Genomic DNA, 288,358 nt, shown 5'->3' with positions numbered 1-288,358 from the left:
TTTAACAGGCCCACGGGGTAATAAGATCCACAACGAAACATTGAGCTATTAGCAGAGCTGATTATGGATCAATAATGACAGGCCACCTTATGATGTTAATGGGCTGTGGCATTACGTGCACGCAACAATTCAGCTTCACTATGCCTTCTTGATAAGCGAAAAATTGGACAATTAAAATCCTTCAGCCAGAATAATTGTGTTTCAATTTTTTGGACAGCGATGCTAATTGTATTCTCCATATGTAAAAGCTCAAGTATCTCACGAAAATGTGATCTACTTCAATAGAGTCATGTGATATATTTTCTGGAAATGTAAACTTAATCTATGAAATATGATTCATTTAATTAAAATTGCGATTTATAATCTCCAGTTGTACTACTATGCATAGGGGGCAGTATTATAGTATTTATATTCTTGCACATAGGGGGCAGTATTATAGAAGTTATATTCTTGTACATAGGAGCAGTATTATAGTAGTTATATTCTTGTACATAGGAGCAGTATTATAGTAGTTATATTCTTGTACATAGGGAGCACTATTATAGTAGTTATATTCTTGTGCATAGGGGCAGTATTATAGTAGTTATATTCTTGTATATAGGGGCAGTATTATAGTAGTTATAGTCTTGTACATAGGGGCAGTATTATAGTAGTTATATTCTTGTACATAGGAGCAGTATTATAGTAGTTATATTCTTGTACATAGGGGCAGTATTATAGTAGTTATATTCTTGTACATAGGGGCAGTATTATAGTAGTTATATTCTTGTACATAGGAGCAGTATTATAGTAGTTATATTCTTGTACATAGGGGCAGTATTATAGTAGTTATATTCTTGTACATAGGAGCAGTATTATAGTAGTTATTTTCTTGTACATAGGGGCAGTATTATAGTAGTTATATTCTTGTACATAGGAGCAGTATTATAGTAGTTATATTCTTGTACATAGGGGCAGTATTATAGTAGTTATATTCTTGTACATAGGAGCAGTATTATAGTAGTTATTTTCTTGTACATAGGGGCAGTATTATAGTAGTTATTTTCTTGTACATAGGGGCAGTATTATAGTAGTTATATTCTTGTACATAGGAGCAGTATTATAGTAGTTATATTCTTGTACATAGGAGCAGTATTATAGTAGTTATTTTCTTGTACATAGGGGCAGTATTATAGTAGTTATATTCTTGTACATAGGGGCAGTATTATAGTAGTTATATTCTTGTACATAGGGGCAGTATTATAGTAGTTATATTCTTGTACATAGGAGCAGTATTATAGTAGTTATATTCTTGTACATAGGGGGAGTATTATAGTAGTTATATTCTTGTACATAGGGGCAGTATTATAGTAGTTATATTCTTGTACATAGGGGCAGTATTATAGTAGTTATATTCTTGTACATAGGGGGAGTATTATAGTAGTTATATTCTTGTACATAGGGGCAGTATTATAGTAGTTATTTTCTTGTACATAGGGGCAGTATTATAGTAGTTATATTCTTGTACATAGGGGGAGTATTATAGTAGTTATATTCTTGTACATAGGGGCAGTATTATAGTAGTTATATTCTTGTACATAGGGGCAGTATTATAGTAGTTATATTCTTGTACATAGGAGCAGTATTATAGTAGTTATATTCTTGTACATAGGGGGAGTATTATAGTAGTTATATTCTTGTGCATAGGGGCAGTATTATAGTAGTTATATTCTTGTATATAGGGGCAGTATTATAGTAGTTATAGTCTTGTACATAGGGGCAGTATTATAGTAGTTATTTTCTTGTACATAGGGGCAGTATTATAGTAGTTATATTCTTGTACATAGGGGCAGTATTATAGTAGTTATATTCTTGTACATAGGGGCAGTATTATAGTAGTTATATTCTTGTACATAGGAGCAGTATTATAGTAGTTATATTCTTGTACATAGGGGGAGTATTATAGTAGTTATATTCTTGTACATAGGGGCAGTATTATAGTAGTTATATTCTTGTACATAGGGGCAGTATTATAGTAGTTATATTCTTGTACATAGGGGCAGTATTATAGTAGTTATAGTCTTGTACATAGGGGCAGTATTATAGTAGTTTTATTCTTGTACATAGGGAGCAGTATTATAGTAGTTATATTCTTGTACATAGGGGCAGTATTATAGTAGTTATATTCTTGTACATAGGGGCAGTATTATAGTAGTTATATTCTTGTACATAGGGGCAGTATTATAGTAGTTATATTCTTGTACATAGGGGCAGTATTATAGTAGTTATATTCTTGTACATAGGAGCAGTATTATAGTAGTTATATTCTTGTACATAGGGGCAGTATTATAGTAGTTATATTCTTGTATATAGGGGCAGTATTATAGTAGTTATAGTCTTGTACATAGGGGCAGTATTATAGTAGTTATATTCTTGTACATAGGGAGCAGTATTATAGTAGTTATATTCTTGTACATAGGGGCAGTATTATAGTAGTTATATTCTTGTACATAGGGGCAGTATTATAGTAGTTATATTCTTGTACATAGGAGCAGTATTATAGTAGTTATATTCTTGTACATAGGGGCAGTATTATAGTAGTTATATTCTTGTATATAGGGGCAGTATTATAGTAGTTATATTCTTGTACATAGGAGCAGTATTATAGCAGTTATATTCTTGTAAATAGGAGCAGTATTATAGTAGTTATATTCTTGTACATAGGGGCAGTATTATAGTAGTTATATTCTTGTATATAGGGGCAGTATTATAGTAGTTATATTCTTGTACATAGGAGCAGTATTATAGTAGTTATATTCTTGTACATAGGAGCAGTATTATAGTAGTTATATTCTTGTACATAGGGGCAGTATTATAGTAGTTATAGTCTTGTTTATAGGGGCAGTATTATAGTAGTTATATTCTTGTACATAGGAGCAGTATTATAGTAGTTATATTCTTGTACATAGGGGCAGTATTATAGTAGTTATATTCTTGTACATAGGGGCAGTATTATAGTAGTTATATTCTTGTACATAGGGGCAGTATTATAGTAGTTATATTCTTGTACATAGGAGCAGTATTATAGTAGTTATATTCTTGTACATAGGGGCAGTATTATAGTAGTTATATTCTTGTATCTAGGGGCAGTATTATAGCAGTTATATTCTTGTACATAGGAGCAGTATTATAGTAGTTATATTCTTGTACATAGGGGCAGTATTATAGTAGTTATATTCTTGTATATAGGGGCAGTATTATAGTAGTTACCGTATTTTCCGCTTTGTAAGACGCACTTTTTTTCCCCCAAAATTGAGGGGAAAAAGGGGGTGCGTCTTACAAAGAGGATATACATTTGCGCTGCCACTGAGGGTACTTGCCGCGGCACTCTGTGCCCTGATGCTGCCGCTGCGCTGTCCGCCACCGCCGCGCTCCTGTCCCCCGGTGGTTTCTTCCGCCCCACCGCCGCCGCCGCGCTCTGTCCCGTTCAGCGTGGGGGGGTCTCTGTCGCTCCATGCCTGCTTTCTTCCTGGAAAATGGCCGCCGCGCATGCGCAGACGGACATCTCGGCACTGAAATCTCGGGAGATGAGATTTCAGCGCTGAAATCTCATCTCCCGAGATTTCAGTGCCGAGATGTCCGTCTGCGCATGCGCGGCGGCCATTTTCCAGGAAGAAAGCAGGCATGGAGCGACAGAGACCCCCCCACGCTGAACGGGACAGAGCGCGGCGGCGGCGGTGGGGCGGAAGAAACCACCGGGGGACAGGAGCGCGGCGGAAGAAACCACCGGGGGACAGGAGCGCGGCGGTGGCGGACAGCGCAGCGGCAGCATCAGGGCACAGAGTGCCACGGCAAGTACCCTCAGAACGGGACAGAGCGCGGCGATGGCGGCAAACACCGGGGGATAGGAGCGTGGCGGTAAGAACCGGGGGACAGAGCGTGGTGGTGGCGGTAAGAACCGGGGGAGAGCGCGGCGGTGGTGGCAAGCAGGCACCGGGGGACAGCGTGGCGGTGGTGGCAAGCACTGGGGGACAGAGTGCGGCGGTGGTGGCAAGCAGGCACCGGGGGACAGAGCGTGGCGGTGGTGGCAAGCATCAGGGGACAGAGGGCGGCGGCAGTAACAGACACCGGCAGCGGCACGCTGCACATCAAAACACCCCCTCATCCCAGCAGCAATGTTCCACTCCGGCCTCCTCCATCACCACCCCTGGTAAGCAATAAGACGCATGGATTATAAGATGCACCACCATTTTATTAAAAATAAAGTTTTTTTCCTATTTTTCTCCTCAAAATTTGGGGTGCGTCTTATAATCCGGAGCGTCTTATAAAGCGAAAAATACGGTATATTCTTGTACATAGGAGCAGTATTATAGTAGTTATATTCTTGTACATAGGAGCAGTATTATAGTAGTTATATTCTTGTTTATAGGGGCAGTATTATAGTAGTTATATTCTTGTTTATAGGGGCAGTATTATAGTCAGAGGCGTATCTAGGCTTTCTGGCACCCGGGGCAAGAATTCGGTTCAGCGCCCCCCCCCCCCCAGCCCAAGTACATATGCGACTTGCACACTTAGCCATGTACCCACGAGCTGCTCTCCCTAATGCTCTCAATGTTCAGTAAAAAACTGAGAGAAGCAGGAAGAGAGGCTCGCTGTCACATGACCAAGTATGAAAATCGCATATGAGTGAAGTGTCCGTGTGATGACACTGGAACCTGCAGAGCTGAATCCTGACATTGCAGCTTCTGAATTCTCACAACGAATGCACTGCACACTTTTAGGATTCTCCCTTGCCGATGTACAATCATGTCAGCACAAGTATGTGATTTGTATACTTCTGGCCACACTCCGACTAAACGTGCCCGGCCTCGCTCTGTTCATTTTCATTGAGTGAGGCCACACACGTCTAGTCAGCATGTGACCGTATGTATGTAAATTACCGGCACGAGAGAATCCTGACAGCGTTCAGTGAGCACTGTGAGAATTCAGAAGTCTGCAGTCACATAGAATGTCTGCAGTCTGATCACCGACCTGGACAACCCCTGTAATGTTCCTAATATAAATAAAACCATGAGAATAAGTCAGTGTCACAAATAACATTTACACCCAGGTACCTTATAGATGACGTCGTCTCTGCAGTCGTTCTCATTTTCTTCTTCTTGTCCAGACCCCATGATGAGTTTTCTCATCCACAGCCGTCTCTTTAGACTTCCATCTTCTCCGGTCTTCTGCAGCAACTCTCCACACGATGCCCTTAAAGATAGAAGTGTCATTATAATGCTCCTGAATAAAAATGTCTGCAATATACTGTGGCCTCTCACTATTCCCCTCCTTCCTCATACTGTCTCCTAACATCCCACCTGTTCACCATACTGTCTCCTCATATATTTACCCCCTCACTGTCTATACTGTCTGCTCACACATATCCCCGACTCCCCATACTGTGTCCACATACATCCCATCACCCTCACTCCCCATACTGTGTCCACTTACATTAACCCGTTCGCTCCCCATACTGTCTGCACCCATCATACTGTGTCACCACCAATCCCCCATACTGTTTCCTCATACATACTCTTCATTTTGTGTCCTCAAATCTCCGAACACATTAAATCCCCCCCATCCCCACTCCAAATCCCCCCACACATTAGCCCAATCCCCACTCATTAACCCCCATCACCACTCCAAATCCCCCCACACATTAAATCCCCCCCATCCCCACTCCAAATCCCCCCACACATTAACCCCATCCCCACTCATTAACCCCCATCACCACTCATTAACCCCCACACACATTAACCCCCATCCCCACTCATTAACCCCCACACACATTAACCCCCATCCCCACTCATTGATGCTCCCACACATTAACCCCCATCCATTAACCCCCCACACATTAACCCTTATTCCCACTCATTAACCCCCCACACATTAACCCTTATTCCCACTCATTAACGCCCCCACACATTAACCCCCCCACACATTAACCCCCATCCCCACTCATTAACCCCCCACAGATTAACCCTTATTCCCACTCATTAACGCCCCCACACATTAACACTAGAGTTGAGCGATACCGTCCGATACTTCAAAGTATCGTATCGGATGGTATCGGCCGATCTTTAAAAAAAGTATCGGTATCGCCGATTCCGATACCGGAAGTCCCATTCAAGTCTATGGGACTTCCGGTATCGGAATAAGAAAAACCCTTTCCTGCCCTTGTACAGCCTCTCTGGGGTCTGTACGGGCCTTTCGGGGGGCTGTGCCGGCCTGCCAGGGGGTCTGTGCAGGCTCCGGTGGTCTGTGCCGGCCTGCCGGGGGGCTGTGCAGGCTCCGGTAGGCTGTGCCGGCCTGCCGGGGGGCTGTGCCGGCCTGCCGGGGGGCTGTGCAGGCTCCGGGGGGCTGTGCCGGCCTGCCGGGGGGCTGTGCAGGCTCCGGGGGGCTGTGCCGGCCTGCCGGGGGGCTGTGCCGGCCTGCCGGTGGTCTGTGCAGGCTTCGGGGGTCTGTGCAGGCATCGTCCGATGGGACTACAAGTCCCATCGGGCGATGCCTGCTACCATGACAGTGATTGACACATTAGCCAATGATGGGACAGTAGTAGTCCCATCATCCGGCTAATGTGTTAAATGTAAAAAAAAAAAAAAAAAAAAAAAAAATTACATGCTACATACATACAACATGCATACTACATACATGCTACATTCATACTACATACTACATACATGCTACATTCATACTACATAAATACTACATGCAACATACATACTACATATATACTACATACATACTACATATATACTACATGCATGCTACATACATGCTACATACTACATACATACTACATGCATGCTACATACATACTACATGCTACATACATACTACATATATACTACATGCATGCTACATACATACTGCATGCTACATACATACTACATATATACTACATGCATGCTACATACATACTACATGCTACATACATACCACATATATACTACATGCATGCTACATACATACTACATGCTACATACATACCACATACATACTACATGCATGCTACATGCTACATACATACTACATATATACTACATGCATGCTACATACATACTACATATATACTACATGCATGCTACATACATACTACATATATACTACATGCATGCTACATACATACTGCATGCTACATGCATGCTACATACATACTACATACATACTACATACATACCACATATATACTACATACATACAATACATTCATACAATACATACATAGACATACAGTACATATAACATAGAGTAACATACTTACCAATACTTGTCACATTGTTCCCCGAAGCCATTGTCGTCTACGGAATAAATATTAACATAACAAACCACAAAAATACTCACCCACGATCCGAAGCAGTCCACGAGTGTGTCCCACGACGATCTTGGGTAGAGAACTGCAGCATCAGATGATGCTGCCGTTCTCTACGGGCTGCAGGAATCCAATGACGGAAGGTAGGTATCCTTCCGCACTGTATTCCTCCGCCACTTAAAAAAAAAAAAGTCCCTAGTCTCACTTTATGCCATTGCTGTGTGGGAATTTCCCACGCAGCAATGGCATAAAGTGAGACTAGGGACTTTTTTTTTTTTAAGTGGCGGAGGAATACAGTGCGGAAGGATACCTACCTTCCGTCATTGGATTCCTGCAGCCCGTAGAGAACGGCAGCATCATCTGATGCTGCAGTTCTCTACCCAAGATCGTCGTGGGACACACTCGTGGACTGCTTCGGATCGTGGGTGAGTATTTTTGTGGTTTGTTATGTTAATATTTATTCCGTAGACGACAATGGCTTCGGGGAACAATGTGACAAGTATTGGTAAGTATGTTACTCTATGTTATATGTACTGTATGTCTATGTATGTATTGTATGAATGTATTGTATGTATGTAGTATATATGTGGTATGTATGTAGTATGTATGTAGTATGTATGTAGCATGCATGTAGCATGCAGTATGTATGTAGCATGCATATAGTATATATGTAGTATGTATGTAGCATGCATGTAGTATATATGTAGTATGTATGTAGCATGTATGTATGTGGTATGTATGTAGCATGTAGTATGTATGTAGCATGCATGTAGTATATATGTAGTATGTATGTATGTATGTAGCATGTAGTATGTATGTAGCATGCATGTAGTATGTAGCATGCATGTAGTATATATGTAGTATGTATGTAGCATGCATGTAGTATATATGTGGTATGTATGTAGCATGTAGTATGTATGTAGCATGCATGTAGTATATATGTAGTATGTATGTATGTATGTAGCATGTAGTATGTATGTAGCATGCATGTAGTATGTAGCATGCATGTAGTATATATGTAGTATGTATGTAGCATGCATGTAGTATATATGTGGTATGTATGTAGCATGTAGTATGTATGTAGCATGCATGTAGTATATATGTAGTATGTATGTATGTATGTAGCATGTAGTATGTATGTAGCATGCATGTAGTATGTATGTAGCATGCATGTAGTATATATGTAGTATGTAGTATGTATGTGGTATGTATGTAGCATGCAGTATGTATGTAGCATGTATGTAGTATGTATGTAGTATATATGTAGTATGTATGTAGCATGTAGTATGTATGTAGTATATATGTAGTATGTATGTAGTATGTATGTAGCATGTATGTAGTATGTATGTAGCATGTAGTATGTATGTAGCATGCATGTAGTATGTATGTAGTATTTTTTTTTTTTTTTTTTTTAACATTTAACACATTAGCCGGATGATGGGACTACTACTGTCCCATCATTGGCTAATGTGTCAATCACTGTCATGGTAGCAGGCATCGCCCGATGGGACTTGTAGTCCCATCGGACGATGCCTGCACAGACCCCCGAAGCCTGCACAGACCACCGGCAGGCCGGCACAGCCCCCCGGCAGGCCGGCACAGCCCCCCGGAGCCTGCACAGACCACCGGCAGGCCGGCACAGCCCCCCGGCAGGCCGGCACAGCCCCCCGGAGCCTGCACAGCCCCCCGGCAGGCCTGCACAGCCCCCCGGCAGGCCGGCACAGCCCCCCGGCAGGCCGGCACAGACCCCCACAGGGTGCACAGACCACCGGCAGGCCGGCACAGCCCCCCGGCAGGCCGGTACAGACCCCGGGCAGTCCACACAGCCCCCCGGCAGGCCGGCAGAGACCCCCGGAAGGCCCGAAATGACGGCGCATCATGATGCGCACACACCGCGCATCATGATGACGTCAGTCTGTCAATCAACTTTGAACTTCCGATTCCGATGCCGAATTCCGATATTGAAAAAATATCGGAAGTCGGTATCGGAATTCCGATACAGCAAGTATCGGCCGATACCCGATACTTGCGGTATCGGAATGCTCAACACTAATTAACACCCATCCCCTCTACAAATCCCCCCCATCTCCACTCATGAACACCCCCCCCATCTCCCATCTTCGGTGGTTCTTCAGCTCCACAGTGGAGTACACTTACCACCAGGATTCTCTCTGGGCGCCGGGGAGTGACGTCAGCAGCGTGATCACATGACCTGATCACTCTGCTGACGTCGCTCTGACCCGGCGGTCAGAGCTGTACTGGCGTCTGTATAGACGCCAGTACAATTGCTGCCTGGGAGTCGGCGCGGCGTCCTTCTCTGCGTCGGCTGTCAGCTTGACAGCCGACACAGAGAACCGCCGACTCTCAGGCCGGGGGGGCGGCAGAACGCAGCCGCCGGGGGAGAGACATTGTCGACCGCTGCATTAGGCGGCCGGGCGGCCCGACTGCGCCCCCCTGCTGCCTGCGCCCGGGGCAACTGCCCCGGCTGCCACCCCCTGGATACGCCACTGGCCAGTACAATTGCTGCTTGGGAGTCGGCGCGGCGTCCATCTCTGCGTCGGCTGTCAGCTTGACAGCCGACACAGAGAACCGCCGACTCTCAGGCCGGGGGGGCGGCAGAACGCAGCCGCCGGGGGAGAGACATTGCCGACCGCTGCATTAGGCGGCCGGGCGGCCCGACTGCGCCCCCCTGCTGCCTGCGCCCGGGGCAACTGCCCCGGCTGCCCCCCCCTGGATACGCCACTGATTATAGTACTTATATTCTTGTACATAGGAGCAGTATTATAGTAGTTATATTCTTGTACATAGGAGCAGTATTATAGTAGTTATATTCTTGTACATAGGAGCAGTATTATAGTAGTTATATTCTTGTACATAGGGGCAGTATTATAGTAGTTATATTCTTGTACATAGGGGCAGTATTACAGTAGTTATATTCTTGTACATAGGGGCAGTATTATAGTAGTTATATTCTTGTACATAGGAGCAGTATTATAGTAGTTATATTCTTGTACATAGGAGCAGTATTATAGTAGTTATATTCTTGTACATAGGGGCAGTATTACAGTAGTTATATTCTTGTACATAGGGGGCAGTATTATAGTAGTTATATTCTTGTATATAGGGGCAGTATTATAGTAGTTATATTCTTGTACATAGGGGCAGTATTATAGTAGTTATATTCTTGTATATAGGGGCAGTATTATAGTAGTTATATTCTTGTACATAGGAGCAGTATTATAGCAGTTATATTCTTGTTTATAGGGGCAGTATTATAGTAGTTATATTCTTGTTTATAGGGGCAGTATTATAGTACTTATATTCTTGTACATAGGAGCAGTATTATAGTAGTTATATTCTTGTACATAGGAGCAGTATTATAGTAGTTATATTCTTGTTTATAGGGGCAGTATTATAGTAGTTATATTCTTGTTTATAGGGGCAGTATTATAGTACTTATATTCTTGTACATAGGAGCAGTATTATAGTAGTTATATTCTTGTACATAGGAGCAGTATTATAGTAGTTATATTCTTGTACATAGGGGCAGTATTATAGTAGTTATATTCTTGTACATAGGAGCAGTATTATAGTAGTTATATTCTTGTTTATAGGGGCAGTATTATAGTAGTTATATTCTTGTTTATAGGGGCAGTATTATAGTAGTTATAATGTTGTACATAGGAGCAGTATTATATTAGTTATATTCTTGTACATAGGGGCAGTATTATATTAGTTATATTCTTGTACATTGGGAAGATGAAGTAAAGTTGAGGTTACAGCAACAGGTGTTACAGAGTTGTAATACAACAAGAAGCAGAGGACACTAAGTGATGAGTAACCAGTGGAGCAGAGTCGATTTGCACATGAGGTTGAAAGACTGAGTTGGCTTGTTGATGTAGCAGGAATAATCCCTTAAGTATTCACTCAGAGATCATTAAGGGGCTTTATTTACGGCGCTGACAAAAAAAGTGAATATGGGTGAAAATACCACAAATATCGTCTGTATTTGACAGCTGCCATGCTGCGGCATTGGTTCTGACCACTTTTGAAACCGATCTGGGTTGATTTACACCTTAAATACTGCTATCATTCGTGACAGTGGCATCTAGATAGTTTAAAACTTTAAAGGTCTCCCTCTTGAACACTATTGGCTCCTTGTGATCGGCAGTCACCACAAGTGCTGATAGTTGCTATTGCAACCCGAGGTCTTCTGATGACCTCCGGGTCCGGTGTCCGGTTAGATCCTGCTATCAGGGTCTAGCAGGAGGCGTTAGTGAAGAACTGATAGGTCTCAGGTACTGCTGTGTATGAGACCAGTGATCAAAGTGAAAAATACTCATGTCTTACAGTGGGACTAAGAAAAAACATAAAATATAAATACAATGTGTAGGCAGCACAGTGGCTCAGTGGTTAGCACTGCAGCCTTGCCACAGTGGGGTCTTGGGTTCAAATCCAACTAAAGATAACATCTGCAAAAAGTTTGTAGGAAAGGAAACATATGATCAGGGTCGGACTGGGGTGTCTGGGGCCCACCAGGGGAATGGACTCTAGGGGCCCACCCTACAGCTATATGCAAATATCTGTCAGTCATTATCCCCATTATAGTGGACCATCGACTGTAAAACACAGGCGGCTCCTGCACATCTGCTGTGCGCCCCCATAACTGGGATGTATAATTACAGAAGTTTACATTAACGAGGTTCTTTGGTTAAAACAAGTTATCACTGATCCATGGGCTCCATAGGATAGGTGATCACTTAGGTTCGACCATTAGGGTGTGTGCAAAACTGCTGCGGATTTGGCTGCTGCGGATCTGCAGCAGTTTTTGCTGCGGTGTACAGTAGCATTCAACCCTATGAAAAAAAAAAACGCTGTGCAGACGCTGCAGAATTTCCCACGCGGATTTGCTGCGGTTTCAAAACCGCAGAAAGAATTGACATGTCAATTCTTTCTGCGGATTCCGCTGCGGTTTGCCATCTCCTCCATTGTGGAGATGAAAAACCGCAGGCTAATCCGCAGGTAAAACCGCAGGTCTTTTGACATGCAGATTTACCTGCGAATTTTACAAAATCTGCACCGCCAAATCTGCAGAGCATTCCGCAGCGTGTGCACATACCCTTAGAAACTGCACCGATCGGAAGAATAAGAAAGTTTTATCATACATAGGAAACTTATCCCCATTTTAAAATGGAACGGCAGGTGGGATATCTGACCGCAGCTCCATTCATTCTCAGGCTTCTAGTCTTATTAATTTTATCACTTAATATTAAGTACAAGTAAAGTACCCTAACATCCTCCTATATACAGTATAAGCCCATACATAGCCCCCTACATATAGTAAGAGCCATCCCATAGCCCCAATATACACTATGAGCCCACACACAGCCCCCTATATACACTATGAGCCCACAAACAGCCACCTATAAACAGCTGAGCCATCACATAGCCCCTATATACAGTATGAGCCCTCACACATTTTAAATATTGCTGGGCAGCATGTATTTGTTCAAAGCCACCCTAGAACATTCCATCACAAGATTCCATGGTGACATCACCAGCCATTATGAGATGGTCTGCCATTATGACATCACTGGAGAAGGTGAGCTATTATGACATCACTATGCATTATGACATCACCGCCCGCAGTCTACTTATACAATGTACACAGGGTCACGGCTGCCATTGTTGGTTCCTTAGTGACTGAGCACTTGCAGTTTCTCGCTATCACGGCTGCCATTGTTGGCTCCTTAGTGACTGAGCACTTGCAGTTTTTCACTATGACTGATTTCCTTTTGGACAATCTTCAGGTAGAAGCACTATGGGAGATTCTTACCACCAATCGCCCTGAGATTGTGCTTCTACCACCCGATGGCGTCCTCAGCTTCACTCACCGGCTGGTGGTGGGGCTAGTAAGGGACTGCCTGACCAAATACCACCGAGGTCATCTCACCTCAGAGTATCTGACGGATTTACCCCAGAACATCAGGACATTACTACAGCAGGTAAATGGCGGACGCTCCGCACACATCTCCACAATACTGGATAATAATGGTGGGATAGAAGCTTCTTCATTCCTCCAATATAACACAGGACGAGTCCCCAGATGTGCAGTCGTGGTATCTGCAGAGAGAGGAGCAGACCTCACATACAATGGCCGCCTCCATTGTCACCTTTCTCATCTCAGAATTTCATTTTTGTTTCTTTTCTTCTTTATAGGCTGAAAATAGATCTCAACATGGAGATTTATCTCTTATTAAAGAACTGGCTGAAAAAGTCCTGTGTGTCCTGGAAGGTCCGGCCCGCTCATCAGATCGCCTGGTAAGGAGCCATCATCTTCTCTATCACACGTCCTTGTTTTCTGATCTTCTCCAGATCACCAGTCAGATATCAGAAGATCTGGTGTCAGATCTGAGAGAACGTTCTGAGAAAAGCCCTCATGATGGCGCCTGATCTGTAGTTACAGGCGGTGCGTCTGTAAATGCAGGTTTAGTCCTTCCTGATTTATGTGTTTGGTGATTTAGTGGAAGGTTCCACATGTTAATTCTATATATTCTATCTATCAGGAGACACCAGAAGGCGACACCAAAGATGGGCAAAATGTGACCACCGAAACCCCTGACCCTAATACGAGTCAGCCGGGGCCGAGCAGCGATCTGACCACAGGTGAGCCGATCACACAACCTTCTACAAGAAATATCCGGATATTATAGAGAACATTTACTCTTTCCACTCTGTGTAATGGGAACCTGGCAGCACATGTTACATATGGGAGGAGCGGGAGGACTGTACAGGACATTTTCTCACATTTCTTCCAGATGTCCAATGTGCCAGTCAGGAGAAATCTAATGTAGAAGTCATAAAGAAATCAGGATGGATGCGCCCTGGGGGCGTGGAAGAAGTCTGAGTGCAGTGACACGCCCCAGTGCACCTCCAGGCTAATTTGCATATGGCTCCTATGCTTCGGTTTTCTTCCCATCACTCACATGTGCAGTGAGGGCGATGGGATCCTCATTCATGTGGAGATTGGGGTCCTCCATCATTACATGACACTTATCTATGGATGCGCCGGACGTTCCCATACTCAGAATCCCCCTATAGCGAGGGTTAATCCCATTTACAGGCGTCTTGTCATTTCTCCGTTATATCGCTGAGTTATGTCTGTAGGATTAATATCCTCTAATCTACTGTATTTCTTCATCGTTTTATCACTAACTATTTTAGAAACAACTGAGCTGGTGGATCCTGACAGTGTAATCTTAGAGATCCCGGAGATCCAAGAACCTGACGATGTAAGTATTATAGAGGGAGATGTCTGTGTGTCACTGATCATGGGGTGTGAGACCCGTCCAGTATTATCCCCATATAACCAGGGGACGTCTCTATTCTAAGAGGAGATGACACTATTGCATTAGATAATATCATTTATAATATAGACAATCTGTCAGAAGGTTTTTGCTCCCATCTGAGAGCAGCCTGATATAGAGGCAGAGACCCTGATTCCAGAGATGTATCCATTACTTTATATATAACCCCACCCACACGAGTGATTGGCAGCTTTTTGTGTATAACCCTGCCCACACCAGTGATTGGAAGCTGTTTGTGTATAACCCCACCCACACCAGTGATTGGATGCTTTCTGTGTACATGGTGCATAGGAAGAAATCTGCCAATCAGTGGTGGGGGTGGGTTACACAGAGCAATTAGACTTCATGGCATGAGACAGTCCTGTAGTGATAATTTCCTGCTGATAAAACACTGATTTTATTGACACAACACTACACAGCCTGATAAATGACACATCCCTGGTATCAGGGTCTCAGCCCCTACATCATGCTGCTCTCAGAATACAGAGCAGAAACCTGCTGACACATTCCCTGTAAGTTCTCATCTGTGGGATCTCCCACATTATCTATCACTGTACAATGATTCCGGTGTATGGAGGACCCCCCTTATATGACTCCCTACATCGGATCAGTGCACATCAGCGGGGACACAATATAGGAGGAGACGTTTCTGCATCTGGAGATGTTTTCCTGCAGCTTCTAGATCTTAATATCATTTCTTCTTCTTCTTTTATAGAACTTGATGGAATCATCGATCCCGTCGAGAAAGCCGCAGATGAGCGACTACGAAACATCCAAACTGATCAGCAGCGGATCTTTTGGGTGAGATTGGCCTAGTCTACATTTCTCAGGGTTCCCTATGACAAGGCTTCAGCCTCTGTGCTCAGCCATTCATTGTTATCATAGGGACATGATCTGAGTCCACACCACTGTCCACATCTAATTGTCACTATTCAGCTCCGTTATAAGCAGTGGAGCAAACTGATCTGTCCCAAATCACCGGACTGTTAATAAGGATTCATTATAAACCATGGCTTCTCCTTCTCTCCAGGGCCGTCTGCTTAGTTCGCCATAAAGATTCACAGAAGATCTTTGCCATGAAGAAAATGGCCAAGAAGAACATGAAGACTCCAAAAGACGTGGAAGGGGCCTTTCTGGAGAGGGACATCCTGACATTCGCTGATTGTCCCTTTGTGACCTCCATGCTCTGCTCCTTCTCTAGCAGATCTCACCTGTGTATGGTCATGGAGTATGTAGGAGGTAGGACATGTCCATGTATTGTGTTCAGCCCATGTCTGCTGACATCTTATCACCGCTCCTATCATTAGGACTTGTCCCCGTGGACGGTCACATCCCCACTGAGCATTCACTATAGGTATTACGGAAAGTCATTGATGTGTGTGATGTCCCTGTATGTCCGCACTGAGCACGTCAGTATCTCCAGCTGTAGACCAGATGTCAGATCACGTTATTAGTGACATGGACGACATTTCACCACGACCTCAGACTAATATTCCGAATACTATACATGACATGTGTATATAATCTCTCCTGCCCCGATGTCTCCGCTCACTTTTCAGGATACATCGTGGTGATCTGCTGTACAAACCGCTCACCGCTCATATTTCCTTTCTTCTATAGGTGGAGACTGTGAGACCCTTCTAACCACCAGGGGTCCTTTATCTGTCCCCTTGGCCCGCCTGTACTTTGCAGAAGCTGTTGTTGCTGTGGAATACCTGCACAGCTATGGTGTGGTGCATAGAGACCTGAAGCCAGAGAAGTAAGTGCACTCTGTAGTATAATAATGGTGGGAAGTTATCATTTATTGCCTGTGAGACTAAATCCATCTTCTCTTCCACAGCCTCCTGATTACACCTACTGGACACATTAAAGTCGCAGATTTTGGGCTTTCAACAGTTGGTGTCATGACACCAAAAACCAACACCCACAAAGAATCAGTGGAGGACATCACCAGAGAGTTCCAGGACCGTGAGGTCGGCATCACTTACAGGAACTTAGCTTGTTCTTTACACATCTCATCACACTATTGTCTCTTCTCTACGTTCTTCATTTCTAGACAATTTTTTCACTAATATTTTATCTTCTGTTATTGTGTTTTTATGGCGAGAACTTGTCATGATAATCATTTCATCGATTCTGATCACTATCTTCTGTCGGTTTCCAGGAATGTGGCACCCCATCTTACATGGCCCCAGAAATCATCCTGAAGAAAGGCTATGGAAGACCTGCCGACTGGTGGTCAATGGGGATAATCCTGCATAGACTTCTTCTGGGATATGTACCATTTCACGGAGATACCCTAACTGAGCTGCGTGACAATATTGTCGGTGGTAAGTAGAATAATCCCATCATTGCTTTGCCTGGTTACATGGGTTTAGTTATTTCCTTTGCTTTACCTTGCAGTCCAATACAGAGGTTTTATTTTCTGTAATTTTCTATATAACAGGAGACATAAATTGGGACTGGGATTGCGCTCCTCCCCCCGATGCTCAGGACCTCATCAGTGACCTGTTGAGAACAAACCCTGCACAAAGAATTGGGACAGGTAACAGATGTAAAAGTATTAATATTCACTTCTTACAAGGTCTCATGGCTCATATCCTTGAGGATCAGCATTTCTCTATCTGCTTGCCTATTTCTAGTTCTCATACAATGACTTTTAGTCTATTTCCTTCGGTCATGTCAGTAGTTCAGATTAAGGTAAACTGTTCAGATATGAAGCAGTCTCTGACAACGTCCGCATCTCTTTTGTTTTTCTATTTCTAGGAGGAGCGTTTGAGATCAAGAGTCATCCATTTCTGAGTGACTTAGATTTTGACAACCTTCTAAGTCAGAAGCCAGAGTACATTCCTCAGCTTGTGTCGGACATGGACACCAGCTTATTTATCAGTAAGTAGATTAACACGTCATCTAGACTAAGCGGCTGTTTGTCTCGTCTTCCTTAATATGGGACAATTGGTTCCTATTAATCTAATATATAAAGCTCAAAGTGTGTATGTATGTGTGTGTGTGTGTATGTGTGTATGTATGGGATAGGCATCCGCACCGTCGCAGCTATAGCCACAAAATTTGGCACAGTCACACGTCTGGACCCCGAGAGCATCCTAAGCTATGTTGTGAGGCGAAATTTTAACCCCCGCGTGTTCCAATTCACCAAACAATTTTGCCCCTATCTACATACTGGGGGAAAAAGTGTGTGTGTGTCAAGCCCCGCCCCTCATTATGATGTCATAATGCCCTATTTGCATACTGGGGACTATAGGATGGAGGATATGTATGATGGGTATATGGGCACGGGACTATGGGATGGAGGATATGGACATGGGACTATGAGATGAAGGATGTGTGATGGGTATATGGACACTCGACTATGGGATGGCGAATATGTATGATGGGTATATGGGCATGGGACTATGAGATGGAGAATATGTATGATGGGTATATGGGCATGGGACTATTGGATGGAGGATGTGTGATGGGTATATGGGCACTCGACTATGGGATGGAGGATAGGTATGTTGGGTATATGGGCACGGGGCTATGGGATGGAGGATAATTATAATTTTCTATAACTAACCACAGTTAGTTACTATGCCCGGGCAGCGCCGGGCTCTTCAGCTAGTATTTGTTATAAATGGTGACTGTGCCATAGTGGCAACCTCTAACAATATGTCATTATATATGTCTTGTAGATCACGCTGATCCAGACAATCAAATGGTCTCAGAGGAAGAGGACACAAGTGTGGACAATGAGAGCCTTTTCTTCCAAAATTTCACATCATCCTCTGAAAGGCTTTCTAAAGTAAGTATTTGATCAATAGATCCAGAATATTTAAAAATGACATCTAAAAGTAAAAAAAAATTAATGTCTTATTTTTATCCATATTTAGCTCTGTACCATTGCTACCAGGATAACAAACAGTGAGGATCCCAAGTCCCCTCTAGTGTGTACCTCAGCATCAGACAGAAACATCCCAGGAATGTGAGTAGATTATGGGGTCATTACTGGGGCCTCCAGGCTGATATATGTGCACAACACCAAATATAGGACATAAATACCATAATATCAGGTGCAGCATCCACCGCCCCATGATTACTGGTCATTGTGATTGTGATTATGGCTTCAGAACCCGCTGGTGATAACAGCCCATAATTGCAGCTGGTCATGTATTGTTAGTTCTGCCCACACTGTAGGAGATATATAGTATTACATGCCGGCCATTCTTGGTAGTTGTTTTCCGCTCTGCTCCATAGAAGGTAGTTTTGAGCAGGAGACCTTCCCCCCTAAGACTTTCATATGTCCTATTAGGCCCTATAGTCGGTGTTCTTCTGGTCAGACAATCCTTTTTATACTGATTTACACATTTTTCTTCTTCCAAACAGGCAGAAAAAGTCTTTTCCTGAACCTGATAGAGATGATGCTATAACCAGCTTGCCATCCTCGTCCCCATTGTCAGGTATGTACATGTCTATAGCACCAAAAATGTGACTGTTGCCACCAAGAGTCCAATATCTCCACATGGTTTTTTGTAATAGGTCTTCTAGGTTACCCATGTTTCATGGATCCCAATTATGTTGCCCATGGGCCCAGTCTCTATTTCCGTAACTTTGCACTTTATTATCATGGATCCTGTGATACGTTGTAGCATCCAGTAACCTCCGTCATCATAACAAGACATCGTCTCCTATAGTAGAATATCGCTCATTAGGGGTGCACCACATGGCGGCACAAAGGGCGTTCAGCGCCCCATATTAGTGACACATCTAATGCCTCTCAGATGAGGACATGTCCGGGGTATAGGACTGATTCTGCCCCATTATATAATACCAGATTATCAGAACTATAGGGGTCAGGACTAGAGCAATCCCACTATACACAGCACAGATACACAGCACATCCCATAACAATATGTCCTTACTGAGTTGTTGCTTTTGTTTCTAGAACAAGAAAAGTCAAAAAATGTGGAAAAGAGGAAAAAGAGACGAGGTAAGTGTGAGAATCGGCTCCATGTTGTGTGATGTCGGTCAAGGAGGATAATTCACGTGGAGCAGATGTCATCTGTCGGTGATGGGATTATGACATGTATGAAGGCTGACGATGATCCCTGACCTCTGTGTGATGAGATTCCTCTGCCGTCCGGCCACAGTGACCGCACAGTAGTATCATGTCCTATGGCGTCCCATCACTAACATTACATTTACTTCTCTTCTCAAAGGTTCCATCTTCCGCCGGATCTTATCATCCTGCCGGCGCGGATTATCCAGGGCTGCCCGCGTGTTTACATGTTGTTGCCGCTCCCCTACAGACATCTAAAAGACAGGGAAACCTCAGCATCCAGCGCCCTGAAGTCCAACAGATCCACCATCACTGCTGGAGCTGTATAGAAGGACCGTCACCATCTACCTGCGGCCTTCTGACCTATTCCTGACGTTGCCAAATGGTTTACTGTCAACTGTGTGTACAAAGAAGACTTTAATTAAGATTTTTGACAATTGTAAAAGCCCAAAAATTTTGTACACAAAAGCGGGACTAACTCCTAGCCGCGGTCTACGGACCAAACATTGGGCATGGGCAGGGCCTTGGGGGCAGATCCCAAGTGCGCTCAACCATGTGAAATAGCTTACACTCAGGAACATTGAGGGATGGCGCTATCGGATAGCGCCATCCGGGCATTTTGGCTGGAACACATATTCCTTACAGTCACTAGCCACGGTCGCCCACTGAAAATCTCTGGCTACAATTTGAAATATATTATTTATCCGAGTGTGATCTGCAAAGACAGAGTCATTAGGGCGCGGTCCAATTTTTTCACGGATGCATTGACATGTCTCTGATATTTGCCGCTGGCCACTCCGAGGATACAGTGGACATGTAATTGGTCACATAGAATATCATGGGTACAAGTGAAAAACATGGAAGCACTGATACGCGAAAATCGGACAGGCCTGATTCAGACATCCGATTTTCACGCAATTTTCTGTCCATGACTTTTATGAATAGAACAAGTACCCATTATATTCTATGAGGCTGCTCACATGTCTGTGTTGGTTTCTTTTTGTGGACCAAGTGTCTGTGTAAAGATCATGGAGATGTCTGTCTTTTTTTCAGTGTCACAGATGAAAAGTATCAACACAAATCTACAGGGTCGGACTGGGGTTCCTAGGGCCCACCAGGGGAATTGACTCTAGAGGCCCTCCCTATGGCTACCATAAACGGTTTTATTACGTGTTCATTTTTTTGCCTCTCCCACTAAAACGTGTGCCTCTTAGCAAGCTGTCCAGTGTGCAAAAGAGAACGCTCTCAGCCTCCTATATATCATACAGACCGCACTCTCAGCCTCCTATATATCATACAGACCGCACTCTCAGCCTCCTATATATCGTACAGACCGCACTCTCAGCCTCCTATATATCATACAGACCGCACTCTCAGCCTCCTATATATCGTACAGACCGCACTCTCAGCCTCCTATATATCATACAGACCGCACTCTCAGCCTCCTATATATCATACAGACCGCACTCTCAGCCTCCTATATATCATACAGACCGCACTCTCAGCCTCCTATATATCATACAGACCGCACTCTCAGCCTCCTATATATCGTACAGACCGCACTCTCAGCCTCCTATATATCATACAGACCGCACTCTCAGCCTCCTATATATCGTACAGACCGCACTCTCAGCCTCCGATATATCATACATACCGCACTCTCAGCCTCCTATATATCGTACAGACCGCACTCTCAGCCTCCTATATATCATACGGACCGCACTCTCAGCCTCCTATATATCATACAGACCGCACTCTCAGCCTCCTATATATCGTACAGACCGCACTCTCAGCCTCCTATATATCGTACAGACCGCACTCTCATCCTCCTATATATCGTACAGACCGCACTCTCAGCCTCCTATATATCGTACAGACCGCACTCTCAGCCTCCTATACATCGTACAGACCGCACTCTCAGCCTCCTATATATCATACAGACCGCACTCTCAGCCTCCTATATATCGTACAGACCGCACTCTCAGCCTCCTATATATCATACAGACCGCACTCTCAACCTCCTATATATCATACAGACCGCACTCTCAGCCTCCTATATATCATACAGACCGCACTCTCAGCCTCCTATATATCATACAGACCGCACTCTCAGCCTCCTATATATCATACAGACCGCACTCTCAGCCTCCTATATATCGTACAGACCGCACTCTCAGCCTCCTATATATCGTACAGACCGCACTCTCAGCCTCCTATATATCGTACAGACCGCACTCTCAGCCTCCTATATATCATACAGACCGCACTCTCAGCCTCCTATATATCATACAGACCGCACTCTCAGCCTCCTATATATCATACAGACCGCACTCTCAGCCTCCTATATATCATACAGACCGCACTCTCAGCCTCCTATATATCATACAGACCGCACTCTCAGCCTCCTATATATCGTACAGACCGCACTCTCAGCCTCCTATATATCGTACAGACCGCACTCTCAGCCTCCTATATATCATACAGACCGCACTCTCAGCCTCCTATATATCGTACAGACCGCACTCTCAGCCTCCTATATATCGTACAGACCGCACTCTCAGCCTCCTATATATCGTACAGACCGCACTCTCAGCCTCCTATATATCGTACAGACCGCACTCTCAGCCTCCTATATATCGTACAGACCGCACTCTCAGCCTCCGATATATCATACATACCGCACTCTCAGCCTCCTATATATCGTACAGACCGCACTCTCAGCCTCCTATATATCATACGGACCGCACTCTCAGCCTCCTATATATCATACGGACCGCACTCTCAGCCTCCTATATATCTTACATACCGCACTCTCAGCCTCCTATATATCATACGGACCGCACTCTCAGCCTCCTATATATCTTACATACCGCACTCTCAGCCTCCTATATATCATACGGACCGCACTCTCAGCCTCCTATATATCATACAGACCGCACTCTCAGCCTCCTATATATCATACGGACCGCACTCTCAGCCTCCTATATATCTTACATACCGCACTCTCAGCCTCCTATATATCTTACAGACCGCACTCTCAGCCTCCTATATATCTTACAGACCGCACTCTCAGCCTCCTATATATCTTACAGACCGCACTCTCAGCCTCCTATATATCGTACAGACCGCACTCTCAGCCTCCTATATATCATACAGACCGCACTCTCAGCCTCCTATATATCATACGGACCGCACTCTCAGCCTCCTATATATCATACGGACCGCACTCTCAGCCTCCTATATATCATACGGACCGCACTCTCAGCCTCCTATATATCTTACCTACCGCACTCTCAGCCTCCTATATATCATACGGACCGCACTCTCAGCCTCCTATATATCTTACATACCGCACTCTCAGCCTCCTATATATCATACGGACCGCACTCTCAGCCTCCTATATATCATACAGACCGCACTCTCAGCCTCCTATATATCATACGGACCGCACTCTCAGCCTCCTATATATCTTACATACCGCACTCTCAGCCTCCTATATATCTTACAGACCGCACTCTCAGCCTCCTATATATCTTACAGACCGCACTCTCAGCCTCCTATATATCTTACAGACCGCACTCTCAGCCTCCTATATATCGTACAGACCGCACTCTCAGCCTCCTATATATCATACAGACCGCACTCTCAGCCTCCTATATATCATACGGACCGCACTCTCAGCCTCCTATATATCTTACAGACCGCACTCTCAGCCTCCTATATATCTTACAGACCGCACTCTCAGCCTCCTATATATCTTACAGACCGCACGCTCAGCCTCCTATATATCATACAGACCGCACTCTCAGCCTCCTATATATTGTACAGACCTCACTCTCAGCCTCCTATATATCGTACAGACCGCACTCTCAGCCTCCTATATATCGTACAGACCGCACTCTCATCCTCCTATATATCGTACAGACCGCACTCTCATCCTCCTATATATCGTACAGACCGCACTCTCAGCCTCCTATATATCGTACAGACCGCACTCTCAGCCTCCTATATATCGTACAGACCGCACTCTCAGCCTCCTATATATCGTACAGACCGCACTCTCAGCCTCCTATATATCGTACAGACCGCACTCTCAGCCTCCTATATATCGTACAGACCGCACTCTCAGCCTCCTATATATCGTACAGACCGCACTCTCAGCCTCCTATATATCGTACAGACCGCACTCTCAGCCTCCTATATATCTTACAGACCGCACTCTCAGCCTCCTATATATCTTACAGACCGCACTCTCAGCCTCCTATATATCGTACAGACCGCACTCTCAGCCTCCTATATATCGTACAGACCGCACTCTCAGCCTCCTATATATCATACAGACCGCACTCTCAGCCTCCTATATATCGTACAGACCGCACTCTCAGCCTCCTATATATCTTACAGACCACACTCTCAGCCTCCTATATATCGTACAGACCGCACTCTCAGCCTCCTATATATCGTACAGACCGCACTCTCAGCCTCCTATATATCATACAGACCGCACTCTCAGCCTCCTATATATCGTACGGACCGCACTCTCAGCCTCCTATATATCGTACGGACCGCACTCTCAGCCTCCTATATATCATACGGACCGCACTCTCAGCCTCCTATATATCTTACAGACCGCACTCTCAGCCTCCTATATATTGTACAGACCGCACTCTCAGCCTCCTATATATCATACAGACCGCACTCTCAGCCTCCTATATATCGTACAGACCGCACTCTCAGCCTCCTATATATCGTACAGACCGCGCTCTCAGCCTCCTATATATCGTACACACCGCACTCTCATCCTCCTATATATCGTACAGACCGCACTCTCATCCTCCTATATATCGTACAGACCGCACTCTCAGCCTCCTATATATCATACAGACCGCACTCTCAGCCTCCTATATATCATACAGATCGCACTCTCAGCCTCCTATATATCGTACAGACGGCACTCTCGGCCTCCTATATATCGTACAGACGGCACTCTCGGCCTCCTATATATCGTACAGACGGCACTCTCGGCCTCCTATATATCGTACAGACCGCACTCTCGGCCTCCTATATATCTTACAGACCGCACTCTCGGCCTCCTATATATCTTACAGACCGCACTCTCGGCCTCCTATATATCGTACAGACCGCACTGTCTGCCTCCTATATATCGTACGGACCGCACTCTCAGCCTCCTATATATCGTACGGACCGCACTCTCAGCCTCCTATATATCGTACGGACCGCACTCTCAGCCTCCTATATATCGTACGGACCGCACTCTCAGCCTCCTATATATCGTACAGACCGCACTCTCAGCCTCCTATATATCGTTCAGACCGCACGGCACATTGGCCTCGTATATGACATACAGACTGTCGGCCTCCTATTAAGCCTCCTATAAGACATACAGACAGTCGGCCTACTATTAAGCCTCCGATGAGACATACAGACTCTCGGCCTGCTATTAGGCCTCCCAGGGGCGTATCTAGTGGGGGCAACCGGGGCAGTTGCCCCGGGCGCAGCCGGCAGGGGGCGCAGTCCGGGCCGGAATGCAGCGGTCCGCAGTGTCCTCCCTGGCGGCTGCGTTCTGCCGCCCCCCCTGGCCTGAGAGTCGGCGGTTCTCTGTGTCAGCTGTCAAGCTGACAGCTGGCGCAGAGAACGTGCGCGTGCCGGGTCCCAGGGAACAATTGTACTGACGTCTGTATAGACGCCAGTACAATTGCAGCTCTGACCGCCGGGCCAGAGCGACGTCAGCAGCGTGACATGTCACACCGGGGTTAATGAGTGGGTAGGTTAATGAGTGGAGATGGGGGTTACTGTGTGGGGGTTACTGAGTGGGGATGGGGGTTACTGTGTGGGGGTTAATGAGTGGGGATAGGGGTTAATGTGTGGGGATGGGGGTTAATGTGTGGGGATGGGGTTAATGTGTGGGGATGGGGTTAATGTGTGGGGATGGGGTTAATGTGTGGGGATGAGGTTAATGTGTGGGGGGGTTAAAGAGTGGGGATGGGGTTAATGTGTGGGGATGGGGGTTAATGAGTGGGGGGTTAATGAGTGGAGATGGGGGTTACTGTGTGGGGTTAATGAGTGGGGATGGGGGTTAATGAGTGGGGATGGGGGTTAATGTGTGGGGATGGGGGTTAATGTGTGGGGATGGGGGTTAATGAGTGGAGATGGGGGTTACTGTGTGGGGGTTAATGAGTGGGGATGGGGGTTACTGTGTGGGGGTTAATGAGTGGGGATAGGGGTTAATGTGTGGGGATGGGGGTTAATGTGTGGGGATGGGGTTAATGTGTGGGGGGGTTAATGAGTGTGGGTGTTAATGAGTGGAGATGAGGTTAATGTGTGGGGGGGGTTAAAGAGTGGGGATGGGGTTAATGTGTGGGGATGGGGGTTAATGAGTGGGGGGTTAATGAGTGGAGATGGGGGTTACTGTGTGGGGTTAATGAGTGGGGATGGGGGTTAATGAGTGGGGATGGGGGTTAATGAGTGGGGATGGGGATTAATGTGTGGGGATGGGGGTTAAAGAGTGGGGATGGGGTTAATGCATGGGGGTTAATGTGTGGGGATGGGGGTTAATGAGTGGGGGGGTTAATGAGTGGAGATGGGGTTACTGTGTGGGGGTTAATGAGTGGGGATGGGGGTTAATGTGTGGGGGGTTAATGAGTGGGGATGGGGTTAATGTGTGGGGATGGGGTTAATGTGTGGGGATGGGGGTTATTGAGTGGGGATGGAATTAATTTGTGGGGGGTTAATGAGTGGGGATGGGGTTAATGTGTGGGGATGGGGTTAATGTGTGGGGATGGGGGTTATTGAGTGGGGATGGAATTAATTTGTGGGGGGTTAATGAGTGGGGATGGGGGTTAATGTGTAGGGGATTTGGAGTGGGGGGTACATAATGTGTTGGGGGATTTGGGAGTATGGACGGGGGGGTTAATGAGTGGGGATGGGGGTTATTGTTTGGGGGGGTTAATGAGTAGGGATGGGGTTAATATGTGGGGGATTTGAAGTGGGGGGTACATAATGTGTGGGGGGATTTGGAGTGGGGATGGGGGTTAATGAGTGGGGATGGGGTTAATGTGTGGGGGATTTGGAGTGGGGGGACGCCGAACCAAATTCTTGCCCCGGGTGCCAGGAAGCCTAGATACGCCTCTGAGGCCTCCTATGAGACATACAGACTGTCGGCCTCCTATTAGGCCTCTTATAAGACATACAGACTGTCGGCCTACTATTAGGCTCCCTATAAGACATACAGACTGTTGGCCTCCTATTAGGCCTCCTATGAGACATACAGACTGTCGGCCTACTATTAAGCCTCCTATAAGACATACAGACTGTCAGCCTACTATTAAGCCTCATATGAGACATACAGACTGTCGGCCTCCTATTAGGCCTCCTATAAGACATACAGACTGTCGGCCTCCAATTAGGCCTCCTATGAGACATACAGACTGTCGGCCTCCTATTAGGCCTCCTATAAGACATACAGACTGTCGGCCGACTATTAGGCCTCCTATGAGACATACACACTGTCGGCCTCCTATTAGGCCTCCTATGAGACATACAGACTGTCGGCCTCCTATTAGGCCTCCTATAAGACATAAAGACTGTCGGCCTCCTATTAGGCCTCCTATGAGACATACAGACTGTCGGCCTCCTATTAGGCCTCCTATAAGACATACAGACTGTCGGCCTACTATTAGGCCTCCTATGAGACATACACACTGTCGGCCTCCTATTAGGCCTCCTATGAGACATACACACTGTCGGCCTCCTATTAGGCCTCCTATGAGACATACAGACTGTCGGCCTCCTATTAGGCCTCCTATGAGACATACAGACTGTCGGCCTCCTATTAGGCCTCCTATAAGACATACAGACTGTCGGCCTCCTATTAGGCCTCCTATGAGACATACAGACTGTCGGCCTCCTATTAGGCCTCCTATAAGACATACAGACTGTCGGCCTCCTATTAGGCCTCCTATGAGACATACAGACTGTCGGCCTCCTATTAGGCCTCCTATAAGACATACAGACTGTCGGCCGACTATTAGGCCCCCTATAAGACATACAGAGCGTCGCCTCTAAGAAACTGTACAGACCGCACTCTCTGCCTATGTATGGCATACAGGAGGATGATAGTGCAGTCTGTACGGTCGGTATACAGGCCTCATATGACATATTAGGCCATATAAGAGTGTGGTGTGTGTGTATCTTATACAGGAGGCACTGGCAGAGATTGTGATCTGTGATGCTGCATCATGTCATGTGTATGAGCAGGGCCGGTTTTAGGCAAAGTTTAAAATGGGGCCCCAAATGCTAACATATTGCACATCACACAGAAGCATTTCGATTGTATTTACATGCGCTGAGTTCAGGCCGCTAAATGAGTGTGATCGACAATATTGAAGTCGTTCAACACTTGTTTCCCGGCCTCTTTCCACTGTCTGAGAAAGAAAGATGGGGACAGAACGATCACTAATGGATCAATCTGTCCCCATATAGTATCATGTTATCAGCGGCACATCTACAGTTTACACCCCAAAGTCCTCCATATAATATAATGTGCCCCATAGTCCTCCATATAGTATAATACACTCCTCAGTCCTCCATATAGTATAATACACTCCTCATAGCCCTCCATATATTAACCCCTTTCCTACATTAGACGTACTATTCCGTCCATGTGACCTGGGACCTAAGTCCCAAGGATGGAAAATATATCATAGCGATCAGAGGCGCCCCCCGTGGGGAGCGCTGTTGATTGCGGCCGGGTGTCAGCTTCTTATCACGGACCGCCCCGGCACATTTACCCCGGCACACTGCGATCAAACATCAGCAATCTGTCACATGACAGTGATGTCCCCCTGGGACAGTGTAATAAAGTGAAAAAAAAGTGTAAAAACAATTTATTAAAAAAAATCGCTAAATAAATTAAAGAAAAAAAAATTTCCTAAAAAATTCATTTTTTGAAAATTAAAAAAACAATAAAAATACACATATTTGGTATCGCCGCGTCCGTAACGACCCGCCCTATAAAACTGTCCCATTAGTTAACCCCTTTAGAGAACCCCTTAAAAATTTAAAATAAAAAACGAAGCAAAAAATAATGCTTTATCATCATACCGCCGAACAAAAAGTGCAATAACGCACGATAAAAAAGATGGATATAAGTAACCATGGTACCGCTGAAAACTTCATCTTGTCCCGCAAAAAACGAGCCGCCATACAGCGTTATCAGCCAAAAAATAAAAAAGTTATAGCTCGCAGAATAAAGCGATGCAAAAATAATTTTTATATAAAATTGTTTTCATTGCATAAAAGTGCCAAAACATAAAAAAAAGATATAAATGAGGTATTGCTGTAACCGTACTGACCCGAAGAATAAAACCGCTTTATCAATTTTACCGCACGCAGAACGGTGTAAACGCACCCCCCCAAAAGAAATTCATGAAATGCTGGTTTTTGTTCATTCTGCGGCCCAAAAATCGGAATAAAAAGCGATCAAAAAATGTCACGCGCCCGACAATGGTACCAATAGAAACATCAACTCATCCCGCAAAAAATAAGACCTCACATGACTCGGTGGGTCAAAATACAGAAAAATTATAGCTCTCAATATGTGGTGATGCAAAAACTATTTTTACAAAAAAAAGCATCTTTTAGCGTGTAACAGCTGCAAAAATAAAAACCGCCATAAATAGTAAATCAAACCCCCCGTTATCACCCCCTTAGTTAGGGAAAAATAATAAAATAAAAAAAATATATTTATTTCCATTTTCCCATTAGGGTTGGGGTTAGGGCTGAAATTAGGGTTAGGGCTGTGTTGGGGTTAGGGTTGGAGTTAGAATTGGGGGGTTTCCACTGTTTTGGCACATCAGGGGGTCTCCAAACGCGACATGGCGTCCAATCTCAATTCCAGCCAAAAAAGTAAAATGGCGCTGCTTCCCTTCCGAGCTCTGCCATACGCCCAAATAGTGCTTTACCCCCACATTTGGGGTATCAGCGTACTCAGGACAAATTGCACAATAACTTTTGGTGTCCTGTTACCCTTGGGAAAATAAAAATTGGAAGTGAAAAGATCATTTTTGTGGAAAAAATATGATTTTTTAACTGTACGGCTGTATGTTATAAACTTCTGTGAAGCCTTTGGGGGTTCAAAGTGCTCACCAGATATCTAGTTCCTTGGGGGTTCTAGTTTCCAAAATGGGGTCACTTGTGGGGGGGTTTCCACTGTTTAGACACATCAGGAGCTCTCCAAACATGACATGGCGTCAGATCTGAATTCCAGCCAATTTTGCAGTGAAAAAGTCAAACGGCGCTCCTTCCCTTCCAAGCTCTGCCATGCACCCAAACAGTGGTTCCCCCCCACATATCGAGAATCGGCTTACTCAGGACAAATTGCACAATAACTTTTCCAGTCTAATTTCTCCTGTTACCCTTGGTAAAATAAAAAATTGAACCTGAAGTAATTTTTTTTGTGAAAAAAAAGTTAAATGTTCATTTTTTTTAAATGTAAAGGGGTTAAAATGCACTGCTCAGTCCTCCATATAGTATAATACGCTCCTTATAGTGCTCCATATAGTATAATACACTCCCCATAGTCCTCCATAAAGTATAATACACTCCTCTTAGCCCTCCATATATTAAAATACACTCAGTCCTCCATATAATATAATACACTCCTCCATAAATGAAAATACACTGCTCATTCCTCCATATAGTATGATACACTCCTCATAGTGCTCCATATAGTATAATACACCGCCAGTCATCCATGTAGTAGAATTCACTTCCCATAGTATAATGCACCCCATAGTTCTTCATATAGTATAATGTATTCCCCATAGTCCTCGATACAGTATAATGCAGCCCACATATAGTATAATGCAGCCACCCCATAGAGCATAATGCAGCCCCGCCATTCAATATAATGTAACCCCCATAGAATATAATGCAGCCCCCCTCTTATAGTATAATGCAGCTACCCCTTAGAGCATAATGTAGCCACCCCACAGAATAGGTAACCCCCCATATAATATAATGCAGCCCCCTCATATAGTATAATGCAGCCCCTTCATAGAATATATGGTAGCCCCTTATATGGTATAATGTAGCCCCTCCATGGAATACAATGTAGCCCTCCTCATATAGTATAATGCAGCCCCAATAGAATATAATGTAGCCCCCTCATAAAGTATAATAAAGCCCCCATACAATATAATCTAGTCCCCCATAAAATATAATACAGCCCCCCATATAGTATAATGTAGCCCCTTCACAGAGTATGATGCAATCATCTCCCATAGAATATAATAAAGATAATACAGCCCCCCATAGAATATAATGTAGCCCCGAATAGAATATAATACAGCCCACATCCCCATAGAATATAATGTAGCTCCCCATATTAACACAGCCTCCCCCATAGAATATAATGTATAATGTACCCCCCATGGTATATAACACAGCCACATAGTATATAGCATAGCCACAAAGTATATAACACAGGCCACATATTATATAACACAGCCCCACATAGTATATAACGCAGCCCCACATAGTATACAACGCAGCCCCACATAGTATACAACGCAGCCCCACATGGTATATAACAAAGCCCCACATGATATACAGCACAGCACCATTGTATACAGCACAAGCCCATGGTATACAGCACAGCCCCACATGGTATATAGCACAGCATCACATGGTATATCACACAGCCCCACATGGTATACAGCACAGCCCCACATGGTATACAGCACAGGCCCACATGGTATATAGCACAGCATCACATGGTATATAGCACAGCCCCACATGGTATACAGCACAGCACCATGGTATACAGCACAGCACAGCCCCACATGGTATACAGCACAGGCCCACATGGTATACAGCACAGGCCCACATGGTATACAGCACAGGCCCACATGGTATACAGCACAGCCCCACATGCAGTGGCGTAACTACAAAGTTATGGGCCCCGATGTGAACTTTCAAATGAGGCCCCCCATGCCAAAATACATGCATATATCTGCTCCGTACACCTTGTACACGCGTGGCTCCACTCCGCACACCTCGTACATGCACATCTCCGCTCTGTACACCTCGTACACACACGGCTCCTCTCCGTACACCTCGTACACACACGGCTCCTCTCTGTACACCTCGTGCACACGCGGCTCCGCTCCGTACACCTCGTACACATGCGGCCCCGCACCGTAGACCTCGTACAAACGTGGCTCCGCTCCATACACACGCGGTTCCTCTGTCCACCTCATACACATGCAGCTCTGCTCCGTACACTTCGTACACACACGGCTCCGCTCCATACACTTCGTACACACACGGCTCCGCTCCGTACACCTCGTACACACACGGCTCCGCTCCGTACACCTCGTACACACGCGGCTCCGCTCAGTACACTTCTTGCACACGCGGCTCCTCTCTGTACACCTCGTACACACACGGCTCCTCTCCGTACACCTCGTACACACACGGCTCTGCTCCGTACACACACGGCTCAGCTCCATACAGTTCGTACACACGTGGCTCCGCTCCGTACACACGCGGCTCCGCTCCGTTCACCTCGTACACACACGGCTCCGCTCCGTACACCCACGGCTCCGCTCCGCTCACCTTGTACACACACGGCTGCGCTCCATACACTTTGTACACACACCTGGTGACTGTTAGCACTGCAGACAGCAGCTCGCCACACATCCAGCTCTACACAGCGCAGGCCACAGGAGTCAGACAGAGGGAGCCCGGAGAGCAGAAAGTGAGAGTGTCACTCTCACTCACACCCCACACAGCCAGCAATGCAGGACAGCAGGAGCCGGGAGCCCGCAGAGCAGAGCTGCATGAGAGGACGGCAGGGACAGGACACAGGAGGAGAACACAGACACAGACTCACTCCACAGACCACAGTATGTCTACTACTCACCACCGGGGCCGGCAGTACACAGAGCACTGAGCAGAGTTGGAGGGAGCAAGTCGGGAGAGCAGAGCTCAGCTCGGCGTCACAGTGTCTCACGCTATTAGCCAGCCAGGAGCCAGCAACAGAGCCGGAAAGCAGAGTGCGGTGCGTGTCACCGCCCATAAGGAACGCAAGATCCTTATCTGGGGGAGTGGAGCCGGAGCCAGAGCCAGCCAGGGCCGTGTGACGCGGGGGTAGCTATGGTATGTGCGCACGTGGCACTGCAATACTGGGATGCGCTTTTAAAGGGCCCGTGCTTATAAAGGGGCCTAGTTTTTAAAGGGCCCCAGCGACCCTCGGGGCCTACCGGGCATTTCCCCGCTACCCCGCCAAGCCAGGCCGACCCTGCATATGATTGTGTGGGTTTCCTTCCACACATCAAAGACAGATAGGGAATCTAGATTGTGAGCCCCAATAGGGACAGTGGTGATAATGGCTGTAAAGCACTGTGGAATTAAAGGCATTATTTATGTTAGCTGTAGTTTGGTGGTGTTCACATCATGCAGTAATAAGGCAGTGACCCAGTAAATTTCAAAGCAAAATGTCTTTTAATGTCTAAAAACTCACAAATGAAAAGACAAAACGGTATCCTCTGGATCGCAGCCGGGGCGTCATACAGTGCATAGCCGAGACCAGTTGCTGTGTGCGACTGCACCACCGTGTCACGCTGAGGGGGCGCCAGACGTTCGCTTCCCTTGGCCCTGTGTTAACTGCACACCTAAGCAGGATGTTGCAGAGCCACCTGCTCTGCAGCTTGCAAGCCAACACTGACACTCCCAACACTTTGCTGCAGGGTTTTTTAAAATGGAATCATGGGCCACTTGTAAGACCCGGCTGGAGGTAGTGAACTGCCCCAGTACCATCCTGTAGTCACTCCAAAAATAAAAGCCCTTAATGGGTTTTCCTAAAAATTGCTTTGGCCAAATAACTTGACCAGGACCACACTCACTTTTATTCTGCACTGCAATCACAGCTATGCCTGTTACTGCAATGCACTCCAGTGGCCTCAATATGCTTCTATGCACATCCTGAGGGACACATACCGTCCCTTGCATACATGGAGAGAGGGGCCCCATATCGTATCCCCAGGGAGCCATCCTTTGCTTGTCAGCAAGGGATACTGAGGGCATGTTTCCATGGTCACTATTGGCAGCGCTTTGGACGCAGCTCCGTCCAAAGCGCAGCCGGCTTTTGTACGAGTGGTGATTCCACATGTGTTCATTAAACCATGCGGAATCTCCGCATCCTATATATTAAACGGGGATGTGGGAACCACAATAAATATGCGACCATAGATCCATATAGATAAGATTGCAAATTCTCTTTATTAAATTATGGACATGACAAGACAAAATGGGAAACATATGCAGGGAGACAACAAAAAGTGCAATAGTGTGAATGCTGACACGAGCAAAACCTGCCCCAGTCTACCTGAGCTAGCATATTGAAGGGTTATTGTATATATTTGACTGCTCCATATATAAGGCAACAAATGTTGGATCTAGATAGATCAGACACCACATGTATCGTAAGGGGAAACAATGCACACCATCTATCATGTATAATATATACATATATTGTCCCAAAGAGGTAAAATAAGGGAGGTTAGCAAAAGGTTACTGCTGCTGCCCTCAAGCCATATGAGACACGGCTATGTGCATGCAAAAAAGAGGGAAGGTGATACATCAAACAATGTCTGTGTTGTACCAGCGGGCAAATAACCCACCCTCAAAAGGTTAAAAACCCAAACACATTACCTCAATGAATAAGCTCAGGATGACCAGGCGGTGCGCTCGACCCCGACGCGCGTTTCGGAGGGAAGGAGCTTACCGCTCCGAAACGCGCGTCGGGGTCGAGCGCACCGCCTGGTCATCCTGAGCTTATTCATTGAGGTAATGTGTTTGGGTTTTTAACCTTTTGAGGGTGGGTTATTTGCCCGCTGGTACAACACAGACATTGTTTGATGTATCACCTTCCCTCTTTTTTGCATGCACATAGCCGTGTCTCATATGGCTTGAGGGCAGCAGCAGTAACCTTTTGCTAACCTCCCTTATTTTACCTCTTTGGGACAATATATGTATATATTATACATGATAGATGGTGGGCATTGTTTCCCCTTACGATACATGTGGTGTCTGATCTATCTAGATCCAACATTTGTTGCCTTATATATGGAGCAGTCAAATATATACAATAACCCTTCAATATGCTAGCTCAGGTAGACTGGGGCAGGTTTTGCTCGTGTCAGCATTCACACTATTGCACTTTTTGTTGTCTCCCTGCATATGTTTCCCATTTTGTCTTGTCATGTCCATAATTTAATAAAGAGAATTTGCAATCTTATCTATATGGATCTATGGTCGCATATTTATTGTGGTTCCCGCATCCCCGTTTTACATATCAGCGATTGATCCTATTTTGTCCACATAGAGCAACACCTATATGGAGAGATATATAATACATTCAGGATGCAGCTCTGTATCATTGCTGTTATAATGCATCCTATATATTGGACGGTGATATTTATCTTAGGGAGACTGACTGTGTCCACAAGATAAATAGACATGCTGCGGTCTAGAAAGACACGCCGCATGTCTGGCTACACAGGGACGCCGGAGGCGTCCCTGCACGCATAGTGGAGATGGGATTTTATAAAATCCCCTCCACTATGCTGTAACATCTGTCCATTGCGGGTTGGACACTGCAGCTGTACACAGAGTTCAATCCGCAGCGGTTACTGACCGTGGAAACATACCCTAAGGGTAAAGACACCTTTTTCCCTTAGATTTTCTGCTATGAATTGACATATAGGTATCTGTGGCGCCCCTGAGGGTTCAGTCGACACATGGGTACTGCACCTCCTCCTGAGGTGTAGTGCCCCACCATCCAGGTAAGGTGGAGACACCTGACCACACTCCCAACACCTGCATCCCACACAACATAGTAGTGTAGCAAAGCACCTTTGGTCGCTTCCTGCTTGGAACACGAAGAGTGCTGGGAGGTGGGTGGAGCTTAGTCTGCACAAGAGGGCGGGAGATTATTAGGACTAGGTCAGTCTGTGAGAGAAGATCCCCTGAGTGGGATGGATGGAGGGAGGTGCTGCAGCAGTCTCCTGTGACCTGGAGCTGCTGGCACTGGAAAGAGATATAGAAAGTCTGATTCTCCATAAGGAAGAAAGATTTGAACGGAACGTGAGGAGAAGAGAACTAAGGACTAGGGTCGGAGCGGAGGCCTTCCTCAAGTTCTAAGCGCATGGCCGGGATCCGGTCCCCAAGGTTGTATGGATACTAATGGTCCTGCAGCAGACACCGGAGGAATAGAAGTTGTCACCACTTTATTCCCACACAAGACTTGGGGCACAACAGCAACGTGAGTGAGCCGGGACTTAGTAGCAAGGAGTCCCTGAAGCAGGCTACAGCTGTCTGCCGTACAAGTAGAGTTCAAAGGAACATCTTAATTGAGGAACTTGGGTTTAACACACAACCACAAGTACTTCATTACAAGCGCTAGAAAGGAGACGTTCAGAGAAGGCATATGTTGGCGGAGTGTTGGAACGGAGTACTTCATCTTGCCTAGAGGTTGGCTGAGCCCCTGACCTGGAGGACACGGCACGGATGCGGGCACCTGTATGCACAACAGACTGTGAGTAAAGCTTTGGAACTACATGCCCTGGTGTCCTCTTATTCCTGCGCCAACCCACTCAGCACTGCTACATCTCTGTGCTGAACACTGCACCATTACGCTCTCCTCACTAGCTCTTCATCTACACTGCCCTGGGACTACAGCCCTACCTGTGGAGGGCCACAACATCATTGCTGCACCACACCATCTGTCCCAGAGGATCTGTCTGCAGCGTCGGCTTAACATCTTCATTGCCGAACACCACAGGTGGCGTCACGAATCATCCACTTATAAACTTTAATCATCAGCCACACTATTTCTTTTACACGGACGCCCAGGGCCACGGACCGGGTCACCGCTGCCGTGACACTTCCCATTGAAATCAACGGGCCCGGCTCCGAGTACCCCACGGCCCTGGCGGGCGACCCATATCTTCATACCAACCTGTAAATTTTTGATGACCCTTACGGACGTGATTTTTTCTTTTGTGCTTGAAAATTATTGCAAATAAAATGCATTTTTATAGGGATTTTTCCTTCGTTTTCTGCTGTGAAATAATGTTGACAGGTATAAGCAGTAGTGAAACAAAGCTGAGTTGCACAGTTAAGTTTAAGTTGATTATTTTTGACATATGCGCTGAAAGTTTTTTTGGTGCATATGTAAGGAGAAGACCCGGAGAAAGGGCTACCTACTCCATAACGGATCTGGAACTGTCGGGGCTGTCACCCATGTTTCACGGGGGAAAGCTTAAAGCCATGGACCGACCTCTGCACCTAGGAGTAGGGGGCGTGGCTAAGATAAAAGGGCCACAGCGTGCAGCAAATCAGTTAGTTGCAGTGGGAATGTGCATCGCGCAGGAGGGCAGTGTCAGGGCTTCTGCGGGGGGGGCAACTGCAAGAGCGGGCGAAAACCAGCAGATGCTAAAAGCTGTTAACAGAGAATGCCGACAACGATGTACCTGGTCCCCACTGACATCGCTGACCGCGAGTGACAGGACGCCCAGTCAGGACATAAGCCTGCGCATGCACCGGCGGGAGAATTGGGACTTCCGCTGTGAGGGGTTTCCCTTTGTACCTGAGTTGAGTCGCTCTTTGTCCCTGTACGCTGACAGGGGGAAAGACTGTGCTCTGTCCGGCTCATCGTTTCCTGACACACTGATCACCGACCGGACCACGAAGAATCACCATCGCCGCCAGGAGCCAATACGTCATCTGTTCGAGGACTACACCGGACCACGAGGAATCACCGCTGCCGCCAGGAGCCAAGACGTCATCTTTTCCAGGACTACATTGGACCACGAGGAATCACCTCCGCCCCCAGGATCCAGATGCCATCTTTTCCAGGACTATACCGGACCCCTTACGCGCCACTGCTTTCGCGCCAACATCCACATCCTGAACTAACCACCATTCTGAACTCGTCAGACTGATAAGTTTGCTATCCTTGAACTTCCTACCCTATGCTTCACACCAGCTTCCCCTGAGTTACATCCCCTGTGTTCCTTTATACTGTTTTATCTGTTTTCTCCCTGCGAGAAGTATACCTGTTAAATTAAACCCAACGCTTGCTCTGCCTCCGACCCGTTACTGCATCTTCCTACCTGCTCCCACATATACAATATTCTCATGGCATAATGTGAATACAGCCCATGGATATGGAGCTGATGGGTTTGGAGACGGTTTATATGTGAGTTGAGTTTTCACAGGACATACTTCGCCTCCTCTTATCTGTGTACATTCTGGGTGTGCATGATGTACAGGAGATTCAAAGTTGCAAAGAAAAAGTAAGGAAAGAAATTGTTACAGTATAATATGGTAAGGGTATGTTTCCACGTTCAGTATTTTCTGTGGATTGAACGCTGTGTACAGCCGCAGCATCCAATCCGCAGTGTCCAGGTGTTACCACATACTGGATGGGATTTTATGAAATCTCGTCTCCACTTTGCTTTCAAAGACGCAGGTGGCAGACCTGCGCATACCCATGTGCGGCGCATGTTTATAGACTGCAGCATGTCTCCGCAAGATAAATATCTCCGTCTATGTACAGGATGCAGTGATTCCGCGGAATCACTGCGCGCACAAAAGCCGGCAGAGCTTTGGACGGAGCCGGTATCTGCTGCGTTCCAAGTGCAGCAAATACTGAACGTGGAAACATACCCTTATTCTTCCATCCAATGGTATACACAGGAATGAAATACAGCTTGTTTTGGAGTAATGTTCTTGGCCCTCCTCATTGATCATTACTCATGCTAAGATTTTAATTTTCTGGAATAAATTGACTTCCGCACCAAGCGAGTTTCACCTCATCGTTAAATTCTCTAGTTTAATAAAGTTTCCTTACAATTTATCCTTCCCTATGGTCCTTTTACTGAGGCTGGATTTTACATCCCCCCACTATAATGCACCCAGGGCTTCAGGTTTATTTTGCACATCAGGGATTGCGAAGGCGAAAAGTTGAGGCAGACAATGAGATATGTGTGCGCCTCGGAGGTGGCTGCATAACAACCTCTTTGTGTTCAGTACAATTATCTGGAAGTCTTTAAATTGAGAATATGAACTCCTACACAGCCGTCCCTCAGGATCAGCGCCGGGAGCAGAGTATGGTGGGATCAGTTATGATCTGTGATCACTTAGATCCTGAGTACAAGTCATATTGTGCAGAATATTACTGGAAAATGTACAGTGGGCGACTCTCTAGCTGCACATGATTCTAATAAGGTCCAGTTATTGGGGAAGACATTGGGTATTCCCATACTGTGCTGTCATTATCATCTCCATTCTGCCTGGAACAGGGGCTTCTCTCTTGTTCCAGACTCTTTGTTCTGCCTTCTTCCACGTATGACGCTGTGTGGATTCCAGCATACGGCTTAACCTTTCATCCACTCCCAGAAACAAGACTGTATGGGTGCTTAAGTCTATATTTATTGGGATGATATGGACAACAATGGGAGATGATAACAGATGGTATAGTAGAACACAGTAGTAGATGAGATCAGGGGTTGTTGTACAAAGTTGTAGATGATATCAGAGATTGGGCAGCACGGTGGCTCAGTGGTTAGCGCTGCAGCCTTGCAGCGCTGGAGTCCTGGGTTCGAATCCCACCAAGGACAACATCTGCAAGGAGTTTGTATGTTCTCCCCGTGTTTGCGTGGGTTTCCTCCGGGCACTCCGGTTTCCTCCCACATTCTAAAGACATACTGATAGGGAATTTAGATTGTGAGCCCCATCGGGGACAGTGATGAAAATGTGTGCAAACTGTAAAGTGCTGCGGAATATGTTAGCGCTATATAAAAATAAAGATTATTATTATTGTTGAACACAGTTATGGATGATTCAGAGATTGTTGAACAAAATGTGGATGATTCAGGTAAAAACTATAAGAGACAGATAATGCAGCATGTCAGTACTGGTAGATAATATACAATACACAAATACTTGCAGGTAATCATAGCAATACAAAGTACTATCACAACAGTAGCATTAATACAGGATGCTGTTATATCGGCAGCATGCATTATATAGAAGCTGAGCAGTACAACATACACAGCAGTAAAAGAGAAAGATGTCTAAAAGAACTAATGGCTGCAAGCTTTGCACTGACTGAGCAGAGGATGCATATCCAGAGGATGCATATAACTAATATGCATTGCAAAATTCATGGGGGGCTGCATTTTGGCTGCTAACACAGATGCATAGCATAGTTTACATAAATGCATTAAACCTTATCGGAATCCACTTGTTATAAGCAGTGGTTTTGCAGGGAGCTGAGCAGATGTGAGCTACTCAGAAGAACAGCTGAAAATGGTTACATGTTGTTGACCAGGGAAGGAAGAAGGGCGGTTCTGAATAGTTAACCATTTAGGAAAACAGAAGATTCCAAACACATGAGTAAGAAAGAGAAGGGCAACTTATGACACCTACTGGTGATAGCTGGAACAGCACTTAAAATATCTTGCTGCACAGAATGGGTAGAACACTCTTGGCATCATTTCTAACCTAATAGTCCTAGTAACATAGTAAAATAGTAACATAGTTTTGAAGGCTGAAGGAAGATCTTATGTCCATCTAGTTCAGCCTATTTTTAGTGCAGCTGTTCTGTATTGTTGATCCTGGGGAAGGCAAAAAACCCACAGAGTAGAAGCCAATTTTCTCCATAGGGAAAAAAATTCCTTCCCCTAAGGCTACTTTCACACATCAGGTTTTCGGCGTCAGGCGCGATCCGGCGTCGTGCCGGAGCGCCGGATCCGGCAAATATTTCATAAAACCGGATGTGACGGATCCGTTTTTCTGCCGGATCCGTCTTGTTCTTGACAGACAAAACCGGATCCGTCTCATCCAGTTCATCCGTTTTTCGACGGATTACGCCGGATTCGGTTTTTAAAAACACCCCTTGTGGCCTTCCGAACAGGATTGGCTACTGGAAAACTATATATAGTGTGTTCCTACTGCCCTTCTTTGACAGGTTGTAGAGGAGAAAGTGCAGGTTGGAGAGAAGAGCAAGTTACTGGCGAAGATGGATGTTGTCATTGGAAATATTTTGAAGAATTTGGCGGATTTTACAGCGGAGGCGAATCGTTTGAGGGTGATTGTTCTGGAGAAGGAGAGAGCGAGACAGCAGCGCATCAGGCATCGTAGACGACGTTTGTGGATCCACCCCATCACAGCCAAGAGAATGACGCGTGGGGTCTATTCTACACTCTGCATGGACCTTCGACGAAACCCGGAGAAATTTTTTGGATATGTTCGGATGAAAATGGAGAATTTGGATTACTTGGTGGAGCGCATTGCACACCTCATAAGAAAAGCGGACACCTATTGCCGCTTCTCTGTTTCACCCGCAGAGCGTCTGATGGTGACTTTAAGGTAAGCCACATTTATTGGATATGCTCGCATCAGAGCACACTTTCACTGCAATCTTGTTGGTGGTAGTTTGTATCTCAAAGTGTTATAGCTGAGTTTTGGTATGTAATGCTGTGATTTAAAACTAATTTATTGTTTTTTAATTCCCCACAGATTTCTTGCAACTGGAGAATCCCTTTCGTCACTGCATTTCCAGTACAGACTCGGGATTTCCACCATATCTGGAATAGTGAAGTACACATGCCGTGCACTGTGGGACTCCTTAGCTGAAGAGTTTTTACCAGAGCCCACAACAGAGGTGGATTGAAATTTCAGAAAAGTTTCAACAGATATGTCAGTTTCCGAACTGCTTGGGCGCTGTGGACGGGAAACATATCCGCATTGTAAAGCCAGCCGGATCGGGATCGGAATATTTCAATTACAAGAAATATTTTTCAATTGTCCTCATGGCCATCGCTGACGCGGAATACAAATTTATTGCTGTTGATATTGGGGCCTATGGCCGCTCCAATGACTCTCAAGTTTTCAAACTGTCTGCCATGGGGCGTAAACTGTATGGAAACACCTTCCAGTTCCCATCCCCTAGACCGCTGCCGCAAACATCTGGTCCACCTATGCCATTTGTCTGTGTAGGGGATGAAGCCTTCCAGCTGTCAGAACACCTTTTGAAACCGTACTCTAGCAGAGGATTGTCAAGAACAAAACGCATTTTTAATTACCGCCTCACAAGAGCAAGAAGAATGGTTGAATGTACCTTTGGTATTCTGACAGCCAAATGGCGGGTCCTATTGACTGCGATCAACCTCAAGACAGAAACTGTGGACGAGGTGATCAAAGCTTGCGTGGTACTCCACAATTTTGTTATCTGCAAGGAACCCATTTCCATTGAGGACACCTCTGAAGAAACCACCTTGCAAGATTACCATGACATTAGAAGTTCTGTGACGGTTTCAGTAATGAGGGACAATTTTGCACTATACTTTATGTCACCTCAAGGCAGAGTACACTGGCAGGATGACAGAGTGTGAAAGATTTGTGCCCTAACCAAACTTGTGTACCTTCTGTACCAACAGTATATACCTTTGCCAACCAAAGTTGGCTATCTTGTCATGGTCTCTATTTTTAGCTTTAGGCCACAGGTGTGTACCTGGTTGTGTTTTATGCAAAGTATTTCACCTTTTAACAAAAGTTGTGTACATTGTTAGGAAATCACCAACAATAAACACAACTTTTTAGGTGAAATACTTTGCTTCAAACACAACCAGGAACACAACTGTGGCAAAAAGCTAAAATTTACCCACAGTTATATACCTAGTTTTGAATACCATTTTACCTTTTAAATACCCTGTATTTAACCTTTTTGGCCGCAGAAAGAAATGACAGACAACCAGTGTAAAATAATTTAACTTTTATTGAAAAATGTTTTTTTTAGTAAACTGTTTTTAAATTTTAATAAACTTTTTTAATAAAGCTTTGAAACCATAAAACTGGTCATTTTTATTAAAATACACACATATTATAAATCTGTGTAGTGTGGGGTGGAAATACTGCTGTAGGGGCTGCGGGACACTTCGACACTGGGAGTGAGGAGAGAGGACTGGGATCGTGGTGGGGAAGGAACAGTTAGAGGTGAAGGTGTGGAAAAAGCTACAGAATGGATGGACATGTGGGAAGCAGAAGAGGTGGTGGGCGGTGGAGTGGAGGGTTGGGCAGGGACTGTAGGAGCAGATGATGTTGATGGCAAGTTGTATGGGGAAGGAGTTTGGTACGGGGCAGGTTGCTGGAAGTGGGGAGATGTCTGGTACTGGGGAGGTTGCTGGAACTGGGGAGGTTGCTGGTACTGGGGAGGTTGCTGGTACTGGGGAGGTTGCTGGTACTGGGGAGGTGGATGGTATGTAATAGGAGGGGGAGGATGGAAAGTGGCTGGAGGGGGTGCAGGTGGAGGAACTACTGGGGTGGGAAGAGGAGGTTGGGAGGTAACGTGCTGGAGAGCACCGTGGCATGAATGCATTACATGCATCTGCTGGGTAGGAGATAGCGTTTCCATGCGCTCCACAACAGACCTGAAAAAGGTGTGGTTTGGCGAAGATCTTGCTTCTGAATGCATGGTTTGCAGAAGTGTCTTCACCTCCAGAATGCTGGAGTTGATCTGCTGAAAGCCTGCGGAGATTTGCTCTGACAAGACTTTTAGACAGTTCTGGAAAGATGCATTCAGATGCAAGAACTCTGGCGCATAACTCTTTTCCTGACCCCTCTGCCGCTGCCGCCCAGTACCCGCAGGTGTACTAGAGGTGGCAGGGGCAGAAGGGTGGGGTAAAGGGAAAGCGATCTCCTCACCAGCAGCTTCATGTAATGTAGGCGGCCACGATGCTCCTGTGCTGGTGGATGGGACAGAGGGGTCGAATGTGTGGGAAGGCTGTGAAGGTGCAGATGTACCGGGGCGGTCGAAGTGTGCCTCGGTGCCGCTCTCCTCAGGGATCGCCTCAGAAGGGTCCAACCGTGCAGGCTCCCGAGTGCTGCTCACCGTGCTGTGGAATAAAGAGAAAAAAAAACAATTAAAAAAGTGACATGGCATGGCCCTGGCTGAAAAAAAATTGTTACATCTAAACATTTTGTTTTCACATGTGATGTGTAATATTTACCTTCTGGTGACCATTGTATCCCGGAGGAACAACAGGGCTCGTGCATACTTGTACTTGCTCCTGCGTCCTCCAGATCCACTCGGGGCCCGCATCTCTTTATTGAACTCCTTCTTGAAACGATCCCTCACAGACCGCCACCGCTTCACAATTCTGTCCCCTGAAACGAGAAAGGAGTGGTTAGTATACAACATCAGTGTTTCCCAAACTCCAGTCCTCATGGTCCCCAGGGGTCATGTTTTCAGGATTTCCAAAGTAAATAGAAATCCTGAACACATGATCCGTGGGGACCACGAGGACTGGAGTTCGGGAAACACTGGTTTAAATCAAGCAACCGGTACTGTATATACTTACGCTCTTTAATCTGGGCCCGAGCTTCGAGGTCCTCCCAGCGGTCCACAAGGAGCGAACAGATTTCCTCCCAGAGTCGTCGGGTAACGATCAGGTCAGCGTGGCGGCGGTCAGCCATATTCCAGAGCGGCTCCCTTTCTCTGACGAGATCGATGAGGTGGTCCACATCAATCCCTCCATCCTCACCGTCAGAGTCGGGAGCACGCTGTGAAGGCTGTTAAAGAAAAAGACAAAAATAACATAATTAGCCTCCACAAAAGAAATGAAATAAAAAGTGCAAAAAAACAAAGCAAAAATATTTATACTTACACGCTGGTGACCGCCGCGTTGCTGTCGCCGACGACCCTGGGAGGCACTGCGAGGACCTCTTGGCCGAGCACCAGATTGGGAAGACTAGAGAAGAAAACAAAAAATGTTATGTCTTTGGATGTAGGCATTTGTTTGCTGTGTGTGGTCTGCAGAACATTGTTTTCTATGTGTTGTGTGTAGTGTGATGTTGTGTTTCTGCGTTTGATGCCAAAAAACTTACCAATTGTGAGCCCACTCCAGGTGTCTGTCCACCCCTTCCTTCTTCTTCTGGGAGCTCCTCTTCATCTTGTGATTCCTGTTTTGAAATAAAAGGCAATGAATAGACATACACTCACTGGCCACTTTATTAGGTACACCTGTCCAACTGTGTGTTAAGACTTAATTTCTAATCAGCCAATCACATGGCGGCAACTCAGTGCATTTAGGCATGTAGACATGGTCAAGACAATCTCCTGCAGTTCAAACCGAGCATCAGTATGGGGAAGAAAGGTGATTTGAGTGCCTTTGAACGTGGCATGATTGTTGGTGCCAGAAGGGCTGGTCTGAGTATTTCAGAAACTGCTGATCTACTGGGATTTTCACGCACAACCATCTCTAGGGTTTACAGAGAATGGTCCGAAAAAGAAAAAAAATCCAGTGAGCGGCAGTTCTGTGGCCGGAAATGCCTTGTTGATGCCAGAGGTCAGAGGAGAATGGGCATACTGGTTCGAGCTGATAGAAAGGCAACAGTGACTCAAATTGCCACCCGTTACAACCAAGGTAGGCAGAAGAGCATCTCTGAACGCACAGTGCGTCGAACTTTGAGGCAGATGGGCTACAGCAGCAGAAGACCACACCGGGTACCACTCCTCTCAGCTAAGAACAGGCATCTGATGGCTACTTTCAGCAGGATAATGCGCCATGTCATAAAGCTCGATTCATCTCAGATTGGTTTCTTGAACATGACAATGAGTTCACTGTACTCAAATGGCCTCCTCAGTCACCAGATCTCAATCCAATAGAGCATCTTTGGGATGTGGTGGAACGGGAGATTCGCATCAGGGATGTGCAGCCGACAAATCTGCGCCAACTGTGTGATGCCATCATGTCAATATGGTCCAAAATCTCTGAGGAATGCTTCCAGCACCTTGTTGAATCTCTGCCACGAAGAATTGAGGCAGTTCTGAAGGCAAAAGGGGGTCCAACCCGTTACTAGCATGGTGTACCTAATAAAGTGGCCAGTGAGTGTACATTACAGAGATGATGGATTTTGGAAATAAAAACTTACCGTCAAACGCTGACGATGCGAGGGAGGGCTCCCAGAAGAAGATGTGCTGTCTTCCTGGTGGCCACACTCCATGCCTGTGGGTGGTGTTTCTGCTGCTGCCATTGCTGCTGCTGCTGCTGCTGCTGCATCTCTTGGGCGGCTGTTGAATAAAGAGAAACAAAGGGCCAATGAATATCTTGATATTCCATGGCCCTAGTTTGGAGGAATGGGGGATTTGATAATTACCGTCTCTCATCTGCTGCTGGACTCCCCTCCTCAGCATGTTCCATTTGCTGCTCCATTTGGCGTGGTGGTGGTGCTGATGGTGCTGCAGTGGTCTCCTGCCTTCTCCTGCGCCTGGTTGCTGTCTTGGGTGGCATGTTGGGTGTGGCTGAGGGTCCCACTGTCTTGCTTTTATATATGTGTCTTGTGGGCAGAGCTACTGAGCATGCTCAGACCAAAAAAACCGGATCCGGCGCATTGCGGCGCTCATAGGCTTTCATTGTGTAAAAAAGCCGGACGCGCCGGATCCGGCGTGTCCGGCTTTTTCGCCGGAGACAAAAAACGTTACAGTAGCCGTTTTTTCCAGACGCCAGATTGAGACACATTGCCGGATCCGGCGAAAACCGGATGAAACGCATGGCCATCCGGCACGATCCGGCGCAAATGCAAGTCAATTGGGGGGAAACCGGATCCGGCATTGCATTTCGCCGGATCCGGTTTTTGTCAAAAGCGCCAGATCGCGCCTGACGGCGAAAACCTGATGTGTGAAAGAGGCCTTAGCTGGGTCAACCATCTACCTTTAATATTCTGTTATTCGTAACCTTCTATACTGTTACTCACAAGAAAAGCCTCCATTAATAGTAATAAAAGTCTGGCACAATATCTCTAGAACAGTGCCCCCATAACCATTGCAATAAAAGCTTCCATGTAATTTTGGATCCAGGATTGGAGCAAATAAAAAAATAATGTGACTGGCACTCTGGAGGACAATGTCTGGCATGTGGCCACACTGGCTGCCACTTTTATAGAGGGGATAGTAATTGTTATTTTTATGCAGGCACTTTGATGGAGGCTGCCACTATTATGGGGGTGAAGTGACTAAACTGAGGACGCTGGGGCTGACACTGCCATGCGGACACATTGGCTGGCACTATTATAGAAGCACCACTGCACGGCTGCTAGTCTTCTCATGCAGGCGCTTTTATGGACGTACAGGTGCTCTTGGCTCTTGAGCTTTTGGACACCTAGGGCTTGTTCTAATGATGGTGCATTGCAACGTAGATCACAAGAGACCTTTATATTTTCTGTAAGCCAGAGAGTTAGCAAATATGAGTAATGGACCCATGTACTAGAATAGGAACCCCATTACACCCATACTTAAAAATCCTAAGGCCTCATTCAGACATCAATTATTCTCACGTACAAGAAAAACAGACACATTATTTTGATCAGACTTTGGTCAGTTTTTCTTATATATGGAGAAAATAAATAAGAGATTTTCCACCTTCTCCTTTCTGATAGTCCATGAAAATCGGACCACGCTTGGATGTCATCCGAGTGCGCTCTGATTTTTTTCACGGACCCATAGACATTGCTGATTTTGAATCAACCCTTGAATCAAAATCGAACATGTCTCCGTGATTTTCCGGTCATGTGAATGACCCCATATAGTATCACAGCTACGAGTGCTATTCAAGAAAAGAACGGATAACACTTGTACGCAAAAATCAGTAGTCTGAATGATCCCTAAAGCAAAGGAAAAGCAGAGGCTTCAGACTGAGCCTTGAGCCGCAGTATGCAACTGTGGTACTTGCAGGTACGCAGGATGCAGTGACGAGTCGCGAGACGATTTGGTGCTTTCTTTAATAACGTTTATAGGACTAGAGGGAACTTTCCTCAGTCACGGCCTGATCACCAAATGGGGTAACAAGGGTTGCCCTCGCAGGGGCTCTATACAATCAAACACAAACGGCGTAGAACACGACTACGTCCGGCAATAGCTGGTCACTATAGGGCCGCGATATGGCCGACTACGGGTCCTTAATTATATAGTCGTTCAGACGTCCCTCGCCGATCGGGATGGTGGTCTTTCGGCGTAGCAGTCGCTGGGCCCAGTTGCTGAGGCGTTGACGAAGTCTTCGCGCGCTCCGGCGCTCTGATGACATGGGAGCCCCACAGGCCCCGGCGGAGTCCTTGGACAGATGGGCCGCAGCCCCCGGACTGGGGCAAGCGGCAGCGATGTGGGGTGGCAAAGGGCAGGCCACCTGCGCAGCTAACGGCTGCGGCGGGGGATCCACGGCAAGCAGAGGCTCGGCCCCTGCTACGGACCGGAGCGGGACAGTGGTGGCCGTCGACGGCACTGTACTTGCCGCGGCCACTGGTGAGAGCAGGGCGGCTGCGGGTGGCGGGGAACAGGCCGCAGCCGCGGCTGAGGTTAGGCTGCAGCGGCCGCGGGTTGAACTGGGGCTGCAGTGGCCACGGGCTGGGGCGGGGCAGCAAGTCTCAGATGATCGTCTTGGCGCCGTCCCTCTGGAGTCCTCAGTGAGCATATTCCCTGGCACTGGTAAGTCGCTCTAGGTTTCAGTCGCTCCCACGGTCTCCTGCTGCCTCTGTCCCGGTCTGCTGACTCATCGTCCCGGGAATTCCCCACCCCCTTTATACTAGTCCTTCCCCCAGTCCATCTGTCTGTCACAACGGTCCGTCCCCGAACTCTATCCCCCGGGAATAGCTTCCCCCGGAACCTAGATGACGGCTCCCTTGGTTCCGGCCCGGACACTCGACGGGGGCCATTCCTCCCACACAACTATGCAGCATGGCGCAGGCAGCGTGTAAATCCCAGCCAACTGCAGTGAGAGTCAGAGTTCACAGATTGAGAATAGCCTTAGGCCGTGTTCTATAGCGTGCACTATTCTGGTCTGTATGGAGAATGAGAATAGTGCACGCTGCGATGTTATTCACACGGACTATCGATTCCAAAATCACACGGTTTTAGCCGCTGCGGACCCGCAGCAGTTTCTGCTGCGGTGTACAGTACCATGATTCCCTATGGGAATCAAAAACCGCAGTGCAGACGGTGCGGAATTTTCCGCGTGGATTATCTGCGGTTTTCAATCCGCAGAAAGAATTGACATGTCAATTCTTTCTGCGGATTCTCCTGCGGTTTGCCATCTCCTCTATTGAGGAGATGATAAACCGCAGGGCAAAACCGCAGAGCAATCCGCAGGTAAAACCGCTGGTCATTTGACCTGCGGTTTCACCTGGAGATTTTACAAAATCCGCGCGGATGAATCCGCACCTAATCCGCAGCGTGTGCACACAGCCTAACAAACTGCTAAAATCATGGCAGCGTTGAACACACATCGCATGCAAGCCCAATGTGGGAAATTAGTGGTCGCCAACTTGGATAAATGGCTGGATTCCAACTACAGTATGTTGAAATTCTTACAATTATCTCGCACCTTCTTCTTTAGTATTTAATCACTGACCGTGACTCATGACACTGCTCTTCCCCTGTCCAGGTCTTCACCTATGCGGCTTACCACAAACCTGGACTGTAATATGTGTAATCAAACCCAAGAGCGCCCCTGACCACAACTAAAAGCCTCCGTCCACTGTAGACACAGAATATAATTAGTTCTGCATAACGCTGTATTCTCCATGGTTATCACCCCTCGGTTCACATTGAGCCATGGCTTCCACACTAAGGGCTTGTGCAAACCACCAATTATATTGGACGAGTGCTATATGTGGTTTCCACAGATTGCACTTGCACCCATGTTGATCTATGGGGCTCTGCACATTTCTGATTTTTTTCCTCGGATCGAGTGGTCAGAGGAAAAAAAATCAAAGACTTGTCTGATTTTGAACCGAGTGTAGGATCAAAATGGGCAATACAAGTACATGGGTCCGTGAAAAACATTGGATCAAACTCTGATGTTATCTGACTGTAGATCGATTTTCACAAACTGACAGAATGGAGAGGTTATTATTATTATTACTTAATATTATAGCGCCAGTTATTCCATGGCCCTTTACATGTGAGGTTGGAGAAACTTTTATTTTCCCACCTATGAGAAAAACTGATGTCAGTCTGATCAAAGCCTGATCAATGTCTGATTAGAGTAATCGAAGCTTTTTTCTCGGATGGACAAAACATTCTTGTGCACTTACATTCACGGAGGAAAATATCCAGTGTTGGGCGTCCACTCCAACTTGCACTACTCCACAGCAAATTCCACTATAGGTTCAGTTTGGCCTCCTGTCTAAGCCTAGAACCTACAAACTTATGGTAGTTTTTATCTCCTCTATGAAAGGCGGATGTGGCGCCCCTAAAGGGTTCAGTCACCACAGAGGTACTGCACCTCAACCAGAGGTGTGGTATTCCACTCTCAGGTAAGGAAGGGACACTACCCGGGACTCACACACTTGCATCCAACACTAGATCTCTCAGGGCCTGAGGAGAGCTGGATAGAGGGTGCGGGTGGAGAAGGCTAGAATGGGAGGAGCCAGGGAGTGTGGTCTGAGAGACCAGAGGAACAGTCTTGAAGGAACAGTCTAGAAGAGAGAGACAAGAAGGCAGACTGAAAGAGGGGAGTCTACTGAGGGGACTGAAAGAGTAAGGAGCTTGTCCCCAGACTAGCAGAGAAGTGAGAGAAAGGCTCCAGAGGAAGGAAGAAGGGGTCCTGGGGGCATGGTTAGTGAGAAATCCACCTGTGGGGCGCGAATCCACGCAGGCTTTAGTTGTGTGGAGGGACCAGGTCACAGTAGGGGACCAGCCCCAACTAGTGGAGAAACTAAGGACTCAGCTAGCAATCTGGAGGCTTCAGTATCTGTACATGTTACAGCCACATCTGCACACATTCGCTGAAAAGGCAGCCACATAGGATCAAGGGGACCTAGAGGTCATCACCCAATAGGATCCGAATCTGCGGCTTGGAACACTTGAACCATACCAAAAAAAGATGATCACAAGGCCAAGAATTAGAAAAAAGCTCATAATTTTATTTAATAGAAATTACATAAAATCCGATTGACAGGATAATTAGGGGAAAGGATTAGAAAAAACACACATAGATACGGTAGTACACTAGCACATACAAAAAGGGACGTACTCATCCAAGTGAATATGTATATAGGCAGTGCATCAGAACAAAATAGCTCAGAATGGTGTGGATACAGTTCCACTAATGACACATATACAATAATCATACATGTACAAATAGCTGGGGTATATGCCACAATCAATCCCCACTACCACATGCACAGTAATTCCACCCCACTGACTGCTCACAACCTCCCATAATCCTCACAAATACACAAACCAGACCAGTGCCAAAAAATATCGTGAGATAATTACCATCAGCAGCAGCAGGGGAGCGTACCACATACCGGGATGAGCGCGTCCGCCCCGACGCGCGTTTCGGACCTTCCTTCTTCAAGGTGTGTAACACAAGCGCACAAAACCCTTTTACAACATGGAACTAAGGTCTATTTAGAAACAGTTGCAGCAGACACTATTGTCACCCCAGCATCGGTTCGCAATACTGATGTTGCGTCAGCAATTTATGGATATTACCACCTTACATTAAAATAGCACACACTGATAAATCCAGTAAATTTTCCCAACTGCTATTATCCACATCCTTTTCTAAAAATGTGTAAAAATGGCATAATGTGCCTAATAAATTTGGCATTTGTTGCACTCCATAGCTTTGTGTCAGAGTTCTGGAGCGTCGTGCGTGTTACTAAGTAAATCTTTCTCATTGTATTACAAAAAGGTATCATAATTATTTTGGGGACGGTCCTTATAATAAAAAAAAATTGTGTATATTTTCACATTTGTCACAGATCTATACCAACGTAGACGAATTATAGATCTAGGACCTGAGCGGAGTGAAGTGCGTTTTTTTGCTGACTGAGACTCATAAACAGCGCTGACCTTGCACATCACGGCTTCCGCCTTGTTCCGATGGTTTACTCAATAAATAATGATCACAACATAATCTTCTCATTTCCCACTGCTGCTGCTGCCTCCTCCTGAAGGAAGGTTCATAAAAAAACATCCATACAGATACTTTTCATTGCCCCTGCCTCCTCATTCCCACAGGCTTTACTTGGCTTTTACGGCTCAAGGATGCACTCAAAAGGGCAAAGGTGGCTACATATAGCATTCTGACCAACATGAATGTTGTGGGAATAGGGACATTTATGTCCTGCCCCATAGACCTACCTAAAAATGCCCCTATCCTTCTGAGAACACATTGACCCAACCCATAGACCTGTCCAGGAATGCCTATAAATCTACTGAGACTGCCCCCCAGAAAGCCAGGAATGCCAACAACCCTACTGAGATAGCCCCCCCAACACTCCAGGAATGCCAACAACCCTACTGAGACTACCCCCAGCAAGCCAGGAATGCTAGAAACCCAACTGAGATAGCCCCCCCAACACTCCAGGAATGCCAACAACCCTACTGAGACTACCCCCAGCTCTCCAAGAATGCCATTGACCCTACTGAGGCTGCCCTCTAGCATGCCAAGAATGCCAACTACCCTACTGAAACTGCCTCCAGCACGCCAGGAATGCCAAGGACCTTACAGAGGCTGCCCCCTGCATGCCAGAAATTCCAACAACCCAACAGAGAATGCCCCCAAACACACAAGTAATGCCAACGACACTACTGAGACTGCCCACCAGCACACCAGGAATGCCAGTGACCCAACTGAGACTGCCCCCCAGCACACCAGAAATGCCAACGACCCTAATGAGGCTGCTGCCCATCATGCCAGGAGAAGTAAAGTAATTGAGATCTATCAGTCTGGAAAAAGTTATCAAATCATTTCTAAAGCTTTGGGACTCCAGAAAACCTGTCATGATCCAAGGTGGATCTGACAAGTAAATGGACAAAGTGAACTTTTTCTCCTTTGGCTTGGTGCCAAAGTGGTGTGATTGCCCCCGGTGGCCATTAGAATTATTACACGTGGTATCATTCATTCTAAGTTGCCCCGGTGGTGGTGAGCGGTAGTGCACTTTAGTTTCTTTGGTTTAATGTGCACTTAATTGCAAATCAGGTGTGAGGCTCTATAATAGAGAGTCAGGTGTGTTCAATCACTGTTGGTGATATTGTGAGTTAGTCATTCTCAAGGAAGCCTGGGTGAAAGAAGGAGCTGAATGAGAGTCCTGGGCAGCCCAGCCAGAGGGGTTGAGTCAGCTATGGAGTCTGCATGGAGGGCTGGCATGGTGTGGTGGAGTCGCAGTTTATGGTGTCAGCAGGAGGTGCTTGCATGGCTTGGTGGAGTGGCGACGATGGTGAGAGTTGCACTCAGCATGCTGGACTTGGTTGCTGAAAACTGGACTCAAGCATGCTGGACTTTTTGGCAGAAGCTGGACTCATCTTTGGGACTCTGTTTACTGGGTGTCATATCCGCCATGTCTGTCATGTCTGCCATGTCTGTTTTGTCTCAAGAACTCCTGGAGCGATGTGCATGTGCTTATCTTGTCTGCTATCCTGCTTGTTCCCTAGAGCAGTGTACACACTCACCTCGTGTCTGCTGAGTTGCAAGATGCCTGCATTTCTGCTTTGCCTTCTGTGATCTTCTCGTCATGTCTGAAACCTTGATCATGTGATCTTTGCTAGGATCCTGCACTGTCTGGTTCTGCAATCATCTCGTCATGTCTAGAATCCCTGATCATGTGTCCTTCCTTGGATTCTGCACTGTCTGGTTCGGTGATCATCTCGTCATGTCTGAAACCCTGATCATGTGACTGCGCTCTGTGATCCTGGAGCATCTGAACTAGGAAGTTCTCCCCTGGTCCTGACCCGGAAGAGGAGGTGCTGTGCCCTATATCAGACCTCCCCTTCCTATGCTCAGGGCCTGAGTATTGTGTTGTGTCCCTGCATGGCTGCTTGGTCTGTGGGGCGCTCCCTCTATTCTGTGCCCTTGCACCTAGCTCTGTAGTGCGTCTCTGCACACGCTCCATGCTCATATTCCGTCTCTTGTCTCGTGTCTTGTCTAGTGTTTGTCCTTTGTGCCATGTTTTGTCTTTGCCTTGCTTTGCCTTGTAGTCCTTGTTTGCTCTGATTCTGTTCCGTGTTTCTTTCCATGTTTCCTGTCTCGCTTTGCTTTGTGGCTTCAGGTACCCTGCCTCTGTACCCTGTCCCTGACGTGTTTCCTTACACGTGCAGGCCCCCGTCTCTGGGCCCTGTCCCTGACGTGTCTCCTTACACGTGCAGGCCCCCGTCTCTGTGCCCTGTCCCTGACGTGTCTCCTTACACGTGCAGGCCCCCGTCTCTGTACCCTGTCCCTGACGTGTCTCCTTACACGTGCAGGCCCCCGTCTCTGTACCCTGTCCCTGACGTGTCTCTCTACACGTGCAGGCCTCCGTCTCTGTACCCTGTCTAGTCCCAAGGTTCTCCCTTGGCCCGGCTCTGGGCTTTGGCCTACGCTCCGCTGCTAGACTCTGTTCCTGTTCCTGACGTGCCTCTCTACACGTGCAGGTCTCCGCTCTGTACCCTGTCTAGTCCCAAGGCCCTGCCTTGGCCCGGCTCTGGGCTTCGGCCTACGCTCCGCTGCTAGACTGTCCCTGTCCCTGGCATGCTCTCTGCTTGCGCAGGTCTCTGCCTCGTTCTTTGTCTTTTCCCTGATGTTTCGTGCGCTCTTGCACTTTTCATACTAGGCTTTGCCGTGCGGTATCGCACGCGTCTCTGACCTGTACCTTTGCCTAGCCCTGCCTTGTGGCTCCGTGCCTCCGTGCACGTGCCTGGTTGCCTGTGCCTGCCTGGTGTGCCTCAGCCATGCCGCCTCTAGCCGTGCTCGCCTGTGTGCCTCAGCCGTGCCCCCGTCCAGTGCTAAAGTGGTTCCCGGCTGTGTGGCCCCGCAGCGGTATCGCCTCTAGTCGTGCCCGCTTGCAACTGCCATCATCGGTACCACCTGCCAGTGCCCCCGCCGTGGTCTCCGTGCTCTCTTGCACGCACGCTGGTTCTTGCACTGTGCCTTTTCGTGCTACTCTTGCACAAAGCCTTTTGCTTCTTTTGCTCTGCTCTTAACCCTAGTTTGCCTGCCGGATTCCATAACCTGCCGACCGCTGCCAGAGGTCCGGACCTAGATGACTGCGGCCTGATGTCCGGAGCTGATGTCCGTAGCCAGATACCTGGACCCTGTCGGTCGATGCCAGTACCTCGGTTTCCGATGCCATTGTACCTGTCCCTGGCGTGCCCTCGCACGCGCAGGCCACCGTCCTTGTGTCTCTCCCTGGCGTGCACGCGCACGCGCAGGCCACCGTACTTGTGTCTCTCCCTGGCATGCCCCTTGGCATGCTCAGGCGTCATCCTGTGAACCCGAACCTGGCGTGTCCATCGACACGCATCATGTCGTTAACCCTGTCTTGTTTCCTTGCATGGAACCCTGGCTGACTCTCGGTTGTCCGGATCCTGATGATTGCCTACAGAGCTTCAGAATCTGATGTCCCGGTTTATCTTCGCTTGCTGTCCGGAGTCTGATGTCATCGTGCCTCCGCCTTCCATCTGCACGTACCATGCTTGGACCTTGGCGTGCCCTTGCACGCACCTTGCTATGTTGTCCCTGTTCTGGTTATGTTTGTACCTGATGTTATCCCTGAAGCCTTCCTTAAATGAAGTTTCTTTGAACTAACGTCTCGTCTCGCCTTGTCTTGTTTCCCTGAGCCGGCCGTCTGGTCCAGCTGCCGTGGTGGCTCACCCCCTTGGTCTTGCCCCTGACACTCCCTGTATAGGGGGTGGTTCTCACTAGGTTAGCTCGCCCTAGGTGGATGGGTGCCACGACCCAGAGGGTCCACTCATTCAAAGAAGAAACAACTCAGCGTAAGCTGATGCTCGTCACACTGGGCAGCTGCAACTGGTGGTGGACTCTGCTCCAAGGCTGCAATATGGTGGTGGATCCGGTTATGGTGATGGATCCGGGTGGAGGAGAAGATGCACGCAGGTGGTGGGCTCTGTTGCTAGGAGCGTACGCAACAGAGCAAAGCTAAGTGGTGTTCCCCCTGTATTGTCGTTTTCCCTTGTGTGTGTTTAGTGCAGTGGTGGGATTAGTTTCCGCACCGACCAATTCCCTAGTGAGGGTTTAGGGTCAGGGCGAGTCAGGGTTTTAAGGTTCCTGTGCGTCGCCGGGTATGGAACCGGCATAGGGAACGTTAGGAGTGCAGGGACTCTGGCTCAGGGGAGTGCAGGAGGTCTCCACGTCCCTATTCCCTATCGCAGGGCCCACCATTGTTAATGTTACCCAGGTTCCCCTTTATTATTTAAATTCGCCTTACTGGAGGCGGGGTTTCCAAACTATTGTATAAATACGTGTAATACCTAAATTCGCCAGTTGGAGGCGGTGTATCCAGCTGCACGTCTTATTATTTAAATTCGCCCAACTGGAGGCGGTGTATCCAGGGTCACGTATGTCATATGGGTTCGTCTTGCGGTACTCGCTGCGTCCAGACACACGTGACCGTGACATTATCACCAACCCTACTTTTTTTTCTGGCTTGCCTTGGCTATGTGGAGACCTCTGAGTAATTGCTGCCGGGCCTCACTGAGGTGAGTGAGGAGCGGCATGGTGTGTTAGAGCCGCTGCAGCAGTAGTTATCAGGGTCTGGGGCCTTCCCTTTGGCTTCACCAGAAAATCAAATGGCGGCTGCGGTCTGGCAAAAAGCCCCTAGAGTCGCTGCTGGGGAGCGGGACTTGCTCATGCATTCAGAGGTACCCAGGCAGGTGGGAAGAGTTGGTGCCCCACGGAGCTGCCTGGTATTCCCCGAGGTGAAAGGGTACATCCCTGTGGTGAGCAGACTGGTGTATAGTCCGCGGGGCTCACGACAAATCTTCCATACCATTGAAGAAGCCGCCCCCTCCTGGTCGTGTGGAGGCAACCAGAGAGTGTATTTTTCCTCCATATTTCTGCGGCTCTGGCAAAGTGCCCCCTAGAGTCGCTGCTGCGGAGCGGGACTTGTTCATACAGGCGGACGTACCCTGACAGGTGGGTGGAGTTGGTGATCCCCATGGTGCTGTCTGGGGTTCCCCGAGGTGAAGGGGTACGTCCCTGTAGTGAGCAGACTGGTGTTATAGTCCGCGGGGCTGACGCCAAATCTTCTATACCACCGAAGAAGCCGCCCCCTCCTGGCCGTGTGGAGGATGGCGACCAGCGAGTGTATATTTCCTCAATATTCCTGTCCCCTTCTCCTCCAGGTTTGAGCAGCAGGTGCGCTGCGGGGGAGTGGGGACAAATCTCAACCCTCGCCATTAACCAACCCTGGGAGGCGCAGACCTCATGGTGAAAGGGTTGGAGGATGGTGTCTGTTATGAATGAGTCACCATAGGAGGCAAAAACAGAAATACTAGCTAAGTCCAGAAAACCAGAGAAGTTGGCAGCTATCGGATTGCAGACCCCTGAACCTATCAACAACAACTAGCAGTAGCCGTGGGGGGTTCCTACGGTGCCCTAGACCCCTCGATCACAGCCGGAGAACTAAATAGCCTAAAGACAGAAAGGGAAATCTAAACTGCCCCAGAGCAGACCCCAAAGCAATAGGCAGCCCCCAACATATAATGATGGTGAAGCAAGATGAAAAAACACTCACACAGATAGAAAAATAGGCTGAGCAAATGATGGGGCCCAAGCTAACTAAATAGGACAGGATAGAAAAGCTGCTGTCTGCAATCCGCCAAAAACCCTATCAAAACAAGAGCCAACAGACTGATAGGGAAAAAAGCCCTGAAGACGCTAGGCTTCAAAAAGACTATATCAGTACTCAGGTATTTTCTGAAGACAGAGCAAAAAGGAATTGAGCTCACCCCAGCAGGGAATGGCAGAAATCCAGAAAAACAAGGCAAAACAAAACCAAAACACAAATGCAAAAAGCAGAGCAGAAAACTTAGCTTTTGAGGAGCAGGAATCAGACTGGTCTCCTAGAATCCCTCAGAGAAATCACCCGCAAGGCAGAAGGGCGTCGGCTGCCTTATATCCAGTCAGCAATTCCAGTCACCCAGTCATCATCATCCTGCTCAGGTGCTTGGTAATCAGCCTCACTACCTTCCTTCACCAGAAGAGGGAGTTCATCAGACCTCAATGGTGAAGGGGAAAATGAACTCACAACAGGTGTCCCTTGGTGAATAGCGGGGGAGTGAGTGTGGTGACAGCAGGGGGACGCCTCTGTTGTCGAGTCCAGAATGAGTTCACCAAAATATGACAAACGAATGTGTGGCAATAAACGTTCAGGTCCGGACCTGTGTGTGAACGAGCATGTATGGGTGGCCATCAAAAAACATCTTGTGGAAGTGTGTTGTGGAGTCTGATCAGCTCATAGCAAACATACACATACATAAACTCGTTCCCCAGGTCGGCGCTGTGGAGATGAGTGGTGCCTCCAGAACACATATTGCCAATACCAGTGGCGCGTTTGTCATAAACCTGAAGTTTCAGGTGGTGGTGGGGTGAACCCAGGATCTGGGCGTCCCCGCTGTAGGTGTTTCCCTTATGAGGAGTGGTCTTGAGGGTCCAGAGGCCCCTCATTAAGGAGGGGGTACTGTCATGATCCAAGGTGGATCTGACAAGTAAATGGACAATGTGAACTTTTTTTTCCTTTGGCTTGGTGCCAAAGTGGTGTGATTGCCCCCGGTGGCCATTAGATTTATTACACGTGGTGTCGTTCATTCTAAGTTGCCCCGGTGGTGGTGAGCGGTAGTGCACTTTAGTTTCTTTGGTTTAATGTGCACTTAATTGCAAATCAGGTGTGAGGCTCTATAATAGAGAGTCAGGTGTGTTCAATCACTGTTGGTGATATTGTGAGTTAGTCATTCTCAAGGAAGCCTGGGTGAAAGAAGGAGCTGAATGAGAGTCCTGGGCAGCCCAGCCAGAGGGGTTGAGTCAGCTATGGAGTCTGCATGGAGGGCTGGCATGGCGTGGTGGAGTCGCAGTTTATAGTGTCAGCAGGAGGTGCTTGCATGGCTTGGTGGAGTGGCGACGATGGTGAGAGTTGCACTCAGCATGCTGGACTTGGTTGCTAAAAACTGGACTCAAGCATGCTGGACTTTTTGGCAGAAGCTGGACTCATCTTTGGGACACTGTTTACTGGGCAGCTGCAATTGGTGGTGGACTCTGCTCCAAGGCTGCACTATGGTGGTGGATCCGGTTATGGTGATGGATCTGGGTGGAAGAGAAGATGCACGCAGGTGGTGGGCTCTGTTGCTAGGAGCATACGCAACAGAGCAAAGCTAAGTGGTGTTCCCCCTGTATTGTCGTTTTCCCTTGTGTGTGTTTAGTGCAGTGGTGGGATTAGTTTCCGCACCGACCAATTCCCTAGTGAGGGTTTAGGGTCCGGGCGAGTCAGGGTTTTAAGGTTCCTGTGCGTCGCCCGGTGCGGAACCGGCATAGGGAACGTTAGGAGTGCAGGGACTCTGGCTCAGGGGAGTGCAGGAGGTCTCCACGTCCCTATTCCCTATCGCAGGGCCCACCATTGTTAATGTTACCCAGGTTCCCCTTTATTATTTAAATTCGCCTTACTGGAGGCGGGGTTTCCAAACTATTGTATAAATACGTGTAATACCTAAATTCGCCAGTTGGAGGCGGTGTATCCAGCTGCACGTCTTATTATTTAAATTCGCCCAACTGGAGGCGGTGTATCCAGGGTCACGTGTGTCATATGGGTTCGCCTTGCGGCACTCGCTGAGTCCAGACACACGTGACCATGACAAAACCACAGTGAGAGCCCTTATCCACAAATGGCGAAAACATGGGACAGTGGTGAACCTTTCCAGGAGTGGCCGGCCGACCAAAATTACCACAAGAGAGCAGCGACGACTCATCCAAGAGGTCACAAAAGACTGCACAACAACATCAAAAGAACTGCAGGCTTCACTTTCCTCAGTTAAGCAGGGGTCACACTAAGCGCGATCGTTAGCGAGATTGCTGGAAAGTCACTGATTTTGTGACGCAACAGCGATCTCGCCAGTGCTCTCGCTTAGTGTGACACATAGCGGCGACCGGCCCCCCCCCGCTGGATATCGCTGATCGTGCTCAAATGTCCCAGGCCATTTTTTGATTGTTGGTGTCCCGCTTGCCAGCATGCATCGCTGTGTTTGACGCCGACAAGCGACCTCGTTGGCGACGCAGAACTCATGGACGCAGACGTAGCTGCTGTGTGACAAGGTACCAACGACCGACGAGGCTGTCATATGGATCGCTGGATCGTTGCTGCGTCGTTGAGTAGATCTGCCTGTTTGACAACTTACTAGCGATCATGTAGCAACGCACCAGCGATCCTTACCAGGTCGCATCGTTGTCGGGATCGCTGGTGCGTCGCTTAGTGTAACAGTATCCTTAAGGTCAGTGTTCATGACTTCACCATAAGAAATAGGCTGGGCAAAAATGACCTGCATGGCAAGGTTCCAAGATGAAAACCACTACTGAGCAATAAGAACATACATATCAGAGAAGAGAGAAATGAGGTCCTCAGCCCCATACCTCCGCCATCCCCCCAGCTCTGCCCCCTAGCCCTGCTCCTCTTCTTCCTGAAAAAAATAATAAATGGTGGACACATGCACAGTGCGCTTGCCAAATATGCCAGCCAGCATCCGGCAACAGCAGAGACTTTTCCTTTTGGTTAATTTTGAACACTGAGATAGACCCTATCACAGTGATCAAAAGCCAATAATTACCATATACCCCCCCGCCTCATCCACTTAGTCAGAATACATTTTTTTTATGTTATAATTTTTAGTTCTTTCATTCTTTGTCATTAGGGTTAGGGTTGAGGTTAGAGTTGACGTTGGGGTTAGACTAGGGTTAGGGTTGGCTTAGGTGTAGGGTTGGGCTTATGCCTAGGATGAGAGTTGGTTTTAGGGTTATGGTTGGGTTATGGTTAGGGTTGGGCTGGGATTAGGGTTTGGCCAGGGTTAGGCTTAGTGTTTTTTCAAAAATAATAATAATAAAAACAAAAAAGATGACAAAATGATGACTAGTGTTGAGCGCAAGTGCTCATTACTCGAGTTTGCATCAGGGTTGCTCGAGCACCCGCAATACTTGGTGCATTGGAGCACCCTTGGTGGACTGGAGCACCCTGATGCAAGCTCGATTAGCGAGCACTTATGCTCAACACAAATGACGACATATTAAATATAACAACCTAATATTATCACATTTTTTTAGTACCTTTGGGTTAAAAATCCTTACTATACCCCTGTATAAAATCCTTGAGCATTATAGTTTCCAAAATGGGGTCACTTGTGGGGGAGTTTCCACTGTTTAGACACATCAAGGGCTCTCCAAACGCGACATGGCATCTGCTATCGATTCCAGACAATTTTTGCGTTTAACCCCTTTCCTACATTGGACGTACTATTCCGTCTATGTGACCTGGGACCTAAGTCCCAACGACGGAATAGTACGTCATGCCCTTTAATGCGACATCGAGACTTAAGTCGCGGTGATAGCATTAAAATGCCGACGCCATCTTACCTCAGGATAGATGGCCTCGGCATCCCGGGCTGTCTCCGCCCTGGCCTGCTCTTCTGTGAGCTGTGATTGGCTGTTCAATTCAGAACAACCAATCACAGCGCTTCTCATTGTTTCAGCCAGATTGGCTGAAACAACAGGGTCCTAGGCTAAGATCGAGTACCGATGTACTCGATCCTAGCCAGGCACCGGAGAAAAGCCCCCAGATTGGCGCGATCGTCGACCAATCACTAGCCCCCCCCCAACACATACACAGTTATAAATAAAGTACACCCAAGCACCATATTTACACAAAAAATGTCCCGCCCATCACGTTTCTCCCAACAGCACTATTCAGTGGAGGAGGCATATGCTTTACTTGCCTCCGACACTGATAGTGAGGATGATGATCCCACTTTTCTTTATTTTTCGGATTCTTCATCCTCTTCTTCTTCCTCTTCCCCCTCCTCGGGTCCTGCGGAACCGCCACGCAGACGCTCCAGGACATAAGATGAGGCAGCCCCCACCATGCCCGCAGCTGATTCAGCAGACCCTGTGTGGACCTCGCCCCCCGAAAATTACAAGCCACTGATTCCTGATTTTGTGGCAGAATCAGGAATCAAGTTTGACACCACCGGCCTCACAGAAATTGACTTTTTCAAAGTCTTTTTCTCTGAGGATTTTGTTAACCTCATGGTGGAGCTAACGAATTTGTACGCTCCGCAATTTTTGGAGCAAAACCCGCGTTCATCCTATTTTAACTGGTCTCCTGTGGACGCAGTTGAAATTATGCGGTTTTGGGGCCTGGTCCTCCACATGGGTATCCTGAAGAAGCCTGAAATTCGGCAATATAGGAAAGTTGATATTTTATACAACACTCCAGTGTTCCGAATGGTCATGGTCCGGACGCGTTTTCAGGCCATCCACAAGTTCCTGCATTATAACGATAATGCACAGTGTCCCGAACGAGATGACCCTAACTTTGACCGTCTGTTCAAAGTTCGGCCGGTCATCGAACACTTCAACAGAAAGTTTGCTGAAGTGTACTGCCCCAAAGGGACATCTGTGTGGATGAGTCCTTGGTCCATTTTAAGGGCAGGCTCGGCTTCCGTCAATACCTGCCCAGTAAGAGGGCCAGGTACGGAATCAAACTCTATAAGCTGTGTGAGAGTACCTCAGGGTACACCGACAGGTTTAGAGTGTACGAAGGAAAGGACACCAGGATTGAACCCCCTGAGTGTCCTGTCCTGGGAGTGAGTGGGAAAATTGTGTGGGATTTGGTGCACCCACTGCTGGATAAAGGTTATCACCTCTACACTCATAACTTTTATACCAGCGTCCCACTCTACAAATCCCTCTCTGAGCGACGTACCGCAGCCTGCGGTACTGTCCGCAAAAATCAGAGAGGCCTCCCGAAGACGCTACTTGGGCAGATGCTCCGAAAAGGTGAGAGCAGGGCCCAATGTAGCGACCACCTGCTGGTGGTCAAGTACAAGAGGGATGTCCTTCTCTTGACCACCATACACGGTGATGGCAGCGCCCTCAGCACTGTACGGGGTACCTCTGCACAGGTCAGCAAACCTGAATGTGTGCTGGGGTACAATAAAAACATGGGGGGCGTTGATCGCTCCGATCAACTTCTCCAACCGTACAATGCTTTGAGAAAGGCCAAGGTGTGGTACAAAAGCTGGCCGTGCAGACCGTCCAATTGGCAAAGCTCAACGCATTTCTGCTGTCACAATGTACAACTACACCGATGCGTCGTACCTTGAGTTCCAGGAGGTAGTGGTTAAGGCCCCGATGTTTGGCACTCTGGAAGGAGCAGGCCCCAGAACTTCCGGAACTGAAGGTGCTCGTATTGTACCAGGTGAGCATTTCCCGGGGGAGGTCCCGCAAACTGCAAAAAGAGGTAAATCGCAAAAAAGGTGCCGAGTGTGTTGCAAAAACGGAATACGCAAGGACACCATTTATCAATGCGACACCTGCCCCGAAAAACCTGGCCTGTGTATGCAGGATTGCTTCAAATTGTGCCACACCTCATTGCACTACTAAATTACTTTACCGGAAACATTAGATTAGTTGGGGCACATCTAGATAAGTTCCTTGGGGGTCTAGTTTCCAAAACAATTTCAATTGTGTTTTTTTTTTACTGTTTAGACACATCACATCAGGGGCTCTGCAAATGGAAAATGACGCCCGCAGACCATTCCATCTAAGTCTGAATTCCAAAACGTCACTCCCTTCCAATCCCCGACGTGTGCCTAAACAGTTTTTTCCCACATATGGGGACCAGCGTACTCAGGACAAATTGGACAACAACTTTTGGGGTCCAATTTCTCCTGCTACCCTTGGGAAAATTACAAATTGGGAACTAATCGATCATTTTTGTGGGCACAAAATAGGATTTTTTATTTTCACGCTTGGGCAGTATAAACTTTAGTGAAACACTTGGGGGTTCAAAGTTCTCACCACGTATCTAGATAAGTTCCTTAGGGGGTCTAGTTTCCAAAATGGGGTCACTTGTGGGGGTTTTTTACTGTTTAACCACATCAGGGGCTCTGCAAACGGAACATGACACCCGCAGACCATTCCATTAAAGTCTGCATTCCAAAGCGTCACTTCTTCCCTTCTGAGCCCCGACGTGTGCCCAAACAGTAGTTTTCTCCCACCTATTGGGTACCAGCGTACTCATGACAAATTGGACAACAACTTTTGGGGTCCAATTTTCCTGCTACCCTTGGGAAAATTAAAAATTGGGGACTAAACTATCATATTTGTGGAAAAAATATGATTTTTTATTTTCACGGCCGGGCGTTATAAACTCCTGTGAAGTTCTAGGGGGTTCAAGGTGCTCACCACATATCTAGTTAAGTTACTTATGGGGTCTAGTTTCCAAAATGGGGTCACTTGTGGGGGGTTTCCACTATTTGGGCACATTGGGGACTCCTCAAACGCAACATGGCGTCCAATCTCATTTCCGGCCAATTTTAGGTTGAAAAAGTCAAACGGCGCTGCTTCCCTTCCGAGCCCTGCCGTGTGCCCAAAGAGTGGTCCCCCCACACAGCGTCGGACTGGCCCACCGGGGAGCCGGAGGATTCTCCGGTGGGCCCTGGCATCTGGTGGGTCCTGGCCCCTGGCACCTGCTGGCATACAGGGCCAGCAGTTGCCTTGGGCCCCCACCTCTCCAGGGGCTCCCAGCCAGTGCCACACAGCTGCTATGGGGGCCCGTGCCAGCGGAGCAGCAGCGGGTGTCAGGAGGCAGGAGCCCCTGTCCCCGCTACTAAAGAGAAATGAATATTCACTGCGAAGCAGAGAACATCATTTCACTCTTGGTCTCCACTCCCCGGGGCCCCGCCCCCCAGCCTAGGCAGCCGGCCCCGCCCTCAATTGCAAGGGAAGAGAGAGCGTCTCTCTCCCATCAGTCCCCTCTGCTCCTGACTCACAGCCGGTGCGCGATGACGTCACCATCGTGCACCCGCTGTGTGTCTGGCAGATGGGACAGCTCCTGAGTCTGAAGCCGGCATCAGCATGGGAGTTAGGAGGAGAGGTGAGTATTGTGATTTTTTTTTATCTATCTATCTATCTATCTATCTATCTATCTATCTATCTCTATATCCATCTATCTCTATATCCATCTATCTCTATATTCATCTATCTATCTTATCCATCTATCTATCTCTATATCCATCTATCTATCTCTATATCTGTCTATCTCTATATGTCTATCTATCTCTATATCTATCTATCTATCTCTATATCTATCTACAGTATCTCTATATCTGTCTATCTCTCTATCTCTCTCTATATCTCTCTCTATATCTATCTATCTATTTCTATCTGTACATCTATCTCTATATCTATCTCTATATCTATCTCTCTATCTATCTCTATATCTGTCTATCTCTATATCTGTCTATCTATCTCTATATCTACTGTATCTCTATATCTATCTATCTCTATATCTACAGTATCTCTATATCTATATCTATCTCTATATCTATCTATCTATCTATCTCTATCTCTATCTAGCTATATCTCTCTCTATATCTATCTATCTATCTATCTATCTAGCTATATCTCTCTCTATATCTATCTATCTATCTATCTATCTATTTCTATCTGTATATCTATCTCTATATCTATCTATCTCTATTTATCTATCTATCTATCTATATCTATCTATCTATCTATCTATCTATCTATCTCTATATCTGTCTATCTCTATATCTATCTATCCCTATATCAATCTCTCTATCTATCTCTCTATCTATCTCTCTCTATATCTGTCTATCTCTATATCTATCTATCTCTATATCTATCTTTTATCTATCTCTATCTATCTATATCTCTATATATCTATCTATCTCTATCTGTATATCTATCTATATCTATCTATCTCTATATCTATCTATCTCTATCTATCTATATCTCTCTCTATATCTATCTATCTATCTGTCTGTCTGTCTGTCTGTCTATCTCTATATCTATCTATCTATCTCTATATCTATCCCTATAGCAATCTCTCTATCTATATCTATCTATCTATCTCTATCTATCTCTATATCTATCTATCTCTATATCTGTCTATTTATCTCTATATCTATCTATCTCTATCTCTCTATATATCTATCTATCTCTATCTGTATATCTATCTATATATATCTATCTATCTCTATCCCTATATCTATTAATCTCTTAAAAAGGAGAAAACGGAGTAACGGATACAAAATATATGCAAAAGTATAAATTTTATTAGTACTCACATCAAGTGCTGACAAGTATACAAGTTGACTAAAATAGGGGGGATAAGCCCCAATGATGCAACAATCAGGACAGACAAGGACAGGGTAAATAAAATGATACCAGTGCTCAAAATCTACATGGCACAACGTTCAGTCAGCCCATGGGCATTGCACATAACAGACATATGTCTAATGGTAAAAGATAGTCAAATATGGCATACTCAATTAAATGTGTATTGTACATAGTTGTACATGTCTAGAGCGCCAAAAAAAAAAAAAAAACCATCCAGAGGGGTCAATGTGCAAGTCCAATGGACACTGAACATAAATGAATCAATGACATGTGAAAGGATTCTTAAATAGTAAATAACATATGTATCAGCATATCAAAACTGCGCAATTGTGCCAGAGAGAACCCGGGAGACGACCCGCCCAGCGGTCCAAATGACCGAAGTGTGGAAACAAGTAAAGGCAGGCTGCTTACCGGGGAGCAGAGGAGGTGAAGGCCCATGCAACGACACCCGACGTACGTTTCGCGCCCGCCACAGGCGCTTTATCTGTCTATCTCTATATCTATCTATCCCTATATCAATCTCTCTATCTATCTCTCTATCTATCTCTCTCTCTATCTATCTCTATATCTATCTATCTCTATATCTATCTTTTATCTATCTCTATCTATCTATATCTCTATATATCTATCTATCTCTATCTGTATATCTATCTATATCTATCTATCTCTATATCTATCTATCTCTATCTATCTATATCTCTCTCTATATCTATCTATCTATCTATCTGTCTGTCTGTCTGTCTATCTCTATATCTATCTATCTATCTCTATATCTATCCCTATAGCAATCTCTCTATCTATATCTATCTATCTATCTATCTCTATCTATCTCTATATCTATCTATCTCTATATCTGTCTATTTATCTCTATATCTATCTATCTCTATCTATCTATATCTCTCTATATATCTATCTATCTCTATCTGTATATCTATCTATATATATCTATCTATCTCTATCCCTATATCTATTAATCTCTATATCTATCTCTCTATCTATCTGTCTATCTCTATATCTATCTCTATATCTATCTATCTATCTCTATATCTATCACTATATCTATCTCTATATCTATCTATCTATCTATCTCTATCTATTTCTATCTCTAGCTATCTATATCTCTCTCTATATCTATCTATCTATTTCTATCTGTATACCTATCTATATCTATCTATCTCTATCTATTTCTATATCTATCTGTCTCTATCTTACATATAGAGATAGATATAGAGATAGATCGAGAGATATAGAGATAGATTTAGATAGATATAGATAGATAGATAGATAGATATAAAGATAGATAGATAGATAGATAGATACAGAGAATAGATAGATATAGAGATAGAGATAGATATAGATAGTCTATCTATCTCTATACCTATCTATAGCTATCTATATCTATCTATATGTATATTATCTTTATATCTATCTATCCATCTATCTATCATCTATCCATAGATCTATTTATCCTTTATCTATCTATCCATCTATCTCTATATCTATCTATAGCTACACTCACTGGCCACTTTATTAGGTACACCATGCTAGTAACGGGTTGGACCCCCTTTTGCCTTCAGAACTGCCTCAATTCTTCGTGGCAGAGATTCAACAAGGTGCTGGAAGCATTCCTCAGAGATTTTGGACCATATTGACATGATGGCATCACACAGTTGGCGCAGATTTGTCGGCTGCACATCCCTGATGCGAATCTCCCGTTCCACCACATCCCAAAGATGCTCTATTGGATTGAGATCTGGTGACTGAGGAGGCCATTTGAGTACAGTGAACTCATTGTCATGTTCAAGAAACCAATCTGAGATGATTCGAGCTTTATGACATGGCGCATTATCCTGCTGAAAGTAGCCATCAGATGCCTGTTCTTAGCTGAGAGGAGTGGTACCCAGTGTGGCCTTCTGCTGCTGTAGCCCATCTGCCTCAAAGTTCGACGCACTGTGCGTTCAGAGATGCTCTTCTGCCTACCTTGGTTGTAACGGGTGGCAATTTGAGTCACTGTTGCCTTTCTATCAGCTCGAACCAGTATGCCCATTCTCCTCTGACCTCTGGCATCAACATGGCATTTCCGGCCACAGAACTGCCGCTCACTGGATTTTTTTTCTTTTTCGGACCATTCTCTGTAAACCCTAGAGATGGTTGTGCGTGAAAATCCCAGTAGATCAGCAGTTTCTGAAATACTCAGACCAGCCCTTCTGGCACCAACAATCATGCCACGTTCAAAGGCACTCAAATCACCTTTCTTCCCCATACTGATGCTCGGTTTGAACTGCAGGAGATTGTCTTGACCACGTCTACATGCCTAAATGCACTGAGTTGCCGCCATGTGATTGGCTGATTAGAAATTAAGTCTTAACACACAGTTGGACAGGTGTACCTAATAAAGTGGCCAGTGAGTGTATATATTTAGCTTTATATTTACTGCACAATTGGTGGTCTTGTATTTCTTTCTATGTAGCTACATAGTGGGCCCCAAGAATGATTTTCTCTGGTGGGCCCAAGGTGCTCCAGTCCGACGCTGCCCCCACATATAGGGTATCAGCATACTCAGGACAAATTGGACAACAACTTTTGGGGTCCAATTTCTCCTGCTACCTTTGGGAGAATAAAAAATTGTGGACTAAACTATCATGTTTGTGGAAAAAATATGATTTTTTATTTTCACGCCCAGGCGTTATAAACTCCTGTGAAGCACTTGGGGGTTCAAGGTGCTCACCACACATCTAGATAAGTTCCTTAGGGGGGTCTAGTTTCCAAAATGGGGTCACTTGTGGGGGTTTCCACTATTTGGGCACATTGGGGACTCGTCAAACGCAACATGGCGTCCAATCTCATTTCCAGCCAATTTTAGGCTGAAAAAGTCAAACGGCGCTGCTTCCCTTCCGAGCCCTGCCGTGTGCCCAAACAGTGGTCCCCCCACATATAGGGTATCAGCGTACTCAGGACAAATTGGACAACAACTTTTGGGGTCCAATTTCTCCTGTTAGCCTTGGGAAAATAAAAAAATTGTTGCTATCAGATCATTTTTGTGACTAAAAAGTTAAATGTTAATTTTTTCCTTCCATGTTGCTTCTGCTCCTGTGAAGCGCCTGAAGGGTTAATAATCTTCTTGAAAGTAGTTTTGAGCACCTTGAGGGGTGCAGTTTTTAGAATGGTGTCACTTTTGGGTATTTTCTGCCATATAGACCCCTCAAAGAGGCTTCAAATGTGAGGTGGTCCCTAAAAAAATAATTTTGGAAATTTTGTTGAAAAATTGAGAAATTGCTGGTCAACTTTTAACCCTTATAACTTCCTACCAAAAAAAATTTTTGTTTCCAAAATTGTGCTGATGTGAAGTAGACATGTGGGAAATGTTATTTATTAACTATTTTGTGTGGGAAAAAAAAACCCTCTGTGTTTTAAGGGCATAAAAAACAGAAATTTGAAAATTGTGAAATTTTCCAAATTTTTTGCCAAATTTCAGATTTTTTTTTTCACAAATAAACGCAAGTCACATCGAAGAAATGTGGCCACTATCATGAAGGACAATATGTCTCAGGATCAGTGGGATCCGGTGAAGCGTTTCGGAGATATTACCTCATAAAGTGACGGAGGTCGGATTTAAGAAATGACGCTCGGTCGTCAACGTGGCTCGGTCCTTAAGGGGTCATAGTTGTTTGGTGAGGTGAAACATTTAGGCTATGTTCACATTGGGCGTTTTTTTGTGCTGATTTTCAGCTGCTTTTTACAATGCCATGGAAGCCTTCTATCGTTGTAGCCTCTGTTTTAGTCATTTTTTATTGGTCCATGATGAATTTATTACAGGATATAATTTACTCTCGTGGTTTTCACTGTTTTTGTTTAATAGTTTTATTCATTAGCAGGAGTGAGAGCAGTGAAGGCGCACCTCAGTGCTTTCCTCTCCATGTCATTCCTGTCAGACCACAGCCCGCCATTTCTAGGAGGAGAAGGGAAGAGGAGGGGGCGTGTTCTTCTTCCAGGTCCATGACGTCACCAGGGAAGCTCCCGATGGAAGGGGCGGGGCGATGGCGGAAATGAGCGGAGATTTGCAAGGGGAGACGATTACATCGTGGTGGGGAAGGCGTGGCTTAGGAAGGAAAAGAAGGCGTGTTTTATTGCCGAATTGAAGAATTGAGAGTGAGTAGGCGTGGTTTCAGTGGCAGTTCTCCAATCCTACAGGAGAAGTCGTGAGTGGGCGGAGCTAAAGTGGTAGCGGGTTCGCGATGCTGGTGAGGGGGTCAGTGTGTGACGGGAGCGCGCTGCGAGGTCACAGGCGCGGAGGCGGCCGTGGCTGAGGGTCGGTGTCCCGGGGGCTGCGGACACTGGCGACACCGAGCAATAGGTGAGAACCGAGCGGCCTGGAGAGTGCGGGGACACCGAGCCGGCCATTGTGTGCAGTGCCGGTGAGAGCGGCAGAGTCCTGGCTGCTGTGTGTCGCAGCCCGCACTCACCCCTGACAGAATAACGGACTAATCACCTGCAGAGGTCAGGACCTACAGGTGGGAAACCACTGTGCGCTATGTGCACCCCCCTCATTACATCTTGCGAGATTCTCGCGGGATCCCCCCCGTCCGTTACGTCCCTCGCGGGATCCCCCCCGTCCGTTACGTCCCTCGCGGGATCCCCCCCGTCCGTTACGTCCCTCGCGGGATCCCCCCCGTCCGTTACGTCCCTCGCGGGATCCCCCCCGTCCGTTACGTCCCTCGCGGGATCCCCCCCGTCCGTTACGTCCCTCGCGGGATCCCCCCCGTCCGTTACGTCCCTCGCGGGATCCCCCCCGTCCGTTACGTCCCTCGCGGGATCCCCCCCGTCCGTTACGTCCCTCGCGGGATCCCCCCCGTCCGTTACGTCCCTCGCGGGATCCCCCCCGTCCGTTACGTCCCTCGCGGGATCCCCCCCGTCCGTTACGTCCCTCGCGGGATCCCCCCCGTCCGTTACGTCCCTCGCGGGATCCCCCCCGTCCGTTACGTCCCTCGCGGGATCCCCCCCCGTCCGTTACGTCCCTCGCGGGATCCCCCCCCCGTCCGTTACGTCCCTCGCGGGATCCCCCCCCCGTCCGTTACGTCCCTCGCGGGATCCCCCCCCCGTCCGTTACGTCCCTCGCGGGATCCCCCCCCCGTCCGTTACGTCCCTCGCGGGATCCCCCCCCCGTCCGTTACGTCCCTCGCGGGATCCCCCCCCCGTCCGTTACGTCCCTCGCGGGATCCCCCCCCCGTCCGTTACGTCCCTCGCGGGATCCCCCCCCCGTCCGTTACGTCCCTCGCGGGATCCCCCCCCCGTCCGTTACGTCCCTCGCGGGATCCCCCCCCCGTCCGTTACGTCCCTCGCGGGATCCCCCCCCCGTCCGTTACGTCCCTCGCGGGATCCCCCCCCGTCCGTTACGTCCCTCGCGGGATCCCCCCCCCGTCCGTTACGTCCCTCGCGGGATCCCCCCCCCCGTCCGTTACGTCCCTCGCGGGATCCCCCCCCCCGTCCGTCACGTCCCTCGCGGGATCCCCCCCCCCGTCCGTCACGTCCCTCGCGGGATCCCCCCCCCGTCCGTCACGTCCCTCGCGGGATCCCCCCCCCCGTCCGTCACGTCCCTCGCGGGATCCCCCCCCCCGTCCGTCACGTCCCTCGCGGGATCCCCCCCCCCGTCCGTCACGTCCCTCGCGGGATCCCCCCCCCGTCCGTCACGTCCCTCGCGGGATCCCCCCCCCCGTCCGTCACGTCCCTCGCGGGATCCCCCCCCCCGTCCGTCACGTCCCTCGCGGGATCCCCCCCCCCGTCCATCACGTCCCTCGCGGGATCCCCTCCCCCCCGTTACGTCCCTCGCGGGGTCCCCCGTTACATCTCTCGCGGGATCCCCCACTATCCCCGCTACGTCTCAGTGGTCTTCCTTTGCATCTTGTGGATCCCCCACCTTTTCTTTGTCTTGGGGACACCCCATGCTGTTTCCCCCCTTTTCTTACTGTCCACACTTCCCCCTTGTGATTTTGATCACCCCTTTATGGTCAGTGGTTCTGATTATCCCTCCATGTGATCGTCCTTCCCCCGCCACTGGTGGTTATGCTCCGGCTCCCCTTAGTGTGTGGTCGGGGCCCCTCTGTATGTGGTGCGGTGCCCTCCCTGTTATACCCGTGCTGCACAGGTCACTGCACACACGGTACGTGCACGTCATATTCCTGACTGTAACTCTTTTCTTGCCGTGCTGCATAAGTCTGCACGCCCTGTTCCTGTGGTGAGGGCCACGCTGTGTGTTATGTGGTGGCTCAGGGTGAAGGCCTCAGGTGTGCCAGTGTGGCATCTGTTACACGGACGTACTGTGCGTATAAGTGGAGACAAACTTCAGCCTGTAATCTCCAATTTAGGCCGAATGACCTTGTAAAATGAAATATTGTGTGATTATTCTCTCCCTGTGACCGACGTCTGCTTTCTCACGAGTTTATGCTAAAGAAGGAACAAGTGTGGATGTGGATCACTCTGAACTTTCTATAAAGCGCCCGCAGAGGCGGTGGTGTCTCCAGTGTGTGAGCGGTGCCGCCTCCTGGGCTGCCAGTGTTCTCCCTTCTGTGTTGCACTTTTTAGTTTTTTGTTTTTTTTAATATTTTATTTCTCCTCTCGGCCCCCCCCCGGACACAATCTGGTGTGCAGACCGCTCTCCCAGCTCCTGTGACATTCTACCCGAGCTCTTGTAAAACCATTATGGAAGCTGAGTCCCCCTGCCGGATTATCGTCCCTGCCTGTGACTTCCTGCGGACCCTTTAACTCATTCCGTTACCAGTATAGGAGCTGATTGTTTCTAAATAGGAAAACTTTAAAGTTGAATTTGAAACCTAAAAAATTTTTTTTTTTTTCGCGATGTGAGAAGATCGTGATGGTGAGTAATCTCAATTCCCACATGACCGAAAAGATGTGATTCCTATAAGGCTGTGTGCACACGCTGCGGATTTTGCTGCGGTTCCGCAGCGGTTTTGGCCGCTGCGGACCCGCAGCAGTTTCTACTGCAGTGTACAGTACCATGATTCCCTATGGGAATCAAAAACCGCAGTGCAGACGGTGCGGAATTTTCCGCGCGGATTATCTGCGGTTTTCAATCCGCAGAAAGAATTGACATGTCAATTCTTTCTGCAGATTCTCCTGCGGTTTGCCATCTCCTCCATTGAGGAGATGAAAAACCGCAGGGCAAAACCGCAGAGCAATCCGCAGGTAAAACCGCAGGTCTTTTGACCTGCGGTTTCACCTGCGGATTTTACAAAATCCGCGCGGATGAATCCGCACATAATCCGCAGCATGTGCACACAGCCTAAGGGGCAATTGATTACCTTGGAACTGCTATGGGATGAAATGCCGCCTAATGGAGGTTGTAAGCCCGATATCTGGCTGTCCAGATATGACCAGCTTCATGGACCTTTTTGGTTACTTTTGTATGTTTTTTATGGACTTCGTGCGCTGCCAAACAATGGACACCATTCCAATTGAGATGAAAGATTTTTTTTTTTATTTCCAACGCGTTTCGCAGTAATAGTTGATTGAAAATGAATTAAAAAATATGAATAAAAATATATCCTCCAGTAGCTGCAGAAAAAATGAGAAAATAATAAAAGTATATATTTGAAAAATAAATTTCAAATATATACTTTTATTATTATTTTCTCATTTTTTCCGCAGCTACTGGAGGATATATTTTTATTCATATTTTTTAATACATTTTCAATTAATATATATTTTTATATTCCTATAGCCATAGGATTTTTTTTTTTTCTTGATTGCAGTGATTGCTTTCTTGGAGATCGATGTTCGCTGTGGTGTTCTGACATAACAAAATAAAGAATTTTTTTATATATATTATATTTTCTTTCTTTTTCTCTTTTTAATTTTATCTGTGAATGAATAAAGAAATGGTGTTATTTTATATAGAAATTTGAGATTATGTTTTAAACATGTGATTGATTCAGACGTCACTTGAACTTTGGCTTCTTGTAAAAAAACATGTGACTATTGGCGCCAAATTTCAAATATGGAGTGTATTTAGTCTGGCAACAATGCTATTTTTTCATGTTTGTCATCCCCTGAGGAAGAAGTAACTATTACTTCGAAACGCATTGGGAATAAAACAATAATCTTTCATCTCAATTGGAATTGTGTCCATTGTTTGGCAGCGCACGAAGTCCATAAAAAAAAGTCCCATAAGGTTTTATATATCGGCGGTCACTGGTTTGGCCCTTGGACGTGCCGCAGCTAAACTTCTATATTTTACATGCTTTATCTCTCCTACAATGGGTGAGTGGATATTTTATATCTATATATATTTTATCATCGGATAAGACCCTATTTGCGCTTCTTTCGTTCCTACAGCATAAATCAAAGTCCGAATGACAGCAGGTGGGGGCTGTTGGGACTGTTACCCCCATCATCCGACACCTGCTGTCGTTCGGTCTTTAATATACCACTCATCTTTCTCCTCTGCTCGAACGACAGTCGGCTTCAGCACCAGCCGCCGGGAAACAGCGCTCAGGCTGTGTGCACACGCTGCGGATTTTGCTGCGGTTCCGCAGCGGTTTTGGCCGCTGCGGACCCGCAGCAGTTTTTGCTGCGGTGTACAGTACCATGATTCCCTATGGGAATCAAAAACCGCAGTGCACATGGTGCGGAATTTTCCGCGCGGATTATCTGCGGTTTTCAATCCGCAGAAAGAATTGACATGTCAATTCTTTCTGCGGATTCCCCTGCGGTTTGCCATCTCCTCCATTGAGGAGATGAAAAACCGCAGGGCCAAACCGCAGAGCAATCCGCAGGTAAAACCGCAGGTCTTTTGACCTGCGGTTTCACCTGCGGATTTTACAAAATCCGCGCGGATGAATCCGCACCTAATCCGCAGCGTGTGCACACAGCCTCAAAGTAGCCGCTTCTTCCCCGGCGGCTGTCCATGTGGTCCTGATGCGGCACACAGTTGCCACATGTGTGCCGCACGTAGGACACACGGACACGGATATCTCCAGTACCGTTTTTTCCGGTACCGGAAATATCTGGATGTGTGAAACCGGCCTAAATAAGCGTGAACTAGGCAGTTAAAACTGCGCTTCCGGGATGTTGTTTGAGACAAAAGAATGGAAAATATAGTGATTGCACTGACAGAAACTATTTTTCATTAATTGTCAAATAGCTCTTGAGTTCTTTCTTTTTTGAAGCCATTTAGGGCGATGGGGGTCACTTATTTGGGGCCCCAAATTAAGAGTTGAGCGTTTAGTTAGTTGCGCTTGGTTACCTTTGTCAGTGCCATTGACTAGAGAGGGCTTGTCTGGAGGATAGGAGTTGTGATCTGTGCTGCCGAGGAGATCTTCCCATTAAGGATCATGAGGATGTGATGTAGGAATAACAAAGTGGTTTATTCTCATCCAAAGTTGGAATAACTTCATCAGGAGAACCACAGATTACAGACCGGGGGACCTAAGGAGAGTCATCAGGACGTCTGGTCATCACCTTGAGGCAAAGTTTCTGACTTCAGTCTAGTCTTGGTCTTGACAAAGAAATCTTATAACTTGCTACCATTTCAGATGTAGAAGATCTCGCACTTTCATCAGATTTTTTTTTTTTACTTTTTGTTTTAGACATGACTAATTAGCAAACATGAAAGCAGAAACAGATCCAGCCGTCATCCAGACACCTCCGAAAGTGATAGACTTCCCTGTCTGTCAGGAGTTATACCCCCAAGCCGTAAAAACAAAACCCTGTCTTGGTCACACCTTCTCTGAGCTCACGTAGCCGCAGAATTACTGCAGGTGAGGAGGAGGCGCTGGGCGGTGGCTGCACCGAGTGGAGGAGAATTCCTGTCCTGGAGGGTTTGCAGACTTCAGTTTTCGCTCTCCAGTGTTTTCCTTGGTGGGTTTTCTTCGACAGTTTTACGTTGTTTTTGTGAGTTGCCTCGAGCTTTGTTGCTTATGTGTTGTGATCGGTGTTAAATATTTGGTTACTCGAAAGCTTTTTGTGTATAGAGGAAAGCACAGAATATTCAGGAGGGGTTTTTTTTTTTTTTAGAGATTTCTCTAGACTTCTCTGGACATTGCTGTTTGTTTGTGGTCAGGTTTCCTTTGTCAAAAAAAGTACTCCCTGCTTTTAGCTAGCGTCTTATGATTGTGTTTTTTTTCCATGTGGTTCTTGTCGTTGCGAGATATCTATAGGCGAATTGTTTGCTGGCGGTCTACAGGATCAGCAGATAAGCTTGAGATAATATTTTTGGTTTGGATGACCATTGTGACTTTATGTACGGTATGTAAAATGCTGCAGAACATGTTGGCGCTATAAGTAAGCATAATAAATATGCGCCCATACACTGAACCATCCCCCGTTCATTCACTGATTGAAAAATGTGAATTCACCCTCATTTACAGCTCACATTCCCCCATTCAGTTCTTTACTAGTGATGAGCGAGTATACTCGTTGCTCTGGTGTCCTCCCGAGTATTTTGGCGTGCTCTGAGATTGTTTTCTTGTCTCAGTTGCATGATTTGTGACCTGTAGACAGCCTGATTACATGTGTGGAATGCCTGTTTGTTAGGGAATTCCCACATGTATTCAGCCTGTCTGCAAGTCGCAAATCATGTAGCTGAGACGACGAAAACTAAATCTGCGAGCACGCCAGAATACTCGGACAACCGAGGAACGAGTATACTCGTTCATCACTATTCTTTACCTTTCCGTTCATTGGAGAGCTCCCTCTTTTTCCTGATCGTTGAGTGCGCTCAGTACTCCTCATATTCACACGTCGTTTTTTGTACGATTATTAAGAAATCTGAATCCCCCTCTGTGCAGTCCTTCCCCAATCCTATCATTGTAAGAGCTGAGTAGCTCCCATTCTCAGTTGTTCCTCCTTTTGATCATTGGAAGAGCTCTGAGCTCTGTAGACCCCCTTTTCCGTCCTTACCTCCTCCAATCATTGGAAGAGCTGCCTAGCCCCCATTCTCAGGCCTTCCCTCATCCGATCATTGGAAGAGCTGCCTAGCCCCCATTCTCAGGCCTTCCCTCATCCGATCATTGGAAGAGCTGCCTAGCTCCCATTCTCAGGCCTTCCCTCATCTGATCATTGGAAGAGCTGCCTAGCCCACATTCTCAGGCCTTCCCTCATCCGATCATTGGAAGAGCTGCCTAGCCCCCATTCTCAGGCCTTCCCTCATCTGATCATTGGAAGAGCTGCCTAGCCCCCATTCTCAGGCCTTCCCTCATCCGATCATTGGAAGAGCTGCCTAGCCCCCATTCTCAGGCCTTCCGTCATCCGATCATTGGAAGAGCTGCCTAGCCCACATTCTCAGGCCTTCCCTCATCCGATCATTGGAAGAGCTGCCTAGCCCCCATTCTCAGGCCTTCCCTCATCCGATCATTGGAAGAGCTGCCTAGCCCCCATTCTCAGGCCTTCCCTCATCCGATCATTGGAAGAGCTGCCTAGCCCCCATTCTCAAGCCTTCCGTCATCCGATCATTGGAAGAGCTGCCTAGCCCCCATTCTCAGGCCTTCCCTCATCCAATCATTGGAAGAGCTGCCTAGCCCCCATTCTCAGGCCTTCCCTCATCCAATCATTGGAAGAGCTGCCTAGCCCCCATTCTCAGGCCTTCCCTCATCCGATCATTGGAAGAGCTGCCTAGTCCCCATGCTCAATCTTTCCCTCATCTTATCATTGGAAGAGCTCCATAGACCCAATTCTCAATCGACCCCCCCCCCCCTCCATCCAATCGTGCGAAGAGCTCCGTAGCCCCCTATACTCGCTTTGTATCTGATCATTTGAAGAGTTTGGTGGACCCCAATCTCGGTCTTCGTTGAGACAGCTTGAGATCACTCCATTCTCAGGGCCACCAAGCATTAGACCAAACTTGTGCTAAATATACGATTTCAACGAAATTGATAGTTTGCCACCTAAAAAACCATACGACGAACGATCGTAGCATGGCGTAATGTGCCTGTGCTGATCCTTCGAAACACTTTATTTCACTAGTTCCACCCTAATGATTGCCCGTTTTCGTTCATTATTCATCGGAACTGTAGGGTTTCAACCAAGATATTTTATTTGTACAATGTAGTTGGACATGTGTATGGTGCTGTCGTGTAAATGACAGATCCCTAAATTCCCCGGCAATCATCTATCCATAGACCGATTTGAATTAGACTTCTGGAGGAACTTGTCGATGTCTGTGGGTATGATCTAGCTCAGAACCAGAACTTGATGCTCACATGACCATTGGAAAGGCTCCAGATCACCTTCCTGCACATCGGGACATTTGCCACATTGTTAGCATGATCCCAAAATCGCAATTTTGCAGCTTCTCTTCGGTGCTCAGCACTTTTGTGTTGGAGCTGATCTGTGACAGGTGACTGCTTACCTGGGACATTGAACGTCTTCTACCTGTCCATGGCTGATTTCGGGGATTATTAGTCTGGATGAGCCTTGTGTCCGAGGAACATGTTAGCCCTATATTAATGGGCTGATAGGGTGGCAGGGTGGCCCTCATCCTTCTCGGCCTTGGCTCTACATTAATCAGCAGCTGTGTTTTCCCAGGAGGTGTCAGTAATGATCACTTTCCATGTTCTGTGCGCTCGCTTGTCTGCTCGCTTGTCTCTACACTTGTCTCTTCCTATCAGAAATATGAATCATCAGTAAATCTATATGTACAGCTTCCCAGAAACATGAAGTAATGAGATTATGAACCGGCAGAAGTCTGCGCAGTATTTATTACATCCCAATTTGTGTCTTTTTATTGAGTTCTTTGGCAAATTACAGGTGAAGAACCTCAGGGGCCAGGAATACACGACTAAATATTGTGCGAGACGTCTGGGTGGAGGAATGGAGAGGCAGCAGGCCGACAACACCTAAATCCCTGGAAAACCTCAGTTCTGGTTTTGTGGCTCTGTTTGAGATATGATTGTTATATTAATGTGATGTCGCTGTTTTTGCGCCGTTGTCAGAGCTGCAGTTTTAGTACACTGTTGCTGCTGCTTCTTTACGGTAGGACATCATCTCTAGTCCGGAAGGGACAAAGTTTTTTGGAATTGAATCCTTTGGTTGTCTGGGACTTTAGATCTGATGCTGTTGGTATTGCTTTTTCTGCTGATGTGGCTTTTGATGTTACTGCTCACGCTACCGATTGAGGGGGGGGGTGCCGTTGGTGCTCACGCTACCGATTGAGGGGGGGGGGTGCCGTTGGTGCTCACGCTACCGATTGGGGGGGTGCCGTTGGTGCTCACGCTACCGATTTGGGGGGGGTGCCGTTGGAGCTCACGCTACCGATTTGGGGGGAGGGGGGGCCGTTGGTGCTCACGCTACCGATTTGGGGGGAGGGGGGGCCGTTGGTGCTCACGCTACCGAATTGGGGGGGGGGTGCCGTTGGTGCTCACGCTACCGATTTGGGGGGGTGCCGTTGGTGCTCACGCTACCGATTTGGGGGGGTGCCGTTGGTGCTCACGCTACCGATTTGGGGGGGGGTGCCGTTGGTGCTCGCGCTACTGATTGGGGGGATGCTGTTGCTCGCACTACTGATATTGATGCTGGGATAGTAACACAGTAAGGCCGAAAAAAGACATTAGTCCATCCAGTTCAGCCTATAAAATTCTGTCAGAATAAATCCCCAGATCTACGTCCTTCTAAAGAACCTAACAATAACTGTAAGATACAATATTATTACGCTCTAGGTAGACATCCAGGCCTCTCTTGAACCCTTCGACTGAGTTCGCCATCACCACCTCCTCAGGCAGGGAATTCCAGATTCTCACTGCCCTAACTGTAAAGAATCCTCTTCTATGTTGGTGGAGAAACCTTGTCTCCTCCAGACGCAGAGAATGCCCCCTTGTGACCGTCACCTTCCTTGGTATAAACAGATACTCTGAGAGATTTGTATTGTCTCCTTATATACTTATACATGGTTATTAGATCGCCCCTCAGTCGTCTTTTTTTCTAGACTAATAATCCTAATTTTGCTAACCTTTCTGGTTATTATAGTTCCCCCCCCATCCCCTTTATTAATTGTGTTGCCCTCCATTGTACTCGCTCTAGTTCCATTATATCCTTCCTGAGCACCGGTGCCCAAAACTGTACACAGTACTCCATGTGCGGTCTAACCAGGGATTTGTACAGAGGCAGTATAATGCTCTCATCATGTGTATCCAGAGCTCTTTTAATGCACCCCATGGTCCTGTTTGCCTTGGCAGCTGCTGCCTGGCACTGGCTGCTTCAGGTAAGTTTATCATTAGCTAGGATCCCCAAGTCCTTCTCCATGTCAGATTTACCCAGTGGTTTCCTGTTCAGTGTGTAATGGTGATATTGATTCCTTCTTCCCATGTGTATAACCTTACATTTATCATTGTTACACCGCATCTGCCACCTTTCGGCCCAAGTTTCCAACTTATCCAGATCCATCTGTAGCAGAATACTATCTTCTCTTGTATTGACTGCTTTACATAGTTTTGTATCATCTGCAAATATCGATATTTTACTGTGCAAACCTTCTACTAGATCGTTAATAAATATGTTGAAGAGAAGAGGTCCCAACACCGACCCCTGCGGTCCCCACTGGTCACAGCGACCCAGTTAGAGAATATACCATTTATAACCACCCTCTGCTTTCTATCACTCAGCCGGTTACTTACCCATTTACACACATTTTCCCCCAGACCCAGCATTCTCATTGTGTGTACCAACCTCTTTTGTGGCACGGTATCAAACACTTTGGAAAAATCAAGATCTACCACATCCAATGACTCACCTTGGTCCAGCCTATAGCTTACCTCTTCATAAAAACTGATTAGATTGGTGTGACAGGAGCGATTCCTCATTAACCCATGCTGATATGGCGTTACACAGTTATTCTCATTGAGATAATCCAGAATAACATCCCTCAGAAACCCTTCACATATCTTACCAACAATAGAGGTTAGACTTACTGGCCTATAATTTCCAGGGTCACTTTTAGAGCCCTTTTTGAATATTGGTACCACATTTGCTATGCGCCAGTCCTGGGATACAAACTTTACTATACATGAGCTCCATTCGCAATTCTACAGTATTCAGTGCTAAAATGTTAACACCTCCTGCTTGTTCAGTGTCTACACAGTTTGTTGTGCTGATTTTTATATTTTGTAAAGTGTCATTAGACCCTGAACATCTGATGTGGGAAAGACTAACTTTAGACCACATTTGGCATTTTTTATTCATGTTACCAATGTAATAGTGAGTGCAGCTCTGGAGTAAAATACAGGATGAATACATAAGTAATGTACACAGTGACTCTACCAGCGGAATAGTGAGAGCAGTTCTGGAGTATAAGGCTATGTGCACATGTTGCGTTTTTGATGCGTTTTGTTCAAAACCTGCTCTCTTAGCAATAAGAAACTTTCTGCAAGAAAGCAGGTTTTGCTTAGTTTTTGTTGAGTTTTTGCAGCTTTTTTCATGGTACGTTTATCTCTTGTGCATGCTGATAAAGTTTATTGCAAAAAAAATCTGATTCTACGTCATCAGGTTTTGGCACCAAAAACGCAGCACAAACTGATACCTGTATTTTCTTAGCTTTTTTGCATCACCCATTACTTAAGGCTGTGTGCCCACGTTGCGTTTTTTTATGTTTTTCAGCCGTGTTTTTGCCGCAGCGGAAACGCTTAAACGCTAATAAAACGCATCTCCATGGAATCCTATGGGATTCCGCAGTTGCTGTGCCCATGCTGCAGATTTTTCCGCTGCGGAATCGCATAGCGGTAATATCCGCAGCATGTCCATTATTTCTGCGGAATCACGGCGATTCCGCCGCCATAGGATTGCATTGAAACGCTCACTTTACGCTTGTGGCTATGCCCACCATGCGTAAAGTGAGCACTTCATGTGCAGATGGTACCCAGGGTCTTGGCAAAAATATGGATATATTCACCCTCTGATGGCCCCCGGAGTGCTCCCGCCTCAGCCACGCTGCCGGCATCTTCCGTTCCCAGGAATGCTTTGCGACAATGACCTCTGATGACGTAGCAGTCTCGCGTGATGCTATGTCATCAGAGGTCATTGTCGCAAGGCATCCCTGGGAACGGAAGGTGCCGGCAGCGTGGCTGAGAGGCGGGAGAACTCCGGGGGCTGACAGAAGGTGAGTATATCCCGATTTTTTTTTTTTTTTTTTTTTATTTCTTTCTTTTTTCTCCATTCTATGTTTTACTATTGATGCTGCATAGGCCGCATCAATAGTAAAAAGTTGGTCACACTTGTCAAGCGCTATGCTGGACAAGTGTGACCAACCTGTCAATCGGTTTTCCAAGCGATGCTTCAAATCGCTTGGAAAAGCGCAAGCATTCTGCAAGCTAAAAACGCTTGTGTTTTGTGGGAAAATGCATTCAAATTCCGCAGCATTTCTGCAACATGGGCACTTCGCCTTAATGGTTGAAAAACTCTGAAAGAAGTGACATGTTCCGTTCTGCAAAACCCAATGTTTTCCACAAAATACTGAGGACAAAAAAAAAACAAGCTGTGTGCATGAGATTTCTGAAATTTCACAGATTTTTCTGGTAATGTAAAAACAGTTAAAATTTGCATAAAAAGCATTAAGGCTATGTGTACACGGTGCGGATTCAACCGGGGATTTTTCCGTACGGATTTTGCAAAATCCACAGGTCTACCTGTCAATTCTTTCTGCGGATTTGAAACTGCGCGGAAAAATCTGCACCGTCGGCACTGCGGTTTAAAATTCCCATAGGCTAACATGGTACTGTACATCACCTGCGGTTCTGCTGCGGATCCGCAGGGCCAAAACCGCTGCGGATCCGCAGCAGAATCTGCAGCGTTTGCGCATAGCCTAAGAATGCAACTTGTGGACATAGCCTAATACAGTACTGTTTGTACACCGATTCTATTTATATTACTTACTATAAATTTGTAAACTGGGCAATCTCTTTAAGTCAGGCCTGGGCAAAGAGCCAGCCCTTTGGCTGTTCCAGTCTGGTCCCTGGATGGAGATCTCCAAACAACACCGCCAGGATGACCAAGGAGATCTCCAAACAACACCGCCAGGATGACCAAGGAGATCTCCAAACAACACTGCCAGGATGACCAAGGAGATCTCCAAACACCGCCGCCAGGAAGGCCAAGGAGATCTCCAAACACCGCCGCCAGGAAGGCCAAGGAGATCTCCAAACACCGCCGCCAGGAAGGCCAAGGAGATCTCCAAACACCGCCGCCAGGAAGGCCAAGGAGATCTCCAAACACCGCCGCCAGGAAGGCCAAGGAGATCTCCAAACACCGCCGCCAGGAAGGCCAAGGAGATCTCCAAACACCGCCGCCAGGAAGGCCAAGGAGATCTCCAAACACCGCCGCCAGGAAGGCCAAGGAGATCTCCAAACACCGCCGCCAGGAAGGCCAAGGAGATCTCCAAACACCGCCGCCAGGAAGGCCAAGGAGATCTCCAAACACCGCCGCCAGGAAGGCCAAGGAGATCTCCAAACACCGCCGCCAGGAAGGCCAAGGAGATCTCCTAACAAGTCAGGGATGAAGTTGTTGAGAAGTACAAGTCAGTGTTGGGTTATTAAAAAAAAAAAAAAAATCCCAATCTCTGATGATCCCTGGAGCAACCTCACATCCATTATCATCAAATGGAAAGAACATGGTACCACAAGAAACCTGCTAAGAGAGGGGCCGCCCACCAAAACTTCAGGCCCGGGCAAAGAGGGCATTAATCAGGGAGGCAGCACAGAAACCAAAGGTAACCCTGAAGGAGCAGCAGAGTTCCCAAGCAGAGACTGGAGTATCTATTCGTACGACCACAATAAGCTGTACAATCCATAGAGGTGTCATTTATGGAAGAGTGGGCAGAAAAAAGCCTTTACTTATGCACAAAATATGTAAGGCTCATTTTGAGCTTGCCAAAAGACACATGGGAGACTCCCAAATGTACAGAGGAAGGTGCTGTACTCAGATGAGACCAAAATTGAACTTTTTGGCCACCAAGGTAAACGCTATATCTGGCGCCAAACCAGCACAGCTCATCACCACAAGGACACCATCCCCACAGTGAAACATTGTGGTGGCAGCATCATGCTGTGGGTATGTTTTTTGTCAGCAGGGACAGTGAAATAGGTCCAAGTCTAGGGGGAGATGGATGGTGCGAAATATAGGGATATTCTTGAGCAAAACCTGTTAGTTTGTCAGTGATTTGAGACTGGGACGGAGGTTCACCTCCCAACAAGACTGGCCCAAAGCATACTGCTAAAGCAACACTCGAGTGGTTTAAGGGGAAATGTGTAATTGTTTTGGAGTGGCCGAGTCACAGCTCAGACCTTAATCCAATGGAGAATCTGTGGTCAGACTTGAAGATCGCTGTTGACCATAGGAAACCTCTAATGTGAAGGAGCTGGAGCAGTTTTGCCTTGAGGAATGGGCAAAAAAAATCCTAGTTGCAAGACGTGGAAAGCTCAGAGACCTATCCAAAGCGACTTGCAGCTGTAACTGCTGCCAAAGGAGGCTCTACAATGTACTAACTTTAGTGGGTGAATACTTATGCCCATGGTAGTCTTTAGTTATTTTGCCCTATTTGTTTACTTCACAATAAAAAGAAAACCAAATGTTCCCAGTTGTAGACATTTACTCTAAAACAACAAAAGTGGACCCCCCCCCCAAAAAAAAAAAACGAGTGAAATTTCAGTTAGTGTGGTAGCAAAACATGACAAATGCCAAGGGTGCGAATACTTTCACAGGCATCTGTACAGTGGATATCTGCTTACTTTATTCTGTTCAATATTAAGTGTAATGTTAATATTGAGCAGAAGTAATGTCAGGCTATTGGTTCGGCCCTCCACCAGTGTCATGGTGTTTCATGTGGCCCCTCGGGGGGAAGCGATGAGTGGGTGAATCTGTTTTCCCCTTTGGCGTGTGTGCGGCAGCGATGTCTTGTACACACTGTGGTTGTTGAGCGTCTGCAGTGATTATTAGGTCAGTAGCGGCTGATATAGCCGTAAATGCCTCGGTTTGTTCTCCGCACCGGACGTGTGGGACATGAAGTTGTGATTATGGGATTTGCCTGCACTTCCTGTTCTCCTATTGAAGGACATTGCAGTCAGTCTCCCCCGTCCTGCACTGGCTGATAACAGAGAACAAGGCGCTGCATCCGATAGCATTCCCCATACAGAGTGACAGCCTGTACTGCCCCTTTAATAACAGACCCCGTTCTTTGTGTGTGTGATCTGTTCTCCGTTTTCTCGCCATGTTCTGGAGAAGCGCCGTCTATTGTCTCGGGATGTGTATAATTAGCAGTATAGTAGGGGGAGCAGATGCCACGCTCTGTGCTTATTATAGGGACTGTCTGAGAGCCGATAAACACTACCTGTCTACATGGAGGCCGAGCGGGACAGTGTGTAAACTCGTCCATGACCAGAGAGTAGAGCACGGTGCTGGGGTTAGAAAAAAAAAAACGCGTCTGCTCTTGAAACCTAGTCCATGGGTTGTATCTAGTATTTACTGGGCCATGACAGAGGTGCAGTACCAAACTTCCGATGGGCAGGGGTGGCACGTTTTCTGGGGGGAAATGTTTCAACCCTTTCAAAGGAAAATTACAGCAGAAAAATGACATCCTGAAAAATCCCCAAAAAATGCAATTCTCTCCCCTAAATGCCATCGGTACTTCATTTGGGTGAGAGGGAGACATGTTCTCTGATCATATTATCTCTACAGCACAATTGGAGGCCAGCAGCTTTGAATGCAGCAAGCAGAGATCTTGAAATGGTGAAGCATTGAATCATAAACTCCTTTTTGAAGGAGTCTACAAGGTCATATGGTCACACTGTGACCCACAAATTGTTGTGACCTTGACATGCAAGACATAAAAATTCACTTTTTTCAATTCACTACTTGATTTCTATCATTATGGTCCCTTGTGACATCGGCATTATTTGAATACGTAGCCTTGTCTTGGGGCTTGTTCACTTGTAGCTTATTTGATACGATAAATTCCCCGAAAAATAATTCACTTTCTGCAGAAAGCGCGTGTCACTGTAATTCCTGATTGGATAATCCACGGTTTTATATGTATTGTGTGCGTTCAGCCTGATGCTGGCTGTAACACATTATTGCCCCCACACTCGGGACGCGCTGTCTCTCTGGACCCACACACACACACACACACACACACACACACACACACACACACACACACACTCGGACCACGTTAGCTCTCTGGACTAACCCCCCCCCCCCCACACACACACACACACACACACACACACTCGGGACACGCTCGCTCTCTGGACTCCCACCAACCCCCCCACACACACACTGAGTGCACGCTCACTTTCTGGACTTCCCCCCTCCCACTCAGGACGCACTCGCTCTTTGGACTACACACACACACGCACACACACGCTCGGGACGCGCTCGCTCTCTGGACCCCCCACACACACACACTCGGACCACGTTAGCTCTCTGGACTAACCCCCCCCCCCCCCACACACACACACACACACACACTCGGGACGCGCTCGCTCTCTGGACCCCCCCCCCCACACACACACACACACCCGGACCACGTTAGCTCTCTGGACTAACCCCCCCACACACACACACACACACACACTCGGGACGCGCTTGCTCTCTGGACCCCCTCCCCCCCCCCCCCCCCACACACACACACACACACACACACACACTCGGGACGCGCTCGCTCTCTGGACTCCCACCAACCCCCCCCACACACACACTGAGTGCACGCTCGCTTTCTGGACTCCCCCCTCCCACTCAGGACGCACTCGCTCTTTGGACTACACGCACGCGCGCGCTCGGGACGCGCTCGCTCCGTGGACTGCCCCCCCCCCACAAACACACACACTCGGGACGCGCTCGCTCCGTGGATTCCCCCCCCCCCACACACACACACACACACACACACACACACACACACTCACACTCACACTCACACTCTCTCTCTCTCTCACACTCTCTCTCTCACACTCGGAACGCGCTCGCTCTGTGGACTCTCCCCCCCCCCCCCCACACACACACACACACACACACACTCGGGGCGTGCTTGCTCTGTGGACTCCCCCCACACTCGGGACGCGCTCGCCCTGTGGACTCCTCCTGACCCCCCCCCCCACACACACACACACACTCGTGACGCGCTCGCTTTGTGGACTCCCCGCACACACACTCGGGACGCGCTCGCTCTGTGGACTCCCACCCCCCCCCCCCCCACGCGCGCACACACACTCGGGACGCACTCGCTCTGTGGACTCACACACACTCTCACACTCGGAACGCGCTCGCTCTGTGGACTCCCCCACCCCCACACACACACACACACACACACACACACACACACTCGGGGCGCGCTTGCTCTGTGGACTCCCCCCACACTCGGGACGCGCTCGCCCTGTGGACTCCTCCTGACCCCCCCACACACACACACACACTCGTGACGCGCTCGCTTTGTGGACTCCCCACACACACACGCGCACACACACTCGGGACGCGCTCGCTCTGTGGACTCCCACCCCCCCCCCACGCGCGCACACACACTCGGGACGCACTCGCTCTGTGGACTCACACACACTCTCACACTCGGAACGCGCTCGCTCTGTGGACTCCCCCACACACACACACACACACACACACACACACACTCGGGGCGCGCTTGCTCTGTGGACTCCCCCCACACTCGGGACGCGCTCGCTCTGTGGACTCCTCCTAACCCCACACACACACACTCGGGACGCGCTCGCTTTGTGGACTCCCCACACACACACGCGCGCACACACACACACACACACTCGGGACGCACTCGCTCTGTGGATTCCCCCACACACTCGGGACAGTCAGGAGGCTCGCATACACATTCAGTGGCCTGCTGTGGCTTGGCTGACCTTTATCCTACTTGTACGGTGGCCTTGAGTACCAGTGCATGATCCATGTCCACCCTCTTCTTCCCCTCACCTCATTCCACCGTACACCTGCACACCGCTGAATTATGTCCATATAATTTGGAATAAAGGACTTTTAGCTGCAAGAATTCGGAGAGTGCTACTTTTCATTTTGAAAATCTCGTCCAATATTCTTCTCAGGCGTTCATTCTTTGAGCTGCAGCTTTTATAGTAGCCGCTAAGTCACGACATGTAGGCGCATCCTAGTGAGTTTACCTACAGCCCCTTGCTTTGAAGTACGGGCTTAATGAAGTCCTGCGAGTGACTCTGGAGGTTTTCAGTTAGGATAAACCTTCCATTGTGGCTCGTGTTGGTTCTGTATATGGACAAGCAGAGTGGCAGCCCTGACTAATCTTGGCAGCATGACGTCTCCCCCCTTCTCGGTAAGAATGAAGACTGGCAATAGCCCATTAGTCTGCAGTGTAAACCAGTCAGGGCAGTCTCCAGATTCATGGCCTTAAGGCAGGAATAATGTAATCGAGAAGCTTTACCCAGTGCAGCCGGCTTTGCACAGGCACGTGAGAGTCCACATCCTCGCAGACGTCTCCTGTACATGAAGTCATCTTGTCCTCCAGCTGCACTAGGATTTGGTGGCACTCGAGGAATTCCTCCTGAAAACCACAGCTCGGCCTTATTACTATACCATGTGTGATTCCAGGAGTCGTACCATTCTCCTCCACAGCATTGCTGAGCTGCGGACGTCGGCTCACAGTCCATGTCCCTGCTTAAAATCTCTTATCCAGTGCTGTGTCCTGGCCACCATTCTCCACGCCATGGACACAGCAGTAGGAATAAATATGCCGGCGGGCCTAAGAGTAACCTATGGGACTACTCCTCCGCCACTTCTGAACTTGCTCTGAAGTGGTCATAGTCAGGGAATGGGTCACTTGGATAAATCACAGGATCGCTGACTTCTGAATCCCTCTAGACATGGAGACCACCGGGTCCTTGGTTTATACATCTTTTCTATGGGTGGCAAGGGGCTTTTGGGAAAGACCAGGCCCACATCTCTTGGACCGTAGGGCAGATTTAAAGAATACAGAAAATAGAATATTCAGGGAAGCAGCCGGAATAGAACGAGCGCAAACACTGGTCACTTGTGACCTGGTGACTGGTCCTCTTTAAAGGGACACATGAGTCAGAAATAATGCCCAGAAGGCTGAGCGAGACATTAGATGCTGTGGGCTGGATACAATGTATCAGCTCTGCCCAGAATGTTCCTTTCAGGACACAATGTAGCCATTTTATTAAAGGGTTATTCTCTTCATAGATGGATATTGTCAAAGCTTGGAAATACAAGCAGTTTTTACTTATTAGCATTTTCAGCTGTTCTTGCAATAGTTACACTTTTGTTATCTACCCATTGCCTAAGAGACAGATCACCGCTGCTAGACAGCAGAACGCACACATTGATTACATGCGCTTTTCTATTCAGCTTGTAAGCGCTGTTTTGATGCTTACCAGGATCGGCAGAGCATGCTGTTACCTCCTTAACCCGGCCAGCTTCAGAGTAGGGATTACAAGCTACACAGCAGCAGTGGTCGGTCTCCTAGGCAACCAGCTGTAAACAATAGAAGTGTTCATATCTCAAAGGCTGCAAAGTTAATAAGGGGTGAAGAGCAAAAGTGTTTTTACAATCTATATCTAAAAACCATCTATTAGGAAGAAAACTTACCCTTCAGAAGAGACAAATGATGACTTTACACCCATGGTCAGGGGCTGTGGAAAGCTGTCAAGGCTGCTGTCGCGGTTGTCACATACATGTTAAGAAGCAATGGCAGAGGTTATTAGAATAGTGCAGGCAGATGTGATTAATAGGACAGAAGGAATAGTGTTCTCCCCAGCCTCTCCGCATTTTGTAACCCTCCCGGATGGCACCGTGCTGGCACCAGAGCACTTTATGCCATGTGTTCAGGATGACCTAGTGCTCAGCAACACCCATGTAAGATTCTGATGCTTCATGATTTGTAACGCTGGCGAAACGATGCTTAGGGCCGATGACTATCTCAGCCCACTGCCCCATACACAAAAGCGCTCGTTCGGCCGAACTTTCTATATTCTATAAGAAAACCGTTAGCTGACATGTCTGTCTTCTCTTCAAGAGAACAATTTATACGGCCGTCCGAAATGAGACATGTGTTATTGAGATCTCTCCCGAACCATCAGTCGCCCTTCAACTCCATACACAAGACGGCTGTCTGCTGAAGCCGTCAATGTCGGTGGGTTCATCCGACATTGGTCTAATATTATCAGGGCATCCTCGTATAGAGCACAGGATCGCTCCTGTGTGATGGAGTCAGTGGAGATGCCATCCTCACTAGACAGACGGAGATGGCTGTCAGCCAAACTATCGGCAGGTGGAAGCATCGTTTGGCCGACGGCTGTCTAATGTTTGGCCCACCTTAATGCTGACGAGGCTCCAAACTAAATCGTCGTCGTATCGATAGTCGTTCTATCATCAGGCTGTTTTTCTGTATTGTGCTTTCAACATGAGGCTCGTATAGATGAGTGATCATTTCCCGATTCTTCTTCCGTTTCCCATCAGGTGCTGGCCACTAATGGGGAAGTGCTCTCTTTTTGGGTGACTCATCCAGGTTACTCTTTGCACCCCGATTTTCCTTCCACTCAGCAATAATTTCTTAGTTAGTGTTACAGTTTTGTGGCTTCTAATTTTTCTAACTGAACATGTTAGTGGGACCGGCAGCTTTGAGGGTCCCAGCAGGTAGTAATGGCTCAGGTACTTCTGATCATTCAGTAGCTTTATGTTGTTCATCACCTATCTGTCCTGCCATGCTGACGGTTTCTGGGAAAGCTGAGTGACCCCCTTTGTGGCAGCCATATACCTTTCATACAGGAGGCCGAATTTCAGGCGTTGATATAAGTTTAACTGTGATTTCTTTTTGTCTGATCCTCTCTGTGGAAGTCTTGACTTTATGATTTTCGTGGGCGTGTAATGACATGGCGGTGGTATTTGCTTTTCATACACAAATATGCTGCTGCTCTTGGTGTAAAGGTGTGTGGGCTAGAGCTGGTGACAAATGTGGTCATTTAGGTGTTGAAAGGTAAATGTTATTTTCTTATAAATCTGTTAATGCTAAATGTCACGACACAGCTGTCGGGTGACCCAGGACCAGGGGCTCCTTCACTGTCCCTAACACTAGGGGGCGCCGTAGCTTGCCCTACTCCCCGGGATACTTCTGAAGGTTAAGATGCCGGGGCCTCCGTCAGAAAAGCAAGATAATCTTAAAGAGAACCTGACATTTTTGGTAGGAAGTTGTGAAGCTCTTCCGCCGCTGTCCGTCTTTTCTGCCTTCCTGAGCATGCGCTGATGAAGCGGGGGAACATACACCTGACCTCGGTGCACTCCCAGGGACGGAGAACATTGCACACATGCCCGATAGTTGTAATCAACCAGCAGGGATGTTGCTGTTGCAAACCATGTCCCTCACGCCCATAGGAGCGAGCTTCTATGATTAGATGGAGGATCTTTCTGGGGTAATCAACGCCACCTCTACTAGTTAACCACTAATTTCCATTCTACTATTGCAGCGTTAAAGGGAATCTGTCACCCATTTTTTTGCCTATAAGCTGCCGGCATCGCCATCAGGGGCTTATCTACAGCATTACAGAATGCTGTCGATAAGCCCCCGATGTAACCTGAAAAAGGAGTTATATTATACTCACCCAGGGACGGTTCGGGTCCGGAGGGAGTCGTGGTCCGGTCCGGCGCCTCCCATCTTTTAACAGTGACGTCCTATTCTTTCAGGGTACGTCGGAAGCTTATCAACAGCGTTCTGTAATGCTGTAGATAAGCCCCTGATGGCGATGCCGGAAGCTTATAGGCAAAAAAAGAGTGACAGATTCCCTTTAAGGCTGTGTGCCCACGATGCGATTTTTAAGCGTTTTTGCCGCGAAAACGTTTAAAAATCGTGTACAGAACGCCCCCCCATGCATTCCTATGGCATTCCGCACATGCTGTGCTAATGCTGCGCTTTTTTCCGCGGCGGAATCGCATCGCGGAAAAAATCTCAGCATGCTCATTCTTTTTTGCGAAATCGCAAAGAATTGCCGTGATTCCGCACCCATAGGAATGCATGAGAATCGCTTACTTCCCGCATGTGGCTATGCCCACCATGCGCAAAGTTAAGCGTCTCATGTGCGGTTGGTACCCACGGTGTGGAGGAGACTGTCCTCCAGGCCCTGGGCACCATACCCCTGTAAAAAAAGAATAAAAAATCGGGGTATATTTACCTTCCGACATCCCGCGCTGCCATCCCGGGCCTCAGCGTTCCCAGTAATGCCTTGCGGCAAGGTCCTGTAATGACGTAGTCTCACGTGACTCTAGTGGTCTTGTGAGTTCGCTATAGCAACGCGAGACTACGTCATCACAGGTCTCGCAAGGCATTACTGGGAACGCTGAGGCCCAGGATGGCAGCGCGGGACGTCAGAAGGTAAATATACCCCGATTTTTTTATTTATTTATTTATTTTTTATTCATAGAATCATAGAATCGTAGAGTTGGAAGGGACCTCCTGGGCCATCTGGTCCAACCCCCTGCTCAAAGCAGGATTCGCTAAATCATCCCAGTCAGATGTCTGTCCAGCCTCTGTTTGAAGACTTCCATTGAAGGAGAACTCACCACTTCTCGTGGCAGCCTGTTCCACTCATTGATCACTCTAACTGTCAAAAAGTTTTTTCTAATATCTAATCTGTGTCTCTTCCCATTCAGTTTCATCCCATTGCTTCTAGTCTTTCCTTGTGCAAATGAGAATAAAGTTGATCCTTCTACAATGTGACAGCCCTTTAGATATTTGTAGACAGCTATTAAGTCTCCTCTCAGTCTTCTCTTTTGCAAACTAAACATTCCCAAATCCTGCAACCTTTCCTCATAAGACAGGGTTTGCAGACCGGTCACCATTCTGGTCGCTCTTTTCTGAACTTGCTCCAGTTTGTTGATGTCTTCATTTTTTTTTTTTTTTTTTACAGGGGTGTGGTAATTATTTTTTACATACTTTCTTTTACTATTGATGCCGCATAGGCAGCCTCCATAGTAAAAACCTGGTCACACTTGTCAAACACTATGTTTGACGAGTGTGACCAACCTGTCAATCACATTCCAAGCGATGTTTCAAATCGCTTGGAAAGTGCTTGAATATCGCACGCGAAAATCGCGAACATAATCGCGGTAAAAACGCGCGGTTTCTGGGAAGGAGTCCGGTTTTCAGTGTCCGGATTTAAAAGCTACGTGGGCACATAGCCTAAAGGGAACCTGTCATGACCGATAATGCTATTGTGCCGCCAGCTTTTAGTCATAAAGCCACTGCTCGCAGTGATTGAAGCCGAGCCTGAATAACTGAAAGCCAGAGGCTCACGGGAGGAATAAAGATAATTTTTTTTCAGGTACAGCGACTGCCTCCTATGTACAAGAATATAACTACTATAATACTGCCCCAATGTACAAGAATATAACTACTATAATACTGCTATGTAGAAGAATATAACTGATATAATACTGCTCATATGTGCAAGAATATAACTACTATAATACTGCCCCTATATACAAGAATATAACTACTATAATACTGCTCCTATGTACAAGAATATAACTGCTATAATACTGCCCCTATATACAAGAATATAACTACTATAATACTGCCCCTATGTACAAGAATATAACTACTATAATACTGCCCCTATGAAGAAGAATATAACTACTATAATACTGCTCCTATGTAGAAGAATATAACTACTATATTCTTGTACATAGGAGCAGTATTATAGTAGTTATATTCTTGTACATAGGGACAGTATTATAGTAGTTATATTCTTGTACATAGGGGTAGTATTATAGTAGTTATATTCTTGTACATAGGAGCAGTATTATAGTAATATTCTTGTACATAGGGGCAGTATAGTAGTTATACTCTTGTACATGGGGCAGTATTATAGTAGTTATATTCTTGTATATAAGGGCAGTATTATAGTAGTTATATTCTTGTACATAGGAGCAGTATTATAGTAGCTATATTCTTGTACACAGGAGCAGTATTATAGTAGTTATACTCTTGTACATAGGAGCAGTATTATAGTAGTTATATTCTTGTACACAGGAGCAGTATTATAGTAGTTACACTCTTGTACATAGGGGCAGTATTATAGTAGTTATATTCTTGTACATAGGGAGCAGTATTATAGTAGGTATATTCTTGTACATAGGAGCAGTATTATAGTAGTTATATTCTTGTACACAGGAGCAGTATTATAGTAGTTACACTCTTGTACATAGGGGGCAGTATTATAGTAGTTACACTCTTGTACATAGGGGCAGTGTTAGGCTGTGTGCACACGGTGCGGATTCTGCTGCGTTTCCGCAGCGGTTTTGCCCCTGCCGAAGCGCAGCAGTTCCGCTGACAAAGTACAGTACAATGAAACCCAATAATAATAATAAATTTTATTTTTATAGCGCCGACATATTCCGCAGCACTTTACATTTCAGAGGGGATTTGTACAGACAATAGACATTACAGCATAACAATAATCACATACAGTAGATTATAACAAATACCAAGAGGAAAGAGGGCCCTGCTCGCAAGCTTACAGTCTATGAGGAAAGAGGTAGACACGAAAGGTGGGTGGTAACAGTTACCCTGATTGTATGGACCAGTCATAATGTTAAGTGTGTAACAGTACAGACACAGAGGGCTAATGGATGCATAAAGCATGTGGGAACATGATGCGGGGAACCTGGTTATGGTAAAACTTTTGGCTCTGCCACACAGGGATAGATTAGGTTAATGTGTTGGGGTGGTAGGCCAGTCTGAATAAATGCGTTTTCAGGACACGCTTAAAATTGTGGGGATTGGGGACTAATCGTATTGACCTGGGAAGTGCATTCCAAAGAATTGGCGCTGCACGTGTAAAGTCTTGGAGACGGGAGTGGGAGGTTCTGACTATTGAGGATGCTAATCTCAGGTCATCAGCAGAACGGAGGGCGCGGGTAGGGTGGTATACTGAAACAAGGGAGGAGATGTAGGGTGGTGCTGAGCCATGGAGGGCTTTGTGAGTGAGGGTAATAAGTTTATACTGAATTCTGGAGTGGATGGGTAGCCAGTGTAATGACTGGCACAAGGTAGAGGCATCGGTGTAACGATTGGTGAGGAATATGATCCTGGCTGCAGCATTCAAGACAGATTGGAGGGGGGAGAGTTTGGTAAGAGGGAGACCGATTAGAAGAGAGTTACAATAGTCGAGACGAGAATGAATAAGAGAAACAGTAAGAGTTTTTGCAGAGTCAAAGGTAAGAAAAGGTCGAATTCTAGAAATGTTTTTGAGGTGCAGATGACAAGAGCGAGCCAGTGATCGAATGTGGGGGGCAAAGGAAAGCTCGGAATCAAGTATGACCCCAAGACAGCGGGCCTGTTGCTGGGGAGTAATAGTGGAACCACACACAGAAATGGCAATGTCGGGTATAGGTACATTAGTAGAGGGAGGAAACACCAGGAGTTCAGTCTTTGTCAGGTTCAGTTTCAGATATAGTGAGGACATGATGTTAGACACAGCGTTTAGACAATCGCCGGTGTTTTCTAGAAAGGCTGGCGTGATGTCAGGAGAAGAAGCGTATAATTGGGTGTCATCAGCATAGAGATGGTACTGGAAATCAAATCTACTGATTGTTTGACCAATAGGGGCAGTGTACAAGGAGAAGAGGAGGGGACCTAGAACCGATCCTTGGGGGACCCCAACAGTAAGGGGAAGATGAGAGGAGGAGGAACTGGCAAAAGATACAGTAAAGGAGCGGTCGGAGAGATAGGAGGAGAACCAGGAGAGAACGGTATCCTTGAGGCCAATGGAACGGAGCATAGTGAGGAGGAGCTGATGATCCACAGTGTCGAATGCTGCAGAGAGATCCAAGAGAATTAGCATGGAGTAATGACCATTAGATTTACCTGTTAGTAGATCATTAGAGACTTTAGTGAGGGCAGTTTCAGTGGAGTGTAAAGAGCGGAAACCGGATTGGAGAGGGTCGAGAAGAGAGTTTTCTGAGAGATAGCGGATAAGACGGGAGTGGACCAGGCGTTCCAGGAGTTTAGAGATGAAGGGAAGATTAGAGTGGATGTATGATGGCATGCTTAAATGAGAAGGGAAAAATACCAGAAGAGAGAGAGAGGTTAAATATTTTAGTTAGGTGAGGGGTGACGGCAGGGGAAAGGGACTGAAGGAGCTGTGACGGAATTGGGTCACTGGTGCAAGTAGTTGGGCGAGAAGATGCAAGGAGCCTGCTTACTTCTTCTTCTGTGACTGGTTCAAAATCAGAGAGTGAGTTAGATGCAGTGGGGGAGGGAGGACAGTGCATGGTATGAGGTGATTGGGAGATAATTTCCTGTCGGATCTGGTCAATTTTTTCTTTGAAGTAATTGGCCAGATCGTCAGCTCGGAGCTCCGTGGTTGGGGCCTGTACTCTTGGATTGAGTAGAGAATGAAAAGTGTCAAAGACGTTTTGGGTTATTGGACCCTATGGGGTTTCAAAAACGCTGTGCTCACGGTGCGTTTTTTTCCGCGCGGTTTACAAACCGCAGCATGTCAATTGTTTGGGCGTTTTCCGCAGCGGTTTCACACCTTTACCATAGTAGAGGTGTGAAACCGCAGGGCAAAATCCCAGGACAATCCACAGATAAACCGCAGGTCACTTGACCTGCGGTTTTACCTGCGGATCCGCGTGGAAAAAAAACGCAGATGATTCTGCAGCGTGTGCACATAGCCTTATAGTAGTTATATTTTTCTGCAGTGATTGCATTTTGTGCAGAGGGGGATATAGTATATGGAGTGTACAGGGAAGTCTTTATCAGCTCCTTAGATCTGTTACTTGCACTGCTGTCTTGTGTAGACCTGGTTGTGTCTCCGTTCTGGTGCTGTCGGTGCTGGGCCTTGGTCCCTCTGGTGCTACCTCTGGTGTCTCCGGCAGGTCCACAGCACTATCATGTTGCACACATTTCCTGCTCCCGGGTATTTGCTGGCTTTGTGAGTCGCTCCTCCTTGTGCTTTGCTTCCTGCTTCACCGTCCTTTCTGTGAGGCATTTGCCAGAAAAGGGGGAGCACGAAAGGAAGCGGACGCTGGAGCCTTCGAGGAAATGCCAGGCTTGTACCGTCCAGCGCCTGCCAGTCCTGTCTCTGTGTTGGACCGGGGCACAGGGAGTCTCTGGACCTGTTTATCTGGGTGATGTGTGATGCTGGGCAGAGACTGGGTCAGTGAGCGCCAGTAATGCTGTGTTATACTGCTGGAAAGGGTCGTCTTATGTCTGGAGTTGTCACGCTCTCTATTTTTTTTGTCTTTCTTTGCGTGTCTTTCTTTCTCTTTTATTTCTGTGTCTTCTTGTTTCTCTCTTTCTTTGTGTCTGTGTGTCGTTCTATGTCTCTCCCTTTCTGTATAACTCTCTGCTTTTCTTTTGGTACTCTCTCTCTTTATGTGCTTGTCTCAATTTGTGTTTCTCTTTAACTCCCCCTCTCCTCCTCCTCTCCCCCTCTCTCTCTCTCTACCCTATGGTTGAGCACCACATATTCAGCACAGTTTTCCCATTTTTACAATGTAGCCTGCAGTGTAAAGTATGGGGGTTTTCTCTTGTTTCCATGACTGCTTAGGGCCTGGATCAGCATGCTGACTGTGTTTGTATACATCTTGTATCGATCAGAGGAGAAACTCCATTAGAATCGTACTTGCTCATCCTTAGATGTTGCCGTGGCAACCAGAAATTCTCCATTCTTTATACTGCAGTTTTGGAAATCTGGAGAACTCACAGTCCCCTTTAATTTGGCCCTTTATTAAAAGGTTTTGTGTTTTTATTTACAGAAATGTCAGTTTTTGCATAATTAGATGTTCTGCAACATTTTAACATTCGTAAGCCTTACATTTATTAACATTTTCTAGACTGCTGCTTGGTGTCCGTGAATGTGAGCATCATTACTTAAATCCAGAGACGTATTGAAATACATGTTTTATTGTTCAGAAGCAACTGTGTAATAGGATAGTTTTTATTAAAGCTATCGTTTTATGTCTACAGCTCCTATGCAAACAAACAAATGTCTCCACGGTAGCAGACTACAAACAATCCTTGAGTCGTCAGGTCCCCGCGTCCCACTCTCCTCTATTGTGATTGTTGGTTAATATAAACTTGTGACCTGATAGACTGCAGAAACTGACTACACAGGGTTTGTTTGTAGCCTGTTACCGTGGAGACACATTTGCCTGCATAGGAGCTGTAGACGCAAACCGATAGGATTTTTTTTTTTTATTTATTGCTTTTAAAGCCAATAGAAAAAAAATTGGATAACTAGCGCCACGTCTGGGCTGGAAGGGGTTAAAGAAACTTGCGCTGTGTTTTTAATCCGTACTTGTATTATCTCTTTACAGACAGAGAATATTGAGTTTGTGGTTTCTCCACTCGGAGCCAAAGATTCGCTGGCAAGTCCCAAATGTGAAGAGCGGAGGTCGGCGCCAACGTCTCCATAAATAGTGCCAAGTAAGGTAAAACTCCGCTCCATTCATATTCTGACTGCGTCTCACGAATTCTACCCACGCTGGCAATTATTAGAAAACCTAAAGGCCCCGTTACACATAACGATGTCCCAGCGATCCCACCAGCGATCTGACATGGATGGGATCGCTGGGACATAGTTAGCTGATCGCTGGTGAGCTGTCACATAGACAGCCCCTCCAGCGATCAGGACCAGCGAGCAAGCTGGTTTCCAATGTAAACATCGGGTATCTAAGAGCCGCACGGCTTAGTTACCGGATGTTTACATTGGAAACCAGTGTCGCTGATTGCTGGTCTCTCGCTGCCACACGCAGCAATGCGCGCTGGCCAGCGGGAGACCAACGATCAAAAAATGGCCCAGGACGATCCTGTATGATCAGCGATACCCGGCAGGGGGGCCGGTCGCTGATCCCCGTCACACACAGCGATGTCGCTGGCGAGATTGCTGTGGCATCACAAAATCGGCGATCTCGCTGGCGAGATCTGTGTGTGACGGGGCCTTAACACAGTGACCTGTAATAAAAAAAAAAAAGTCTGATGTTGTTCGGCCATTCAGTTTGCCTGTGATTGGAAATATTTGGTTTTGGGTGCTGCAGTTCACAGATGACCATAAGGTGTCAATGTTTAAAGGAGGCTTGTCCCTCCTTACTGTCTTCTACGGAATTTGGGTGCGTGCGGCGGCACCTGTATGACCCGGGTGCGTGCGGCGGCACCTGTATGACCCGGGTGCGTGCGGCGGCACCTGTATGACCCGGGTGCGTGCGGCAGCACCTGTATGACCCGGCTGCGTGCGGCGGCACCTGTATGACCCGGGTGACTGTTTGGAAAGCTAAAGATTTTTCTCTTTCCTCCTCTGTCTGTCTCTTTCTAATCTTCATGTAGAGATCAACCCTCACTGCGCTGCTCCCCACCAATGTCATGTCCTCCGCTCCCGCAGAGCAAAATAGCTTGTTGTTTAGCCTCCATCTCCTAGAGAATCCTCTACTCTTCTACTGAAATGCTCTGTGCTGCTGCTGTAAGCGCCCAGGAGTATTTTACTACACTGTGTTCCAAATTATTATGCAAATGATATTTTTCTCTGATTTTCCTAAATAGTCGGTACAAATGACAGTCAGTCTAATAAAAGTCATCACCTGTTAGAGTGTACATCGAATTTTATTGAAGAAACCTCCCAATGATAACAGTATAATCTCCAAAATGAATAAAAACTCAAATTGCACTGTTCCAAATTATTAGGCACAGTAGAATTTCTAAACATTTGATCTGTTTTAAAGAACTGAAAATGCTCATTTGTGGAATTTGCAGCATTAGGAGGTCACATTCACCGAACAAAAAAGCTATTTAACTCCAAAACATCCTAACAGGCCAAGTTACATGTTAACATAGGAACCCTTCTTTGATATCACCTTCACAATTCTTGCATCCATTGAACTTGTGAATTTTTTGGAGATTTTCCGCTTGTATTTCTTTGCATGAAGTCAGAATAGCCTCCCAGAGCTGCTGTTTTGATGTGAACTGCCTTCCACCCTCATAGATCTTTTGCTTGATGATACTCCAAAGGTTCTCTATAGGGTTGAGGTCAGGGGAAGATGGTGGCCACACCATGAGTTTATCTCCTTTTATGCCCATAGCAGCCAATGACTCAGAGGTATTCTTTGCAGCATGAGATGGTGCATTGTCATGCATGAAGATGATTTTGCTTCTGAAGGCACATTTCTGCTTTTCATACCATGGAAGACAGCTGTCAGTCAGAAACTCTATATACTTTGCAGAGGTCATTTTCACACCTTCAGGAACCTTAAAGAGCCCTACCAGCTGTTTCCCCATGATTCTGGCCCAAAACATGACTCCTCCACCTCCTTGCTGATGTCGCAGCCTTGTTGGGACATAGTGGCCATCCACCAACCATCCACTACTCCATCCATCTGGACCATCCAGGGTTGCTCGACACTCATCAGTAAACAAGACTGTTTGAAAATTAGTCTTCATGTATGTCTGGGCCCACTGCAACCATTTCTGCTTGTGAACACTGTTTAGGGGTGGCCGAATAGTAGGTTTATGCACCACAGCATGCCTTTGAAGGATCCTACACCTTGAGGTTCGAGGGACTCCAGAGGCACCAGCAGCTTTAAATATCTGTTTGCTGGTTTGTAATGGCTTTTTAGCAGCTGCTCTCTTAATCCTATGAACTTGCCTGGCAGAAACCTTCCTCATTCTGCCTTTATCAGCACAAACATGTCTGTGCTCAGAATCAACCACAAGTCTCTTAACAGTACGATGATCACGTTTTTGGGATATATCTAATGCTTTCATCTCATGACCAAGGCATTGCACTATTTGATTTTTTTCAGCAGCAGAGAGATCCATTTTCTTTCCTAAATTCCTTGAAACCTGTGCCCTGCTTAATAATGTGGAACATCATTCTTAAGTAGTTTTCCTTTAATTGGGCTCACCTGGTAAACTAATTATCACAGGCATTTGAGATTGATTTCAGTGATCCAAAGAGCCCTGATACACAATACCATCTATGAGTTTATTTGAAAAACAAAAAATTACATCTTTATGACACTTAAATCCAATTTGCATAATAATTTGGAACGCAGTGTAGAGAAGTCTTACCATCTTGTGGGTGACGAACACTGTGCGTGAAAGGGGTGGGGAAGGAAGGTGTTACACAGTGGAACGTTGCAGAATGCTCAAAGCAGCACAGAGTATTTTACGAGCGAAGTGTCCTGATCTTATGTGAGACCAAAAGACGTAAAATTACAAAGCGAAAAGTTTGAGTCCTTTCAGCAGCACAGTGTGTTTAAGTCTAATGTGTTGAGTCGGTCTGAAGGTGCAGGCTGAGAGTATCGTAGTGGTAGGAGACGGTTCCTCCCAGCGGCACAGAGCATTTAAGACAATGAGTCTTCTGATCTTGTGTGAAGGTTCATGCTGAGACACAGAGGTAAGAGCATGGTCACCCCAGCAGCACAGAGTATTTCAGAATGCTGGGCGATGGTACAGTCTGAGACACACAGGTAAAAGCAGGGTTCCTCCCAGCAGCACAGAGTCTTTCAGAAGAGGGTTGGGTTGGCCTTTTGGAAGGTCACAGATTACGTGTCTCATAGAGATAGGAGCAGAGTCCCCCCCCAGCTGCAAAGAGGATTTCAGGAGAGATTACCGATTCCCCAATGATCAGTGACCTGTGATTGGAGATGAAGTGAGGCGACAGAATGAGATTTCGGGGTGTCTGACCGTGTTGGGGGCAGTGGTGGATATGGAGTGGAGGAGCGCTCTGTCTGCGCCGCTCCTCCGCCCCTGTAGTTTGGGCCCCGTGTGGCGCTCGCTGTGTCTCAGCCGCTGGTGCAGCCATTGTTCTGGGAGGAGGAGGGAGGTCTCGCTTCCTTCCTCTCTGGAAGTGCGGTCTCCATATATAACTCGCCATCTGTGATCATTGTTTTCATTACTCCTAGCGGTTCCTGATATTTGTAGCCGATTTCTCGTCTTCGCCCCGGTGACACCTGTCCTCTCACACTTTCATAGGAGAAGTCAATGTCGGGTTTTTGTTCCTTGTCTCGGATTTTCCAGATGTTTCTGCTTTCAGCTCCGTTTCCTGCACCTCCCCCTTCATGTCGCACTCTCGGGGTCTGGGAATCTGATATGTGCTCTGCTGTTTGTTGGGGTCTTCTCACTCATGTTGTGCTCCCATTTTCACTATTTTGCTTGGGGTCACTGGGATTTTACATACAGCCTCTCCAGAGTGCGTCCGCCCCGTAACGCCAAGGATCTGCTGTGCTTCAATACCCGACCGGTGCCAACCGAGCCGCTTCACCCCAAGCAAACATCTGCTCTGGGAATTTCTGCTCCGCGCTGGGATGTAACCGGCAATCATGAAGCTGATGAAACCCAATATGCTCCGTAGCCTCGGGGAACACGCCTGCTATCTGCAAATTAGTCCGGTTAATTAAAGTCTCTCCTCTCTCACCAGACATTATTCATCACCCGCTAAGTACGTGTAGTTCGCCCACCCATTAAGTAGTGCGGAGTGGGACTTATGACTGCGGTAGATTTGTATGCGACACTTAAAAATCTATGTAGTGTTGAAGGGGTTCAATTATCCGGCCAGCCCCCTTCTCCATAGTGGCCAATGCATAGACAGAGGGCTATTAAGATGATCAGTCCATTTCGGAAATAGACCTGGGACCAGACAGGACAGCTGAAGATGGGGGGCTTATGATTTCAGAAGCCTGTTAGTAAGTCGTACAACATACCGGTATAATTTCGTATTAGTGGACAACCCCTATAAATTCGCTATTACTCTCCAGTTACTGCCAAAGCTGCATATCCATAGCCAGGCCTTCTTGTCTTTGCCTTGGCCATGGTTGGTGCTGGCAGACACAACACTAAATAAAAATGTCTGAATGATATTTAAGCCTCACAGACCCTTTTGGAGTTTAGGAAGAGGGGTGCGTGGTTCCTCGTACTCGTACACGAGCTCTTTCCATTATCGTGACTGGAAATTATCTTCACCTCCCAGATCAGTAGCGATGGCTCCCAGACAGATCTTTATGGCAAATCCAAAAAAAAATTGGATTGCAAAGACCCTGTAAGTGCTCCAGAACTTGTGCTGCATTGCATTGTAGGGGCCAATCTTCCTCCTGCATTCCTCCATTAGTCACCGCTCTCGCCCCCTGAGCTGCGGTCACAGCATTGTCTGCGGCCGGACAGGTGCCGAGACCCCACGTCACTTCTCCTCTTTGTGACTAATATTTAAAGGGCCCTCTTTAAAAGGAATGGCTGCTCCCGGAGCTTTCCCCAGCAGGGGGCACTAAGCCTTAACACCACTTCCCTTGTTGTTTTGGCACTACCGTGCCCTGTGGTGACTAATATCTCTGCGCCCCCCCACATTCCTGGTAACCTCCAAAGCAGCATTCATTATTCTGCTCCGCTTCGAGGTTGCACATTCTCTCTTCATTCGATTTCCTGTATTGCATTGTGGGACTTGTAGTTCCTAATGGCAAGACTCTCAGGTGGCGTAATAACCAGGCATTAGGTTAATATCCCGTCCGGATTTGCTGTATCACTGCACAGTCACAGTTCTGTTGACGCTCTTCTCTGTGCTTACAATACTTTATGGGTAATTACTATTCTCACCACTAGATGGCGATAGCGGTATACTTTCTCATGACAGTGATCGCTCCATTCGCTGGGAACCTCCTGAATCATGCAGAAGTTAGAGAAAAATAAATGCTGCAATTTGTTAAATTTTAAACTATTGGGAGTCAGTCCCCGAAAAAAAAAAAATATATATATATTTAAGTTTATTGAAATGTTTCTGCTGTTAGCCAATATCTGTCTTATTGGTAGTAAATGCAGTGATTGAGCGGACTTTATACTCCTTTAATTCTGCTTTTCCAGAGATAAGCAGCACCATATGAGATTGACGCTTATCTTAATTTTTTCTTATTTGTATGTTCAGGGGGTCACTAGCTGGAACAAGGCTGTCCGGGATCCTATTTCATTGGCCTCGATTCACATTTCCATCTAGCTGTTGGATTTCTGGCTTGTACAGTCATGTCTGGTTTTTGTCCAGTCATCTGTTAGTTTCTCCTCTTCGTTTTGCGCTTCCCTTTTTAATAAGGCGTTTTTATTTGTATAAATTCTTGGAAGTTTCCGAAGATTAAAAGAAAATAAATAAATAAATTTTCCTCCATGGGATATGGTGGATGGAGACTGTTTTCAGTGTCCGTGTTGTTCTTCGTCACCATTTTGCTGGCGGGGTTTAAAAAAAAAAAAATCCCAAACTTTGGGGCAAGTTATGATTTGCCTGGAAAGAATGTCCTGAGCTTTGCAGCGAGGAGATGAGAAGATGCAGTGAGGTAGAAGGATCTCCGGACGCTGTGGTCTCGGGTGGGACACTGTCACCATGCAGGTGTTGGCGCTTTTTCGCTGCACTGGCGGAGGCGGTATGTATGCTCAGATCTAGATATTGGGGTCTGCACTTGCGGGTGGTTGCGGGCGCAGCGATTCTCGTGCAGTTATTATCTTGTCTGCCTCTTGTAGAATTTTATAAGAAAATTGCGCAGGTGACAGCGAGAACTGTGTGAAATGCTGAGGCGTGAAAAAGACGTATAATTAGCTGTCTGGAAGCTCTGCCAGCGCTTTACGGTTAAGCTGCCATGGGGCAGGGAAAGTGGGGGTGTTCATGAGGAGGGTTTCTGACACTCAGAACCTGGAAGACTTTATTTACTACTACTTTTTGTGAGTAATCCACTCCAGATCCAGTATTACTGGACTAAATACACAGCAGAGTAACAATTCTCTCCAGGTCCAGTATTACTGGGCTTCATACAGTGCAGGAGTAATAATCCTCTACATAACTAGTATTACTGGGCTTTATACAGTGGAGGAGTAAGAACTCTCCAGAATCAGTATTACTGGGGTTTATAAACTGCAGAGTAATAATCCTCTCCAAAACCAGTATTACTGGGCTTTATACACTGCAGGAGTAATAATCCTCTGCAGATCCAGTATTACTGGATGCCTCTGCTGCCTCTATTTCTCTGCTGTAATATATCCAAATGGTAATCAACTGAGCCACCCTGCATGTATTTACTCCATTCACTGCCAGCAAGCAGCCTGAATGATACAACTTCCCACCTCTGCTGCCTCTATTTCTCTGCTGTAATATATCCAAATGGTAATCAACTGAGCCACCCTGCATGTATTTACTCCATTCACTGCCAGCAAGCAGCCTGAATGATACAACTTCCCACCTCTGCTGCCTCTATTTCTCTGCTGTAATATATCCAAATGGTAATCAACTGAGCCACCCTGCATGTATTTACTCCATTCACTGCCAGCAAGCAGCCTGAATGATACAACTTCCCACCTCTGCTGCCCCTATTTCTCTGCTGTAATATATCCAAATGGTAATCAACTGAGCCACCCTGCATGTATTTACTCCATTCACTGCCAGCAAGCAGCCTGAATGATACAACTTCCCACCTCTGCTGCCTCTATTTCTCTGCTGTAATATATCCAAATGGTACAACTCCATACTTCTGCTGCTTGACCATTTTGCTGCATATTTAAATGTGCTTGCTAAAGCTTTGGTATAATTCATTTGTTGCACTGTATGTAATACTTACTGCTTTAGATCTGTGACTGGGGCCTTTCTAGATCTTATCAGGTGGAAGGTGCTATAGCATTTTGCCACATCTTGGTCTAGTGCCTTTGATCATCTAACCATCCCCTGGTGTGCTGGCCCCAGCTGCCAAATTATACCCAACCATCTCCCACAATCCCTCTCTCCTGACCCTGTAGTGTGGCCTATATATGTAGTAGTTGCTAAGGGGAAGCACGCAGTGTGGGGTACAGCACGCAAGCATCCGATAAGCAAAGCATCACAGAAGATAAGCATCCAGCAAAACGGCAGTTATACATGGTAGTTAGTCAGGGCAGGAGTCAGGTAACCCACACCTTGCCTTCCCCTTTAACCATGTGCTTTATTTTTGTCCTCCTGTGTTCCCTTGCCATCCACATTCATCACCCTATCCCCCCTCCATCACGACTCATACACATCAGCCCCTCTATACTTCCCTCTCCCATGTACAGCTCCCACACACTCCTCACCTTCCTGAGAAACCTCAGCCCATCTTGCCCAAACACATCGCAGAAAAAAACTACTTACAATTCCAACAACTATTGGCTCTTTATCTTCCTTCTCCTACTGATTTCAGGGGACATCTCCCCCAACCCTGGTCCACCATCCCCCAACCTCGACCCCTACCCTACCTCATATCGAAACCACAATAATCTGATTAACATTACTTGCACTCCCTCATCTCAATCATTTAATTGTGCCCTCTGGAATCCACGGTCTGCTTGTAACAAGCTTCCTTTCCTACACAACTACAGTGCCTACAAGTAGTTTTCAACCCCCTGCAGATTTAGCAGGTTTACACATTCGGAATTAACTTGGCATTGTGACATTTGGACTGTAGATCAGCCTGGAAGTGTGAAATGCACTGCAGCAAAAAAGAATGTTATTTCTTTGTTTCATTTTTTTTTAAATTGTGAAAAGTTTATTCAGAGGGTCATTTATTATTCAACCCCTCAAACCACCAGAATTCTGTTTGGTTCCCCTAAAGTATTAAGAAGTATTTCAGGCACAAAGAACAATGAGCTTCACATGTTTGGATTAATTATCTCTTTTTCCAGCCTTTTCTGACTATTTAAGACCCTCCCCAAACTTGTGAACAGCACTCATACATGGTCAACATGGGAAAGACAAAGGAGCATTCCAAGGCCATCAGAGACAAGATCGTGGAGGGTCACAAGGCTGGCAAGGGGTACAAAACCCTTTCCAAGGAGTTGGGCCTACCTGTCTCCACTGTTGGGAGCATCATCCGGGAGTGGAAGGCTTATGGAACTACTGTTAGCCTTCCACGGCCTGGACAGCCTTTGAAAGTTTCCTCCCGTGCCGAGGCCAGGCTTGTCCGAAGAGTCAAGGCTAACCCAAGGACAACAAGGAAGGAGCTCCGGGAAGATCTCATGGCAGTGGGGACATTGGTTTCAGTCAATACCATAAGTAACGTACTCCACCGCAATGGTATCCGTTCCAGACGAGCCCGTAAGGTAACTTTACTTTCAAAGCGTCATGTCAAGGCTCGTTAACAGTTTGCTCATGATCACTTGGAGGACTCTGAGACAGACTGGTTCAAGGTTCTCTGGTCTGATGAGACCAAGATCGAGATCTTTGGTGCCAACCACTCACGTGACGTTTGGAGACTGGATGGCACTGCATACGACCCCAAGAATACCATCCCTACAGTCAAGCATGGTGGTGGCAGCATCATGCTGTGGGGCTGTTTCTCAGCCAAGGGGCCTGGCCATCTGGTCCGCATCCATGGGAAGATGGATAGCACGGCCTACCTGGAGATTTTGGCCAAGAACCTCCGCTCCTCCATCAAGGATCTTAAGATGGGTCGTCATTTCATCTTCCAACAAGACAACGACCCAAAGCACACAGCCAAGAAAACCAAGGCCTGGTTCAAGAGGCAAAAAATCAAGGTGTTGGAGTGGCCTAGTCAGTCTCCGGACCTTAACCCAATTGAAAACTTGTGGAAGGAGCTCAAGATTAAAGTCCACATGAGACACCCAAAGAACCTAGATAACTTGGAGAAGATCTGCATGGAGGAGTGGGCCAAGATAACTCCAGAGACCTGTGCCGGCCTGATCAGGTCTTATAAAAGACGATTATTAGCTGTAATTGCAAACAAGGGTTATTCCACAAAATATTAAACCTAGGGGTTGAATAATAATTGACCCACACTTGTATGTTTAAAATTTATTAAAATTTAACTGAGCAACATAACTTTTTGGTTTGTAAGATTTATGCATCTGTTAATAAATCCTGCTCTTGTGTGAAGTTTGAAGGCTCTAACTTATTTGCATCTTATCAAACCTGCTAAATCTGCAGGGGGTTGAATACTACTTGTAGGCACTGTACTTTCTGAACAACTCTTAATCTGTTGGCCCTCACTGAAACCTGGATTCAGGATTCTGACACTGTCTCTCCTGCTGCCATTTCCTACGGTGGCTTAGGCCTGTTTCACACTTCCGTTTTTTCAAATCCGTCAAAATCCATTGTTTTCCGTAAAAAAAGGATCCGCCATTTTTTGCAGGATCCGTTTTTTTTTGTCCCATAGACTTCCATTACGGTTACCGCGGATCCGTCAAAAAAACGGATCCGTTTTTTTAAAAACGGATCCGTTGGCATCCGTTTCCGTCAAAAAAACGGAAACGGATCCGTTTGGCGGACACAAAAACGGAAGTGTGAAACAGGCCTTACAATTCTCTCACTCCCCGAGACCCACAAACAGACCTGGTGGTGGAGTTGGCATACTCCTGTCCCCACAATGCACTTTCCAGGTCATCCCCCCAGTCCCATCACTCTTATTCCCTTCTTTTGAGGTCCACACCATCAGGCTCTTCCGTCCCCTCTCCCTCAGGGTAGCGGTCATATACCGGCCCCCAGGCTCACCCACCCTCTTCCTTGACCACTTTTCAGCCTGGCTGCCACACTTCATGTCCTCAGAACTACCAACCCTCATCCTGGGAGACTTCAACATCCCCATTAACAGCCCTAATTCCACATCTGCATCCCAGCTTCTATCACTAACCACCTCTCTAGGCCTCTCACAGCTTTCAACCTCTGAGACACATAAGGACGGTAACACCCTTGATCTGGTCTTCTGCCGGCTCTGTTCAATCTCCCACCTAAACAACTCACCGCTTCCACTCTCTGACCACAACATTCTCTCCTTCACGCTCACAAATCCTCGCCCACCCCAGCTCATTCCTACCTACCACACAGTCAGAAATCTACAAGCTATTAACCCTCAGACACTTTCAGATTCCCTACACTCATCTCTGTCCCCAATCTCCTCTCTTTCCTGTCCTAATCTGGCTGTTCATCACTACAATGACACTCTTAGAAGCACCCTTGACCAAGTAGCTCCCCTCACCCTCAGAACCTCCAAACACAGAGTAAAAGAGCCCTGGCTCACATCGCAAACTCAGCTTCTCCAGCGATGCTCCAGGAGTGCTGAACGCCTATGGAGAAAAACCCGCACACCAGAAGACTTCATCCACTTCAAATTTATGTTAAGAACCTATAACGCTGCCCTTCACCTTGCCAAACAGACCTACTTCACCACCCTGATCTCCTCACTAGCCAACAACCCCAAGAAACTTTTTGACACTTTTCACTCCCTCCTCAGGCCAAAAGCACAAGCCCCTATCACAGACATTTGTGCTGATGACCTGGCCTTCCACTTTACAGAAAAAATAGATAATATCCGTCAAGAAATCTGCTCCCAACCACCAAGTGCTGTGACTCCCATCCCTTCCTACATCTCCCCTGGCTCACTCTCCACATTTGATCCCATAACAGAAGAAGTCGTCTCCAGACTCCTCTCTTCTTCTCGTCCGACTACATGCACTACCGACCCCATTCCCTCACATCTCCTCCAGTCTCTCTCTCCAGTCGTCACAACCCACCTAACTACAATCTTTAATCTCTCCCTCTCCTCGGGCATTTTCCCATCCTCATTCAAACACGCCATCGTTACTCCACTACTAAAGAAACCTGCTCTCGACCCATCCTGCACAAACAACTACAGACCAGTCTCCAATCTCCCCTTCATCTCTAAACTTTTGGAACGCCTAGTTTACTCCCGCCTTACCCGTTACCTCTCCATTCACTCCCTTCTAGACCCTTCACAGTCCGGCTTCCGCCCCCTACATTCTACTGAAACTGCACTCATCAAAGTGACCAATGACCTTCTGACAGCAAAACGTAACGGTGACCACTCTCTGCTCATTCTTCTTGACCTATCTGCAGCTTTCGTTACTGATGACCACCATCTCCTACTCTCTAGGCTCCAGTCACTAGGCATTAAGGACACTGCACTCTCCTGGTTCTCTTCCTATCTCTCTGACCGCTCCTTCAGTGTTTTGTTCTCTGGCTCCACGTCATCTCCTCTTCCTCTTGCTGTCGGGGTACCTCAGGGCTCAGTCCTTGGCCCCCTTCTTTTCTCTCTCTACACGGCCCCAATTGGACAGACCATCAGCAGATTTGGCTTTCAGTACCATCTTTATGCTGATGACACACCACTATACACGTCTTCCCCCGACCTTACCCCCGCTGTACTACAGAAAGCCAGTGACTGTCTGTCCGCAGTCTCCAATATCATGTCCGCTCTCTATCTGAAACTCAACCTCTCCAAAACTGAACTTCTTTTGCTCCCGCCGTCTACTAACCTCCCTAAATCTGACATTTCCTTCTCCGTGGGTGGTACCACAATAACACCCCGGCAGCAGGTGCGCTGTCTGGGTGTTATGTTTGACACCAATCTCTCCTTTTTCATCCCATATACAATCCCTTGCCCGCTCTTGCCGCTTACACCTAAAGAACATCTCTAGAATCCGCCCTTTTCTCACTATGGAAACAACAAAAACCCTCACTGTTGCATTGATCCACTCTCGCCTGGATTACTGCAACGCTCTATTAATTGGCCTCCCCGTCACTCGACTATCCCCTCTCCAGTCCATACTCAATGCAGCAGCCAGGATCGTCCATCTGGGTAATCGGTACTCGGACGCGTCCGCTCTTCGCCAGTCCTTACATTGGCTGCCCATTCATTATAGGATCCAATTCAAAGTACTTGTTCTCACCCACAAAGCTCTCCACAGTGCGGCACCCCCTTACATCTCTTCTCTCATTTCTGTCTATCGGCCTAGCCGATCGCTGCGCTCTGCAAACGACTTTCGACTAACCTCTGCACTAATCCGTACCTCCCACTCCCGATTCCAAGACTTCTCCCGTGCTGCTCCTATCCTCTGGAATGCTCTACCCCAAGAAATCAGGACTATCCACAATTTGCATAGTTTTAGGCGCTCCCTCAAAACACACCTGTTCAGAGCGGCCTATCACATTCACTAATCAAAGTCATTCTCTGTGTAAGTGTGCGTGCGTAGCCCATTCACTATCTCCATCCATCCTTCACTCCTGCAAGATGGCTGGACCTTCATTGTAAATACACCATTGTAAATACACACCTGTACTCTGTATCTCCCCCACCTCATTGTAGATTGTACGCTCTCACGAGCAGGGTCGTCTTATTTCGTCTTATTTTGCTTTAATTATTGTATTGTTAGCGTTGTTACTTATGACTTGTGTTTTGAAACTGTTAAACTGTAAAGCGCTGCGGAATATGTTGGCGCTATATAAATAAAGATTATTATTATTGTTGTTATTATTATTGTTATTATTATTATTATTATTATTATTATTATTATTATTATTATTAGGCTATATCCAGTGCAGGAGTAATAATCCTCTCCAGAATCAGTATTACTGGGCTTTATACACTACAGGAGTAATAATCCTCTCCAGATCCAATATTACTGGGCCTTATACACTGCAGGAGTAATAATCCCCTCCAGAACCAGTATTACTGGGCTTTATACAGTGCAGGAGTAATAATCCTCTCCAGAACCAGTATTACTGGGTTTTATACACTGCAGGAGTAATAATTCTCTCCAGAACCAGTATTATTGGGCTTTATAGAGTGCAGGAGTAATAATCCTCTCCAGAATCAGTATTACTGGGCTTTATACACTGCAGGAGTAATAACCTCTCCAGAACCAATATTACTGAGCTTTATAAACTGCCGGAGTAATAATCCCCTCCAGAACCAGTATTACTGGGCTTTATACACTGCAGGAATAATAATCCTCTCCAGAACCAGTATTACTGGGCTTTATAAACTGCAGGAGTAATAATCCTCTCCAGAACCAGTATTACTGGACTTTATATACTGCAGGAATAATAATCCTCTCGAGAGCCAGTATTACTGGGCTTTATACACTGCAGGGGTAATAATCCTCTCCAGAATAAGTATTACTGGGCTTTATACACTGCAGGAGTAATAATCCTCTCCACAACCAGTATTACTGGGCTTTATACACTGCAGGAGTAATAATCCTCTCCACAACCAGTATTACTGGGCTTTATACACTGCCAGAGTAAAAATCCTCTCCAGATCCAATATTGCTGGGCTTTATACAGTGCAGGAGTAATCATCCTCTCCAGAACCAGTATTGCTGGGCTTTGTACACTGCAGGAGTAATAATCCGTTCCAGATGCAATATTACTGGGCTTTATACACTGCCGGAGTAATAATCCTCTTCAAAACCAGTATTACTGGGCTTTATACACTGCAGGAGTAATAATCCCCTCCAAAATCAGTATTACTGGGCTTTATACACTGCCGGAGTAATAATACACTCCAGAACCAATATTACTGAGCTTTATAAACTGCAGGAATAATAATCCTCTCCAGATCCAATATTACTGGGCTTTATACACTGCCGGAGTAATAATCTTCTCCAGATCCAATATTGCTGGGCTTTATATAGTGCAGGAGTAATCATCCTCTCCAGAACCAGTATTACTGGGCTTTATACACTGCAGGAATAATAATCTTCTCCAGATCCAATATTGCTGGGCTTTATATAGTGCAGGAGTAATAATCCTCTCCAGAACCAGTATTACTGGGCGTTATGCACTGCAGTAGTAATAATCCTCTCCAGAACCAGTATTACTGGACTTTGTACATTGCCGTAGTAATAATCCTCTCCAAGACCAGTATTACTGGGCTTCATACACTGCAGGAGTAATAATCCTCTCCAGAATCAGTATTACTGGGCTTTATGCACTGCAGGCATAATAGTCCTCTCCAGAACCAGTATTACTGGGTGTTATGCACTGCAGTAGTAATAATCCTCTCCAGAACCAATATTATTGGGCTTTATACACTGCAGGAGTAATAATCCTCTCCAGAACCAATATTATTGGGCTTTATACACTGCAGGAGTAATAATCCTCTCCAGAACCAGTATTACTGGACTTTGTACACTGCAGGAGTAATAATCCTCTCCAGAACCAGTATTACTGGGCTTCATACACTGCAGGAGTAATAATCCTCTCCAGAATCAGTATTACTGGGCTTTATACACTGCAGGAGTAATAATCCTCTCCAGAATAAGTATTACTGGGCTTTATACACTGCAGGACTAATAATCCTCTCCAGAATCAGTATTACTGGGCTTTATACACTGCGGGACTAATAATCCTCTCCGGAATCAGTATTATTGGGCTTTAATACACTGCAGGAGTAATAATCCTCTCCAGAACCAGTATTAGGGGGTGTGCACACGTTGCAGAGTAGTCTGCGGTTTTTTTTTGCAGAGAATCTGCATCTCTTGGCAGAAACCGCAAGGTATAACACATGCATTTTTTTCTGCGGATTGCTAGCATTTGTACAGCGGATTTGATGCAGGTTCTAGTGCGTTTTGGCAGTGCGGATTGGAGAGAGGTAGAGATTTAGATTGATTTGTATGTCTTGGAACGTACACTGCAGCTGCAGTTCCGCAATAAAAGAAGTAACATGCTGCGGAAAATAAACCGCAGCAAATCTGCATGGAATTTTCCGCAGCATGTGCACAGAGGATTTGGTTTTCCATAGGTTTACATGGTACTGTAAACCGCATGGAAACTGCTGCGGATCCGCAGCAATAACCGCGACGTGTGCAGTGTGCACACACTCTTACTGTGCTTTATATACTGCAGGAGTAACGATCCTCTCCAGATCCAGTATTACTGGGCTTTATACACTTCAGGAGTAATAATCCTCTACAGAACCAGTATTACTGGGCTTCATACACTGCAGGAGTAATAATCCTCTCCAGAACCAATATTACTGGGCTTCATACACTGCGGGAGTAATAATCCTCTCCTGAATCAGTGTTATTGGGCTTCATACACTGCAGGAGTAATAATCCTCTCCAGACTCAGTAGTATTGGTCATTTTATAATATACTTTAGTACGTTTTCCCTAAGATGAAGGCACTTTGCTGCCACTCGCCCTCTTCTTAGTGACCTGACTCAGTGAGCTGACACCTGTCATTGTTGCATTCAGGGTGAAAGGTGCTGTCGGTGGTTATCAGGGTGTGATGTTCAGGGCAACTATGTCTCAAGGAAGGGCTAGTAAGCGTTGAGGGGTAGAATGGGCACTGGTGCGGTTTTGCAGACTAGTCTTCTACTTGGGGGTGAAGATGCAGAGAAGAGAGGCGACAGCTACAAATATCCGAATTGTCTGTGGATGAGAGACTTCTCCGATCATTGCTGGCATTGTATTATATGGGTATCTGTATGTTTATATAGTTATATTATGACAATTATTATAGGTTTGGGTACATTAGCTAAACCTATAGTCTCTTTATGGGCTGTGTTATGTTCTGGCTGTGTTATGTTCTGGTGATCGCTGCCAGTTCAGTGACCTTTGATACTGTGTACAATCATTTTATCTTCATAAGTGTGTGACCATTTTAAAGGGGTATTCCAGTCTTAATAAAGCTGACCTTTATCCTCTTGACGGGTGGTAGTTATTAGGTAAGTGAGGGGCCCCAGATCTCCCCTGGTTTTATGATTGCTAGTACCACGTGCTTGTGGTTAGTGACGGTCCCAGAGGAGGCGCCCACTAGTGAACAGGTGTGTTTTTTTTTTTCTTTTTTTTTTTTTTTTTTTTTTTTTCTGATCATAATAATATTAATCTTTATTTTTATATAGCGCTAACATATTCCGCAGCGCTTTACAGTTTGCACACATTATCATCACTGTCCCTGATGGGGCTCACAATCTAATTTCCCTCTCAGTATGTCTTTGGAATGTGGGAGGAAACCGGAGAACCCGGAGGAAACCCACGCAAACACGGGGAGAACATACAAACTCCTTGCAGATGTTGTCCTTGGTGGGATTCGAACCCAGGACCCCAGCGCTGCAAGGCTGCAGTACTATCCACTGAGCCACCGTGCTACCCCTTAAAGTTTCTTTTCTTTCTGTGCACGCCGTGGCTCCAGTGAATGTGGACAAGGATTACTTTTTATCACTGTCATTAATATACCACTTCTAGTGCGCAGTTACCGGTATATCCACCGAGGACACTTCTCTACTGTAATAAGGAGCATAGATATAAACCTATCATCCCCCAATAACACCGCACAGAAGTGACATCTGCTCCTGTCTGTTGAGCCGAGACACAGAAATCACTTATAGAATCATAGAATCGTAGAGTTGGAAGGGACCTCCTGGGCCATCTGGTCCAACCCCCTGCTCAAAGCAGGATTCGCTAAATCATCCCAGTCAGATGTCTGTCCAGCCTCTGTTTGAAGACTTCCATTGAAGGAGAACTCACCACTTCTCGTGGCAGCCTGTTCCACTCATTGATCACTCTAACTGTCAAAAAGCTTTTTCTAATATCTAATCTGTGTCTCCTCCCATTCAGTTTCATCCCATTGCTTCTAGTCTTTCCTTGTGCAAATGAGAATAAAGTTGATCCTTCTACAATGTGACAGCCCTTTAGATATTTGTAGACAGCTATTAAGTCTCCTCTCAGTCTTCTCTTTTGCAAACTAAACATTCCCAAATCCTGCAACCTTTCCTCATAAGACAGGGTTTGCAGACCGGTCACCATTCTGGTCGCTCTTTTCTGAACTTGCTCCAGTTTGTTGATGTCTTTTTTAAAATGTGGTGCCCAAAACTGGACACAATATTCCAGATGAGGTCTGACCAAAGAGGAGTAGAGGGAAATAATGACTTCACGTGATCTAGACTGTATGCTTCTGTTAATACATCCTAGAATTGCATTTGCCTTTTTTGCTGCTGCATCACACTGTTGACTCATATTCAGTCTGTGATCTATTAGTATACCCAAGTCTTTTTCACATGTGCTGTCACTTAGCCCTATTCCTGCCATTCTATATATGCTTTTTTCATTTTTATTGCCCAGCTGTAGTACTTTGCATTTCTCCCTGTTAATAACCATTCTGTTAGTTGCTGCCCTCTGCTCCAGTTTATTTAAATCTTTTTGAATCCTCTCTCTCTCTTCTCTAGTATTAGCTATCCCTCCTAGCTTTGTGTCATCAGCACTTCCACCATGTAACGTAATATCCCCCATAACTAAAGCCTCAGCGCTTTCCAGGAGAGGACGACGTATCCACTGTGTGTGTGTGCTCGCTCCCAGATGTCTATCCCTGGTAACGGCTGATTCACCAAAGAATAGCATTATAGTAGTTATAATCTTGTACATAGGAGCAGTATTATAGTAGTTATATTCTTGTACATAGGAGCAGTATTATAGTAGTTATATTCTTGTACATAGGGGGCAGTATTATAGTAGTTATATTCTTGTACATAGGGGCAGTATTATAGTAGTTATATTCTTGTACATAGGAGCAGTATTATAGTAGTTATATTCTTGTACATAGGGGCAGTATTATAGTAGTTATATTCTTGTACATAGGGGCAGTATTATAGTAGTTATATTCTTGTACATAGGGGCAGTATTATAGTAGTTATATTCTTGTACATAGGGACAGTATTATAGTAGTTATATTCTTGTACATAGGAGCAGTATTATAGTAGTTATATTCTTGTACATAGGGGCAGTAATATAGTTATATTCTTGTACATAGGAGCAGTATAATAGTAGTTATATTCTTGTACATAGGGGCAGTATTATAATAGTTATATTCTTGTACATAGGGGCAGTAATATAGTTATATTCTTGTACATAGGAGCAGTATAATAGTAGTTATACTCTTGTACATAGGAGCAGTATAACAATAGTTATATTCTTGTACATAGGGGCAGTATTATAGTAGTTATATTCTTGTACATAGGGGCAGTATTATAGTAGTTATATTCTTGTACATAGGAGCAGTATAATAGTAGTTATATTCTTGTACATAGGGGCAGTATTATAGTAGTTATATTCTTGTACATAGGGGCAGTAATATAGTTATATTCTTGTACATAGGAGCAGTATAATAGTAGTTATACTCTTGTACATAGGAGCAGTATAACAATAGTTATATTCTTGTACATAGGGGCAGTATTATAGTAGTTATATTCTTGTACATAGGAGCAGTACTATAGTAGTTATCTCTATTGTCTTCATACAGGTAACCAGCTTTTCCAATCTCTGCTCTGAATCCACTCCTGTGTCTCCATTCAATGTCAGCAAGCAGTTAATCCTGAATGCTATCTATGTGTTTTCATCTATTCACGCTTATATCTGGTATATAGTTTTTTTTTTTTCAACTTAAGGGCATGTCACACTAAGAGATATCGCTAGCAATATCGCTATAACTAGTGACGTTATAGCGATATTGCTAGCGATATCGCTATGTCTGATACTTACCTACGACCGGCTCCCCCGCTGGTTATCGCTGATCGCGCGAGAACGTTCAGGACGGTTTCTCGTCGTCAGCTTCCTGCGGCGCTTCCTGCTGTGACGACGAGCGACGCGTGGAGCCGGGCGGGAGGACGCAGGATCGCCTGGTGTGACAGGTAAGTAGCGACCCCGTTCCCAGCGATGTCGCTGGTGAGATCTGCCTGTGTGGCAGCTCACTAGCGACCACTTAGCGATGTACCAGCGATCCTGACCGCGTCATATCGCTGGTCGGGATCGCTGGTACATCGCTAAGTGTGACAGTACCTTTACTCTGCTTGTCCCCTTATGTTGTGAGGTCAAGAAACTTTTCAAAGTGCTTTATGATACATGTAGTGCTGGACATGTGTTTATTTGACCACAACACTTTATTGGGTCCTGGTGTCTCAATTTAGTGTGATTGATTAACGAGAAGAGAGAGAGCAAAAAAAAAAAAAAAAAATCTTAGCCTTAACCTCCTATATATTCAGACCTAGCTAGGGGGAGCATTTATGCAGGGGTGGCATTTATGCACATGTAATCGAAGTACATGTATCAAAGTACTACTGGCAGTTATAACATGTATCAAAGTACTACTGGCAGTTATAACATGTATCAAAGTACTACTGGCAGTTATAACATGGCAGTTAGACAGGGCAGGAGACAGGTAAGACATTTATATACATCTACTCCCTGTACATTAGGAGTACAACAAATATATACCATATGCATTTGTGTAATTTTTATTCTGGCCGCTGCATTCACACACATCCACCGCCCTGGCATTAACTCTCTACACTCCATCCATATCTGCCCCTCGCTCCTTTCCTCTCCTATGTATAGCACTCACGCTCTTTTCACATTGTTAAATTGCACAGATCCAGTCAGTCCCACCATTCAACATCAGAGACGCTCTTACAAATCACTTAACCGTCTGCTCGCTCTTTCTATCCTCCTTCTCCTAGTCGCAGGAGACATTGCTCCCAACCCTGGTCCCCCATGTTATAGAAAGTCAAACCCCCTGACTGCTACACTCAGAAACCCCTCTAATCTTATTAATATTCCCTGCAATGCTATCTGTCTCTCTTAATTGTGCACTTTGGAATTCTCGCTCAGTGTGTAACAAACTCTCCTTCATCCATGACTTCTTCCTTTCTAATTCTCTTAACCTCCTGGCTCTTACTGAAACCTGGATCCAGCAGTCAGACACTACCGCTGCTGCTGCTCTTTCATACGGGGGGGCTACACTTCTCTCATACCCCAAGATCAGACAATAGAGCAGGTGGAGGCGTTGGTCTACTCCTATCACCAAAATGTACCTTTCAGGTTATCCCTCAACTACCCTCACTTTTCTTCCCTTCTTTTGAGGTCCATGCCGTCAGACTCTACACCCCCTTCTCCATGCGAGTGGCGGTGGTGTATCGTCCTCCCGGCCCCTCCCATCAGTTCCTGGATCATTTTGCCACTTGGCTTCCACATTTTCTCTCCTGTGACATCCCTACCCTCATCATGGGAGATTTCAACATCCCCATTGCTCTTCCCCTCTCATCATCTGCTACTCACCTTTTATCTCTAACCTCCTCATTTGGCCTTTCGCAGCTTACTAATTCTCCAACGCATGAAGACGGAAACTCCCTCGACTTGGTCTTCTCTCGGCTTTGTGCAGTGGATGATTTTGCAAACTCCCCTCTCCCGCTCTCTGACCACAATCTTCTTTCATTCTCTATCAAGAACTGCCAGGCTGCTCAGGTCACCCCCACTGTCCAGACTTATAGAAACATACAGGCCATTAACACCCAGAAACTTATGAAGAACTTGCAGTCTTCATTGGCCCCTATCTCCTCCCTCTCATGTCCTGATTCTGCATTGAAGCATTACAATGAAACACTTCAAAGTGCCCTGGATGAATTTGCACCCCTTATAAATAGAACACCACAACGCAGACGGCGACAACCCTGGCACACGGTGCAAACACGTTTCCTGCAGCGGTGCTCCAGGTGCGCCGAACGTCTGTGGAGAAAATCCAATCTACACGAAGATTTCATCCATTTTAAGTTTATGCTTAGAACATACAACACTGCCCTTCACCTCTCCAAACAAACCTATTTCAACACCCTCATCACCTCACTGTCCAATAACCCGAAACGTCTCTTTGACACTTTTCATTCTCTACTCAATCCAAGAGTACAGGCCCCAACCACGGAGCTCCGAGCTGACGATCTGGCCAATTACTTCAAAGAAAAAATTGACCAGATTCGACAGGAAATTATCTCCCAATCACCTCATACCATGCACTGTCCTCCCTCCCCCACTGCATCTAGCTCACTCTCTGATTTTGAACCAGTCACAGAAGAAGAAGTAAGCAGGCTCCTTGCATCTTCTCGCCCAACCACTTGCACCAGTGACCCATTTCCGTCACATCTCCTCCAGCCCCTTTCCCCTGCTGTCACCCCTCACCTAACTAAAATATTTAACCTCTCTCTCTCTTCTGGTATTTTTCCCTCCTCATTTAAGCATGCCATCATACATCCACTACTTAAAAAACCATCCCTCGACCAAAACTGTGCCGCTAACTATAGACCTGTCTCTAATCTTCCCTTCATCTCTAAACTCCTGGAACGCCTGGTCCACTCCCGTCTTATCCGCTATCTCTCAGAAAATTCTGTTCTCGACCCTCTCCAATCCGGTTTCCGCTCTTTACACTCCACTGACACTGCCCTCACTAAAGTCTCTAATGATCTGCTAACAGCTAAATCAAATGGTCATTACTCCATGCTAATTCTCTTGGATCTCTCTGCAGCATTCGACACTGTGGATCATCAGCTCCTCCTCACTATGCTCCGTTCCATTGGCCTCAAGGACACCGTTCTCTCCTGGTTCTCCTCCTATCTCTCCGACCGCTCCTTTACTGTATCTTTTGCCGGTTCCTCCTCCTCTCACCTTCCCCTTACTGTTGGGGTCCCCCAAGGATCGGTTCTAGGCCCCCTCCTCTTCTCCTTGTACACTGCCCCTATTGGTCAAACAATCAGTAGATTTGGTTTCCAGTACCATCTCTATGCTGATGACACCCAATTATACGCTTCTTCTCCTGACATCACGCCAGCCTTTCTAGAAAACACCGGCGATTGTCTAAACGCTGTGTCTAATATCATGTCCTCACTATATCTGAAACTGAACCTGTCAAAGACTGAACTCCTGGTGTTTCCTCCCTCTACTAATGTACCTATACCCGACATTGCTATTTCTGTGGGTGGTTCCACTATTACTCCCCAGCAACAGGCCCGCTGTCTTGGGGTCATACTTGATTCCGAGCTTTCCACATTCGATCACTGGCTCGCTCTTGTCATCTGCACCTCAAAAACATTTCTAGAATTCGACCTTTTCTTACTTTTGAGTCTGCAAAAACTCTTACTGTTTCTCTTATTCATTCTCGTCTCGACTATTGCAACTCCCTTCTAATCGGTCTCCCTCTTACCAAACTCTCCCCTCTCCAATATGTCTTGAATGCTACAGCCAGGATCATATTCCTCACCAATCGTTACACCGATGTCTCTACCGTGTGCCAGTCATTACACTGGCTACCCATCCACTCCAGAATTCAGTATAAACTTATTACCCTCACCCACAAAGCCCTCCATGGCTCAGCCCCACCCTACATCTCCTCCCTTGTTTCAGTATACCACCCTACCCGCGCCCTCCGTTATGCTGATGACCTGAGGTTAGCATCCTCAATAGTCAGAACCTCCCACTCCCGTCTCCAAGACTTTACACGTGCCGCGCCAATTCTTTGGAATGTACTTCCCAGGTCAATACGATTAGTCCCCAATCCCCACAATTTTAAGCGTGCCCTGAAAACGCATTTATTCAGACTGGTCTACCGCCTCAGCACATTAACCTAATCTATCCCTGTGTGGCACAGCCAAAAGTTTTACCATAACCAGATTTCCCGTATCATGTTCTCACATGCTTTATGCATCCATTAGCCCTCTGTGTCTGTACTGTTACACACTTAACATTATGGCTGGTCCATACAATCAGGGCAACTGTTACCACCCACCTTTCGTGTCTACCTCTTTCCTCATAGACTGTAAGCTTGCGAGCAGGGCCCTCATTCCTCTTGGTTTTTGTTATAATCTACTGTATGTGATTATTGTTATGCTGTAATGTCTATTGTCTGTACAAATCCCCTCTGAAATGTAAAGTGCTGCGGAATATGTCGGCGCTATAAAAATAAAATTTATTATTATTATTATTATTATTATTATTATTATTATTATTGTTATATTCTTGTACATAGGGGGCAGTAATATAGTTGTTATATTCTTGTACATAGGAGCAGTATAATAGTAGTTACGGTATATTCTTGTACATAGGGAGCAGCATTATAGTAGTTATATTCTTGTACATAGGGGGCAGTATTATAGTAGTTATATTCTTGTACATAGGGAGCAGCATTATAGTAGTTATATTCTTGTACATAGGGAGCAGTATTATAGTAGTTATATTCTTGTACATAGGAGCAGTATTATAGTAGTTATATTCTTGTACATAGGAGCAGTACTATAGTAGTTATATTCTTGTACATAGGGGGCAGTAATATAGTAGTTATATTCTTGTACATAGGGGCGGTATTATAGTAGTTATATTCTTGTACATAGGGGGCAGTATTGTAGTATTAATTTTTTTTAGTAAGTCATTTCTCCAGTGTTGTGTGGCTGATATTACCATTTTCAGCTTCTTTGTGAAGGAGATTATATAAATTCAGTTCTGATCCCCAGGTGTTGGGTGTTGGTAGCAGAGAATCCGAGTCCTTTTTTCATGTTCCGTCCTCTGGTTCTGTGTCACTATGTTGTCTTCTGCAGTGTGTACAATGAACCCTTTGTTGCTTTGTGAGATTATTTTTTTTTTTTTTTAGTATTAAATCTCCACATTGTTTAGTAGGACAGTCATCCTGACCTGTAATCCTGACAGATAATCACATCCCGCTCTCTCCTGCTGTCATTTCTGAAATCCCCAAATCTGCCAGTGTCGCGGGTGACAGGTCGGCTATGAATGACCTCTTACTCTTGCATTATGTGGCTGCTCCGGGAGTCTTGTGCCGGTCTGTGCACCTGCTGGGTACTATAGCGCCTCCATCCCCACAACATCTGTAAGGTCCCATGTCTACATCAGCCGTCTGCCCCATTGTGCTGATCTTCTGTATCACAGATGATTCTCCAGACTCGGGCGCAGTCATAGAGAGAGGCCACCGCAGAATCTGAGCCTTGCTTTGCATTCACCGGCAGCTTTTGGGGTTTTTTTCCATCAGTTTTCTTAAGTTTAGAGGGAAGAGATTGTTATAAAACAAAGAAAGAAGAGACTCTTATTACTGGAATGGACATTTTGCGCTCGTACAGGGAGTGCCGGACTGAAGGAGTCTGATCCTGGGATGTGTCAGATCTGTAAGAAAACCAATGTGTAGGAATTGCTGATACAGGAAAGATGTATATCTTTGTACCGTGTTAGCCAGTGGATAGAAAAATATTCAGGATTGAGAGTCCTCAGTAGTTGATACCTTTTAATGGCTAACTGAAAAGATGGTAATACATTGCAAGCTTTCGAGACTACTCAGGTCTCTTCATCAGGCTAGACTAATACAAAATCTGAAGTCACATATTTATGCACAATACAGCCTAGAAAAAATGCAATAGATAAAACAAGTGACGTGAAGCAGAACTATCAATATGGGAGAGGGAGAAACACAAATATAAACATTGGACCAGTTCATTGATAAGGAGTCTGGATGTTTTATGGTCCTCTGATTGGGGTCTAGTTCTGTGTTGCCCCGCAAGGTTTTAAAAGGAAATTCCTTAATTGATGTAAAAAGACATAAATCCATGCGACACATTCATTCCAGCACTGAGAGTGTCAAAGTTCGTCATAAATTTGTACTCCCAAACTCGTCTCTCTCTCTGAGATGTGAAGTTACCTTTCAATACCAGTAATTTCATATCCATGCTGCTGTGATCAGGGATACAGAAATGTTTTGCCACAGGTAGATCCATTCTTTTTTTCTCTTATTGTGTGACGAATGAGCATTTAGGAATTGCTGGAGTCTGATGTGCCGTGGAGGACAGCGCCGCTGTCTGTGCACTTGCGTTTCACACGCTGACGTGTTTCAGGACCAGGCGCTGGGCTCAGCTGCAGCTAATGGTCGGATTGCCCTCTGGGATACTTGGGCTTCTGGCAGGAAAGTCACTATCTATGAATGTAGGACAAAGCGAATGGTGGTGGGGGCCGCGTGTCCACGTAGGAGCCGGCAGGATGAACCGGCTCTGGCAGGGAGGGGGGCAGTATGGATATTAATTCTTGGATTACGAGCGCGGCTGCTTTGATGACATGCTTACTGCCTTTCACCAAATGCGTCAGGTCGTCCATGAGCGTTCAACTTCTCACAGTGACTGTACAGAGGAGTTCAGCATGTCGCTGCAAAGCATAGAAAACCTAAAATAAAAGGGGGGAAAACAGAATATTGAAAGGGGGGGAAGGGAAAAGTTTAGACATCACTCTCACAGTTAAAAACTATATAAAACAAATAGAGAAAACAAACCTGCAATGAAAGATTACCCTCCAGCAAAAAAGAGGCCTTTGTAATCTGGCAATAACGATTCCAAATAATAAAACTTCCACCATCCCACTGTATAAAAAAGAATAAATGGGTAAAAAAAATTGCGCTGCAGAAATGGTTAATCCTCCAAAAACTGTAAACCCTGCCCCTCAAAATAACGTATATTATATTAATACGATAGTATATAATAAAATTAGTGTAATCAATGGATGAAACACTAAAATGTGAGAAAAATCCCCCTCCCCATAAATGAAAAAAAGATAACATTTTAAATAAAACACTAAATTCTCACCACATTTCTGAAATGTAAAAAGAAATTTAAAAAAATTACAGTCCTTAAATGAAATTTATCACCCACCACCTAAAAAAGTACTTAAAAGTAGGGGGCAAAATAATCGGTGGATTTTCTATAACATGGTAAAATAAAAATATTTTTTTTTTTTTTTTTTTTTTTTTTTTTTACTCTTTCTCATTTTTATTCTCTAAAGTTGGTTAGCGAACACCCACCCTAAATATAAAGAAAAAAAACCCTACAAATTAAATTCAAAAATAGAATAAAATGATAAATATGAAAAGATTTTTACCAATAAAAATAAAGCTCTTTGTCCCTGTAAATTGCAAAATGTTATCTTGTCCCCCCTTCCTTTTAAAGACCCCTGCACAGATGGAGGGTCCTCAGTGAAAGCTGACACCCGTCCTTGACAGCAAATAAAATTTGCAGAGAAGATGAAATCGTGACCCCCCCCCCCCCCCCACATTACGCTCCCTGCAGGGGCGATAACGTCCCATTGAAGATTTATTGAGTTGTGACCCCCACCACAAATGCATCCCCCCCATCTGCCGCAGACCTGACAGTCCCATAGATGGGGGCTATTGTGTGACCAAGGGAACAAAAGCCATATATGATGCAGCTGAGGCCGCGGACGCTCACACGCACTCAGCTCTCCTACACCAGAGGTTCTGCAGGGAAACACTGGACCCGTCGTAAATGCCGGCTAAGCCCTGGGATACGGAAGATCGGAGCAGGAGTAACCGAGCGCTGCTGGAAATATTCCTTAAGAAACATCTGTACATGGAGAGGACGCCCCATGGTAAGGCGAGGCCCGAGACATTGTCAGGGGAACAAGGGGTGATCTGTGGTGTTACATGGGGCTGCAGGTGACATCTACTACATTATCTGTACTTGGAGACTTATCACTGTGTTATCTGTGGTGTTACATAGGACATCTACATTATCTGGACTCATAGATCAGTGTGCTATCTATGGTGTTACATAGGACTGCAGGTGACATCTACATTATCTGGACTCAGGGTTATCACTGTATTCTATGTGGTGTTACATAGGACTTCAGGCGACATCTACTACATTTTCTGTATTCAGAGTTATCACTGTTATCTGTGGTGTTACATAGGACTGAAGCTGAAGATATGGATGAACTCTTTATGCATCAAATGGCCAAGTTCTCCAAAAAATATGACACAGTTGTCATGGGAGATTTCAACTATCCAGACATTTGTTGGGAATCTCTCTCAGGCAAAACTAACAGGTCAAGGAAATTCTTATCCTCTCTTGCTGACAACTTTATCTTCCAAAAGGTAGGGGAGAAAACAAGGGGAACTGCTACCTTGGATCTAATCCTTATAAACAGGGAGGAAATGGTTGAGGAGGTAAAAGTGGCTGGGACCCTAGGAGGTAGCGACCATGCTATTTTAGAATTTTGGATAACTAGAGGAGGAAGACCTGTGAAGACTCAGACGTCAAGGTTAGATTTCAGAAAGGCAGATTTTAAGGGATTCAGAAAGAGAATTGGAGGGATCCAATGGCTGGATATCCTTAAAGACAAAAATGTCCAGGAAGGATGGGAAATCTTGAAAAATGAAATTCTCAAAGCACAGTTGTTAACAATTCCGAAAAGAGGGAAGAATAGGAAGCATTTAAGGAAACCAGGATGGATGAACACAGAACTTAAGCACATGCTAAAAAGGAAGAAAAAAATGTTTATAAAATGGAAAGAGGGAGGCATATCTAAAGAAGAATATAATGCTGTCTGCAGAACCTGCAGGGCACAAATCAGATTAGCTAAAGCTGAAAATGAATTGAGGCTTGCAAGAGATGTCAAAAGCAATAATAAAGGATTTTGGGGATATGTCAAAAGTAAAAGAAAAGTCAAAGATGCTATAGGATTTTTACAGGATGAAAATGATGAAATGGTAAGACAGGATGTTGAGAAGGCTGAACTTTTAAATTCCTATTTTGCATCTGTTTTCTCTCAGAAAGGAAATGTAACATCAACTGTTCTTCACTGTCCTATTAAGGGAATAGACGAATCCAGGATATCTATAAACAGAAATATAGTGAGGAAACACTTAGCTAACCTAAATGAATTCAAGTCTCCAGGTCCAGATGAATTACACCCCAGAGTACTGAAGGAAATAGCAGAAGAAAATTTTGAACCCCTCTCCATAATCTTTGAAAATTCTTGGAGAACAGGAGAAGTGCCAGAAGACTGGAGAAGAGCAAATGTTGTTCCTATCTTCAAAAAGGGGAAGAAGGTGGACCCAGGCAACTATAGGACGGTGAGTCTGACTTCTATACCAGGAAAGATCTTTGAACAAATTATTAAACAACATGTATGTCAGTACCTGGATAAGAATGAAGTGATTAAACAGAGTCAGCATGGGTTTGTAACTAATAAGTCATGTCAGACTAACTTAATTTCCTTCTTTGACGGAATCACTGATTGGGTGGATCAAGGAAATGCTGTAGATATAGTATATCTTGACTTCAGCAAAGCATTTGACAAAGTCTCTCATACAATCCTTATTGAAAAAATGACTAAGTATGGATTGGACAAGGCAACTGTTAGGTGGATTCTTAACTGGCTTAGTGATCGGACCCAAAGAGTGGTCGTAAATGGCTGCACATCCAGATGGAAGAATGTCTCAAGTGGGGTACCACAGGGCTCTGTCCTGGGCCCTGTATTGTTCAACATCTTTATCAACGATTTAGATGAAGGAATTGAGGGTAAACTGATTAAATTTGTTGATGACACAAAGCTAGGAGGGATAGCTAATACTAGAGAAGAGAGAGAGAGAGGATTCAAAAAGATATAAATAAACTGGAGAAGTGGGCAGCAACTAACAGAATGGTTTTTAACAGGGAAAAATGCAAAGTACTACATCTGGGCAATACAAATGAAAAAAGCATACACAAAATGGGAGGAATAGGGCTAAGTGACAGCACATGTGAAAAAGACTTGGGTATACTAATAGATCACAGGCTGAATATGAGTCAACAGTGTGATGCAGCAGCAAAAAAGGCAAATGCAATTCTAGGATGTATTAACAGAAGCATACAGTCTAGATCACGTGAAGTCATTATTTCCCTCTACTCCTCCTTGGTCAGACCTCATCTGGAATATTGTGTCCAGTTTTGGGCACCACATTTTAAAAAAGACATCAACAAACTGGAGCAAGTTCAGAAAAGAGCAACCAGAATGGTGACCGGTCTGCAAACCCTGTCTTATGAGGAAAGGTTGCAGGATTTGGGATTGTTTAGTTTGCAAAAGAGAAGACTGAGAGGAGACTTAATAGTTGTCTACAAATATCTAAAGGGCTGTCACATTGTAGAAGGATCAACTTTATTCTCATTTGCACAAGGAAAGACTAGAAGCAATGGGATGAAACTGAATGGGAGGAGACACAGATTAGATATTAGAAAAAACTTTTTGACAGAGTGATCAATGAGTGGAACAGGCTGCCACGAGAAGTGGTGAGTTCTCCTTCAATGGAAGTCTTCAAACAGAGGCTGGACAGACATCTGACTGGGATGATTTAGCGAATCCTGCATTGAGCAGGGAGTTGGACCAGATGGCCCAGGAGGTCCCTTCCAACTTTATGATTCTATGACCTCTACATTATCTGGACTCAGGGTTATCACTGTATTATCTGTGGTGTTACATAGGACTGCAGGTGACATCTACATTATCAGGTAAAGCGGTGTATACCTTGTATGATTTCGCCATACATGGCCACCTCTCGTTGGATATTGATTGGTGCTGATTGATCCCCTGATTGCACAGGCTGGCCGCACTTCAGAGGTGCACTAACTATCAGCACACAGGCTGCCATGGTTCTTGATTGTGTGTCCTGTTGACTCAGGACTATGTGCTGCCGAGAATGAAGATCTTCTGGGCAGCACAGCCAGTTATTGCGGAATTTGCCCTCGCCGCTCAGTGGTTGTGAATCGGCAGGGACTTACAGACGCTCTAGTCGTACAGCCATATTGTGGTCATTGTGGGTGATGAGCAGAGCTTGTGACTATAATATAAACTGTTACATTCTCTTTCCCCCCTTTATTCCAACACTTTGCTGTGATGTAGAATGGTTGGAGTGTCACTTCTGGTCCATAAATGAGAAGCCCCCTTTAAGCACTTTCTCGTGTCTGACAGCAGGGGGCGCCTGTGCCGCCCGTCTGTGGTTGCAGCAGGTGTCGCCGCCGGGCAGATGGCGTCTTCATCCTCTATCTGTATATTGTTATTAGACTCTGGCTTCCAAGATTGGTCGCGACTTTGATCACATTATTCAGTTTCTGCTCATTTGTTACAGGGTCGCATGTAAAGCCCCCCTAGGCTGGGTGAGGGGTCACACATTTATGTGGGAATTATAATTGTACACGGCCGTCATTCGGGATGTCCCTCCCGTACCGGCCTCGTTACTGGTGTCAGTCATTGGCTGTTTTTCCGCCTTTCCGCATTACTCGGCAGCTCTGCACTATTAATGCTTATGAATTATTCCACGTTCATCCGGCTGAGATTCCTTCTCCTCTTTCACCCGTTGTTACAGATGCGTGCGGCGCATTGTCAATCCCACCGCACTAAGGATTCATTAGTGGGCCGAGTGTCGGTACTTCTGTAATCCGCTTAGTTACTGTTTCGTCCTGAGATCCTTATCATAGGATTGTGGTATCCATTATTTATAGCGTGAAGTGATGGCGGCGAAGCGCTGCCCAGAAAATATACCAGAGTATCGGAGGGAATGGCGGAAATTTCATAGAAATGCAGGCAGATGCTTATCCATCATGTAATACCATCAGGGATTGACTCCAAGTTTAATTTCCCTGTGTGCATACATTACTGATCCTGAGTTACATCCTGTATTATACTCCAGAGCTGCACTCACTATTCTGCTGGTGCTGTCACTGTGTACATACATTACATTACTGATCCTGAGTTACATCCTGTATTATACTCCAGAGCTGCACTCACTATTCTGCTGGTGCTGTCACTGTGTACATACATTACATTACTGATCCTGAGTTACCTCCTGTATTATACTCCAGAGCTGCACTGACTATTCTGCTGGTGCCGTCACTGTGTACATACATTACTGGTCCTGAGTTACATCCTGTATTATACTCCAGAGCCGCACTCACTATTCTACTGGCGCAGTCACTGTGTACATACATTATATTACTGATCCTGAGTTACCTCCTGTATTATACTCCACAGCTGCACTTACTATTCTGCTGGTGCAGTCACTGTGTACATACATTACATTACTGATCCTGAGTTACCTCCTGTATTATACTCCAGAGCTGCACTCACTATTCTGCTGGTGCTGTCGCTGTGTACATACATTACATTACTGATCCTGAATTGCATCCTGTATTATACCCCAGAGCTGCAGTCACTATTCTGCTGGTGCAGTCACTGTGTACATACATTACTGGTCCTGAGTTACATCCTGTATTATACTCCAGAGCCGCACTCACTATTCTGCTGGTGCAGTCACTGTGTACATACATTACATTACTGATCCTGAGTTACCTCCTGTATTATACTCCACAGCTGCACTCACTATTCTGCTGGTGCTGTCACTGTGTACATTACATTACTGGTCCTGAGTTATATCGTGTATTATACTCCAGAGCTGCACTCACTATTCTGCTGGTGCAGTCACTGTGTCCATATATTACTGATCCTGAGTTACCTCCTGTATTATACTCCAGAGCTGTGCTCGCTATGCTGCTGGCGCAGTCACTGTGTACATATATTACATTACTGATCCTGAGTTACCTCCTGTATTATACTCCAGAGCTGCACTCATTATTCTGCTGGTGCAGTCAGTGTGTACACACATTACATTACTGATCCTGAGTTACCTCCTGTATTATACCCCAGAGCTGCACTCACTATGCTGCTGGTGCAGTCACTGTGTACATACATTACTGATCCTGAGTTACATCCTGTGTTATACCCCAGAGCTGCACTCACTATGCTGCTGGTGCAGTCACTGTGTACATACATTACTGATCCTGAGTTACATCCAGTATTATTCTCCAGAGCTGTGCTCACTATGCTGCAGACTTCACAGCTGAAATATCCCGGATTCCCTTCTCATCATGTGTTCAGGTGACTGATGTTCCGGGAGGTGTTTCCTTTCTCTAGGATCTGCCTGATAATGATCATTCTCGCCATTCGCTGTCTTTAGGAATGAATGTGACAGATTTTCGGTGAGATATTGATCTGCTACGTCAGATTTTTTTTCTCTTGTTGTCGGCCGCTTTAATTATAAAGTCATTAATGATAAATCTACATCCCATCACTGGTAGCGTGGAGCCAGCAGAGATCGATCATTGTTTTAGTTTACAGAATTGTCTTTCAAAACTGCAAGCTTGCTGATTGTTTTCCGTAACTATCGTCTGCAGTGTCTTCTGTACACTATCTGTGAATGTGTGATGATACTGGTAGGACGCAGACCTGGCTGCCAGCAGAGCCTCCCCTCCCGATATCACCGCTAATGCCAGCTTTCTATTTCTTTTCTAGATATTTCCAGACTTTCCGTCTCTCCAGGTGAGTTTTACATTATGTATCGCTATGTGATTCCTTCTGAGGGTTCTGTCTTGTGTTTTGGTGTCTGAGTTCCTCAGTGGCTTGCTGATGGTTTCCTTTATCTGGTAACTTGTCACGTCTACGGTACTTTTTTGTTTCTGCTGTGCTCCCTCTAGTGGTGGCTGCTGGAAACATGAAAATTCTCATATAACTTCTTTTCAACACAGTATATTATTGTGTGTCGTGCTCGCACCATTCCCAGCAGATGTCGGCTGTGTTATACATCTGACACCCGCCGCTTATGGCAGCGACTGGGACTAGCTCTGATCGCTGCTGTTTAGCCTTTAGCTATTTAAATGCCCCTGTCAATCACTAATGTAATGCTGCAAAAAAAAAAAGAGGCCAAGAAAACAATGAAGGAATCTCGGGGATCTTTTGTATTGTAAAATGAATAAACAGATGAAAAAATAAAAGTGGAGGCATAAAATAAAACTAAAGCACTGAAACAATAAGGGGTGCAAATAAATCTGTCGATTCCTTTGTGCCCACTAACAGATATGGAAATGTGCTGAGAAAAAAAACCCATTAGAAATTATTCATATCGGGCCTCAAATGCCCATTCGGTTCTTTTTGGTAAACCCTGCCCCAAGCCAGCCCCCTCTTGGTCTTGATATGCCTTGTCTTTATCTTCTGCACCTAAATCTTGTGCTTTCTGCGGTCGGCACATATGTGGACCAGCCACTGCTGACAAGCTGTAGAAGTGGTTGGTAACCTAAGCAACAGGCAGTTGGCTAAAGAATTAAGAATCCCTCCCATTTCTTGAGAACGGTAAAGTTTTTGATAAGAGGTAAATTGCAAAGTTCATTTTGTCCCCTGCTTTTGCAGTCTGATAACATTTTACATGTCAGTCAATGCTACCGTTGTATCCAGTCTTCACGTTTCGGGACCCTGCACTGAAACATTGTAACAAACGGCTCACAAGATGGACTGGAGACCAGTGTAGCGATCCCTCAGGTGTGATAACTAAAACATCAGGACCAGTTTTCAGCCTGTGCTTGTGATGGTAACGTCTCCGTTCACTGACTGTCAGAGGTTGTAATTTAGGAGCAGAGGAGATAATCCTGATTGTGGTTGAAGCCGAGTCCAGCCACGCAGATGGAGCGGGATTTAGTTTGACTGTCAATTGGGGACTTAATAATCAATGGTCCCTTTAAGGCCGTGTCACTGGGTTACTATTACGTTCGGGTTCAGACACTACTTTATATATGAGGTTTTTGTACTGTTTGTGTCCAGCCTATTGTTTTCTCTTATCAGCTACTGTAGATTTATTTAATGGGATGAATGACACATCCCTTCCCTACTTTGCCCCCATGATCTCCAGTGCAAGACCGAATCGTATGAACCGAGGTGCTTCAACAGCACAGAGTATTTCAGTAGGGGAGTGTGATGCTCTTACCAGGAGACTCTTAGTGAAAGGTGTGGGGTACTCCAGCAGCACAGAATATTTCAGTAGGGCAGTGTGACGCAATTACCAGGAGGCTCTTAGTGAAAGGTTTAGGGTACTCCAGCAGTACAGAGTATTTCACTAGGGGAGTGTGATGCAATTACCAGGAGGCTCTTAGTGAAAGTTGTGGGGTATTCCAGCAGCACAGAGTATTTTAGTTGGCGAGTGTGATGCTCTTACCAGGAGTCTCTTAGTGAAAGGTGTGGGGTACTCCAGCAGCACAGAATATTTCAGTAGGGGAGTGTGACGCAATTACCAGGAGGCTCTTAGTGAAAGGTTTAGGGTACTCCAGCAGTACAGAGTATTTCACTAGGGGAGTGTGATGCAATTACCAGGAGGCTCTTAGTGAAAGTTGTGGGGTAATCCAGCAGCACAGAGTATTTTAGTTGGCGAGTGTGCTGTTATTTTAATCGGTCACATAGTGAAAGGAGTGTGTTACTCCAGCAGCACAGAGTATTTCAGGAGGTGTGTGCTGATCTTGTGGCAGGACTCCTGATACAGTTATTGTGACCTCAGAGCTGTAATCTCCGAGTTTCACAATTCTTGGTTTCCTGATTTCCTGTGGCTGCTATTCCATGACTCACCGCAGCGGAGCTTCTGCTGTCCCAGATGACAGGAGATGGGGACGATCCTGGAGCGGCGGCCGCCATACTGTGGGGACTGTCAAGCTGGGCTTCATAGTCAGCGTCCCTCTTTACCCCTGAAGCTGATCTCTGGGGGCAGATGTAACCTCCGCCGGCCCCCAATGGCAAGATGCCCATAGAATCCGATCATGGCCTAGTCCTGCTGACACAGATGCAGAGTGTTACAATGTGTTGGATCAGGGCAACTATATCAGCCAGGACTGGAGACTGATACATTGTAGCGGAGAAAGGTGTGTGCTGCTGATGGATTTTGCTGTCACTTATTCATCTAAATTCATGGCCAAAAGTGTTGGCACCCTGGAAATTGTTCCAGAAAATGAAGTATTTCTCACAGAAATGTATTGCAATTGCACATGTTTTGTTATACTCAGGTTTATTTCCTTTGTGTTTATTGGAACAAGACAAAAAACTGAGGGGGAAAAGGGCAAATGGGACATAAAAACCCCAAAATGGAATGGACAAGATTGCTGGCACCCTCAACTTAATATTTAGTTGCACACCTGTTGGAATAAATTTAGTGCAATGAAATGCCTTCTATAACCACCAACAAGCTTCTTACACCTCTCAGCTGGGATTTTGGACGACTCTTCTTCTGCAAACTGCTCCATGTCTGTCATATGTGAAGGTGTCTTCTCCCAACAGAAATTTTAACATTTCTCCATGTGTTCAAAGGGTTTTAGATCCGAACTCACTGCTGCCACTTCAGAACTATCCAGCTCTTTGTTTCCATCCATTTCTGGGGGCTTCTTGAAGAATGTTTCCCCGGAGTCATTGTCCTGCTGGAACACCCATGGCCTAGGACGCAATCCCAGCTTTCTGACACTGGGCACTACAGTACAACCCAAAATCCTTTGGCAATCTTCAGATTTGATGCCTTTCACACAGTCAAGGCACCCAGTGCCAGAAGCAACAAAACAACCCCAAAATATCTTTGACCCTCCACCATATTTGACTGTAGGTACTGGTTTCTTTCCTTTTAAAGGCCTCATTCAACTCCATTTTCACTAAACCGTAGAATGATGTGCTATACCAAAAAGCTCTACCTTAGTCTCATTTGTCCACAAGATGTTTTCCCAGAAGGATTTTGGCTTATGTACATTTTGGCAATACTGCAGTCTAGTTTTTTAAGTCTGTCAGCAGTAGGTAGGGTCCTCCTGGATTTCCTGCCATAGCAATTCATTTAGATATTCACAAATAGCTAGCACTGACTCTGATGCCCCCTGAGCCTGCAGGACAGCTTGAATTTCTTTGGAACTTGATTTGGGCCCTCTATCCACCATCTGGACTATCCTGTGTTGCAACCTTTCATCATTTTTTTTCTTAATGCTGTCAATGTCTAAGGAGCTACAGTGACATTGGTTATAAGGAACATCAAGATCTCTGGAGATGGACTTGTAAATGCAATAATTTTCTGGCAGAAACGCTTCATTTTCTAGAGCAATTTCAAGGGTGCCAACACTTTTGGCCATTACTGTATGTTCGATGCAATTGTAGCAAATTCTTCAGCTGTGAGACACCCGGTGTGAGCACCTGATTTTTGGATGTATGAAAAAATATTTCAGCTTTTCACAGCAAAAAAAAGATTTGAAAAATGGTGAATTGAAACAGGATATTTATACATTTCTGTATGCGACATTTTTGGGGATTTTGCCGCAGTGAGTTCTGTGATTTAGGCTCCACTCTCCCTCAGATGTTCCTGCCTGGTATCACAGGATGTTTTCTGTTCTTGGCTCTGGAAGGCAGTGACTGATGTGGTCATTTGCAGCATGGGATTAGAGGAGGATAGCGGCAGGATAGCAGCCTGCGCCCATCGCTCTTCACACGTCACATCTGTCCCTCCAGCTCAGAGTGCTTGAGTCTCCATGTGGTTGATGGGGACCTACACATGGTCACCGGGATCAGTAATGGGGGGGGTGAGGGTTCTAGAAGTGATACCAGTGTATTACAAGAAATACGAGCTGTGCCCTGCCTGTAATCAGTAACCTGCATACATTAAGTGGTAAGTGTATAAATCTGTAGTGAGCGCCCCCTAGTGATGGCTCTATAAATCTCTAAGTAGTGAGCTCCCCCTAGTGGTCGCTGTATAAATCTGTATGTAATGAACTCCTATTCGTGGCTGTATAAATCTGTATGTAGTGAACTCCCTCTAGTGGTGGCTGTATAAATCTGTATGCAGTGAGCTCCCCCTAGTGGTGGCTATATAAATCTGCATGTAGTGAGCTCCCCCTAGTGGTGGCTGTATAAATCTGTATGTAATGAACTCCTATTCGTGGCTGTGTAAATCTGTATGTAGTGAGCTCCCTCTAGTGGTGGCTATATAAATCTGCATGTAGTGAGCTCCCCCTAGTGGTGGCTGTATAAATCTGTATGTAATGAACTCCTCCTATTCGTGGCTGTATAAATCTGTATGTAGTGAGCTCCCCCTAGTGGTGGCTGTATAACTCTGCATGTAGTGAGCTCCCCCTAGTGGTGACTATATAAATCTGCATGTAGTGAGCTCCCCCTAGTGGTGGCTATATAAGTCAGCATGTAGTGAGCTCCCCCTAGTGGTGGCTGTATAAATCTGTATGTAATGAACTCCTCCTATTCGTGGCTGTATAAATCTGTATGTAGTGAGTTCCCCCTAGTGGTGGCTGTATAAATCTGTATGTAATGAACTCCTATTCGTGGCTGTGTAAATCTGTATGTAGTGAGCTCCCTCTAGTGGTGGCTATATAAATCTGCATGTAGTGAGCTCCCCCTAGTGGTGGCTGTATAAATCTGTATGTAATGAACTCCTCCTATTCGTGGCTGTATAAATCTGTATGTAGTGAGCTCCCCCTAGTGGTGGCTGTATAACTCTGCATGTAGTGAGCTCCCCCTAGTGGTGACTATATAAATCTGCATGTAGTGAGCTCCCCCTAGTGGTGGCTATATAAGTCAGCATGTAGTGAGCTCCCCCTAGTGGTGGCTGTATAAATCTGTATGTAATGAACTCCTCCTATTCGTGGCTGTATAAATCTGTATGTAGTGAGTTCCCCCTAGTGGTGGCTGTATAAATCTGTATGTAATGAACTCCTCCTTTTCGTGGCTGTATAAATCTGCATGTAGTGAGCTCCCCCTAGTGGTGGCTGTATAAATCTGTATGTAATGAACTCCTCCTATTCGTGGCTGTATAAATCTGTATGTAGTGAGCTTCCTCTAGTGCAGGGCTGTGGAGTCGGTAAGCCAAACCTGCGACTCCGACTCCTCAATTTCCCTTACACCGACTCCCACATATATTGCTTATATTTAAGTGAAAAATGTATTGTAGTACAATGTGAACATCAGACATTTAATCATTTCTATGATCCAATAATCAAGATATTTAGAACATAATATCTATTTATTGGAATACAACTTTAGAACACAAAAAAATGTAATAAATTGTAAATATGTAATACACTGTATACATGAACATGTATACGGTACAGACCAAAGTTTGGACACACCTTCTCATTCAAAGAGTTTTCTTTATTTTCATGACTCTGAAAATTGTAGATTCATTCTGAAGGCATCAAAACTATGAATTAACACATGTGGAATTATAGAATTAAAGTGTGAAACAGCTGAAAATATGTCTTATATTCTAGATTCTTCAAAGTAGCCACCTTTTGCTTTGATTACTGCTTTGCACACTCTTGGCAGAGCAATGCCTGTCCTGGGTGTCCTTTTGGGCAGCTATGAGGTGTACCTGACTGGTGCTAAAAAAAAAAGGAGTGTTAGTCTGTGTGCTATCCGGCTTTCATTCTTTTTGGTACAGATATGATATGGATAGACAGATATGGATAAATGGATATATAGAGCAGATTTCTAATCTGCTTTTGCTATTGAAAACATTATCTATGAGCTCAAAAACGTTTCAGGTGATGCCGTTTTTTAAAAAGCTAATCTGCTTGTGCAACTGAAAAATGTATCCTCAAAAAAACGCAGGAAAAACGCTGTGTGTGAATTTAGCCTTAGATCAGGAAAAGAACAGTCATTTATAGGACATTTCATAACTTTGCCAAATTCCTATGAAACAATATTCTGCATATTCTGCATTGAACTACTGTACCCAATTTATTATATATTGTCGGAGTCGGTATAAAATGAACTCCACCAAAATGAGCACCGACTCCACGACTCCGACTCCACAGCCCTGCTCTAGTGGTGGCTGTATAAATCTGTATGCAGTGAGCTCCCTCTAGTGGTGACTGTATAAATCTGGATGTACTGAACTCCCTCTAGTGGTGACTATAAATCTGTATGTAGTGAGCTCCCTCTAGTGGTGGCTGTATAAATCTGTATGTAGTGAGCTTCTAGTGGTGGCTGTATAAATCTGCATCTAGTGAGCTCCCTCTAGTGGTGACTGTATAAATATGTATGTAGTGAGCTTCCTCTAGTGGTGGCTGTATAAATCTGCATGTAGTGAGTTCCCCCTAGTGGTGGCTGTATAAATCTGTATGTAGTGAGCTCCCCCTAGTGGTGACTGTATAAATCTGTATGTAGTGAGCTCCCCCTAGTGGTGACTGTATAAATCTGTATATAGTGAGCTCACTCTAGTGGTGACTGTATTAATCTGTATGTAGTGAGCTCCCTCTAGAGGTGGCTGTATAAATCTGTATATAGTGAGCTCACTCTAGTTGTGACTGTATAAATCTGTATGTAGTGAGCTCCCTCTAGTGGTGGCTGTATAAATCTGTATGTAGTGAGCTTCTAGTGGTGGCTGTATAATTCTGCATCTAGTGAGCTCCCTCTAGTGGTGGCTGTATAAATATGTATGTAGTGAGCTTCCTCTAGTGGTGGCTGTATAAATCTGTAGTGAGTTCCCCCTAGTGGTGGCTGTATAAATCTGCATGTAGTGAGTTCCCCCTAGTGGTGGCTGTATAAATCTGTATGTAGTGAGTTCCACCTAGTGGTGGCTTTATAAATCTGCATGTAGTGAGTTCCCCCGAGTGGTGGCTGTATAAATCTGCATGTAGTGAGTTCCCCCTAGTGGTGGCTGTATAAATCTGTATGTAATGAACTCCTCCTATTCGTGGCTGTATAAATCTGCATGTAGTGAGCTCCCCCTAGTGGTGGCTGTATAAATCTGTATGTAATGAACTCCTCCTATTCGTGGCTGTATAAATCTGTATGTAGTGAGCTCCCTCTAGTGCAGGGCTGTGGAGTCGGTAAGCCAAACCTGCGACTCCGACTCCTCAATTTCCCTTACACCGACTCCCACATATATTGCTTATATTTAAGTGAAAAATGTATTGTAGTACAATGTGAACATCAGACATTTAATCATTTCTATGATCCAATAATCAAGATATTTAGAACATAATATCTATTTATTGGAATACAACTTTAGAACACAAAAAAATGTAATAAATTGTAAATATGTAATACACTGTATACATGAACATGTATACGGTACAGACCAAAGTTTGGACACACATTCTCATTCAAAGAGTTTTCTTTATTTTCATGACTCTGAAAATTGTAGATTCATTCTGAAGGCATCAAAACTATGAATTAACACATGTGGAATTATAGAATTAAAGTGTGAAATAACTGAAAATATGTCTTATATTCTAGATTCTTCAAAGTAGCCACCTTTTGCTTTGATTACTGCTTTGCACACTCTTGGCAGAGCAATGAATGTCCTGGGTGTCCTTTTGGGCAGCTATGAGGTGTACCTGACTGGTGCTAAAAAAAAAAAGGAGTGTTAGTCTGTGTGCTATCCGGCTTTCATTCTTTTTGGTACAGATACGATATGGATAGACAGATATGGATAAATGGATATATAGATAGAGCAGATTTCTAATCTGCTTTTGCTATTGAAAACATTATCTATGAGCTCAAAAACCTTTCAGGTGATGCCGTTTTTTAAAAAGCTGATCTGCTTGTGCAACTGAAAAATGTATCCTCAAAAAACGCAGGAAAAACGCTGTGTGTGAATGTAGCCTTAGATCAGGAATAGAACAGACATTTATAGGACATTTCATAACTTTGCCAAATTCCTATGAAAAAATATTCTGCATATTCTGCATTGAACTACTGTACCCAATTTATTATATATTGTCGGAGTCGGTATAAAATGGACTCCACCATAATGAGCACCGACTCCACGACTCCGACTCCACAGCCCTGCTCTAGTGGTGGCTGTATAAATCTGTATGCAGTGAGCTCCCTCTAGTGGTGACTGTATAAATCTGGATGTACTGAACTCCCTCTAGTGGTGACTATAAATCTGTATGTAGTGAGCTCCCTCTAGTGGTGGCTATATAAATCTGTATGTAGTGAGCTTCTAGTGGTGGCTGTATAAATCTGCATCTAGTGAGCTCCCTCTAGTGGTGACTGTATAAATATGTATGTAGTGAGCTTCCTCTAGTGGTGGCTGTATAAATCTGCATGTAGTGAGTTCCCCCTAGTGGTGGCTGTATAAATCTGTATGTAGTGAGCTCCCCCTAGTGGTGACTGTATAAATCTGTATGTGGTGAGCTCCCCCTAGTGGTGACTGTATAAATCTGTATGTGGTGAGCTCCCCCTAGTGGTGGCTGTATAAATCTGTATATAGTGAGCTCACTCTAGTGGTGACTGTATAAATCTGTATGTAGTGAGCTCCCTCTAGTGGTGGCTGTATAAATCTGCATGTAGTGAGCTCCCTCTAGAGGTGGCTGTATAAATCTGCATGTAGTGAGCTCCCTCTAGAGGTGGCTGTATAAATCTGTATATAGTGAGCTCACTCTAGTTGTGACTGTATAAATCTGTATGTAGTGAGCTCCCTCTAGTGGTGGCTGTATAAATCTGTATGTAGTGAGCTTCTAGTGGTGGCTGTATAAATCTGCATCTAGTGAGCTCCCTGTAGTGGTGGCTGTATAAATATGTATGTAGTGAGTTCCCCCTAGTGGTGGCTGTATAAATCTGCATGTAGTGAGTTCCCTAGTGGTGGCTGTATAAATCTGCATGTAGTGAGTTCCCCCTAGTGGTGGCTGTATAAATCTGTATGTAGTGAGCTCCCCCTAGTGGTGACTGTATAAATCTGTATGTAGTGAGCTCCCCTTAGTGGTGGCTGTATAAATCTGCATGTAGTGAGCTCCCCCTAGTGGTGCATTTGGAGCATTTTTTATTTGAACCTTTCATTATTTTCCTTCTGAAAAATTGTGAATGAATTGTAGCTGTGAATTACATTCTAGAGGCGTGTCCCTGCTTGACTCTGTCCAATCAGTATCAGACTGTAGGGACACGCCCCTTTAACCATGGAAATGGTAACATCCTCTCTTCCTACAGTCCCAGGAGGACTGAGGAACAGCACAATGCAGAGCGCTGGGAACTGCCGCCCCTCTGTTATTCCTCCTGGCAATGTATGAAGAGATGGCCTAGCACAGTGCTGCTGTTGAAGTCTCTGATTGGACAGTGTTGTGGATAGGGGTGTGTTCACACTCGGTAACACCCAGTTTTCCAATTTGGTCACTACCGTGAAAGGACAATATGTCACGAAAAATCCGTTTCCGAATCGGTTGGATCCGGTGAAGCGTCCAGAGCTGGGACCTCCTCAGGTGACAGTGGTAACAAAAGGTGAAAATGAGCTTGGTCATTAAGGGGTTAAAGGGGAATGTACAAAATGCCTGCCCTGCCGCCTGCCCTGATTCCTGAGGCTCCTGTCCCTTTAAATCCCAGTGTAGCGTGAGATTAGCATATTCACAAGGTGTATGCAGATGACGGCCCGCCCCCCGCAGGCCCCGCCCTCGCTCTGCTGCTGCTGGTGGACCGGGATGCGGCTCGTGTCCGGCCCCGGCTGCTGCTGCCGCTGCTGCGGGCGGCGCTGAGTCGGGACGTTGTCGCTGCCTGTCGCGGTGTCCGGGCCGCCGGCCGGGCGGGCCCCGAGCAGACAGGTGCCGCCATCTCTATGGAGAAGAGCGGCTGCAGCCCATTCCCGATCTGCTGGGCGAAAGGTAAAGGAGGGAGGACCGGGGGGGGGGGGGGGCACATCCGGGGCCGGCAATGGCGCGACTGGACACCCGCGGGTTAACCCTTGCCACCCTGGACCCGGCAGGGATTAACCCTCTCTTGGCCGTCTGACACTAGCGGGCCGCCGCTCAGGGGTTAATTAACGCTTCACCTCCTGGCGCAGACCTGACAGCTGTCTCTGACTCCCAGTCCTGTTAACCACTTAGTGACTGGAATTTTAACCCTTTGAGCTTTCAGGTGGTAAGGGGTTAATGCAGGTTTATGGCGTTAACCCCTCACCCGCCACCTCTCTGTGTACAGGGCAGGTTCTGGGTTTGGCCATCCTTTTTGGTTGGGCAGGGGTTAATCTGTGCAGGGTTGGATTAACCCTTTTGGTGCTCGCTGTGTCTCTCCCTCCTGCATGGCCTTTGTTTGTCCCAGGATCTGATTCCACTTCTTCCGCCCGGACAAAGGGCAAAAAACCACTGAAATCAGGATATTAAAGATCTGCAAATGATGACGCGTGAATCGTTCATGTCCCCGGGTGACGCGTCGGACGCGGGTGACGGTGGCAGCGGTGACCTCATCACAGGCTGCCGGCGATGCGGATTTGTTATTTCGGGCTTTTGTTGTGGCGGCGGCCGGCGCTCCTGTCTCTGCACACACGGGATGATGCCACCGACGGCCGCTCTGAGGTCACCGCCTGCCGCCTCCGGACTAAGCGACACCACGGATTCTGCCGCATCCACCGCCATAGGGCGTCCCGCGGCCCCGGCGCCGTCACACACTTACATTGGGGCAAAGTCCCAGACAACTTGTGGCCTAGAAAGTCCAGCACCGCCGACAGCGCAATAAGTCACCGGAACTCAGCGTATTCTTCTAGGTCGCAGCCGTGGCAACCTGGTCGCAATCTCCCAGATTATGGGAGAGGCCGCATGGACCCTCCATAGCGAGGGGGCCGGTGCACGAGGTGGCGAGGCCTTGTGTCCGCAGTTTACGGGGGCCTGTGCACACATTGTAGATTTTTCGCTGGTTTTTCGTATTTTGTTTTCAAATATTTTATTAGGTATTTTAACAAAATTTACAAACATGCTCTTTGTTTATGTAATAATTCACCTTGATAAGTAGGGAAAGGGGGGGAAGGAAAGGGATAGGAGTAGGGAAGGGAGAGAAAGGAGTTTTGATAGTAACATAGACAGAGCTGAACATATTTGTATATCTACTACAAAAAAATTTATCTGTCTTAGTGAGATAATCTTCTTTGAATTTCCATGTTCAAACCATGTACATCGAAAATAGCTGGGAAGCTACCTTTAGCTTAAGGGTAAGAAAAAAAACTTATTAACAAGAAAGTCTTAACTAAACTAAACTAAATCTTGGTATTTAGTGTTCCATATGCTCCATTTATTGTCATATTTATGTAAGCATCCATTTGCTATTGAGAATTTTAGGTCCAAGGAATTATGTGTCTTTAGTCTATCCACAATGTCAGAGAATCTTGGTATGTCAGTTCTTCTCCAGAAGGAGGCTATCATATTTTTAGTTATCAGTAAAAGGTGTATTATAGCTTTTTTAGTTGAGTAATGTACCTCTTCCAAGTCCAAGGAAAAAAGAGCTGTTTGAGGGGAAAGTGTAAAGTTCTTGTCAAGAAGTTCACCAATGTATATGGAAATCTTATTCCATAATTCTGTGAGAGCTGGGCAGGACCAGAAAATATGTTTCAAATCTCCCTTGAGCCCGGGTTTTTCGTATTTTGAATGGTTTCCGGATGCCAGCAAAGTGAGTGAGAATCTTGAAGTCTCGTTCACGCGCTGCAGATTTTATATCCGCAGCACGGCAATTCTTTCAGCGATTTTGCCACAGATTTCACCCAAACTTAAGGGTCTGTGCGCACATTGCGGATTTGGCTGCGGATCCGCGTCTGTTTTCCATGCGGTGTACAGTACCATGTAAAGCTATGGAAAATGAAATCCTCGGTGCACATGCTGCAGAATATTCTCGCAGAAACGCAGCGGTTTATTTCCCGCAGCCGATTCCGCAGCGTTTTTACACCTATTCCACTATAGGAATCCGCAGGTGTAAAAACGCAGGGGAAATCCGCACTAAATCCGCAGGTAAAATGCAGGTCATTTTACATGCGGATTTAGCAAAATCTGCGCAGAAAAAAACGCAGCCAAATAAATCCACAACGTGTGCACATAGCCGCAGCCACGCGCTTCTTGCACATGATTTATCATGGAAGTGATGCCTTTTACATTTGCAAAAAAAACCCCCCAAAAAACCGTTGCTTTTTGGCGAGCCGTGCTGCAGCGGAGAACCCTGCGATCCTCGTGTAGCACACCTAATGCTCGCATGCGGTTTTGTAATTCTTGGATTACCAGAACTTCTGCTATACAAGCACACAAGTGGCTATGCTGGCAATATTTTTTTTTTTTTTTTTTAGAGCGCGATTAATATAAAAACAGCAGTTTTTCTGGATACCGTAATTAATGTTGCTTTTTTCTTCTTGTGAACACATTACTCTACATGTATTATCTGCCAATCCTCGGGGGGGGGGGGGGGGTATATTTTTGCACGCACGTCGGTCTCATGAATATTTAATGACAGAGGGCGCAGGCGCTCAGCCGCAGCCCCGATCCCATTACGTCTCTGCGTTCTCGGCCCATTAACGCTTTTGGCTAATGTTCGCTGTGAATTACTCTTCCCATCATGCCTCTGGGGGACCGGGTCATGTGACCAGGCTGGTGGTGAATACAGCATTCTGGGATAGGCCGGCCTCCATTAATAAATCCTGCGCTGTGTCCTGGCGGCTGCACAGCTGCGGCTTTGTTACTGTGTTGCATCACCCGGTTATAGAGTTCCGATATGAATGGTTTTGCTGCTTTGGGCGCCGCTGCCTTTATTTTTTTTTTTCAACTGCTCTGCTGTCAGTGGTTGGGAACATTGCTGAAAGCCTGCGCAGACCTAAGTCTGATCACAACAGAAGGTTTGGCGCAATGTGCACAGTCTAGGTAAAGAACTGTGAGCGAAATGTAAACCTCTATCATGACTTCGTTACAATGTGTCAGTGCAGGTAAGGCTCTGTTCACACAGCTCATGTTCATTGTAAGCGGCAGAAATGAGAAGCCGTGTGGGGTTACAGTCAGAGCCTGCAAATCTCCACATTCTCCATCCTGCACACAGCTGAAGGGTTGGTACAGTTGTGCCCATGCTGGTGTTTGCGCAGAGGTTTTTGTTTTTTTAGGTTGCATACAGCACTGTGCAAAAGTTTTAGGCATGTGTGGGGAAAAAATGATAGAAAGTAAGAATGTTCTGAGCTGATGGCACTGCTGGACATCTCTTGATTTTGAAGGGAAGTTACCGTACATGATGTGTCTTTCATCTGCTGCACTTGGCTTCCTTGGCCGACCACCACATCTGTCTGCAGTCCTTAACTTTGTCCTTTCTTGCTTCAAAAGAGCTTAACCAGCACTGCCTGACCTTCCTGATGCAGTATAATTACCTTGTGTCTTGTTGCCATGCTCGGTCTGGCCCAGGTGTATGACCTTTGACACGACACCGTCTTCCACAACCTCACTCATACAGCAGAATTAGTCTGTACGGCACCTAGTTTTAAGCCTCTAACCCAGCTATTTCTGTTAATGACTGTGTTTCAACCCAAATATAAAAATGCTGATCCTGGTTGGCACAATTGGTTACTCCAGCGCATGACTATAATTTTACACTTGCATAAAGTCAGGGATTTGAAGAACTGATGAAGGCAATGGGCAGTCACCAAATATTGGTGATCTTTAGATTTCTTAGTTTATTTTTATGAACTAAATACAATTAAGTTCTGTTTATTTTCTATTTTTGTTCACATTATCACCTAGTGACTGTTTTTCCTATCTCAGTCTTGTGCATAATACTGTACATTGTAACAAACACTCAGCTGTGAAGATGTGTTTTTGTTATATTTTTGCTGCTTTGAGGTCTGTGCAGGATTTCAGCCTTCAGATTTAGACTTGAAGTGATGAAATCTTGTAGATCATGAAAAATTTCTGCAATGATTTGAGTTGAAGTTTTGCGGGCGTAGAGTTGCTGTCCCGCTGGGTGCAGAGGTAGTGCCTTGTGGAGGTGCCGGCCCGCTGGGTGCAGGGGTGATGCCTAGTGGAGGTGTCTGCTGTTGGGTGCAGAGGTGGTGCCTAGTGGAGGTGCCGGAACACTGGGTGCAGGGGTGATGCCCAGTGGAGGTGTCTGCTGTTGGGTGCAGGGGTGGTGCCTAGTGGAGGTGCCGAGCCGCTGGGTGCAGGGGTCGTGCCTAGAGGAGGTGCTTGGTGCAGGGGTCGTGCCTAGTGGAGGTGCCGGGCCGCTGGGTGCAGGGGTTGTGCCTAATAGAGGTGCTGGGCCGCTGGGTGCAGGGGTCGTGCCTAGTGGAGGTGCCGGGCCGCTAGGTGCAGGGGTCATGCCTACTGGAGGTGCCGGGCTACTGGGTGCAGGGGTCGTGCCTAGTGGGGGTGCCGGGCTGCTGGGTGCAGGGGTCGTGCCTAGTGGAGGTGCCGGGCCGCTGGGTGCAGGGGTCGTGCCTAGTGGAGGTGCCGGGGTTGTGCCTAGTGTAGGTGTCACCCCGCTGGGTGCAGGGGTCGTGCCTAGTGGAGGTGTCAGCCCGCTGGGTGCAGGGGTCGTGCCTAGTGGAGGTGCCGGGCCGCTGGGTGCAGGGGTCGTGCCTAGTGGAGGTGCCGGGCCGCTGGGTGCAGGGGTCGTGCCTAGTGGAGGTGCCGGGCCGCTGGGTGCAGGGGTCGTGCCTAGTGGAGGTGCCGGGCCGCTGGGTGCAGGGGTCGTGCCTAGTGGAGGTGCCGGGCCGCTGGGTGCAGGGGTCGTGCCTAGTGGAGGTGTTGCCCCGCTGGGTGCAGGGGTCGTACCTAGTGGAGGTGTTGCCCCGCTGGGTGCAGGGGTCGTGCCTAGTGGAGGTGCCGGCTCGCTGGGTGCAAGGGGTTAACGCTCCTCTGCTTGCAGGACGTCTCTCCTGTGTTTGCTTATTTTGGATCCTGGTCCATAGGAGGATCTCTGTACCCTGCGCTCATGTTTGCTTTATTCCTTCACGTTCAGTGCAGCCTCAGCTTCTCTCAACACTTCTATTGTGAGGTCTATGAAATACGATGTTTATCTGCTGGATTTATCCGCTATGATTAGAAGACGTGAGGTGAACGTCAGGATTTAAAGGGAGAACCTCGGCCTCTCTGTGGCTGCTTTATGAAATCGCCCCATAATTAATGTGAGTGGTGCCGGGCCGTGGTAGTGTGAGCTTTGTGCTGCAGTGTAAAGCATGGGAAATGATGCAGACCACCTAGGTGCCCATACACACTAGGGTAATGACAGCGCAACCAGATGACCATGTATTCGTATCTTCTGCGTGGCTTCTATCTCGCTATGGATTTTCCTCCATGGTTTTCAGGCACCGTATTATAGCAGCAATGTGGGTGCTGATTTTATTCCACCCCGTGGCTTCTGGTGGTGCAGAGCCCCCATTGGTGCATTTCCATGGCCCCCGTGAAGCCCCGTTGACGTTTTCATTAGGCATTTTGTCTTCGGCGGTGATCACCGGCGTCCTGTCTGCCATTTCTCATTTGCAGCGCTCCTCTGATTAATTCTCTCGTGGTCCCGCTTTCCCCGACTCTGTAATCCCATCCCCCGTCATCCCTCACTCCATGTTTGCATCTGTGTGTAACAGCTGCCATAGAAGTGTCAGGTACACAGCCGGATACGATAGATGTTCAATGTGGCACATTTTATGGAGAGCGGCGGAAAAATAGTGGGAAGGGTCCTGTGACATGAAGCTGATCTCTTAGTGCTCCTTCTGCTTGGACCCCGAGCGATCAGCTGTAATCTGTGATGACACCAGCAGTAAGTGTCCAGTCTGTCTGCAGCGCCTCTAGAGGAGAAATGAAGCATTGCACAATTATATAAGTGCTGGAGTAATGCAGGACAGGAAGGTCCTCCACCACTTGGGACGCTCTTCATATTGGCTTTCCACCCTGGGGAAGAACAGGGGCCCCTCTATAAACACTTTAATAGGTGATATGACAATGGGATTTGTAATTCAGGCAAACCCCTTCAGAAATGCCGAGTTTTTGCTCCAGCTTACAATTTCCCTTTGATGGACGTTGTCGGTTCTCATTTTCAGAACTGATAATTATGAGGCGATAATGACTGGAACGTGTTTGGGGTAGTCCTCCATGTGTCCTCTGTCGCCTCGGGCCTCCTGTAAGCAGGGCTGTGGAGTCGGAGTTGGAGTCGGTATAAAATGGTCCGACTCCTAAAATATATAATAAATTGGGTACAGTAATTCAATGCAGGATGTGCTGAATATTTTTTTATAGGCGTTTGGGAAAGTTATGAAATGTCCTATAAATGGCTGTTCTATTCCTGATCTAAGGCTACATTCACACACAGCGTTTTCCCTGTGTTTTTTGAGGATACGTTTTTCAGCTGCAAAAGCAGATCAGCTTTTTAAAAAACTGCATCACCTGAAAGGTTTTTGAGCTCATAGATAATGTTTTCAATAGCAAAAGCAGATTAGAAATTTGCTCTATCTATCCATATCTGTCTATCCATATCGTATCTGTACCAAAAAGAATGAAAACCGGGTAGTACACCAATATATATTCTGTTCTATCTAAATATCTTGATTATTGGATCATAAAAATGATTAAATGTCTGAGGTTCACATTGTACTACAATAAATTTTTCACTTAAATATAAGCAATCTGTGTGGGAGTCGGAGTCGGAGTTGGAGTCGGAGTCGGTGTAAGGGAAATTGAGGAGTCGGAGTCGCAGGTTTGGCTTACCGACTCCACAGCCCTGCCTGTAAGGCCGCCTCCATCGTCCACGACTTATAGATGAGGAGAAAGCAGGGACTGTACATTTCTGTGGCGCCCGGCTGACCCTGTGACTGAACGACGGCACCCTGGCAGGACGGCGCGGTGAGCTGCACTTTCCAATCCATCATCTTGTTGGGGGGGTCCTCCTGCTGGTGCGGGCTATAGTATCTTCTTTCTGCGGGGAGGCTCTGAACTATCAAGTGTTTCCTCCCTGGCGTTATGGATAGTGTATGCTCCCCAAGAGAGCAGTTTTGTGAGGTTTTCAGCCTCCTGATATAAAGTCACATTCACACCCTGCAGAAGTTTCTGCGACTGTTCCTCTCCTGTCACTAAGGCCTGAAAAAACAAATGTGCATGCAGGCAGATTCTGGTTTTAGGGACGTGTGTGAAGGGGTCTGGGTTTTGGGGATGCATGCTGGCAGGAGGGGCCTGGGTTTAGTTAGACACCAGAGAGTGGGAGTGTGGGGGTCATGGTTTAGGGATGCACGGGAGGGGGTTGGGTCTGTTTTTTTTTCTGTTTTTAGGGCTACATGTGCAGAGGGGTCTGGATTTAGAGATGCACGTTCGGGGGTGGGGGGTGTGCTTGCGGGGGGACAAGATCTAGGTTTACTCAGATGTGTGTGGAGGGCTTAGGTTTTGGTGTGATGCGTGGTGGGGTCTGGGTTCACAGACGTGCACGTGTCCGCATGAAGGAGGGCCTAGATTTGATGTTGTGTAAAGGAGGGTTCTGGGTTCACAACCATGCGGGGGGGCTCACCTCACCTTAATTCGTACCATGTTGATGGGAAGGGGGTCTCATTTTGAGGCCTTTTGGGGTCTTGGTTCTCCGATGTGTTGATTGGGGGGTTCCTGTACTGGGCACATGGTGGGGGGGGGGGGTTAGTTAAGTCCATGTTGGTGGTCTCTGTTCTGTTCTGGACATGTGTCCTCCTTCCGTATCAGCTTTGTTTTGGTGTTTGGCTGTTATGGGGGGGTGTATTACTTCCTCGGAGGTATGAACACTAATGCATTTTCCATATGAACATCTGTCCGTGTGTTATTTACAGCTGGATCGGGGGCCGTACATCTGTCTTGACAGCATTGCGTCCCCGGCGATCTGTTACCTTTTTTCAAAACCACCTCCCTCCGGAGCGTCCTGCTGCACTTGTCAGAAGGGATTACGGCGGGCACCCGGGTAATACCACCGCCGCTTTCACAAATCCCTGTTGTCATGGCAACAGACCAGCGACCCTTTTGTGATGCTGCACTTACACTTGTGACCTGCGTCCCAGGTTTGGGGAGGGTGACCTTCTTCCATAGTGATTCTCTTCCTGCCGCCTCTGTCTGGTGGAGCGTTATGTAGTGCTGCACCGGGCTGGACCCTCTCATCCATCCTGTTTTTACATCTTTCTTCCATCTTATTTAATTAAGTCGCTTGTTTATCAATCTGAGCACACGCGGGGTTAGGCTGTGTGCACACGCTGCGGATTCCGCTGCGTTTCCGCAGCGGTTTTGGCCGCTGCGGACACGCAGCAGTTTTAGCTGCGGTGTACAGTACCATTCATTTGAATGGGAAAAAAAAAACGCTGTGCCGACGCTGCGGAAAAAACCGCGCGGATTTGCTGCGGTTTTGAATCCGCAGAAAGAATTGCATGTCAATTCTTTCTGCGGAAACCGCTGCGGGTTCCTATCTCTACCATTGTGGAGATAGTGAATCCGCAGGACCAAACCGCAGGCAAAACCGCAGATAATCCGCAGGTCTTTGGACCTGCGGATTATCTGCGGTTTTTGCAAAATCCGTGCGGATTAATCCACAGCGGATTCCGCAGCGTGTGCACGTACCCTTAAACCGGGGTCCTTTGTAGAGGAAACAAGGGGCTGTTTCAATGTATCGGCTCAGTCAGCATGACTATAGGGTTCAGCATCTCTACCGTTTAGTGTATACAGCACCTATGCAGGAGGAGAAGCTACCAGGAAGGTGAGCTCTGTTGTAAGGTGGCCGTCGCTTCCTCCCGATGGATGTGACATGTAGGTGCGGGATTCATGAGGAAGCAGCCCCGGGGGTCTCCACCGACTGGACCTGCCGGCACCCAATTATTAACTCTGTACATTCTGTTGTATGTGGACGGAACGGATGCATCTAATTACTAATATCATGGTCCCAGATACTGGTGAAGTCCTCTCTACACTGGAAGGGGAAGTGCAATAAAGGTTAACCCTTTCAATCTGCCATACATCCAGTGCGACAGTCAACACTGTCAGGAGCGTGTGACAGCTGTACCCATCATATCCCCCCCAGTAGAGGTCAGAAGAGGGTCCACACGATCCTCCGCCATTGATGAAGAAGCCACATTTAGTAGCTACCATCGTGTTGGCTTCATTGAATGGGGCCAGTGTGTGTGTGCAGATCTGATCCTCGGGGGTCAGCCTCGGATTTCTGCTGCAGATTCTTTGGCAGATCTGACCTCCGCTTGCACGTCCTCCTGCGCCACCAAGGTACCAGTATATGCCGGTACTGCAGTCAAGAAGTGTAAGGACCAGTAAGCGTTCTTCAAATGTTTCTGTTCACTTACAGAGAAATCTTGCAGTAAAAAGAAAATAACAAAATCTAGAATATTGAACTACTATCCCGATATCAGATGTTTAGGGTTAGTGGCCCTTTAAATCCCCGGTACAGGGCAGATGCTGGCACCGAAGCCTGTGGCCGTTGCTCTTGCAAAGCTGGAATTTTCCTATTTCGTGTCTTTACACGCCGGACGGCTCTATATACGCTGTAAACAGTTCTCACCCGGACGTGGCGCGCGTTGCTATAAGAGGGCGCGCTGCGACCCGGTCACCTGCCGCTCCACGCCCCGATCTTACAAGCGCTGACTCATCGAATCAGTCAGGTGTTTCCTCCTTCATTGTGTTATGTAAGCTCACATGAAAAGAGTTCTGCAACTGTCAGATACTTGGTGGCTGCCACTGGCGAGATCTCTGCTGGCTGTCAGTGAGGGGGAAAGCTCTGGGAGGAGCCACATCATCGATCAGTTGATTGCTGTGGATTCGGCTCCCGCCGTTGGTTTTGTCGGGTCCATGGTGGCCCTTCAGATGGATGGTTGCCCACGTGGCGCATGTACAGCTCTGTGGTGCCGGAGTCGCTCTTTTGTCCCCAGAGGCTTTTCCTTCAACTAAACTGATGGCTTGTTACAATTGTATCCAGAATCCTCCTATGATAATTTATCCTGTGCCGATACATTGTAACGTTTCGCAACATGGCTCACAACTTTTTTTTTTTTAACATTAATAAAGTACAGAAATTCATTCCAGGAGTGACTGGAAGCCATTTGTGCAAAATTTTGCAACTTATTTCTTTTTTTTTTTTAAAGTTATAATTGATAAAAAAAGCCAAAAACATCTGGAAAGTGAAAATGCAGCTCACAATGGCGAAGGTATATAAGATGGACATGAAAGAAGGTGCAAGTGAAAAATACTGAATCAGACCCAAAGTTCTGGATTTTCGGTGCATAGATGTCGGCAAGGGGTTTTGCTTTGATTAACAGCAAGCAGACATATTGCACATGGTGAAATATTGTAGCAGATTGTCCTTGTGATCTGGGGGCGCAGCGGCTGCAGCCACTTTACTGGTTGTGGGGGCACTGGTGCGGATTTTGTATTTGCAGAGCCAGTCGTTGATATGAACCGATCACAGGCTTTGTGCTGCTGTCCTGGCACTACATGTATCAGCATGCCCACCGAGATGTCATCACTTTAATGGAGGGAAGCCTTTCCCACACAGTTGCTATTATGTTGCAGGTCTGGTCATGTTGGGGCGGTTGCAGCGAGCTCTTGTGTACGCCGGTATCAGGAGGTCACTTACTAGGGTCCGGCACCCGACGTAGTCCATGGGGCTGAGCTCTATCATGGGGAAAGGGGTCTTGCAGAGGGGTGTGATATTATGGTAGGTTACTCATTGCAAGGAGCAGGGTCTCCAGCAGCACTGAATATTGCAGAAGAGGAGTGTGTTGCGCATTGTAAGGAGCAAGGTTCTCCGCAGCACAGTGTGTTTCAGGCGAGGAGTGCTGATCTTATAGGAGGTTACATTGTGGAAGGTGAAAGATGCCACCAGCAGCACAGAGTATTTCAGTAGAGGAGTGTGCAGGTCTTGTAGGAGGTTATGCAGTGTGATGAGCAGGGTTCCCAGCAGCACAGAGTATTTCAGTAGAGGAGTGTGCAGGTCTTGTAGGAGGTTATGCAGTGTGATGAGCAGGGTTCCCAGCAGCACAGAGTATTTCAGTAGAGGAGTGTGCAGGTCTTGTAGGAGGTAATGCAGTGTGATGAGCAGGGTTCCCAGCAGCACAGAGTATTTCAGTAGAGGAGTGTGCAGGTCTTGTAGGAGGTTATGCAGTGTGATCAGCAGGGTTCCCAGCAGCGCAGAGTATTTCAGTAGAGGAGTGTGCAGGTCTTGTAGGAGGTTATGCAGTGTGATGAGCAGGGTTCCCAGCAGCACAGAGTATTTCAGTAGAGGAGTGTGCAGGTCTTGTAGAAGGTTATGCAGTGTGATGAGCAGGGTTCCCAGCAGCACAGAGTATTTCAGTAGAGGAGTGTGCAGGTCTTGTAGGAGGTAATGCAGTGTGATGAGCAGTGTTCCCAGCAGCACAGAGTATTTCAGTATAGGAGTGTGCTGATCTTGTAGGAGGTTATGCAGTGTGATGAGCAGGGTTCCCAGCAGCACAGAGTATTTCAGTAGAGGAGTGTGCTGATCTTGTAGGAGGTTATGCAGTGTGATGAGCAGTGTTCCCAGCAGCACAGAGTATTTCAGTAGAGGAGTGTGCAGGTCTTGTAGGAGGTAATGCAGTGTGATGAGCAGTGTTCCCAGCAGCACAGAGTATTTCAGTAGAGGAGTGTGCAGGTCTTGTAGGAGGTTATGCAGTGTGATGAGCAGGGTTCCCAGCAGCGCAGAGTATTTCAGTAGAGGAGTGCGCAGGTCTTGTAGGAGGTTATGCAGTGTGATGAGCAGGGTTCACAGCAGCACAGAGTATTTCAGTAGAGGAGTGTGCAGGCCTTGTAGGAGGTAATGCAGTGTGATGAGCAGTGTTCCCAGCAGCACAGAGTATTTCAGTATAGGAGTGTGCTGATCTTGTAGGAGGTTATGCAGTGTGATGAGCAGGGTTCCCAGCAGCATAGAGTATTTCAGTAGAGGAGTGTGCAGGTCTTGTAGGAGGTAATGCAGTGTTATGAGCAGGGTTCCCAGCAGCACAGAGTATTTCAGTAGAGGAGTGTGCAGGTCTTGTAGGAGGTTATGCAGTGTGATGAGCAGGGTTCCCAGCAGCGCAGAGTATTTCAGTAGAGGAGTGTGCAGGTCTTGTAGGAGGTTATGCAGTGTGATGAGCAGGGTTCCCAGCAGCACAGAGTATTTCAGTAGAGGAGTGTGCAGGTCTTGTAGGAGGTTATGCAGTGTGATGAGCAGGGTTCACAGCAGCACAGAGTATTTCAGTAGAGGAGTGTGCAGGTCTTGTAGGAGGTAATGCAGTGTGATGAGCAGGGTTCACAGCAGCACAAAGTATTTCAGTAGAGGAGTGTGCAGGTCTTGTAGGAGGTTATGCAGTGTAATGAGCAGGGTTCCCAGCAGCACAGAGTATTTCAGTAGAGGAGTGTGCAGGTCTTGTAGGAGGTTATGCAGTGTGATGAGCAGGGTTCCCAGCAGCACAGAGTATTTCAGTACAGGAGTGTGTTTAATCTTGTGTCTGGTCACAGTTACCTAGTGGAAGCTGCTGGGTCTTCCCGTATCCAGGATAACTGTCCTTGGCACGCGGGGATGGTGAAGAATCCTCCATCCATGTTGGCTCCGGCCCCTTGTGTACCCCTGAGTGTACTCGCCCCCACAGCAGCTCGTCAAAGGGATAGCACAGGATCATTGGGCAACTCTCCTTGTCCTTTTAGGTTGGGGGGGGGGGGGGGGGGGGTCATTACTTTATTAAACTTTCTACTAGTTTCCCGTAAGATCTGCTTCCAGCTGGTGCTATAGGAAGTTTGACGGGAAGTGAGCTAATGGTTCCAGAAGTAGGTCAGTCCCCAGAAGAGGGGCTCAGCATGACAGGATAATGAAGCCGTCCCCCCCACCCCCTTCTCCCGGTAGACGGCGCCTAATTGTTATAATCAGTCTAAATTCATTGCCCCTGCGCAGGTTGGCAGCCGGAGAATGGAGGGGTACAAACTAGGCCGCTGCCATCATATGCAGGCAGAAAATGAGTGATCAGTCAGGGGAAGAACAGGGGGCATGGGAGGCTATCTGGTTATTAGGGGCTCCTCCGAGTGTTACCCTTGGTGCCCATGCTCGAGACAAGCGAAGTATAAAGGGGCACAGCTTCCATTGGCACTCAAAGCTGTCAGACCCCAAATGTCCCAATAACTGCTATGGGTGTCACCTACCCATGAGATAGATGTAGGATTCCTGGGGGTCTGTCCGCCGGGAACCCCACAAATCCAAAATATGATGGAAGCAGAAGGGAGCTCCCGTACTAGCACAGGGAACTTTATGACCCCCGTTCTCGTGATCGGTGGGGGTCCCAGCGGCCCCTATCGTCCACACCTTCACTCCCAGTAGTATATTGCTTACAGGACAATCGCTTTGAATTCTGACTACAATCATTGTAACACATCAGCTGTTCTGGATTTTGTCATTTGCTGACAGGAAGCAGACATCCTGGAAAATGAAAGGAAAAGCAAATTTTCATAAGAACTTTCCCAACTTATCATGCGATGAGATGAACTCTGTGTGTAAACAGCAGGACCCCTTTATGGTGTGTTTACAGGGGCATCTCCGAGAGCAGCGGTAAATCTTGGGGGGCTTCGAGGATAGTGTGTGCCAGTGGGCAGCAACTGCATAGTTTTGCTTTTTCCTCCACACTTTTATATTCTCTCAATGTCTGATAATAGGGGAGACTATTGTTTCCTATCAGGCTGGTTCCATACATAAGCTTTTTTAGCATGGTTGTAGCCCCCCAGACCCCCTCCTGGTTCCGCTGGACCACCATCGATCCCGGAGGGTCCAGATGCAGCAACACAAGGTGTGTGAAAGTGGGCTGCTTATGCCTCGCCTTATCATGGTGCCTGCAGTGTGTAAATCTGCCCAGTGCAGGCCGGACCTCCAGATGGCAGGGGGGGATTTAGGACCCCGGATTAAAGGTGTAATCCTTGGCACTCGCGGGCTGTGTTACTGCTGATTAGAATAGAAAATCTGTTTTTGTTCTTTGCCATAAAACAATAAATTTTGAAAATTAGAGGTTTGGTCCAGTCAGCACCCAGTGCAAGCACCAGGGAGACTCTCGGCGTGCGCCCCCTACAGGCCCTGGTTGTGTGTCTGCTTTCTCTGCAGCATAATTTGCTCTGTTAATCCCTTAGGGTCACAATAAAGGCTGTTACTAAAAATCTGCAGGCTGTCAGTGAACAGACACATTGTTTAAAGGGGTTATTCCCAGCTGTATACATTTGGTACTGTTGGATAGTGCCTGCAAATACAAGCAATTTTGCAATTTACTGCTTGTTAACATTTTTAGCCGTTCTTGATATATTAACACTTTTCTCGTTGCTTTAGAGACCGGCCACCACTGCTAGACAGCAGAACAAGTTCAGTGTTTACAAGCTCGACAACAGCGGTGGTCGGTCTCCTAGGCAACCATTTAGTATTAATATCTGCAAATTTTAATAAGCAATAAACTGCACGAGTATGTATCTTTTACAAGAACTATCCAAAAATAGTGTATGGAAATGGGAATATCGGCTTTGAATTCAGCTGTTGATCTGTTTCGTTGCAATGTATCGGTGCAGACATTGGCGTTTTGGAGTATGACTGACTCATTGTGCCAAGTCCGCTGCTGTGTAAGCGGGACCCTATAATTCCTCAGTCACAGGCCGTCGCTGTATAGATTCCCAGGATATAATAATCCCCCACGCGTTTTACTGCGCGCTTCGTCTCGAGGGCGATTTTCCCCCGCAGAGCGTCTAGTGTGGAGCGTCGGGAGATATGAGGCTCCAAGCAAGGTCATCACCAGCGCACCATGGTGTGACTAGAAGGGAAACCCTGTAGATTTAACCCGTTCTTCGCCACACTGTGTATTACAGGACCCTCATTACACCGCTGCTGCTGGTTTTAACCCTTTGTTTTTTTTCTTGCAGAATATGACCGGCACTTAGCATCCAGCAAGAGCATGGCGGCGGCTTACCTGGACCCGAACCTGAACCACACAGCGAGCTCGAACGCCAAGTCCCGTCTCAGCGCCGGCATGGAGCGATCGCCGGGGACCATCGAGAGAGTCTTAAAAGTCTTCCATTACTTCGAAACGAACAGCGAACCGGCAACATGGGCCAGCAATATCCGGCACGGGGACGCCACCGATGTCAGGGTAAGCGCAGCTTACATGTTTCATTTTTTTTTATTTTTCTCCATTCACAGTTAAAGCTGCAAAAAAGAGCAGTGTGATATGAGATGAGCTCTGTATATTTGGGTTTTGATTGGCTGCAGTGGCCATGTGACTGATGTACACGATGTCGCGTTTCAGTGGTGGGACCACGAGAGATTTCCTCGTCCATACAATGATGATGGCGAGCATGTAGTTAACAACTGTCCCCCCCCTCCCCTAATGTGGATAACCCCTTCAAATGTGGAAATCTTGTCTTGCAGCAGAATTGTGATTGTAGCCCTGGGCGTAAAGAATTAAAGCAAAATATATGCAAAGTTAAGGTGCGGGACTTATGGGACGGCCTTTTGCTGCGTTCACTATTCTATGGGTTGGTCACTGTGTACATGTGTTACTTGAAAAGTAATGTATGTACAAAGTGACTCCACCAGCAGAATAGTGAGTGCAGCTCTGGGGTATACAGTGGGGAAAAAAAGTATTTAGTCAGCAATAGTGCAAGTTCCACCACTTAAAAAGATGAGAGGCGTCTGTAATTTACATCATAGGTAGACCTCAACTATGGGAGACAAACTGAGAAAAAAAAAATCCAGAAAATCACATTGTCTGGTTTTTTTTTTTCATTTTATTTGCATATTATGGTGGAAAATAAGTATTTGGTCAGAAACAAAATTTCATCTCAATACTTTGTGATATATCCTTTGTTGGCAATGACAGAGGTCAAACGTTTTCTGTAAGTCTTCACAAGGTTGCCACACACTGTTGTTGGTATGTTGGCCCATTCCTCCATGCAGATCTCCTCTAGAGCAGTGATGTTTTTGGCTTTTCGCTTGGCAACACGGACTTTCAACTCCCTCCAAAGGTTTTCTATAGGGTTGAGATCTGGAGACTGGCTAGGCCACTCCAGGACCTTGAAATGCTTCTTACGAAGCCACTCCTTCGTTGCCCTGGCGGTGTGCTTTGGATCATTGTCATGTTGAAAGACCCAGCCACGTTTCATCTTCAATGCGCTTGCTGATGGAAGGAGGTTTGCACTCAAAATCTCACGATCATGGCCCCATTCATTCTTTCATGTACCCGGATCAGTCGTCCTGGCCCCTTTGCAGAGAAACAGCCCCAAAGCATGATGTTTCCACCACCATGCTTTACAGTAGGTATGGTGTTTGATGGATGCAACTCAGTATTCTTTTTCCTCCAAACACGACAAGTTGTGTTTCTACCAAACAGTTCCAGTTTGGTTTCATCAGACCATAGGACATTCTCCCAAAACTCCTCTGGATCATCCAAATGCTCTCTAGCAAACTTCAGACGGGCCCGGACATGTACAGGCTTAAGCAGTGGGACACGTCTGGCACTGCAGGATCTGAGTCCATGGTGGCGTAGTGTGTTACTTATGGTAGGCCTTGTTACATTGGTCCCAGCTCTCTGCAGTTCATTCACTAGGTCCCCCCGCGTGGTTCTGGGATTTTTGCTCACCGTTCTTGTGATCATTCTGACCCCACGGGGTGGGATTTTGCGTGGAGCACCAGATCGAGGGAGATTATCAGTGGTCTTGTATGTCTTCCATTTTCTAATTATTGCTCCCACAGTTGATTTCTTCACTCCAAGCTGGTTGGCTATTGCAGATTCAGTCTTCCCAGCCTGGTGCAGGGCTACAATTTTGTTTCTGGTGTCCTTTGACAGCTCTTTGGTCTTCACCATAGTGGAGTTTGGAGTCAGACTGTTTGAGGGTGTGCACAGGTGTCTTTTTATACTGATAACAAGTTTAAACAGGTGCCATTACTACAGGTAATGAGTGGAGGAAAGAGGAGACTCTTAAAGAAGAAGTTACAGGTCTGTGAGAGCCAGAAATCTTGATTGCTTGTTTCTGACCAAATACTTATTTTCCACCATAATATGCAAATAAAATGAAAAAAAACCAGACAATGTGATTTTCTGGATTTTTTTTTCTCAGTTTGTCTCCCATAGTTGAGGTCTACCTATGATGTAAATTACAGACGCCTCTCATCTTTTTAAGTGGTGGAACTTGCACTATTGCTGACTGACTAAATACTTTTTTTCCCCACTGTATATCAGGATGTAACTCAGGATCAGTACTGTAATGTATGTACACAGTGACTGCACCAGCAGAATAGTGAGTGCAGCTCTGGAGTATAATACAGGATGTAACGCAGGATCAGTAATGTATGTACACAGTGACTGCACCAGCAGAACAGTGAGTGCAGCTCTGGAGTATAATACAGGATGTAACTCAGGATCAGTAATGTAATGTATGTACACAGTGACTGCACCAGCAGAACAGTGAGTGCAGCTCTGGAGTATAATACAGGATGTAACTCAGGATCAGTAATGTAATGTATGTACACAGTGACTGCACCAGCAGAATAGTGAGTGCAGCTCTGAAGGTAACTCAGAAGCAGTACAATGGTGACTTTTTTTCATGTGTATTTTGTGACGAGTGGGCGCATATTTTTGAGTATTTTCTAATTTTTTTGTTTAGGGAATCATTCAGAAGATTGTGGATAGTCACAAAGTAAAATGTGTCTCTTCGTATGGATTACGCCTGAGTCACCTGCTCTCCGAGGAGGTCCACTGGCTGCACCCGGACATGGGGGTGTCTCACGTCAGAGAGAAATATGAGCAGTCCCACCCACCGGAAGAATGGAAGTAAGTGAGCGATCCGGTCCCACACATCTGACGCTTCTCGGTTGCCTTTCTGTGGCGAAGGTTTAGCTTATTCGACCTCCGGCCATCAGCTAGAAGGGTCCTTGTGAGACCTCGTAAACTGTAGAAGCATGGAGGGTCCCGGAATTGGGGGTTTGAACTCAATTTGGGTCATGTTCTTCTGGAGATGATCTGAGATTATGAGGTCCGCCTATTATTACAATCTGTTTACAACACCACTGACTGTGCCGGTGCTATAAAAAAAAAAAAAAATATATATATATATATATATATATATATATATATATATATATATATATATATATATATATATATATATATGCAGAAGTAAATAAACTGAAGTCCGTGTGCAGTAAAGAAGGATTACACAGATTAATCTGCCGCTGTAAGTTCACTGCAGTGGCAAGGAAATGAAGCGTGCGGCAGCGAGTGCGGGCAGCGCAGGTCCTCACTAATGAATGCGATCTGTGATGTTTAATGAATATTTCCATCTTTATTTTTATTGGCAAGCGGCATCCTGCTGGGGAAAAGCAGACCCCAATAATAATCATAGCAGAGAAGTCTCAGACCATTTTAGCAGATGATCAGGGAGGAGAGATTTGCACTTCTGACATTATGTAGCAGGTGATATTGCTGTAACAGACCCTCTGCTGTGAGGAGCGTTACTTCTGTACAGGTTTTTAACCCCTGGATGTAGTAATTTAGTTGCTGGCAAGCAGAGATGTGCAGATGATCCAATATTACATCTGTGATCAAGTAGCAGAACTTATTACTCCACTATTGTGTTTCTTAAAGTTAGTGAAGAATTAGGTGAATGTGGCCGCTCTCGTCTCACACCTGGGTGATCGGCACGGGGGTCGCCTTCATTACCCGCTCGCTTATCTCTCGTCTCTTTCCAAGGTACGAGCTGAGGATTCGTTATCTGCCCAAAGGGTTCGTGAACCAGTTCACTGAGGACAAGCCCACGCTGAACTTCTTCTACCAGCAGGTAAGCAGCAGACGCTTGGTGTCGCCGTATTGACGGTCAGCTAAACTTCCTATAGTCTTGTGGGACAGGAGCACAGGTCGGTCTGCATCCATGTTCACGTGTCGCATATCCCTTTATGCGGTGAAGTTAGTCACCGTCACCCTTTCTTGTGGGTCCAACCTCTTGGGTATGTGCCGTACTGTTGGCACAATGGTATGTGCTGCTCCGTTAATTAGCCTTCCGTACTTCTAAAATCTGACTGTAAGTTGGCTGTGCCAGACGGGGGCAGGAGTGCTCTCTTCCTTGGAGGTGCCAGGCGGGGCAGGGGTCGCTCTACTGTGGAGGTGCCTGGTTGGGAACAGCAGTGCTGTCTGCCGTGGAGGTGCCTGGATTGGGGCAGCAGTGCTCTCTGCCGTGGAGGTTCCTTGCTGGGGGCGGCAGTGCGCAGCAGTGTTCTCTGCCGTGGAAGTGCCTGACTGGGGGCAGCAGTGATCTGTGCCTTGGAGGTGCCTGGCTGGGGGCAGCAGTGCTCTGTGCTTTGGAGGTGCCTGGCTGGGGGCAGCAGTGCGCTCTACCGTGGAGGTTCCTGGCTGGGGGCAGCAGTGCGCTCTGCTGTGGGAGTTCCTGGCTGGGGGCAGCAGTGCGCTCTGCCGTGGGAGTTCCTGGCTGGGGGCAGCAGTGCGCTCTGCTGTGGGAGTTCCTGGCTGGGGGCAGCAGTGCGCTCTGCCGTGGGAGTTCCTGGCTGGGGGCAGCAGTGCGCTCTGTCGTGGAGGTTCCTGGCTGGGGGCAGCAGTGCGCTCTGTCGTGGAGGTTCCTGGCTAAGGGGGCAGCAGTGTGCTCTGTCGTGGAGGTTTCTGGCTGGGGGCAGCAGTGCGCTCTGGCGTGGAGGTTCCTGGCTGGGAGCAGCAGTGCGCTCTGCCGTGGAGGTTCCTGGCTGGGAGCAGCAGTGCGCTCTGCCGTGGAGGTTCCTGGCTGGGGGCAGCAGTGCGCTCTGTCGTGGAGGTTCCTGGCTGGGGGCAGCAGTGTGCTCTGTCGTGGAGGTTTCTGGCTGGGGGCAGCAGTGCGCTCTGTCGTGGAGGTTCTTGGCTGGGGGCAGCAGTGCGCTCTGTCGTGGAGGTTTCTGGCTGGGGACAGCAATGCGCTCTGCAGTGGAGGTGCCTGGCTTGGGGCAGCAGAGCGCTCTGCCGTGGAGTTGTCAGGTGGGGAGTGGCAGTGCTTTCTGCCGTGGAGGTGTTAGGCGGGTGGCAGCAGTCCGCTCTATGACTTTAAGACTCATCACCGTTAGGCACTAAATGAAAACTTTGACAAATTTCTAATTTCTCACAAGTTTCACCTTTAAAACCGTGTCTAAGCAGCAGATTGATTTCCATTCCGAATGTTCTGTAGTAGTGACCGTAATCCTTCGCAACCTCTGACATTTACTTCTGTTTGTTTTTCCCCCTTTAACCTTTTTCAATATATCTGATTGCTGTGAGTGAATGGAAGCATGCATTTCCTCCACTGTCCTGCAGATTGCTTGGCTGGTCAGGCTGGCTGTCCGTGCGCGTGGCCCATGTCCACCATGATTCTTCCCTGACCATTGCTAGATCAGGATGAGGACATGTTGGATTTCACCACTTCCAGTCCTGCAGGAGATAAGCTGCTGCCAGACATGTTTTGCAGCTGCTGATTTTCCACTTTATCCCCCATTAAAAATCATGTATTTTCCTGAAGTAAAATAAAGAGCATGCCTGTGTATATGAGGACTCTGCGGAAACGCTGTCAGCCACCCAAGTGGTAATGTCACTTGGGCTTTCTGAGATACAAGCTGTTGTTCCCTGTTATCGGCTGTTTCAGACTCTCTTGATGAATTTGTTGAAAATATCCAGATATTAAAATTTACACCCACGCTGTCGAGTGACCCTAAAAATGTGGAGGACTGAGAAGACTTAAGAGTGTAAACGGTGTAATCTGAAAAATGTCCAAAATCCAACTTTTACTCCGAAAACGAATGGTTTTAAAGATTGAAGAATCTTGGATTAAAGTTGTCGTCTCCCACAGGCGGAAGGTTCTGTTCCCATCACTGCTGTGATCAGCGCCGCTTATCTTCACTTATCGCTAGCCGACCCTTTACATCACACACAACCTTCATGGTATTAATGGCCTCGACTGCTCAGGACAAAGCCGCTCTGTGTCCGCACCTCCACCACGCGCAGCCAGGGGAGACTTCACGTGCTGCGGAAACACTGCGCCATTGTCTGGCTCAGTCTCATCGGAGGTGACGGAAAGTATTAGTATCTGCCTGTATTATGTGTCTCACTTTTATCTGATCTTGGGAAAGCTGGGTGATGAGGACAGCATCTGCTTTCCTCCATTCTTGGTTGGCCCATTCTGTTTTTTGGAGGGTCATGGAAAGCCGGGCGACTTACCGCTTAGTGGCTGTAATAGTGGACATAGTGGTCTTCACCCAGCTTTCTCAGATACAGATGGTATTAAAGGGCTATTCACTTTCCATACATATTCCGTAAGTGACTGGGGGTCCCAACTCTGAAAGGAGATATTAGACTAGAAACCAGGGTCCCAGTGGTTCGACTCCCACCCTTCAGGCATTTGACATGTCCACCACCTCAGCGCTATGTGGGTAGTATGTGAATGCCCCTTTAAGACACTGTAAAATGAGATGGTCAGCCTAAAATATTTGGGGGTGGGGGTCTTTGTACCCATATATTATGGCTCGGTCCACGCGGGGGACTATTCCGCTGTGACCACTTCACGATCCTCCAGTGTTACTCCTGGAAATCGGAGTTGTTTTCCCTATGACTCATGAGAACCAAGGACGAGAACTGATAACGGAGGAATTTATACATTTCCCAATAACGAGCCCGTTATACGTCACCTAGAGGCCACCCCTGCCGGAGCTGGCAGCGTACAATGGGGGTCCCTAGGCTTTTCCAGGACCCCCGAGTGTCACAGCCGATCAGGGCTGTGATGGCGTCTGTGTTACTTGTCACCCGTACAACAATCGTCGTATACTGGCACAATAGACGAGTGTCCGGACCCCTGTAATTACCCGTCGGGCGCTGCGTTGCTAAATGCATTGTCTGCTTCAATGTGTCCGGGCCCTGTAATTACCCGGCAGGGAGGGGGCAGGCAGCTAAAAATGGGTCACGGCACAGACCCAACTACAAGGTGCAGCCGCCTGTGACCTCGTGTGGGGAGGGGAGGAGGGCGGCAGATGGTAGCCGACCCCCCTGTCCTTCAGCTGTCAGCCCTGCCCACAGCTGGCACGGGTCAGACGGCTTCTCTCGGCTGCTGTGTGTATCCGGGTGATGTGCGGGCACCGATGTCATTGCAATTTCTCCTGTTGTCGTCATCCAATGGGTGCGTGGGCCGTGGTTATTTTCCCGAGCTCCTCTCCTTTTGCAGTCATCCTTGGGGCATAATATACTCTCGTAACTTTAGCTTGTTGGGTGCTACTTCCCCTTTAAGATACTTCTGCACTACGTGATGAGTTGTAGCTTGCATTGCCATTCATGTCTGTGTGTCCTGTAGCTGGTGGCGCTGGCAGACCGGGGAGGTCACGCTCCGCTGCGTCCTCATAGACAGAATCGCGGAGCGGCGTCCACCCAGTTATCACCTCGTCTCGGTGGGCAACCGGGCACAGTTCTGCCGGGAAACAATACCACCCTTCTTAGTTGGTGGATTTCCCAGATGAGGGTCCCTCTGATCTAAGTTTGCTGCGGATTTTAGTCTGGATTTAAAGTAAAATCCACATGTGAAAAATCTGCAAATCTGCGCTATTTCCGCAGCCTGCGGATGAACATTGCGGAGAAGATTTGTTACAGTCTCCTCCACTTTTACGGTATTGTTTTCTGCCCGGAGTGTTAATGTGGAGGATGATTGGGCAGCCTCTCCGTCCGGCATGCATTTACCCTCAGCATCCTGGTGTCTTGTTTTCCACGGTCATGTCTGTTTCCTCCACTGTACCTCAGGGAGGAGGTGAGACGGCATATGGCTGCAAAGGGTGGCAGCTGGGACGCTAAAGTTTGGGGTCAGGACTTGATCTGCCCTGCCCCCGCTCTTTCCCACCGTACACCCATACCACAACAGATGTAGGTCCCCACATCTGAGGGGGAGGTAGGAGCGGCGACCCTGGACTTTACACCCTCCTGATGTCAATGATGAATGTAGATTTCGGATATTTGAATCAATGAGCCGATATTGAGGGGAAAAACAGTATCCAAGAGCCGGATTTATGGCAAAATGTCACCAAAACAAAATCGCATCTTGGCCCCTTATCTCTGGGGGGGGGGGTCTCCCCTATACGGTTTTTTTTTAGTCATTTCTGTCCCAAGGCAAGAAATCTTCACCCACAACGCATTTTGAGGGTATAATACTTCCTGAAATGCTTTTCACTTTTCGTCTCTATCACCTCTGCATTTAGGAAGCTGGATGGTTTTTGTTCACATTTAAAGGAGTTTTCCTAGCTTTATAAAGGATGGCATATCCTAGTAATTTTCAATATCCTAAAGTTTTCTAGGTGTATAATATCATGACTTATCCTCAGAAAGGGGTCATTAACGTCACATTGTTGCGGGTGCTGCTCCAAGCTCGTCCACCGATCAGCTGATTGAAAGCATTGCAGCACAAGTGAAGTGCCACAGTGCCGTATATTATATAGTGGTCATAAATGGTACTGCAAAGTCTAAAACCCCCTTTACTGCTTACTGTGGGGCTGACCTATGTGACAGTCACTCAACCTGAAAACCTAGAGGCCAAAGCGCTTACTTTAGTGCTTCATCCCCTACAGGTTATGCTTGTAGAACGTCGCTCCCGGTCACCGTACTACACAGGGAAATCTAACAACCTCAGGAAAACTGGCGGGGACCCGACCGGTGTGGCCTTAAATTCTCCAAATCTGTGGGGGTCCCACATCCAGAGATCTGTTGCATATAACTTACTGAGATAGAATACTCTTGTAACACATTCATAACCTGTGATTTTACATTTTAGCTTTTGTTTGTGTTTTTTACCTCTCCCTTTTTTCTTGCCTTAGCTGTACGAGGGCTCGTTTTTTGGTTGTTTTTTTGCATGACGACTTGTACTTTTAAATGAGCGCTTATTTTTTGCCATATAATTAAAAAAAAATGGGGAGAAAAGAAATAAAAATGGGTAAAATAAGGCTATGCTCACAGTTTGCATTTTTGCTGCGTTTTTTTTTCTGCAGGCAAAACATGGTCTCTAGGCAGCAAAGAAGCTTCTTACATAAAGCAGATTTGGCTGTGTTTTTGTTGTTTTGTACATGCTGATAAAGTTTAGTCCCTCCAAAAAATATCATGATATACACCATTGCTTTCTATGGGTTAAAAAAAAAATCTGCAAAAAGGCTGAAGAAAGTGACATTCTGCAGTTTGCAAAAACAATGTGTGTGTATGCGATTTCTAAAATCTCACAACTTTTGCTGGTAGTGTAAAACGCAGCTTAAATATTGCATAAAAAAACAGCAAAAATGCAGTGTGTGAACAAACCCTAAGAGGAAAAAAAAAATGTCACCATGTGGGGAAAAAAAAAATTGCCTGATGACTTTATTCTCAGTTCAGTACAATTTGCAGCTAAATCAAACTAGTAGTTTATTATATTATTTTAGTTGTTAGATGAACATGTGGGGGTATGATAATAAAAAATTTTTGTCTCCATTATTTATTTTCTCTTCTATTGCTGGAGTTATATGAGGGCTGGATATTTGAATGTTAAGCTGTCATTTTTCATTTTTATCTATATCCTTTTACTTTAATGTTGCTTTGTTTACTGCACAGGTTACTTTTAGATTTGATAGATTATATTTACATTACTGTATAAAAAAAAGTATGTATATATATAATATATATATATAATTTTTTTTTTAATACAAATAGATATATTGTCAAGAATTACCCCCTTTTAAAAAGTTTAATAAAAAGTATATTTAATTTATTTAATGGCTGCAACTCTTGACATATTTATACATAGGGGCAGTATTATAGTAGTTATATTCTTGTACATAGGGGGCAGTATTATAGTAGTTATATTCTTGTACATAGGGGCAGTATTATAGTAGTTATATTCTTGTACATAGGAGCAGTATTGTAGTTATATTCTTGTACATAGGAGCAGTATTATAGTAGTTATATTCTTGTACATAGGGAGCAGTATTATAGTAGTTATATTCTTGTACATAGGAGCAGTATTATAGTAGTTATATTCTTGTACATAGGGAGCAGTATTATAGTAGTTATATTCTTGTACATAGGGGGCAGTATTATAGTAGTTATATTCTTGTACATAGGGGGCAGTATTATAGTAGTTATATTCTTGTACATAGGAGCAGTATTATAGTAGTTATATTCTTGTACATAGGGGCAGTATTATAGTAGTTATATTCTTGTACATAGGGGCAGTATTATAGTAGTTATATTCTTGTACATAGGGGCAGTATTATAGTAGTTATATTCTTGTACATAGGAGCAGTATTATAGTAGTTATATTCTTGTACATAGGGGGAAGTATTATAGTAGTTATATTCTTGTACATAGGGGCAGTATTATAGTAGTTATATTCTTGTAGATAGGGGGCAGTATTATAGTAGTTATATTCTTGTACATAGGAGCAGTATTATATTAGTTATACTCTTGTACATAGGGAGCAGTATTATAGTAGTTATATTCTTGTACATAGGGGGCAGTATTATAGTAGTTATATTCTTGTACATAGGGAGCAGTATTATAGTAGTTATATTCTTGTACATAGGAGCAGTATTATAGTAGTTATATTCTTGTACATAGGGGCAGTATTATAGTAGTTATATTCTTGTACATAGGGGCAGTATTATAGTAGTTATATTCTTGTACATAGGGGCAGTATTATAGTAGTTATATTCTTGTACATAGGAGCAGTATTATAGTAGTTATATTCTTGTACATAGGGGGAAGTATTATAGTAGTTATATTCTTGTACATAGGGGGAAGTATTATAGTAGTTATATTCTTGTACATAGGGGGAAGTATTATAGTAGTTATATTCTTGTACATAGGGGCAGTATTATAGTAGTTATATTCTTGTAGATAGGGGGCAGTATTATAGTAGTTATATTCTTGTACATAGGAGCAGTATTATAGTAGTTATATTCTTGTACATAGGGGCAGTATTATAGTAGTTATATTCTTGTACATAGTAGCAGTATTATAGTAGTTATATTCTTGTACATAGGGAGCAGTATTATAGTAGTTATATTCTTGTACATAGGGGGAAGTATTATAATAGTTATATTCTTGTACATAGGGGCAGTATTATAGTAGTTATATTTTTATATTCATATATACCGTATATACTCGAGTATAAGCCGACCCGAATATAAGCCGAGACACCTAATTTTGCCAACAAAAACGGGGTAAGCTTATTGACTCGAATAAAAGTCGGGTTTGCATTGTCGCCTCATCCATGTTCTGCTATGCATGGCTCCTTATCCTCTATCCTTGTATGCATGTTTCCGATTAAAAAAAAAAACCATCCTACTTACCTTCCTGCGCGCCTTCAATGCATCTCGTTCCGGCGCCAGGAACTCTTCCTGGCGAGTGACACGTGGCCCCGCTCATTAATGTAATGAATATTCACTCCTCACCTATGGGCGTTAAGAGGCGTGCATATTGATTAACTTAATGAGCTGGGCCACGTGATTGTTCGGCTGGAAGAGCTGCTGGCGCCGGAACCAACGAGATGCAGTGAGGGTGTGCAGGAAGGTGAGTAGAGTGTCTTCTGGAATCGGGCGGCTGCAGGTGTCACTGTGCACGCACATTGTAAGAGAAATTAATATTATTGCCAGTGCAGTGAATATTCATTTCTCTCTAGCAGCGGCGGGCACAGTTACAGCCGTGGGCTCCTGCCTCCTGTGACCCGCCGCTCCCCCTCCCCTACTGGCCCTCTGGGACGATTGACTCGTGTATAAGCCGAGGGGGGGCATTTTCCGCACAAGTAAGTGCTGAAAAGCTCGGCTTATACACGAAAATATATGCTGTATATTAATACTTCACAAATGCACTGTCATGAATTGCATCCAGTAAATAAATATTCATTTTTTTCTTTTAATCTATATATATTTTCAGCAGTTGGAGAACTACAACTCCCAGCATTTCCTGATAGTCTGTGGTGTGGTTTTGGAGGCATGCTGGAAGTTGTAGTTATTCCCCTGTTCTCCCCTCAGACGTGTAGTCCTGAGGCCCCTTCCTTCTCTTCTAACCCTCGTTCCCTCTTTCTTGCAGGTGAAAAATGACTACATGTTGGAGATGGCGGACCAAGTGGACCAAGAAATTGCTTTGAAGCTCGGCTGTCTTGAAATCCGGTAATATCCCGAATCTACGTGTTACATATACGCTAAGACTGGAGCGTCCGCGCTCTGTGACCAGCGAGATAAATCGCTGCTATTTACTGGAATAATGATATTTCCTGTTCTTTATCTCCCTCTGCTCCGCTGTAATTTTACTATTCTGATGAGGAGGGATTTTTCCGATCGTACAGTTGGAGCAGACGTCATTGTCGTACGCTGCCTGATAATCTGAATGTTATAGAATATCTCGGTGCATTTGCTCTCAGCGGGGAAAAAACAGCAAATCTGCTCTAGTTATCGGTACTAATTGACTGTCCATGATTCAGGATCTTGTGACGTAGGAAATGATACAGGAATACAGTCCAGAACTACAACTTAGTCTTTAATGAGTGTGGAATCTGACATGTATACTAATATTTCTACTGTTACATGATGGAATCAGGGAGCGCCGAGCAGCATAACTAGTATCCTGTGATACCCGACGCCGGCTGTAATGTATTAATAAAAGCTGGTAGAAAGGGACTGATGTGGGTAAAATAATACTGCAAAAATATACCAGAAAGAAAACAGCCTTAGGCCTGTTTCACACTTCCGTTTTTGTGTCCGCCAAACGGATCCGTTTCCGTTTTTTTGACGGAAACGGATGCAAACGGATCCGTTTTTAAAAAAGCGGATCCGTTTTTTTGACGGATCCGCGGTAACCGCTAATGGAAGTCTATGGGACAAAAAAAACGGATCCTGAAAAAAAATGGCGGATCCGTTTTTTTACGGAAACCAACGGATTTTGACGGATTTGAAAAAACGGAAGTGTGAAACAGGCCTTACCAACAGCGGTCACATCATAAATGCACAGCTATGTCATATGCATTATTTTTCATTTTTTCATCTTATTGCACTTTTTTTTAACCATTTTTGCACAATGCAGCCAGGCCCCTTTTTTGTTGCTTTGGTTGTACGGTGGCGTCTGTCCTTGTGGGGTGCACTCATATAGTGCTGGGCTGCCCGCCTGACTTATGGGCGTCATTACTAGGCTTTAAGTCGGACACACTGGATCACACGTACCTGTGTCACTGGAATTCTACTCAAACCTTATTTGTGTGCATATTCTTCCTTTTTTTTTTTTTTTTTACTAGGCAGTTACCCCATAATATGGTAGGTCTGTGAGTGGCAGATTTTATCAGTAGTTTGCACCTGTGCTGCCCCTGCCTTTATAATGGGGGTTTGCTGCATCCTGCCTGTGCATTTATGATTTGACTGGAGTCGGTAAGGCTGTTTCTTTCTGGTATATTTTTTTAATTTGTCTTCTATGTTGCTGTTTTTAAAAGAATACTACCCCATGTGCGCAAGAATAGATCTACTATAATACTGCCCAATGTACAAGAATATAACTACTATAATACTGCCCCTATATACAATAATATAACTACTATAATACTTCCCCTATATACAATAATATAACTACTATAATACTGCCCCTATATACAATAATATAACAACTATAATACTGCCCCTATATGCAAGAATATAACTACTATAATACTTCCCCTATGTACAAGACTATAACTACTATAATACTGCCCCTATGTGCAAAAATATATCTGCTATAATACTGCCCCTAAGTGCAAGAATATAACTACTATAATACTGCTCCTATGTAGAAGAATATAACTACTATAATACTGCCCCTATGTACAAGAATATAACTACTATAATACTGCTCCTATGTAGAAGAATATAACTACTATAATACTGCTCCTCGGTACAAGAATATAACTACTATAATACTGCTCCTCTGTACAAGAATATAACTACTATAATACTGGTAAATTTTTGGTTTAGAATCAACAACAAGTGGGACACAATTGTGAAGTTGAACGAAATTTATTGGTGGTTTTAAATTTTTGTGGAAATTCAAAAACTGAAAAGTGGGACGTGCAATATTATTCAGCCCCTGTAACTTAATACTTTATTGCGCCCCCTTTTGATGTGATTACAGCTGCAGTCGCTTGGGGTATGTCTCTATCAGTTTTGTACATCGAGAGACTGAAATTCTCGCCCATTCTTCCTTGGCAAACAGCTCGAGCTCAGTGAGGTTGGATGGAGATCGTTTGTGAACAGCAGTTTTCAGCTCTTTCCACAGATTCTCGATTGGATTCAGGTCTGGACTGTGACTTGGCCATTCTAATACCTGGATACGTTTATTTGTGAACCGTTCCATTGTAGATTTTGCTTTGTTTGGGATCATTGTCTTGTTGGAAGACAAATCTCCGTTCCAGCCTCAGGTCTTTTGCAGACTCCAACAGGTTTTCTTCCAGAATGGTCCTGTATTTGGCTCCATCCATCTTCCCATCAATTTTAACCATCTTCCCTGTCCCTGCTGAAGAAAAGCAGGCCCAGACAATGATGCTGCTGCCACCACCATGTTTGACAGTGCGGATGGTGTGTTCAGGGTGATGAGCTGTTGCCTTTACGCCAAACATATCGTTTGGCATTGTTGCCAAAAAGTTCGATTTTGGTTTCACCTGACCAGAGCACCTTCTTCCACATGTTTGGTGTGTCTCCCAGGTGGCTTGTTGCAAACTTTAAACGACACTTTTTATGGATATCTTTGAGAAATGGCTTTCTTCTTGCCACTCTTCCATAAAGGCCAGATTTGTGCTGTGTACGACTGATTGTTGTCCTATGGACAGACTGTCCCACCTCAGCTGTAGATCTCTGCAGTTCATCCAGAGTGATCATCGGCATCTTGGCTGCATCTCTGATCAGTCTTCTCCTTGTTTGAGATGAAAGTTTAGCGGGACGGCCAGGTCTTCGTAGATTTGCAGTGGTATGATACTCCTTCCAATTCAATATGATCGCTTGCACAGTGCTCCTTGGGATGTTTAAAGTTTTGGAAATCGTTACCTATCCAAATCCGGCTTTAAACTTCTCCACAACAGTATCACGGACCTGCCTGTTGTGTTCCTTGGTCTTCATGATGCTCTCTGTGCTTCAAACAGAACCCTGAGACTATCACAGAGCAGGTGCATGTATACGGAGACTTGATTATATTTATCATCATTAGTCATTTAGGACAACATTGGATCATTCAGAGATCCACAATGAACTTCTGGAGTGAGTTTGCTGCACTGAAAGTAAAGGGGCTGAATAATATTGCATGCCCCACTTTTCAGTTTTTGAATTTCCATAAAAATTTAAAATAACCAATACATTTCGTTCAACTTCACAATTGTGTCCCACTTGTTGATTCTTCACCAAGAATTTATATTTGGTATCTTTGTTTGAAGCATGATATGTGGGAAAAGGTTGAAAAGTTCCAGGGGGCCAAATACTTTTGCAAGGCACTGTATGTACAAGAATATAACTAATATAATACTGCTCCTATGTACAACAATATAACTACTATAATACTGCCCCTATGTACAAGAATATAACTACTATAATACTGCCTCTATGTACAGGAATATAACTACTATAATACTGCTCCTATGTACAAGAATATAACTACTATAATACTGCCCCTATGTACAAGAATATAACTACTATAATACTGCTCCTATGTACAAGAATATAACTACTATAATACTGCTTCTATGTACAAGAATATAACTACTATAATACTGCCTCTATGTACAGGAATATAACTACTATAATACTGCTCCTATGTACAAGAATAAAACTACTATAATACTGCTCCTATGTACAAGAATATAACTACTATAATACTGCCCCTATGTACAAGAATATAACTACTATAATACTGCCCCTATGTACAAGAATATAACTACTATAATGCTGCTCCTATGTACAAGAATATAACTACTATAATGCTGCCCCTATGTACAAGAATATAACTACTATAATACTGCCCCTATGTACAAGAATATAACTACTATAATACTGCCCCTATATACAAGAATATTACTACTATAATACTTCTAGTATGATAACGAATGGAGGTATAATTGGGTTTAATTTCTATTTTTCTTTTTTGTTTGCTTTCCTTCTAGGCGGTCTTATGGAGAGATGAGAGGTAATGCTCTAGAGAAGAAGTCCAACTATGAAGTTTTAGAGTAAGTGTTAGCTAATTTATATATATATATATATATATGTGTGTGTGTGTGTATATATATATATATATGTGTATATGTATGTGTATATATATATATGTGTGTGTATGTGTATATGTATATATATATATATATATATATATATATATATATATATATATATATATGAGTGCCTACAAGTAGTATTCAACCCCCTGCAGATTTAGCAGGTTTACACATTCGGAATTAACTTGGCATTGTGACATTTGGACTGTAGATCAGCCTGGAAGTGTGAAATGCACTGCAGCAAAAAAGAATGTTATTTCTTTGTTTAATTTTTTTTTTAAATTGTGAAAAGTTTATTCAGAGGGTCATTTATTATTCAACCCCTCAAACCACCAGAATTCTGTTTGGTTCCCCTAAAGTATTAAGAAGTATTTCAGGCACAAAGAACAATGAGCTTCACATGTTTGGATTAATTATCTCTTTTTCCAGCCTTTTCTGACTATTTAAGACCCTCCCCAAACTTGTGAACAGCACTCATACATGGTCAACATGGGAAAGACAAAGGAGCATTCCAAGGCCATCAGAGACAAGATCGTGGAGGGTCACAAGGCTGGCAAGGGGTACAAAACCCTTTCCAAGGAGTTGGGCCTACCTGTCTCCACTGTTGGGAGCATCATCCGGAAGTGGAAGGCTTATGGAACTACTGTTAGCCTTCCACGGCCTGGACAGCCTTTGAAAGTTTCCTCCCGTGCCGAGGCCAGGCTTGTCCGAAGAGTCAAGGCTAACCCAAGGACAACAAGGAAGGAGCTCCGGGAAGATCTCAAGGCAGTGGGGACATTGGTTTCAGTCAATACCATAAGTAACGTACTCCACCGCAATGGTCTCCGTTCCAGACGAGCCCGTAAGGTACCTTTACTTTCAAAGCGTCATGTCAAGGCTTGTCTACAGTTTGCTCATGATCACTTGGAGGACTCTGAGACAGACTGGTTCAAGGTTCTCTGGTCTGATGAGACCAAGATCGAGATCTTTGGTGCCAACCACACACGTGACGTTTGGAGACTGGATGGCACTGCATACGACCCCAAGAATACCATCCCTACAGTCAAGCATGGTGGTGGCAGCATCATGCTGTGGGGCTGTTTCTAACCCAGGGGGCCTGGCCATCTGGTCCGCATCCATGGGAAGATGGATAGCACGGCCGATTTTGGCCAAGAACCTCCGCTCCTCCATCAAGGATCTTAAGATGGGTCGTCATTTCATCTTCCAACAAGACAACGACCCAAAGCACACAGCCAAGAAAACCAAGGTCTGGTTCAAGAGGGAAAAAATCAAGGTGTTGGAGTGGCCTAGTCAGTCTCCTGACCTTAACCCAATTGAAAACTTGTGGAAGGAGCTCAAGATTAAAGTCCACATGAGACACCCAAAGAACCTAGATAACTTGGAGAAGATCTGCATGGAGGAGTGGGCCAAGATAACTCCAGAGACCTGTGCCGGCCTGATCAGGTCTTATAAAAGACGATTATTAGCTGTAATTGCAAACAAGGGTTATTCCACAAAATATTAAACCTAGGGGTTGAATAATAATTGACCCACACTTTTATGTTTAAAATTTGTTAAAATTTAACTGAGCAACATAACTTTTTGGTTTGTAAGATTTATGCATCTGTTAATAAATCCTGCTCTTGTGTGAAGTTTGAAGGCTCTAACTTATTTGCATCTTATCAAACCTGCTAAATCTGCAGGGGGTTGAATACTACTTGTAGGCACTGTGTATATGTGTATATATATATATATATATATATATATACACACACACACATGCAGTACTATGCAAAGGTTTTAGGCAGGTTTAAAAAAAAAAAAAAAAGCTGCGCCGTAAGAATGCGCCACATATAAGTGTTAATATTCTATTTTTTCATTGATAAGTGAATGAAGAAAAGAGAAATGTAAATCTCATCAATATTTGGTGACCTCCCGTCACTGTTACCACTTTTCTTTGATACTTGTCACCTGTACACAGTTTATGAAGGATTTCGGCCAGAGGTTATCCCAAACATATTGGAGAACTAACCACAGATCTTCTGAGCATGTCACTTCTGCAAACCCTTCTGTCTGTTCGTGTGATCCCAGACAGATTGGATGATGTGAGATGAGGTCTCTGGAGCTGGATCATCACTTCCAGGAGTTTTTTCTTTATGACAATGAAATGACAAGTTACTTATAAGTGTTATTCTCCAGCCACAAGGGGGCAACCTTCTTTTAATTGTCATGGGTGTTTCCACTAGGATCACAACTCCTAATACTTCGACTTAAGTTTTGACACTTTGAGATGTTGTAGAACAAATATTCTGATATGTAGAGGATTGATCTCCATCCTTTATGAGCTTCAGTGTTTGGCACTTGGATTTTAAATGATTTCTGTTTTGGGCATCGGATAGTCGTTCTATGGCCGCACATCTTAATACCTTTTACTGACCTTTAATAACAGCTGATATCAGGGCAGAACAGCCTGGTATGTCCGTGTATGTCAGTGCGTGTGAAGTGTCCGTCTCCTGACCTGCAGCACTCAGCGCTAGTGTCTGCGAGACCAGTGGGGCTTCATGACAGAGACTAGTTAATGAGTCTCTCTGTGTAGCTCTCGTCTGCAGGGACATATATAGTGTAGGGTGATGGCTGTCCAGAACACACCTTGTCATATTCACTTTTTAGGGCTCATGTAGATCTATTGAAAACACCAGCAATCTTATAACTGAAAACAGAATCAGTGTGTAAATTTAATAATTATCCTGTATTATACCCCAGAGCTGCACTCACTATTCTGCTGGTGCAGTCACTGTGTACATACATTATATTACTGATCCTGAGTTGCATCCTGTATTATACTCCAGAGCTGTACTCAGTATTCTGCTGGTGCAGTCACTGTGTACATACATTACATTACTGATCCTGAGTTACCTCCTGTATTAGACTCCAGAGCTGCACTCACTATTCTGCTGGTGCAGTCACTGTGTACATACATTACATTACTGATCCTCAGTTACATCCTGTATTATACTCCAGAGCTGCGCTCACTATTCTGCTGGTGCAGTCACTGTGTACATACATTACTGATCCTGAGTTACATCCTGTATTAGACTCCAGAGCTGCACTCACTATTCTGCTGGTGCAGTCACTGTCTACATACATTACATTACTGGTCCTGAGTTACATCCTGTATTAGACTCCAGAGCTGCGCTCACTATTTTGCTGGTGCAGTCACTGTGTACATCCATTACATTACTGATCCTGAGTTACATCCTGTATTATACTCCAGAGCTGCGCTCACTCTTCTGCATTATATATACACATATGTTCTGTCCTCGGTCTGACCTCTCGGTGAATACTTGACCCTCCCAGTGAACGCTTCGCTCCCATCGTCCTCGTGTCGCGTTAACTCGATTTGTCTATCTGGAAATTGTCGTCTTTACAATAATTGCCTAGCGTTCACCCCATCCCCCGGTCCGATCGGCTGTGACATTTACATCACCCTAATTGGCCATTATTCTCGGCAGACATGTCTGTTCCACCTCGGTGACGGTGTCAGCCCCCAACACAGCGACTGAGAAATGTTGGGTAATTTGGTACGTCGTGTTACGGGGGCTCCTCCTTGAGGCCGGACCTCGTGTTTCCTGACTCTTGTATTAACTCTTCATCTGCCGGATGCGGCAGAACTTGACGCTTCACATCATGTACTGAATTCACACACACAAAGTATCAGTTGTAATTATTTTCCTGAAAGTTCGGAACCAAATTCTTTTAAATGCCTTGAATTTGGCATCTGATAATCCAGAAAAGAAACCAAGTGCGGAAAAGACCCCCCTGGTCACTTACTTGGGATAGGAAACTTTGTGCTGAGAACCAAAACAGCGTTTGAAACAATTACCACCAGTCTGGACAGTCCCCTCGAGATTCTATAAGGATGCTTTTTTTTTTTTCCTTCACTGACACATTGTAACAAAATTTCAGGATGAGAAAGATTTGGAGAATACAGACAATCCTCTGTGATCTAAACTCCTCCAATCTTGATATTTAGTTGCAGTGTATCGGTGCAGCTGAGGATTCTCTAGACTTGATACATCTGTACCTAACCCTCCACTGAGGATGAGATTCGGATTGTAGCAGGCGTTCACTGATGTTTGGGCTGGTGACCCCCTGTCTGATGTCCAGAGCCCCCCAAGGATATATTTACTGGGAGTGTCATCCCAATTGTTGAGAAAAACGGAATATCACAGCAAATTGTGTCATCAGCAGATATAAACGCCTGTACGCCCAGCTCTGTGTGACCATCGCTTATCCCTGCGGGGGCAGAGTATGCGGCAGGATCTCCAGGATATTTCCTGTACTGCAGTAAGGATGATATATATAAGTGGTGACAGACAGCGTCAGGAGGATTGAGATCTGCGCCACATAAGAGAGAGCTGACTCCTGCCATTCATCATACAGCTGATGGCATTTACCCGGCATGAATTCTGCCCCATTTCTGTCTCGTCTCGTGTACGAAAATGTGACGTTATTATTTTTTTTCAGGAAAGATGTCGGTCTGAAAAGGTTCTTCCCGAAAAGTTTGCTGGATTCTGTTAAGGTACATATGGTGCAGATTTATTATCGCTGTATCTTCCCTGATTACTGGTGCATGCTCTGATTTCTCCCAGATTATTAGCGCAAGCTCTGATTTCTTTCCCGATTATTGGTGCAAGCTCTGATTTCTCTCCTGATTATTGGAGCGAGCACTGATTTCTCTCCTGATTATTGGAGCGAGCTCTGATTTCTCTCCTGATTATTGGAGCGAGCTCTGATTTCTCTCCTGATTATTGGAGCGAGCTCTGATTTCTCTCCTGATTATTGATGCAAGCTCTGATTTCTGTTCTGATTACTGGTGCAAGCTCTGATTTCTCCCATGATTAGCGCAAGGTCTGATTTCTTTTCTGATTATTGGTGCGAGCTCTGATTTCTTTCCCAATTATTGGAACGAGCTCTGATTTCTCTCCTGATTATTGGAGTGAGCTCTGATTTCTCCTGATTATTGGAGCAAGCTCTGATTTCTCTCATGATTATTGGAGCAAGCTCTGATTTCTCTCATGATTATTGGAGCAAGCTCTGATTTCTCTCATGATTATTGGAGTGAGCTCTGATTTCTCTCCTGATTATTTGAGCGAGCTCTGATTTCTCTCCTGATTATTGGAGCGAGCTCTGATTTCTCTCCTGATTATTGGAGCGAGCTCTGATTTCTCTCCTGATTATTGGAGCGAGCTCTGATTTCTCTCCTGATTATTGGAGCGAGCTCTGATTTCTCTCCTGATTATTGGAGCGAGCTCTGATTTCTCTCCTGATTATTGGCGTGAGCTCTGATTTCTCTCCTGATTATTGGAGTGAGCTCTGATTTCTCTCCTGATTATTGGAGTGAGCTCTGATTTCTCTCCTGATTATTGGAGCGAGCTCTGATTTCTCTCATGATTATTGGAGCAAGCTCTGATTTCTCTCCTGATTTATTGATGGGATCTCTGGTTTCTCTTCTGACTATTGGCGCAAGCTCTGATTTCTCTCCTGATTATTGGTACGAGCTCTGATTTCTCTGCTGATTATTGATGCGAGCTCTGATTTCTCTCCTGATTATTAGCACAAGCTCTGATTTCTCTCCTGTTTATTAGCACAAGCTCTGATTTTTCTCCTGATGATTGGAGCGAGCTCTGATTTCTCTCCTGATTGGAGCGATCTGATTTCTCTCCTGATTATTGGCGCAAGCTCTGATTTCTCTCCTGATTATTGGCGCGAGCTCTGATTTCTCTCCTGATTATTGGTGTGAGCTCTGATTTCTCTCCTGATTATTGGCGCGAGCTCTGATTTCTCTCCTGATTATTGGTGTGAGCTCTGATTTCTCTCCTGATTATTGGTGTGAGCTCTGATTTCTCTCCTGATTATTGGCGCGAGCTCTGATTTCTCTCCTGATTATTGGCGCGAGCTCTGATTTCTCTCCTGATTATTGGCGCGAGCTCCACTCAATTTATTTTTTTACAGGCAAAATCACTCCGGAAGCTGATCCAGCAGACATTTCGCCAGTTCGCCAACCTCAACCGGGAAGAAAGTATCTTAAAATTCTTTGAAATCCTTTCTCCCGTCTATCGATATGACAAGGAATGCTTCAAGTGCGCCCTCGGAGTAAGTACGGTAGGACATTACTGATCATGTCTTCTCTTCCATCTTACTGTATGTGTGGACCTGTAGGTATTGACTTTTTACCTTTTCTTTGCGATGGGGGTTAGTGACAGAGGACACTTCATATAAGCATGGACTAGAAAAATGTACCGTAACTCTTTTCCCCAATATTGTGCTGTTACCTTCCATGCTTTACTCGGAGGAAGGGAAGCCCCTTCTTATATTGGTGGGGCGCCTGCTCTCGGGTGTTTGTTTTTTGTTTCGTTTTTTTTTTTTTATAGCCTCTTGTTTACGCTGGATTTTTTTTGTGTTTTTCATGCTTTTCCCATTGTTCACATAAACCATTAAAGTCCAGTTGGGTTATATCTGTGGAGCTGGCGATTGGCCCTGAGGAGGGGATCAGTTACCTGACAGACAAAGGATCTAATGTAAGTAAAGCGTCACATTATCAGCATTCTGTATTCTACCCATAAACCCTATATTCCTGTCCATAGCCCATGTGTACAGCGCCCATGCTGACCTATGTGTCTCCATGGTTACACTCTGATCCAGCGGTCATGGCCCCTCTATAGAAGTGAATAGGATCTGACTACATTGGGTCTTTTTGTAGTCTGTAACCATGGAAACCTATTGTTCTGCATAGGTGCTGTAGTACATTTTTAATCCAAGCTGTTTGAAAAGTTGCTTAGTTAATTTTGCATTGAAAGGAGCAAGAAATAATGGTTGCCGCTATGTGCTCACCATAGTATTAGTTGGGGACAACCCCAGGGGTTACACTATACCTTTAATTCTGACCTCCTAACTAGTTCCACTTTCTTCCCCTGCAGCCGACCCACCTCGCAGACTTTACTCAGGTGCAGACCATCCAGTATTCGAGCAGCGAAGACAAAGATCGGAAAGGGATGCTGCAGCTACGAATTTCTGGAGCCCCAGAGGTAAATACTGTTGTCGCCTCTGGTGTCTCTATTGTCCATTTTTCCTTTGTTTTGCTTTGTGTGCCTTTTTTTTCCCTTGGGTCTACATTTCTTCTTTACCTGAGGGTCCTCCTTTTGTGTCCCCTTCTGCCTCCCGTCCATGGGATCTTCCTTCGCATACCGTCTGCCTCGCATCCCCTCTGCCTCCCGTCTTTCTTCTTCGTGTCCTCTCTGCCTCTCGTCCCTCAGGGTCTGCCTCCCGTCTCCTCATCTTTCTTTGTGTCACCTCTGCCTCATGTCCCAAGCCCCAGGGGTCTTCCTTTACATTCACTCTGCCTTTTTTACCCTTTGATGTTCTTTTGCGTCCCCTCTGCCTCCCTTCTTCAGGGGTTTTTCTTCATGACCCCTCTGCCTCCCGACCCTGCGGTCTTTCTTCATATCCCCTACAGTTCACATCCCCCGGGGTCTGCCTTGTGTTACCCTCTATCGCATTCCTTCTCCCCTTTGCCTCTCGTCTCCAGGGGGTCTTCCTTTGCATCTCCTCTGCCTCTGCCCCCCTACGTCTTTCTGCACATCCCTTGTCTCCCGGGATTTTCCTTCGCGTATCCCCTGACTCGCATTCCCTGGGGTCTGCCTCCTGTCCGTCAGGCTTGCTCTGCCTCCTGCCGTCCACCCCCGGGCTCTGGCTCTCGTCGTAAACCTCCCCCCGGGGCTATGGTTCTCGTCCACCCCCGGGCTCTGCCTCCCGCCATCTCACTCCCCCCTGGGCTCTGCCTCCTGTATTGCCTCTGCCTCCTGTCGCCCAGACTCTGTCTCATCTCCCCTCTGCCTCCCGTCCCCCGGCGTCTTCCTAGTCTCCCCTTTGCCTTCCGTCTCCCCTCTGCCTCCGGGCTCTGCCTCCCTTGTCTCCCCTCTGCCTCCTGTCCCCCTGGGTCTTCCTCATCTCCCCTCTCCCTCCCGTCCCCCAGGCTCTGCCTCCTGTATCCCCTCTGCCTCCCGTCCCAAGGTGTCTGCCCCTGTCCCCCTGGGTCTTCCTCATCTTCCCTCTGCCTCCCGTCCCCTGGCGTCTTCCTCGTGTTCCCCACTGCCTCGCTCTGGGATCTGCCTTTACCCCTATTTCCTCGGATTCTGCACATTAGAACAGCGAGTTCAGCCTTGTTCTAAGTTAGTGTTTTGTTGTCGTCATTTTTCTGATCTATTTGTCATCAATGAAAATCTTGTTGACAACCCTGCAGCAGTTTGTAGATTTGAGCCATTGTTGTCAGATCCGAGAGGGAGGGGGGATCTGTGGGGCGTAGTAATGACAATAATGCCCCTATTGTTTTTGTCCTCTACCAGCCCCTCACTGTGACAGCCCCATCCCTCACGATTGCCGAGAATATGGCGGACTTAATAGATGGATACTGTCGTCTGGTCCATGGAGCCTCCGAGTCCTTCATTATCCGGCCGCAGAAAGGTAAGTGTAATGTCCCAGAGTGAGGGGAGCTGAGATCAGGGGTCAGCAAGTTCCCATCCTCCGTCCTGCAGCCTCAGCCTTTTGAGCGTCCTTTTTATATGCCGACGCTGCCTCCAGGAAATGTGGAAATGTGGTGGTGTCCGTCCACACACCAATCATTATCCGCCGTGCGGACGCATAACATTCAGCATGAGAAACACGTCAGGGGTGGAAATGGATTATACTGCACAGTGGTGCAGTGAGTAAGTGCGCCATGTTTGTACTGCATTACTCTCCTCTATTGATTGTGACTCGCCATGTGTCTAATGTTTCCTCATCATCCACGAAATCAGGGCTGTGGAGTCGGAGTCAGTTTTGGTCGGAGTCGGTAGAAATGTACTGACTCCAGCTTTAAAAAAAATGTATTAATATTTCATAATTGAACTTTCATATGAATTTTATAAATGTTACTCAAATATATATGTTGTATCAAACTATGAACAACAGTGATAAGCAGTTCTGCTGGAGATAGACATTTCTTACTTCTTGTGTGTCACTGTTCTCCACTGCCCTTATCTAATCTTATACTTGGTTAACCTCATGCTGCCCCAACCCCCCTACTTACAATGTATGAAACTGAAAGTGAAAATGTTTTGCAAATTCTTAGTAGTAAAGCTCCTCCTCTAGACTAGATCATACTAGGTGTGCGTCTTCCAAGCATCTCACAGCTGCCTGCTACTCAGAAGAGGAAGACTGTAAGAAGTATTATCCTTTCAACAAACTTTGCATCAGTTAACTGTGAGTACATGAGGAATAATAACAGTATTACTGACCACTATATCAGTTGTACGACCTGGCAATAATTTTGTACAATTGTTTTTAGGAAAAACAATTGTCATTTGGATTGTGAATGCAGAATTAAAAACCTGAGAATGTCAAAGAAGCATCACATTAAATCAGCTGTATTTGAACATTTCACCATCACTCAAGATAGAAAACATTATGTCTGTCAGTGTATGACAAATGATCCAGGCGAAAACAAATGCTGTGAAGCCAAGATGAGTGCATATTCAGGCAAAGATAAAAATGCTCCTACCAGAGCTTCTAATCTAAAGAGACATTTACAGCGCTTTCATCCAGAAGTACTGAAGCAGTGGATGAGAAAGACTGCATCCAAACCAATGAACCAGTGCCCAGCTCTTTCAGCCAAACAAAGGAGCAGAGAACTTTGCAGCCATCAGTTGCAAGATATTTTGTCAGTGACAAAGTTACTGTGACAATGACAGTAGATACATTTAAAAAACAGATCATAGAGCTTGTTGTAAAGGATAGTGTGCCTATTTCATTATTTTCACGACCAGCTTTTGTGTGTCTGAATGGGGAAATGGCCCGCAAGCTTGGTGTTTCTCTGGAGAGAGAGAGTATTAGAAAATTAGTAATCGAAGAAGCTTTTAAACAAAAGGAAGAACTTAAAAAAACTCTCAAGGGACGCTTTCTGTTTCTTAAAATGGATGCCTGCACACGTCACAGAGTGAACTATTTTGCCATCAATGTCCGATTTGTTTGTGACAAAAATGAAATAGTTACCAAGACATTGGCAGTAAAAGACACCAAAGCTCATCACACCAGTGAGTTTCTCCAGGTCTTGGTGGAAAAGGTTCTGCAAGACTATGAACTTAAAAAAGAGCAAGTTCTTTCTGTCGTAACTGACAATGCTTCAAATATGATAAGTACTATTAAGCTAATGAATGAGAGTAATGATGGTGACCAGCAGCTAGAAGAACATTCTGGGTCCACAGACACAGAAATGTTTGAAATAGAGGAACACAGTATTGTAACTGAGGAGCAAACTGAAGTTGCTTCAGATGAACAGCAACATGATAGTTTAGATGATCTTGTTGAAACTGTGTCAATATGTTCTTTCATTCATCACATGCGCTGTGTTGTGCATGCGCTACAGCTGGCTATCAGAGACAGTCTGCAAGAAGGACATGCTGCTGCACTGATTGGCAAGGTGAGAAAATTGGCTACTGTTGCCAGAACCCCTAAAGTTGACTCAATTTTGAAGAGACGTGCTGGAAAAGGGGCAATTATTGATCAAGCCACACGATGGGGCAGTACTTACTTAATGATTCAGTGCTTGGTTGAACTGAAAACCTTTCTTGTAGACATGGCTAACCCTCAACTGATGCTAAATGAAAGTCAGTGGAATCAGGTGACTGAGCTGGAAAAATTGCTAGCGCACCCATTTACAGTGACTAAAAAATTACAAGCAGAGGACTTAACTCCAGGTATTTTCTTAAAGGAGTGGAAGAACCTGATGTTTCGCCTGTCCCAAAGAGGAGGGTTAATTGCAAGTGGCATTGCTACATCAATGAAACGGAGAGAGGAGCTACTATTACAAAATAACATTCTTTTGGCAGCTGTTTATGTAGACCCAATGCATCGGATTCTTCTAGATGATCAACAGCTAAGTAAAGGAAAAGAAGCTCTGTTTGAAATAGCAGTAAGGATGAAAGGGTTGCAGAACAGTCAGGAGGAACAAGAAGAATTTGGTCGTCCTGCCACATCTTCACCCTCATCAACTGATGAAGAATTTAATTTCGAAAAATATTTGGATCACAAGGACCGTGCAAAGCGTTCCCGCATAGAAGAAGAGTCATCCCCATCAAGGAACACAGCCAGCACATTTCAGCAGAATTTTTCATGTGCACTAAAAGAAATTGAGAAATTTGACCGTTCATCAAAAATAACAGTGCAACAAGCGATTCCTCTGTATCCTGACATTGTCAGAGATGTTGCCCGAGTGGTTACTGCTTTGCCACCAACACAAGTTAGTGTAGAGAGGTTGTTCTCTGCTCTCAAAATAATTAGATCAGATTTGAGGGCATCCATGAAGGAGGATCTGACAGAGGCAATACTTTTTCTGAGGACAAATTTATAGATTTCTTCTTATTAACTGCATAAAAGTGTTTATTGCATATTTACTTACAGTTTAGAAAAGTTTATAAAAGTTATTTGCTATATTCTAATTGTATTCTAATAAATGTAGTTTTTGCTCTAAGTGGTCTGATTACTTATATGATGGTGAGAAACTGAATAAGCACGGTGTTTAATATTTTACAACAGTAAATTTGTTGTTATGAATTGGCCATTTATGAAGGAGTCGGAGCCTGATAAAATCCAGGAGTCGGAGTCGCAACTGTGGCTTACCGACTCCACAGCCCTGCACGAAATCCAGTTAATTGCAGATTAATGGGATCCTCTCGTGCGTCTCGCCTTTCGGGTATAGATCCGGATCAATGACAGTTTGAAGCTTTTAGTAAATTTTTGCACCAGATTCTCTTTTGACCCGAGTATTGATGGCTTTTGGACTTCCTGCAGTCATGGTCCTCTGGGAAGTCGGGAATGGGGCCATTTATCCAGCTGCAAACTAAGCTGATCAATGATGATCGAGTGAATTAAGTGGCAGGCTCCATAGCGGGACGAGGGGCCGCTCATCCTGAGCTTCCACAAAATTGTGCACAGGGTTCATCTCGAAATTTGCTTTTCTCCGGCGCAGATGATGTTGCATCTATGGGCAGCAGGTATAGGTACGTGTCAGAATACGTCACTTGCTTGATAACTGGTAGCAGTGCAGAAACTTCATACAACCCCTTTAATTAAATTTACCTCCAGAGCTGCGATCAGCATTCTTCTCGTTTCTTCCGCACGACTCTTTTCAGTGTTTTGGTCAGTGTGCGCAGAGCTTGCAAATGTGGAGATCTCAGCCTCCGTCCGCCCTGCAACGCTTTTTCTCTCTCATATTTGGAGGGAAGTGTGTTTTCCTAAGCGGTGAAAACATAATTTTGAGTCATATTTGGTACATTACTGCCCAGCCTTCGTCTTCCTGTTTTTGGAGGAAGCATGCAGCTTTTACTGCTGTCCGGTCAGGTGAATGTTCTGCTCGATACGCCAAGACTCTTAACAGCCCTGTTCATCCTGAGCCTCCTGGTTCATGTAATGATTGTACCTCCCAGATGAATCTTGTTCACCCAAGAGTCCGAAAATCAGCACTGCTTGCTAATAAGTGCAAAGAGTAAAAGATTTATCACGTAATCTATGTTTTTTTTTTGTTTTGTTTCCATTATTCCACTTGCTTGTCCATGGAGGAGTCAATGGCCGTCTTCATCCAGAGCTTCCTGGTACAGGTATAGAACTGCAATACACGTTGCTACAGATAAAAAGCCTGCGGGGGAGATGGTGACTCAGTGGGACATGCACGCAACTGATAAGTTCACAGTAATGGCTCCTACTAGCTGGTGGAATGGGGCAGTAAGATGTCAGTAGGGTGTAGAGGGTGGCACCATTGCAATATGACCTATCCCTAAATAACTGGGCGGATCTACTAAAGCCTGATGACTCCTGACCTGACTGCCAGTGTCACGACTTTCCTATATTATTCACTACATATCTAGGTAAAAAAAACATGTAAGAAGCTTTGCAGACAATATGACATTTTTATTTTACTAATTCTACCGACTTTATAAAAATACGACTCTGACTTTACATGCCCCATCTGAACTTATTTTTTAATTCTTTTTGCCTTGTGATTGTTTCTCACTGCATAAGATTTTTCCCTTTTTTTTGTTACAGAAGGAGAACGAGCTTTGCCATCTATACCAAAGTAAGTACCAGTAATTCTCACCTTCCATATGAAAGTCTACATAAATTTAATATTTAACTATTTTTGGATCACCCCACCCATAGACTGTAAACATCTGGGCAGTCCATGCTTTACTCTACACTGACATTCTACAATGTCAGTACAGAGTAACCAACTTGCACAAAATCGTGAAGCAGTACGGGGTTGGGGAGCTGGTTGTCAGACACAGCCGCACTCCCTACAGAGAATATAAATATGGTTTATTGCCATGTTTACCTTCTATATCTCTATACACAGCTCTGAACCAGGTTTTGTGTAAATAGATTAGCAATCACTGACAGTGCTTCCTCCTCTAGGCCCGGTGAATAGGAGCAAGAGTCCCAGTCGGCTCTGCTATGCAACAAAGAAGCTTAAATTGTTCTGTAGCTGAGGCTATACCACCACTCCACGGTGACCGTAATTGGGACAGTCCTAACTCTAATATTAAAAACCTTACCGTTTGTCAAGTGACATGCATGTGGATAAGGTCTGTTTGCATCATGTGCATATAAAGGTGTGGCCTGCCTTTCCTTTCAGCTGGGCATTATATTGATGTGGTCTCCTTTGTCTCTGTGTCCACTGGTTGGGCGCAGTCACTCTCAGCTCTTATCCACCTGCATGTCACTTGACAAACGGTAAGGTTTTTAATATTAGAGTTAGGACTGTCCCAATTACGGTCGCAATGGAGTGGTGGGATGGCTTTCGCATTTTTTTTTTTTTTTTTAATCAAAAACCATGTTAACAAAGTACCATATTTTACTTTCATGCACTGTGCAGGCTATTTTTTTACTGCAGGGTATTCAATCACTATATTTCTGTCTTTGTGTTTTTTTCTGTTCAGTGGCCAGTGTGAACATGCGCTTACACGCCGCATGCACACCAGTTTAAAAACCCGAAGGTATGAACTGGGATATAAAGATATTTTAAGACCTGATAGAGGAAGCACAGAAATAAAGAAGAAATACACTGCCATTCTGAATGACCGTTTCTAGCCCCATCCCATTGCCTAACAAAAAAAAAAAAAGTCCAATAAATTAAAATAATTTTGATGGACGGGAGCCAAATGTAGAATGTTTTTAGCGGGTCATTTGTGGTCAGAGGAAAAATAAAAGTGAAAAATTGACATGTATTTCCTATTGTTCTAAATTTATGAGAAAAAAAAAGCGTCAGATTACTTAAGTCCCATGAATCATGATTAAAACGTGCAGCAATTTTTGTTAAAGCCATTAAAAAAATGTTTGTACAATAAAACCTGAAAATATTCCAGGCATTAACTGGTTAATATTATAGAAAAAAAAAAAAACAGACATGCATCATAAACCCCTGGTTGCATCAACTCCCTGATATCAGTGATGTCCCTTTAAATGTCAAAAACCTTTGAAGCCGTCGATCTATTGATTTCACTTATGTAGAAAATTGTTTTGGAAATTTCCAGGAATGTCCGCAGCGGTGCCAGAGGTGTTTGAGCAACTGATGGACTCATCTCTTGATTTGCAGTCTTTAAAAGCATACATTTTACTTGTTTTTCCCCTTTAAGAAGAATTTCTTGTTTATGTATGTATGGTCTAACCTAGGAAGCTCTGGTCAGAGGAGCTTTTCTGCCCACAGGCTTGCTCATATTCCCGCTTGCTCATATTCCCGCTGTCACAGCTCAGCCACTGGTAAATAGCTTGTGCAGTAGAATCCATTTCCTCCAGTAGGGGGGAGTTGTTACAGCTCTCCCCCTCCTCACTTCATTCCCTCAGTCTTTCCCCCCTGTGACATGGTGTAAAATGGATGAGTCCGGCTAATGACAGAAGGTATCCAGTGACTGATGAGTGCAGAGGCGCAGTGACCATGAAGCATGTGCACCGCTCACAGATGCCACCCTCTGTCTTACAGGCTGGCCAACAACGAGAAGCACGGCGTAAGAGCCCACCCCGTCTCTGTCTCAGGTAAGCACCTGCAGGGTCTTCACTGCACAGATACCAGCCATGACAAGCCCGGGCAAGTGCTAACTGCAGTCCCATGTAACATAGATAAGTGATAACTCTTGAGTACAGTGTAGATGTTACCTGCAGTCCTATGTAACATCACAGATAACACAGTGATAACTCTCAGGGTATAATGTAGTAAATGTAACCTGCAGTCCTATGTAACAACACAGATAGCACAGTGATAACTCTCAGGGTATAGATAATGTAGTAAATGTAACCTGCAGTCCTATGTAACAACACAGATAGCACAGTGATAACTCTCAGGGTATAGATAATGTAGTAAATGTAACCTGCAGTCCTATGTAACAACACAGATAGCACAGTGATAACTCTCAGGGTATAGATAATGTAGTAGATGTAACCTGCAGTCCTATGTAGCACCACAGATAACAGTGATAACGCTGAATACAGATAATGTAGTAGATGTCACCTGCAGTCCTATGTAGCACCACAGATAACAGTGATAACGCTGAATACAGATAATGTAGTAGATGTCACCTGCAGTCCTATGTAACACCACAGATAACCGTGATATCTCTTGAGTACAGATAATGTAGTAGATGTCACCTGAAGTCCTATGTAGCATCACAGATAACAGTGATATCTCTCTTGAGTACAGATGATGTAGTAGGTGTCACCTGCAGTCCTATGTAACACCACAGATAATGCCTATGTATGATGTGACATATGTTGTACAGCTCTGGCTGTCACTCATTGTTCTGTGATGGGTTGAGCTCTGCTACATCTGCGCGTTGTGTACATTAGTCCCTGCCCGCGGCGCTGGGTCCTTGGATCGGAGACAGAAGACCTTTCTTCTGTGGCTTCGCACATCTCCGCTGGATTTTCGGTTTCCTCCCATTTAGGAAATTACAAATGGTCGTTACACGGGACTTGCAGTCCGCGGTGTCGTGTGTGTGTGTGAGACGATTGTCACATTGTCCTCACCCGGGGGACTGCTGTGTCCTGGGACATGGGAAGGATGAGCGGTCTATGTACGCCGGGAGCAGGCACACCATGTCCCCTCTGCTGTAATTCAGGGAAGTAAGCAGAGTTTTCCATGGTTGATGTCATTATGTGAGGGGGAAACTGTATCCTGCTCTGTGCTCCCCACATGGCAGGATGTGCCAATGCGAGTGGATGCCATGTTAGGACTGGCATGTCCCCTCACTCTCTTGCCTCCCCCTTCACTTCACCACTCACCCACTCGTTCTGTGCCCCTCTCCCTTTCAGCCGCTCTTTGCACCTGCTTGGTCTTGCCCCGCCCCCTTGCGCACACTAGGTTTCGGGTTTCCCTTTGCGCCAGCTCCATCTCAGACTCCCCACCTTGCGTCTGCTCGGCCTCGCTTCCCCTGCCTCGCGTCTGCTCGGCCTCGCTTCCCCTGCCTCGCGTCTGCTCGGCCTCGCTTCCCCTGCCTCGCGTCTGCTCGGCCTCGCTTCCCCGGCCTCGCGTCTGCTCGGCCTCGCTTCCCCCTACCTCGCTTCCCCTACCTCGCTTCTGATCGGCCTCGCTTCCCCTAACTCGCGTCTGCTCGGCCTCGCTTCCCCCTACCTCGCTTCCCCTACCTCGCTTCTGATCGGCCTCGCTTCCCCTAACTCGCGTCTGCTTGGCCTCGCTTCCCCTACCTCGCGTCTGCTCGGCCTCGCTTCCCCGGCCTCGCTTCCCCTGCCTCGCGTCTGCTCGGCCTCGCTTCCCCTGCCTCGCGTCTGCTCGGCCTCGCTTCCCCTGCCTCGCGTCTGCTCGGCCTCGCTTCCCCGGCCTCGCGTCTGCTCGGCCTCGCTTCCCCCTACCTCGCTTCCCCTACCTCGCTTCTGATCGGCCTCGCTTCCCCTAACTCGCGTCTGCTCGGCCTCGCTTCCCCTAACTCGCGTCTGCTCGGCCTCGCTTCCCCTACCTCGCGTCTGCTCGGCCTCGCTTCCCCGGCCTCGCTTCCCCTACCTCGCGTCTGCTCGGCCTCGCTTCCCCTACCTCGCGTCTGCTCGGCCTCGCTTCCCCTACCTCGCGTCTGCTCGGCCTCGCTTCCCCTACCTCGCGTCTGCTCGGCCTCGCTTCCCCTACCTCGCGTCTGCTCGGCCTCGCTTCCCCTACCTCGCGTCTGCTCGGCCTCGCTTCCCCTACCTCGCGTCTGCTCGGCCTCGCTTCCCCTACCTCGCGTCTGCTCGGCCTCGCTTCCCCTACCTCGCGTCTGCTCGGCCTCGCTTCCCCGGCCTCGCTTCCCCGGCCTCGCTTCCCCTACCTCGCGTCTGCTCGGCCTCGCTTCCCCTACCTCGCGTCTGCTCGGCCTCGCTTCCCCTACCTCGCGTCTGCTCGGCCTCGCTTCCCCGGCCTCGCTTCCCCGGCCTCGCTTCCCCTACCTCGCGTCTGCTCGGCCTCGCTTCCCCTACCTCGCGTCTGCTCGGCCTCGCTTCCCCTACCTCGCGTCTGCTCGGCCTCGCTTCCCCTACCTCGTGTCTGCTCGGCCTCGCTTCCCCTACCTCGCGTCTGCTCGGCCTCGCTTCCCCGGCCTCGCTTCCCCTACCTTGCGTCTGCTCGGCCTCGCTTCCCCTACCTCGCGTCTGCTCGGCCTCGCTTCCCCTACCTCGCGTCTGCTCGGCCTCGCTTCCCCTACCTCGCGTCTGCTCGGCCTCGCTTCCCCGGCCTCGCTTCCCCTACCTTGCGTCTGCTCGGCCTCGCTTCCCCGGCCTCGCTTCCCCTACCTTGCGTCTGCTCGGCCTCGCTTCCCCGGCCTCGCTTCCCCTACCTTGCGTCTGCTCGGCCTCGCTTCCCCGGCCTCGCTTCCCCTACCTTGCGTCTGCTCGGCCTCGCTTCCCCTACCTCGCGTCTGCTCGGCCTCGCTTCCCCTACCTCGTGTCTGCTCGGCCTCGCTTCCCCTACCTCGCGTCTGCTCGGCCTCGCTTCCCCGGCCTCGCTTCCCCTACCTTGCGTCTGCTCGGCCTCGCTTCCCCTACCTCGCGTCTGCTCGGCCTCGCTTCCCCGGCCTCGCTTCCCCTACCTTGCGTCTGCTCGGCCTCGCTTCCCCGGCCTCGCTTCCCCTACCTTGCGTCTGCTCGGCCTCGCTTCCCCGGCCTCGCTTCCCCTACCTTGCGTCTGCTCGGCCTCGCTTCCCCGGCCTCGTTTCCCCTACCTTGCGTCTGCTCGGCCTCGCTTCCCCGGCCTCGCTTCCCCTACCTTGCGTCTGCTCGGCCTCGCTTCCCCGGCCTCGCTTCCCCTACCTTGCGTCTGCTCGGCCTCGCTTCCCCTACCTTGCGTCTGCTCGGCCTCGCTTCCCCGGCCTCGTTTCCCCTACCTTGCGTCTGCTCGGCCTCGCTTCCCCGGCCTCGCTTCCCCTACCTTGCGTCTGCTCGGCCTCGCTTCCCCGGCCTCGCTTCCCCTACCTTGCGTCTGCTCGGCCTCGCTTCCCCTGCCTTGCGTCTGCTCGGCCTCGCTTCCCCTACCTTGCGTCTGCTCGGCCTCGCTTCCCCTGCCTTGCGTCTGCTCGGCCTCGCTTCCCCTGCCTTGCGTCTGCTCGGCCTCGCTTCCCCTGCCTTGCGTCTGCTCGGCCTCGCTTCCCCTGCCTTGCGTCTGCTCGGCCTCGCTTCCCCTGCCTTGCGTCTGCTCGGCCTCGCTTCCCCTGCCTTGCGTCTGCTCGGCCTCGCTTCCCCTGCCTTGCGTCTGCTCGGCCTCGCTTCCCCTGCCTTGCGTCTGCTAGGCCTCGCTTCCCCTGCCTTGCGTCTGCTCGGCCTCGCTTCCCCTGCCTTGCGTCTGCTCGGCCTCGCTTCCCCTGCCTTGCGTCTGCTCGGCCTCGCTTCCCCTGCCTTGCGTCTGCTCGGCCTCGCTTCCCCTGCCTTGCGTCTGCTCGGCCTCGCTTCCCCTGCCTTGCGTCTGCTCGGCCTCGCTTCCCCTGCCTTGCGTCTGCTCGGCCTCGCTTCCTCTGCCTTGCGTCTGCTCGGCCTCGCTTCCTCTGCCTTGCGTCTGCTCGGCCTCGCTTCCCCTGCCTTGCGTCTGCTCGGCCTCGCTTCCCCTGCCTTGCGTCTGCTCGGCCTCGCTTCCCCTGCCTTGCGTCTGCTCGGCCTCGCTTCCCCTGCCTTGCGTCTGCTCGGCCTCGCTTCCCCTGCCTTGCGTCTGCTCGGCCTCGCTTCCCCTGCCTTGCGTCTGCTCGGCCTCGCTTCCCCTGCCTTGCGTCTGCTCGGCCTCGCTTCCCCTGCCTTGCGTCTGCTCGGCCTCGCTTCCCCTGCCTTGCGTCTGCTCGGCCTCGCTTCCCCTGCCTTGCGTCTGCTCGGCCTCGCTTCCCCTGCCTTGCGTCTGCTCGGCCTCGCTTCCCCTGCCTTGCGTCTGCTCGGCCTCGCTTCCCCTGCCTTGCGTCTGCTCGGCCTCGCTTCCCCTGCCTTGCGTCTGCTCGGCCTCGCTTCCCCTGCCTTGCGTCTGCTCGGCCTCGCTTCCCCTGCCTCGCTTCCCCTGCCTTGCGTCTGCTCAGCCTCGCTTCCCCGGCCTCGCGTCTGCTCGGCCTCGCTTCCCCGGCCTCGCTTCCCCGGCCTCGCTTCCCCGGCCTCGCGTCTGCTCGGCCTCGCTTCCCCTGCCTTGCGTCTGCTCGGCCTCGCTTCCCCGGCCTCGCGTCTGCTCGGCCTCGCTTCCCTGGCCTCGCTTCCCCGGCCTCGCGTCTGCTCGGCCTCGCTTCCCTGGCCTCGCTTCCCCGGCCTCGCGTCTGCTCGGCCTCGCTTCCCCGGCCTCGCTTCCCCGGCCTCGCTTCCCCGGCCTCGCGTCTGCTCGGCCTCGCTTCCCCGGCCTTGCGTCCGCTCGGCCTCGCTTCCCCTACCTTGCGTCCGCTCAGCCTCGCTTCCCCGGCCTCGCTTCCCCTACCTTGCGTCCGCTCGGCCTCCGCCTCTCCCACTCTGTCCCAGGAGACCCGCTCCCTTGCACCACACGGTCCCTTTCCTGTATTGTCACTCTGCGCTGTCTCCACAGGTTGCTGGTCACTACACACAGACCGAATCCAGTTCCTGCGCTGCACAGCTGGCTGTGTGCACTCAGACTCTCGGAGCAGTTGTCCCTTTAACTTCCACCTGTCATTTCCAAGACCCTGGTACAGTACAGCGGGACCCTGATCCCATGTGCTGCCGTGTCCTGCTGATGTGGTGGTGTTTTCACTCTCTGCAGCCGGTGAATGTCAGCCCAGATACACAGGCCGCTTTCTGACTACGTCCCGTCTGGTGAGCGAGGTACAGTGCCCGTCTGTCTCCAGCTGTGAACAGGAGCTCTGTGCCTCCTCATCAATGAGCTCCTTGTTTTCTCCTGGCTGCCACCTCATTAATGGGCCTTTACCAGGAACTCGCTACTTCCTGCACGAGGTTAGCAGAATGCTAAGCGGGTGCCATCTACCCATCGTGTAAACATGGAAGTGGCAGTATGTCTGCGCCAGATGTGGCCGAGATGCTGAAGCGTCTTCCATCAACAGTGATATAGAAGTATATATAAAAAGTAAGGTGGTAACCGGACTGTCGTCATTGATAGTCACACCTTTCCACTGGTGAGTCTGGTATTGCTGAACTGCGGTAAGACGATGCAACCTGTAGACTGATGTGGTGATTTTGAAAGCAAACTGCCATGTTTTTCTAATCCTTTGACAACTCCTGTGAATTCTGTATAAGTGTACCTGAAAAGGTTCAGGCTGCTCTGATTTCTGTGCTAATTTCCGCAGTACCTTTTTAATTTTTTGAACATTCCTGCATTTGTAGCTGCAAGTTTATAGCACAGTGGGTATTACCTGCTTGTGGAGCTGCAAGTTTATAGCACAGTGGGTATTACCTGCTTGTGGAGCTGCAAGTTTATAGCACAGTGGGTATTACCTGCTTGTGTAGCTGCAAGTTTATAGCACAGTGGGTATTACCTGCCTGTGAAGCTGCAAGTTTATAGCACAGTGGGTATTACCTGCCTGTGAACCTGCAAGTTTATAGCACAGTGGGTATTACCTGCCTGTGGAGCTGCAAGTTTATAGCACAGTGGGTATTACCTGCTTGTGAAGCTACAAGTTTATAGCACAGTGGGTATTACCTGCCTGTGAAGCTGCAAGTTTATAGCACAGTGGGTATTACCTGCCTGTGGAGCTGCAAGTTTATAGCACAGTGGGTATTACCTGCCTGTGGAGCTGCAAGTTTATAGCACAGTGGGTATTACATGCCTGTGAACCTGCAAGTTTATAGCACAGTGGGTATTACCTGCTTGTGAAGCTACAAGTTTATAGCACAGTGGGTATTACTTGCCTGTGAAGCTGCAAGTTTATAGCACAGTGGGTATTACCTGCCTGTGGAGCTGCAAGTTTATAGCACAGTGGGTATTACCTGCCTGTGAACCTGCAAGTTTATAGCACAGTGGGTATTACCTGCCTGTGGAGCTGCAAGTTTATAGCACAGTGGGTATTACCTGCTTGTGAAGCTACAAGTTTATAGCACAGTGGGTATTACCTGCCTGTGGAGCTGCAAGTTTATAGCACAGTGGGTATTACCTGCCTGTGAACCTGCAAGTTTATAGCACAGTGGGTATTACCTGCCTGTGGAGCTGCAAGTTTATAGCACAGTGGGTATTACCTGCCTGTGAAGTTGCAAGTTTATAGCACAGTGGGTATTACCTGCCTGTGAACCTGCAAGTTTATAGCACAGTGGGTATTACCTGCCTGTGGAGCTGCAAGTTTATAGCACAGTGGGTATTACCTGCTTGTGAAGCTACAAGTTTATAGCACAGTGGGTATTACCTGCCTGTGGAGCTGCAAGTTTATAGCACAGTGGGTATTACCTGCCTGTGAACCTGCAAGTTTATAGCACAGTGGGTATTACCTGCCTGTGGAGCTGCAAGTTTATAGCACAGTGGGTATTACCTGCCTGTGAAGCTGCAAGTTTATAGCACAGTGGGTATTACCTGCCTGTGGAGCTGCAAGTTTATAGCACAGTGGGTATTACCTGCCTGTGGAGCTGCAAGTTTATAGCACAGTGGGTATTACCTGCCTGTGGAGCTGCAAGTTTATAGCACAGTGGGTATTACCTGCTTGTGGAGCTGCAAGTTTATAGCACAGTGGGTATTACCTGCTTGTGAAGCTACAAGTTTATAGCACAGTGGGTATTACCTGCTTGTGAAGCTGCAAGTTTATAGCACAGTGGGTATTACCTGCCTGTTGAGTGCACAGTGGGTATTACCTGCTTGTGAAGCTGCAAGTTTATAGCACAGTGGGTATTACCTGCTTGTGAAGCTGCAAGTTTATAGCACAGTGGGTATTACCTGCCTGTTGAGTGCACAGTGGGTATTACCTGCTTGTGAAGCTGCAAGTTTATAGCACAGTGGGTATTACCTGCTTGTGAAGCTGCAAGTTTATAGCACAGTGGGTATTACCTGCTTGTGAAGCTGCAAGTTTATAGCACAGTGGGTATTACCTGCTTGTGAAGCTGCAAGTTTATAGCACAGTGGGTATTACCTGCTTGTGAAGCTGCAAGTTTATAGCACAGTGGGTATTACCTGCTTGTGAAGCTGCAAGTTTATAGCACAGTGGGTATTACCTGCTTGTGGAGCTGCAAGTTTATAGCACAGTGGGTATTACCTGCCTGTGAAGCTGCAAGTTTATAGCTCAGTGGGTATTACCTGCCTGTGGAGCTGCAAGTTTATAACACAGTGGGTATTACCTGCTTGTGAAGCTGCAAGCTTATAGCTCAGTGGGTATTACCTGCCTGTGGAGCTGCAAGTTTATAGCACAGTGGGTATTACCTGCTTGTGAAGCTGCAAGTTTATAGCACAGTGGGTATTACCTGCTTGTGGAGCTGCAAGTTTATAGCACAGTGGGTATTACCTGCTTGTGTAGCTGCAAGTTTATAGCACAGTGGGTATTACCTGCCTGTGGAGCTGCAAGTTTATAGCACAGTGGGTATTACCTGCCTGTGGAGCTGCAAGTTTATAGCACAGTGGGTATTACCTGCCTGTGGAGCTGCAAGTTGGGTATTACCTGCCTGTGGAGCTGCAAGTTTATAGCACAGTGGGTATTACCTGCTTGTGTAGCTACAGGTTGAGTGCACAGTGGGTATTACCTGCCTGTGGAGCTACAGGTTGAGTGTACAGTGGGTATTACCTGCCTGTGGAGCTACAGGTTTGAGTGTACAGTGGGTATTACCTTCCTGTGGAGCTACAGGTTGAGTGCACAGTGGGTATTACCTTCCTGTGGAGCTACAGGTTGAGTGCACAGTGGGTGTTCCCTGTTATTGCAGGGTCATGCTACTTTCAGTTTGTTTGCCGTTTGTAACCTGAGACCAATGAGGGGATGGGAGCTGTATACATAAAATGGTACGGGATTTATTTTATATAATAAGACGTATGCAAATTTCCTTTGGTCATTTGCATACAATGGAGAAAGACAACCCAATCTAAGATGTGAATAGTTCCTTTGTTTTCTCTTGAATTCATCTTTTGGTTGACTTTTCCGTCTGGATCTTGGTGATTTGCCTTTTTTGTTCGCTCTGGATTGTGCTCCTCAGTTTCCGATGTGATCTTTCTTTGTTTATATCTATGAGGATAAACGTAAGTGATCAGAACATGGTCTTCCTGTTGCAATACCGAACATGGCTCTGTTGTATACCGCCCCCTTCTGGTGAAGATTGAACTGTGTGTAGTGGAGATCCATGGCAGTGGATACGGTTATACCTTTCTATTAGATGAGGCTGTATTTTTAAGATTGGGCTTTCTGCATCTTGTGCAATAGTCGCAGTGTGATTGGTGTAGTGGGGGTCCCCGTTTGCTCCCCGCACAGTGTTGTGTGACCGTCTCTCAGTCTATTCTTTGGGTCTGCTCTGCTGACAATACATGAATGGCAAAAGTGACCGCTACGATGCATTCCAAACTCATGAGAACCTCTCCACCCACGGGGGCGTCCATTGTTACCCCCGCTATTCTATTCTAGTCTCAGGAAACTTTGTCACTACGAAACGTTTTCTTTTCTTGTTAATTTATCTACTACTGAAAGCAAAATAGCCTCTGATATCAAGAAAAACAGAACCGAAATAAACAGAGGGACCCATAATGCTGTCATAGTGTGCACAAACTGACACCAAGTAATCCTATTGTGTATTCAAATCCTTTACATTAATTCAGGATTAGGTTCTTGCTGCGGGTTGGACGCTGCGTATATCCGCAGCGTCCAGATGTTACAGCATAGTGGAGAGGATTTTATGAAGTTCCATCTCCAATATGTGTGCAGGGACGTCTTCGCCATCCCTGCGTATACGCACATGCGGCGCATCTTTCTAGACCGCAGTATGTATGTCTATTTATCTTGCGGGAAGCTCCATCTCCGCAAGATAAATATCACTGTTCTATGTATAGGATGCGGTGATTCCGCATGTGTTCAATGAAACCATACGGAATCACCGCGTGTACAAAAGGGGCAGCACTTTAGACGGAGCTGTGTCCAAAGCGCTGCCAATACGCCACATGAAAACATACCCTAATAGTTATATTCTTGTACATGGGCGCAGTATTATAGTAGTTATATTCTTGTACATAGGGGCAGTATTATAGTAGTTATATTCTTGTACATAGGAGCAGTATTATAATAGTTATTTTCTTGTACATAGGAGCAGTATTATAGTAGTTATATTCTTGTATATAGGCGCAGTATTATAGTAGTTATATTCTTGTACATAGGGGGCAGTATTTTAGTAGTTATATTCTTGTACATAGGGGGCAGTATTATAGTAATTATATTCTTGCACATAGGGGGCAGTATTATAGTAGTTATATTCTCGTACATAGGGGCAGTATTATAGTAGTTATATTCTTGTACATAGGGGCAGTATTATAGTAGTTATATTCTTGTACATAGGAGCAGTATTATAGTAGTTATATTCTTGTACATAGGAGCAGTATTATAGTAGTTATATTCTTGTACATAGGGGGCAGTATTATAGTAGTTATATTCTTGTACATAGGGGCAGTATTTTAGTAGTTATATTCTTCTTGTACATAGGGGGCAGTATTATAGTAATTATATTCTTGCACATAGGGGGCAGTATTATAGTAGTTATATTCTTCTTGTACATAGGGGGCAGTATTATAGTAGTTATATTCTTGTACATAGGGGGCAGTATTATATTAGTTATATTCTTGTACATAGGAGCAGTATTATAGTAGTTATATTCTTGTACATAGGGGGCAGTATTATAGTAGTTATATTCTTGTACATAGGGGGCAGTATTATAGTAGTTATATTCTTGTACATAGGAGCAGCATTATAGTAGTTATATTGTTGTACATAGGGGCAGTATTATAGTAGTTATATTGTTGTACATAGGGGCAGTATTATAGTAGTTATATTGTTGTACATAGGGGCAGTATTATAGTAGTTATATTCTTGTACCTAGAATGTCAGTTTTAGTACTTATGGTTAGTCTCCCATTGTCCTTCTGTGGCTTCCTGAGCAGTTACATCTTGCAGATCCGCATGTTTCTTACCAGTTGTGGAACGTTTTTCTCCTAATTCTCTGCACCTCGTCTTTTTCCCTCCGGATTTGACCTGTGCGTCTGTAAAGGTTCCTCGCCCGTTCTCCCCAGAGCTCACAAAGCCAAGTGTTTCCTTCCATTCATCCTCTGTGCTCACGAGTCTCCACGAGATGGTACTTGCACGGCTTCTTCTTGTCCTGTAACTCTGTGATGCTGGTGTCCCACATTACAGCTGCATGTGTGTGATCCGGGGTCTGCGCCCCTGTTATCTGTAAAACTAAACCTGGCCACAGACCCCGGTTAATATTGTGGCCATTAGGTAACAGCTGCAGCCTTTCCCCAATTTAACATGCCCTTTAAAAAGGACCCATCGCCTCTCCAAAAAAAAATTAAGTTTGGGATTTTTTCGTTTTGGAGCTCGTGTTTCTTCTTTAGGAATAGATTGACATCTGGAATAACTGAGCGGAGCTATAATGCAGAAGTAAGATAAGATCATCCAGAACTAATATTTTTTGAGTACTCCTGCTACTAGGGGTCGCTGACTTCTGATCCCTTCCGTTGCAGCTGTTGAAATAAAAGTTCTAATTTTGTGAGCTCCCCCTAGTGGTGAACACCGGCGGTTGTTTTTTTTAAAACTGTATTTATATTTAAATACCGTAATTACGTTTGTTTCCGTTGTTGCGCATAATTTCTAGGGCAAAGTCATTTGGTGGGCTCCCCATGTAGTACCACTGTTTACCTATAGTGATCACTTCCTGCTTCCTCCTCCTGTCCTGCCATGTTTACCCTTCTTATAGGGTTGTCCACCTTTCCACCCCTTTTTTTTGGTAACGTAAATACATGTATTTGGGATTAGAAATGAATTTTGCAGTTGGGTTTCATTATAAATGTTGCATCGTTTGCGTTCTGTAGCCTACGACTGTTGCTGGCAGCAGAATGAGTTAACTGGGAATCTATCAGTGAGCTCATGCTGTTAGCTCTTTTATGTGTTTATTTTTTTTTCATCCTCTCAGCTTATTCATGACCATAAAAAAGCCCCTAAAAGCATGCATTTAAGTAAAGAAAAAGTCCCCAGGAAATATAACCGGTGTCATGTGATGGAATCCTAGGGATTTAGAAGACTCGTAAGGTTCCATTCCTTGCGTCCACTCACATTTCAAAAGTTTCTTGGCGTCTGAAATTAAAAGTGGAAGTTATTTTGTGTACGGCCTGCAGTGTAAAGAACGAATGAGGGTTTCGTTCTTGCTGCCACAGTTACTCCGTCTTATCCTGTAATGGATGGAATAATAATCAAGTGTATGAAGATTGCTGAGACCACAGCAAGAATTCGTATTGATTTTACACAGGACCCTGCACAGAGTGAAAACCTCCATACTTTACACTGCAGCCTGTTCTATGTATCACCCACCTGGGAGATTTACAGTGAAGCTAAGGTTTGTTTTCACATCCTATCGCTGACCACTGCTTGGATATAAAACCAAAGTATTCCTCGCAGACGCGTCATGGTTCTCTAGTCTCAGTTGTCTGTGGCTGCGACCTCTGGCTTTTCTGAGTGTGATTTGTGTGTATATATATGTGTGTGTGTGTATATATGTGTGTGTATATATATATATATATATATATATATATATATCTAGCTGAAGAGCCCGGCGCTGCCCGGGCATAGTAACTAACTGTGGTTAGTTTATAACAAATTATAATTATCCTCCGTCCCATAGTCCCGTGCCCATATACCCATCATACATATCCTCCATCCCATAGGCCCATATACCCATCATACACATCCTCCCATCCTCATCCCATAGTCGAGTGCCCATATACCCATCATACATCCTCCATCCCATAGTCGAGTGCCCATATACCCATCACACATCCTCTATCCCATAGTCCCATGCCCATATACCCATCATACATATTCTCCATCCCATAGTCCCGTGCCCATATACCCGTCATACATATACTCTATCCCATAGTCCACTGCCCATATACCCATCACACATCCTCCATCCCATATACCCATCACACATCCTCCATCCCGTAGTCAACCATAATGACATCATAATGAGCGGCGGGGCTTGCAAACTATGATGACATCAGCGTCGCCATGGTAACCATTATGACATCATAATGAGGGGCGGGGTTTGATACACACACTTTTTCCCCATTATGTAGATAGTGGCGAAATTGTTTGGTCAATTGGAACGCGCGGGGTTAAAATTTCGCCTCGCAACATAGCCTAGGACACTCTCGGGGTCCAGACGTGTGACTGTGCCAAATTTTGTGGCTGTAGCTGCGACGGTGCGGATGCCAATCTCGGACACACACACACACACACACACACACACACACACACACACTTGAGCCTTATATATTAGATATGGTGGGTAATAGTCGGTATATGTTTTTAGCATCTCTGGTGTTTAGAATGAAACATGCTTGCTCCTTCCTATGTGTCAGTCTGCACTGTTCTTTTGACCTTCTGTTTATGAAGCAGGCGGCTCAGGATGAGCAGTACCTTTTATATAGGTGATCATAAATGGGTTCTATTAATCCCAGACTAACAGGTAACAGCCAGTGAGGTGTTGGGTGGCACTGCCCGCTGCATGCTTTTGTGTCTGATGCCACCTGAAAGCTTCATAACAACTTAACAGCAAAGTGTAATTATCATTTCTGTGTACGAGCCTTATTTTTTGTTCACGCTTTTCTCTGCTCTTTTCTTGCATGCGTCCTGGACCCGCAGAGGAGTTTAGTGGGGACGGTAATATCTGCGCTTTCATCATTTCTTCTTCTGTATGTTTTACTAACAATCTGTGTCGGGCTCTAGCAGCCCCCTCTGCCCTCGACGCTGTCTGCTCCCCCCCCGTGCCCTCGACGCTGTCTGCTCCCCCCCTCTGCCCTCGACGCTGTCTGTTCCCCCCCTCTGCCCTCGACGCTGTCTGTTCCCCTCCTGTGCCCTCGACGCTGTCTGTTCCCCTCCTGTGCCCTCGACGCTGTCTGCTCCCCCCCGTGCCCTCGACGCTGTCTGCTCCCCCCCCGTGCCCTCGACGCTGTCTGCTCCCCCCCCGTGCCCTCGACGCTGTCTGCTCCCCCCCCGTGCCCTCGACGCTGTCTGCTCCCCCCCCGTGCCCTCGACGCTGTCTGCTCCCCCCCCGTGCCCTCGACGCTGTCTGCTCCCCCCCCGTGCCCTCGACGCTGTCTGCTCCCCCCCCGTGCCCTCGACGCTGTCTGCTCCCCCCCCGTGCCCTCGACGCTGTCTGCTCCCCCCCCGTGCCCTCGACGCTGTCTGCTCCCCCCCGTGCCCTCGACGCTGTCTGCTCCCCCCCGTGCCCTCGACGCTGTCTGCTCCCCCCCGTGCCCTCGACGCTGTCTGCTCCCCCCCGTGCCCTCGACGCTGTCTGCTCCCCCCCGTGCCCTCGACGCTGTCTGCTCCCCCCCGTGCCCTCGACGCTGTCTGCTCCCCCCCGTGCCCTCGACGCTGTCTGCTCCCCCCCGTGCCCTCGACGCTGTCTGCTCCCCCCCGTGCCCTCGACGCTGTCTGCTCCCCCCCGTGCCCTCGACGCTGTCTGCTCCCCCCCGTGCCCTCGACGCTGTCTGCTCCCCCCCGTGCCCTCGACGCTGTCTGCTCCCCCCCGTGCCCTCGACGCTGTCTGCTCCCCCCCGTGCCCTCGACGCTGTCTGCTCTCCCCCCCCCCCGTGCCCTCGACGCTGTCTGCTCTCCCCCCCCCCCGTGCCCTCGACGCTGTCTGCTCTCCCCCCCCCGTGCCCTCGACGCTGTCTGCTCTCCCCCCCCCGTGCCCTCGACGCTGTCTGCTCTCCCCCCCCGTGCCCTCGACGCTGTCTGCTCTCCCCCCCCCGTGCCCTCGACGCTGTCTGCTCTCCCCCCCGTGCCCTCGACGCTGTCTGCTCTCCCCCCCCCGTGCCCTCGACGCTGTCTGCTCTCCCCCCCCGTGCCCTCGACGCTGTCTGCTCTCCCCCCCCCGTGCCCTCGACGCTGTCTGCTCCCCCCCCGTGCCCTCGACGCTGTCTGCTCCCCCCCCGTGCCCTCGACGCTGTCTGCTCCCCCCCCGTGCCCTCGACGCTGTCTGCTCCCCCCCCCCGTGCCCTCGACGCTGTCTGCTCCCCCCCTCCCCCCCCCGTGCCCTCGACGCTGTCTGCTCCCCCCCCGTGCCCTCGACGCTGCCTGCTCCCCCCCTGACGCTGTCTGCTCCCCCCTGTGCCCTTGGTGCTGGTGGTGAAATGGCGGCAGAAATGCCTCCGAGCTGCAGCCGGGCACGACGTTACGGCCCTGGCCTGATGCAACTTAAGAACTGATATATAATTACATTGGTTTTCTCCTGAATACAGAATAAGACCCTTCCCACATTACCACTCCGACCACAAACCTCATCATCGACGAACAATCACTTAACTTTGCCAATTTTCTATTACTCCACTCACAGCCAAAGCCGTATTTGCAATTTTCCTTGCCGATGCCTGAAAGTTAAACTCGCATTAGCGTCCTGTTTTCAGCTTCCCCGATATCGTACAATGCTCCACTACCTTGCATTGTGGGCGTTGTAACGTCGCCACACTGTGCTGTTTATTTCGAATGCAGATTTGGTTGTGAGTAGAGCATTCTGCATTGCAGAGCTGTGGCAGTCATTGCCGATTAATCAGTACTCATAATTGTGGTGAATTAGATCAGATTTCTGAGATTTATAAGAATCGCCTGTCTCGCTGGTTTTTGGTGTTTGCGGTAATTTTTTTTGGCACTTTTTGGAGCATCTGTTTATAATGTTTTGGTTTTTTTTAAATTTTTTTGCAGAAACCGATGACTATGCAGAGATTATAGATGAAGAGGATACGTACACCATGCCTTCCAGTAAGTGCTCACGTCCAGCCCATGCCGCTCACATGGGGTCTAGGATGAGGGTCTCCAGCCTACATCTCTCCAGCTGTTGTAAGACTTGTCCGAGAATATTGGGAGTTGTGGTTTTGCAATAAATGAAGCGCCTCAGGTTAGAGATCATCGATATAGGATGATTTACTGTGAGTGTTAAAGGGGTCCGTTGACGTCACGTGCAGGCCGGGATGCTTGGAGTGGACGTTTTGGACCAGGTTGGGGATCATTGGTCCAGGTGGTCGACCCAATTTAGTGGTTGTCGCCAATCCACAGGATAATTTGCTAATTGATTGGGGGTGTGGGGGGTCCCACCAATCTGCAAAAATTGTAGTTCTGAGCCCTGCACATCCAGTGAGCAGCGGTGATGCATGTGTGCGGCCATTGCCCTTCCTAACCGGGTTCAACAGGGTGCTTCAGAGCCCCGTCCTCAGGATCAGCGGGGTCCCAGCAATCGGCAAGTTATCAGCAGTGTCAGCAAGCAGAGGTTTTGGTAAAGGGCGAGGAAACGTACCTTCTACAGTGTTGGAGCATTGGAGAGTTTAGGACGGTTTATTTCTTCTGTGTTCATTTTTGTGTTTTATCATACAGTGCCTACAAGTAGTATTCAACCCCCTGCAGATTTAGCAGGTTTACACATTCGGAATTAACTTGGCATTGTGACATTTGGACTGTAGATCAGCCTGGAAGTGTGAAATGCACTGCAGCAAAAAAGAATGTTATTTCTTTGTTTAATTTTTTTTTAAATTGTGAAAAGTTTATTCAGAGGGTCATTTATTATTCAACCCCTCAAACCACCAGAATTCTGTTTGGTTCCCCTAAAGTATTAAGAAGTATTTCAGGCACAAAGAACAATGAGCTTCACATGTTTGGATTAATTATCTCTTTTTCCAGCCTTTTCTGACTATTTAAGACCCTCCCCAAACTTGTGAACAGCACTCATACATGGTCAACATGGGAAAGACAAAGGAGCATTCCAAGGCCATCAGAGACAAGATCGTGGAGGGTCACAAGGCTGGCAAGGGGTACAAAACCCTTTCCAAGGAGTTGGGCCTACCTGTCTCCACTGTTGGGAGCATCATCCGGAAGTGGAAGGCTTATGGAACTACTGTTAGCCTTCCACGGCCTGGACAGCCTTTGAAAGTTTCCTCCCGTGCCGAGGCCAGGCTTGTCCGAAGAGTCAAGGCTAACCCAAGGACAACAAGGAAGGAGCTCCGGGAAGATCTCATGGCAGTGGGGACATTGGTTTCAGTCAATACCATAAGTAACGTACTCCACCGCAATGGTCTCCGTTCCAGACGAGCCCGTAAGGTACCTTTACTTTCAAAGCGTCATGTCAAGGCTCGTCTACAGTTTGCTCATGATCACTTGGAGGACTCTGAGACAGACTGGTTCAAGGTTCTCTGGTCTGATGAGACCAAGATCGAGATCTTTGATGCCAACCACACACGTGATGTTTGGAGACTGGATGGCACTGCATACGACCCCAAGAATACCATCCCTACAGTCAAGCATGGTGGTGGCAGCATCATGCTGTGGGGCTGTTTCTCAGCCAAGGGGCCTGGCCATCTGGTCCGCATCCATGGGAAGATGGATAGCAATGCCTACCTGGAGATTTTGGCCAAGAACCTCCGCTCCTCCATCAAGGATCTTAAGATGGGTCGTCATTTCATCTTCCAACAAGACAACGACCCAAAGCACACAGCCAAGAAAACCAAGGCCTGGTTCAAGAGGCAAAAAATCAAGGTGTTGGAGTGGCCTAGTCAGTCTCCTGACCTTAACCCAATTGAAAACTTGTGGAAGGAGCTCAAGATTAAAGTCCACATGAGACACCCAAAGAACCTAGATAACTTGGAGAAGATCTGCATGGAGGAGTGGGCCAAGATAACTCCAGAGACCTGTGCCGGCCTGATCAGGTCTTATAAAAGACGATTATTAGCTGTAATTGCAAACAAGGGTTATTCCACAAAATATTAAACCTAGGGGTTGAATAATAATTGACCCACACTTTTATGTTTAAAATTTATTAAAATTTAACTGAGCAACATAACTTTTTGGTTTGTAAGATTTATGCATCTGTTAATAAATCCTGCTCTTGTGTGAAGTTTGAAGGCTCTAACTTATTTGCATCTTATCAAACCTGCTAAATCTGCAGGGGGTTGAATACTACTTGTAGGCACTGTATGTCCTCTAATCACATCCAGAGCTGCGTTCACATTTCTGTAGAGCACGAGCAAAGCTTCGCTTTCAAATGGACAGCCTAAAAGCCTAGATTGGTGCAACCAATGAACTGCATATTGGAGAGCCGAAGTGGTCAGAATTGTGATTCCAGCTCTGGATATGACTAGAGTAGAAGACATCCTTCATGCATAACTTGACATATTACCCCATCACTGTTGCTCCTGATTTATTTTTCATGTCTTGTATACTGTTCGCCGTGTTAAGGTAGATTGTTTTCTGTTCCCTCTCTAAATGCCGTTCAGAAAGCTATGGATTAGATGAAGGTAACAGCTCTGGGTGTGACTTGTGTGTGCTTTGAGGTCTGAATAGATGTGTAGTACTTTGTTTAAAAAAAAATGTATAAAATATATATATATATATATATATATATATATCACATTTTTCTCTGACACACCCCAATATAGACTTAAAATGCGTAATGCCTGCAGCCAGCACTAGAGGGAGCTCACTACACACTTTATATGTGATTGTATGCATTAAGCTCCCCCTAGTGGTGGCTGCCAGCATCAAACTTTAATCCATATCCATTCTTCATACAGTAGAGCGTACGTCGGGTGTGGGTGTATGGAGCCGGCTCCGGATGTAGCAGATACCAGTTGTATTATAGAGGTGACCTATGCCTGTAGCTGCAGCGAGCTTTGCTCAGATTGCTGCTGTTCATCCATTTAGTCATTCAGATAGCTTGGCTGCTGCATCGTGACCCACCTCCCCTGTCATGATCCCAGGGTGCTGATGGGATGCCAACAGACAGCCCTGTCACTGGCAATGAAGCCCACTGGGTGGACATAGGGACTAACTATAATAAGGGAATGTGGAAAAACATTTAAGTTATAAATAAAAAAAAAATAAAATCCAGACTATAAAATTATTAATCGCATACAGTAAAGGATTCCTTCGGTGATTCCGAAACGCGTAAGACAGTTTTTTGGTCTTTTTTGCGCTCACTAGCCAGTCACGTGGTGCTCCGCGTGACCGTGACGTCACGCAAGGTCCTGCACGTTTTGCTACCTTGCCGGCTTTTGAATTCTATTCGCGCGGTTATACTCGCTGGGTGTCGGCGGCGGTCACGCGATTAGAAGGACGCTTGCTACCGGCCGGAGCAGCGTCCAATACCTGCATTCTCCAACTGAGCTTTAACGTTCTAAAGCCTACCACCGTCAGTATCACTACTGCTTGCAGCGTCACCTCTGCATCGGGACCCTGCTTGAGGAAGGAGTCTTCTATTAGTTCCTAATTCATCCGAACGAAGGTATCGTTATATACATTTTGTGAACCAGTTCCACTGTGGACATTTCTTTGCAACGTATGAACGGTATTACCCCTGGTGTGAGAAGGGGAGAAGTGTCTTGTATGTGTCTATACACTGTGTGAGTTTATACACTGTTTGTTCAGTATTTATCCTGCTAGCGCAAATTACCTATTTTTATTAATTGACTTTTACTGTTGGACAAATTGGGTGGTTGTTGTCTATATTTGCAGCTGCAGGCCTTATCACGTAGGAACCAGCGCCTTTGTGCATATGTTTTTATATTATTATTATTATTATTATTATTATTATTATTATTATTATTATTATTATTATTGAAAAAAAACAACAGTACGCGTTTGATGTTGGAGTTATCGTACTGATCTGGAGAATCATGTTACCGGGTCATTTTCATCGCATAACGTAAGCACAGGACTCCCACCTTCACCCCCCACTTAAAGAAAAAGTTGGAGTTTCTTTTCCCCCCCCATTTTTCAATGCATTATTTGATAATGCGAATATTGTCCCTTTCAAAAGAACAACTCATCCTGCGAAAAACAAGCCCTCATACTATGCCGATGTCTGCTGTAAAAAAAAAAAAAAGATAACGGAAAAAGTTATGGCTTTTGAAAGAAGGGAAGGAAGAAGGCGCAATAAGACAAAAATTGGCCTTGTGGTGCAGGGGGTGAAACTGGCGCATGCTGGTTGGAGAGCGTGGTCTCATGATCAGTGCGGTGAATGCTTCGGGTTCATTGTTACCGATCCTCTCATCATCAGACTCCATGTCAGCCATGAATATTTCCATTCACTGACAGCTGGCAGAGATACTGGGAACAGTGAGGAATCAATGTGGGAAGTTTCAGAACTGTATGACCCATTAAAGCGGCGTCTGTAGTTCCCGATGCGTCCTTGGCATGTGTGCTGTGTACTGATAACGGGCGGTGTATCACCTCTGCTATAACTTATCTGTCTCTTACCAGCGGGCGACTACGAGATCCAGAGGGACCGGATTGAGCTGGGTCGATGTATAGGGGAAGGACAGTTTGGAGATGTGCACCAGGGGGTCTACATGAGCCCGGTAAGTGGATGATGGGCTTGTAGCACTTGTTCTGTGACGTGAGCGCAGCTCCTGCAGTCTGAATTCTGCTACATGACCAGTCACCTCCTCTGTAGGTTTAGGAAATGCAGATTTGTTTTTTTTTCTGTATTTGCTTTGTTCCATTAATACTGGAGTAATTTAAAAACATAAGACCCTGTTACTTTTCACAGCTGAGGGTTTGGTACAGATGTGATCAATGCAGAAATTTCTCGATTTCTCTGATTGCTTGTTTGGCAGAATGTGTTTTTTTTTGTTTTGTTTTTTTTTTTTTTTAAATGATTCAATTTTCATATTCTATTTATATAAAAATATATTTTAAGAATCCTCCGGACGTCACATCCTGCTGAGAAATCTGTTTTACCTCCCCCAGGAGAATCCGGCCATGGCGGTCGCAATCAAAACGTGTAAGAACTGCACATCGGACAGTGTGAGGGAGAAGTTCTTACAAGAGGCCTGTAAGTTTGGGGTTTTGTGCAAGGGTTTTATTTTTTAAGCTGATAACAAGGAACAATTGCTTGTATCCATCTGCTCCATATTCAGTATTTCCCCAGCTGACAATAATAGCTGGGTTATCAGACCTCTGCATTTCTGGCTCTCTGTTCCCCTCCTCTTTATGCCGTTCACCGTCCGTGCTTTGTGCATCCAGCAATGATTCTCGTTATTCTCCGCACCTCGCTGACTCGTTGTTACTATTCCATTACCTGTAAGTTACGATTCCCAGCAGTTATAGGTTTTATATCCGTTAATTGATCGGCGTCTTCTCTTCCTGCAGTAACGATGCGCCAGTTCGATCATCCGCATATTGTGAAATTAATTGGAGTCATCACGGAGAACCCGGTCTGGATAATCATGGAGCTGTGCACCCTGGGGGAGGTAAGCGAGCACGGGCTCATCACAGGCGCTACAGTCACCGCGCAGGAACGTGGGTTTATAGATATCCGAAGAATTGCTTTTTGTGCTGTATCCCATTGTAGTTTTTGTATAAAACCCAATTCCCAAATTCACAACCGTTATGGTCCCACAGTACCTGAAAAGCTCACTATAAATGGAAAACCACATAACACTATAAAACCTGTAGGGATCCTGAACTATGTCCTGTATTATACTCCAGAGCTGCACTCACTATTCTGCTGGTGCAGTCACTATGTACATACATTACATTACTGATCCTGAGTTACATCCTGTATTATACCCCAGAGCTGCACTCACTATTCTCCTGGTGCAGTCACTGTGTACATACATTACTGATCCTGAGTTACCTCCTGTATTATATCCCAGAGCTGCACTCACTATTCTCCTGGCGCAGTCACTGTGTACGTACATTACTGATCCTGAGTTACATCCTGTATTATACTCCAGAGCTGCACTCACTATTCTGCTGGTGCAGTCACTGTTTACATACATTACATTACTGATCCTGAGTTACATCCTGTATTATACCCCAGAGCTGCACTCACTATTCTGCTGGTGCAGTCATTGTGTACATACATTACATTACTGATCCTGAGTTACATCCTGTATTATACTCCAGAGCTGCACTCACTATTCTGCTGGTGCAGTCACTGTGTACATACATTACATTACTGATCCTGAGTTACATCCTGTATTATCCTCCAGAGCTGCACTCACTATTCTGCTGGTGCAGACACTGAAGGGGGTAAGGCATCACTTACAGAGCACTTGCTTTTTGTTAATATGTAGTCATGAGTGAATATACTCTTTGCTCGGGTGATCTGAGTATTTTGGCGTGCTCGGAGATTGTTTGTTGTCTCATCTGCTTGATTTGTCACTTGTAGACAGGCTGAATACATGTGGAGATTCCCTAACAAGCAGGCATTCCTCACATGTATTCAGCCTGTCCAGCAGCCATAATTCATGCAGCCGAGGTGACGAAAACTAAATCTCCGAGCACGCCAAAATACTCGGGAGACCACCCGAGCTGAGAGTATACTCGCTCATCACTATTAATGTTCCTTATTATATTTTTCCCTTTTTCTCCCTCCTCAGCTGCGATCGTTCTTACAAGTCCGAAAATACAACCTGGATCTGGCGTCGCTCATCCTTTACGCCTACCAGCTCAGCACCGCACTGGCCTATCTGGAGAGCAAGCGCTTTGTACATAGGTGAGTGGCGTCCTCCAGGCATACTCAGTGGTGTCTGCAACAACCACAGGCCAATACTGACCCCTGCTGGTCACTGTGTTTTGTGTTTGTTTGTTTGTTTTTTTTTTGTTGTTTTACTACGATACAATTTTTTTATTTGGAGGTTTTATTGGAAGAGTCATAATGTGGTGATACCGGTTATATATAGGGTTTTAGAATGTTTTTTGTTTTGTGTTTTACCATTTTAAACAATGGTCAGGTCGGTGTTATCCCTCATCCCAGGTGGTTAGCTCTCAGTACACTGACATGTGAATAGTCACCAGTCTTCTGACGCTCCTTTACCCAACCTTCCTCCGTCTGACCTGTTTACTGGCCTCCAGCGGTGGCCTGGTGGTCCTTATGTGACTTCTGCAGTGGTCACTTATGCTGTCCGGTCATGGCTGGGAGCACGTGGCCATTCTCCACAGCAGTGAATGGAACTGCAGGGTGCACCACATTGCTGTTTGACCCTCTGTATATTGGCGCCTGCTGTATACGGCTTACACCCGTTCTGTATACGGCTCTTGATGTGTATATTAACGCCGCATCATTATTTATCAGGGACATCGCAGCGAGGAACGTTTTGGTCTCGTCTTCCGACTGTGTCAAGTTAGGAGACTTTGGTCTCTCACGATATATGGAGGACAGTACGTACTACAAAGGTAAGGAGTGTGGAGGAACCCCGCCATTAAGAAGGTCGGCAGCTTACCAATAGGAAGGTCTGCGGCTTACCAATAGGAAGGTCTGCGGCTTACCAATAGGAAGGTCTGCGGCTTACCAATAGGAAGGTGTGCGGCTTACCAATAGGAAGGTCTGCGGCTTACCAATAGGAAGGTCTGCGGCTTACCAATAAGAAGGTGTGCGGCTTATCAATAGGAAGGTGTGCGGCTTACCAATAGGAAGGTGTGCGGCTTACCAATAGGAAGGTGTGCGGCTTACCAATAGGAAGGTGTGCGGCTTACCAATAGGAAGGTCTGCGGCTTACCAATAGGAAGGTGTGCGGCTTACCAATAGGAAGGTCTGCGGCTTACCAATAGGAAGGTCTGCGGCTTACCAATAAGAAGGTGTGCGGCTTATCAATAGGAAGGTGTGCGGCTTACCAATAAGAAGGTGTGCGGCTTATCAATAGGAAGGTGTGCGGCTTACCAATAGGAAGGTGTGCGGCTTACCAATAGGAAGGTGTGCGGCTTACCAATAGGAAGGTGTGCGGCTTACCAATAGGAAGGTGTGCGGCTTACCAATAGGAAGGTGTGCGGCTTACCAATAGGAAGGTGTGCGGCTTACCAATAGGAAGGTCTGCGGCTTACCAATAGGAAGGTGTGCGGCTTACCAATAGGAAGGTGTGCGGCTTACCAATAGGAAGGTGTGCGGCTTACCGATGGGAAGGTGTGCGGCTTACCAATAAGCTTTGGTTTCATTTCTTCGCCGTCTGTAAAATCTCTGCTTGCTGTCAGTAAATTGGAACAGACTCTGAAAACCTTTAGAAAGCTGCCGAGAGCCCCAATACAGTGCATGATTTGCTTCCCTGGCAGGGGCAATGTTTCTGGGCACCGTCAACAAGCGGAGATAGTGAAAATATGGAGGAAATGTGAAGTATATTGGACAGATGATTAGCCTTTATGATCTGTTACATTTTCACCGTCCGTGTACTGACGGCGGCTCCCCTGGCCTGAACTCAGCAGCCTCATCTATAACTATATACTCACACCTATACCTATATTTTGAGTTCAGATCAGGGGAGCTGTGATTTGTCTGGGCATTGCGGTCCGTATACGCCCTGTGAAATGCACCAAGGTTATGTAGCGGTGTGGGTTTTGCTTTGTGTGTACTTTTTTATCCAGTTTCTTTCTTTTGTTGTTCTTTTTTTTTTCCACAATTGCAAAACTAACAGCTAATTTTCTTTTCTATGTTCTTCAGCTTCCAAAGGTAAACTGCCCATCAAATGGATGGCTCCAGAGTCTATTAACTTCCGGCGATTTACCTCTGCCAGTGACGTGTGGATGTTCGGTGAGCGGAGATATTTTTTTTCCAGGGGGAAAGTCCAGTGTCCTCAAGGCACAAAATGGAAAAATAAATAATATTAATGTATATATTATTCTGTGCGTGAAATATATGTGTGTGTGTGTATATATATATATATATATATATATATATATATATATATATATATATACACACTCACTGGCCACTTTATTAGGTACACCTGTCCAACTGTGTGTTAAGACTTAATTTCTAATCAGCCAATCACATGGCGGCAACTCAGTGCATTTAGGCATGTAGACATGGTCAAGACAATCTCCTGCAGTTCAAACCGAGCATCAGTATGGGGAAGAAAGGTGATTTGAGTGCCTTTGAACGTGGCATGATTGTTGGTGCCAGAAGGGCTGGTCTGAGAATTTCAGAAACTGCTGATCTACTGGGATTTTCACGCACAACCATCTCTAGGGTTTACAGAGAATGGTCCGAAAAAGAAAAAAAATCCAGTGAGCGGCAGTTCTGTGGCCGGAAATGCCATGTTGATGCCAGAGGTCAGAGGAGAATGGGCAGACTGGTTCGAGCTGATAGAAAGGCAACAGTGACTCAAATTGCCACCCGTTACAACCAAGGTAGGCAGAAGAGCATCTCTGAACGCACAGTGCGTCGAACTTTGAGGCAGATGGGCTACAGCAGCAGAAGACCACAATGGGTACCACTCCTCTCAGCTAAGAACAGGAAACTGAGGCTAAAATTTGCACAAGCTCATCGAAATTGGACAGTAGAAGATTGGAAAAACGTTGCCTGGTCTGATGAGTCTCGATTTCTGCTGCGACATTCGGATGGTAGGGTCAGAATTTGGCGTAAACAACATGAAAGCATGGATCCCTCCTGCCTTGTATCAACGGTTCAGGCTGGTGGTGGTGGTGTCATGGTGTGGGGAATTTTTTCTGGGCACTCTTTGGGCCCCTTGGTACCAATTGAGCATCGTTGCAACGCCACAGCCTACCTGAGTATTGTTGCTGACCATGTCCATCCCTTTATGACCACAATGTACCCAACATCTGATGGCTACTTTCAGCAGGATAATGCGCCATGTCATAAAGCTCGAATCATCTCAGATTGGTTTCTTGAACATGACAATGAGTTTACTGTACTCAAATGGCCTCCTCAGTCGCCAGATCTCAATCCAATAGAGCATCTTTGGGATGTGGTGGAACGGGAGATTCGCATCAGGGATGTGCAGCCGACAAATCTGCGTCAACTGTGTGATGCCATCATGTCAATATGGTCCAAAATCTCTGAGGAATGCTTCCAGCACCTTGTTGAATCTCTGCCACGAAGAATTGAGGCAGTTCTGAAGGCAAAAGGGGGTCCAACCCCTTACTAGCATGGTGTACCTAATAAAGTGGCCAGTGAGTGTATGTATGTGTATGTATATATATATATATATATATATATATATATATATATATATATATATATATATATATAATATTAGTGTGTGTGTGTGTGTATATATATATAAAGTCACACACACATAATATGAAATATTCCGTGCAGCTGCATGAGGCCTGGGGGATTCTGTGGCTTTTTAGCTCACTCCATTTGTTGTTTTGAGGTTTTGTATTTGTGACCTTCGCTCTTTGGTATCACCAGAATCGCACCGACCCGCAGTACTAATTTATAAGGTTTTTTTTATTTTTTTTTAATTATTTTTTATTACTAAATAAGTAACAGATTGTCTGCATATTCTGAGATCTATTTCTTTTTTTTTTTTCTTATTACTTACTACTTTTTAATATTTTTTTTATGTGCCACTATCTTCGAGAGATTTGGCCTTTTATGCGTCAGTCTTTATGATGGGCGTGCAGGAATCGGACGAATGTATTAAGAGGCGCATGACACCATGAATTCGGCGCACCGTATCACTGGCGCGCGACTCTCCGGTTATGTCACTCATTTAGAGGACAGGAGTAATGTGTCTGGTGTAACGCCGACACTACTGATGAATTTGGCAGGCGGTTGTGATCACGTCCTGTCCTGCCCCAGCTCCGTTTCCCGAAAATGTTACGCAGCTGAGGCTTAGTTACAATTGTATCTGTGAGGATAGTATTTTTTTTTTGTCTTTAATTTTTTATGACTGTCCCAAGTAAAGTTAAAAAAAAAAAAAAAAATTCAGGACCTGTTTCAGTGGCCACGTCTGTTGTGTGTGCCCCCTTCCCCCCCATCCTCCGGCTCCTTCTACGATTAGCAGCCGCAGAGTCTTGCGGGAGTCACACGATGACGATGTCCCATCCGGCCTATTAATCCGGAGAGGCATTGGGGATGCTGCAGGTAGGAGATAGGAGAAGGTTCGCAGGGCTCAGACATGGCCACTGGACCAGGATCCTACCAATGCTTTAGCTCAGAAAATCCAGAATATCTGGTTATCCGGCACCTGTCCTATCCCATTTTTATGCCGGATGGATGGAATTTTCTGTGGATGATGAGGATGGTGAATTTTTCTCCCCCACAGGTGTGTGTATGTGGGAAATCTTAATGTATGGGGTGAAGCCTTTCCAAGGGGTGAAGAATAATGATGTGATCGGCCGGATAGAGAACGGCGAGCGCCTGCCCATGCCGCCTAATTGCCCCCCGACACTCTATAGCCTTATGACAAAGTGCTGGGCGTACGACCCCAGCCGGAGGCCGCGGTTTACAGAGCTCAAAGCACAACTAAGGTAAGAGACCACCCTGTGGGGGTAACGACCCACCGTCATCAATAGAACAAAGGTGAGCCATGCCGTTGGCATTAGGACCACCACATACCTGCCATGGAGGGTGCACAGGAAGTGGGTGATACCTGACGATCATGGGGTCGTGACGCCAGCAGCACCACTCGCCACTGATGCGCGAGAGCATGGAGACTTATAACCCCTTTATATTTGGATTTTATGGGGGGGCCAAAAAGTGATTTTTTTTTATTTTTTTTTCTTCTTCACCTTTTAGCAAATTTATATTTATTGGACAATAGCAATTGGTCCTCCGACTTTCTAATAGTCGTCCTGCTTTTGGTTTTGTACCGTTTTGAATATCTCTGCTAGTTGTCCGTGAATGTGGACATTTTTCGGAGCCCAAAACCTTCCCAGACCTCATTCATCACTTTTAGTATTTCATCCTATCGAGACGCTGTGGCCCCAGCCCTCATCTGTTTCTATTCACTGACAATAAAAGGGGAGCCACGAGTATAATGAGAATTTGAAGCATCGGGCATCTTTGTAGAACGTTTTTCTGACTTTTCATTACCCAGAGATGGAACCTTTATTAGTGGTGTTTGGCGCTGCCCATGGTGCCGTCTGAGCCCCCCCCCCCCCCCCCCCGGCACATAGCCGGCTATAGTCATTTATAGATATTCGCATTCTCCCTGTAGACTCGACGTCTAAACACTACGTCCGGCCGCCACAATGGGGAGATTTACACACCAGTTTCACGTTTTTCATCCCCTATTGGCGCTGAATTAAATATTCACGAAAAGAAAAGGAGCGAGCGCTGCACTACTGAAATGGTGCAAGAGACCCCAAATATGACCCCACGCCACATATATGCAACCCTAACTTTTTTTTTTTTTGTCAACATAGCTGTACAAGAGTTTTTGTTTTCTAGCTACTCTTTAATTATATAATATACTGAAAATTGGGGGGGAAAAATTCCAATTGCGAAAAAACAAGATTGACATTTAAATTTATTGTGGTGCATGTTTTGTCGCTATAGACTGAGACCCGTAACTTGTTTTTTGGGGACGCTGACCTATCTATTTCATTGATACCATTTTGGAGTACATACCATATTTGTTTTTTACTATTTTTAATGCATTTTTGGGCGAGATGTAGCGGCTGTAAAACTTCAGTTCGGGCCTATTGATTTTTTTTTTTTTGTACTTCACCGCATTTACTATACTGGTTAAATAATGTCATATTTTGATTGTGCTTCTGCAGACGGGATGTTGCCCCCAATATGGTTTGGGTTGGCTATTTTTTTGTTTTACTAAAATTCATTTGATTGAGATTTTACTTTCTGGTTCAAAACTTTTTTTTTTTTTTTTTTTTTTTTTTTTAACATTTTATTTTTCAGTCCCCCGACTTCCGATTGATTACTTGCTCTACATGCTATTATACCCCAGTATTGCAGTGTATAGGGAGAATGATGGTCTCCTGTGAAGCTTGTCCTGTGGCTGGGGCTCACAGGAACACAATATGGCTACGACAGGGACTTTCATCAGACCCCCGGCTGCCATTGACAGCTACAATCATGTCGCTCAGGGCTGATGCACACCATAACGGATGACTGGGGCAAAATTAAATGGCGCCATCATTAATTGACAGCATCATTTAAGTGGTTAAACAGCAGCGATCAGTGCTAGCTCTGATTGCGGCTGTTAGTGGCAGGTGCTGGCTGTGTAATACTGCTGCCACCTACACTGTAGTACGTCTTGTAGTGGGAAAGCTTTATAGGTTAATGTCCCATCGTGTGTGTTTTATACAGGGGGACCTCCCAGCACCACCAGACCCCAAGTATATAGCATGCACATGCTACATTGGGGGTCACATTTAATAATTCCAGGGCGTCTCGTGAGACCCGTAACACGTGACTGCGGCATCTTCGCTTGCTGTTTTTCTGGGATCATCGAGCGTCCTGTGCTCTCCTCGTCCTTCCATGAATGAGGCCTCTTGTATGATATCGACAGGACTCCTCCTCCTGAAGATCCACTTGTTCTGTTTACCGCTAATTATCGCCCTCAGCGGAGGTCACGGATATACACTTGGGAGACGCTCCGTCCACCACTCAAATTTCATAGGAAGCGGCTGAGATTGTGTTTATAGTTACGTGCTCCATACAGGGCTGCGGCGTCTCCCACGTCCTCCCTTCAGTCATTAACTGGTCATTTTTGGGAGTTCTAGAGTGGGCAGTGGTTTCATTATTGAGGGGGGGAGCCTGGTACCTTACAATATGTTTTTGTCCCTCGGTCTTGTTTTTTATGTCTGCTTTCTAGCTCTGCCCCTTCAGTTCACAGCTCTGAGCAGTGACTCCAGCTCTGTTACACTGTCTGTTGGAGTCTGCTGTGGTCTGAAATCCTCCTCCTGTCTCGTCAGAGGATAGCGGTGTTGTCCTATGCTCTCTTCTGTATGTACACAGCTATGACTCTAGTTCAGCTCCATTGTCCATTATAGCCTAAAGTAGTTTAAAATCTGCTTCCTGTCTTATCAGATGCTGCACCCTGCTTTACACTGCAGCTTTCCTTCTTCTGATTTGGCTTTGATGTAGAATCAGGAGCTTAGCAGACCATCTGTGCATGGAGTGCCTGCTTCTCGGCCCATATGGCTGATCTGAGCACTGTGTGGGGGCTATGACGACTGACTGTATGGCGGTATTCAGTAGCGAGCACCCCATGTATAGATGAATGTGTTATCAGGACCTTCACTTCGCTTTCGGTGACTTTTACTCTCCTTCATTTTTTGGCCAAGAAACCGCCATGAAACGAGTCTTGTTTGTAGCTAAAAATATTGCGTTTGGGAAAATGTCGCGACGTGACTCCTTGGCCCCGCGTCCCTGTGACGGGGGAAATTATTCAGCAGCTGGAGACGAGAGGCCAGCGCTCTCCCATGGATCGGGGGTCCCCCGGCTATTTATATTGTGTGGAGGAGGGGCGGCTGCGCTCGGACAACTCTCATCTGTTCCCTCCTCCGTTGATACTTCTGAAAAGTTTTCAAAAACTTCTCTGCCCTTATAAGGAGACGTCCCCGACTCCTCTGTGGGCGTCCAGTGGTCCAGAATCCCTGATAGTTCAGCTGTATATTAATCGCCCTCTCCTCCTCGCCGCTACATAGATCTGTTTGCTGTCAGTGAATGGAAACACAGTGACATCCAGAAACTGGAGGAAAAAACCTGTTTAGATCCGGGCGCTTATCACAGCTGAGGGTTTGTTCCTCTGAGCAAAACCTGACAGCGGCACATGTCTCTATCATGTCCTGACAGTTTGTTACAATGTATCAGTGCAGGGGAACCATATTCGAGCCCCGTAATAGAAAGCTTTCAGTGTTATTCCTGCAGCGCGGCCGCTGCGTTTCCGTGCTTTTGCTCGCAGGATGGATGTCTCTCCTCACATGCGAGTGACAACATAGAAGCATTTCTACGAGGGAAGTAAATTGCCGCCATCTCTTCCCTGCATGAGTAATATGGGAAAATGTGATTCACATGTCGGGAGGGGGGTTTAGAGCCGGCCGCAGATAGTGTCATCATGTAAAGGGGGCTCAGGAGGGCAGGGCAAGGCGGGGACACATCAGGGGTTTGGTGGCCCTGACAGAGCGCGCCGGAGCTTTTCAAGTCACCGGAGAGATTCCAGACTTTTAGAGCGCAGGGACTGATGGCTGCCGTCCAACATTAACAATCCACATAGCAGAGTGGGGAGGCAGCCGCCGCGGGCCGGAGATGGGCTACAGACTGTCACATTAGCTTCTCTGCACGGCCCGGGTAAGTCATGGATGCGGCTTACTGCTGTCTGTGCACTGGTCGAGGGCAGATGTAGCAGAGTGGAATTTGCTCCGTCTCTTGGGTCTTATGTAGTTTATGGTGTGTACGGCCGGAGATATCACAGATGTAAGCGCAGTGCCGGTCCCTCTGCTGGGCCTGAAGGGTGATATTTGCCTTTTCATGACTTTACAATTGACAAGAAAAACTGCTCCGTAACGGATGATTTATCCTCTGCCTTCCCTCGCACCATCACTTCTGCTCTTCTGTGCATCTACCGCTGCTATGCTGGCATCCTCTCCGGCATCTGATGCCTTCTCTGCTCAGCAGCACCCAACTCCGCTGTGCCTCACACCTGCTCTTCTCTGCTTCCCCCACATGTCTAGTCGCACCTGCTGCATTTTCAACCTGATTCCTCTAATCTACCCTTCTGCCTCCATGTCTGCTCTTCTCTGCTGTCCCTAGCATCCTTTTTTTCTCTGTTGCATTTTGCATCCTTTTTTCTTCTCTGCTTTACCTAGTTCCTCTCTTTGGTCCTCTTTTCTCCCCCTGCTGCCCGACAATATCCTCTTTCTCCCCTGCTGCCCCACGGTATCCTCTCTTTATCCCCTGCTGCCCCACGGTATCCGCTCTTTCTACCCTGCTGTCCCCCGGCGCCCTCTTTCTCCCCTGCTGCCCCACGGTAATCCTCTTTCTCCCCTGCTGCCCCACGGTAATCCTTTCTTTCTCCTTTGCTGCCCCACGGTAATCCTCTTTCTCCCCTGCTGCTGCTGTCCCCCGACATCCTCTTTCTCCCATGCTGCCCCACGTTATCCTTTTTCTCCCCTGCTTCCCCACGGTATCCTCTCTTTCTACCCTGCTGTCCCCCGGCGTCCTCTCTTTATCACCTGCTGCCTCCCGAAATCCTCTTTCTCCCCTACTGCCCCTCAGCATTCTCTTTCTCCCCTGCTGCCCCACCGTGCCACCTGTTTGTCCTCTGTCCCCAGAGCCCTCACTTTGTTCTCTGTTGTCCCCTGGCGCCCCCTCTTTGTCCTCGGTTGCCCCCCCTGACGCCCCCTCTTTGTACTCGGTTGCCCCCCCTGATGCCCCCTCTTTGTCCTCGGTTGCCCCCCCTGACGCCCCCTCTTTGTCCTCGGTTGCCCCCGGTACCTCTCTCTCCCCTGCTTTCCCCGGCGGGCTGTGCCCACTATAGCCCTATGCTTCCTTCATATAGGATGTTTATCTCTGTCGTGGTTGCGGTGGTGGTAATATTCTTGTCTCGCACACACACGATCGTGCGGACTCGGCGACGGCTCAGATACCGGAGCGTAAATCAGTGGGGGAGGGGGCTTCCTCTGCGCTGTGCCGAGAGCACTGACAGCTGACATTCCCCATGCCACACGTCCTCCGGAGCCTCTCGCTGCCGCCGCCGCCGCCATCCACCGACCTCATCTTCTTATTTTTCAGTACGATACTAGAAGAAGAAAAACTGCAGCAAGAAGAGCGGATGAGGATGGAGTCCAGGCGGCAGGTGACCGTGTCGTGGGATTCGGGGGGCTCCGATGAGGCTCCTCCAAAGGTCAGTCCGTTATTGGGGTACACATAGTACGGTCTTCATATATGGGCTTGTTAGGCGTCAGTGTTTCATATGTCACAATGCCTCGTTTTCCGGATCTCTGCTTGCTGTCGTTCGGCAGGAACCTTCATTCTTTAGTTAAACTCCTGGAATAGACCCCCGGGGGGCAGCCTATTACCACACAGATACTATAGCCAGGCGCCTGTGTGTCAGTCACATCAAGGTTCTTTTTCAGTGACAGCAAGCAGAGATGTTACAAAAAAATAGATTTATATAGAGAATACATTGGAAAAGCGCTGAAATAAATGCTTTGTTTTCATCTGTTGTATTTTCTGCAGCTCGTGTATTATTCGTCCTTTGATAGTCAATATTTTTGCTTGCTGTCAGTGAATAGAAACAAAAATATATGTATATTCAAAGCGAACGGCTCTAAGATGTCAAACATCCTTTTGACTGCTCCGTGTCTCTTTATGACTTGACAGACATTTTTTTTTTTTTCTTTTTTTCCGTCGTAGTTTATTCATAGTTTTTCTATCGGCTGCAGAGTTTCCTCTCAGGAAGCAGCCGAGCAGAGACTACTCCGTGGCCGCAGGAAAAACAGCGAGGGCGTTACAGTTTTATGTTAAATAGAAGACATTCTCTCTGTTATTTTTTTCGGTTATTCAGCGTGTTTGGTTTCCCTGCAGCGCCTCCAGAGGGAAGAGGAAGAATTACACTCTGCCCATTCATATCAATGAAAGACAGGTCCTCCAGAGAGAGATGCTCTTTATAAGTGGTCTCTATTCTGAGCAAGACAGCAGGACCCTGAACAGAGGAACTCCCTCTGCTGACCCAGTATTAAAGGCATATGCCACTAGGATTCTGGACTGGACAATCCCTTTAATTATAGACTTACAGTACAAATCACCGTGTATTGAGAAGTTTTCCAACTATTAGAAAACTGCATCGACTTCCCGGTTTTCAAGAACTGTTTGCTGTCAGTGAATCGAAACAAGTGCATAGGTAAAGGGGTTGTTCCATCTGGACTCTACTCATTTTCAAATACCCTATTAAAGGGGTTAAAACAAGTGGAAAAAAGAGGATTGGTGGCCATCCCACCACTGAGATTCATATCAATCGGCAGATTGGGGGAAATGTTATCCCCCTGCTACAAGATGACGACATGGCAGGTCGGACGCTTCTCTACGGGGCTGCCAAAGAAAGCCGAGCGCAGAACTCAGCAGACCCTTAAGGCCTCTTTCACACTTCCGTTTTTTACAATCAGTCACAATCCGCCAGGTTTTGAAAAAAAACGGATCCTCAAATTTTTTTTGAGGATCCTTTTTTTTCCCATTGACTTCCATTAATGGCGGATTGTGACGGATTGCTGTCCGTTGCATCCGTTTTTTGTGAGGATCCGCCAAAAGTTGCTGTCCGTCACCATACTCAAAAATTTCAAAACGGAGCTTGTAACGTTTTTTTCTCTGGCGGATCCTGCAAACACTGATTTAACCCGAATTTCTTTCTGGGTGCCGGACAAAAAAAAAAAAAAAATTCTCTCTCTCTCTCTCTTCCTCTCTCTCTCTCTCTCTCTCTCTCTCTCTCTCTCTCTCTTCCTCTCTCTCTCTCTCTCTCTCTTCCTCTCTCTCTCTCTCTCTCTCTTCCTCTCTCTCTCTCTCTCTTCCTCTCTCTTCCTCTCTCTCTCTCTCTATTCCTCTCTCTCTCTCTCTTCATTTTCAGGATCCGTCTAAAAACGGATCCTGTGCCATCCGTTCACATCAGTTGAGAACGGATCCGCTTGTCCGCCTTTTTGGCGGATTATAACTGATGCAAAAAACTGAAGTGTGAAAGAGGCCTAAGGAATTAATGGCACGACGGTCACACATGCGCACTCTGACGGGGATGAAAATGACCCAATTTAGCGCTCAGACCCCCTCCGATGACCTATCCTATGGGATAAATGACTCGTTTTAGCCGCACGACCCCTTTAAGGCGCTTCTTTTACAACCTGTTAATAAAAGAAACTGTTCCTTATGTAAAATAAAAGCAATATATTCAATTCCAGCCTGGATTGACACTGCTGCTCCTGATTAGCTGCAGCGGTCATTTGACATAAGTCGCTGATATCGTTGAAACGGCATTGGTCCAGAAGGGGAATATATGCGGTTTGTATATTACATGGACAACTCCTTCGTAAATGAAACCGTACTCTAAGTAATGGACGACCCCTTTAAGCTCTGCAGATCGTTGTATGAGGGAAGTAGCGGCGGCCGGAGTAATAATCTGCAGTCATTTGTTTTGCTCCTTAATGGAAAACTCACTTTTCTGCAGAGCAATTGTCAATATGCAATTGCCCATCATTTATGCAGCTGTGTCCCGTGTTATTGTAAAGGGCCAATTAACACTTCAGCTCTTTATTTGTGGGGGTCTCGGTCAGGATGGGGGAGGGAGGCTGAGCTGTGTATTGACACGAGAGGATAAGGGTCGTCGCTGTATTCCGTGCACCTGTCCCAGCACCCTCACAATGGGGGACAGCTGCCGATCTGATGCACCCCCCCCCCCCCCACACACACACGCCGGCAGCCCGTGTCAGGTTGCAGCACGAGCTCTGCTATATCATTGTCTGTTTTTGCACTGCAGCCCAGCAGACCCGGATATCCGAGCCCGAGGTCCAGCGAAGGTTTCTTCCCAAGCCCCCAGCACATGGTGCAGCCAAACCACTACCAGGTAGGGCATAATGCATGTCGCGTTTCCTTTCCAGTAAGTCACGCAAATAGCTGGGATATTTTATGATTGTTATCTCCTGTTACCGATCATTGGGACCCCCCGAGGGATGTACAGGCTCCCTCTCCTCTCTAGCCATTGTCTATGGGGCTGACGGTGACAAGTGAGCGCTGTACTCGGCAGTCCCATAGGCAATGAATGGTGCGAAGATCAAGCCTATGCACCCTCCGTTTAATTCTGGACAGGGCTGCGAGGTCCGGGTCCCAGAACCCCATTCTTAGGATTGCTGGGGTCCCATTGGTTAGAACCCCAGCAATCAGTAGGTTATCCTCTATTCTGAGGATAGGAGATAATTTTCATATTTGGGGAATAACCCTTTAATGATTGATGGGAGCACCACTAATCCTGAAAATGAAGGGACCACCAAGGCAAAACTTAATTGGCGCTGTTTTTAGGGGAGTAAAAAAAATTTTTCGAGCCTCACGAAACCCCAGATTATCGGACATGGTGGACAATGCGCAGATACCTCACTGACCTCTTCTTGTCCTCGGGAGCTTTTCCCCTTCCCCATGAGGAGTATTTACAGCTGACATGGCCTCGAACCCCGTGAGATAATGATGTGTCATCTCCTGTGTCACCGTATTTTGTGGTTTTGTAGAGATGTGACACCTAAGATGCAATTAAATACAGACACTATTACACAGAGAGAAATAGAGTACAAGTCCAATATCATGAAAAATGACATTATTTATTAAAAATGTAGTACTGACAAATTACATACATATATGACAAAAATGAAGGATCAGATAATGTCCGCTGCTATTAGTCCTACAGATTTCAATAGAGAGATCCTAATAGGTGCGCATCCTGATAAAACTCCCACTATCCCATGCAATAGTGCTAACCCATATCTTTCTCAAGGTGACGGCACCTTGAGAGAGAGGCGAAACGCGTGTCGGTGGCGGCGCTGCCTATTGTCCTGGTGGAGTTCAATATGGGTAAGCACTATTGCATGGGATAGTGGGAGTTTTATCAGGATGCACACCTGTTAAGATCTCTCTATACTTCTTTAATCCTAATGTATGGCCCATATCCATCATAAGCACTTAGCACTTTATATTGAAATCTGTAGGACTAATAGCAGCAGACATTATCTGATCCTGCATTTTTGTCATATATGTATGTAATTTGTTAGTACTACACGTTTAATAAATCTTGTCATTTTTCATGATATTGGACTTGTACTCTATTTCTCTCTGTGTAATATGTTATGCTGGAGTGTCCACTTTCCATTCCCATTGAGTCGACACTACAAAGTGGGCGACTCTATTGGGATATATATTTGGTTCCGTATGGTGTTGTTTTATATAAATACAGACACTAGTGGTCTCGTTTCCCCCCCCTGTATCCAGATCCACTCCACCTATACAGGGAGCGTTTCACGTAATTAGGCAACATTAACGAAGTGCTACTACAACTCCCAGCATGCACTTACAGCCTCATTGTCCCCTGATTACGTGTACTTTCCTGCTCCGCGTGCGTCATTTTATGTCAGTCTGGAAATCTTTACTTATGGGAATGGGGATTGCAGCATACACAGAGGTATGTGGGATCGACCCTTTCGGCAGTGTGGGCGAGCCGCAACACGCGTGTAACACAAGAGGAGCATCTGTGCAGGGAGGGGTACTGCTCGATTATGTAAGGGGGGCACAAAACTGCAGGATACGTTCAGCCATGTCATGCTGGACAGATAGTAAAAAAAAAAATATAGTATGAGTGTCTTATGCTCCAGTCACAGTCAAAGCTGCAGCCACTGGTCCTCCAGCAGCTCCCTGGCCTCGTATTTGGTAGTACACGTCTCTCCCATATCGCAGCACGGCATCTATACATCCTGCTGCAATAGTCATCCGCTACTGCAAAGCTACAACTCCCAGCATACAGTGGTCCGGGCATGCTGGGAGTTGTAGCTTTACGACATCTAGAGAGCTACGGGTTTGGTACGACTGGTGTAATGACTGTCTATATGATTTCCTGCCTCCATAGGTGTCTGGGTATCCGGTCACCCACAGAATCCCCTCTATGGCTGGAAACATTTACCCCGGCCAGGCCACAGTCTTAGACCATCACGATTCCTGGAACCATCGGACGCAAGATGTTAACATGTGGCAGGCGAATATGGAGGTGAGCGACCATGTATTATTATTATTATTATTATTATTATTATTATTATTATTATTATTATTATTATTATTTTATATAGCCCCATTGATTCCATGGTGCTGTACATGAGAATGACAAAAGAAACATCGGTCAAATTAGTAATTTGGTTAAAGGGTGATTTGGTAGTTAGTGTATTGTGTAGTATGGTAATGGCTGTTTGTGTACACAGGATTCAGGACCCTTGGACATGAGATGTTTGGGGCAGGTCCTACCTACACATTTAATGGAGGAACATCTAATAAGACAACAGCAGGAGATGGAAGAAGACCAGCGCTGGCTGGAGAAAGAAGAGCGTTTCCTGGTAATTAGAAGTGCTGTTCATTGTACACAACTGTAATACTGCCCCCTATGTACAGTTGTGGCCAAAAGTATTGACACCCCTGCAATTCTGTCAGATAATACTCAGTTTCTTCCTGAAAATGATTGCAAACACAAATTCTTTGTTATTATTATTATCTTCATTTAATTTGTCTTAAATGAAAAAACACAAAAAGAATTTTCCTAAAGCCAAATTGGATAGAATTCCACACCAAACAAAAAAAAGAGGGTGGACAAAAGTATTGGCACTGTTCGAAAAATCATGTGATGCTTCTCTAATTTGTGTAATTAGCAGCACCTGTAACTTACCTGTGGCACCTAACAGGTGTTGGCAATAACTAAATCACACTTGCAGCCAGTTGACATGGATTAAAGTTGACTCAACCTCTGTCCTGTGTCCTTGTGTGTACCACATTGAGCATGGAGAAACGAAAGAAGACCAAAGAACTGTCTTGAGGACTTGAGAAACCAAATTGTGAGGAAGCATGAGCAATCTCAAGGCTACAAGTCCATCTCCAAAGACCTGAATGTTACTGTGTCTACCATGCGCAGTGTCATCAAGAAGTTTAAAGCCCATGGCACTGTGGCTAACCTCCCTAGATGTGGACGGAAAAGAAAAATTCACAAGAGATTTCAACGCAAGATTGTGCGGATGTTGGATAAAGAACCTCGACTAACATCCAAACAAGTTCACGCTGCCCTGCAGTCCGAGAGTACAACAGTGTCAACCCGTACTATCCGTCGGTGTCTGAATGAAAAGGGACTGTATGGTAGGAGACCCAGGAAGACCCCACTTCTTACCCCGATACATAAAAAAAGCCAGGCTTTGAGCTTGCCAAAACTTACCTGAAAAAGCCTAAAACGTTTTGGAAGAATGTTCTCAGGTCAGATGAGACAAAAGTAGAGCTTTTTGGGCAAAGGCATCAACATAGAGTTTACAGGAGAAAAAAAGAGGCATTCAAAGAAAAGAACACGGTCCCTGCAGTCAAACATGGTGGAGGTTCCCTGATGTTTTGGGGTTGCTTTGCTGCCTCTGGCACTGGACTGCTTGACTTTGTGCATGGCATTATGAAGTCAGAAGACTACCAACAAATTTTGCAGCATAATGTAGGGCCCAGTGTGAGAAAGCTGGGCTTCCCTCAGAGGTCATGGGTCTTCCAGCAGGACAATGACCCAAAACACACTTAAAAAAAAAAACACTAGAAAATGGTTTGAGAGAAAGCACTGGAGACTTCTAAGGTGGCCAGCAATGAGTCCAGACCTGAATCCCATAGAACACCTGTGGAGAGATCTAAAAATGGCAGTTTGGAGAAGGCACCCTTCAAATATCAGGGACCTGGAGCAGTTTGCCAAAGAAGAATGGTCTAAAATTCCAGCAGAGCATTGTAAGAAACTCATTGATGGTTACCGGAAGCAGTTGGTCGCAGTTATTTTGGCTAAAGGTCGTGCAACCAAGTATTAGGCTGAGGGTGCCAATACTTTTGTCTGGCCCATTTTTGGAGTTTTGTGTAAAATGATCAATCTTTTGCTTCATTCTCTTTTGTGTTTTTTCATTTAAGACAAATTAAATGAAGATAATACCAAAGAATGTGTTTGCAATCATTTTCAGGAAGAAACTGAGTATTATCTGACAGAATTGCAGGGGTGGCAATACTTTTGGCCACAACTGTACAAGAATACAACTGCTACAATACTGCCCCCTATGTACAAGAGTAAAACTAGTGTAATACTGCCCCCCTATGTACAAAAATATAACTACTATAATTCTGCTCCTATGTACAAGACTATAACTACTATAATACTGCCCCTATGTACAAGAATATAACTACTATAATACTGCCCCTATATACAAGAATATAACTACTATAATACTACCCCTATGTACAAGAATATAACTACTATAATACTGCTTCTATGTACAAGAATATAACTACTATAATACTGCCCCCTATGTACAAGAATATAACTACTATAATACTGCCCCCTATGTACAAGAATATAACTACTATAATACTGCCTCCTATGTACAAGAATATAACTAATACTGCCCCCTATGTACAAGAATATAACTACTATAATACTACCCCTATGTACAAGAATATAACTACTATAATACACCCCTATGTACAAGAATATAACTACTATAATACTGCCCCTATGTACAAGAATATAACTACTATAATACTACTCCTATGTACAAGAATATAACTAATATAATACTGCCTCCTATGTACAAGAATATAACTACTATAATACTGCTCCTATGTACAAGAATATAACTACTATAATACTGTCCCCTGTGTACAAGAATATAACTACTTTAATACTACCCCTATGTACAAGAATATAACTACTATAATACTGCCCCCTATGTACATATGTACAAGAATATAACTACTATAATACTGCTCTTATGTACAAGAATATAACTACTATAATACTGCCCCTATATACAAGAATATAACTACTATAATACTGCTCCTATGTACAAGAATATAACTACTATAATACTGCTCCTATGTACAAGAATATAACTATAATACTACCCCTATGTACAAGAATATAACTACTATAATACTGCTTCTATGTACAAGAATATAACTACTATAATACTGCCCCCTATGTACAAGAATATAACTACTATAATACTGCCTCCTATGTACAAGAATATAACTAATACGGCCCCCTATGTACAAGAATATAACTACTATAATACTGCTCCTATGTACAAGAATATAACTACTATAATACTGCTCCTATGTACAAGAATATAACTACTATAATACTGTCCCCTGTTTACAAGAATATAACTACTTTAATACTACCCCTATGTACAAGAATATAACTACTATAATACTGCCCCTATGTACAAGAATATAACTACTATAATACTGTCCCCTGTGTACAAGAATATAACTACTTTAATACTACCCCTATGTACAAGAATATAACTACTATAATACTGCCCCTATGTACAAGAATATAACTACTATAATACTGCTCCTATGTACAAGAATATAACTACTATAATACTGTCCCCTGTGTACAAGAATATAACTACTTTAATACTACCCCTATGTACAAGAATATAACTACTATAATACTGCCCCCTATGTACATATGTACAAGAATATAACTACTATAATACTGCTCTTATGTACAAGAATATAACTACTATAATACTGCCCCTATATACAAGAATATAACTACTATAATACTGCTCCTATGTACAAGAATATAACTACTATAATACTGCTCCTATGTACAAGAATATAACTACTATAATACTGCTCCTATGTACAAGAATATAACTATAATACTACCCCTATGTACAAGAATATAACTACTATAATACTGCTTCTATGTACAAGAATATAACTACTATAATACTGCCCCCTATGTACAAGAATATAACTACTATAATACTGCCTCCTATGTACAAGAATATAACTAATACGGCCCCCTATGTACAAGAATATAACTACTATAATACTGCTCCTATGTACAAGAATATAACTACTATAATACTGCTCCTATGTACAAGAATATAACTACTATAATACTGTCCCCTGTTTACAAGAATATAACTACTTTAATACTACCCCTATGTACAAGAATATAACTACTATAATACTGCCCCTATGTACAAGAATATAACTACTATAATACTGTCCCCTGTGTACAAGAATATAACTACTTTAATACTACCCCTATGTACAAGAATATAACTACTATAATACTGCCCCTATGTACAAGAATATAACTACTATAATACTGCCCCCTATGTACAACAATATAACTACTATAATACTGCCCCCTATGTACAAGAATATAACTACTATAATACTGCTCCTATGTACAAGAATATAACTACTATAATACTGCTCCTATGTACAAGAATATAACTACTATAATACAGCTCCTATGTACAAGAATATAACTACTATAATACTGCTCCTATGTACAAGAATATAACTACTATAATACTGCTCCTATGTACAAGAATATAACTACTATAATACTGCCCCTATGTACAAGAATATAACTACTATAATACTTCCCCTATGTACAAGAATATAACTACTATAATACTGCCCCCTATGTACAAGAATATAACTACTATAATACTGCTCCTATGTACAAGAATATAACTACTATAATACTGCTCCTATGTACAAGAATATAACTACTATAATACTGCCCCCTATGTACAAGAATATAACTACTATAATACTGCTCCTATGTACAAGAATATAAGTACTATAATACTGCCCCTATGTACAAGAATATAACTACTATAATACTGCCTCTATGTACAAGAATATAACTACTATAATACTGCCCCTATGTACAAGAATATAACTACTATAATACTGCCCCTATGTACAAGAATATAACTACTATAATACTGCCCCCTATGTACAAGAATATAACTACTATAATACTGCCCCCTATGTACAAGAATATAACTGCTATAATACTACCCCCTATGTACAAGAATATAACTACTATAATACTGCTCCTATGTACAAGAATATAACTACTATAATATTGCTCCTATGTACAAGAATATAACTACTATAATACTGCCTCCTATGTACAAGAATATAACTACTATAATACTGCCCCCTATATACAAGAATATAACTACTATAATACTGCTCCTATGTACAAGAATATAACTACTATAATACTACCCCCTATGTACAAGAATATAACTACTATAATACTGCCCCATGTGCAATAATATAACTGCTATAACACTGCCCCCTATGTACAAGAATATACCTGCGTGTTCAGGTTGTGTAATAGTTCGGTGATCATGTGCTCTTCCTATATATCAGTTTGTGTTGCACCACATTTTTCTTACAGGATGTTTTGACATGTTTGGACCCATCATTTGTGCAATCTCTTGAGCCGCCCGTGCGCTTTTTCCCCTCTTTTTGGAATCCCTTATGAGCCGTTGTGTAAGGTCGTCCGTCTCCTCAGATGATTCCCCTCAGTGGTGCAGAGACTGATGGGCAGAAGCTAACGCTGCTCCTCTCACCCTTGAGGGCTGGGTTATCTGGGACCCCCCTCCGTTTACCAGGTCAATTTGCCTGGTTCTCCCCAGGAGGGCGACCCCTTGGCCAGGAGGATTTGTCTGATGTGCCTTATGAATCTTCCGCTTGGCCCTGCTGCTCCCATACATTTCACTGTCCTTCTGTGGCCGTCAAAATTAAGTTTCTACAATATTCTAATTTTTTTCTTTTTTTTTCTTTTTTTTTTTTTTGCAAGACCTCTGCTTGTCGTCTGTGTGTCTGAATTTTGACCTCCTTCCTCACAAAGCTGCAAAGCTTTTTACTCATCTCAAAGCCGATGATCAGCTGTAGCCAGGTGGTGTAGAACTACAACTCCTAGCATGCCCTGACAATCTGCACTGGAATAGCGGTGCCATTTAAAAAAAGATCGCAGCCTAGCAAATACCTGTCGGGGTGTAGGGAGGAGGGAAAGCAGTCGGCAGGTTGTGTCTCTTTAAATGGCAGGCATTCCTGGGCAGTCGTACCGACGCTGCAGCGCATCTTGGATATTGTGACGCCCACGTGATTTATTTTCCCAGGGCTTGGGGTTGGCACAGTTCACCTACCTGGCACCACCTCATCCTCGTGAGTCACGTCTCGGGAAGCATGCATCACCCCCGATGTGTGTCCGCTCTCCGGGGCGCTGATGATTATTTATGGTCTGTGCCACCGCCGCTTCTCTCCTCCGCTCTTCCTGTATCGCACACTCCCTCCGCAGCTTGTGCAATGCTAAAACCATCCAGTAATTGGCTTCACTTCCAGTCCTGCGGCTGCAGCCAAGACGAGCGCTCACATCGGCCGTCCTCCCGCAGGAAACTGGACTTAATGCTGCAGCTTGGCTGCTGTTTGTTTTCGAGAAGCGGCTCAGGGAGGCGAGCACCGCGCCTCCGCTCACCATGCAGGTCTTCACGTGTTGTGTGGCCAGAACGGTACGGGTTAATGCCGAGTCTGCATTTCTTTACAGAAACTGTGGAATACCTTCTACTTTTTTTTTTTTTTTTTTTTTTTTTTTCTTGTGTAACTTTTAAATTGACTTTTTTTTATTTTTATCTTCTCCATTATTTTATTTATTTTTCTTAGAAGCCTGACGTCCGGCTTTCCCGCGGCAGCATAGACCACGTAGACGGCAGCATACAGTGTCCGGTAAGTGGCCGCTTCTTCATTCTCCCGGGAACAGTGTTGACCTTTCTTTTTGTTGCAGCTGTTTGTTACAATGGAAAGCACAGGAAGGGGTTAACGGGGCTCTGCAGGTCGTAACTTGAAGCGGGTCGGTCTTCGCCCATTCTTGTGTAATTAAAGGGTTAATTGTGGCATCGTTTTGCCTGGGGTCTTGCAAAAGGGTAAATGAATGCATATGAAAAAGTTTTGTAACTTTTCAATATACTTTTGTTACTTTTTTTTTTTTCTTCGAGATCTCTGCAGGCTGTCAAGTGCTAATAATCTTGCTTACATTCCTGGACTGAAAAAACAATAATAAAGCAAAAAAAAAAAAAAAATCTGATTTTGTTACAATCCTTCCCAGTCCAGGCAGTGCCTGAGTTCCCGCGCTGGTACATTGTAGCGAACAGTCAGGACAGGAGAGCGATTTGCACTCGTGTTCATTGTAAACATTCCTTGCTTTGGGTTTGTTGCTGGTTTTATGTTTTTGCATGAAAATCAGTGTTTCCATTCACTGACAGCAAGCAGAGAATGCTCAGTAACGGTGGAGAGATAAACAATTAAGTATATCCCAAAGTTTCAGAACTTTCGATCAAGCATATATATCCCTGTAAGGCTTCAGACAAACTCTTCGGGTCTGCTACATCAGCGTGCTTTTTGCACACCCGGGTGCACGGTGTCGGCATTAGGTGGAGCTTTGCACGGGTCGTTGTGCGGTTTCTGGGGTGGTGACTGTAGGTTTCCTTTTTGCTGGAGGTGTGAGGTTCTTGTCTCCTATGATATACGACCTTGTACTTGTGACTCCGCAGATGACGCGCTGCGTTCTCCTCCCGATTCTCCATCGTCTTACTCGAATGAGACAGGCGGTGAGGCTGAACGCACGAGGGGTCAAACGGCAGGACGGTTTAGACAGTAAATTGTGCTTATATTTGTCACACTTGTGCATGGTTTGGCCGTCTGCATTGAGCTGCAGATGTGTTGCAGTGTGGAAGGCGAATGGTTAAGTGCCGTTCTGGAGTCTGGGAAAGATAGGTGACGAGTCCTACATGGGTGGGAGCTGTAATGAAAGCCCATTTCACCCTATGGTTGGAGGTAGATGGTTGAATGCATAATGAAGTAACATCGCCGTTCTGGGTTGTGAGAGAGATGGGTCACAAATCTCGTGTGGGACTTAGAAGGAAAACTCAGCTTTCCTAAAATCCTAGTAACTTTTCAGCAGCAATGTAAGATCTGCGGAGCACTATAGTGCAAAGTCATCGTGCAGTTCAAGACTCCAGGAAAGCTGGGTGTCAAGTCTAGGAGATAAAGTTGGTGGAGTACATCATTGGTACCACTGGACGTTGTGGATTACTGAACCAGTAGGCGTGCCACCCAGCTTTTCTGGCGTTCTGAATAGCATATGTGAAGCAGAGTGAGAGTCAGAAATGGTTGATGGAGACATAGCCCGCATCATCATTCAGAAGTCTGGAAAAGATGGCGGACAGCTCCTATAGGGTTCTGTGATGGGGGGCCCATCTTGTCACCCAGCTTTCCTGGGAGCGGATATGTTATGTCTGTGAGTTCTCATTTAGGACTTTCTGTCCTCTCCCAGTTTCTGTAGTCTGCGATGGCAATGTTCATCTGAAGGCCGCAGAAACGTCTTTCTCTCCTGTCATGCGGGTGCAGAGGGGTCTTTCTCTCACATCTGCCAGGGGCCAGATGGGTCTTTCTCTCCCGTCAGGCGGGCGCAGAGGGGTTTTTGGCTCCCGTCAGGCGGGCGCAGAGGGGTTTTTGGCTCCCGTCAGGCGGGCGCAGAGGGGTTTTTGGCTCCCGTCAGGCGGGCGCAGAGGGGTTTTTGGCTCCCGTCAGGCGGGCGCAGAGGGGTTTTTGGCTCCCGTCAGGCGGGCGCAGAGGGGTTTTTGGCTCCCGTCAGGCGGGCGCAGAGGGGTTTTTGGCTCCCGTCTGGCGGGCGCAGAGGGGTCTTTGGCTCCCGTCTGGCGGGCGCAGAGGGGTCTTTGGCTCCCGTCTGGCGGGCGCAGAGGGGTCTTTGGCTCCCGTCTGGCGGGCGCAGAGGGGTCTTTGGCTCCCGTCTGGCGGGCGCAGAGGGGTCTTTGGCTCCCGTCTGGCGGGCGCAGAGGGGTCTTTGGCTCCCGTCTGGCGGGCGCAGAGGGGTCTTTGGCTCCCGTCTGGCGGGCGCAGAGGGGTCTTTGGCTCCCGTCTGGCGGGCGCAGAGGGGTCTTTGGCTCCCGTCTGGCGGGCGCAGATGGGTCTTTGGCTCCCATCTGGCGGGCGCAGAGGGGTCTTTGGCTCCCGTCTGGCGGGCGCAGAGGGGTCTTTGGCTCCCGTCTGGCGGGCGCAGAGGGGTCTTTGGCTCCCGTCTGGCGGGCGCAGAGGGGTCTCTCTCCGCATGGTGACAGATAAATATTTAGCTCTGCTCTGGATTCCTGTCTCATCCCATGAAATAGTCGCTCTCCCGGTCCTCGGGGTGAGGAGTGCGCAGAATTCCTGTGGTTGGAAGCCCATGAAAGGATCGCTGGAGTAATCCAAGGTTTAGATAAGACAGCAGCAGAATTCCTCTCCCCATCCTCCTCCTCCTCGTCTTCTCCTTCCCGTCCCAGAACCTCAGAGCTGCGATCCTGTCACTGCTGCGGCCAAAGCAACATTTCTCCTGGATTGCACTCCATACTTCACAGGGTGAAAAATGGGCCTGAGACGGGAAGTCAACCAGTGGGGGAAAAAGAGGCAGCTGGAGCCACATCCACGTCTCCGCTTTGTACTGTCTCATTGCTTCAGAAATGGAGGGGAAAAGACTTCTTTATGTATGCATCTCCTACACAGCTGGGATACCCGACTGCAAAGGACCATCGATTCAGCAGTCATATTCCATCTTCTGTCTTATGCTCTTATCACCTGGCATTCAGCAGGTTAAGAAAACAGAAGCGACTAAAAATGCCTCTTAAATACTAAAGATGCTCACATTTTTTTAGCACAATTTGGTCATTTCCATCTTCGTGATCTCCTCTTACTAAACTTTCTTCTCTCCCAATACATCCTGAATGCGGCAGCCAGGATCGTATTTCTGTCCAGCCACTACACTGATGCCTCTTTGTGCCAGTCATTGCACTGGTTGCCCATCCCCTACAGAGTACTGTATAAGCTCAGTGCTGCACTGCCCTACATCTCTTTTTCTGTCTACTACCCTACCCATCCTCTCCACAGTGCTGCACTACCCTACCACCCTACCTGTCCTCTCCACTGTGCTGTACTACCCTACTTCTTCCCCTCATCTATGTCTACCACCCTACCTGTCCTCTCCACAGTGCTGCACTACCCTACATCTCCTCATTTCTGTGTACCACCCTACCTGTCCTCTCCACAGTGCTGCACTGCCCTACATCTCTTCCTCATCTGTCTACCACCCTACCCGTCCTCTCTACAGTGTGACAACGCCCTACATCTCCTTCTCATTTCTGTCTACCATCCTACCCGTTCTCTCCACAGTGCTGCACTGCCCTACATCTCCTTCTTATTTCTGTCTACCATCCTACCTGTCCTCTCCACAGTGCTGCACTGCATCTCCTCCTCATTCCTGTGTACTTCCCTACCCGTCCTCTCCACAGTGCTGCACTGCCCTACATCTCCTCATCTGTCCACCATTCTACCTGTCCTATCCAAAGTGCTGATCCAACATTTTTCTTGATGGCATCTGGGATAGATACGATGTTTTGATCACGTCTTACTGAATTATTTTGATTTGACTTTTTTTTTTTTTTTTTATAAATGTGGAGATACCACATACGTATTTTTTTTATATTTAATAGGTGAAAGAGGGGTGATTTGAACTTTTTTTTTTCTTACTTCTGAAAACTTTTCTTTTTTTATATACTTTTTATGGTCCTTATCTCGAAGCTGTAACCGTCTGATCTCTTGTGCTATATGCAGCAATACCAGCATATGCTGCATATAGTAGTAATCATGGTCTCATTTGCAGCCCGGCCACAGGCAGGCACTCAGGTGAGTTCTTTGACAAGCAGACCCTCTCGGAGCAGCCCATCGTTGCCCCTCAATCGCATTATGGGGACGCCGATGGCTCATAGAATGACGCACCCCCCTGCCGGTGTGTTGTTACATAGCTCATCACTATGAGACCATTGTGATCCGACACCCTCCATGATCAGCTGCGATCTGCTCCAGCTGTTCTCGGCAGCGACTAAATAATATGGGGGGCCGCTGTGTCACCCCCCCATACATGGAGATATAAGCTGATGGATGTGCTGCCCCAACCAATCTGTAGGATAAGCTATCAGTATGAGGAGTCCTGACTCCTGGACAACCCCTTTAAGGGTTTAAAATAAAGAATAACGAGTTTTTTAAAACATTTTTGTTATTTTGTTCCAGGGTGTTTTTTTTTTTTATGTTTTTTTTTTGTTATTTTAGACTTAAATTTACCCATAAGAACTTTCCCGCTTGGCGTCTTTTAATTTTTTTAATTCCCAACAATCTCACGGTGCGTTGGAAGCCCCCGGAGGGGCATCACGGGCTCACTTTTTGGTTTCCATTTCAAAGTCGCGAATGAAAAATAGTTTGCAGAGAACACAAAAAATTTGTAGATATGATAAGGTCACATGATGGCGGATGAGGAATGTTCATGGGAACCTGGAGTTTTGGATTCTGTCTTATACTATTTTGTCATCTGTTTTGCTTTATATAAAATTTACTAACATTTTCTGGATGTCTTTTTCGGAATTTCGTTGTTTATCTTCAAGCTATTTTTGGAATCTGTTCTCAAGTGTCTGATATGTCGTTGTCTGCGCATCGTCCGTGTCACAAGCCGCTTGTGTTCACAGAGGTATACTGTGATGACGGTACAGTGAGCTTCTCAGAGGACAGAGGTCTTGAGCCGCCGAGGGCAGAGGCACCCGCTCCCGAAGGGCAGGGGTGCCCTCCCCCGAGAGGTCCTTAGGAGGGAAAAGGTGCCCGCTTCTGGGGGTAGGGGCTTCAGGGGCAGGGGTGCCTGCTTCCCGAGGGGTCCTTCGGAGGACAATGGTGCCCACTTCCAGTGGTAGGGCCTTCGAAGGGCAGGGGTGCCCTCTCCCGAGAGGTCTTTAGGAGGGCAAAGGTGCCCGCTTCCAGAGGGTAGGGCCTTCGAAGGGCAGGCGTGCCCGCTCCCGAGAGGTCCTTAGAAGGGCAAAGGTGCCCGATTGCGGGGGGAAAACATGCCCGCTTCCGGGTGGGTAGGGCTTTCGGAGGGCATAGGCGCGTGCTACTGGGGGATAGAGCCTTCAGAGGGCTTAGGCGCCCGCTCCGAGGGGTAGGGCCTTCGGAGGGCATAGGTGCCCGCTCCGAGGGGTAGGGCCTTCGGAGGGCATAGGTGCCGGCTCCCGGGGTGGCCTTCGGGGGGCAGAGCGGGATCCGGACTCTGCACTATGTATTTTCACCGATATTAGACACTCGTGACGGGCTGGCAGTATTCAGTCCTGGCGTCGGGATTAGCGATCACTCATCACCTCCGGGTGATCTCTGTGTGTCACTTTGTTTCTCTTTCCGCTGTGTCTCAGAACAGATATAAATGGTTTTCTTGTCTCTTACAGGCCGGCACCCAGCACATCTATCAGCCCGTTGGAAAGCCAGGTAAGCACATGAGATGTGGGGCATCTGGGCGGCACGTCTGGTTACAAGGAGGCCATCTGCCTGACTGGCTATAACAATAGATTGGCAATGCTGTCGAGAGCCCTCACTTGGCATCTGTTTCTGTAGATCTCCAGGTTTGGATTAAGATTAAATGGACATATGATCTCTGAACGGTGGGGGTGTGCTGTACCCACAGGATAGGTCTCCCTGCAAAATGGTGCCAAAAAGTGCACTGGTGCAGCCTCTGCTTGCCATGGCCTCGTGGTACGTGCTTGTCTGACATTTCTTAAGGGGATATGCCCCTGTTATGGTTCTCCACCGTTCCATGTGAAGAGGGATCTCCTGTTTTCTTATTTCTCCCTGTTTTTACTCAACGTCTGTGCGAATCCTCGGCTCTATATTCATCTGTGATTTCACCTTTTTTTTCTTCTGTTTTCAGACCATTCTGCTCCACCAAAGAAGCCCCCTCGGCCGGGAGCGCCCAGTCACCTGAGTAATCTGGCCGGGCTGAACAGCACAGGGGACAACTACAACGAGGGAGTGAAGGTAAGAAGACGAGCTCTCCGTGTCTGTGATGTGGCGACATGCCGGTGGGCTTCATCTTCTGTGGCCCCCCAACCGATAAGATAAACGTGGGGTGAGCTGATGTTCTGCTGCTCATCCTTCAGTCGCCATGTACACCATCACAGTGCAGGGAGGAGGGGGATGCAGCTGCATCTTCTCTCTCCATGTCTGCGCCTCCTCCCTTCTCACAGTGAGAAGTGTCCAGCTGCTGTACGTGTAATCACTTTGTTAGCTGCTGGCGGAGGAGCGGGGAGAGGATGAGGCTGCAGCTCAGGGCCTCTGTCCTCAGAAAAGTGGTCAGCTGATAGCGGCGACAAAATAGGCGAGGGTGTAAGCAACCTGAAGTGCCTAGCGCTGATGTGTGGTGTAGGAACTGTGCGCCCTCGCTGACACTTGGTGCACAGGATAATGACGCTGACACTCGGGGTACATGGTAATGATGCTGGCTCCTGGGCTGCGGGATAATGACTCTGGCTCCGGGGGTGCGGGATAGTGACGCTGGCTTCGGGGGTGCGGGATAGTGACGCTGGCTCCCGGGGTGCGGGATAGTGACGCTGGCTCCCGGGGTGCGGGATGGTGACGCTGGCTCCCGGGGTGCGGGATGGTGACGCTGGCTCCCGGGGTGCGGGATGGTGACGCTGGCTCCTGGGGTGCGGGATGGTGACGCTGGCTCCCGGGGTGCGGGATGGTGACGCTGGCTCCCGGGGTGGGGGATGGTGACGCTGGCTCCCGGGGTGGGGGATGGTGACGCTGGCTCCCGGGGTGCGGGATGGTGACGCTGGCTCCCGGGGTGCGGGATGGTGACGCGGGGTGCCGGGACGGTGACGCTGGCTCCCGGGGCGCGGGAGTACCACATTCTAATTTTGGGGGCTCCTATACCACGTCCTGTCAGTGGTTTGTGTCGTGCAGTAGAGCAGTCCAGTCCCAGGTGTTGTGCTGGATGTGGAGCTGGTGAGTTATTATTCTCGCTCCTCGCCGCTTCTGGCGTATAAATCAGATCTGTAAACTCCGGAGACGTCAGTGATTTTCCATGGAAACTTCTCTGGCTCCTGGATTCCTTCAAAGGTTTTCCCGGTGACTACTCAGCGCTGTTGTTTATGAGCGGATTCTGCCCGGCCAGCCACGGTGCCAGACTCGTGCCAGCTGTGCTGTGGAGGTCGCAGCACATGTGTAGTGCTGCCATATGGCGCCATGACGGGCACTGCCATCATTCGGGCCACCTGGTGGTCTGTGTTTGATGTCGGGTGATGGAGGAATTTCAGCAACGCTTCGGACGAGAATGATTTGATTGTGCTGTGCTCTGCCGAACCCGGGTCTGGATCTACAGATTTCTAGATCAGGGGCGATCACAGACCTCCTCCTCCTTTTTTTTTTTTTTTTTTTTTTTTTTCCCTCTTGTGCATGGCTTTCTTTCAGAAACGGCGCCACACCTGATCAAAGGTGGTGTGCGGTATTACAGCTCCTCCACTCACTTCAGTAGAACTGAGCTGCAATACCAGAGACAACCTGCAGGCAGGGGGGGGGCGCTGGCTCTGAATTGTACCTGTTGACCTGACAATTCAGCAGTGAATGTACAGTAATTCTCCTATTTTGGATATTTATCACCTTTCAATGTTTTTGACCACCTATTTTTTTGAGAAAATGGGGGTCCCTGATCCTCTTCCATAAGGACAACTAATCTACTAGGGGGTCCAGAAACCTTTAGTGTTGCATGGCCTGTATTACTGCATGTGCTGCGAGTATCCGGAGACCCTCCCTCCCCCGCGCTCATTACCGGCCAGTCCCCCGCTCGCCATCTCTGTGTTATCTGCATGGTTTCCGCTGCCACATGTATTAATTTCCTGTTTTTGTTTTGTTTTTTTTCTCTCTGGTTAAATCTTTATTAACCCTCTGTCCCCCTCGCTGTGCTCGAACCTAGCCGTGGCGGGTAAGCACTGTTGTGTTTGTGTCTGTGCACGTGCCAGTTAGTTTGGGGCAGGGGTGACACTCGGATTTGTGAACTCTGGGGGTCACATGAGTGTCTCTGGGGGTCACGTAAGTCGTTTGTATATTCTTCACCGTGAAATAATTCACGGTCGGGAATTTCTGTAGAAGGCGGAAGGAAGATATGGTATTTTTCGAAAAATGTTTTTAAAATTGTAAGTAAAAAAAAAAAATGCCACTTTGTCTCCAGAGACCCCTTTCTCCTCCGCCATATCTATTATTTGAGAGCACTTGGTCCCCTCCGCGTTTGCATTAAACCCTCCAAGTCTTGGTGTCAGATGTGGTTAGTGACCAACACAGAGTCGACCGCTCCCCAAACCACAGGCCGCCCCAACTCTGAGCCCGCAATGTCGGCACCAGAGCTTTCCACCTTCTTCCGTTGTGTTTTTTTTTTTTTATACTTCTTTTTTGGACAATTAGTGAGATTCCCATCCATCCAGCCATAAGCATGTTCGTGAAGGTCAGGGCTGATGAAGAGGGTCAAGACTGAAGCTCAAAATTGCTGTTCCTCTTTTTCCTAAATGTGATGGATCAGGTTTCAGCAAATCATTTTTAGGAAACCTGGGTAAACTTTAACCCCCCCGAGTGTGAAAGCGGATAATTTCTTTAATTTCCTTTTTACGGCAATTAGGGGCTTAAACTGATAAAATGCAGCCCCCCACTTCCAAGGGGTTCTCCAGCTTCAAGCACAGTCAACCAGCAAAGACCACAAGGCAGCATTCAATTCTTAGTTTTTTCATCCTTAATCTTATACCCACTAGTCCTTTTTTTCCCCAGACTTTACAGATGGCACCGTGTAATATACTAAGGGTGAATCAGTGTGCCGTGATGGCTTTCATTCCTGTCCAGCAGACACTTGGCATTGTGCAGACAGGTCCACGTTTCTGCAGATGCTCTCTGCTTAGTGTAGAGCCCCTCACCACCAAAGGTGGCATCCAATGGTGAAGCCCTCTGGGTAGTCGTCTACTGCGAGTCTTCTTCATTGTGGCCGATTAAATATTTTTGGCCTTGAAGCTTCACTCCAAGTTTTTTAATGCATAGCGCCACCTAGGGGTCACTGATTGTGTGGAGGTGGTGTATTCATTTTTAGCCTTTTTTTTTCTTTTGCTTAGTATATTTTCCGTACTTATACGTCGTTCATTCTTTCCAGATTCAGCCGCAGGAAATCAGTCCTCCGCCGACCGCGAACCTCGACCGCACTAATGACAAAGTCTATGAAAACGTGACCGGTTTGGTGAAAGCTGTGATTGAAATGTCTAGTAGGATCCAGCCGGCACCTCCCGAGGAATACGTCCCAATGGTGAAGGTGAGGATATCTCCGACCGGCACGCGAACGCGGCGTAACACGAGACGTAATAACGACAGATGGTCTTTCCGCTTTGCAGGGGGTCGGTTTGGCCTTGAGGACGTTATTAGCGACTGTTGACGAGACCATTCCTGTTCTTCCAGCCAGTACACACCGAGAGGTGAGCGTGAGACCCCCATACTGTGCCTATAATAATAGCCGGGAGGGGGGAAGCAATGTGGTGGTTTTTGTAGGGTTGTGGAATAAAAACGGGAAAAAAATGTTGGTTTTTTTTTTTTTTACCTTTTCTAATAGATTGAAATGGCACAGAAGTTGTTGAATTCGGATCTGGCGGAGCTCATTAATAAGATGAAGTTGGCGCAGCAGTATGTCATGACCAGTCTCCAGCAAGAGTACAAGAAGCAGATGCTGACCGCCGCGCACGCACTGGCCGTGGACGCTAAGAATTTGCTAGACGTCATTGACCAAGCCCGGCTAAAAATGATCGGACAATCGCGGCCGCACTAGAAAAAAACCTTCCGTGATCCTCCCTTTTGTCATATACCTGTCTGAAGTGTCTCGTTTTTGGGATTACGCGTCGCCTTCCACCAGCGGTTCTGGTCACCAGTGGGCGGCCATGCAGTCCAGTGCTGACTTTCGGCAGCAGGTGCCACTTGAAGTGTTACCCCCCCCCCCACCGAAATTCCCTTCCAAAAAGAAAGAAAAAAGTTCCCTGCAAGTGTGACGTGGCCTGCTTGCACGTCCGTCATCTGGGGGAATCGGCGGATTCAGATCTCCGAAAATAGCAAGGAGGAAGGGCAAATCCGATGCAGCCCGACGGGCAATGAGGCCCTGTGATACCCGGGATTTGGGGGGGGACCAGAAAGCACACAGCGTCCACGTGGGATCCACGATGGCTGGTGCAACTGGAATCTCTTCTGTCGTCTTATGTTTTTTTATTTTTTAACGTTAAGTCGCAATATGCTACAAAAACCTATATTTTGGAGACTATCAAGGAGAGACGTGGAATGGATCCTTCCAGCTTTACCTTCCCTCTTTTTGGATGTGTGTAATTTTTAATTGGAAGCAACAATGAGAATTGGTGTAATTTTTTTGACTTTTTTTTTTTTTTTTTTCTTCCAAGCTATGTATAAAGCACGCTGCTGAACTGACAGAACATTTGCATAGAGAGATCCAGAGCCATTATATATATCCCATTTTTTTTATATTAAAAATATATAATTTATAAATAAATCTTACGGCCGTGCTAACATTTCAGCTCTCACAAATGTCTTGCCTGTTATTAGATTTTTTTTTTTTTTTTTTTACTTTAGGGGATTGTGTTTTTCTTTTTATCTTGTTTTTTTTCTACATCACAACCTTAATACCCAAATAAATTATGAACCTATTTCTAACTATTTTCATGTAACCATGTTCCCCTGCCTTGGGATGGTTTGGGGGAATATTAATGATTCTCAGGAAGAACATAAAGACCTTGTACAGTTTGTCAGAGCGAATACTGAAGCGTCCTGAAATCGGCTGCCGCTCATCTATTTATCAACCATTACGGCAAAATTTGTCCGGATTCCGAGTCTGTGGATGACGGTCGGATGGATGCTCCGCGTATGAACGTCATTAAAGCATTGGAATATAATGATATTCGAGTCTCTCGTGAATATGGCTTCAGTCGACGACTGTTTGTATGGGGCACAATTGGGATTGAGCCAGAACGGTGCCGTACGCTACGTTTATCGGTGACTTTTGCTCCTCACTAGACACTTTGGTGCAATATACAGAAAAGGGGCCGTGGCTGAGGAGACTGGTAAAATATTGCATTTTTATTACAGACCCGCACTAGTTTATTTAGCCTTAAGCCTATAAAAGTTGGACCAAGAACAAAGGACATTTTAATCATTAGATCTTGGAATAATAAGTGCCAACATTGGATGTTAAAAAAAAAAAAAAAATTCCTGTGCTGAGATAATCTTATACATGTGCCCGTACTGTGTAATGGCCATGTGTGACCGTACAGGAACATGGTCTGATCATAGCACATCTGCTGGGCAGGGGAGCATAAGTCACAAGTGAATACACAGCAGGGGCTCACAGCTGCTACTTTCTTAGGTAACACATTCCCCTGCTTGTTTTATCACAGGAGCGAGCGATTGTGCTGCGTCTCCAGCCTTCTGACCTCCTCATACATCAGGACGGTGACATATAAGCTCAGTGGCTGTTAGATCTCCTATGTCGCTGGTTGATCTATGACTGATCCTTTATATACCACACTACACAGGACAGATTCTCTACACTACACCACATAGAAGAGTTGCAGACCCTATATATACCACACCGGAGAACTGACATATCCCTTAGTCTGGTCAAAAACTTGCATTTTCGCCAAATTTTGGTTTTCCCAATGTATGCTTTTTCAGGTTTTAGATCAGCATTTGCAGTAACTTTACATTGTTATGAACGGTTATCAGATTAGTTGCCAAAAAAAAGTCAGTCCCCGCAATGAAAATTAACGTAATTCCAAAAAAAAAAAACATTCACATTGAATTTCAGCTGATACAACATCTGTTTGTTATTTTAGTGACCTTCTTGTTTAGCTTGTGTTATCAAGGACAAGGCAGCTGATATATAATTCAATCAGTATGAAAGAGTGATAAGTGCAGTCTGGTTACTATAAAAGAGTTGGTGTGTGAAAGCACAGTCTTCCGGTATCCATAGTTACCTCCAATGAAATACTTAGTTATCAGTGCTTTGCATCACAAAGGCTTTACAGGCAAGGACATTGCTGCTTGTAGGCATATTCCACAGATGAAAACAAAATGAGCATATACACTGCAGTAAGTAAATGTAAATAACAGGGTACTTGTTGAACATTATTTTGATTGTAAAAGCCATCCCACACCTTGATAAAGTGTACCCAGTGAGGACCGTCCTATCCTGTCTAGTGTTAAACCCTTGTCAGCCGATGTCAGTGTAATGGCAGAGGCCCGAATGTTCAGCCACCTGTCCATGGAAAGCTGTATAGATGAAATGTACTGTTGACTCATTATAGGGTGTATGCTTGTTTTATTTTTTACGGGATTTGTACACCAGTGCAGAGCTTGCTCAGGAATGGCAGCAGGCAGGTGTTGCTGCATCTGCACATGGTGTGGGTGAGGTGACAGCTATCTGGTATCGAGGAGGGCAGTGTAGAAGCCAGTTCTCATCAAGGACTGACATTCTGCAGAAAGTACATAGATTGGGCTGCAGAGGACCGTTGTAGGGTTATCTGATGAAGCCCCTTCAGACTGTTCGGTACATCCGGATGAATGATTGGAGAAGAAAAGGTGAGTGCAGCCACGAGTCCTGTGTTAAGTATAGCAATGTCGCCTGAGAACATTCATGTGTGGGGGCTTCTCGGCCCTGGAGGGGGGCACACTCACAATTTACCTAAGATCACAGCCAGAAATAAGAGGTTTAAATCCTATTCTTTAAGAGCAACTCCTCCCATCATCCAGGACTATGGGGTGATGATGCTTTTCCCAGCCTGATGGAGACCATGTCACGCAGCTAAACTGACAACTAAGTGGCTCCATGCGCAAAACCTAAGTCCAGGAAACTCGCCAAATCGCTATCTGAGAACTTGTGGTCAATCCTCAGAATATGGGAGGCCAAATAAAAAAAAAAAAAAAAACCCCGTGCACTGATTAGATAAGAAAAGGCGGCCATCAGTCAGGATCTGCCCAGAAGCCAGAGCGAAGGGCAGAAGTCAGGAGAGTAAGGGGCAGCGTTGGGAAGATGGAGGCGTCACAGAAACTTCATGGATTTGTCAAAAGTTTAAAACTTCAGAAGTGTTTATCATTGTACTTCAGTAACCAAAGAAACATTCGACTAAAAGAGCAACTGCAGCGGTAAACTTTGTGAAAACCAAAACTGGTGTCAGTCTCAAAACTTTTAACCACGACTGTATACACTACAGGAATTTCTGTGGAGTTTATAGTCTATTTACTTTTCACATTCTTTATAGGGTTAATGCTCCTTTAAGACAGGACAGATATTCACTACAACAGTGCCACCTACAGGACAATGTGTATTACATCGCAATGGTTTCTGAGCCGCTCCTGTGAGTTGACACCCAACCTATTCTCCATTTCTAGTGAGCTGTGAATAATCAGATGCTATTGTGTGGATGGTTTTATGCGTCCAGTTATCTGGTGCAAGATCTTATCACTAATAAACTTTTTTTTTTTTTGTTTTTGTGATTTTTGCAGCAAATTCTTAAATGGTTGAATTTTGCGCAGTCAAAACATGTCCTCCTTACCTTCCTTGTAATTTTTTTAAATTTTTCTAGCTCCAAGGGGACTGTAGTACATTTGTGCAAAAAAATTGCAGTGTTTTAACCCCTTCACAACATGCGCAGTACATTTATGGTGCATGTTGGGTGTCCCCCTTTGAGAGCTCTGGCACGTTTAAACCAGGATTCCCCAACTCCAGTCCTCAAGGCCCACCAACAGATCATGTTTTCAGGATTTCACTTGTATTGTACAGGTGAAGCAATTATCACCTGAGCAATACTGAGGAAATCCTGAAAACATGATCTGTTTGTGGGCCTTGAGGACTGGAGTTGGAGAACCCTGGTTTAAATTGCCCCCCCATTCAAAATTAAAAAAAAAAAAAAATTACGTTTGGCATCAATGGGATGAAGGTGAGCCAAATGCAAAAAAAAAACAGAAAATAGCCCTAGTGTGAAGGGGTTAATAAGTTGCAAATGATAAATTGGGTGAAATCTTTTGGAAAATCTACTTCCTGCCCACAATGTCAAGCTTAAAGCAAAAAAAAAAAATGGAAAGCGGAATATGGCACACAAAAAAAAACCAACAAACTGGTGCAAAAGTGTTGCTGAATCGGCCCCTTGTAGAACAACCGCTCCCCCATTGTATTGTGTATCTGCAGCCACCACTAGGGGGAGCTCACTAATTTGTATATGAAATCAAGTCCTCTCTGGAGGCAATTCAACTCTATAGCACCACCTGTTGGAAGTAGCCATCCTACAAGTCACAATCAACCCTTCAGTGAACACTAAAAAAAACTCCAATGGGGCAAAAAAAAAAAAAGAGCGCCTATGCTTCATCAAAACCAGGAGAAGAGTCCTGAGGAGATCATTTGCATATTGCCAGTGCCTTCTGGGATAAGTGAAAAGTCTCCGCGAGCTCAACAATCACTAGATTTTGGCCGTTGCAGGTGAGAAGAGGAAATCGGTAAACCGCGCGCTGATTTGGCTCATTTTTCAATCTCTTTAACAATATGGAAGAGGCCAGGAGCCATTTGGTGAGCTGCATTTCTTGCTACATGTTCACAGATTTACCAGTGGAAAAGCCAAACTTCACATGCCACAAATGCAAGCTTGTGTCCCTGTTGGAGGAAAAGTTGCAAAATCTCGAAGAGAGGTTAGCTACGTTGAAGATCATTAAGGAAGGTGAAGAGTTCTTAGAGCAGAATTATCTCTTCATGTTACAGAAAGAGAAGAAATTCGAAGTGCACCTGAAGAAACAGAGGAATGGAGACATGTGACCCAGAGAAGCAGGAGGATCAGGAGGCAGTCAGCGCCCATACTGCTCAGAAACCAGTACCAGGATCTCACGCAGGAAAACGATGAAGAAATACATCAGGATAAGACTTTGCCCACAAACAGCATCCTTGTACGCCTTCAGAGTCCTCCTGGATGGAGAAAGAAAAATGTGAAGAAGAAACGGAGAGTGGTGGTCATGGGGGATTCCCTGCTGAGAGGAACAGAGGCCGCTATCTGCAGACCGGATATAACTTCAAGAGAAATGTGCTGTCTGCCAGGTGCAAAAATTAAAGATGTGTCTGACAGGATATCAGGACTCTTCAGACCTACAGATTACTACCCATTCCTGCTACTACATGTGGGGACAAATGACACCGCAAGAAACGACCTGGAAACCATCTGCAGAGACTTTGAAGACTTAGGCAAGAAAGTGAAAGAACTGGGAGCGCAGGTGGTCTTCTCTTCCATCCTCCCAGTGGATGGCCATGGAACAAGGAGGTGGAATAAGATTCTGCAGGTGAACAACTGGCTACGTCGATGGTGCCGTCAGCAACGATTTGGATTTATGGATCACGGAGTGAATTACTTTTACGATGGACTACTTGCTAGAGATGGGGTGCACCTTACGAAGACTGGAAAGCATGTATTTGGAAGTCGCCTTGCTACACTTGTAAGGAGAGCTTTAAACTAGAACAACGTGGGAAGGGAAGCAAAAGGCCAGAAAAAGCCAAACACCTGACAAATGCTATTGAGAACTCTGCTATTAGAAGTGGAAAGGAAGAACAAAGACAAAAGAATCTAATTAATAAAAATATTGGAGAAAGAGAAACCAATCACAAACTAAAATGTTTCTATACTAATGCACAAAGCATGGGCAACAAACAAGGAGAATTGGAACTACTAACACAGGAGAAGAAATATGATGTCATTGGAATCACTGAGACTTGGTGGGACAATACACATGATTGGAATACAAGGGAAGAAGGATGCAACTTATTTGCAAGAAACAGATTTGATAAACGAGGAGGAGGTGTCGCATTGTATGTTAGAAACACGTATATCTGCACAGAGATTGAAGCTTCAGAGACTGGGAGTTCTGTGGAAACTGTTTGGGTAAGAATACAAGGACAGAACAATGGAAAGGACACCATTGTAGGCATTTACTACAGGCCGCCTGTGCAAGCTGAAGATATGGATGAACTCTTTATGCATCAAGTGGCCAAGTTCTCCAAAAAATGACAGTTGTCATGGGAGATTTCAACTATCCAGAAATTTGTTGGGAATCTCTCTCAGGCAAAACTAACAGGTCAAGGAAATTCTTCTCTCTTGCTGACTTTATCTTCCAAAAGGTAGGGGAGAGAACAAGGGGAACTGCTACCTTAGATCTAATCCTTATAAACAGGGAGGAAATGGTTGAGGAGGTAAGAGTGGCTGGGACCCTAGGAGGTAGCGACCATGCTATTTTAGAATTTTCGATAACTAGAGGAGGAAGATCTGTGAAGACTCAGACTTCATGGTTAGATTTCGGAAAGGCAGATTTTAAGGGACTCAGAAAGAGAATTGGAGGGATCCAATGGCTGGATATCCTTAAGGACAAAAATGTCCAGGAAGGATGGGAAATCTTGAAAAATGAATTTCTCAAAGCACAATTGTTAACAATTCCGAAAAGAGGGAAGAATAGGAAGCATTTAAGGAAACCAGGATGAATGAACACAGAACTTAAGCACATGCTAAAAAGGAAGAAAGAAATGTTTATAAAATGGAAAGAGGGAGGCATATCTAAAGAAGAATATAATGCTGTCTGCAGAACCTGCAGGGCACAAATCAGATTAGTAAAGCTGACAATGAATTGAGGCTCGCAAGAGACGTCAAAAGCAATAATAAAGGATTTTGGGGATATGTCCAAAGAAAAGTCAGATGCTATAGGATTTTTACAGGATGAAAATGATGAAATGGTAAGACAGGATGTTGAGAAGGCCGAACTTTTAAATTCCTATTTTGATCTGTTTTCTCTCAGAAAGGAAATGTAACATTAACTGTTCTTCACTGTCCTATTAAGGGAATAGAAGAATCCAGGATATCTATAAACAGAAAGATAGTGAGGAAACACTTAGCTAACCTAAATGAATTCAAGTCTCCAGGTTCAGATGAATTACACCCCAGAGTACTGAAGGAGATACCAGAAGAAATTTTTGAACCCCTCTCCATAATCTTTGAAAATTCTTGGAGAACAGGAAAATTCTTGGAGAACAGGAGAAGTCTCAGATGACTGGAGAAGAGAAAATGTTGTTCCTATCTTCAAAAAGGGGAAGAAGGTGGACCCAGACAACTATAGGCCGGTGAGTCTGACTTCCATACCAGGAAAGATCTTTGAACAAATTGTTAAACAACATGTATGTCAGTACCTGCATTAGAATGAAGTGATTAAACAGTCAACATGGGTTTGTAACTAATAAGTCATGTCAGACTAACTTAATCTTCTAATAGATTACAGACTGAATGACTCAACAGTGTGATGCAGCAGCAAAAAAGGCAAATGCAATTCTAGGATGTATTAACAGAAGCATACAGTCTAGATCATGTGAAGTCATTATTTCCCTCTACTCCTCTTTGGTCAGACCTCATCTGGAATATTGTGTCCAGTTTTGGGCACCACATTTTAAAAAAGACATCAACAAACTGGAGCAAGTTTAGAAAAGAGCGTCCAGAAGCAAACCCTGTCTTATGAGGAAAGGTTGCAGGATTTGGGAATGTTTAGCTTGCAAAAGAAGACTGAGAGGAGACTTAATAGCTGTCTACAAATATCCCAAGGGCTGTCACATTGTAGAAGGATCATCTTTATTCTCATTTGCACAAGGTAAGACTAGAAGTAATGGGATGAAACTGAATGGGAGGAGACAGATTAGATATTAGAAAAAACTTTTTGACAGAGTGATCAATGAGTGGAACAGGCTGCCACGAGAAGTGGCGAGTTCTCCTTCAATGGAAGTCTTCAAACAGAGGCTGGACAGACATCTGACTGGGATGATTTAGCGAATCCTGCTTTGAGCAGGGGATTGGACCAGATGGCCCAGGAGGTCCCTTCCAACGCTACGATTCTATGATCATATCCCTGAACAAAAAGTGGAATAAAACGTAATCATGAAGATGGTACCGCTGAAAACATCTTGTGCCGCAAAAAAAAGCTGCCATACAGGTCTGTCAGAGGAGAAATAAAAACATTATAGCTCTCGGAATAAAGCGATGCAAAAAAAAATTTTTCTAAAAAAAAAAAGTGTAAACACGCCAAAGCATAAAAAAACTAACTCTGGTATCGCTGTAATCGTACTAACAATAAAACTGCCTTATCAATTTTACCACATGCAGAACATAAAAAAAAAAAAATTAAATCTCTGGTTTTTGTTCATTCTGCCTCCCAAAACCCAAAAATATTAGGAAGCGATCAAAAAATGTCACGAGCACGAAAACGGTACCAACAAAAATGTGAACTCGTCCTGCAAAAAACAAGCCCTCACATGACTGTCAGCCAAAATATGGTGGTGCAAAAACTTGTTTTTTTTTTTCAATAAAAAGCGTCTATTAGTAGTGTGTGACAGCTGCCAAACATAAAAACCCACTATAATCTAGTATCGCTGTAATCGCACCAACCCGAAGAATAAAGTCGCCTAATCGCTTATACGGCACGAGGAATGGCGTAAAAAATAAAAAACAATTCTTCACCTGTTATTGATTTGTTCATGCTCCCTCCCTAAGATCGCAGTAAGGCTTGGCTCACATTTATCCTGCGCTCTACATTGAGCGCTTACACCAGGGTTCCTGTGGAAATCTCTGAAATACCTGATTCAGACTGATGCTCTGGTGGATGAGTCCCTATAATGAGGCAGATGGAGGCACTGTGCACGCCCGTGTGACCTGTGTCCATCTTTTTAGGCGTGCATAAAGCAACCGTTCTGTGCACGTCTGAAAAGGACGTTGAACAGAGGCCAGACGGAGTCCAGAGTAACTGCTGCCTCATTATAGTGAATGGCTCCCTCTGGGTGTCATCTGAATCACGTCACTGGGACATTTAGATGGAAATCACAAACCAAGTGCTCAGCGTAGAGCGCCGGATAAATGTTACCCTAAAAAGTTATGTAAAATGTTCCCAACAAAAGCTTCAACTCTAGCCACAAAAAAAACCAAACTCAGAAGTCCGTCATCTGCTAATGAAAATATAGGGGGCTTCCTCGTTATTGTAACTCAAAGGCTCTGGAAAGGCAAAATGGCTCCTCCCCCCCCACCCATAAAAAAAAAAAGAAATTTGGCTAATTCTGCCCTGCCTTGGCTAGTCATTGCATGCGTTGAGAAACATGTGATGGTGTCTCCGCGGCTTGTGTTATGCATGTTTTTGCATATTTCCCATTAAGGATGGGGGCATTGCTCTAGAATCACTGCGTTGAGAAACACGTGATGGTGTCTCCGCAGTGTTGGATGTTGATCTCCATGAGTTCATTCATCCTCATTTTTCACAGGCTTCTACTAGGCATTGCTCCTACCAGCCAGTTTCCTACTCCACACTGATGAGGGGCAATACCCCGAAACAGCTGTATGTGGATGGATACCATGTTTTGGCATAGGTGCTTTCCTTCATTGGAGACTGCCCTTCCCGTGGTTGTTCCTTCCCGGGGAAAGACCTGGCTTAGTCATTGCTTGCGTTGAGAAACGTGATGGTGTCTCCACGGCTTGTGTTTTGCATGTTTTTCCAGAATGAGCTGGGCATAAGGTACTGGTCACTACAACGTACTGGTGACTACAACGGTAGTTTGCAACTTTCACTCGCCAACATACATTGCCGCTTGTTGCTGGAAAACGCTCATGGAGTTAAAAAGCCGGATTACTTACCGGTAATGCTCTTTTAATGAGTCCACGACAGCACCCACTGGAGGTATCGGATCCGCCCATTTGGAACAGGAAACCCTACAGGAAAGATAAAAGGGGCGGTCCGCCTTTCCTCCTCAGTTTTACGTTTCAGAGTACCAGAAGGACCGCCAAGGATTAGGCAATGTTCTCTTATTTTAACATCTTTCTTATCCATTATTTGGTTGATATACTTTAACTATTGATATCTTTAGGGAGGGAAGTGAGCGGGTGCTGTCGTGGACTCATTAAAAGAGCATTACCGGTAAGTAATCCGGCTTTTTACTCTTCGCCACGACAGCACCCACTGGAGAGATTCCAGAGACCATCACCTGGGTGGGACCACCGTGCCAAGGACAGTCCTGCCAAAGCTTAAGTCAGAGGTTGATGAAAGATCAAGTCTATAGTGGTTATAGAAGGTAGAAGGGGATGACCAAACTGCCGCCTTACATATAGTTTCAATCGGAACATCTCCCTTTTCCGCCCAAGAAGTTGCCATTGCCCTGGTGGAATGCGCCCTGATGTTCCCTGGAGGATCTTCGTTTTTTTGCGGAGTAGGCTAAACGAATGGCCTCTCTGATCCACCGGGAAATGGTGCTCTTCGTGACTCCATACCCCTTCTTACAGCCCTGAAATGAAACAAATAGGGCCCTACTCTGCCTCCAACTGTTGGACCTCTCAATATATTTTAGGACAGTTCTTTTGACGTCCAGAGTATGGAACTTCTGCTCTTCCGGAGTAGAGGGATTTTTATAGAAGGTTGGGAGGAGTATCTCCTGAGATCTATGGTATTTTGTTGCCACTTTTGGCAGGTAGGCAGGGTCTGGTTTTAATACCAATCTGTCTTGGTATTCTTGAAAAAAAGGTGGATCTATTGACAAGGCCTGGATATCACCCACTCTTCTAGCTGAGGTCAGTGCTACCAAGAGGGCCATTTTAAGTGCTAAGTATTTGAAGGGTATTGTGTCGATCGGCTCAAAGGGGTCTACCGTTAGGGCGTCTAAGACCAGATTTAGATCCCATGTAGGGACGGAGGGTATGTGGATTGGAGCTATTCGTTCACATGCTGTAATGAATCGAGTTATCCACTTGTTGCCTGCTATATTATGGCCATATAGTGCTCCTAATGCCGATATTTGTACTCTTAGCGTATTTACTGCTAAGCCTAAGTCTTTCCCTTTCTGCAGAAATTCCAAGATTGGGATTATCGGAACTTCTGCTGTATGAGGTACTGTATGGAATTGAAGAAATTTTTTCCATATTCTAGTGTAAATTTGGGTTGTGGACTGTTTTCTACTTTGTAGTAGTGTAGTAATTAAAGACTCAGAGAATCCTCTTGTCCTCAATAACTGCCTCTCAAATTCCACGCCGTCAAGTGCAAGCTGAGCACTTGAGGGTGGAAAAAGGGGCCTTGGGAGAGTAGGTTGGGAGTCGAAGGAAGGACCCAAGGATCTGTTATTGACATAATTTGCAGCCACGAAAACCACGGTCTTTTTGGCCAGAACGGTGCTATTAAGATTATCCTTGCTTTGTCGTCTCTGATCTTCCGAATTACTTGAGGTAGGAGGATCAATGGAGGGAACGCATACGCCAGGTTGAAATTCCATGGAGCTAGAAGGGCGTCTAGTATGTCTGGGTGATCTGATGGAGATAGGGAGGCAAATGTTTTTATCTGCCTGTTGTCCTTTGTGGCGAAAAGGTCCACCTCGGGTTGTCCCCATAGGGCTACTATGTCCCTGAAGACCTTCTGATTGAGGCACCACTCTCCTTGCCGTAGAGTGTGTCGGCTTAGGAAGTCTGCCTTTTGATTGCTCTCGCCTCTGATATGAAGGGCCGAGAGGGACAAAAAATAGTTTTCTGCTAAGTTTAAAATTCTTGCCGCTGAAGACATCAGAGTCTCTGATCGAGTACCTCCTTGTCTGTTTATATAGGCCACTGTGGTGGTGTTGTCCGATAGGATCCTGAAATGCTTCTGTTGGAGCTGCGGAAGGAAGTTGTATAGAGCATAGAACAATGCAGTCAGTTCTTTTAAATTGGATGAGTACTCGCATTCCTCTCTATTCCACCTTCCCTGATGAAACCCATTCTCCATGTGGGCTCCCCAGCCCTGGGGACTGGCATCCGTGGTTACGATACAGGATGGAACTATAACCCATGGAACTCCTGAACATAAATGGTCATCATCTAACCACCACTCTAGAGAAGTCAAGACTTCTTGTGACAGGGTTATTTTGCTCTGTAAATGACCACTATGTCGCTTATCCTCTTGGAGGATCTGGTGTTGTAGTGTACGGACATGGTACTGGGCCCACCGGACTGCCGGGGTGCAAGAATTTAGTGATCCTAATAGTGACATTGCTCCTCTCAAGGACACACGTGGTCCATCTATAGCTGCTCGTATTTTTTGTTTCGTGAGGGTGATTTTTACCTGAGGTAGTAGACATCTCTGGGTCAAGGAATCTAGTTGAAATCCTAGAAATGTCTGGAGAGATTGTGGATCGAGTCTGGACTTTTGGATATTGATGATCCAGCCAAGGCTCTGAAAAGAGGAGATTGCGTCAGTCACGCGTTCGGTACATTGTTTGACTGAATTCCCAATTATTAGGAAGTCGTCTAAATACGGCACGATCAGTGTGTCCTTTTGGCGAAGGTAGGCCATCACTTCTGCCATCACCTTGGTAAATATTCTTGGTGCCGTGGAAAGCCCGAAGGGCATGGCCGCGTATTGGAAATGACGAATCCTGCCCTCGACTTCCACTGCGACTCTTAGGTATTTCTGGAATCTATTGTGAATAGGGAGATTATAATAAGCATCTTTTAAATCAATCCCTGCCATTACGCAATTTGGGAAAAGAAGCTTTATAGTGGATCTAATTGATTCCATTTTGAAGTTATAATTTTTTATAAATGAATTAAGCTTCTTTAAATTAATAATGGTTCTAAACGTACCGTCTGGTTTAGAAACCAAAAACAGGGGAGAGTAAAAGCCTCTACCCTCTTGTTCCTCAGGGATGTCAACTAAAACTTTTTTAGCTAGTAGGACTCGAATCTCGTCTTCGAGAGCCTTTTGCTGAACTGAGGAATTAAGGCGAGTTATAACAAAGAACTCATAAGGGATCTGAAGGAATTCAATCTTTATTCCTTCCTTGATTATGTTCAAAATCCATGGGCTTAACGTAATTTGTTCCCATTTGGTAACAAAAAATTTTAATCTACCCCCAACCGGTGGGTCTAAACTCTTAATTTTTATCTCTCCTATATGTTGGCCCTCTGAAGATGGTACCCTTCTGCTTTTCGTCTTTCGTGGCCCATCTATTCGTTCTGTCCGATTGTCTTCTTCTCCCGAATGGCCGTCTCTTAAAGGTTTTCCTATAAAACGGAATGGGAGAATCACTGAAGGCCTTTTTCCTCTCTTTTGCCTTGGCGAGAATTTCATCTAAGGCTTTCCCGAAGAGGAACTCACCCTCGCATGGGGTTGCACTAATTTTGGATTTTGATTGTGCGTCCCCTTTCCAGCTTTTTATCCACAGCGCGCGTCTGGCGTTATTCACCAGGGCTGCCGACCTCGCTGCCAGTCTTAGGGTGTCCGCTGAAGCATCTGCCATAAAGGCAGCTGCACCTCTTATCAACGGGATGGCTGCACGCAGTTTCTCCCTTGACACTCTTTGCTCGATCTGCTGATCTAATTGATCTAGCCATACCAGCATTGATCTAGCAGTACATGTGCTGGCTATTGCGGGTTTGAATACCCCAGTGGTGGACTCCCAGGACCTTTTGAGCGAAGATTCTGCCTTTCGGTCTAATGGGTCTGCTAACAATCCTGTGTCCTCGTCCGGGATCGAGGTCTGTTTGGAAGTGGAGGCTATGACGGCATCCACCTTTTGGTATTTTAGTCCATTTCATAGAATCATAGAATCGTAGAGTTGGAAGGGACCTCCTGGGCCATCTGGTCCAACCCCCTGCTCAAAGCAGGATTCGCTAAATCATCCCAGTCAGATGTCTGTCCAGCCTCTGTTTGAAGACTTCCATTGAAGGAGAACTCACCACTTCTCGTGGCAGCCTGTTCCACTCATTGATCACTCTAACTGTCAAAAAGTTTTTTCTAATATCTAATCTGTGTCTCTTCCCATTCAGTTTCATCCCATTGCTTCTAGTCTTTCCTTGTGCAAATGAGAATAAAGTTGATCCTTCTACAATGTGACAGCCCTTTAGATATTTGTAGACAGCTATTAAGTCTCCTCTCAGTCTTCTCTTTTGCAAACTAAACATTCCCAAATCCTGCAACCTTTCCTCATAAGACAGGGTTTGCAGACCGGTCACCATTCTGGTCGCTCTTTTCTGAACTTGCTCCAGTTTGTTGATGTCTTTTTTAAAATGTGGTGCCCAAAACTGGACACAATATTCCAGATGAGGTCTGACCAAAGAGGAGTAGAGGGAAATAATGACTTCACGTGATCTAGACTGTATGCTTCTGTTAATACATCCTAGAATTGCATTTGCCTTTTTTGCTGCTGCATCACACTGTTGACTCATATTCAGTCTGTGATCTATTAGTATACCCAAGTCTTTTTCACATGTGCTGTCACTTAGCCCTATTCCTCCCATTCTATATATGCTTTTTTCATTTTTATTGCCCAGATGTAGTACTTTGCATTTCTCCCAGTTAAAAACCATTCTGTTAGTTGCTGCCCACTTCTCCAGTTTATTTAAATCTTTTTGAATCCTCTCTCTCTCTTCTCTAGTATTAGCTATCCCTCCTAGCTTTGTGTCATCAGCAAATTTAATCAGTTTACCCTCAATTCCTTCATCTAAATCGTTGATAAAGATGTTGAACAATACAGGGCCCAGGACAGAGCCCTGTGGTACCCCACTTGAGACATTCTTCCAACTGGATGTGCAGCCATTTACGACCACTCTTTGGGTCCGATCACTAAGCCATTTATGAATCCACCTAACAGTTGCCTTGTCCATTCCATACTTAGTCATTTTTTCAATAAGGATTGTATGAGAGACTTTGTCAAATGCTTTGCTGAAGTCAAGATATACTATATCTACAGCATTTCCTTGATCCACCCAATCAGTGATACCGTCATAGAAGGAAATTAAGTTAGTCTGACATGACTTATTAGTTAGAAACCCATGCTGACTCTGTTTAATCACTTCATTCTTATCCAGGTATTGACATACATGTTGTTTAATAATTTGTTCAAAGATCTTTCCTGGTATAGAAGTCAGACTCACCGGCCTATAGTTGCCTGGGTCCACCTTCTTCCCCTTTTTGAAGATAGGAACAACATTTGCTCTTCTCCAGTCTTCTGGCACTTCTCCTGTTCTCCAAGAATTTTCAAAGATTATGGAGAGGGGTTCAAAAATTTCTTCTGCTATCTCCTTCAGTACTCTGGGGTGTAATTCATCTGGACCTGGAGACTTGAATTCATTTAGGTTAGCTAAGTGTTTCCTCACTATCTTTCTGTTTATAGATATCCTGGATTCTTCTATTCCCTTAATAGGACAGTGAATAACAGTTGATGTTGCATTTCCTTTCTGAGAGAAAACAGATGCAAAATAGGAATTTAAAAGTTCAGCCTTCTCAACATCCTGTCTTACCATTTCATCATTTTCATCCTGTAAAAATCCTATAGCATCTTTGACTTTTCTTTTACTTTTGACATATCCCCAAAATCCTTTATTATTGCTTTTGACATCTATTGCAAGCCTCAGTTCATTTTCAGCTTTAGCTAATCTGATTTGTGCCCTGCAGGTTCTGCAGACAGCATTATATTCTTCTTTAGATATGCCTCCCTCTTTCCATTTTATAAACATTTTTTTCTTCCTTTTTAGCATGTGCTTAAGTTCTGTGTTCATCCATCCTGGTTTCCTTAAATGCTTCCTATTCTTCCCTCTTTTCGGAATTGTTAACAACTGTGCTTTGAGAATTTCATTTTTCAAGATTTCCCATCCTTCCTGGACATTTTTGTCTTTAAGGATATCCAGCCATTGGATCCCTCCAATTCTCTTTCTGAATCCCTTAAAATCTGCCTTTCTGAAATCTAACCTTGACGTCTGAGTCTTCACAGGTCTTCCACCTCTAGTTATCCAAAATTCTAAAATAGCATGGTCGCTACCTCCTAGGGTCCCAGCCACTTTTACCTCCTCAACCATTTCCTCCCTGTTTATAAGGATTAGATCCAAGGTAGCAGTTCCCCTTGTTTTCTCCCTTACCTTTTGGAAGATAAAGTTGTCAGCAAGAGAGGATAAGAATTTCCTTGACCTGTTAGTTTTGCCTGAGAGAGATTCCCAACAAATGTCTGGATAGTTGAAATCTCCCATGACAACTGTGTCATATTTTTTGGAGAACTTGGCCATCTGATGCATAAAGAGTTCATCTATATCTTCGGCTTGCACAGGCGGCCTGTAGTAAATGCCTACAATGGTGTCCTTTCCATTGTTCTGTCCTTGTATTCTTACCCAAACAGTTTCCACAGAACTCCCAGTCTCTGAAGCTTCAATCTCTGTGCAGATATACGCGTTTCCAACATACAATGTGACACCCCCTCCTCGTTTATCAAGTCTGTTTCTTGCAAATAAGTTGTATCCTTCTAGTCTTGTATTCCAATCATGTGTATTGTCCCACCAAGTTTCAGTGATTCCAATTACATCATATTTCTTTTCCTGTGTTAGTAGTTCCAATTCTCCTTGTTTGTTGCCCATGCTTTGTGCATTAGTATAGAAACATTTTAGTTTGTGATTGGTTTCTCTTTCTCCAATATTTTTATTAATTAGATTCTTTCGTCTTTGTTCTTCCTTTCCACTTCTAATAGCAGAGTTCTCAATAGCATTTGTCAGGTGTATGGCTTTTTCTGGTCTTTTGCTTCCCTTCCCATGTAGTTCTAGTTTAAAGCTCTCCTTACAAGTGTAGCAAGGCGACTTCCAAATACATGCTTTCCAGTCTTCGTAAGGTGCACCCCATCTCTAGCAAGTAGTCCATCGTATAAGTAATTCACTCCGTGATCCAGAAATCCAAATCGTTGCTGACGGCACCATCGACGTAGCCAGTTGTTCACCTGCAGAATCTTATTCCACCTCCTTGTTCCATGGCCATCCACTGGGAGGATGGAAGAGAAGACCACCTGCGCTCCCAGTTCTTTCACTTTCTTGCCTAAGTCTTCAAAGTCTCTGCAGATGATTTCCAGGTCGTTTCTTGCGGTGTCATTTGTCCCCACATGTAGTAGCAGGAATGGGTAGTCATCTGTAGGTCTGAAGAGTCCTGATATCCTGTCAGACACATCTTTAATTTTTGCACCTGGAAGACAGCACATTTCTCTTGTAGTTATATCCGGTCTGCAGATAGCGGCCTCTGTTCCTCTCAGCAGGGAATCCCCCATGACCACCACTCTCCGTTTCTTCTTCACAACATTTTTCTTTCTCCATCCAGGAGGACTCTGAGGGCGTACAAGGTTGCTGTTTGTTGGCAAAGTCTTATCCTGATGTATTTCATAGTTTTCCTGCGTGAGAGCCTGGTACTGGTTCCTGAGCAGTATGGGTGCTGACTGCCTCCTGATCCTCCTGCTTCTCTGGGTCACATGTCTCCATTCCTCTGTTTCTTCAGGTGCACTTCGAATTTCTTCTCTTTCTGTAACATGAAGAGATAATTCTGCTCTGTCCAAGAACTCTTCACCTTCCTTAATGATCTTCAACGTAGCTAACCTCTCTTCGAGATTTTGCAACTTTTCCTCCAACAGGGACACAAGCTTGCATTTGTGGCATGTGAAGTTTGGCTTTTCCACTGGTAAATCTGTGAACATGTAGCAAGAAATGCAGCTCACCAAATGGCTCCTGGCCTCTTCCATCTTGAGATTTCTTAAAAACGATGAAAGATGAGCCAAAATTCGGCGCGCGGTTTTTCCGATTTCCTCTTTTCAGCTGCAACGGCCAAAACCCAGTGATCGTTGAGCTCGCGGAGACTCTTCACTTATCCCAGAAGGCACTGGGAATATGCAAATGATCTCCTCAAGACTCTTCCCCTGGACCATTTCAATAGGTCTTCATCAGTGAACGGATACTTCCGTTTTGAGGCTGATGGGAGAAAACCCCTCTGGTCGTGTTTTTCCCACTCTCTTTTGATGAGGTCCTTAATTGCCGGTATCACCGGAAATGATCTCCTCTTTTTTTCTGCCAATCCCGCAAACATAATGTCCTGCGCGGTTTGGGCTCCCCTTTCCTCTTCACACCCCATAGTATTTCTAACCGCTTTTACTAGGTTATCTACCCTGTCCAGTGGAAAACATGCGCGTCCTTCCATCTCCGAGGATGACGATGAGGACGTGAATGCGGAGCCTGAATTTAACTCCTGTTCTTCCTCTGACTCTGAACTAACAACGACCTGTTTCTTATGACTGGACTCTGAGGGAGTGCTGGCGCGGTTGATGGCTTGTATCACCTCCTTAATTATGGCTCGGATATCTTTAGAAGATATCGTCGACCCCTGCCTGGTCTCTTTCAAGCATTGTTTGCAGAGTTTTTGGGGTAGGAGTCAGGGAGAGGCTCTGAACATAATGCGCATTCTTTGTTTAGTTTTTTCTTTTTTCTTTGACTGAAGTGGGAGGTCAAAGGTAAAGAGAGGGTGGGGGGGGAGGTTAGCTTAATAGGTAGAGTATATACTTTGCACACTCACCCAGTGAAGCTTAATACCGGGTCGGATGGCTGAGACGGTCTGGATCTGGTTTCTGCTGCCTCGCTCCTGCGGGCAGTCTCTGTCCTGGCGCTGCGGTACCTGGTGGAATTGCCCCCAGCTGAATCCCCTGCTGGGGCCTGCGACTCCGTGGGGGACGACATGGTTCCATCGTTGCAGCGCTGTTTTATCTTCACTCCTGTCGTGCCCCCGGAAGTCGCCCTGTGTCAGGGCGCATGCGCCGCGTCATCGCCATCCTACCCCGGAAGTTCAACCATTACTTCTGGGGTATAGGAGCGTCGGGCGCCGGCCGGCTCCTGCGCCACCGCTACTCACACGCGCGGCTCGTGCGCTCATGGCTTCACCTCCCACGCTGTATCCCCACCGATGGGGGGGGGGTGTTCTGCCTCCGGATGCCAGACCGGCCCGCTCCCTGGTAAGACCGGGCGGCCCTCCCCGGACCCGGTCATCACCATTATGCCACCAGACGAGGGGGGAGCCGTCAAACGGAATCTCCCCCGACGCTGCTTCCGGACCGCAGCCCCTGCCGTTCCCGAGGAGACCGCACAGGCGGATGCATGGCCCAGGTAAGATCCTGCAGGATCCTGCTCCATTTGGAGCAGGAAACCAAAACTGAGGAGGAAAGGCGGACCGCCCCTTTTATCTTTCCTGTAGGGTTTCCTGTTCCAAATGGGCGGATCCGATACCTCCAGTGGGTGCTGTCGTGTCGAAGAGTAAAATGATAAATTCCCAAATGTGTATAATTTCCAAAATGGGGTCACTTGAGGGGGATTCTGCTCTTCTAGCAATTAAATCTGCGCTCCAGGAAGAAAATAGCGCTCCATTCCTCCCGAGTCTCTCCGTATGGCTAAATACTACAGTACAGCCACATATGGGGTATTTCTACATTCAGCAGAAAGTGTGGGACAAATTTTGGTGCCATTTTAACCCATTTCTCCTTCTGAAAATGTAAAGTCTGAAACAAAATTTTGTTGGTAAAAATGTAGTTATTTTTTCTTCACTGCCCAATGGTATAAAATCCTGTGGCACACCCATTCCATTTATCAAGAGGGGTATTTTGTTCTGGCACCTCAGGGGCTCTGCCAATGGGTCGTGGCACCCGCAAACCATAACAGTAAAATCTGCACTATATGGCGCCCCTTCCCTTCGGAGTTTTGCACTGTCCCCTGAGAAGTATTTCCCGTTTACATGTAGGGTATTGTCGCACTCGGGAGAAATGTTTACAACAAACGGGAAATCCATTTTTTCCTATTAGCCCTAAGAAAAATTAAAAACTTGGGGCTGAAACGTTTTAGTGGTAAAAATATTATTCTTTCTCCACTGCCCCAATAGTGTAAAATCCTGTTATGCACAGGTGGTGTCAGTATGATCACTGCACCCCTATATGAATTCATTGAGGTGTAGTTTAAGATGAGGGCTCTTGAGGAGGAGGGTGGTTTTCTGCACCTCAGGGGCTCTGGCAATGGCCATCAAAATCTGAACTCCAGTATGGCACTACTTCCCTTCTGAGCTTTGCACTGTGCCTCAAAAGTAGCTTTTTACCACATATGGAGTATGGGTGAACTCAGGAGAAATTACACAAATTTTGGGGTCCATTTTCTCCGGCTATACATGTGAAAATGAAAAAAAAAAAAATGGGGCTAAAACAAGTTGTGGGAAAAAAAATTTTTTTTCATTTCCACAGATCAACGTTGTAAAATTCTGTGAAGCACCTGGAGGTTAGATGTGCTCGCCCCACATCTAGATAAATTCATTGAGGGGTCTAGTTTCCAAAATGGGGTCACATGTGGGGAGTTAACTATTGAGGCACACCAGGGCTCTCAAAACATGACATCTGCCCACAATTCCATAAAAGTCTGCATTCCAAAACATCGCTCCTTCCTTCCTAAGCGCTGCTGTGCGCCCAAACATTTTTCCTCCACCTGTGGGGTATCTGTGTACGTAGAATTTACATAACATTGTATGGCGCATCTCTCCTGTTACCCTTGTGAAAATAAAAAAAAATTGGGGCTTAAGTAATTTTTGTGGGAGAGCAAAAAAAAAAATTCTGTATTTTCCCAACTCAACGTCATGAAACTTCTGTGAAGCACCTGGGGGTTCAAGGTGCTCATTACACACAGATACATTGCTTGAAGGGGTCTAGTTTCCAAAATGGGGTCATTTATGGGGGGTTTCCACTGTTTAGGCACATCAGGGGCTCTTCAAACAGGACATTGCATCCGCTTTTGATTTCAGCCAATTTTTGCACTTAAAAAGTTAAACGGTGCTCCTTCTTTCCATGCACCCAAACGGCACTTTCCCCCCACATATGGGGTATCAGTGTATCCAGGAGAAATTGCAAAATTTTGGGGTCCTGTTTCCCTTGTGAAAATAAAGAAATATTAAGTAAAATTTCGGTGAAAGGGTTTTTTTTTTCCCCTTCCATTAATTCCTGTGAAGCACCTGAAGGATTAATAAACTTCTTGAATGTGGGTTTGATTACCTTGAGGGGTGCACTTTTTAGAATGGTGCCATTTTTGGGTATCTTCTGTCATATAGGTCCCTCAAAGTCACTTCAAATGTGAGGTGGTCCCTAAAAAAAATGGTTTTGTAAATTTTGATGGAAAAATGAGAAATTGCTGGTCAACTTTTAACCCTTATGAACATTTTTTTTTGTTAGGATGTTATATGTAAAGTAGACATGTGGGAAACATTGTGTGAGATAATTCTCAGATTTAAGGGCATAAAAAGGATTTTGAAAATTGCTAAATTTGTCAAATTTCCATTTTTTCACAAATAAACAAGTTATAGCAAAGAAACTTTACCACTATCATGAAGTACAATACCGTAATTTTCAGACCATAAGACACACTTTTCTCCCCAAAAAAATTGTGGGGGAAAATAGGGATTTTTGTGTACTCACCGTAAAATCCTTTTCTCCGAGCCAATCATTGGGGGACACAGAGCCCGTGGGTGTTATGCTGCTGGCCACTAGGAGGACACTAAGTAAACCAGAAAAAAAGTTAGCTCCTCCCCTGCAGTATACACCCTCTCGCTGGCTGAGATTCTCCAGTTCGGTGAAAAAAAGCAGGAGCATAAACAGTTAACAATAACCATAACAATATCAACGCCTAAGAATGCTACAGTGAGCCCATAGGCTAAAAAGGGTGGGTGCTGTGTGCCCCAATGATTGGTTCGGAGAAAAGGATTTTACGGCGAGTACTCAAAAATCCCTATTTCTCCTATGCCTCATTGGGGGACACAGAGACCGTGGGACGTCCTAAAGCAGTCCCTGGGTGGGGAGCGTACATATGCTAATACCCCATGTACCACTGAGTGAACACCGTGGTACTGCCGATTGCAGGCAGCGTCTGCCGAGAGCTGCATCCGCAGAAGCCTGAGAATGAATTAGGCAATGTTTGTAAAGCTTCGCAAGCTGGACCAAGTCGCAGCCTTGCGGAGAGGCCTGAGAATGAATTTGGTAACTTTTTGTAAAAGTATGCAGACTGGACAAAGTCACAGCCTTGCAGACCTGTTCTGCCGAGGCCTGGTGCCGAAAGCTCGAAGAGGCGCTCACTGACTGGGTAGAGCGTGCCTTAATCCCTGCTGGGACAGGCGCGTTCCTGACACGGTAGGATACCTGAATCGCCAAGCGAATCAACCTGGCTAGACCTTTCCTATTCCCGTCTGGAAGTATGAACAGGGCATCTGACTTGTGGAAAGGAGCCATCCGCGAGATGTACCGTCTCAGCGCCCTAACCACATCCAGGGTGTAGAGGGCCTTCTCAATGCAATGGACTGGCGCCGGAACAAAGGGAAGGCAAAACAATTTCCCCGTTGAGATGGCAAGGGGAGAGGACCTTGTCCAGGAAGGACGGGAACGTCCTGAGAACTACCTTGTCCTGATGAAAATTCAGAAACGTAGAACAGCAGGAAAGGGCTGCCAATTCCGAAACTCGTCTGATTGACGTAGTTGCCACTAAAGACCACCTTCCAAGAGAGGACGGTCAGTGACACGTCCCGCAGCAGTTCGAAAAGGAACCTCCTGAAAGGCCCCGAGAACAGGGTTAAGGCCCCATGAGTCAAATGGTCTTCTTTAAGTTGACGCCACATGGGAAACTCCATGAATGAACGTCTTGAGCTGAAGCTTGGTGGCAATTTGTGTTGGAAAAGCACTGACAAGGCCGAAATTTTGCCGTTGAACGAGCTAAGCGCAAGGCCTGATATTAATCCGGATTAAAGGAATTCCAATATGGCCAGAATGGAAAATACTGGAGGTGATCGACCATGAACCTTGCACCACAAAAAAAAGGAAGGTTGTTTAGGTGCGGTGATAGATGCGCATGGACACAGGCTTCCTGGCACTAATCATGGTGGAAATCACATCGTGAGGGAAACCAGCCTGAGCTTAAATCCAGGATTCAACGGCCACGCCGTCAAAGACAGGGCCCCGGAGTTCTGGTGGTAAATCAGGCCCTGCGAGAGTAGATCCATAGGATATGAAAGTCGCCAGGAGACTTCGGCGACTAGTTGTATTAGATCTGCATACCATGCTCGGCGCGGCCAGTCTGGCCTATTCGCGCCAGACTGGCCACGCCGAGCATGGTATGCAGAACTACCTCCGCTCTGATCCTCTTGATGACCCTCAGAAACGAGGGGGGGGGGGGGAGATGTACAGGAGCCGGAACCAGAGCGTCCGCTCCGATGGCGCAAGGATCGCGCGATCGGAAAATGAACTGAGGAACCTTGTTGTTTAGTCTTGAGGCCATGAGATCCACATCCAGACTCCTCCAACAATGACAAATCTGCTGAAAGTTCTGGATGAAGAGACCACCTCCCAGAGGCAATGCCTTGGTGACAGAGAAAAATCTATCTTCTAATTTTCCAAGCCCAGGATGTGGCTTGCCGAGATGGGCGAATGGTTGGTCTCGGCCCTATGGAAGATTAAACTCACTTTGTGCATGGCCATCCTGCCCCGAAAGCCTCCCTGACAGTTGATATACGCTACAGCTGTGGCGTTGTCGGATTGAGACCTGATGGGGAAACCTGCGAAGAGATGGAAACTTTTTAGAGCTAATCTGATTGTTCTTATCTCCCAAAGTTAATGGGGAGACGTGACTCTCGGGTTGACCAATGACCTTGTGCCGTGAGGTGACGAGGGACCGCACCCCAACTGAGGAGACTTGCGTCGGAGGTTACTACCAACCATCTTACTGTGGGTAAAGACCTCCCTTTATTCAGGGAGGACAGCGGTGTCTACTCCCTGAGGGCTTGCCTGTCCCGCAGAGATGGAGGAATCCGACGGTCCAGGGAGAACGGGTTCTCGTCCCAAGCTAACAGCATTGCATGTTGTAAGGGACGGAGGTGGAGCTGTGCAAATGGAACTGCTTCCATCGCTGCCACCATCCTTCCGAGAACTTTCATGCTGAAACGAATGGAGAGAGAAACTAGTCGAGAAAGAGGCCGCTCTGCTTATTGTAAGGCTTGGGTCTCTCCTGGAGGGAGAGTGGTGAATCCATGGGAAGTGTGAGCCGGTCCTGGGAGAGACTTTTTGCAGTCTATCTTCCGCCCTAGGCGGGAAAGAGTATTTACTGTTATCCACAGATTCCTTGCAGACTGGAAGGGACGGACCCTTGATGAGCAGGTCGTCCAGATACGGTAACAGTACCACTCCCCGAGAGTGAAGAAAGGGCATGACAGCCGCCATGACCTTGGTAAAGACCCTGGGAGCGGTGGCGAGGCCACGAACTGGAAGTGTTCGTGAGTTGCAAAACGCAGGAACTACTGGAGGTTCAGGCAGATCGGAATGTGAAGGCAAGCGTTCTTGACGTTGATGGATGCTACGAACTGTCCCTTTTCCATGGAAGCGACAACTGATCGGAGAGTTTCCATTTGGAATCGCTGTACCGTGACAAGGTGATTAACAATTGAGATCCAGAGATGGGTCGCATGGACCCGTCCTCTTTCAGAACCACAAAAGGACTGAATAAAATCTCCTGAACCCTTCGTGAAGGGGGGACCGGAATGATGACTCCGTCCCTTAGAGTCTGAAGGCAGGCTCTTGTCTTTCTCTTGGAGGAAGAGGAAAGGAAAACTCAAGTTGGAGGGGGGAAGAAATTGTATATTATATCCGAAGAATACCAGCTTCCTGACCCATTTGTCATTAGGTAGATCTATGAGATCTGTCTCCCCTAGATCCAGAATCCCTAGGCCTGGGTTTCCAAGAACGGTTAGATCTGTATGAGATCTGGGAGCCTGTCTCCACACGGGGACAGACCTGATCCGAAAGAGAAGGCAGAGGAGGACCAACTGGAATTGTTGCGAGAAAATCGAAACACGTCAGCTGTTGGAGCGAAATCGGCCGAACAGCCCTTTGTTGAGGAAGGAATTCACTTGTCTTCTCCCCCGGTAGTATCAGAAATGAGCTGGTCCAGTCTCTCCAAAAAGATGACCCGCTTGAAAAGGGGGGAGAAGTCAACAAACTTTTAGATGTCATCTGCCCACCAGCCACTGAGCCCTGGGGCTCTTCTAATGGAGATCGCATTAGCGGCAGTATGAGCCGCGCAATTGGCGGCCTGAAAAGCGTCTACTACAAAGTTCGCTGTGTGAATCATTTGGCTGGCGACAGAGGTTGTCTCCAGAGGAAGATTGGGGCCCTGGAAGGCAGTAATCAGGACTTCTGCCCAAGCGGCCATGCCTTAGTGACCTAAATTGCGGCGAAGGATGGAACAAACGCCGCTCCTGAAGCATCCAAAAAATTGAACGGACAAGGTAGTCAATTTGATGATTGGAGGGGTTTCTGACCGAGGAACCCTCAGAAACAGATAGGAGCGTTGTGGAAGCAAGACGCAGTACAGGAGCGTCCACCGGAGGGATCTGTAATCGATCCTTCATTAGGTCTGGATCAAAAGGGTATTTAGCCAGAGTAAACTTTTGCCCAGTGAACCACTTATGACTGATCCCTATGATACTGGACAGCTGGTAAATAACCAGCGCTCACGCTTATTCCTTAAATGAGGAGTGCTGGAGGGAATATTTTCCTCATTCAACCTCAGAATCCTGTTGACTGATTCTATAAGAGAATCAAGCAACTCTTGATCAGTTGGGGGATTCTGAGGGGCTGACGTGACATACAAAATCAGTTATGCTCGCTGTGAACCTCAGGAGAGGGCGAGCGAGAGACAGGAGTCGATGCTGAGGCGCAAACGCAACTAGGGGACGCGCCATGAACCCGTTTTGGCAGAGACAGTCCTCCCGGAGGGGGAATATAGCCTTGATCAGAGGCTCCACCGACTGACAGGGGCGCAGCCCACTCGGGGGTACCAGACGCAGGAGGCCCGTCAGCGGCTGCGAGGGGCATTGGAGCGCAGGTCCGGGCCGCGGTCCGTGCATAACGGATTAGCTTGAGCACTGGAGAGTCATGCTCACTGTGGTAAGGTCGATTTGCAGGTAGTACACAGTAGAAAAGAGCAGTGTGCTTCTTAGCGGCCCGTTTAGCCTCCTGTGAGAGGCATAGCGTTCCAGAAAGGGTTAACGGCAGAGTCTGACTGCAGCTGCAGGGAATGTGCCGGGAAGGGGTTAAGCTTTAATCTGAGGGCAGATGCAGCTTAACACAGAACCGTGGGTATGTCCCCCGGGAGGAAAACTGTGGCCATGTGGCGTCACCCGGAAATCGGCTGCTCTTGAAAGGGTTAACTGCAGCAGAGGTAAAACATTGCCCCCGAGATTAGAATTGCGCTTCTCATTTGGAATGAGTCGCCAAGAGGGGGGGGGCGGTGACGATAGCGCGGGCGGCGCTATTCTAATTGCGGCCTAGTAGGTCGGAAAAGCCGGGGACTAAGTTTTTGGCCTAACCGCGGTAGGGGTAGGGGGGGCTGCGACCGGGCGCCAGTGTACCGCCGCTGACGATAAGTCAGCGCTTCTCCCGGGGACAAGGACCCAACCCCATACCTCCACTCCTGTGCTCAGTCAGGTCGTCGCTGTCCAGGGTCTTTCAGTCTCGTCCTCCAGGCGATGTAGCAGAGCTGGAGGTTTTACTGGGGGGTATTGCTTAATCGATCCACCCTCTGGGTAGGGGGACAGAGAGCTCTGGGGTGGATTCCGGGCATCCGAAAAAGCGCTGTTCAGGTCTGCTCCATGCACTCCTGTGCTACGTCCTGTTGCGCTTGCATCCGTGGAGTACCGATCATAAGGGAACCATCGTCAAGAGGAATCAGCCCCATTAGTCACAGGAAAGTGTACGTGAAGGGTTACTCCACGCGCTTGCCTGTTGGTTCGGGGGAGAGCGGGCCGTAGAAAGGAACCGTCGCCCCCTTCACTCCGTTAATTAAAAAAATTACAGAAAATTTAAAAATAAAAATGGTGGGGTCTGAAACCAGACCCAAGTGCCTCCTACAGACACTAAGAACTGGGGAATCTCAGCCAGCGAGAGGGTGTATACTGCAGAGAAGCTAACTTCTTTCCCAGGCCGGTGCGGCGGGGCTCCGCCAGCATTTCGTTGCAGAGATCTGAATCTGAGCATGCGACCCCCCCCCCCCCCAGCAGCCATTTTTCTAGCGGCTACCGCATAGCAGCAACGGAGCTGCGGGGGCCCCCGGGCTTTTACTAACTGCCGGTGGAGCCCCCCACACAGCAGAGCCGCTGCTGCAACAGAACCAGCCTGGATATCCTAGAGGCCACCGCACCAGCCTGGACCACCGAACGGCCCCTGTGACCACTCCTCCACCTGTGCCAATCCCTTCCCTGGTAAGCTCAATTCGGTCTGCAAGATGGACCCCCATTTGAAATTTTTTCCCCTATTTTCCTTCTGAAAATTTGGGGTGCGTCTTTTGGTCTGGTGCGTCTTACAGGCCAAAAAATACGGTATTTCACAAAAATGTCTACAAATCAGTGGGATTTGTTGAAACAGTCCAAAGTTACTTCATAAAGTGACACTGGTCAGAATTGTAATATTTGGCCTGGTCATGAAGCTGAAAACAACAATGGGGGAAGTTAAGGGAATAAAAGGGATTATGCTCGGGGGGGAAACCACCCCTTGTGCCAGGGATCGGGGTAACCACCTCTGGAGGACTGTGCAGTTGCACACAGTGTATGGAGGCAGCCTGCACATCTCTGTTCCAGTAGGGAAGGAGTTACATTGCTTATTTAGATCATTGGGGGTCCTCAGTAGTCAGACCCAGTAGCAATTTTTTCTTTCGAGTAACCCTTTAAATCATAGCTGCCAGGGCCAAGCCATCAACCATAGCATGTGCCCCTCTTTACTGTCCCAATAGGGCCAGGAGCAATATTTATAACATTCAGAAAATGCAGCCATAAATTTAAAAAAAATATATATTTTAAAAGACTTTCTTTGGCAGAGGCACATTTTTGGGGACATCAATCATGTACATATCAGCAATAAAAACTGAATAATGGTGACTGTCGAATTTGGACAGATTTCTGCGCTCTGATATCAAGGGCACATTACCCCAAGTATACACGGCCCCAATCATTGAGCTGGTTGCAGATTTTTAAAAAATAAAGAGGTCAAAAAACACTTGTAAAAATGAGCAATTTAACTCTTTAAAATACACTCCGTTCTCAGGATTGGAGATTTTTTTTTTTTCAGTTTACCGCTTGTTGCCCATTAGGCTCGCTCACCACCATTTCCCATGTTAGCGTCCACCTCAGAGTTGGATGGTCTCCTTTGCTAGGAGTGCAAGCAATCAAGTGCTTCCCTGAAGCTGGCTGCATCCCTGGCTCTGACCGGCCTTCGTGTCTGTGCGCTTTTCCTGTGCAGCAGAGCCGCCTCTGCTTTGTAAGTGACATCCTGACCTGACTCTGCGCTCTCCAGCTTTGCTGCCAGCCTGACCTGCCAATCAGGAGCGCATCGTGATGTTCACCTGAACATAGGTACTGGAGACAACCCCTTGAAATTGGCATTATATGATGGGCTTTTACTGAAGGCAACCCTGAACCTACAGAGCTGCAGTTTAAAGCATGGAGGAGCATGTCTGAGCCATAGGCAATACAAAATTATTGCCGCTACGTTGGGAGTTCATAGCTGCCAGTCACAAGATGTGAAATCCTTACTCAAGTTTGATTCATATATTACAGCAGACCTGCCAGTGCTCAATAAATCCTGCCACACACATTTGGTACAGACCCAGTAAATTCTTTGGATGCCACGTTAGATTAGTGCAATCCAGAATGGGTCATTATCGATCTAAGGCTAGTTTCACACTTGCTTTTTTTTGCAGCGCGTTTTTCCCGCAAAAAAACGCATTGAAAAAACGCATACATAAGCATACAACTGCTGCGTTTTTTTCAAGCATTTTTATGAGCATGCATGAAAAAAACGCAGCGTTTTTATGCGTTTGTATGCGTTTTTAGCGCGTTTTTACCGCGTTTGCGTTTTTTTCCAACATTTTTAGGTGGCCCCTCACACTACCCAAACCATGACTTTACTAACCCTAACCCTGACCCTAACCCTAACCCTAACCCTGACCCTAACCCTTAACCAAATCATACTTAACCCTAACCCAAACCCTAAACCCTAACTAACCCTAACCCTAACCCTAACCCTAACCCTAACCCTGACCCTAACCCTAACCCTAACCCTGACCCTAACCCTTAACAAAACCATACTTAACCCTAACCCTGACCCTAACCCTAACCCTAACCCTAATCCTGACCCTAACCCTGACCCTAACCCTAACCCTAACCCTGACCCTAACCCTTAACAAAACCATACTTAACCCTAATCCTGACCCTAACCCTGACCCTAATCCTTAACAAAACCATACTTAACCCTAATCCTGACCCTAACCCTGACCCTAACCCTAGCCCTAACCCTGACCCTAACCCTAACCCTAGCCCTAACCCTGACCCTAACCCTTAACAAAACCATACTTAACCCTAATCCTGACCCTAACCCTGACCCTAATCCTTAACAAAACCATACTTAACCCTAATCCTGACCCTAACCCTAACCCTAACCCTGACCCTAACCCTAACCCTAACCCTAACCCTGACCCTAACCTTTAACAAAACCATACTTAACCCTAATCCTGACCCTAACCATGACCCTAATCCTTAACAAAACCATACTTAACCCTAACCCTGACCCTAACCCTAACCCTAACCCTGACCCTGACCATAACCCTAACCCTAAACCCCCTTAACTAACCCTAACTCTAACCCAAACCCCTAAATTCCATGGTTTAAAAAAAAAAACGCATATGCAAAAAAACGCATACATGAGCATGCCAGTGCGCACATATGCGCATCCATAGGCTATAATGGCCATTTTTAGCGCAAAACGTGCGCATATGTGCGCATGCGCTTTTTTGCAGGGCCAAAAAATGCAACATGCTGCGTCTGGAAAATCCAATCGCACACCCCAAAAAAACGCAGCGCATGAAAATCGCATACATGCGCTGACCAGTGCGCAGGTATGCGCACCCATGTTAAATATAGGGGAAAAAACGCATGCGCAGGTGTGCGTTTTTTTCCAGCGCTAAAAAACGCAAATGTGAAACCAGCCTTAACAAGGGCCATGTATCGCCGAGAAGCATCCGCACGCTGCCGCTCATTGTCTATGGGACTGACAAATACCTGGGCAATGTGCTTGGTTATATTAATCAGTTCCATAATGGATGGATGGGGGAAGTGTAAGGCTGTGTTCACACACAGCATTTTTTTTGCGGTTTATCCCGTGGATTTGCCAAAAAACCCGTGGGAAAAACGCTTCCCATTCATTTCTATGCATTTTGCACTTTTTGTGCACATTGATGTGTCTTTTACCACAAAAAACACATCACTGTAAAAAACGCAGCATGCTCATTAATTTTGCATTTTTTTCCGCGTTTCTGGCTTTTTCCATGTGTCTAGAAACCGCGGGGAAAAAAAAAGCAAAAAAAAAAAAACAGAGCAAAAATCGCGGTAAAAACGCGCAGAAAAAACGTGCGGTTTCTGGGAAGGGAGTCCTGTTTTTCAGCAGAACATTTCTGCTACGTGTGCACTTAGCCTAATTGTGGATTACTTTTTAAGTTGATCACCTACCTACAACACACAGAAAGGCGGACTGTACAGTCCGTGCACTCGGACTCTCCCCATTAGACCGTGGTCACACGACTGGATATTTTCTCCTGAGAAAATAGGTTCCATTGTGCTAATCACATTCTGATCAGATTTGCCTAGACATAGAAAGGGTGAAACAAAAAACATATCTATTGCCTCAGTGCATGGAAATCAAACTGCACTCAGATGTCACCCAAGTGCAGTCTGATTTTCTTGAAGGGCTCAGACATTAATGGCCGAGTGCAATCCCATAATCGGATGCAAATCCTGTATGCTGAGATTTCTTCTCTTGAGAAAAGAGCCTGATCATGTGATCAGATGCCATCACAGCAGCTCCACTTCTAGCTTGTGTTCATCGTTGGCTCACTGGCAAACGGCAATAGTTAAGCCAGCCCCCTCCACATCTAGGAATGGGGCATGGAGAAGGGGCTGGCTCCACCATCACAGACCGGACAACGGGGGAGTGAAGCTGTTGGGACCAGTGCTAACATCTCCAGATCAGATCTTTATAAAGTGCAGGAGTTGTGCATCTGGACTCAAATCTGTGTCTACTAGATGCCCCAGAGAACGCGCCACGTACTGTACTGTGCCATTTTCAGCAGCTCTCCTCATCGCTTGTCTATTGGTGACTAGTGCCTGAGCTGCTGCGATACTCTTGTGAAGTGTCAGGATCAGAGAAGGAGCCGCTCAGGTTTAGATGAATTCTCTTTATTACAAGTCTTCTTACAAAAGGTTTTAGTCAAAAAGACCGAAGCCCATGTCGTCATCCGACTCCTCAGACTCTTCCTTCTTTTCTTCCTCCTTTTTCTTTTCTTCAGCTACAAAAAAAAAAAAAAAAAAAAATTAACTTGACTGTGAATAAGGAGAAGGTGGATCTCGCTACTGTGGTCAATGAGCATCAGACCTTTCCAGCCGGGCCCCAGAACTTGTGAGGTACAGGGGCCCTAGGGCTTCATCACTCATATATACCCCCCCCCCCCCATATACAAGACATGTGGCAAGAATTACTATCAAACTCCAGTCATCGGAGCGGCAGCTCCTTGTGGCGTTAGCGAAAAATCTGCCATGTTCCTGTAGCACACTTCCGACACCCCGAGCTCATTGGCCAGTGACGGCCTCAGCTCCGAGCTTTAAACGTGTGCGGGACAAACATTCACAATACACATGAACCATTAATAAATCTGGGCACCCTGCTCCATGACAGATGGAGGGCGCCCCCTTCTGGCATCCATCAGGGTATGTAGAATCATGTGCACACAATTCAGCAGTGCAGCACCTCGTAGCATATGGGCAAAAGATGCCGCTATTGTAGGCGAGATCTGCTGGATGACCCCAAGAAATCCTCCAGTGTGAACAGACACAGAGCTGACTGCAGAATAAGTATCAGCTGCTCAACACATGTGGTCAAGAGTCAGACCCCATCTGGGACTCAGGGGCTTTACAGACCATGCACATACAGCGATTTCCCATCCTCTGATGGACACTTCTCACCCTGGACATCCCACACATCTGTCCCAGTGAGGAAGCAGTTGGAGACAAGTCACATTACCTGGAGCGGCACCACCTGCGGCGGGAGCACCGGCAGCAGCAGGAGCGGGGGCTCCACCTCCAGCACCGACGTTGCAGATCAGGCTGCCAATGCTGACATTGTTCAGAGCCTGAGGAGAGAACAGACTTTGGGTGAGGCCTTTCACATTTTCTGACCCCCACTCACATCCCAGAAACATGGAAAGCCCATTAAAACTAGCAAAATCCTTAACCCCTTCACACCACAGCCCATTATCACTTTTGCGCTTGCATTTTGCGCCTTCTTCCCAGAGCCATAACTTTTTTATTTTCCTGTCAACATGGCCACGTGAGGGCTTGTTTTTTGCAGGACGAATTGTACTTTTGAACAATAACTGATTTTACCATATAGTGTACAGGAAAATGGGAAAACAAATTCCAAGTGCAGTGAAGTTGCAAAAAAGTGCAATTCCACAGTTTTTTTTTTAACACGTTCACTAAATGCTAAAACTACCCTGCCATTATGATTCTCCAGGTCATTGCAAGTTCATAGACACCAAACATGTCTAGGTTCTTTTTACACCTAAGTGGTGAAAAAAAAATTACAAAGTTTGCTTTAAACAAAAAAAAGTCTCGATTTTTAGGGATTTGCAGGTGGGTGGGGACTTATTTTTTCGCGCGCCGTGCTGACGTTTTTATTGCTACCATTTCATTTTGGTGTAGATACAATGTTTTGATCGTCCGTTCTTGCATTTTAATGCAATGTTGCGCCGACAAAAAAAAAAAGTAATTCTGGTATTCTGACTTTATGCAGTTTATCAATCAGATGAATAATTTTTATATATTGATAGATTGGGCAATTCTGAAAGCAGCAATACCAAGTGTGTATTTTTTTAAGTTTTATTTTTAATGGGACGTGATTTAGTTTATATTTTAAATATTTTTAAAAACTTTTTTTCATACACAGGCTTCAATAGTCTCCATGGAAGACAAGAAGCTGCGATCATCCAAATGTATGTGCTACACAGAACAGGGCTGCAGCCGTGCTCTAGGTAACAAATGCTGACTTGCTGTGCGGCGCTCCAGCTACAACAACCACAGGCGTCTGCTGCAGACCCTGGGTTGTCAGGCCAACTTATCGGCGACCCACAGTCATGTGACACAGGTGCTGACGGGCAGAGTTTTAATACGCTTCTGACACGATCATGCTAAATGCTGCTGTCAGAAATTGACAGCGGCATTTAACATGTTAACAGCAGCAGGTGGATCAGGATTCCACCCGCGGCTGTTAGGGGAACATGTCAGCTGTTCAAACCAGCTGACATGTGCCAGTAAAGTTGTGAGCTTAGCGCTGGAGCCCACATCAAATGGGGAGACCAGACATGTATGACACGTCGTGAAGGGATTAAAGGAACGAGTCTTTGTATGAAGATGATGAGTGTTATGATACATCCTGCAAAGACAATACAACCTATTCACCAGATAACGTACTTTAGCGAACAGGCTCGGCCAGAAAGGCTCCACACTGACACCGGCTGCTTTGATGAGAGCAAGGATCTTGTCGTCCTGCAGAGAAAAATGGCGTTAGTCACATCTCATTTATGTGGCATCCTGACAAGGTCTCCAGGTCATGGACACCATAAAGCAGAGCTGGAGCTTCCCATCTAATGACAGCTTAACAGTTGGGTTCATAGAACCCCCCCTCCCATTTTGTATTTGCTGCCTTAAAATTCATACAATCAAAGAAGGCTTTCCCTTCAATAGGGGATCCTGACTTTAATCTAGTGGAGGACCCCCACATAGTTCACCCTTGGATCCTAGACATCACCCAGTGTGTCTACACACACTGAGCATGGGGCTGCCGCTTCCAGTGGCCTCTAACACTGGACTGTGGGGAATATCGGGGTCTCCAAGAGGCAGACTGCACATCAGGGTCATCATTCCTGGATTACATCATAGGAACATCAAAAGCTAAACAGACGGCACCGACCACAATATTAACAGGAGCAGGGGTCATAGAGGTCATCAGTCCTATGTAAAGCCCCCGTTACACACTGCGATATCGCTAGCAATATCGCTGTAAAGTCACAGATTCTGTGACGTTACAGCGATATTACTAGCGATATCGCTACATGTGATACTTACCTCCGACCGGCTCCCCCGCTGATCGCGCGAGAAGCTCCTGGACCATTCCTCTTCGTCTGCTTCCTGCGGCTCTTCCTGCTGTGACGAGAGACGCGTGGAGCCGGGCAGGAGGACGCAGGATCGCCTGGTGTGACAGGTAAGTAGCGACCCCCGTCCCCAGCGATGTCGCTGGTGAGATATGCCTGTGTGGCAGCTCACTAGCGACCACCCAGCGATCCTGACCGCGTCATATCGCTGGTGAGTCGCTAGGTGTAACGGTACCCCAAGTATGAGATGATTGAGAGCTCCTGGGCCCAGGCGACTACAACTCATGTACATTCCCCTGTACAGAAGACGTGTGGCAAGAATTACTATCAAACTCCAGTCATCGGAGCCGCAGCCCCTTGTGGTGTTAGCGAAAAATCTGCCATGTTGCTGTAGCACACTTCCGACACCCCAAGCTCATCGGCCAGTGACGGCCTCAGCTCCGAGCTTTAAACGTGTGCGGGAAACCTAGCCATCCCCCCCACCTAGTCAGCCACGGACAACCCCCCCGCCATCATCCAGCCCCCCCCCCCCCATCTAGGTAGGATGCCGGCCGTGAGACTGGCATCAGGGTCTCCGCTTGGGGCCAGTGCAGCCCCAGATCTCCACAGCAGAGGCCTGGATACACTGACAAACCCTGAGCTGTGCCTCTCCGCAGACCCCCGGCCGTGCACCCAGCAGCAGGAGAGGGACCCGCGCCTCCTCCGGGGCACTATGGGGGGCTGTAGTCCCAGTGACAGGAGTGGTAGCCCGAGCTTCCGGGGTCTGTACGGCCCGGGCTGTGCCTCTCCCGCCGCCGCCATGTTTCCCCTCCACTCACCGTGATTTTGATATCGTCATCATGGAGGATGAGCGCGGAGTAAATACAGGCGAGCTCGGACACGGAGGCCATGGCTGTGCTGTGCGGAGGCGTCTGTGGGGGAGGATGGCCGGGTTACAGGGTGCTAGCCGCCGGATGGACACCAGGCCTTAGCTTCAGCGGAAGGACCGAGCACCTCACGACTCTGCCGTCACTGAGGAAAGAGGGCGGGGCGCGGCCGCGCATGCGCTGATATAGCCGCAACAGGAGGCGGGAAAAGCAGCAAAAGCCGAGGGGGTTTTTTTTGTTTTTTTTTGCACAACTTTATTTACAAACATCTCTTCATCCACGTGAAAAACATGAGAGAAAATCTCGTCAAAAACGTCTACAACGTGAGAAAAACGTAATATCCAGAGATAAAGCGTGATACTGACTGCTGAGCCGTGTATCTAATCCTCTCCTGTGTGATACTGACTGCTGAGCCGTGTATCTAATCCTATACTGTGTGATACTGACTGATGAGCCGTGTATCTAATCCTCTCCTGTGTGATACTGACTGCTGAGCCGTGTATCTAATCCTATCCTGTGTGATACTGACTGATGAGCCGTGTATCTAATCCTCTCCTGTGTGATACTGACTGCTGAGCCGTGTATCTAATCCTATACTGTGTGATACTGACTGATGAGCTGTGTATCTAATCCTCTCCTGTGTGATACTGACTGCTGAGCCGTGTATCTAATCCTATCCTGTGTGATACTGACTGATGAGCCGTGTATCTAATCCTCTCCTGTGTGATACTGACTGATGAGCCGTGTATCTAATCCTCTCCTGTGTGATACTGACTGCTGAGCCGTGTATCTAATCCTATACTGTGTGATACTGACTGCTGAGCCGTGTATCTAATCCTCTCCTGTGTGATACTGACTGCTGAGCCGTGTATCTAATCCTATCCTGTGTGATACTGACTGATGAGCCGTGTATCTAATCCTCTCCTGTGTGATACTGACTGCTGAGCCGTGTATCTAATCCTCTCCTGTGTGATACTGACTGCTGAGCCGTGTATCTAATCCTCTCCTGTGTGATACTGACTGCTGAGCCGTGTATCTAATCCTATACTGTGTGATACTGACGGATGAGCCGTGTATCTAATCCTGTGTGATACTGACTGCTGAGCTGTGTATCTAATCCTGTCCTGTGTGATACTGACTGCTGAGCCGTGTATCTAATCCTATACTGTGTGATACTGACTGCTGAGCCGTGTGTCTAATCCTATCCTGTGTGATACTGACTGCTGAGCCGTGTATCTAATCCTCTCCTGTGTGATACTGACTGCTGAGCCGTGTATCTAATCCTCTCCTGTGTGATACTGACTGCTGAGCCGTGTATCTAATCCTGTCCTGTGTGATACTGACTGCTGAGCCGTGTATCTAATCCTATACTGTGTGATACTGACTGCTGAGCCGTGTATCTAATCCTCTCCTGTGTGATACTGACTGCTGAGCCGTGTATCTAATCCTATACTGTGTGATACTGACTGATGAGCCGTGTATCTAATCCTATCCTGTGTGATACTGACTGCTGAGCTGTGTATCTAATCCTGTCCTGTGTGATACTGACTGCTGAGCCGTGTATCTAATCCTGTCCTGTGTGATACTGACTGCTGAGCCGTGTATCTAATCCTCTCCTGTGTGATACTGACTGCTGAGCTGTGTATCTAATCCTCTCCTGTGATACTGACTGCTGAGCTGTGTATCTAATCCTATACTGTGTGATACTGACTGCTGAGCCGTGTATCTAATCCTATCCTGTGTGATACTGACTGCTGATCTGTGTATCTAATACTCTCCTGTGTGATACTGTCTGCTGAGCCGTGTATCTAATCCTATCCTGTGTGATACTGACTGCTGAGCTGTGTATCTAATCCTATTCTGTGTGATACTGACTGCTGAGCTGTGTATCTAATCCTATCCTGTGTGATACTGACTGCTGAGCCGTGTATCTAATCCTATACTGTGTGATACTGACTGCTGAGCCGTGTATCTAATCCTATCCTGTGTGATACTGACTGCTGAGCCGTGTATCTAATCCTCTCCTGTGTGATACTGCCTGCTGAGCCGTGTATCTAATCCTCTCCTGTGTGATACTGCCTGCTGAGCCGTGTATCTAATCCTATCCTGTGTGATACTGACTGCTGAGCCGTGTATCTAATCCTCTCCTGTGTGATACTGACTGCTGAGCCGTGTATCTAATCCTATCCGGTGTGATACTACCTGCTGAGCCATGTATCTAATCCTATCCGGTGTGATACTGACTGCTGAGCCGTGTATCTAATCCTATACTGTGTGATACTGACTGATGAGCCGTGTATCTAATCCTATACTGTGTGATACTGACTGCTGAGCTGTGTATCTAATCCTCTCCTGTGTGATACTGACTGCTGAGCCGTGCATCTAATTCTATCCTGTGTGATACTGACTGCTGAGCCGTGTATCTAATCCTATCCTGTGTGATACTGACTGCTGAGCCGTGTATCTAATCCTATCCTGTGTGATACTGACTGCTGAGCCGTGTATCTAATCCTCTCCTGTGTGATACTGCCTGCTGAGCCGTGTATCTAATCCTATCCTGTGTGATACTGACTGCTGAGCCGTGTATCTAATCCTCCTGTGTGATACTGCCTGCTGAGCTGTGTATCTAATCCTATCCGGTGTGATACTGACTGCTGAGCCGTGTATCTAATCCTCTCCTGTGTGATACTGAGTGCTGAGCTATGTGTCTAATCCTCTCCTGTGTGATACTGTCTGCTGAGCTGTGTATCTAATCCTCTCCTGTGTGATACTGACTGCTGAGCCATGTATCTAATCCTCTCCTGTGTGATACTGCCTGCTGAGTCGTGTATCTAATCCTTTCCTGTGTGATACTGAGTGCTGAGCCATGTGTCTAATCCTATCCTGTGTGATACTGTCTGCTGAGCCGTGTATCTAATCCTCTCCTGTGTGATACTGACTGCTGAGCCGTGCATCTAATCCTATCCTGTGTGATACTGACTGCTGAGCTGTGTATCGAATCCTATCCTGTGTGATACTGACTGCTGAGCCATGTATCTAATCCTATCCTGTGTGATACTGTCTGCTGAGCCATGTATCTAATCCTCTCCTGTGTGATACTGACTGCTGATCTGTGTATCTAATCCTATCCTGTGTGATACTGACTGCTGAGCCGTGCATCTAATCCTATCCTGTGTGATACTGACTGCTGAGCCGTGTATCTAATCCTATCCTGTGTGATACTGACTGCTGAGCCATGTGTCTAATCCTCTCCTGTGTGATACTGTCTGCTGAGCCATGTATCTAATCCTCTCCTGTGTGATACCGACTACTGAGCCGTGTATCGAATCCTATCCTGTGTGATGCTGACTGCTGAGCCGTGTATCTAATCCTATCCTGTGTGATACTGACTGCTGAGCTGTGTATCTAATTCTATCCTGCGTGATACTGACAGCTGAGCTGTGTATCTAATCCTCTCCTGTGTGATACTGACTACTGAGCAGTGTATCTAATCCTCTCCTGTGTGATACTGACTGCTGAGCCGTGTATCTAATCCTCTCCTGTGTGATACTGACTGCTGAGCTGTGTATCTAATCCTATCCTGTGTGATACTGACTGCTGAGTCGTGTAAAAAAAAAAAACATACAAAAAAACAGAAAATGACGAAAAATTTGCTTCAGGAAAAAAACTCTAGAATATTCTGAAGTCTATTCTGCTTGAAAAACTCTTTGGATTCACCTAGGTTTAAAAGATGTCATGTGCAAATAGACAATTTCTGCTCCAAAAGTTCCTCAAAAAAACTATGCACAAACTCTATGGCTATGTGCTCAAAGAGTCTTTTTGCTGAGTTTTCAGAGCCAAAACTGAACGGAAACGCCAGAACTTTTCTCAGCCCCTACATACACAGCCCTATCCTGCTGTTGATCACTTCTCTCAGCACCTCTATATACAGCCCCATGCAGCAGAGCATCTCTCTTCTTAGCTGCATATATATGTGCTCTGCTACTTCCTTTTATGAGCACTAAACTGTAATCCAGGAGGCCCATCTGCCTTCCCAAGACATCACTCCTCACAGGCGCAGCTCCTTTCTAGACACCAGCACACAGTTAAAGTGACACCACTGTGCCGGGATGTTTAGGTTCTGTGAGTCTCACTGCCATTCTGTAAGTCCCATGTCTAAATCAACCTACAGCTTACAAAATGGGAAGTAATAGAGCAGGGACACCATGTCCTCCTGCTCTATTGCAGGGTTTATCTGTACTGGGGTCCCATGTGCACCAATACAGCGTCCCATGTGGTCAACAAGAGATCCAGACGGGCCCCAGCTTGTAAGTGACCTGAGGCGACTGGTTTGATAAAGGTCTTGAAATATAGACCACCAATTCCATATCAATTGAATCAATCAGTAAACGACCTCTTCACACTTTTTGAGAACTTTTAGGGGCTAGAGATCAGAAGCTTGGAAGAATCAGTCTTTGTCAGATTGGTGATAATGTCCACAGGTCAAAATAAACCTCCCAAAATGGTTATTTGCTAAATTCCTGTTGATTTCCGATCACTTGAATCCCCAGCCCAATCTGCATCCACATAACCTCTGAGAGTGAGATCTCCTGATGCAGATATCTTAAGATTTAGCCTTTGAGTTTTTTTAAGATATTGAAGGATTCTCTTAATTGCATTCCAGTCTCTTTGGCATGACTTACTTACACGTCGGCAGAGAATTCCAACTGTGGCTGTGATATCCGGACGAGTTGTGGTTGTCATGTACAGAAGCACCCTCACTGCTTGTCTATAACTCTCATTGCTGGGTAGCAGACCTTCTTCTCCTTCCAACTTTAAGTAGGACGGATCCATTGGTGTTGACGCACCTTTGACTTGCTTGTGACATTCCATACTGGTTTAGGATTGCCGTAATTTTAGAAATTTGGTAGAGAGGAAAACTCCCATCTTCCTCTCTGGATTTGGATTCTGAAATAATATGTCACATTTACAAGGTCCTTAGTATCAAAGTGCTGGTTGAGAATTTCACCTAGCTTTGCAATTTCCTTTTCATCTTGATGAGACCTGATTACATCGTCTACATATAGGAGAACATACATCCACTTCCTCGCTACATTTTTCATATACAAACATGGATCAGCTTGAGATCTTTTAACCCCTTACCTACAATTGACGTAATATTCCGTCCATGTGACCATGGACCTAATTACCATGGACGGAATATTACGTCATCGCGATCAGCGGCGCCCACGTGGTGAGCGCCGCTGATCGCGGCCGAGTGTCAGCTAATTATCATAGCTGACACCCGGCACAATGTGTCAGGGGCGGTCACGGACCGCCATACAGCAGTGCCTGTGACAGATCGCTGATCTGTCACAGTGATCTGTGATGTGAGAGATCAGCGATCTGTCACAGGACAGTGATGTCCCACCTGGGACAAGGTAATAAAGTAAAAAAAATTTAAAAAAAGTGTTAAAAATAATTTAAAAAAAATCGCTAAATAAATTAGTAAAAAAAAAAAAAATATTCCCCAATAAATCCATTTTTTCAAAATAAAAAAAACCAAAAACAATAAAAGTACACATATTTGGTATCGCCGCGTCCGTAATGACCTGCCCTATAAAACTGTCCCATTAGTTAACCCCTTTAGCGAACCCCTTAAAAAATAAAAAACGAAGCAAAAAATAATGATTTATTATCATACCACCGAACAAAAAGTGCAATAACGCGCGATCAAAAAGACGCATATAAATATCCATGGTACCGCTGAAAACGTCATCTTGTCCCGCAAAAAACGAGCCGCCATACAGCATCATCCACAAAAAAATAAAAAAGTTATAGCTCGCAGAATAAAGCGATACAAAAATAATTATTTTTTATATAAAATTGTTTTCATTGCAAAAAACCGACAAAACATAAAAAAACGACCTAAATGAGGTATTGCTGTAACCGAACTGACCCGAAGAATAAAAACGCGTTATCAATTTTACCGCACGCGGAACGGTGTAAACGCACCCCCCAAAAGAAATTCATGAAACGCTGGTTTTTGTTCATTCTGAGTCCCAAAAATCGGAATAAAAAGCGATCAAAAAATGTCACGTGCCCGAAAATGGTACCAATAAAAACGTCAACTCGTCCCGCAAAAAATAAGACCTGACATGACTCGGTGGGTCAAAATACGGAAAAATTATAGCTCACAATATGTGGTGATGCAAATACTATTTTTACAATAAAATGCGTCTTTTAGCGTGCGACAGCCGCCAAACATAAAAACCGCCATAAATCGTAAATCAAACCCCCCGTTATCACCCCCTTAGTTAGGGAAAAATAATAAAACTAAAAGAAAATGTATTTATTTCCATTTTCCCACTAGGGTTAGGGTAGGGTTAGGGCTAGGGTTAGGGCTAGGGTTAGGGCTAGGGTTAGGGCTAGGGATAGGGTTAGGGCTAGGGTTAGGGCTAGGGCTCAGATTAGGGTTAGGGGTGTGTTGGGGTTAGGGTTGGAGTTATAATTGGGGGTTTCCACTGTTTGGGCACTTCAGGTGCTCTCCAAAGGCAACATGGCGTCTGATCTCAATTCCAGCCAATTCTGCGTTGAAAAAGTCAAATGGTGCTCCTTCCCTTCCAAGCTCTGCCATGTGCCCAAACAGTGTTTTACTCCCACATGTAGGGTATCAGCCTACTCAGGACAAATTACAAAACAACTTTTGGGGTCCAATTTCTCCTGTTACCCTTAGGAAAATAAAAAATTGGGGGCAAAAATATAATTTTGCGGAAAAAAATGTTTTTTTTATTTTCACGCCCAGGCGTTATAAACTTCTGTGAAGCACTTGGGGGTTCAAAGTGCTCTCCACACATCTAGATAAGCTCTGTGGGGGGTCTAGTTTCCAAAATTGGGTCACTTGTGGGGAGTTTCAATAATTTAGGTACATCAGGGGCTCTCCAAACGCACATGACACCCGCATACCAATCCATCAAAGTCTGCATTCCAAAACGTCACTACTTCCCTTCCGAGCCCCGACGTGTGCCCATACAGTAGTTTTCTCCCACATATGAGGTATCAGCGTACTCAGGACAAATTGGACAACAACTTTTGGGGTCCAATTTCTCCTGTTACCCTTGGGAAAATAAAAAAAATGGGGACTAAAAGATGATGTTTGTTGAAAAAATACGATATTTTTATTTTCACGCCCGGTCGTTATAAACTTCTGTGAAGCACTGGGGGGTTCAAAGTGCTCACCACACATCTAGATAAGTTCATTGGGGGTCTAGTTTCCAAAATGGGGTCACTTGTGGGGGGTTTCCACTGTTTAGGTACATCAGGGGCTCTCCAAACGCACATGACACCCGCAGACCAATCCATCAAAGTCTGCATTCCAAAACGTCACTACTTCCCTTCCGAGCCCCGACGTGTGCCCATATAGTAGTTTTCTCCCACATATGAGGTATCAGCGTACTCAGGACAAATTGGACAACAACATTTGGGGTCCAATTTCTCCTGTTACCCTTGGGAAAATAAAAAAATGGGGACTAAAAGATCATGTTTGTGGAAAAAATACGATTTTTTTATTTTCACGCCCGGACGTTATAAACTTCAGTGAAGCACTGGGGGGTTCAAAGTGCTCACCACTCATCTAGATAAGTTCCTTGGGGGGTCTAGATTCCAAAATGGTGTCATTTGTGGGGGGTTTCTACTGTTTTGGTACATCAGGGGCTTTCCTAACGCGACATGGTGTCCGATCTCAATTCCAGCCAAAAACGTCAAATGGCGCTGCTTCCCTTCCGAGCTCTGCCATGCGCCCAAATAGTGGTTTACACCCACATGTGGGGTATCAGCGTACTCAGGATAAATTGCACAATATCTTTTAGGGTCCTGTTACTTTTGGAAAAATAAGAATTGAGGGTGAAAAGATCATTTTTGTGGAAAAAATATGATTTTTTAATTGTACTGCTGTACGTTATAAACTTCTGTGAAGCCCTTGGGGGTTCAAAGTTCTCACCACACATCTAGATAAGTTCCTTGGGGGGTCTAGATTCCAAAATGGTGTCATTTGTGGGGGGTTTCCACTGTTTTGGTACATCAGGGGTTTTCCAATCGCGACATGGTGTCCGATCTCAATTCTAGCCAAAAACGTCAAATGGCGCTGCTTCCCTTCCGAGCTCTGCTATGCGCCCAAATAGTCATTTACACCCACATATGGGGTATCAGCGTACTCAGGACAAATTGCACAATAACTTTTAGGGTCCTGTTACCCTTGGAAAAATAAAAATTGGGGGTGAAAAGATCATTTTTGTGGAAAAAATATGATTTTTTAATTGCACCGCTGTACGTTATAAACTTCTGTGAAGCCCTTGTGGGTTCAAAGTTCTCACCACATATCTAGATAAGTTCCTTGGGGGTCTAGTTTCCAAAATGGGGTCACTTGGGGGGTTTCCACTGTTTAGGTACATCAGGGGCTCTCCAAACGCGACATGGCGTCCGATCTGAATTCCAGCCAATTTTGCATTGAAAAAGTCAAACGGCGCTCCTTCCCTACTGAGGTCTGCCATGCACCGAAACAGTGGTTCCCCCCCACATATCAGGTATCAGCGTACTCAGGACAAATTGCACAATAACTTTTGCAGTCCAATTTCTCCTGTTACCCTTGGTAAAATAAAGAAAATTGAACCTGAAGTATTTTTTTTGTGAAAAAAAGTTAAATGTTCATTTTTTTTTTAATATTCAAAAAATTCCTGTGACGCACCTAAAGGGTTAATAAACTTCTTGAATGTGGTTTTAAGCACCTTAAGGGGTGCAGTTTTTAGAATGGTGTCACTTTTGGGTATTTTCTATCATATAGACCCCTCAAAGTGGCTTCAAATGTGAAGTGGTCCCTAAAAATAAAATGGTGTTGCAAAAATGAGAAATCGCTGGTCAATTTTTAACCCTTATAACTTCCTAACAAAAATAAATTTTGGTTCCAAAATTGTGCTGATGTAAAGTAAACATGTGGGAAATGTTATGTATTAAGTTTTTTGTGTGCCGTATCGCTGTGATTTAAGGGCATAAAAATTCAAAGTTGGAAAATTGCGAAATTTTCAAAATTTTCGCCAAATTTCCGTTCTTTTCACAAATAAACGCAAGTTATTTGAATGCAATTTTACCACTAACATGAAGTACAATATGTCTCGAGAAAACATTGTCAGAATCACCGGGATCCATGAAAGCGTTCCAGAGTTATGACCTCATAAAGGTACAATGGTCAGAATTGTAAAAATTGGCCTGGGAGTTAACGTGCAAACCACCCTTGGTAGTGAAGGGGTTAAATTCTTCAGCCATCAAAACTTTGTTCATTTTCAAGTTCCAAGCTCCGACTTCTTAAGTCTATAGAGAGATTTTTGCATTTTACAAACAAGGTGGTCTTCACCCTTTTTAACCCCTTCGCTCCAGAGCCCATTTTCGTTTTTGCATTTCTGTTTTTCGCTCCCCTTCTTCCCTGAGCCATAACTTTTTTATTTTTCAGTCAATATGGCCGTGTGAGGGCTTGTTTTTTGAAGGACGAGTTGTACTTTTGAACGACACCATTGGTTTTACCATATTGTGTACTCAAAAACAGGAAAAAAATTAAAAGTGCGGTGAAATTGCAAAAAAAGGGAAATCCCACACTTGTTTTTTTTTTTTCACCATGTTCACTAAATGCTAAAACTGACCTTCCATTACGATTCTCCAGGTTATTACGAGTTCATAGACACCAAACATGTCTAGGTTTATTTTTATCTAAGTGGTGAAAAAAAATTCCAAACTTTGTTTAAAAAAAAAATTGCACCACTTTCCGATACCTGTAGCGTCTCCAATGTTTGTGATCTCAGGTTGGGTGAGGGCTTATTTTTTGCGTGACAAGCTGACATTTTTAATGATACCATTTTGGTGCAGACACGATCTTTTGATCGCCAGTTTAAATCCAATGTTGAGGCGACCAAAAAACGTAATTCTGACGTTTTTCATTTTTTCTCGCTACGCCGTTTAGCGATCATGTTAATTCTTTTTTTTATTGATAGAGTGGGTGATTCTGGACGCGGCGATACCAAATATGTTTATGTTTGATTTTTTTTTTTTTATTATTTTGAATCGGGCAAAAGGGGGGTGATTTGAACTTTTGTAATTTTTTGAAGCATGCCAAAAGTAAAAAAAAAAAAAAAAAGCTTTTGAAAATATTATAAAAACTTTCAAAAGCTTTTTTTTTACTTTTGGCATGCTTCAATAGTCTCCATGGGAGACTAGAAACTACCATAGCCCGATCAACTCTGCTACATAGAGGCGATAAGCAGAATTAGTGACTTGCTATGAGCGCCAACCACCGGATGGCACTCACAGCAATCCGGCACTGACAACCATTGAGGAGACCTCTGGTTTTCATGCCGACACACCCGCGATCACGTGACAGAGTTTGACAGTGGCGATTCCACCTGCGGCTATTGCGTGCACATGTCAGCTGTTCAAAACAGCTGATATGTCCCGGCTTTGAGGTGGGCTCACCACCGGAGCTCACATAAAAGGGGGAGATGCGACATGCGTATTACTAGTACGGCGCATGTCGCAAAGCAGTTAATTTATTCTTTGGGTTGGCTCATGTACAACTCTTTTTCAGTGTCACCATGTAGGAAAAGGCTGTTTTGATGTCAAAATGTCTCACTGTCATCTGTTGAACTGCAGCTATGGAAATTAAAGTTCTGAATGTGGTTTACTTCGCAAGTGGAGAAAATGTAGCATCATAATCTTCACCATACTTTTGCGAGTACCCTTTTGAGACCAATTTTGCCTTAAACCGGTGGACTTTACCTTCTGAGTTAAATTTGTTTTTGAAGACCCACTTACATCCGATAGCTCTTTTTCCTTGTGGTAGATCAGTAAGCTCCCATGTCTGGAGTTGGTGAAGGGACTCCATCTCCTCATTAGCGGCATTTATCCACTTCTGCTTCTCGTGGACAGGCAGTTTTTGCATTTTTTGCCATGACTGTGGCTCTGGTTCAGGAAGTGTTCTGATCATATAAGAAAGGCGTCTAGCTGGGATACATTTGTTTGGCTTTTCTGATCTCCTGACTGGAGGTTGACTTGGTTCTTCTGTGTCTTCCTTGGTGGCTTCAGAGCTTTATCCACACTTCAGTGTTTTCCTTTTCGACATCTGGGTTTGGTGATTGAGATTCTTGTTCTTGCTTCTTAGGTTGAATAACTGTTGTAACTTCATGGAATTTGAGCGATAGAGTTTTCATCAATCACCACATCTCTGCTGATTATTACTGTGTTGGTCTCTGGGTGCAGGATTCTGTATCCCTTTTGAGTTTCGTTATAGCCCACCAGGACTCCTTGCTTTGCATGTGATTCCCACTTGGAACCTTTTTCTTTGGGAACATACGTAAACGTTTTGCTTCCAAATATCCTGAGGTGCTTCAGGTTAGGCTTCTCGCAGTTCCATAGCTCATAGTTTTATTTGTGGCTTTACCTAGATAAGGGGAGGGGGGAAAAATAATAAATTACTGATAGGGGTTTGTTATAAATCTCCAAAAATAATGGAAGCTACAGAGAATATCCTCATTAAGCAAATAGATGAAGCAGTGACTCAAGGAGAAGTCATTATTATGGGGGACTTCAACTACCCTGAAATACATTGGGGAACCGAAACCTGCAGTTCCAGCAAGGGTAATAGGTTTCTGACAACGATGAGAGACAATTACCTTTCACAACTGGCTCAGGACCCAACAAGAGGGGGGGCACTGCTAGACCTAATATTAACCAACAGGCCAGACCGCATATCAAATGTAAGGGTTGGGGGTCACTGGGGTAATAGTGATCACAAATTAATAAGTTTTCATGTATCCTTTAATAAGATGTGTAGTAGAGGGGTTACAAGGACACTAAACTTCAGGAAGGCAAATTTCCAACGGATGAGAGATGATCTTGGTGCAATTAACTGGGACGATATCCTGAGACATAAAAATACACAAAGAAAATGGGAGACGTTTATTATCCTCCTGAATAGGACCTGTGCACAATATATACCGTATGGGAATAAACATGCGAGAAATAGGAGGAAACCACTATGGCTAAATAGAGCTGTAAGGGGCGCAATAAGAGATAAAAATAAAGCATTTAGATAATTAAAGCAAGTAGGTAGTGATGAGGCATTAACTAAATACAGAAGATTAAATAAATTCTGTAAAAAGCAAATCAAGACAGCAAAGATTGAGACAGAGAGACTCATTGCCAGAGAAAGTAAAAATAATCCCAAAATATTCTTTAACTACATAAATAGTAAGAAGCTAAAAAATGATAGTGTTGGTCCCCTTAAAAATAGTCTGGGTGAAATGGTGGATGAGGAAAAAGCCAATATG

At 46.1% G+C, this 288,358-nt stretch overlaps 2 protein-coding genes and 2 non-coding genes across 16 annotated transcripts; 1 reads left to right on the top strand and 3 right to left on the bottom strand.

Annotated features, from left to right (window-relative positions):
* Positions 1–70,224: 70,224 nt before the first annotated feature.
* Positions 70,225–241,938, top strand: PTK2 (protein tyrosine kinase 2). 13 transcript variants are annotated; one of them, XM_073590405.1, is made up of 36 exons: positions 70,225–70,381; positions 98,341–98,449; positions 130,723–130,749; positions 155,811–156,037; positions 158,550–158,716; positions 159,635–159,722; positions 167,975–168,054; positions 172,050–172,112; positions 176,661–176,715; positions 178,149–178,298; positions 178,637–178,714; positions 179,114–179,221; positions 180,539–180,656; positions 184,787–184,825; positions 185,271–185,301; positions 187,201–187,253; positions 200,479–200,496; positions 202,543–202,599; positions 205,101–205,121; positions 207,085–207,182; positions 207,574–207,658; positions 207,976–208,076; positions 209,211–209,326; positions 209,906–210,006; positions 211,262–211,351; positions 213,837–214,041; positions 219,272–219,383; positions 222,000–222,086; positions 224,127–224,264; positions 224,473–224,604; positions 230,762–230,824; positions 236,410–236,449; positions 236,889–236,995; positions 240,147–240,302; positions 240,382–240,462; positions 240,597–241,938. In XM_073590405.1, the coding sequence occupies exons 4-36, from the start codon at positions 155,843–155,845 to the stop codon at positions 240,807–240,809; spliced, it is 3,246 nt and encodes a 1,081-aa protein (XP_073446506.1). In that variant the 5' UTR covers positions 70,225–70,381; positions 98,341–98,449; positions 130,723–130,749; positions 155,811–155,842; the 3' UTR covers positions 240,810–241,938. The 13 variants fall into 13 exon arrangements, with proteins under 13 accessions (XP_073446506.1, XP_073446504.1, XP_073446509.1 ...); XM_073590403.1 differs by having other exon boundaries at positions 98,341–98,454; XM_073590406.1 differs by lacking the exon at positions 70,225–70,381 and adding an exon at positions 97,160–97,177 and having other exon boundaries at positions 98,341–98,454.
* A 30,222-nt stretch (positions 241,939–272,160) lies between these two features.
* Positions 272,161–276,177, bottom strand: RPLP1 (ribosomal protein lateral stalk subunit P1). The gene is made up of 4 exons (XM_073590397.1): positions 275,964–276,177; positions 274,466–274,540; positions 273,018–273,126; positions 272,161–272,286 (listed from the first exon to the last, which is right to left on the bottom strand). The coding sequence occupies exons 1-4, from the start codon at positions 276,033–276,035 to the stop codon at positions 272,204–272,206; spliced, it is 339 nt and encodes a 112-aa protein (XP_073446498.1). The 5' UTR covers positions 276,036–276,177; the 3' UTR covers positions 272,161–272,203.
* On the bottom strand, positions 272,459–272,613 carry LOC141101391 (small nucleolar RNA SNORA62/SNORA6 family). Its single transcript, XR_012234966.1, has one exon. It is a non-coding gene; the product is annotated as a small nucleolar RNA SNORA62/SNORA6 family (small nucleolar RNA).
* On the bottom strand, positions 275,453–275,607 carry LOC141101392 (small nucleolar RNA SNORA62/SNORA6 family). The gene has a single exon (XR_012234967.1). It is a non-coding gene; the product is annotated as a small nucleolar RNA SNORA62/SNORA6 family (small nucleolar RNA).
* Positions 276,178–288,358: the final 12,181 nt, after the last annotated feature.

The sequence above is a fragment of the Dendrobates tinctorius genome, unplaced genomic scaffold (assembly GCF_039654945.1).
Source record: "Dendrobates tinctorius isolate UK_male_01 unplaced genomic scaffold, ASM3965494v1 ptg000116l, whole genome shotgun sequence".
Lineage (NCBI taxonomy): Eukaryota > Metazoa > Chordata > Amphibia > Anura > Dendrobatidae > Dendrobates > Dendrobates tinctorius.
This window is presented reverse-complemented; position numbering and strand designations above follow the sequence as displayed.

What these genes read in the sequence shown, in the direction of transcription:
- PTK2 (XM_073590398.1), top strand. Translation starts at nt 140,774, where the DNA reads ATGGAGAAGAGCGGCTGCAGCCCATTCCCGATCTGCTGGGCGAAAG. An exon ending in TCCAGAGCTTCCTGGTACAG is followed by an intron (nt 184,826 to 185,270) that starts GTATAGAACTGC and finishes TTTTTGTTACAG; the next exon opens with AAGGAGAACGAGCTTTGCCA. An exon ending in AGGGGGTCTACATGAGCCCG is followed by an intron (nt 207,183 to 207,573) that starts GTAAGTGGATGA and finishes TACCTCCCCCAG; the next exon opens with GAGAATCCGGCCATGGCGGT.
- RPLP1 (XM_073590397.1), bottom strand. Translation starts at nt 276,035, where the DNA reads ATGGCCTCCGTGTCCGAGCTCGCCTGTATTTACTCCGCGCTCATCCTC. An exon ending in ATGACGATATCAAAATCACG is followed by an intron (nt 274,541 to 275,963) that starts GTGAGTGGAGGG and finishes TTTTCTCTGCAG; the next exon opens with GACGACAAGATCCTTGCTCT. An exon ending in GGCCGAGCCTGTTCGCTAAA is followed by an intron (nt 273,127 to 274,465) that starts GTACGTTATCTG and finishes TTCTCTCCTCAG; the next exon opens with GCTCTGAACAATGTCAGCAT.